At 36.0% G+C, this 288,358-nt stretch overlaps 2 protein-coding genes across 2 annotated transcripts; both read right to left on the bottom strand.

Annotated features, from left to right (window-relative positions):
• Positions 1 to 9,797: 9,797 nt before the first annotated feature.
• Positions 9,798 to 213,966, bottom strand: LOC150098518 (FGGY carbohydrate kinase domain-containing protein). The gene is made up of 15 exons (XM_090405821.1): positions 213,885 to 213,966; positions 185,826 to 186,016; positions 178,052 to 178,163; positions 168,411 to 168,562; positions 148,984 to 149,069; positions 128,080 to 128,204; positions 105,073 to 105,204; positions 84,996 to 85,087; positions 79,351 to 79,458; positions 75,237 to 75,301; positions 64,829 to 64,982; positions 62,698 to 62,772; positions 37,833 to 37,953; positions 34,354 to 34,510; positions 9,798 to 9,925 (listed from the first exon to the last, which is right to left on the bottom strand). The coding sequence occupies exons 1-15, from the start codon at positions 213,925 to 213,927 to the stop codon at positions 9,847 to 9,849; spliced, it is 1,692 nt and encodes a 563-aa protein (XP_090261947.1). The 5' UTR covers positions 213,928 to 213,966; the 3' UTR covers positions 9,798 to 9,846.
• Positions 213,967 to 221,849: 7,883 nt separating this feature from the next.
• Positions 221,850 to 222,998, bottom strand: LOC150098519 (cyclic GMP-AMP synthase-like receptor). The gene has a single exon (XM_090405259.1). It carries the CDS (start codon positions 222,996 to 222,998, stop codon positions 221,850 to 221,852), a length of 1,149 nt encoding a protein of 382 aa, XP_090261385.1.
• Between the last annotated feature and the right edge of the window lie 65,360 nt (positions 222,999 to 288,358).

Below are 288,358 nucleotides of genomic sequence, written 5' to 3' on the forward strand. Positions count from 1 at the left end.
TATTCACAAAACCATAATTATGTTATTTGCTATTGTTTCTGTTTTTAATTCCCCTACACTAGAATATTATGGGAGATAAAGTTGTGAAATAAATTTCGACTCGCAGTCAGTTAATTTTAAACTTTTATCATGTACAATTGAGTCAAAAAAAAAAAGAAAAGAAAATGTACCTTCTCTTTATTTTTGAAAACTGCAGTGAGTTTCTAATATTATATGGATAGTGGAGTGAATGTGTGCAGAAAGTGTAAGGAATATGAGGATTTAAAGTGTGTTTTTCAGGTCATGAGAGTGATATCATTGTTGAAAGTAAGAATGTAGAAAATAGTGATATGCAAGGTATGAATAGTGATATTTGTGAGGTAGTACCAGATAGCTATGAGAGTGGCATTGAAAGTGAGAATGAAGGTAAAAATACAGAACGAATGAATGAATTAACAGATAATAAAAACGATGAGACAGATGCAATGAGTGAGATTGCTGTCGCTCGGTTATGTGGAGCAACAGCGCAAATCGGCAGCTGGAGCATTGCCAAAAATGTTTACCGAGCATACCAACTAATAAATGGCAAAAGTATGATAAGAAAAATAAGAGTATGATAGTGATTGTAAACAAAATGAAAGAGCAGGTGTTGTACGGAGATTCTTTAGTAAGAGGTGTGATAGATGAGAGTTTGACAAAATCGTACCAACCTAGTGCGAATGTTAAGGATATAAGCGAGTCAATTAGAATGCAAAAGCAGAATGTGAAAGAACTGATAGTAGTAGCAGGAATGAATGATTTGAAAGGAGACAAAATGGCTATGAGAGAGGATTTGAAGGAATTACTTGAGGTAGCAAAGGAGAAGAGTGAGAGAGTGAGTCTGTTGCCACGGTATGACAGTGAAGAGTATAGGAGGCGGGACAAAATTAATTGCTAATGACTATGTGCGGATTATGCAGGAGTAGTGGCACGGAATTTGTGGATATGTGGAGCAAGTTCGATGGGCGAAAGGATTTACATAAGATGGATTGTTTACATTTGAATGGATTTGGTGTACGGAGATTTGAAAAGGTATTGAATGAAGTGGAAGTGGATGTACAGAATCAGAGAAACTAGTTATTAGGGGTCGGGGAGTAGATATGCAGACTTTAGGGAGACAGTTGAGTGTATGAATGTGTGTAATATGCCCGAGCGAGTACGAAGGGCAACAAATCAGAATGGGATAATTACTACAAGGCATCAAATTGGGAAGGGACAAATGGGCTTCTGCAATTCATGTATACTAATGCCAGAGTGTATTAGGAACAAGAAGGAAGAATTTTTGACCTTGGTTGGCACTTCCAGGACACAGGTTATTGGCATTAGTGAAACATGGCTGACAGATGATATAGCTAGTGGGATTGAATGTGAGGGTGTGTTCAGTAGTGACAGGGAGAATAAAATGGGGGGAGGGTTATTGATGATAGCTAATGAGCTGCAGCCAAGGAGAATAGAAGTGGAACTGCAGGATAGAGAGAAGAGCACATTTGAGGCTATTTGGTGTGAGATTAAGACTAGCAGAACAATATACAGTTGGGTGCTGCTATAGACCAGGTGATGGAATAGGTGAAGATAGTATGCATAAGCAAATAGAAGAAATGAGTGGAAGGAGGGTAATTATTATGGTAACATTGATTGGAAGGAGGAAAGGATATATAGGAGGAAGGAACTGGATTATAAGTGGTTATTAAGGGATAACTATCTGTGACAGCATGTAATGGAAAATACTAGGGGTCAGAGAGTGCTTGATCTAGTAATTGCATCTGAGAATTTGGCTGTAATGAATATGACCACTTTGCCACCAATTGGCAAGAGTCTAGACTTGGGAGGTGGCTAAAGCTGTGGAATTTACAATTAAGACAGGGTACATATGGAATTATCAGGCCGGTAAGTATGACGAGCTTAGGAGTTTGATTGGTTCAGTGCCATGGCATGTAAAACTGCAAGGGCTGGATGTTGATAGTGCATGGGAGGTGGTTAAGAAGTGTCTGCAGGAGGCAATGGCAGACACTGTATACCTAGTCCAAATAATAAATCAAGTAAGGGTTAAATGGATGAATAACACCATTAAGCTTGAGGAAAAAAAAGAAACAACTGTAGAGGAAATTTAAGGAGGAAGGTGACCGGCAGGCACATGAACGGTATAAAGTGCAGGCCCAAAAGGGTAAAGTGTGTGGTAAGAAAAGCAAAAGCGGATTATGAAAGAAATTAGCCATGCAGGCTAAAGAGAATCCCAAACAGTTCTTGCAATATGCTGCTAGTATTAAAAAAAAAAAACTGTACACAGCAGAATGACTTTAAGGAATGCCGATGGTAGGGAGGTCACTGAATCAGTCGATAGTGAGTGATTACTGAGTGAGCACTTTGCAAGAGTATATCATCCAGGAGGTGATGCTGAAGGAATGAAGGAACCATTAGTTTAGGTGAATGAAGTGGAGGCGAGTAGTCTATTACAAAACCTTAATGTGAATACATCTGTGGGATTGGATGGTATATCAGTACGGGTCTTATGTGAAGTGGCTAAAGAATTGTCAGTGCTCTTGACATTGTTTAATTTGAGTCTCAGGTCTGGGTTAGTCCTGAGGGGATAAAAAGAGGGGAAAATAGTTCCACTGCATAAACGAGGTTCCAAGACTGCTGTTGTAAATTACCGATTAGCATATGAGTAATCGTTGTCAAGGTCTTGGAGAAAATAGTCAAGAGGAAAATATAGGATTGGATAGATGAAAATGGGATACTGTATGAGGAACAGCATGGTTTTGTGAAGGGTAGATCATGCCTCAGTAACTTGCTCACGTTTTATAACACAGTGACGGCTGAACTGGATAAGAGTAATGGGTTTACAGTGATTCTACTGGACCTTGGCCTTTGACAGGATACCACATGGAATTCTAATCAGTAAACTGCAGCATATATGGGGATGGATAGGAGGGAGGTTGGAGAGATATCGGAGTGGTTTATTCAGGTGCAGAGTCGAAAAGACGGCCTGTGACTAGTGGTGTGCTGCAGGGTTCTGTTCTTGGACTACTGTTCAGTTTGCTCATTAACGATATAGGAAAGGATCTGAGAGAAAGTGTTCATTTGTTTTTTGATGATGCAAAGTTGGGTAGAGCAATAGTGAGTGCACAGGATGTCAAAAGTTTGCAGGATGATTTGGATAGTTTGGAGGACTGGGCTAAGGAGAATGGATGTCAATTTAATGTGGCAAAGTGTAAGGTTATGCATTTTGGAGTGAAAAGATTAGCAGCAGTATATCACATTGGTGGAGAGGAAGTTTAAATTTAAGGGCGCATCGCAAAGGTGGCTAAATCAGCTCATCAAATCACTTGGTTGCTGAAAAATACTTTGACGAGCAGAGACAAACAGGTTATTGTTCCTCTGTATCGAGCCTTGATAAGACCCCACTAGACTACTGTGCCCAGATATGGGTGCCAGGGTTTTTCTTGATGGGAAGGAGGTGGAGAAGATCCAGAGACGAGTGACCAAGATGTTAGCAGATCTATGGAATGAACCTTATGAGAAGAGGTTGAAGATTTGTGGGTTGCAGAAATTGGTTGATAAGCAGAAAAGGGGTGATATGATTGAGACATTCAAATTACTGAAGGGTTTCTATAGGATTAATTCAGAAGATAGTTTTGAGAATAGAACTGGTGGTGGGAGGACTAGGGGCTATACATGGAAGCTGGGCAAGTATTAGAGCTAGGTTTTTTACTTGGAGAGTGGTGAATGAGTGGAATAAGCTGCCAGAGTCTGTTGTGGGTGCCATGACTGTGAATGGGTTCAAGGTGAGGTATGATAGATACTGTGTGAATGTCAAATAGTTGTTCTTGACATGATGTTAGGGCCTCCCTCGATGAGTCTATCGACTCCTTGGAGTTGCCCATAATAATAACTTCCAGGAATGACTTCTGGTTCTTCCCCTCTCCCCTTTTTATAATCCCATCTGGATTAATCTGATAAAATCCTATCACTAACAGAAATGTCTCCATCATATCACCTCTCTTCCTCTTCTGCAGGCCCTCTCCAATGTCTCCACATTACATTGAAAACCAGGTGACCGATGTTGTGAGTGTCAACGGATTCAAGAATAACTATGATAGCTGGTGTGTGTAATATGTGGCCTCCCTCGATGATTCCCTGGAGGTCTCTCTTAATAATAATAACAACATAGACATTCTCTGATCCATTGCGAATTAGAACCAATGATGTTATTAGTTATCAAATATTTCTGAAGTAAATTTAATTGAAAACATATATTATTTCTTTAAAACATGTCAGTTTTAAATTGGGCACATGGCATGGGACAAGGTATGAGACCAAAACTAATAAACATTCTATCACGCAAAAACAACTGTAAAAAAGAATCACAATTATTCATAATTATGATTATATTTATTTACAGCATCTCTTCACTTTGTTAACATTTTTTTTTGAGAAAAGCAAAAGGTGTAAGAAAAATGCTGAAAAAGTATTAGTGAATAAAAACAAATATTAAAATCTATCCAATTTTGTTTTTAAAGGACATGCAATTTGTATACCATTTGCTAACTTTGTCTGAAGAGAGCTAAGTGAATGTGTGCAACCAAATGCATTACATTTCAAATCCTTCACACTCTGCTACAATACAACATATTTTAAACATATCTTAATATCTTCCAGCCTGGTTGGCCGAGTGGTTAGCATGTCCGCTTTCCAGCCAAAAGGCTGCAGGTTCGATCACGCCATGGGCATGAATGTTTGTGAAAATACTAGTGGTGATGGTGGGTGGTAGATAGCGTTGGTGTAGATGATGATGGTCGCTTCGGTTCATTGTATAGCTGCTGGAGACAAAGTTGTACAGTAAGTGCCCTCTCTCGATGAGTCTTTGGACTCCCTGGAGGTATCACATAATAATAATAATAATACAAACATGAAGTAGAAGTTTGCCAGCTAGAGAATTGATTGCAGCAAGATAAAAAGAAAATAGTAATAAAATTTAAATAATTAAATAAAAGAGTGAATACTATCAGAAACAAAAATTAATATTCTCTAAGACAGAAATAAAAAAAAAGAAGATAAAAGATACAAGTGTACTAAGTGCACTGAAAAGCAGCAGATTTGATGAACTCTGTAATTATCACCGTGTTTTAAATATATTGTTAAAAGATCACCATTCAGCTATAGCATTTTTTAATTATTTTTAAAAAATATTCCCATATATTCTCCTTCACCATTATCAAGATACAGTAATCTTCTATTTACCCAATCCTTCAATTATCAGAACTCATTATTTATTATTATTCTTATTATTAATATTATTACGTGACACCTCCAAGGAGTCCAAAGACTCATCGAAAGAGGGCACCTACTCCACAACTCTCTGTCTCCACCACTCAATCCGCGAACTACAACGAACCACAGCTACCATCATCATCATCATCCACATCAACACCACCACTGGTATTTTCACAGACAATCACAAACATCGATGTCAACAGGATTTTTTTGAACCTACAGCATTTTGGCTTGAGAGCAGATCCACTAACCACTCAGCCAACTAGGCAAACATTTTGACAATTAAATGGTCAGATAATCAAAGCATAATGGTACTCTAGTGGAAGTGGTTGACATTCAAGGGTCAATTAATTGAAGGTTGATAAAATGGTAGATTATTGTATTTAGAAACACTTGTTCTCTAAGTTAAAACTTATTCATTTTGAAAAATGAGGAAGAAACTGAAACTTTTAATCAGCAATGATCACACGTTTTATTCTCAATATTCATAAAAAAGGACACAAAATACTAGTGTCTAAGTGACGCCAAAGTGCAGATAAATAACTCTTTAGATGAAGTCAGTTGAATATTTCAGTGAAGTTTCCTAATCATTTTCAAGGCGAGCCTATTGGAGACCTCAAGTGGCTTGACAAAAGTTTTATGTGTGGTCTTGATTATCTAAATCCTTATCCCACCCACAGTATTGATTTACTGTAGGGTTATATAGCTTTTAATGGGTAGGATTCTCATGAAAAATAAAAGAGAAGCAGCAATAGTTAGACCATACACGATACCTGATATTATTCTAAGTCATTCAACACCAGTTGCGCACCCAGAGGGTACCCTGCCCCCCCCACCCAAAGAAAAAGGAAAAAAAAAACACTAGAAAATTTTCCAAAAATCTTTTCCTAATTATAAATACATGCATTTATTTATTCATATAAATAAATATTAGGATATAAATAAATAAAAAAATGCATTTATTTATTTATATATATGTTGTGTCGTGTCTTCTATTTCTATACTACTTATGAATTAGCGATCATTGCAGATGCTTAGTCATTGGTCGTATGCGATGCGTAGTGTGTATTCTCAAATCGAAAAAAAAAAATTATTCTCAAATCGAAAAAAAAAATTATTCTCAAATCGCCTACTCAAATCACCCCCCCCCCAAGAAAATAAATAAAACCTTAGGGCGCTACTGTTCAACGCGCACATTATCACCACTGTTATTCATTAACTATATGGATAAAATTATGAAAAAAAGCGGTATTAAATCCGATATCAAAATTGGCGATGTTAATCTTAGATCTTTACTTTATGCAGATGGTGCTATACTCCCAAATAAATCCAGTACAAGTATGATTGCCAGACTAAACTGCTCTAATAAATGTGTAAGAAATTAGTAATAAAAAGACAAAGACAATGAAAATAGAAAGAAACATTGAAAACATCAAATGTATCCTCAATGGTGAAACTATAGAACAAGTAAAATATTTCAGCTATTTACGCACAATTTTTAGTGAAGATGGCAAATTAAATATGGAAGTACACAACAGAATTATTAAGGCTGGTATGGTCAGATGTCAGCTGAATAAAAAATATACGGAATAAAAAAGAAATTAGTTAAAATAGTAAATTAATTGTATACGAGACAGTGTTCAAACCAATCTTATCTTATCGATCTGAGTACTGGGTTAGAAATAAAACACTTGATCAAAGATTGGAGACCTCAGATAGGAGAGTTTCGAGAAAGATTAGTGGAGTGAACAGATGGCATCAATGGCAGTATCACATTAAAAATGAGGATATTAGTAAAGAACTTGACATTGTTAGCATTCAATGTGTTAGAGTTAATCTCAGAGGTGGTACGTTAATCAGAATAGGAATGAAAAGATTAGCAAGTCACATATTCTTAGCCAGGTTGGCAGGAAAAAGACCCAGAGGAAGAACAAGATATAGGTGGATTGATACAGTAAAAAGTGCCTTAGAAGATAGAAATATAAGATCTGATAATGTTGGAGACAGATAACAGATTAATTTGAAAGAAAATTGTTGATTGGAAGTTAATAATGGTGTAACTTTTTCATGTTGTACTATCATAATTATCCTGCTCGCCCAGTGAAGGTAATTGTCAGGAGTTTGATGATGATGATAAAGCTGAAATTAATGGATGGTCAGAATAATTAATTTTTAAATATTATTGGCTGAAATGTGTAAAGGTCTGATGTCAGATAACTCACTCACTTCAGCTTAGTGAAGTTTGTTTTTGTTTTTTTTCCCTGAAATACTAATGTTAATAAACAACTTTCTTACATAACTGACTCCATCTCAAGGAGATTAAGCATGTTGCAGGATTATGGTCTGAAAAAAGAAAGAAAAGTGTCGGATGTAATTACACTGGATGTTTGAACGATTAAATGAGTTTCTATGGCACATTATTCAAAACCTATTTGTTATTACTGAATTAAAATAGAATTTGATTCACTGCAGCGTGTTAATATTCACAGCCTTCTTGCATGAAAACAGTAAGAACACTAATCAGGGAGAAAAATAAATATAAAAATAACATTTTAAGCTCCACATTTCCCTGAAATCCTACTATATTCATAAGAAGCTGGACAGGACCGTTGCCAGATTAAATCACGCCCTGAGGCAAACAATTAAAGATCGCCCCTGATGGATTTTAAGACAATATAAGAAAATCTCCAATTGCTATTTTGTTTTTATTACAAGAGAAACATTAATGCAAAATTACATAATAATGTTAATTAAAAATGTTTGCTCTACGGGGATATCGCACAATAAAACTGTTAATAAGCTCGTCTAAATTTAAATCATCATCTATGTCCGCCTCTATCGAAATAATTCTAGACCAACCAATCTTTCGTGGGTCATTGCTGTTCGCAATTAATTTTTAATCAGTTCAAGCCTGGAAAAACGTCTTTCGGCACTTGCTGCGGTAACAGGAATTGTTAGCGTAGCAATGCCGCCTATGACTGAACGAGCGCCCTTAGGCAGCCTACCTCACGGCATGAGGTAGGCTGCCTCTGTGCCATACTCTGTCAACGATACTGAAGCTGGCCAACTGAATTTCACTAGAAAATGGTTCCATGAATTGTCCAGAAAATTCAAATAATTTTTTTCTAATCAAAGGTCATCATTGCAAATAATCCGTGTTGAGGGTGCTTGAAAACAAAAGATGGAATTGTCTGAATGTACTGACTAAACTAGCAATGGTTTGAGAGCAGAAAGCCAATTACACAACTTTATTTCAATAAAAAATCGCTTTTCATAATAACAATAATATGGCACAATGTGAAGGTTAACAGATGATGTAAAGGCCTTGAAAATAAAATTTTAGAGGAATACTTAGAAAAGATTTTACAGTAAAAAAATTAAAGAAAAATAAGTTTCATTTCTGGTTTTCTTCTGATATGAACCACATACCAGATGTAATGGACTGAACAATTTCAATCATAGAAACTTGATCTAAATTTCAATGCCTTCTTTCTGACTAGATGATCTCTAGTTTGCAAAATCTTATTACATTCAAAGAATAATTGTTGAATGTTATTTAAAATGCAAATATTCTTCTCTTAACCATCAAATTAATAGCAGTAATTCACTATAAGAAACATGAATGGACCAAATTAAGCTTAGTTTAGAAAAAAGTCTCTTATATCCATCTTTAAACTCATATAACTGTGGGAGCTCTGGCTATGGGATTTTAGTAATGGCAGTTGCTATAATGAGAGTTATTTAATATCCAAATGAAAATTTTCACCAAGAAATTACTTTTGTCATATTTAAAAAAATCTTATTATAGAAAATAACAATTAGTTTATAACATAAATGACAATATATAAAATACAATCTATACTTATAAAAGTATAGTAGTATAAGAATATAATAACATAAAATAAAAATATATATATTTTGTTTTATTTTTATTTTTTGGTATTTCTTAAGAATCCCTTTCCAAAAGAGGATGGACTTCTCTACTGACTAAGAAGATATTACTGCATATTTAAAATTGTAACAAGCTTTTTGATACAGAAATATTCACTTTGATTCCTCAATATCCAAGGAGTTGACATTAAAGAAGTCATTTTCATAAGAATGCACATTTGTGAAACATTTAATTTAAAACATATATTTACTCAATAGGGATGAATATAAAAAAAAAAAAAAGGAAATGAAATAAGCAACCCATCATAGAACAACAACAATATGATTTTTTTATTCTTCTTTCAAGCTGCAAAAGCAGCATAACCATATTTACTGATCGTATAATTGAAGCAAATAACAATCTCCAAAAATAAGATTACTCATAGTGCTGAATCTGAATCTTTCAAAATACAGTAACTTCAGCAATAACTGGATCAATGTGAGTATAAACTTGGTAACAGTAATAAAAATAATAATATATTTTATACATCATATTTTACACATTCTATATCAAAACATATATCGCTTCAGACAAACAAGTATGCCTTAACTCATAAATGGTATATGGATATAAATACAAATGCACATGTAGTAAAAATATTAAATAACTTTACAATTATTTCTTCATTTCTTCATAATTCTTTTAATTCTCATTTGATAATTCAGCAACTCCTTGAACACCTGATATTTAGCATCATGATAACTGAAAAATTATGCAACTTAGATTAGTGAGTTTATTAAATTAGATTTATTAGAATTTATTAGATTTATTAGTTTATTAGATTAGTGAGTTTATTAAATGTTCGGAAGGAATTAAAAACTTAGTTAACTGGTCTCTTTATTAGTATAAAACTTTTTTAAGAAAAAATTATAACAAAAAAAGAGTAAAATTTGCTATTCAAATATTTACTTATGAAACAAATAGGTGAGAGTTGTTATCCCTAATGTATGGGCACCTCTTGAGAGTCACAGACTCATCCCAGAAGGCACAATAAATCAATGCACCACTCATCATTCCTTTCCTTAAATTTGCTCACATGTTGAATGTTTTTTTTTCACTTGCTTATACATCTCCAGATAGGCATATGACAATTTCATTAATTTCATGGATGTTTGAGGACTGTGTGGAACATCACCAAGGAATGTAGGTTAGTGACCATATGGCATCTGATGATGCCCAGTGAGCTGATGGATGGATACTATAAAATAAAGATGCCAAGAAATTCTATTCTTGTTTCATAAGAAGATACCAATAAATTATATACTTGGTGTAATTTATCAAAAGATAAATAATCCTTTATTTAATTGGGGCAACTCGTATACAGAAGCTGATGACTTCACATCACTTGCCTTAGTATCCCATAAGGCAAAACACATATCCTTATACATACATTATAAGGTATGTATAGGGCTATGCATTATGAGAATGTCATTACCCAGACCATTTTGACCTTTATTGAGGTCTCGCCAGTGTGCTTTGCATAATTGGGATACTAAGGTAAGAGATGTGAAGTCATCAGCTTCTATTATTATTATTATCTCAAGACCACATGGAGTCAAAGACTCATCTGGGAGGTCCTTTTATCACACACACATATCATACCATGTCTTAAACACACTCAAACTCCTTGCAGACACCACACTCTCAGGCAAGGCATTCCAATCATTCACAACTCTACACAAAAAAAACCTGCCTCTTACTCACACCCTCTTTCCAGGGATGACCTCTGGTTCTCCCCTGATCTCTGTACAACTTCTCCACCATTGATCCTATAACAACCCCTTACCAACTTGTAGGTCTCTATCATATCTCTCCTCTTCCTCCTGTCCACCAGAGACTCTGCAAATTACATCTTCTCAATCTTTCCTCTTCACCCTTCTGAAAACTTGGTGACCAAATCTGGGCACAATAGTCCATGTGTGGCCTAATCAAAGCATTATACAACGGAACAAGAATCTCCCTACTTCCACATGTCAGTGTCCTCTGCATCATTCCCAGAAGCCTCTGTGTTGTTTTCACAATTTTGGCGATGTGTCCCCTAAATTTTAGATCTTTATCCACTATCACCCCAGATCTCTTATTTCCTCTACCTCCAACAATATATTCTCACCAAGCATAAATGCTGCATCCCATCTTTGTTTTCCAAATTTTAAAACCTTACATTTTGCAACATTGAACTCACATCCCCATTTCTGTGCCCAATCACTCAATTTATTCAAATCTTCTTGTAAGGCCACAACATCTTCACTACTCTTTATGGTTTGTCCCAAGTTTGCATCATCTGCAAACAACTGAATATCTCCATCCAAATCTTTGCCAATATCATTAATATACAAGTTAAACAGTAATGGCCCTAAAACAGACCTCTGGGGCACTCCACTAGTGACTTTCCTTTTCCTGGATATCGCACCCCCATACAACTTGTTGATACCTATCAGATAGCCAGTCTCCAATCTAATGCACTAATCTAATATCCAACCCCATCTGCTCTAGTTTGACTCTCAACTTATCATGAGGTACTCTATCAAAACTTTGAGAAATCCAAGTATATTACTGTGTATCTTTCTCCTCTGTCCAAGGAAGCAGTCACTTTATTGTAATAAGTAAGTAGATTACTAAAACATGACCTCCCTTTAGCAAATCCATGCTGTCCATCAAAGATAATACCATTGTTGTCAACCTAACTCTGCATCCTAGTTCTCACAAGCTTCTCCAATAACTTAACCACAACATCTGACACACAGATAGGCCTATAGTTTGATGCTTGAGTTCGATCACCTCCTTTATGAAGTGGCACAATCTTGCTCTCCTTCCACTCCTTAGGAACTTGACCAAGTGCAAGACTCGTATTAAAAAAATATGTCAAGGCAGGTGTCAACTCCCTGGCACATTCCTTCAGAATATGCGGTGATATTATCAAGTCCCACAGCCTTATTTACATCTAGTTTATTCGACTCCCCAAACACCTCTTGCTCACTTACAGCCAGTCTCTCCTCCCCATCATCAACTGCTCTCAATCTCTCCATGAAGTCACATTCACAAGATTGAAAGATCTTTATGAACTGCTCATTAAGTATCTCCACCACACATTCTGCAACAGCTGTCTTTATACCATTTTCTCCAATCAATGTCATCCTTCCATAATCATTCTTTCTTTTGCTGGCTACATATCGAAAGAACTCCCTAGGATTCTTTTTGGTTTCATTAGCTAACTGCTGTTCATACCTCTCTTTAGCTACTCTCACCAACCAAGTCACCCTCCTTGCCTGGTCTTTGTAGACCTCATGAAAGTGGTTATTTCCACTTCTCTCATGCTGCCTCCACAATGCCCTTTTTTTCTGTATCGCATGCTTAATCTTTATTCATCCATTTCACACCTACATTATTTAACCTTCTCACCCTTGGAATACATTAAGACATTGCATCTACTAGATAGTTTTTGAAAATCACCCAAGCTGCAGTGATCTCTTTTCCAGCTAACTCCTCATTCCTCATGCATCCAACTTTTGCTATCATTCTTCTCACTTTCACTCACCTTTCTTTGTTTCTGTACTTTCAGTCCAACTTTCGCCATCATTCATTCTTTCGATTTCTGCTATTAAATCTCACCTCCTCTTGGAGCATCCACCTTTCTCACGCTGTGTACCCCTGTCCACCCTGAGCCTTCCCGTTTCCCTGCTCCTCTTGCACACCCATTCTCTCATTTTCTATACTCATACCACTCACTTCCCCATTCATATCCACTTCTTCAATCTCTCCTGTTCTTCCACATCACTCCCCTCTCGATCTGATTCATTCTCTCTATTCACTTCTCTACCTTCCAGCAGGAGTCTCTCCAAGCCACTCAAATGCAGTCCATCGCTCCCATATAGCTCACTTTGTCCCTCAAACTCATTCCACACATTAACAAACTGTACTCCCATCTCCTCACACATTTCAGCCAGCATATCATTCATAATTTAAGAGTTTTGATGTAAACGAATTTATTCAATGTGCTGTCTGTGAGATGTATGCTTTGCGAAGAGCGGTGGGAAGCTGGTTAGAGGGTGATAGTGGAATTAATATGTGCAGAAAGTGTAAGGAGAATGAGGATCTCAAGCGTGTTTCGGGTGGCGAGAGGGATATCGTTAACGATAGTCAGAATGTAGAAAATGGCGGTGTGATAGAGAATTGCGTGGTAGTGCCAGATAGGTGTGAGAGCGTCGTTGAAAGTGTAATTGACGGTAGAAATACAAAACGAATGGATGATTTGATTGATAATGAAAATGGTGAGATAAATGCGAGTAGTGAAATTGCACGTTTGAACGGAGCCATACACAGAGCGAAAAGGCAACTGGAGCATATGGAAAAATGTGTGCTGAACGTACCGACTAACAACCGGCGAAAGTCTGTGACAACAAATAATAGAATGTTCGTAAACGTCAATAAAATGAAGGAGCGAGTACTGTATGGGGATTCGCTATTAAGAGGTGTGATAGTTGAGAGTTTGATGAAGTCGTTCCAGCCGGGTGCGAACATAAAGGACGTCAGCGAATTCATTCGAGTGCAAAAACAGAGGGTGAAAGAGATTATAATTGTGGCAGGAACAAATGATTTGAAAGAAGACAAAATGGAAATGATAGAGGATGTGAGGGAATTACTTGAGGTAGCAAAAGAGAAGAGTGAGAGAGTTAGGATGGTGAGTATTTTGCCATGGTATGACAGTGAAGTGTTCAGAAGGAGGGCCATAATTGCCAATAACTTTATGCGTGGGTTATGCATGGAGAGTGGTGTGTAATGAGTTCGATGGGCGAAAGGACTTATATAAGATGGATGGGTTACATTTGAATGGAGTTGGTGTATGGAGGCTTGAAAAAAGTGTTGATGAAGGATGTGGATGTACAGACTCAGGGAAACTAGATTTATTAAGGAGGGGGGGGGAGTAGATATGCAGACTTTAGGGAGGCAGTTGAGTGTATAAATGAGCATAATATGCCTGAACGAGTATGAAGGACAACAAATCAGAATGGGATAGTTAGTATAAGGCATCAAAGTAGGGATGGGACAAACGGGCTTCTGCAATCCATGTACACTAATTCCAGGAGTATTAGGAACAAGAAGGAAGAGTTTTTGGCCTTAGTTGGCACTTCCAGGCCACAGGTTGTTGGTATTAGTGAAACATGGCTACAGAAGATGATAAAACTAGTGGGATTGAATGTGATGGGTATAGCGTGTTCAGGAGTGACAGGGAGGAGTGTTATTGATGATAGCTGATGAGTTGCAGCCAAGGAGTATAGAAGTTAAACTGCAGGATAGAGAAAAGAGCACATTTGAGGCTGTTTGGCGTGAGATAGAATCTAGTAGAACAAAATATACACTTGGGCGCTGCTATAGACCAGGTGATGGAATAGATGGTGAAGATAGTATGCATAAGCAAATAGAAGAAATGAGTGGAAGGAGGATAATTATTATGGATGATTTCAATTATGGTAACATTGACTGGAAAGAGGAGAGGGCACACGGGAGGAAGGAATTGGATTTTATGCGGTTATTAAGGGACAACTATCTGCGGCAGCATGTAGTGGAAAATACCAGGGGGCAGAGAGTGCTTGACCTAGTAATTGCAACTGAGAGTGTGACTGTAACGAACATGGCCATGTTGCCACCAATTGGGGAGAGTGACCATAAGGTCATGACTTGGGAGGTGGCTAAAGGAGTGGAATTTACAATTAAGACAGGGTACATGTGGAATTACCGGGCTGGTAAGTATGACAGGCTTAGGTGTGTGCTTGGCTCAGTGCCATGGCATGAAAACTGCAAGGGCTGGATGTTGATAGTGCATGAGAGGTGGTTAAGAAGTGCTTGCAGGAGGCAGTGGTTGACTGTATACCAAGAGTCCGAATAATAAATCAAGTAGGGGTTAAATAAATAACACTATTAAGCTTGAGCTGCAAAAAAAGAAACAGTTGTGGAGGGAATTTAAGGAGAAAGGTGACCAGCAGGCGCAGGAACAGTACAAAGCTCAGGCCAGGATGATGATAAGGGTGGTAAGAAAAGCAAAAGTGGGTTACGAAAGAAAATTGGCCATGCAGGCTAAAGAGAATCCCAAACAGTTTTTTCAATATGTTGCAAGTAAAAGGAAAAATGTTCATGGTAGAATAATCTTAAAAAATGCTGATGGTAGGGAGGTAACCTAATCAGTCGATATAGTGGAATTACTGAGCGAGCACTTTGCAAGAGTATATCATCCAGGTGGTGACATTGCAGGAATGGAAGAACCAACAGCTTATACTGGAATTGTGATGAATGAAGTAGAGGTAACTAGTCTATTACAGAACCTCAATGTCAATACATCTGTGGGATTGGATGGTATACCAGCTCGTGTCGTACATGAAGCGACTAAAGAATTGTCAGTGCCCTTGACCATTTTGTTTAATTTGAGCCTTGGGTCTGGGTCAGTCCCAAGGGAGTGGAAAGAGGGGAAAATAGTTCCGCTGCATAAAGGTGGTTCCAAGGCTGCTGTTGAAAATTACCAGAAATCATTATCAAGGTCTTGGAGAAAATAGTCAAGAGGAAAATACAAGATTGGATAGAAGAAAATGGGATACTGTATCAGGGACAGCATGGTTTTGTGAAGGGTAGGTCATGCCTCAGTAACTTGCTCACGTATTATAACACAGTGATGGCTGAACTGGATAAGGGTATTGCAGTGATTCTACAGGACCTTGCTAAGGCCTTTGACAGAATACCACATGGAATTCTAATCAGTAAATTGCAGCATATGGGGATGGATATAGGGTTGGTGAGATGGATAGGAGGGTGGTTGACGGAGAGATATCAGAGAGTGGTTTATTCAGGAGTAGAGTCCACAAGATGGCCTGTGACTAGTGGTGTGCCACAAGAATCTGTTCTTGGACCACTGCTGTTTAATTTGTTCATTAATGATATAGGAAAGGATCTGAGAGGAACAGTTCATTTGTTTGCAGATGATGCAAAGTTGGGTAGGGCAATAGTGAATGCAGATGACGTCAAAATTTTGCAAGATGATTTGGATATATTGGAAGTCTGGGCTAAGGAGAATGGATGTCAATTTAATGTGGCAAAATGTAAGGTTATACATTTTGGGGTGAAAAGATTAGCAGCAGTTTTCAACATTTGTGGAACTGTACTCCAGGAAATTGATGCACAAGATTTAGGAGTGCTGGTGGATAAGGAGTTGTAGTTTAGGGGGCACATCGCAAAAGTGGCCAAATCAGCTCATCAAATCACTTGGTTGCTGAAGAATACGTTGACAAGCAGAGACAAGCAGATTATTGTTCTTCTGTATCGAGCCTTGATAAGACCCCATCTCAACTACTGTGCCCAGATTTGGTCATCTAGGTTTCTTCTTGATGGGGAGGAGGTGGAGAGGATCCAGAGGCGAGTGACCAAGATGATAGCAGGTCTGTGGAATGAACCTTATGAGAACAGGTTGAGGATTTGTGGGTTGCAAAAATTAGTTGATAGGCAGAAGAGGGAAGATATGATTGAGACATTCAAATTACTGAAGGGCTTCTATAAAATTAATTCAGAAGATATTTTTGAGAACAGGGCTGGTTGTGGAAGGACTAGGGGACATCCATGGAAGCTGGGCAAAAGTGTGGTTAGTAAGGGTGTTAGAGCTGGGTTCTTTACTTTTAGAGTGGTGAATGAGTGGAATGCGCTCCCTGAGTCTGTGGTGGATGCTGTGACAGTGAATGAGTTTAAGGCGAGGTATGAAAGATATTGTATGAATGTGGAATAGTTGTGATGAATATGATTTGGGGCCTCCCTCGATGAGTCTAATGACTCCCTGGAGTTGCCCGTAATAATAATCCTTGCTCTCCACCTCATTTCACCTACCTAGGCAACACAATGACTACCCTTCCTGTCACACTATTCTCTTTTATCCTTCCAAGCAGCCTCCTGATATCCATTCTGACACGCAAATTATCTGTACCAATTAATACTATTAACTCTTTTGCTCGCTCCGGCCTCATATCCAATGCCTCAATCACTCTACTCATTTTTGCTGCCTGGAAAACATACCTTGTGCATTCTATCCTCTAGCACACCTTTAATAATGGAGTCGCCATACAACACCACTTGCTTATCTTTCGTTAATTCTTTCATGCCATCATGATTTATTTTAATAGTTTTGACCTGAAGTCTTTTAATTTCATTCCACATCATTTCATCCAATTCAATTCAACTTCCGAATCTCACAACACATTCTCTCTATCATTCAATCTTTCTAACTCTCGACCCCCTCTTCTCACTTTCACTCTCATTCATCCTTCTTTGTTTCCGTACTTTCGGTTCAACATACATCCAACTTTTGCTATCATTCTTCTCACTTTCACTCTCATTGATCTTTCTTTGTTTCCGTACTTTCGGTCTAACATGCATCCAACTTTTGCTATCATTCTTCTCACTTTCACTCACCTTTCTTTGTTTACTTTCAGTCCAACTTTCGCCATCATTAATTCTTTCGATTTCTGCATCACGCCATTTCTAGTTTCCTTCCGCCACTCTCACCTCACTTTCGTCTGTTTTAACATCCATTACAGTTTTCAAATCGCTCTTTTTCTTTTTTACTGATTTTTTAACATTTTTTCTCCTCTCTTTCTCACCATCCTTCTCTTTCAAATGTGCACTCGTTTTCCCCACGACAATCTCGCTACTAAATTTCATATTTGCATTCATCAGTTCCTCGTTCAGGTCACACTTCACACACACACCCTTCTTCCATCTGCGCTAAACATCCACAAATCATTTATGTAATCGAAAGAATATATATGAGTTGTCCCAGTCCTGAAAATATTTCAGGTGCAAACTTTGTTTGATTCCACTTGGATAAAGGATTAAACCAAGTATATAATTTCTTGGTATCTTAATTTATAGCATAACCAAGTTGGAAAAACTTCCAACATCTATCTCTAATCCAGAGTATTTTAATAATAAGGTGTGACACCTTTTGGCTACTCATATAAGAAATTATTACTTCAAGCTTACTATCACCGCTGGTTCTGCCTCCCACTGATGAGACCTAAATAAAGGTCGAAATAGTCTGGGTAGTGATCCTTCTCATAAAGCATAGCATTATACATACCTGTAAGGATATATGCTTTGCATTATGGAATACTAAGGCAAGTGATGTGAAGTCATTAGCTTCTGTATACGAGTTGCCATAGTCCTGAAAATAATTCAGGCACAAACTTGCTTACACTTGGATAAAGGATTAAACCAAGCATATAATTTCTTGGTATCTTTAATTTATAGAATAACCAAGTGGAAAAACTTCCAACAAATATTCTTGGTTTAATTCTTTATCCAAATGTTAACTTGGATAAAGGATTGACATCTATAATTTAATGTACTCATATTTTAAGTGGCAGTCCAGTCCATTCATAAGAGAAAAATGTAGTTCTTGCACACCTACAAATGTCCAAGGATGACGTGTTTTTTTTTTTTCTCTCTCTCTCTCATTAAAGATACCAAGCATATAATTTCTCATCATCATCAAATTCCTGCCATGTACCTTCAAGGGGTGTACAGAATATGATAGTACCACATGAAAAAAATTACATCATTACTAACTTCCTATCTACAATTTTCCTCCAAATCAGTCTGTTACTTGTCAAGACTCAAATTATTAGATCTTATATTTCTATCGTCTAAGGCACTTTGTACCGTATCAATCCACCTATATCTTGGTCTTCCTCTGAGTCGTTTTGCTGCCAACCTGGCAGAGAACACTCGTTTTACTAATCTTTCTTCGCCCGTTCTGAATATTTAAGTGACAATACCACCTGAGATTAGCTCTGCTAACCCATTCCTGGATGCTGACAATGTCAAGTTCTTTCCTAATATCCTCGATATTGCCATTGATGCCATCTGTTCACACCTATAATCTTTCTCAGGACTCTCATATCTGCAGTCTCTAGTCTTTGGTAAAGTGTTTTACTTCTGACCCAGCTCTCAGATCCATAAGTTAAAACTGGTTTGAACACTGTCTTGTATACAGCTAATTTAGTGTTCCGACTAATTTCTCTCTTATTCCATATTAATTTATTCAATTGACTTCCCACCATACCAGCTTTGCTGATTCTCTTGTCTATTTCTATATTTAATTTACCGTCTTCAGTAAAAATCGTGCCTAAGTAGCTGAAATGTTTTACTTGTCCCACAGGTTTTCCATTCACAACACAGTTGACATTTTCAATGATTCTGCCTATTTTCATTGTCTTTGTCTTTTTATTGCTGACCATCATACCATATCTATTACAACAGTTATTCAATTTAGTCAAGGAATCTTGCAGACTTGTAGCAGATTTATTTAGAAGTATAACATCATCCGCATAAAGCAAAGAACTGACATTAACATCTCCAATTTTGATATCATGTTTAATACCACTTTCCTTCATAATGTGATCCATATAGATAATGAATAACAGAGGGGATAATGTACATCCTTGTCTCACACCAGATTTAACATTAAACCATCTTCCTGTACTTCCTTCAATTCTAACTGCTGACTTACAACTCAAATAAAGACAAAGTATTGCTTGATATAATGCCCCATTGACACCATATAACTGTAGCATGTTGAATAGCTCCTCTCTTGGCACCTTGTCATATGCCTTGTCCAAATCAACAAAACTTAAATACAGATCTTTGTTATATTCCCATGCTTTCTCAACTATTTGTCGTAAAGTGAAGATCTGATCCTGACAGCCTCTATTTGGCCTGAATCCAGCTTGTTCTTCACCAAGCTTTTCTTCCACAATTCTTCTCAAGTATACTTGCATAGATCTTGCCAGGAACACTCAGTAGGGAAATACCTCTGTAATTATCACATTCGGTTTTATTTCCCTTTTTATATATGGGTACTATGAGAGCTCTACCCCAATCATCGGGAATTCGTCCCTCTGTCCAGGCTTTCTGAACTACGCAATGCAGCCCCTGTAAGACTCTTATACCAACATACTTTAGCATTTCTGGTCGCATATCATCTACTCCTTCTGCCTTTCAACATTTCAAGCCTTTGATGGCTTTTTCTACTTCAAGTATGGATATGTATCCCTGACTGCATGCCTGGTCAGTGTTTTTTTATCACTGTGCTGTCATCACTGCTTGTTTGATTTAGCAGTTTTTCAAAGTAATTACTCCATACTTCAAGGATATCTTTTTCTCCCATTTTCATGTCACCTTTATCATCTCCAACTCCTTTTACATCACTCTTTCCTCCATTCCTAAGCTTCTTCAACAACCTCCAGAATATTTTGCCACCTTCTTGATATTTATTTTCTATATTCTTGCCAAAGTCCTCCCATGACTTTTGTTTAACTAGTTTTACACAGTGTTTAGCATTCTTGCATTTGTCTCTGTATTCTCTAAGAGCACAAGCTGACTTATTTGACAGGAACTTTTGATATGCATTCTTCTTTTCCTTCACTGCCCCTTTAACTTCCTGTGTCCATCGTGGAGTTCTAATTTTTCTATGCTTGCAGACAACCTCACCACATGCCTCTCTGGCAGAATCAATGTTTTCTTCAGAGCATGCCTCTGAATATCCAAGGTTTGATTCCTGTTCTGAAACTCTTTCATTTTTTCTTGAATAATATTTGTATATTTTGGTCTACAGTTCATATCTGAGAGCTGCTCGACTTTTATTCGCTTTAAAACTTTCTTACATGTTATTCTTTTCAATATGAAATTCAATTTTATCCTGCTCAAGACTAAATAATGATGACTTCCAATTTCAAATCCTCTGTACGCTCTGGTGTTCTGCACCAGGGAGAAAACATCACTATCAACAATAACATAGTCAATGAGACTTTTCTTATTCCTTGCCTTTTCTCTCCATGTGAATTTGTGCACATTTCTTGGTATCTTTAATTTATAGTATAACCAAGTGGAAAAACTTCCAACAAATATTCTTGGTTTAATCCTTTATCCAAGTGTAAGCAAACAAAGTCTGCATTTGAAGTATTTTTACAACTAAGTTACTTGTATATAGAGTCTAATAACTCCACATCAATTGTCTTAGTATCCCTGAATGCAAAACACACGTCCTTCCAACCTTGGTTCTGGCTTCCACTGATGAGGCCTCAATAAAGGTCAGTCTGAGTAGTGGCCCTCCTATAATGCATCCCAAAGGGTACAATGGATAGTATTATGCACACTCAAAAGGACACGTGCTTTACATTATGGGAAAGGCAACTGATGTGAAGTCATGAGCCTCGATGTACAAGTAGCCCAGTCGTGAAGATACTTCCAGCACAAACTTTGTTTGCTTACACTTGAATAAAGAATTAAACAAAGAATATAATATCTTGACATCTATAATTTAATGTACTCATAATTTGAGTGGCAGTCCAGTCCATTCTTGATATGAGAAAAATGTAGTTCTTGCACACCTACAAACTTTCAAGGATGGCGTTTTGTTTTTTCTCTCTCTCTCTATTCTGTAATGTGCTGACAATTTTCACTCACCTCTATCCCATCCACAGAATTGATCTACTTGATAAAATAATCTTTCATTCAGAATTCTGGAAAATGCTCTAGCAAAGTCCATTAGCATCATTTTCCCATATCCAAATCAGTTGCTGCCTTATAAAATTCGGAAGAACTCTCACTTCTGTTTATCAAAGCCATCCTCTTCCCTACAGAATATTCATTCCCTATTTCCATTCCTGATTTCAGACTAACTGACTTTTTAAAGTCCTTAACCAGCTTTTTCCACTTGTTTATAATAATGCTTGAAATAGCCTAAAACAACATCAAAGGCATTACCAGATGTTTTATAGAAATATGTGTGGTAGACATAATACCTGAAACAATTGTTTAACACAAGCATTATTGAAGGGGTGAGCAAAAGAATTGGTTATTACAGCATTTCAAAATATTAACACAAGAATGAGTCACACAGCATGAATATACTTCCATGTCTCCATCACAGATGAATGAACAGGAGAAACCTCTATTAAAGTTATTATAGTTGTGTAATTTAAAATTTAAAAAAAAATTAATAAAAAAAGTAATAAAATAATATAAATAAAAATAATTTACAAAGAATTTCTGGCGATTACTTTCCAAAATTTGCAGATAGGCATGTAAGTCTGTTCAATTAAGATTGGGGCAATGATGTAGTGTTTCACATGTTTCTAGGAATAGACAATCAAATTTAAATCTACTACAGTATGACATCGTTGTCTGATCCCAACAAACTCCATGTCTAGTGTAGTAGATTTAAATTTAATTAGAGAAGCAAGGCTCCGCTGAACCCTTTGATTTTAGAAATCTTGTACAATCTTGGTGTTCTTCGATCTGATCATAGCAGAATGGCCAGTCTTCCCAAAATAGCAGAGTTGCAATGACAGAATACCTCATAAACATACAGATAAGGACAGTGGAGGTAATTTATAATTGGTAGATGGTAGGAAATAAGTTTTTTTTTTTTTTTTTTTTTTAATATGAGGGTGGTCTGAAAAGTTCTCGGCCTAACAATGAAAAAACGATTTTATAATTTCAAAATTATTTTCCTTTTTCAACATAATCTCCCTTAAGACTAATACATTTATTCCATTCCAGCAGTGCTCCAGTGCCATTATCATGTCCCTGTAGTGTTTCTCAGTAAGATCTGCAAAACACCCTTCTACAGTTGCAATCACCTCTTAATTCAAAGAAAAACACTGACCAGCAAGGAAGAGTTTTAGTTTTGGGAAGAGATAGAAGTCAAGAGGAGCCAAATCTGGGAAATAGGGTGGATGTTCCAACAATTCATAGTGCAGATCCCTTAATTTTCACATTGCCAAAACACTTTTGTGGGCAGGTGCATTGTTCTGATGAAAGATGATTTTTTCTGCTGCAAACTGGGTCTTTTCTCATGAATTTTTTCATCTAGTCTGGCTAAAAGATCAGAATAATATTCCCCAATTATTGTTTTACACTTTTCAAGATAATTAATAAACAAAATGCCTTTCGCATACCACAACACAGATGCCATGACTTTTCCAGCTGATGGAACCGACTTCGCCTTCTTTGGTGCTGAACAAGCGGATTCTGTCCACTGTTTTGACTGCTGTTTGGATTCTGGTGTGTAATGGTGATTCCAAGTCTCATCCATAGCAATAAATCGATACACAAAATCAGTTTTATTTAAAAATAAGGGGATATTAAATCCCACATTGTTTTAAAACCGAATAAGAAACTCAAAGATTGGTATCAGAGAGTTTCATGCCAAATATAGTATAATAAATTATAAAAGTATCGGTGATTAGTAGCGTGAGCTAATGCAAGTAGTCGTAGTACAAACGCAGGCAACTCGCAGCAAAGGTGGGTAAAGTTCTGATCACTATTCTTGGTATTTTCCATAATGTAAAAACACATTTTTTAGGAAATGTATGCTGTTATTACATTATGGTGGGAGGTCACTACCCAGACCGGTTTCAGCCTTTATTGAGGCTTCATCAGTGAGTAGCTAGACCAAATTAATACTAAAGGGTATAGCGAAAAGAACTTATATACTCTGCTATATAAGTTCTTGGCTCTTTATATTTAAGTAACTTAATGGATGTATCAGCTTTATTGTTGTTAAAATGCACGAGTGTGTTTTTGATCTGCTGTGAGCAAGCGTGGCACCCATCTTGTGCAAAGCTTTTTCGTATGCAATTCTTCATGCCAAATATATCCAACACGTTCTTTTGAAATGCCTATAGCCTCAGCAATTTGACGCACTTTGACTTGCCGGTTATCCAATACCATATCATGCACTTGATCAATGATTTCTGGTGTTGTTACACTTTTATGGACGTTTTTCACGTGGCCACATTTAAAGTCAGCAGCCCATTTCTTAATTGTTGAAAACGAAGGAGAAGAGTGCCCATAAACTTTTATGAACTTTGAATGAATTTCTTTTGGTGTTAAACCTTCTTTTACAAAGAATTGTAAAACTTTTGCTTCAAACAGCTGTATAAAACAAACTACTTGATAGAATGACTTGCAATTTCACATGGATGCTTAGAACAGATGTACCAACTTAGAAAAAAATCCTTTGCTAATAGTGTTGCCATTTATGGTAGAGGCTGAGAACCTTTCAGACCACCCTCATAGATTGATTCCATACACGAGAGGTGAAGAGACCTATACACACATCGGTGCTGTGTGCATAGGGTGCAGATGAGGGCTGAGATAGAAGTTTATTGATTTTTTTTTTTTTTTTTTTTTTGAAAAGCTGCAAGTTGTAATTGTTTAAGAATATATTCATGAGGAAGACCAGTCCAGAGAAAACAGACTGAAGGAGAATGTCAGAATAAAAGAGGAAGAGGAGAAGCAGGTTCGGTGAATTTGCAGTTGCACAGTAAAGGGAAGCTGAGAAGCTGCTGTTATTTTATTTATTTATTTTTTTTTTTGAAAAGCTGCAAGTTGTAATTGTTTAAGAATATATTCATGAGGAAGACCAGTCCAGAGAAAACAGACTGAAGGAGACTGTCAGAATAAAAGAGGAAGAGAAGAAGCAGGTTCGGTGAATTTGCAGTTGCACAGTAAAGGGAAGCTGAGAAGCTGCTGTTATTTTATTTATTTATTTTTTTTTTGAAAAGCTGCAAGTTGTAATTGTTTAAGAATATATTCATGAGGAAGACCAGTCCAGAGAAAACAGACTGAAGGAGACTGTCAGAATAAAAGAGGAAGAGGAGAAGCAGGTTCGGTGAATTTGCAGTTGCACAGTAAAGGGAAGCTGAGAAACTGCTGTTATTAGCAGGTGCAAATGAATGTGAAGGATGATAGTTGGCAATTCACTGGAGCAGTCATGGAAATACTGTAGAATAGACACAGTGCTAAAACACTGCACCTGTGATAGAGGTTGAAGTGGATCTCTAAGAAAGGGATCATCTATGAGTCTAAAGATAGCTTCTGGATGCTATCAAGATATAAAAGAAGTTTTAGGTGCACCACCCAAAATATGTGAGCAGTATTCTATGTGTGGGCGGATTTGGGATTTGCATATAGTAAGGAGCTAGTTGAGTGTAAAACATCCTTTTGAACAAAAGAGATTGCCGAGTTTCTTGGATGCTATTGATGTGATATGCTTATGCCAGGAGAGACTGGAGGTAAACGTTAGTTGAAGCAGCGAGAGACCCAATCTTGTCTGGTGATTTGTGTGTTACTGAGGGTAAGGGTATGAACTGAGATCTCTTTTGCAGGAGAAAAAAACAAGACAAGACTGTGTTTTGGTGGCATTGAACATGAGAAAGTTGTCCTCACCCCAGTGAAGGATAGTATGAAAAACAATGTTTAGGGGTTGTAGATGATTTTGTAGCCTGGGATGTCAGAGTACTGCATGGTCATTTATGAACAAGAGAAAGAGAGTAGGTGATAGGACTGAGCTTTGAAGCACTCTGGCATGGATGGTGAAGCTCGAAGAAAGGGAGCCATCTACTATGACTTTCAGAGAACAAGTTAGAAAGAAAACTGGCTAAACAATTAGAGGATGGCAGGGGGGGGGGGGGCAAAGGATGGCAATTTGTTGAGCAGGCCACAATGCCACACACACACACACACACACACACACACACACACACACACACACACACACACACACACACAATCAAAGGCTTTGGAAAGGTCAAGGGCGAGCACAAGTTTCTCAGAACCTTTCCATGGCACATGTCCAGTGGTGGTAGATGTAGCCTACAATGTCAGCTGTAGATCTTGAATGATGGGATCTGTACTGGTGGTCGCCAATTAATTTGTGGGCCTTTGAGTAGTGGAGGAGTTGGTTTCAATGATGACTTTCTCCATTATTTTGGAGAGGACTGAGGTGATGACAATTGGTCGGTAGATTGGCTTCTATCACCCTTTTTTTGGAATAGGATGGATATGAGATTGATTCCATGCATTGGGATAAGTATCAGATATGTATAGCAGATTGCAGAGACAATGCAGGACGAGTGTTAATTCTGGATCACAATAGGACAGATGCCATCAGGACTAGAAGACTTTTTAGTCTTCTAGTCCTGTTGTTTTCTAGAAAACAATATCTAAGTTTTTTAGTAATTTCCTTTTGTCGAAAAACTAAAGGAAGCATACAGTGCTGGGATTCCAGTATGGTAGGAGGTGAGTTCCCTTAGTCATGAATACAGGAGTTGGAGGAAAAGAATGATGGCAGGAGGTCAGCTTTACCTTTGGGTGAGGTAACAGTGGTGCCATCAAGATGTCAAGATGAGAGAGGGGTGGAAGTGCAGGAGAGCAGAACTTGTATCCAACAGCTTTAGCAAGGGACTAGAAGGTATAGCTTCCATTTGGAGAGGAGGCAAGTTCTTTGCTGTTGCACTTTATGAAATCAGATTTGGATCTGCAGATGACCGATTTCCATATATTATGCGCTTTGGTGTAGGCAGAGTATATGAAGCTGGAGTTCTCGAAGCGAGCCACTTGCAGTAAGCTGTATTTTTCTTTCTTTGACTGCTTTGGTACAATTTTGGTTGAACCAGGGCTTGGAAAGCAAACGAGAATTATGCAATGAATTGGGGATGAAGGTCTTCATGCCAGTGAGAATAATTTCTGTAACTCATTCATAGCAGGTGTTACGGTCAGACGAGTGGAAACAATAGTCAGACTAATGAAAGGAGGAGAAGAAATTCTGGAGGTCATCCCAGTTGGTTCCTTTGTAGTGCCAGAGGATGCAAGTAGGTGTAGCGTTCTATGAGACAAGACTTGTACAAGATTGTGATCTGGGTTGCCAAGAGGAGTGGTGTATCTAGAAGGAGAACAGGTTAGAAAGAGATCCAGAGTATTTGGAGAGGGAAGTGGATTATCAGAAATTCGAGTAGGTAGGTGTATGATTTGTATTAGATCGTTACTTATGGCAAAGACTTCTGTTTCTCATCCAGCTTGGTCAGTGATGTTGGAATAGGGGAGCCAGTTAGAATTGTGGCATTGAGGTTGCACAGGAAGATGACCTGAATAGTTGGATTGTTGATGGTTGAGTTTCACAGAAAGGAATATGAAGAAGTCAGGATGGTCATCTGCATTTGAAGACCGATATGTGCAACAAATGAATGTTACTAAATGTGGGTAAGGAAATCTTTAGCCAGAGAATGTCAAAAACGGGGGATTGTAAATTAGCCATTCTCTGGCAGGCTATGTCGGATTTCACAAACACACAGGTGCCACTCTAGTGGTGAAAAGAATCTTGAAGTGTAGAGTTTGGGCAGTGGATGTGGACAGCAGGAGATTTAGTTGTAATCTGGGTTTCTGTCAGGAGTAGGATGGTACTGAGAAACCAGTACCGTGACATGTATACAGATTGCATTTACAGAGAACCTTGCTGTCTGTTCAGAAGCTGCTTCAAGGTATGGAAGTCATCTTCTTTCCTACCATCTACTAAAGATAAATTGCCTCTATTACCACTTACCTGGTGCTTATCAATTATCCTGTTCATGTTGACTTTTTAATTTTGAGCAGACAAGCCATCCTAAGATCAGAATCGAAAAATACCAAGTCTAAATAAGGTTTCTAAAATCACCGACACTAGACAGAGTTCACTGGAATCAGCCAAAGATTACACTATAGTAGATTTAAATTTTATTGATATTCCTTGAAACATCACCCTAATCTTAGTCAAACAGACCGCATGCCTGTCTACAAGTTTTGGGTAGTAATCAGCATAGATTCTTCATGAATATTTTCTTAACTCATTCATGTGTTAATATTTTGAATGTTGTAACCAGTTCTTTTGTTCTCTCCCTAAATGATGCTAATCTTTCAGTGAGTGAGATATATGAGATTTTAATAAATTCTAATTTCTCTTACATATGTAAAACTGTTTTCTTTCAAGCATTATTCACCAATTCATCCTCCCCACACACACTACCTTAATGCATGTACTGAATTTCCATCCAAACAAAGTGATGGGATCAAGATGTCTAACCAGAATTAAAGATAAATAAATACTGATTATTTAGTATTCTTAGCTGATAATTGATCAATTCATTCTTTCCTATTTTTATACCACACAAAACCTAGTTTCACAGTATATGTAGCAAAACTGTGAAGCTGTTTTGCTACATAGATATTTTCATAAACTTGGAGTAAATTATGAAATTTCAATAGGGAGGAATTATTAATGATACCTATTAAAACACATGCAGTAGTCAAACTAACTTATCCTTCATTTCATTCATTCTTTCTAAAAATGAATATCTATGTTTGTGTTTGTAAATAAAGAGATTACACACACACACACACACACATTATATATATAGATATATGCAGTGGTGAGCTATGGAAATTTTAACAAAGGGCTAGCATCGTCGAGGAAAAAAAAAGCCTAACTTAGCCCTTATAATACTTATGTGACTTTGTAGAGCTTCTGACAGATATGATAATTCCTGTAGGATATCAATCATTAATGCTAGATCTTTTAAAAATTCCACATTGAGAAGTCTGTTTAAAAAGCCCTTATATTTATCGTTCGATGCAAATGCTTGCATAAAGCTGAGTAATTTCTCCACAAAGCAAGAGCTGGTCATAAACAGCAAGCTGCCCATCTGGTCCAAACACACGGCCGATCTTTGAAATTTTGATACCAAGGTCTTTTGCAATCGTATTTAATTCTCGTTGATTTTTGGTGATTGATGATAAAAAGCATATAATTTATCCATAAATATTTCAAAATGATTTATTTCTTTAATGTTTTTCATCGAATCATCTAATGCTAATTGTAAACGATGAACGCTGCCAAATCACAATGTTGGGAAATTGTTATAGAAGTTTGATTGCAACACCTGATTTGTTTCCTAACATTGCACTAGCTCTCAGAACAAAATGCCATGAGATGATTTTTTAAATAGTTATCAGAAAATCCATATCAATTTAAAGTAGCAATTATAGTAGTATATATACATTCTGCGGTGGTATTTTCTAGTTCTACAAGATTATTAAACAAAAACAAGGGACTTGCAAATTTGGGAAAAATTTAACAAAGGGCTCATGCGAGCCCCTTATAGCTCACCGCTGGATATATGTATATAATCTGTAACTATCCAGTAGGGAGAATGAGTAGGATAAATCAGGCATTGGGCATGAGGAAGAAAACAAGAAGAGAGTTAGTGGTGATTGTGGCAACAAATAATCCTAGTGGACATAAGGAGCATGTGGGGACAAATATTAGGAGGTCATTGAGAAGAGTGAAAGATAACAGTGTAGTAGAAAAGGTTGTCAGTGTGATGCCGAGGTATGACAATAATGAGTTGTGACATAGAGCCAAAATCATGAATGGTATGCTAGTTGAACTGTGTGAAGAGAAGGGATACTGTTTGTGGACATATGACATGTATTTGAGTGAAGAATAAAATTATACAGGCATGATGGGTTGCATTTGAATGGCTTCAGAGTGAGTGAGTGCACTGGAGAAAGTGTTGCTGTATGGAAGTACAGCGTGTGTCTGTGTGTGATGTGTACAAGAGATGAAGTTAAAAATCAGGAGAGTGGTATTGAAGAGACAGAAGTGCTAAGCAGTGGAAACAGCAGTAGTGTGAGAGATGAAGAAAGAATGCAAGAGGAACAGGGAAATGGTGGGAGCCTGGGTGGACAGGGAGACATGACATAGGGACAGTGGATGTTGAAAGTGGCAATGAATGTGTGTATGAAGATGGAGTACAATGCAATGTGGGTGGGGAAATAACAACTAACAAATGGCTTAGATAGGACTAGTTATAGATTTAAAAATGATTTACTGTGTTTGTTTACAAATTCCAGAAGGATCAGAAATAAGGGAGATGAAATGCTTCACTGATTGAGTTTATTTGTCCCAAAATCATGGTTGAATGAAGATGATATTCTAACAGGAATAGAAATGGAAGGATACAGTATTTTTTGTGGGGATAGAAAGGACAAGGAGGGAGGGGGAGTGCTGCTGATGATAGCAGGGGAATTATGTCCACACAAAATAGAAAATGAAAGAGGAAAATAGTGCAATGGTTATGAAGCAGTGTGGTGTAATGTGGAGGTTGGCAGGAAGACATAATTAGTTGGATGTTGCTATAGGTCTGGAAATGTGGAGGGTGGTGATGAAGAAATATATAAACAACTTGGATTAGTGAACAAAGGAAGAGTAAGTATTGTGGGTGATTTTAAATATGGAGGTATAGATTGGAATGAAGAGATAGCATGTGAGAATAAGGAAAATGAATTTCTCAAGTTCTTGGGGATCACTATCTCAGGCAGCATACATAAAGGAGGGCATGCGATAATCAAGAGTTTTAGATCTGATCTTTTCATCAGAGGATGTAATTGTGAGTGGGGTTTCGCATTTTCTTCCAGTTGGTGAGAATGATCATCTGGGTTGTGGCTAGCCATATGCAGATTTTTGTGAGGAAAGGATATGTGTGGAATTATAAGGCTGGTGATTATGACCAGCTTAGTAGACAGCTTGGAGCTAAAGCATGGAATGAGGAGTTGAGTGGTAAGAAAATAAATGCTGCTTGGGCACTGACAAATGGATAAATGAGGAACTTAAGCATGAAATCTAGAAAAAAGAAGGTACTTTGGAGGCAATGCAAGATGAATAATGGTAATAATCAGTTACATGAAGAGTATAAAAAACAAGCCCAGGAGAGTAACTCAGTTAGGAAAACAAATGTGCCGTATGAGCAGAAATTGGCAAATCAGACAAAGAAAAACTCTAGAGAGTTTTTAGATATGTAGCAAATAGAAGGAAGAATGATCATGGTAAGATGATGTTACTGGATGAAAATGGCAGAAAAGTAATTGCTGCAGAAGACATTGTTGAGGTATTCAGTGATCAATTTATAAGTGTTTCATATAGAGGTGAAGTGTCCTGAAAAAGGAAGGTCACTAGTGATGTACCACAGGGATCAGTTTTGGGACCATTGTTGTTCAATTTGTATATGGATTTAGCTAGTGATATGCAGCTGTTTGCAGATTATGCAAAATTGGGGAGAGCAATGCACAAAAGCAGATGTTATGTGCCTACTGTTTCCATCATGGAACCAGAATAAACATTGTAGAGTCCAGTTACTGGAACAAACTCAACCTCAGCTGAAATGATGATAACTATCAATAGAAAAGCAGAGAAACTAGAGAAGAATTAGAAAATACCATGTAGACATATTTGGTGTAACAGAGATGAAGAAAACTAAAACAGGTGATTGGGGCAACAGTAATCAAGAAAAGAAGTACTAACTACGTATTCACTACTAAGCACAAAGATAAACTTCATGAATGACAGGCAATTTCAAGTAGAGTAATGTGAGTAAAATTCAAAATAGGAAATTCAACAATGAGAGCTATTTATGTCTATGGTGCCACAGAAGGTTTGCATAAAGAAATGAAAGAATTTTTCATGTCATTATAGAGGGTAGCTGGCATAGAGAAAAAGTTAAAACTGCTTTTAGATGAGATAAAAAACAAAGGGGGTAAGAAATGAATACCATAAATCAGGTAAATTTAGAGAAAAAGTGCAAAAACTGATGATAAATTCAAGATTCCAGTGAAATTCTGTTCAAGACATGGACTAGTCATTACTAGTTCAGTACACAAGAGCAGGCAGATGATTTGAAATAGGAGGTGATTATTATTTAGTTTTGAGCAAGATAAAAATGAACATCACATTAAAAAGAAAAAGATGCACAAAGTTTTTAAAAAGAATCAGTCATATAGCTTTTAGAGATGATTGGTTGGCTCAAATATGCAAATATCACTGGAGAAAAAAAAAGAGTTTTGAAAACAAAAATAAATTTCAAAAATAAACATTCAAGTGATATTTGTATTTGCTACTTGAAGTAGAAAATACAAATATCACTGGAGGAAAAAGTGAGAGTTTCAAACTAAAACAAACCTTCAAGACTCAGAAGCAAAATAAAAGTCATAGGAAGACTGGTAACAGTACAGAAATTAAATATCATGAAGGTGGCAGAACTTTCGTAGATTATTGAAATAATGCTTAGAAATGGAGAAAAGAATACTGTAAAAGGAATTAGAGATTATAAAGGTGACATGGGTAAACCTCATTCTAGAGGAGTATGAAAGTTTAACGTTGCATAATTGAGAGAACATGGCTATCATTATCATCAACTTCCTGGTATATATCTTCAGGGAGTGTAACAGAATATTATGATAGTACTACATGAAAAGTTACATAATTTATTAACTTCCTATCAAAACTTTTTCTCCAAATTAATCCATTATCTGTCAGGACAAAATGTGTCCCAAAAATCCATGTGCAGTTTTCAATTTTAATAACTCAAGACATATAAATGTTACAAACTTACATTGAGCACCATTCAAAAGTTTAATTATTGAATTATTTTTTAAACAGTGCAGGTTTATTCTTAAAGTTCGACATAGCCGTCATCATGTGTGATATATTATTCAAGGCAATTTTCGAACTCTGTGAAAATATTCATTAGCTGCTGTTCAGTAAATGAACGAATTGCATCTGCAATCCTAACCCTAAGATCATCCAAAGAATGAGATTTTGATGCATAAGTTTTGATGTAACCCCACAGAAAAAAAAAAAAAAGTCAAATCCTGTCAGAGCAGCAGACCAAGTTGGTGAAGAAAGAAGCCCTCCACCACTTATCTGTCTCAGAAATAGCTGCACATGCCAAGCATAATGGCAGAGTGCCCTATCTTGTTGAAAGATGGTATTATTTATTGAAATTTTTTTCACTTGATTAAAGTATAAATTAAAGATGCGAAAAAATTACATATTTGGTTTAATTCTTTATCCAAATGTAAGCAATCCGAGTTTGTTTGTTTGTGAAGCATCTTTACGACTGGGCTTAGATTACCATCAATCCAAAAAGACTGTTTAACTCATTACTCAACAGTGATTCTACTCAGTGACAGGCTCACTGTGCCACCGAACAGAGCCTATCTCACTGAGCGACCCAAAGGGATCACCACCAAATTTGTCACTCCCAACCTGAATGACTCCAGAACAGGAAGTTCAAGCAGTGGCTCCACTCAAGGACAGGCAAAAACCTGCAAGCAAGCAGCATCTTTCTATTCCCAAGTCATATATTTCCCATATACAAGTAGTGAAAAGGTATATCACCTTATTATTAAAATACTCAGTTCAGCGATAGATGTTGAAAGTTTTTTCATTTGGTTAGACTATAAATGAAAGATGCCAAGAAATTAAGTTTAATCTGTTATCCAAGTGTAAGCAAACAAGGTTTGCACATGAAGTATCTTCACAACTGGGCTACTTGCATATAAAGCATAATGACCTTACATCAACTGTCTTAGTATCCCATGATATATGGCTTTTGCATTACTTCAAACTTGATATCTCTTCTGGGTCTGGTTCTGGCTCCCACTGATGAGATCACAATAAAGGTTGAAACCAGTCTGGGTAGTGGCCCTTCTCATAGTGCATAGCATTAAAAACATCCTAAAGGACGTATGCTCCGCATTATGGTATACTAACGAAAGCAACTGATGTGAAGTCATTAGCTGCTATATACAAGTAGCCCAGTAGTGAAGATACCTCATGCACAAACCATTTTTGTATACTTGAATAAAGGATTAAACCAATAATTACTGGAATCTTTAATTTATATGGTTTTATTTAAAAGATTTAACTTTTCTAATTCAGGGGACTGCTTAAGGGTCAAAGCTGTGTAGCCTTTAAAGGAATGCAGAAAACCAACCAAGAGCTTCTGACCTAATGTCCAATCCTCACCGTATCGTAGTGCACCCTGTTAGGTATCTACCTGGATAACGAACGAATGAGGATGGGCTGGCGGTTTGGGATTTAGCAGACCAAATTGTATTCTTATTGGCTTAAACCACAATGTAAAATGATGGTACAACATTACGTTAATGCTGGCTGAGGTGTTGACCAGTTAAATAAGGCCCCCACAGTTTTCGCCAGGGAACTAGGGTGAACAGCAAAAAATCAGCTACTGGAACAAATCGTGAAAATTTAAGTGCAGCACTCCTTGTGTTCTTATAAGAAGCACAAGGCAGCTATCTAAACAACCAAAGTCACAAGAAAAACTAACATTTTACACAAATCAGAAAATTTCGTGTTAAAAATCTGCAAGACTTCACTGACTTAATAAGTTTGACTAATCTAATTTAGCATTCAAATGTACCTGATGTCATAAAGGTTTGGTTGTATAACTTTTCCAATTCCACACATGGATTCCATTGCTGATATAACATTTGGGAAGTCACCTGCAGCTTTTGCTCCTAATATTGCAGCACCGAGAAGTACAGATTCTCTTTCCTGAGGCAATATAACTGGAAGTCCTGCAAAATTTTTAAAAACATATGCTTATAAATATTTATATCTATCAATAGCAATTAAAAACCTTCACCTTCTAATTTAATCTTTTTCAAATTTCTCCAGCTCAGTCAATATTACAATATGGTTTAGTTTGAGAAACCTGGATTTGAATATCTAGGACCAGTGAACTAAGATAAGGGCTTTGTCTTTATCAACTTAATTATCTAAATAACCAAGGTCATTACAAAACCTGTATCTTGATTATTTATGCCAGGGAATGGGAGTTAGCCAGTTTCATGAGAAAGAGGGAGGGTTTCCCATCCTGGAACAGGCAAATTGGACAGAAAAGACAAATTGACTGACTGACTTAGCAGACTATAGGATAGAATTTAATCACCTGATTATGGCATAAAGTAAGTTTATACAAACCAAGTTCTTTTTGTGAACCAAGATTAATAAGATTTCATTAATATTAATGAAACTTCACTAGAACTTAAGGTAGCAACTACAGGTACCATGGCATCTGTAAGGCAATTATCTCATATCCACAGACTGAACATTTTCAGAAAGAACAATTAAAAAGTGGAAAGAGAACAAAACAGTTAAAATTTTCAATCCGAGAATGTAAGGTATAACAAGTATACCAAGCTCTCATCACTCCTTGTCTCAGTATCTCCCATAATGCAAAGCACATCTCCTTGGGGACATGTATAATGCTATGCATTAAGGGAAAGGGCCACTACCCAGACCACTTTCGACCTTTACTGAGGTCACGTCAGTGGGAGCCAGACAAGGAATGATGAGAGCTTGGTCCACCTTTACTACGAGTTGCCTCAGTCCTGAAGATACTTCAGGCCAAACTTTGCTTGCATGCATTTGGATAAAAGATTAAACTAAATTTATTATAGTCTAACCAAGTGAAAAATAAACTTCCAACATCTTTCTCTAAATCCAGAGTAATTTAGTAATAAGGTGATACACCTTTTGGTAACTCGTATAAGTAAATATGACCTCTCCATTGCTTCTGCCTTAGTATCACCAATTCTGGGTCTGGCTCCCACTGACGAGACTTCAATAAAAGTCGAAGCCAGTCTGAGTAGTGGCCCTTCCTTTAATGCATAGTATTATACATGTCTGCAAGGAGATGTGCTTTGCATTATGGGAGATATTGAGACAAGGAGTGATGAGAGCCTGATTCAACTTTACTATGAGTTGCCTCAGCCCTGAAGATACTTCAAGCGCAAAGTTTGTTTGCATACACTTGAATAAAGGATTAAACTAAATTTATTATAGTCTAACCAAATGAAAAATAAACTTCCAATATCTTTCTCTAAATCCAGAGTAATTTAATAATAAGGTGGTACACCTTTTGGCAACTCGTATAAGTAAATATGACCTCTCCATTGCTTCTGCTTTAGTATCACTAATTCTGGGTCTGGCTCCCACTGACAAGACTTCAATAAAGGTCGAAACCAGTCTGGGTAGTGGCCCTCCTCTTAATGCATAGCATTATACATGTCTGTAAGGAGATGTGCTTTGCATTATGGGAGATACTGAGACAAGGAAGTGATAAGAGCTTGGCCCATCTTTACTACGAGTTGCCTCAGTCCTGAAGATACTTCAGGTGCAACTTTGTTAGCATACACTGAGATAAGCTACCTGCATATATTAATTACTATCCCAAAACAATTTACTCAGAGAAAATTGATTCACTAAAAGGATCTCTAATGGTGTTATCATCTTTTTAATCCTTTTTAGATGACACACACACACATATATTGTGTGCATGCATGTGTGTATGTATTTTGGAGGTATAGAACATGTAGAAACATTTAACTCTTTTATGTTCAATAGTGTAATGGTTAACGCACACAAAAAAAAATATTATTTTACTAAATGTAATGCATACCAAAAACAACAGGAGAAGTATCAGAATGAGTGATTCTGAAATAAGAAGAAACTGTAGAACCAGTTCCGTCTCCAAAAAAAAATCAAAATCATATAGCTTGTTTCCTGGTTCATTAATTCCCATTTCATTTATGTAGTAGTATTGATTTCATGCATCAGTTTGTGTTAATACTTTATCTGATGATACTGGAAGTGAGCTGCTGGATTTATTTCTAAAACACTGTTTTCAAAAAAAGAAAAAAAACAATATTAATTTTGCATATAACAAGCCATCTCCTCCAACACAGAATTCTTTCAAAAAAGACTGAAGTCCTATATAAAACCTGTTTTCTTATTGCAAAATGCTGCTATATTACTCTGAGTTTACTATACCCCTTATGGGAAATAGTGCTTCACACACTCATCCTAATTCCATTTTTTTAATAAATAATAAGCAAATGCCTTTTATTCCCTTATAGGGAGTAGGTGAGGCCTTGAAACCTTATTTAGCTTTTAGAGACTGAGTGGGCAGGTCAATCTCCACCAGTAGCCATTCAGAGATAGCTGGCTCATGTCTACTTAATTATAGGCAGCCATCAATGAAGAGATTGACAAACAAGTGCTGCCATCTCTTGGTACCTAATCTAACAGGATATGTTACTGTCTGAAATAATATGAGTTCTATAGTTGATTTTCTTGAGTTTATGGGATGAAAAACCTGAGTTCCCAGGAGGAAAAAACCCACTTGCCCATGCCATAGATAGATCGACTAACTCGGGAACCGGTCAAAGAAAGGCTTAGAAAAAGTTCCTCCAGTCTGCGACTAGACTTGAACTATAAGTCTATCTTCGTGTGGCCTAGCGCAGAGGATGCAAGCGCTACTTCCACTGAACTACATATAAAACTTTTATAACTTTAGAGCAGTTTAACAGTACTAATATACTCCGCATGGGTAAGTGACACATTCTTATTTCAATTTTCAGCTAGGTTACTTGAACTTGTTTAATTTTTGAATTTACATATGCACTTGATAATTTACCAAAACTTTTATGCAAATAAAACTTCTAGCATAAGTGTTCTGTTATATTACTTTTTCTTTAAATATTAAAATGGTAAACATCCTAGCTCCCCTTACCTCCCAAAAACTAATTACATAGTTTCCACAGATTAGCAGTGTTAATAGGGCACTGCAGTACTTTCAGATGTGCATATTAAGTACAAAAAAATAATCCAGCCCAGTAGAAAAAAGTCATGTCACATGTGATCTTTCAATGTATATAATCCAATACATACATATTTTTGTAGCTATCTTATGATAATCCAATTCTCTTAAGAACAGTTTATATTACATACATTATTCCTTTCATAAAAGTTTTCCAGTTCATGTCATCACAATTTTTCACACTACTATACTAGTACTAGTTATATTTCAATTGACAACTAAAGTAAAATACAGACCTGTAATATCTGCATGCATCTGAACATATAAAGGATTATGACGCAGGCCTCCACACATAAGAAGTGTATTTATCCCATACCCCTCCTCTGACAAATGTTCAATTATATCTCTTGTTCCATACTAAAAAAATAAAACCCATTTAAAAATTAAAAACTGAACTTTGTAGAACAATTATTATCACTATAATCATTTATGTTATAAATGGTTATAACATATTAATATTTGCATAAAAATATCTGAAATTTCAAAGGCCAATAGAATGTTGCTATTTTTGTTTTATTTTATTATGCATATAATCACAATTACATTTGTGTGTGTGTGTGTGTGTGTGTGCATGCACAATGTAATTCACTAAGGATCAAGGCTAGTTAACTGGAGGAGACTTCCACAAAGTCTATAAGGAAAGCAGAGAACTGATAGGGGGATTGCTACCCAATGTCCAATCCTCACTTTTCCCCAGTGTGCCCTGCCATTAGATATATACAATGATAAAGCATAGGCTAGCAATTTGAGACATAGCTGACCAAAGTGTATTCAATACTGGATAAAACCATGCATACAATGTTATATAACCAAAATGCAATATACAGTCTCTCCCAGCAAGACAACCCCCACATTCCCAGTCTTGCATTTTTCCACAAATGTGGCTCTGGTGTTGTAGGGAAGTATTTGCTGCTTTATAAGCATATAAGGAAATGTTAATTAGACCACTAAGAGATAGATGTCCATTGCTGAGTGAAACATTATTGCCTTGCTTATTGGAAGCCTAAGATGGCCACTACCATGTTCACTTTTTCAGAATAGGATCTCTGGTTCTGTCCGAGTTTCTCTTCATGAATGTGAGTGACATCTTTACTGGGCATGCTCAACACATCATAATTATTATTATTATTATTATTATTATTCAGGCCTCCAAGGAGTCAAAAGACTCATTGAGGGAGGTCCTTCCTAAGACATAAAGTCTGTCAAGACTCACTGAGGGGAGGCCCCCCCCCCTGAGAAACACAAAGTCTATCATACCACTCTTTAAACTCACTGACCGTTCTCGCTCCCACCACTCCATCAGGCAATGCATTCCACGGCTCAACCACCCTCCACACAAAGAAACCACTCCTTACCCTCTTGCTCACAGTTTCCTTTCGTAACTTCCAGGGATGGCCTCTTGTCATCACTCCTTCCTGCTGATCAACCAAGCGAAAGAACTCCCCAGTGTCAACCCTGTAACCACCTCTCAACAGTTTAAAAGTCTCAATCATATCACCTCTCCTTCTTCTATCCACCAAACTCTGCAGTCCACATTCTCTCAGCCGATCCTCATAACTATCCTTGTACAGTCCTGAAACCATCTTTGTCATCCGTCTTTGTATCCTTTCCACAGTTAATTTATCCCCTTCAAATCCTGGGGACCAAATCTGAGAACAATAGTCCAAGTGTGGTCTGATCAGAGACTTATACAACGGAATGATAACCCTCTTATCTCTGCAGGTCAGTGTCCTTCTCATAATTGCAGCAATCCTCTGTGTTACCTTCACCACCTTTGCAATATGTCCCCTAAATTTCAGGTTTCTATCAATCATCAACCCCAGATCTCTTGTCTCCCCTACTTCCTCCAGTATAACTCCTCCCATAGAGTATGCAGCATCCCATCGATTTTTCCCAAACCTCAAGACCTTACATTTTGCTGCATTAAACTGACACCCCCATTCATTTGCCTATCTATCTAGCTTATTTAAATCCTCTTGCAGGGCTACCACATCTGCACTATTACTAATAATCCTTCCCAGCTTCGCATCATCTGCAAACAACTGAATATTCCCCTGCAATCCACTGGCTATGTCATTGATATAAAGGTTAAACAATATAGGTCCTAGTACTGAGCCCTGTGGGACCCCACTTGTAACCCTCTGCCTCCTGGAAACTGCTCCACCATACACAACTCTCTGATACCTATCAGACAGCCAATCCTGAATCCAGTTGACCAATCTGACATCCAGACCCATGTGCTGCAACTTAAATATCAGCTTATCATGTGGCACCCTGTCAAATGCCTTCGCCAAGTCTAAGAAAATTGCAGTATATGCCTTTCCCTCATCTAATGTTCTTGTAACTTTATTATAAAAGGCTAGCATATTGCTAAAACAAGAGCGTCCTTTCACAAATCCATGTTGATTCTCACAGATAACATTACCCTCATCTGCCCAATGCTGTACACGGTCCCTCACTACTTTCTCCAAGATCTTAACAACTACTGATGACACACAGACTGGCCTATAATTAGACACTTCCAGTCTGTTACCACCCTTATGCAATGGCACTATCTTACCTTCCTTCCATTCCCTGGGCACCTTTGCCAAAGCCAGACTTTCATTGAAAAGCCACGTTAAAGGTACTGTCAATTCCCTAGCACATTCTCTCAAAACTCGTGGCGAAATACCATCCAGTCCCACAGCTTTACTGACATCCAGAGTACTCAGTATCTGAAACACACTCTCCTCCTGTACCTCCAGACCTCGTACCAGTCCTATCCCTCTAGCATTAAAACTGACTCCTCTAGGATGAAATACTCCAATAAAGTGTTCATTGAACAATTCCACTATGTCCTCTGCATCAGTCACTCTATTCCCATTTTAATCCCACAATATCATTCTTCCACAGTCATTTCTCCTCCTACTGGCCACATAGCTAAAAAATTCCCTAGGATTTTCTTTGGATCTTAGGGCCAATCTCCTCTCATATTCCAGTTTCGCTTTCCTTACCACACTAGTCACTCTTCTGGCCTGTGTCTTATATTCCTCATGCATCTCTTCACCTATCTCCTTATATCTCTTCCATAGCCTCTTTTTCGCATGCAATTCCTGTTTAATATTGTTTGTCATCCACTTTACTCCAAATTGCATCCTCTTCTTCACTCGTGGTATACAACTTACCATTGCTGATAACAAATATTCTTTCACAATTTCCCACGCACTGGTGATATCCCGGCCTTCCAATTCCTCCCTCCATGAAACTTCCCGAAGTTGATGTCTAAGACTATTATAATCACCTGACTTATAATTCCACATAAGTTCCCGTCTCTTTGATACTCCTGCATGTCTATTCATTTTCCAAGTCAACACCATATGGTCACTCTCTCCAACTGGTGGGAGAGACGTCAACTCAGTTATTATCAACTCTTCTGATGCTATAACCAAATCCAAAATTTTTGAACCTCTTGTTCCCTCTGTTACATGTTGCCTAAGACATTTGTCCCTCAAGAATTCTAGAAATTCCATTCCCCTATTGCTACATGCATCTTCCTCTCTCCAATTAATACTACTGAAGTTAAAATCTCCCATAACAATCATTATTCTTGCACTTGCCAAACTTAGCTGTCTAAACATCTCCTGGTCCCCATCCTCTGTGCTCCTGGGTCTGTAGCAACACCCCACTAAATATCCTGTCTTGCCTACCTCTACCTCACACCATACGCTCTCAAAATCATTTGTCTCACTTCCTTCCAAATTCTCCACTCTTAGAGGACATAGGTCATCACTTATCATAAGCAGTACCCCACCACCACGCTTTCCCCTCCTATCCTGACGAAAAATGCTATACCCAGCGACTTCTATTCCTGTTGTTATATCCCCTTCTGTCAACCACGTCTCAGTGATCGCAATAATTTTTGGCCAGGCTGATGCTATCTGCGCCACCAATTCCTCTCTCTTATTCCGGATACTCCTGGCATTAGTATACAGCATATAAATGCCATTGTTTCTATACCCAGCATTATCTCTTCTGGACTCCACTGGGCTCAGTGTTACCTGACATTGTCTCCCTTCTCCCAAGTATCCATTCTTACAAGAGGCCACCCCTGCTATCATCCTCCCTGGGACACACTGACTCGTTCAGAACAGCAATCTCTCCAGATGCCTACGTCCTTCCTCATTCAAATGTAAACGGTCTCTCGCATACAACTCCTCTCTTTCCTCAAACACACTCCAGGCATCCACATATACCAGTCCTCTCTTGTCACACATTCTCGCTATTATGCCATTCAATATCACCGCTCTTCTGCTCAGCTCATCATTATCATACCTAGGCAACATGCACACTATTTTTCCTCTCTCTGTCTTCTTCCGTACAGTCTCAAGCAAAAATCTCATATCTCTCGCTGCCCGACTTACATTACCACTCAAGTCATTCGTTCCTACCATCACAATCATCTCATCCACCCTTTCACCTCTCTTAATTGCCGTAGCCACCCTTTCTATTGTTCCCCCTGGCAAACACTCCTCACGCATCCTATCTTGAACACCACGGATCATTGAGTCGCCATACATTATACCTCTTACCATTCCTTCGCTCCTATTGTTTCCATTCTCTCCTCTTCTTTCATTCCCATACCTCTCTCTTCTACTGTTTCCATTCTCTCCTCTTCTAGCACTCCCATACATCTCTCTCATTCCCTCTCTCCTACTGTTTCCATCCGCTCGTCTTCTAGCATTCCCATACCTCTCTCTCATTCCATCTCTCCTACCGTTTCCATTCTCTCCTCTTCTAGCACTTCCATATCTCTCTCTCATTCCGTCTCTCCTACTGTTTCCATCCTCTTGTCTGCTAGCATTCCCATACCTCTCTCTCATTCCCTCTCTTCTACTGTTTCCATTCTCTCCTCTTCTAGCACCCCCATACCTTCCACTCATACTCCCTAAATTCTCTCTCTCTCCTACTCTGATTCGCCTTGCATTTATCTCTTCCATTCTCCTAATCTTATCTTTCATACTTCTGCTCTCATTCACAAGACATTCTACCTCCTCTTTCAACTCATCTATCTCCTTCTGCAGGTCAGTCACTCTTAATCTAAATTCACTCTCCCAAACAAAACCATCTCCTAAACTTCCACAGTCACTCACACCTTCCACACTATCAACTATTATTTTCTCATTCTCTGCTATCATACTACTTGTCTTCCTACATTCATTCCCCGTTCCTGGAGCAACAAAGTCGGATATCGATATATCTAATGTACTTATTTCCTCCAACTGCCTGCATTTTGCGCACATACGCTTTCCACTCTCTTTAACAAGCCACATATGTAATTCACGAGACGCATACATGCCGCAAGTACTGTATGCCACAAAGTCCCTTATGATATTGCTAATAATTGAGTTCTTAAATGGCGGAGGACTTGGCGTTACGCCACTTGCGACTGCTGCTGAATCCACCATCATTCCTTACTGCCGAGTAGCGTAATCTTTAATAATTATTCAATTAATAAATAAGAGGAAAAAAAGTACAAACATCAGAACATTTAAGTACTAAATATAATTAAATAAAATGAAATATAACTAAATACAGTAACTTAGCTTCGTTTTGTCTTCCACCGTTACGCGTTCGATTCCGAAGGTACCAAAATATATTATATCGCGACAGCAACTAACTTCCAAAAAACAACCACTGAAGTACACTCGTATTCAGAGAAACAATTTAGCACTCAAAAACGGGGAAAAAAGCGGACTATTCACCGATTAAAATCACTTTCTTCTGCACAGCTCAAATTCACCGCCACGTGCTACGGCGACGCTAGCGCCATTATAAACTAGGAAGCCAATACATTCTCTATTTGAATGTACTGGCTTCCTGGTACAGCAGTAAAGCAGTAAAATTGATTGGCTACTGGACAGTACAGGTGATGAATTAGTGATAATGTGTCAGGAAGTTTCTCAACCAGCCAGTAAATAATCTTGCTACAATGTACTCTGCAAGATAATGCTGAGAGAGAGAGAGCAGTATGCTGGAAGTACTATCTATATCACATATGGACAGGAGATTGGCACTCATGTGTGTGTGGATGTTTGAGTTTTTGCTCTTCCCCTCCTCACTAGATATAACTGCTCTGTAATTTCTGACATCACATAAGAGAGAAAGAAAGAGATATCAAAAATAAGTGATACTGCAGATCAGAAAAAATCTCCTACAAAAAAAAAGTACATCATCATCAAATTCCCGACATTTACCCTAAAGGGGGTGTACAGGATATGATAGTACTACATGAAAAATTTACATCATTACTAACTTCCTACCTACAATTTTCCGCCAAATCAATCTGTTATTACCTGTCAAAGCTACAACATTTTCAGATCTCATATTTCTATCTTCTAAGGCATTTTGTACAGTATCAATCCACCTATATCTTGGTCTTCCTTTGGGTTGTTTTCTTGCCAACCTGGCAGAGAACACCTGTTTTGCTAATCTTTCTTCACCCATTCTGTTTAAGTGACCATACCACCTGAGATTAGCTTTGCTAACGCATTCCTGGATGCTGACAATATCAAGTTCTTTCCTAATATCCTAGTTTTTAATATGATATTGCCGATGCTATCTGTTCATGCCCCTAATCTTTCTCAGGACTCTCATATCTGCGGTCTCTAGTCTTTGGTCAAGTGTTTTACTTCTGACCCAGCTCTCAGATCCATAAGTTAAAATTGGTTTGAACACTGTCTTGTATACAGCTAATAGTGTTTCAACTAATTTCTCTCTTATTCCGTATAAATTTATTCAGTTGGCTTCTTACCATACCAGCTTTGTTGATTCTGTTGTCTATTTCCATAATAAATTTACCATCTTCACTAAAAATCGTGCCTAAGTAGCTGAAATGTTTTGCTTGTTCTATAGGTTCTCCATTCACAATGCAGCTGATATTTTTAATGCTTCTACCTATTTTCATTATTTTGTCTTGTTATTGCTGACCTTCATGCCATATCTATCACAACAGTTATTCAATTTAGTCAGGGAATCTTGCAGACTTGTAGCAGATTTATTTAGAAGTATAACATCATCTGCATAAAGCAAGGAGCTGATATTAACATCTCCAATTTTGATATTCAGGTTTAATACCACTTTCCTTCATAATGTAATCCATATAGATAATGAATAACAGAGGGGATAATGTACATCCTTGTCTCATACCAGATTTAACATTAAACAATCTCCCTGTACTTCAATTCTAACTGCTGACTTATAACTCAAATAAAGACTAAGTATTGTTTGACATAATGATCCACTGACACCATACAACTGTAGCGTTTTGAATAGCTTCTCTCTTGCCATATGCTTTTTCCAGATCTACAAAACTTAAATACAGATCTTTATTATATTCCCATGACTTTTCAACTATTTGTTGTAAAGTTTGCCTCTATTTGGTCTGAATACAGCTTGTTCCTCACCAAGCTTCTCTTCCACAATCTTTCTAAACCGTTTCTCAAGTATACTGGCATAAATCTTACCAGGAACACTCAGTAGAGAAATACCTCTGTAATTCTAACAATCAGTTTTATTTCCCTTTTTATATATGGGTACTATGAGAGCTCTACTTCAATCATCTGAGATTCGTCAGATGATTGGAGTAGAACTCTCATTCTGTCCAGGCCCTCTGAACTATGCAGTATAGCCACTGTAAAACTTTTATATCTCCATACTTGAGCATTTCTGGTCTAATATAATCTACTCCAGCTGCACATTTCAGACTTTTGATGGCTTTTTCTACTTCAAGTATGGATATCTATTCCTGATTCCATGCCTGGTTAGTGTTTCTTATCACAGTGCTGTCATCACTGCTAGTTTCATTTAGCAATTTTTCGAAGTAATTACTCCATACTTCAAGGATATCTTTTTCGCTAGTTTTCATATCACCTTTATCATCTCTAATTCCATTTACAGCATCTTTCCTTCATTTCTGAGCTTCTTCAACAACCTCTAGAATATCTTGCCACCTTCTTGATATTTATTTTCTATGTTTTTACCAAAGTCTTCCCATGACTTTTGTTTAGCTAGTTTTACACAGTGTTTAGCTTTCTTTTTGTCTCTGTATTCTCTAAGAGCACAAGCTGACTTATTTGCCAGGAACTTTTGATATGCTTTCTTCTTCTTCTTCACTGCCTCTTTAACTTCCTGTGTCCACCATGGAGTTCTGATTTTTCTATCCTTGTAAACAACTTCACCACATACCTCTCCAGCTGAATCAATCAATGTTTTCTTCAGAGCATGCCTCTGAATATCCAAGGTTTGATTCCTGTTCTGAAGTTCTTTCATTTTTTCTTGAATAATATTTGTATATTTTAGTCTACAATTCACATCTGAGAGCTGGTCAACTTTTATTCTCTTTAAAACTTTCTTGCATGTTCTTCTTTTCCATATGAAATTCAATTTTATCCTGCCTCAAGACTAAATGGTGATCACTTCCAATTTCAAATCCTCTGTACACTCTGGTGTTCTGTACCAGGGAGAAAACATCACTATCAACAATAACATAGTCAATGAGACTTTTCTTATTCCTTGCCTCTTCTCTCCATGTGAATTTGTGCACATTTTCATATTTTCATGTTGGAACATGGTGATAGCAATAATCAGTCCATGTCCTGAGCAGAAATGCAACAGGTATTTGCCATTATTATTAGCTTTGCTCTTTTCTCCAAATTTTCCCAAAATATTTTTGTATGTCTCACAATCATTCCCTACTCTGCTATTTAGATCCTCAACAAGGACCATCTTTTCCTTTTTCATTGTGTCAGCTGCTTTCTCTAAAGCCCCCCCAAAATTCCTCCACTTCTACCTTAGGAGAACCTTCTGTGGGACCATAGGCACAAATAAATCTCATTGTCCAGTTCCCCATTCTGATATTTGCCCACATCACTCTACTTGAAATTGCCTGCCATTCAAGAAGATTAGCCTTGTATTTAGTGTTGAATACTATGGCTACTCCTTCTTTTCCTTGATTGTCATTGCCTGAATATAACATTTTGGAAGCTCAGGAAGTGATCACCAGTTTTGGTCTTTTTTTTTTTGTTTCAATCACCCCTATTATGTCGATCCGGTACTTATCTAATTCCTCAGCTAGCTCCATTTCTTTGCCATTCAGGCTTCTTATGTTGATAGTACCGATCTTCAATTCTGGTGATACTGACTTTTCGCTGTTCACCCTAGTTCCCTGGTGAAAACAACGGGAGGGCCTTGATTAACCGAGCGACGCCCCAGCTGGCATGAAATTATGTCATGTTGTACCATCATTTAATATTGTGGTTTAAGCCAATAAGAATACAATTTGGTCGGCTAAATCCCAAATTGCCAGCCCATCCTCGTTCGTAGAGTATCCAGGTAGATACCTAACAGAATGCACCACGAGAAGGTGAGGATTGGACATTAGGTCAGAAGCCCTGGTCAGTTCTCCACATTCCTTTAAAGGCTATGTGGAAGTCTCCTGTAAGTTATACAGCTTTGACCCTCAAGCATCCCCCCCCCCAAAAAAAAATTACAAAAAACAAAAATACACCTTGAAACCCTTAAAAAAAAAAATCCAAATCCCCAAAAAAACTTCCATTTCCTCTTTACCAACATTGATGGGATTCACCATAAATGATTTGCACTACACTGACATATATCAAAACTTGATATTTTATTTCTTGCAGAACCTCAGAAATTACTGTTCACCTAAATCATCCAAACCACATTCTGCATAAAAAGGGCAGGATATATGCATTTCTCAGATCTAAATATTTCATGCCAGAGAGATACGCCTTGACTTAGCTCCGCTCTTTATGATCTTATCTGACTAAAAATTTCCTTGCCACGATTTGCTTCTTTCATTTGCTGTCTTAATTTCAATAACCAGTCTGATCTATTTGATTACTTATTTCCAAAGGTTACATTTCTGCACTCTATCTAAACAGTAAGATCATCTTTCTTAGAGACATCAAGGTTTATAATTAAAACTTGCTTCTCATCTTAACTTCACAGATCAAGCAGGAAAAGAATAGAGTATTTGTTGTTGGTAATGACCTAACACAAATTTTCCATCCAACAACCAGAATACAAATACCAAATAATCCTCATCATTCCCCTAGTACCCTGGCTCTCTCTTTCTTCAAATATACTGTAGATGTCAGCTCTCCTCATGGTAACTCATTTTTTCCTACTGATTGACCTTCACCCAGTCAATCTTAGCCTGATGTTGTTTGGTTCTTCAAGAGTATCAAATGGAATGATCTCCATGATTTCTACACCTGCTCTCATGGAATAAATGAAATAACCCTTGTTGGAACGAAAGCTTTCCCTTCACACAAAACTCCAAACACTATCTATCCATCCTTGGTTCTCCAATAATCCCAAAGAAATCCAAAATATAAATTCAACCTATTTCAAATGGTTCAAATCACAGCACTGTGCTTAGCCTGCAACATCTGCAAAACCCAATTCTGCAAGAATGTGAAAGGAGTAAATGTAGAAAACTTGTCTCCTGTTGAAATAATAATTGAGCCCTCTGGTCTCTTTACCACCTGCAATGCTGTTCTATGCTTCTAATGATAAGACTGACCTGTTGGCATCATTCTTCGTCACCTTATACAGATGACCGATGAAAATCACACCCAGTATACCATGAACCACAAGCATGCCTCTTGATCTTTTTTTGCTAGAAAAATCCCCGTTAGTCCGGAGAACAATAGGTCTGGTCTAGATAATATTCCCCCTGTTGTGCTCAATATTTCCACTTCAATATTAATAGCCAACTTATATCTTGTATAAAAAGCTATTTACTCACTTGGCATCTACCCTAAAAATATAAGGAAAAAAGTCAGCCATCAAACTATTGTCCCATTGAACTCTCATCTCACCTTCTAAAAAACAATGAAGAGTGTCCCTAACAACCAACTTGTTCAATACCTGAAGGCTTGCCAATTAATTAGTAATCACCATTATGGATTCCAACTCCATCCATCTTTGGACACAAGACATGGTAAGATTTGGGGAAACTAATGTGGTCACTCTAGATATTTCAAAGGTCTTTGATTAGCAACTGGATTACCAGTTTCTTGTCTAGTCATTCAGTGTATCAGTAATGCTTCTCTTGGATTTCTCTATCATTATCAGTGGGAGCCAGACCCAGAGTCAAATGCTTCATTAGCCTTTATATACGAATAGCATATTTGTGAAGCTACTTCACACACAAAAACTTTGTTTTCTCACATTTAGATTAAGGATTAAACAAGAATATAATTTCTTGGCAAATTTAATTTAATTTATAACCAAGTGAAAAAACTTTATACAACTATCTCTGATCTAGAGATAGTTCTACACCGTCCACTACTCATATATGGAAAATATACATCTTCTGCATTAATTCAACCTTAGTATATTTTCTGGGTCATGCTCCAACTAATGGCAACTTGCTTTCTGGGGAGTGAAGTAGCTCTACTTGGTGGCAGGATTTTGCCTGTCACTGATTGGACAAAGAAACACTGAATTTCTTTGTGAAAATGATTATTTACACACAGAAAATTGTATGATATACACTTTCTCTCTCATACTCACCCATTTAATTTCAAGAATAAAAAAAATCAATGACAAACAAAAGAAAGGAAACAAATTCTCTTACTAATCCTCTCTAGGATCAAACAATTATAGTTTTTTATAATAGTCAGTAAACAAACAAAGGAAACAAATTCCTTTAGTAATCCTCTCTAGGATTAATATAACTTTTTAATAGAGTCAGTTCCAATTAGGAATCTTCTTGCTCTGGGTCAAAGTTAACTCTCTTTACAAATAAAGAGTACTATCCTACCTTTGTAGCTTTGGTATAAATAATCTTCAGAAATAATTACCTTACTTGAGAAAGTTGAATTTGAAGACAAAGTACTTAGAGTATTTGCCTTATAGTTCTTTAAAGACAATCTTCATTGCATGAATTCAGTTCCTCTCCTTGTCTGAATATTATTATTATTATTACGGGTATCTCCATGGAGTCAGTAGACTCATCGCGGGAGACCCAAACTAGCAAAACAATATCTGTCATATCTCTTCTTGAATTCATTTACAGACGAAGAGCTCACAACTAAGTCAGGCAATGAATTCCACTCATTCACCACCCTCCAGGCAAAAAACCTTGTTCTGACACCTTTGTTAACCACACTCTTCTTTAATTTCCAGAGATGACCTCTTGTTCTTCCATCACTTTCACACAGCTGAAACATTTCCCCTGCATCAATCCTATAAAAACCTTTTAGTAATTTGAATGTTTCTATCATATCCCCTCTTCTTCGCCTATCAACCAATCTCTGCAATCCACAAGCTCTCAATCTATCAATGTAGGGAGCATTTTTTATATCACTCACCAACTTGGTCACTCTTCTCTGAACCCTCTCCACAGCCTCCTCATCTCCAAGGAATCCAGGTGACCAGACCTGAGCACAGTAATCCAAATGTGGAAGTATCAATGCTTTATAAAGGGGAATAATAACCTCTTTATCTCTGGATGTCAGTGTTCCTCAACAACCAAGTAATCCTATGTGCAATCTTGGACACCTTAGCAATGTGTCCTCTGAACTTCATCTCCCTATCTACCAATACCCCTAAGTCCCTAGCCTCATCAATCTCTTGGAGTACCTTTCCATCGATGTAGTACACAGCTGGTAATCTTTTAATCCCAAAATGCATGACTTTACACTTTTCCACATTGAACTGACATCCATTTTCTTTTGCCCATTTTACCAGCTTATTTAAATCCTCCTGCAAACTTTCAACATCAGCTTGATTTTTTATTGCACTACACAACTTTGCATCATCAGCAAACAACTGAATATCTCCCTTTAAGCCGTTTCCTATATCATTTATATACAAATTAAACAACATTGGCCCAAGCACAGAGCCCTGAGGCACACCACTGGTCACCTGCCTCATTCTGGACTCGGCTCCTCCATACACCACCTTATGGTATCTCTCCCTGAGCCATTCTCCTATCCATATCACTAATTTAATATCCATTCCCATCTGCTCCAATTTGCGTAACAGTGTTCTATGGGGTATCCTGTCAAAAGCCTTAGCAAAATCCAGAAGTACCACTGTGTAGCCAGTTCCTTTGTCCAACTCAGATGTTATTCTATTATGAATAGTTAATAGATTGCTAAGGCAGGATCTACCTTTAACAAAACCATGTTGGCCTCTATAGAGTATCATATCCTGATCCACCCATTCTTGAATTTTGTCTTTAACCAACTTTTCCAATACTTTTACCACTACTCCTGAGAGGGTGATTGGTCTGTAATTCAATACCACAGTTTTAGAGCCACCCTTATGCAAAGGAACCACTTTGCCTAACTTCCACTCCCTAGGGACCATACCAGAGTTCAAACTTAAGTTAAATATCCAGGTGAGAGGGGTTGACAATTCATTTGCACATTCACGCAACACCCGAGCTGATATTCCATCTAAGCCTACCGCAGTGTTTGCATTTAAGTTTTGCAATATATTTAATACCTCTGATTCTTTAGCTTCAATTCTCACATTAGGTATTGCTGTAGGTATAGAGATATCCTCACTTGGGTGATAGACATTTGAAAAGTGATCACTCAGTAACTCGACTATTACATCTGATTTTGTCACCTCAATACCATCAGCACCCACTAAGGTTATCCTTCCGAAGTCATTCTTCCTCTTACTTGCCACATAGCGGAAGAACTCTTTGGGATTACCCTTGATCTCTTTGGCTAAGGTCTTCTCATAATCTGATTTAGCTTTTCTTACTATGCTGGTAACTTTCCTAGCTTGAGCCTTGTACTGCTCATGGGTGTCCTGATCGCCTTTCTCCTTGTAAATTCTCCATAACATTTTCTTTTTTTGCAGTTCAAGCTTGATACTACTGCTCATCCATCTAATGCCTGCCTTGTTTGACCTCCTAACCATGGGGACACAATCTGATATTGCTTTCCTCAGATACCCGCTGATTTTATCCCAAGCACTGCTAACATCTTTCCCTTGCAATATGTTCTGCCATGGGATGGCTGCAAGCTCACTCCGAAGCTTGTTATAATTGCCTAACCTGTAATTCCGTACATACCCCTTCTTAATAGAAAAATCCACAGATTTTGCAACCTCCCAAGTCAATACCACATGATCGCTTTCACCAACTGGAGGTAACGAGGACACCTTACTTATGCATATAACCTCTGAACCAATAACCAGGTCCAACACTCTCACACCACGTGTCCCTTCAGTTACGTGCTGTTTCAAGTAATTATCTCGTAGAAGATGTATGAATTCCATTTCCTTTTTGCTACGTGATATTTCCTCCTTCCAATTGATATCACCGTAATTAAAATCCCCCATAATAATCACCAAGCCTTCACTCATTGCACTAAGTTGCTGATGCATGAATTCAATATCTCCCCCGTACTCCCTGGCCTATAGCAGCATCCAACTGTATATTTGGTTGCGTTGGTCGCTATTTCGCACCAGACTGCCTCAAATGAACTCTTATTCACATGTCTATCATCATGATATACTACTTTCTTTGGCTGCAACACATCAGCTATCATCAACAGTACTCCTCCCCCTGTTCTATCTGCTCTATCCTCCCTGAAAATAGTGTACCCATCACATTCAATTCCAGTGACCACATCTTCTGCTGACAGCCAAGTTTCACTAATGCCTACAACTTTTGGTGAGATTTCACTGACTAATGCCAAAAATTCTTCTCTCTTATTTCGAATGCTTCTAGCATTGGTATACAAAAATTGCAGATTCCCTCTAGATCTTGTACCGGCTTTAGAACTGATATATAAGTCATTAACTACCGTAGTCCTATGCCGATTTTTATCCCCTCTCTTCTGCATTTTATTCAGCCTATAAGGATCAATAAATACACAATCAGTGCTAAAGTTTCTCTCTCTTACACTCAACCTTTTCAATATTAGTTTCCCTGCCCAATAACTTCAACCTGTTCAGAAAACAATAACTTCTTCAATCGCTTATGTCCTTCCATGTTAAGATGCAGTCCATCTCTAGCATACAACTGCCTTTTTCCTTCAAACACACTCCAAACATCAACAAACTCCAGACCTCTTTTTCTGCACATTCTTGCAATCATATCATTCATTATCATTGCTCGTCTACTTAACTCGTAATTGTCAAAACGAGGCAGCACACACACTATTCTCCCATTGACACTTTTCCTCTTCACAATATCTAATAATGTTCTTAAATCTTTTCCTACCCGATTTATACTACCTCTCAGGTCATTCGTACCCACCATAACTATCATCTTGTCTGCTTCATGCCCTCTCTTTATTGCTAAAGCCACTCTTTCTATTGTCCCATCAGCCAAGCACTCCTCATGCATACCACTCTCCATACCCTTAATCATAGAATCACCATATATTTTACTACTCTTAACTTCATTCAAGTCCACACTCATGGACTCATTCTCTACACTATTCAGCATGACTCTCCCAGCTTCATTACTCAACTCTCTATTACTTACCCCCCCACTCTCACTACATCTCATTTCTTCTAGGCCACTTGTGGTTTTATTATATTGACTCCCAATCACTCCCATACTATTTATTACTGAATCATTCACCAAAGACTCACCCATATGTAATCCTGTTCTAGTTACTTCAGCTAAAGTAATCTCTATAGTCCTAATTTCTCTGTTTAACACATTAAACTCCGCTTTAACTTCCAGTATCTCCTTACCGATCACTTCCACTTCCTCATGAAGAAGATGAAGGTCATTTTTCATTTTCATAAACTCCCGCCGAAGTTCTTCCGCTACGGTCCCGATGTCAGCTTCCATTCCTAAACGCTCCAGCCTATCCCAACACTTCTCACATACGTCGACATTTTCGTTCTTTTCATTTTGCCAGACCGACCACAGATCCTTCACATTTTTCGGTGCATACATATAGCAGTTTCCGCAACGCATCCATTGCGAAAAATCCAACGCTGAGCCGGCTTTTCTTGTAGTAGTAGAAGTCCTGCGCGCCGCTGACGTACGTTTCTTGTTGGACGCCATCTTTACACGTTGATATAGTGAAACAAACGGCAGTGAAAACACAATATATACAACACAGTTCTAAACAATAATACCACTGAAGGACACTTGTTTCTAACCGATACACAATTGCAGCACAATTTTTGACAAAAAGCCACACTATATTTAACTTTAAAAACACGTTTTCTAGACTAGCTAAACTCGACCGCCACATTTACCAATAGTTTTTTTTTCCTTATCTCCAGTATTCAGTAATAATCAAACTATAAGAACGCTGTTTAAAGAAGACCACAACTTTCTGATTTAAATAAATGTTCAGTCTTCATTCTATTGTTAACAGCAACAAACATAGGGTTAAATAAACAAACAGCAGATAAATCTCATACCTAGAATTTTTCTTTCCAAACTTGAGCTACAGTATATTCATTTAAATTAAAAACAATGTTGAAAGTTTATTTTTCACTAGATTAGACTATAATAAATTTAATTTAATCCTTTATCCCAGTGAGAGCAAACAAAGTTTGTGCCTGAAAATATCTTCAGGAATATAGTGTTGTACTATCTCCTGGGTAAGTAGTACAACACCAGGCAACTCATAGCAAAGGTGGAGCAAGCTAACAACACTCCTATCCCAGTATCTCCCAAAATGCAAAACACATCTCCTTGTGGATATGTATACTGTACTGTTATGCATTAAGGGATTGGCCACTATCCAGACTATTTTCGACCTTTATTGAGGTCTCTTCAGTGGGAGCCAGGCCCAGAGTTGGAGATACCAGGCAGAAGCAGTAGCAAGGTCATCTTTACCTATAGAAGTTGCCAAAAAGTTTGCCACCTTTTTTTTATTAAATTACTCTGGATTTAGAGAAAGATGTTGTAAGTTTATTTTTCACTTGGTTAGACTATAATAAATTTAGTTTAATCCTTTATCCCAGTGAGAGCAAACAAAGTTTATGCCTGAAAATATCTTCAGGACTGAATATAGTGTTGTACTATCTTACCTGGGTAAGTAGTACAACACCAAGCAACTCATAGCAAAGGTGAAGCAAGCTACTGGGGTAGGAGTGTTGGTAGCTTGCTCCACCTTTGCTACTAGTTGCTTGGTGTTGTACTACTTACCCAGGTAAGATAGTACACTATATTCAGTCCTGAAGATATTTTCAGGCACAAACTTTGTTTGCTCTCACTGGGATAAAGGATTAAACTAAATTTATTATAGTCTAACCTAGTGAAAAATAAACTTTCAACATCTTTCTCTAAATCCAGAGTAATTTAATAAAAAAAGGTGGCAAACCTTTTGGCAACTCCTATAGGTAAAGATGACCTTGCTACTGCTTCTGCCTGGTATCTCCAACTCTGGGCCTGGCTCCCACTGAAGAGACCTCAATAAAGGTCGAAAATAGTCTGGGTAGTGGCCAATCCCTTAATGCATAACATTATACATATCTGCAAGCAGATGTGTTTTGCATTATGGGAGATACTGGGATAAGAGTGTTGTTAGCTTGGTCCACCTTTGCTATGAGTTGCCTGGTGTTGTACTGCCTTACCCCAGTAAGGTAGTACAACACCATATTCAGTCCTGAAGATATTTTCAGGCACAAACTTTGTTTGCTCTCACTGGGATAAAGGATTAAACTAAATTTATTATAATTTAAAAACAATGTTCAAGGCCACCTTCTGGATTATTTTCTGGTGGTCGGACACCCTTTGAAGGAAATAAATACTTTCAGATAAATCTATAGGTTGTCAAATACATTCCTATAACTTTTTTGCTCTTCAATTTATGGCTAGCCATAACCATGTTACCCAGCCATTTTCTTTATTGTTCACCTTCTTTTCCTCAATCTGTATATATATGTACTCTAGTTTCAAACTGCCATTATCGGCCAAATTGTAGTGCAGTACTTGAAGTACGTATGTTTTCAAGTCCATGTGTTGTCTCCTGTTGCCATTACACAATGTTACAGAAGTCAGCAATATTTTATAACAATAAACCAAAGTTACAATCCATTTTAATAACAATGATATTTTATGAAATGAATTACATAACATTAATTCTTCATTCTCTTTGTGGAGACAAGGACAAGTAAATTTAATTATAATGCATTAAATTTCACAACAGTATTAAAGAAACTATTAATTATTGTAAATGGAAGAGATGAAATATACATTTAAATTACAGTAGCTCCCCCCCCCCCTTATATGCAGGGAATACATTTCCAGACCCTCAATAGATACCTGAAACTGCAGATAGTACCAAACCATATATATGCTGTGTTTTTTCCTATACATACATACCTATGATAAACTTGAATTTATAAATTAGGCACTGTAATAGATTAACAACAATAACTAATAATTAAAATAGAACAATTATAACAATATACTGTAATAAAAGTTATATGAATGGAATCTTAGCAACCTCAGCATATGATTTTTTTCTTTCCTTATGAAGTCAAGAACTTTCAGCTTATTTACTTAAAAGAAGCCCTTTACGGTTTCTCTTTGGCAAGTAAACCCTTATTAAGTAAAATAAGGGTTTACTTGAACACAAGCACTGCAATACCACGACAGTATTTCTTTAATACTGTCCAATAATCAATGTTTCTGATAACTGAGACGGCTACCAATTGACTAAAGGGTGGGAAGCATACAGTACAGCTTGACAAAGGGATGATTCATGTCCCAGGCAGGTTGCCATGAGATTTCATCCTGTTACTCAGATTGGTTTGAAATTTAAAACGTATGAATTGTTTATTTCTGGAACTTTCCATTTAATATTTTTGGACCGAGGTTGACCATGGGTAACTGAAACTATGGAAAACTGCAGATAAGGGGGGGGTCTACCATATCCCAATTTCTTTCCAATTATTAAGACTGCTTAATACATAAGTTATCTAGTAAAAAAAAAGTAAAAATGTGGTTTCCTGAATGCTCCCACAAGCCTTTGATAGCTGTACATGTTTTTCCTATTTCTTTTTGAGTATGTGTGAAAATGTTTCTTGCCTTTTCCATCATTATTAACTGATTTCAAGGCATGTTATGTTGAATTTGATCATCCACCCAAATGCAAAGCTTTTTTTTATCAATTTTTTCAAGAATATAACTTCTTGAATGAGTTATTTTTGCTGAAAATTTCGAGGCCATAGTTGGAATGTATTTTATCTGCATTTTTGATAACTATTCTTATAGTAGACATTAGTCTAAAGAAGCATCTATATCAACTTGACATTCATCTGTTTCTAACTGTCTTAACACTTACAATTTTATATTAGAGAAAGGTGGGGGGGAAGAAGTGCCTTTTTTTTTTTTTTTTTTACTATTTTTTCTAAATACTGAAAAAAAGAAGAAATTACTTTTTATCTAATTCAAACATTATTATTATTATTTAATGTACTGTTTAATAACTGAACATATGCATTTCATACGAAGTGCATTGAATTACTATGTACATTCATTATTCCATGAAGCCCAAGAATTCAGGAAATGTACCATTGTTGAGTTATGTACCATTATCTAGAGCAGGGGTTCTCAACCTTTTCCAGTGGCATGCCACTATATTTAATTCAAGATATTAGATGTACCAGTAAGCAAATCTGTTTTCGTACCACCCGGCAATGGCTTGCATACCATAGGTTGAAAATTCCTGATATAGAGCATTGGTGTCAAATACACAGCCCATGGCATTCTCAACTATGGCCTGCACCAACATTTGGCAGTATTTATCAAATTATAAAAAAAAATAAAATACTTAATTTTAAAATTAAAATTCATAATTTTTCTTAACTATTTAAATGAATTTTTAATGGAACTTGTGCCAGTATAACATTTATTATGCACATGTATTCACAAGAATACACTAATTTTATTATTGCAAATATTTCAACTAGAAACTAACTGGTCATCATCAGCACCTCAGCATAATCACAAGGTGATGCAACAACAAAGAATATTAATCCTATTTACAGAACTAAGCCAAGTGCTGGATGCCACCTAGTGGGTGGTTAAGGGTGTGTAGATTACAGAAGTTGGTTGATAGGAGAAAAAGAGTAGGGGGTGAGGACTAGATTTTTTACTTGGGATACTAAGGCAATTGATGTGAAGTCATCAAACTCTATATACAAGTAGCCCAGTCGTGAAGTTATTTCACATGCAGACTGTTTGCTTACACTTGGATAAAGGATGAAATCATGAATATGATTTCTTGGAATCTTTAATTTATAGTATAACTAAGTGAAAAAACTTTCAGCAAGGGGGTGCATCCATTTCACTCTCAACCTATTTAATCTTTGAACTCTAGGGATACATTCAGATATTTAAGCACCTTTTTCAAAGATTCCCATGCATTGCTGATATTTTTATAATTGAGTTATTGATACCATGGGAAAAAAGATAACATTCTCCTAAGTGGGTCATAATTTCCAACTTTTTCATGATATTTCTAAAACTTTTACCTTTTCTTGTACATCTTTTTTCCTTTAGTCGTCATTTCTAATTTAATTTTGTAAACTATTTGATTTAACTATAAATCTAAAATAATGTAATTTACACAGTTTTAATTAAAGGATTTCATAAAAAAAGCCAATAGTGACTCAAATAAACTCTATTAATAATGGAAACTAAAATTTAGAAAGATCAACGATATAATAATACACTGTAGATCTTCAGCTGTGCATCTTCTCTGCATCTCAAGCTTGCAAATATTATTTTTATTATTTTAGATCTTCATACTGTATGTGCCCACAGATACGAGACCCTTCAACACTTCTGCGCATATCAGAAGAAGGGGAATGGATTCCCCTTCTTCTGACATGCCCACGAAATGCATTGTTTATCAATGCATTTCATGGGCGAGTGTTTTTTATTATTATATGTCGGAAAATTAGCTTTTCTTTTATGAAAATTCTAGTTCTTAAAGTGGCAAATATTTTGCTTGCATAACAGTTAGAAAATTTTACGTATAAATTGGCCATACAATAGTTATAAAATTCTTCATGGGAAGTCTACCATAAACAAATACAGTCTATCAATACCATTTCTTAAACACCTTCATTCTCACTACCCATTCAAGTGATGAGCTCCATGCTCCTACCATTCTTCCCGCTGAAAAAAAAAACAAAAAAAAACCTCACTTCTTTTCTCTTGCTCATTACTTTTTTTTTTGTTGCCACTTTCAGGTATGGCCTCTTGTTATTATTCCTTCTCCTCGTTTTATAATATGAAAAATTCTCCACAATGTAAATTCAGTAAATACCTATCAATAGCTTAAATGTCTCAATCATGTCACATCATCCACCAGTCTCTACAGTTCCAATATCATTTTTGTAATCTGCTTCTCTGTATCCTCTCCAAAGTTACTTCAACCCCTTCAAATCCATAACCAAATCTGAACACAGTAATTCAGATATTGTCTGGCCATCTTTATAACAATGGAACTACCATCCTCTTATCTCTTCTGGTCAGTGTCCTATTCAATTTGATAGCATTCCTCTGCAGCTGTCTTCACAATTTCTGGCTTCTGTCTACCATTACCCCAAGTTCTTCCAGTATAGTACCTGTTAAAAAAGAGAGTACCCAGCTCCCATCTTTGGATCCAGAAAGTTTAAATATTTATAAAACAGAAAGGCATTTATCTCACAGGATATTAACCTTGTGATAATACTATCACAGAAGCTTTATAAATCATCATCATCATCAAATTCCTGCCATGTACCCTCAAGGGGTGTACAGGATATGATAGTACTACATGAAAAAAATTACATCATTATTAATTTCCTATCTACAATTTTCCTCCAAATCAGTCTGTTACTTGTCAAGACTCCAACATTATCCGATCTTATATTTCTATCATCTAAGGCACTTTGTACCGTATCAATCCACCTATATCTTGGTCTTCCTCTTGTTCGTTTTGCTACCAACCTGGCAGAGAAAACTTGTTTTGCTAATCTTTCCTCGCCCATTCTGTTTAAGTGACCATACCACCTGAGATTAGCTCTGCTAACGCATTCCTGGATGCTGACAATGTCAAGTTCTTTCCTAATATCCTCATTTTTAATATGATACTGCCATTGATGCCACCTGTTCACGCCTATAATCTTTCTCAGGACTCTCATATCTGAAGTCTCTAGTCTTTGGTCAAGTGTTTTACTTCTGACCCAGCTCTCAGATCCATAAGTTAAAACTGGTTTGAACACTGTCTTGTATACAGCTAATTTAGTGTTGCGACTAATTTCTCTCTTATACCATATGAATTTATTCAATTGACTTCCCACCATACCAGCTTTGCTGATTCTGTTGTCTATTTCTATACTTAATTTACCATCTTCAGTAAAAATCGTGCCTAAATAGCTGAAATGTTTTACTTGTTCCACAGGTTCTCCATTCACAACACAGTTGACATTTTCAATGATTCTGCCTATTTTCATTGTCTTTGTCTTTTTATTGCTGACCTTCATACCATATCTATTACAAGAGCTATTCAATTTAGTCAGAGAATCTTGCAGACTTGTAGCGGATTTAATTAGAAGTATAACATCATCTGCATAGAGCAAAGAGCTGACATTAACATCTCCAATTTCGATATCATGTTTAATACCACTTTCCTTCATAATGTGATCCATATACATAATGAATAACAGAGGGGATAATGTACATCCTTGTCTCACACCAGATTTAACATTAAACCATCTTCCTGTACTTCCTTCAATTCTAACTGCTGTCTTTCAACTCAAATAAAGACTAAGTATTGCTTGATATAATGCCCCATTCACACCATATAACTGAAGCGTATTGAATAGCTTCTCTCTTGGCACCTTGTCATATGCCTTTTCCAGATCGACAAAACTTAAATACAGATCTTTGTTATATTCCCATGCTTTCTCGACTATTTGTCGTAAAGTGAAGATCTGATCCTGACAGCCTCTATTTGGCCTGAATCCAGCTGTTCTTCACCAAGCTTCTCTTCCACAATTCTTCTCAACCGTTTCTCAAGTATACTTTCATAGATCTTGCCAGGAACACTCAGTAGGGAAATACCTCTGTAATTCTCACATGCAGTTTTATTTCCCTTTTTATATATGGGTACTATGAGAGCTCTACTCCAATCATCGGGAATTCGTCCCTCTGTCCAGGCTTTCTGAAATATGCAGTGCAGCTACTGTAAGACTCTTATACCACCATACTTCAGCATTTCTGGTCGAATATCATCTACTCCTGCTGCCTTTCCACATTTCAAGCCTTTGATGGCTTTTTCTACTTCAAGTATGTATATGTATTCCTGACTGCATGCCTGGTCAGTGTTTTTTACCACTGTGCTGTCATCACTGCTTGTTTCATTTAACAGTTTTTCAAAGTAATTACTCCATACTTCAAGGATATCTTTTTCTCCCGTTTTCATGTCACCTTTATCATCTCTAATTCCTTTTATAGCACTCTTTCCTCCATTCTTAAGATTCTTGAACAACTTCCAGAATATTTTGCCACCTTCTTGATATTTATTTTCTATATTCTTGCCAAAGTCCTCCCATGACTTTTGTTTAGCTAGTTTTACACAGTGTTTAGCATTCTTACATTTGTCTCTATATTCTCTAAGAGCACAAGCTGACTTATTAGACAGGAACTTTTGGTATGCTTTCATCTTTTCCTTCACTGCCTCTTTAACCTCCTGTGTCCACCAGGGAGTTCTGATTTTTTTATCCTTACTAACAACCTCACCACATGCCTCTCTGGCAGAATCAATCAATGTTTTCTTCAGAGTTTGCCAATGAATCTCCAAGGTTTGATTCCTGTTCTCAAACGCTTTCATTTTTCCTTCAATAATCTTTGTGTATTTCAGTCTACAGCTCACATCTGAGAGCCGCTCAACTTTTATTCGCTTCAAAACCCTCCTACATGTTATTCTTTTCAATATGAAACTCAATTTTATCCTGCTCAAGACTAAATAGTGATCACTTCCAATTTCAAATCCTCTGTACACTCTGGTGTCCTGCACCAGGGAGAAAACATCACTATCAACAATAACATAGTCAATGAGACTTTTCTTATTCCTAGCCTCTTCTCTCCATGTGAATTTGTGCGCATTTTTATGTTGGAACATGCTGTTAGTAATAACCAGTCCATGTCCTGAGCAGAAATCCAACAGATATTTGCCATTATTATTAGCTTTGCTCTTTTCTCCAAATTTTCCCAAAATATTTTTGTATGTCTCACAATCATTTCCTACTCTGCTATTTAGATCCCCAACAAGGACCAACTTTTCATTTTTCATTGTGTCAGTTGCTTTTTCTAAAGCATCAAAAAATTCCTCCACTTCTGCCTTAGTAGAACCTTCTGTGGGACCATAGGCACAAATAAGTCTCATTGTCCAGTTCCCCATTCTCATATTTGCCCACATTACTCTACTTGAGACTGACTGCCATTCAAGAAGATTAGCCTCGTATTTTGTGTTGAATACTATGGCTACTCCTTCTTTTCCTTGATTGTTATTGCCTGAATATAACATTTTGTATTTATTGCTCAGAAAGATCTCACCAGTTTTGGTCTTTTTTGTTTCAGTCACCCCTATTATGTCGATCTGGTACTTATCTAATTCCTCAGCTAGCTCCATTTCTTTGCCATTCAGGCTTCTTACGTTGATAGTACCGATCTTTAACTCTGGTGATGTTGAGTTGGGGTTTATTTTCAGATTTGTTCCAGTAGCTGACTTTTTGCTGTTCGCCCTGGTTCTCTGGCGAAAACAACGGGGGCCTTGTTTAACCGGGCGACATGAAATTTTGTAATGTTGTACCATCATTCTATATTTTGGTTTAACCAATAAGAATACAATTTGGTCGGCTAAATCCCAAATTGCCAGCCCATCCTCGTCCGTTCAGTATCCAAGTAGATACCCAACAGGGTGCACCACGAGAAGGTGAGGATTGGACATTAGGTCAGAAGCCCTGGTTGGTTCTCGGCATTCCTTTAAAGGCTATGTGGAGGTCTCCTCTCAGTTATACAGCTTTGACCCTTAAGCACCCCGCTTTATAAATCAATATTTTATAAATATTGAAAAAGTTGATTATACTTACAGCAAGGGCCTGAAGTGTTGCTAGGTAGTACATTTCTAGATTTCTCATATCTGAAGAAAGAGTGAGACCACATACCTGAAAAAAAGTTAGTTGTAAGGCAAGCTAATAATGCATAACTGACAATATTTGTTAAAACTGGTTTTTGATGTTTTTTTACTATTTCTTCTGTTTTGAAATATAGAAAATATACTGAAGAAAATTGATAAAAAAAAAGCTTCAATTGATCATGGAAATTATTGAAAGAAAGAATCCAGTGTTATTAAGAAAATAAGGCAAAAGGCTATTTTACCAGCGAATTTCTTAATTGAAAGGGAGATGGTAAATCCCGTTTTATTTTATAGCCGGGTCCAAAACTTGGATCGAAATCCATAGAGTGTTTCATGCCAAAAAAACTATCGGCGAGCCCAAGTGTAAATGATCACTTGGGTAGTACAACACCAGTGCAACTCCATGCAAAGGTGGAGCAAGCTCCATCACTAACTTTAATATTTTCTCATAATGTAAAACCCAGCTCCTAAGAGATGTAAATATATTGTTTTACATTATGAGAAGAGGTCACTACCCAGACCAGTTTCAACTTTTTTTGAGATCTCATCAGTGAGTAAGTAGACCTGGAATATCAAGGATTTTAAGTGAACACGAACTTACATACCTGTTCTATCGAATTGCCAAAGTGGTGCACTCCTATATTGTTAATTACTCAGATAATAAGCCGAAAGGCTATTTTACCCGTCATGGGTATTGACCTCTTCTCATAATGTAAAACAATATATTTACATCTCTTAGGAGCTGGGTTTTACATTATGAGAGAATATTAAAGTTAGTGACGGAGCTTGCTCCACCTTTACATGGAGTTGCCCTGGTGTTGTACTACCCAAGTGATCATTTACACTTGGGCTTGCCGATAGTTTTTTCGGCATGAAACTCTATGGATTTCGATCCGAGTTTTGGACCCGGCTATAAAATAAAACGGGATTTACCATCTCCCTTTCAATTAACAAATTCGCCGGTAAAATACAGTAAGTCCTCGTTGAATCGTTTAAGAGGACGTCCTGGTTTTCTTTTTCCTAATGGCTTGTACTTTAAGGCTTGTTTTGGTAATCTTTCTGTTTTCATTCTTTGAATGTGTTCCATCCATTTATGCTTATATTTTTGAATTTTTTCTATTACTGTTTTTTTTTTTTAATCCTTTCATAATTTCTTCATTTCTTTTGTGATCAAATAGGGTATACTTTGCAGTTTTTCTCATAAACTTCATTTCTGCTGTTATTAATCTTTGTTTGTATTTTTGTTTTATTGTCCAGATTTCGCTTCTACATTAAGATAGGGTTAATGTATTGTATACTTTTAGTCTGGTTTGTTTTTGAACTAGGTTTGGTTTAAATATAGAGTTAATTACACCTATTATTTTTAAATATTTTGCAAGTTTTACATTTATATTTTTTTCATTTTCATATGTGATCATACATCCTAGTTAGTTAAATGAATTCACCTGTTCTAAGATCTTGTTATCTAATAATATTTTAGTTCTTGCTGGATCTTGTCCTTTAAAGGCCATAGTTTTTGATTTTTCCGTTGATATTATCATACCATAATCTTTGGATATCTCATTTAGATTTAAAATAGCTTTCTGTAAGTTATCTTCAGAATTTGTAATTATTATTTGGTCGTATGCAAAGAGGAGAGTGTTTAAGTTAACTGTAGGTGAAAGTTTAATTCCTTGATGTAAATTTTTACTCCATTTCATTATTATTTCATTTAAGTAGATATTAAAAAGAGTTGCTGAGAGGGGACATCCCTGTCGGACCCCTTGGTTTATCTCTCTTGTATATGATAGCTCATGATTTAATCTTATTTGTATTTGATTATTTTCATATATACTTGTGATAGCTTTTAGGATATTATTTGGTATTTGTCTTTCTTTTAATATGTTAAATAATATGTTTCTTTTAACTTTGTAAAATGCTTTTTCAAAGTCAATAAATGCAATATGTGTTTCTAAATTGTATTCTCTTCTTTTCTCTATTATTAATTTTAGGCAAAAGGCCAGGTCTATATTATTAAAACAGTCCACAACAGTGCACTAAACTTATGGTTCAAAATCTGCTCAAATTATGGTTCAAAAACATACCATTCCTTTCAATTCAGGATCAGCATATGGTGAACGATTCCCATGATAATCAGGCAATACATGGAATTCAGAAGTAAGACTGGAAACAGATGAGAGATCTGGCTTCTTTTCAGTAAGATTCTCAAGTGAGCCATTTAGTACAGCATAAATATCACTGTTAATAAAAATTAGAAATATATGAAATGGTTCATTTAAGATGATTTGCTAAACAAATTTTGTGCATTTTGCAACAATGCAGAAACATCTATCACCATCACTTTATCAAATAACTGGAGTAAACACATTTTTCCTCCCCTTACACACACACAAATGGATGTGGGGAACACTAGCTCCCCACCATACTAGCTATATATATTCTGTTATCCAGTCAAAATTTAGTTTGTCATTTTCACTAAAATAATTATACCTAAATAATTAAAATATTTTGCTTTATGTTCGCTTTCAGAACTTGTTTTCTATGTTTCTGCCTGTTTTCAGTATTTACCATTTAGCTGTTGATTTTCATACCAAACTTGTTATAGCAGTTCATAAAGTTACTGTAAACAGTCCTCAAGACTTGTACTGAAATGACACTTTCTTCCATAAAGTGATCCATTAGATGAATAACAGATGACATGAACTCTTATCTTACAGCTGATAAGTCCTTCAATGACAGCAGCTGGCTTACAACTTACATATATGCTATATACTGCTCTGCATAATGTCAGTTTATATTATATAATAGTAGAGTTTAGAACAGCTTTCATCACTTTATGATATACTTTTTCAAGATATACAAAACTTAAAGATCCTTGTTATCTTCCCTTGATTTCCTGGCTTATCTGTCCTAAAGTAACAATCTGCTCCTGACAATCTGCATTTGGCTGAATTTAGCTTACTCAGCACTCTTTCTTATAATTATATTTTCATCTGTATGTTAAAGCAGATCATGTTTAATAAGGAGAATTTTTTAAATTTTAAAGAAAATAGTTTTTAAAATACTGTGCAGCAAAGAAGTTGTATTTCCATATTTAAATTTCTGTTGTTGTTGCAATGATTCATGAACAAAAACTGTATTTAACTGGAATGAAAAAAAAAAAAAAATTATTAACAAAACAAAATTAATTTTCAAAATTTTGGCTTCCTTCATGAGCAGAGCAATTTCATCCTCAGGACCTGCATTACATCTGGAGCAGGCTAAACAAACTTGCTAAACTCCTTAAAAAGAACAAACCTTCCCACAGACATGCACTACATACACTATTATCCTACATTAAAAGTACAACACCAAAAGAGTATGCTCTTAAAACAACACAAAATTAAAACAGTCCACAAACCCCTGAACAAAGCTTACACTTCCCAAGAAAAATTAAGGACTGTCTCTCTCCAACCCAGGCGTCTACAGCATCCCTTGTCAATGTGGGATCCAGTATTTCCGAGAGATGGGGTAGACCACCTTGGTAAAGAAGAAAAGAACATAAAAAGTATATTCAGTATGGGCAACCTAAACATGGACTAGCAACAACATGCCTTGAATAATGGCCAGGTTTGAATAAAGTCAGGCTAATTATACAAATCCCAATTTAAATCACAGAGAACATTCCTGGAAGGAAGCAGCTCAAGTTCTACAAAATCTGGTTAACTACAACAGAACTATTGATGTCATCCTACACAAATTTTGGCACACCATCTTTTCCTTTTGTCAGCACAGAAGATCACTGCAAAAAATGCTACTTTCTCCCTTCATGCATGTCAATGCTACTTTCTCCCTTCATGCATGTCAATGCTCTTGTTTTCAATGTCATTTCATTTAAAGTCTTTTGCTGAGTACCTTAGATAATGGGCTTTGATAATGCTAGCTTCAGCAGGTGAAGTGTTAGCTTGTAAAGAATTAATTTAGTCAGTAAATTATTTATTTTCATTACAGTTCTATGCACATTTTGTTTCAAAACCTCAACAACATGGACCTGTACAGCAAAAACACTGAAGCCTGCTAAACCTGTTGTCAAAAATCCCATATATAATATAGTGCAAGTTATTTTTTAAAGGAAATCTCATCCACCAAAGGTTGTAAACACACACCACATTTAAGTATCATTGATGAGATAATAGATAATCAAGATGTTCCACTCTAATACCCAAACTTGATATTTTTCTCACCACACATTTACCTGCATTAAACAGGGAAATAGTCTAACCCTAGATGATCAAAATCATCTATCATCTAAAGATATTCATGAATACCCTTGCCCAGGGACATGCCGGCCATATGTGCAATGTGTGCGATGCACACAGACGCCAGGATAGTAAAGGTGCCAAAGAGGAGGAAATATTTTAAAAAAAAAAACGTTTTTTTTTTAAAGTGATTTTTTTATTGGAGGGGGGGGGAGGATAGGAGCAGCAACTAAAGTTTTGCACACAGGCGCCGGACACTACTGACGGGCCCCTGCCATAATAGTAGAATTAAAACCCATGGCTTTTATTTTCAAAAAGGGCCAAATGGCTTCATTTTGGCAATGTAAATTATATAGTAGTGGATATTAAAGATCCAACATTATTTCAAAGCCGAATTTATGTAGAAACTTCTACAGTTCTCAAATTTTCACCAGAGAGCTCATGAAAATACAATCCTTGGCATTGGAGTTGTCTTAGAATACACCACTTAAAAGACAGAAGTGCTGCATGAGTGTCCATATATTTGTCTTTTATTAGTGCATTTGATAATGGTTTTCGCTGGCTTGTCAGCTGTTTCAAACTAGTTCTCTTCAAAGACCATTTGTTTAAGTATAGGCCTTCTCCAAAAACTCGAGTGATCCCTCAGATCATGCAATCAATGAGTGATCCGAGGATCATTTAACTTATTACTCAGCAGTAATTGAGTAATAAGTTAAAGTAACTCAGTGACAGGCTCACCGAGTAGAACTGCTTATATCCTACGGAAAAGCATCCACCAAAGTGGCCCAGATAAAGGCCACTATATAAGTAAGGTAACTACTCCAAAAACTAGGTGATTCCTGAGTGATCCGAAGGATCATTGCACTTATTACTCAGCAGTGGCCCAGATCATTCTAATCTGAATGTGCAAAGGATCATTTAACTCATTACTCAAGGGTGGTCCTACTCAGTGATAGGTCCACCCTACCATGAGCAGAGATGCTCATATCCCAAGGAAAAGCGTCCACCAAAGTAGCCCTAATAAAGGCCACCACAGCAAACCCCAACCTGGAAGCTCAGAGCAAGGACTCTTATTCAACACCAAAGAAATCCAATGTCAGAGTTGTATTTTGCATAAATGAACTCTCAGACAGAGTGTAATAGTAATTATCAAAAGAAAGAGCCATGTTGCTTCATTTCAGTGATGTAAATTACATAGAAGTAATGGATATTGGAGATCCCATATTATTTTATTATTATTGTTATTGAGGCCTCCATAGAGTCAAAAGACTCATCATGGGAGGTCCTTTCTAAGAAACACAAGTCTATCAAGACTCATCGAGGGAGGTCCCTCCTAGGAAACACAAAGTCCCACTCCTTAAATGCATTGACCGTTCTCGCTCTCACCACTCCATCAGGCAATGCATTCCATGGTTCAACCACCCTCCATGCAAAGAAACCACTCCTCACCCTCTTTCTCAGAGTTTCCTTTCGTAACTTCCAGGGATAGCCCTTGTCATCACCCTTCCTGCTGTTCAACCAAGCAAAAGAACTCCCCAGTGTCAACCCTGTAACCACCTCTCAACAGTTTAAAAGTCTCAATCATATCACCCTTCCTTCTTCTATCCACCAAACTCTGCAGTCCACATTCCCTCAGCCGATCCTCATAACTAACATTGTACAGTCCCGACACCATCTTTGTTATCCACGTTTGTACCCTTTCCACAGTTAATTTATCCCCTTCAAATCCTGGGGACCAGATCTGAGAACAATAGTCTAAGTGTGGTCTGATCAGAGTCTTATACAACAGAATGATAACCCTCTTATCTCTGCAGGTCAGTGTCCTTCTCATTATTGCAGCAATCCTCTGCATTACCTTCACTACCTTTCCAATATGTCCCCTAAATTTCAGGTTTCTATCAATCATCAAACCCAGATCGCTTGTCTCTCCTACTTCCTCCCATAGAGTATGCAGCATCCCATCGACGTGTCATAAACCTCAAGACCTTACATTTTGCTGCATTAAACTAACACCCCCATTCATTTGCCCATCTATCTAGCTTATTCAAATCCTCTTGCAGGGCTACCAGATCTGCACTATTATTAATAACCCTACCCAGCTTCGCATCATCTGCAAACAACCAAATATCCACTTGCAATCCACGGACAATATCATTGATATCAAGGTTAAACAATATAGGTCCCAGTACTGTATGTAGAAACTTCAAAAGTGTTTATATGATGAGAGAGCTTATGGGAATACAATTCTTAGCATTGGAGTTGCCTTAGCTTGCACTACTTAAAAGATGTACTATGCTCAACCGTCCATATGTTTTATTAGTGCATTTATCACAGGTTTTAGGTTGGAGAGTAGAAATACTATTGACTTAGCCAATCAATCCAGAATTGAAGTAAAAGTGCAAAAAAAATCTCAGAAATTTTAAAAATATGTTGCTATTCTTATCATTACTATCAGAAATACATGCAATCAAACAGTCCTTGTAGAAGATCTTCACTTAAAGTTTAGGAGACTGGTAAGATGTACACTGTTTTTTTTTTTTTAAATTATTTCTGCAGTTACCACACAGTCAGGCAATGCATTCCATTTGTCAACCAATTTCCAAGCAAAAAACCTTCTCAATCCCTCCTAACACTTTCATTATATAATTTCCAGAGATGGCTCTTGTTCTACTCCTGCCTACCTCTACTCTATAAAACCATTCTACATTAATCTGGTACTAACATTTCAACTAATTTAATGTATCCCAATCATATTATCATTTCTTCCCTACCCATCTGGCTCTGAATATGCCATTCCTTCAAACTTTTCCTAATCTCTTCATGTCTCTTAAAACAACCAGTTCCCCAACTCTGTACACAATATTGTTCAAATGCCTTACCAGAGTTGGAAGACCAACAGCATGATGCACCCTTCAATTGGAAAAGGACCAAACATTGAAAAAAGTGGCATTAAACATAACATCAAAATTGAAGATGTTAATCTCGCTCCTTATTTTATGCAGATGTTTTACTCTTAAATAAATGCAGTACAAGTCTGCAGAATTCCTTAACTAAACTGAATAATCACTGTAACAAATTTAGTATGAAAATCAATCTTGGGATGAGTTTAACTAGTGATATAGCTGTTTACAGTTGATGCAAAATTGGGGAGAGCAATGCAGAGTCAAGTGGATGTTGCCTTACAGGATGACTTGAATAGATTGCATGAATGGGCAGGTAAGTGAAACTGTCAATTCAATGTTGCAAAGTGTAAGGTTTTGAGATTTGGTAAAGCAATGATGGGATGTGAAGTACACACTTGGTGGGGAAACTTTAAAGGAAGCGGAGGAGTTGAGAGACTTAGGAATGATGGTGGACAAGGACCTGAAATTCAAGACTTCATCAGGTAATAGAAATGATGCAGAGGACCCTGACAGGCAGAAATAGTTATGATGCCATTATATAAGGCCTTGATAAGGCCTCATATGGATTATTGTGCACAGATTTGGTCACCAGGTTTTAATGGTAATGAGGATATGTTGGAAAGGGCCCAGAGAAGATTCACAAAGGTGGTCAGTAGTCTTTACAATGTGGAGTATGAGGACAGATTGAGAGAATGTAAATTGCAAAGCCTCATGAATAGGAGAGGGGGAGGGATTATGATATGAGATAGGGGATGTGAGAGATATAAGCTAGTCAGGGGTTGTTATCAGATCAACATGGAAGAGAATTTTTAAAGAATGGGACGGGAGGGGATAGCACTGGAAACTGTATAAGGAGGGTGTGAACAGAAAAATGACGAGCAGGTTCTTCTTTGCATGGAGAGTGGTTGGTGAGAGAGAGCAGAAAGCAGAATGGGTTGCTTGAGTGTGTGTTGTGAATGTAGACACAATGAATCAGTTTAAGGCATAGCTGAATGAGCACTGTGTGCGATAGTATGTACCTCCCACGATGAGTCTCTGACTCAATGGAGGTCAGATGTTAATAATAATAATAATAATAAATATGAATATAGACAAGAGAATAAACAAAGCTGATGTGGCGAGCAGTCAACTGAATAAATTTATATTGAATAAGAGAGAGAAAAATTAACCAAACACTAAACTAGCTGTATGCAAAACATTGTTCAAATCAATTTGAAATTATGGGTTTGAGAGCTGGGTTAAAAATAAAACAGTTGATCAAATACTAAGAAAACTACAGATATGATAGTTCTGAGAAAATTATTCTTAAGGACATATAGAAAAATCTCATCATCTCTCTCAGTTCAACAGAACTACAATATGCTAAAAACTACACAACACGTGGTCATGTACCAGATTCTGACTGAAGCATTCGAACACATGCACGCCATCAAACATGAATGATCAAATGTAATGGCCTAACAGTTACTAAAGTGTATGTTTTACATGTAACTTAATGCATTTGTTTTCACACCAGTTCAGCCTTGAAAATGCTAGACAGTGGCTAGTGAAACTTGTTGGCTCTTTGTATATTTTATCATTTATCTTCTGGTCTTTTAACAATAAATAGTTCTTTATTTTAATACATCAGACCAAATATGTACAATTTAAATTAAGAAGAAAATGAAAGCAAATCGATTCCTTTGAATTATGGGTGTGGAGGAGACTATTAAGAATCATATGGACTGCAAGAATGACCACTAAGAAGGTTTTAGAGAATATAAAGACAGAATGCTTTAACCAAATACAGCAAGCAATAATATAACCAAAATACAGTAACAAAAGTTGCTGTATTTTGATTATATTATGCAAGCTGATGAATCATTGGAAAAGGCAGTTATGTTGGTGAAGATTGAGGGAATAAGAAGAGGAAGAACACAAAAGAGTTGGATGGATGACATAAAATAACTTACCAACTTGAACTTACAATTAGTGAAAAAAAAAAGACAAGAAGGCCAAGTGGGATGGAGAGCCTTTGTTCACAGGTTCACCAAGAGTTGAAAACGACTGAATGGCAGATGTTAATAACATGACTAGTGAGGGAGATGAAGAGATTTCAACTGTTTGGATAATGTATAACAGGGGGACCAGTAACATCCACTATGGGTCTAAGAAGATAATTAGTTTTCTGGATTTTTGACTGTGGATTATAAATTTTAGCTAATAGGTGGAAAAGAGAGTGGAAAATGGTTGAAACATATAAGTTACTAAAAAGGTTTTACAGAGAAAATGCTAAAGAAAATTTTCCAATATGTGACTGGATGGAAGAGAGAGAGAGAGAGAACAAGGAGTCACACAAGTTGTGAGAATGTGGTTGTGTTATACTTTTAAAAGGTCATTGATTGTGACATTGTAAAATTCTAATTATTTATTCTTGTACCTTAATATTAACTGCAATTACATGTTCTGCATTCCAGCACCTTGTACCTCACTTAACCTCTATGTATTTTATTCTAACAAAACTATAATCTGCCTAAAGTAGATCTCTCTATTAATCCCCTTTAATCTTATTTCCTATTCCTGCTACTAGTAAACACTTTAAGTTATCAGCCTATCTAAGAAATACAGGTTACCTATTCTCATGCTAATCAATCAGAAAAATTTATTTATTTTAATGACTAAGCCATTCTGATTGAACTAATGTAGTTTGAGCATTACCACGCTACCGGCCAGAATGTATATGTACGTCCAAGTTTTCATGGATGCGAAGTGCATATAAAAATTGTAATACCATTGATATTACATTGAAATATATGATGGATACGAAGCGTATGAGGACGCGTATTTGATCCATAATGGTTAAGGTAAGGAATACAGGCAAGAGCTTAGTTAATACCCATATTTTCTCATAGCAAGTTGTGGCAATTCTCAATGTAATTTCCATTGTGGCAATTTCCAGTGCACGTAGGTTCGCTATTTTTTTAGAGATAGTGCATTTTGCTAATGCACTATCTCTAAAAAAAATAGATCAGGCAAGGTAGTTAAACAAAACATTTTATTCTTACTAGAATGAAACTACAATTCACAAAGAAAATGGGAGAAAAGATCTCTCTCTCTCAGCCTTTTCATATACACAATAGGTATAATGACAGTGACAACTTATCTAAATTAAACATGTAGTTATTCCCTATATTACAACTTAGCTAAATTCTGTTCACTACGTATACAAGTTAACATTTGTTTTCTGTTTCATGACTATAACTTATTAATCAACTAATTACTAACAATTTCCTGTAAGCATCTTCATTACACATACAAATTCCAATTGCAAGCTTCTAAAACATTAACAAAATTATGCTCACTTACATACACAACCTTTACATACACAGTCCAATCAATTTGAACAAAACTTCAGCTAGGTTAGCTTGACCTTGCGTCTTCATCCTGGGTAACAACTGTTGCTTAGAAGATATGGCGGTTCTCTCTGTAGAATAGGGAGTTATGGCCTCTCTTCCAACCATTGGAACTCAGTCCTCCGAGAAAGGGACCTGTGCCAAAGGTCTCCAAAAAAAAAAACCACAAAAGAGTGAGTGAGTGAGAGAGCCCTCTCAGACCCTTAAATATCTTGTTTAATTCCCTGTTACTACATTATAGTTTCAGGATTATCCACCACCATGATGACGTCACTTCAGCTCCCTCCATTCAGGGCGCATATTTTCATGTTCACAAAACCTTGCAAACGTTTGTTTTGGCTTAGTCATCGTCTTAATCTGGGTTAATTCCCTCTTTTCCATCTTACATACAATTCAATGAACATTTAATTATTATGCATTTTTACAGTAAAATTATTACAGTTAATTTATTACAACATAAATTCTGTTCTATGTTTGGAAACCTCTGTAAAATTGAATTCGAAAAATTAACTCAATTTATCACGAGAGATTTTACAGCGGTTAGCAAGGATGTAAAGACTAGTGTTTGATTGGAGAGCAGTAAATGAGTAGAATAGGTTGCAGAGGCAGTTGTGAGTGCTTTCTCAGTAAACAACTTTAAGGTCTAAAGTATACCTTTAATGTTTAAATGACAGGCATTGTGTCGAAAGTGGTTAGTGTGGGCCTCCACAAAGTCTCTGGGGCTCTATGAATTGACTATGTAATAATAATAATAACAGTATTTACTAAAATAAAGAGTCAAACGGCTCTTTATTTTAGTAAAAGACTATTTATAACAGTTTGGCAATGCAAAATTATATAAGTAAAGTGGATATTAAATCCAGCATTATTTCAAAGCCAAATGTCGAAACTATGAAAGTTTCAAAAAGTAAGTTGACCAGAGAGCTTATGGGAATACATTCCCTGGCATTCACGAGTTGCCTTAGCACGGACTACTTAAATGACATAGGCACCACCCAAGCATCTATATATATTCACCTTTTATTAGTCCACTTTGATAAGGTTTCACTGGCCTGACAGCTGTTTCGAACTGGTTGGTTCTCCTCAGAGACCAAGCAGAAACCTTAAGAGAGCAAAATCTCTTGTTCAGTACTAAGGAACTTAAAATGTCCAAGACGTATTTTTCATAAGTGAACTCTCGGTCAGTGCGTAATAAAAGTATTTACTAAAAAAAAGTAATTTAAAGCATTTTAAAAAGTATAAAATATATTTTATTTATATAAAGTATTTAATAATAACAGTAACTTCTGAAAATTTAAGTTACATTTAGTGACATTTTTTTGGATCATAATCAACATCATTCTCAAAGAAAAATTATTTTACTATATCCTTGAGTGTTACATGATAATCATCATTCATTTCAGTAAATTATGGAGACTACAAAATGATAGGAAAAATTAAAGCAATTATTCCTATTTCTTCATTCAGTAAAATTGTTACTGTGTGTTTGTTCTGAGAGTATTCTCATTAACACCGAAATGGCCACATGGATGAAATATATCAAAAATGTGGCCATATATCAAAAATGTGTTAATGAGAATACTCTCAGAACACACAGTAACAATTTTACTGAATGAAGAAATAGGAATAATTATATATTATATATCCATAGAAATAATATGGATATACGCTTCATATCCATATTATTTCTATAATATCCAAAGATTATATTGACTGCAAACTTCACATCTATATAATTATGGACATATACACACATCTGATATACTGGTTAATACAATTCTCCTTTTATTATATTATTAATCAATTTCTCCAAATTTTTACTGAAACGATGCGTTAAAGTGGTTGTTTAATGTTAAGCAATGATTAGAAAAGACACGAAAAACAATTTTACTGCAATTTCATATTAACATAAGTAAATAATTAGATTTATGAATAATCTTGTCCATCCTTTATTATTACCTTTCTTTCCCCACACTAGCCTTTAAATTTCTTGAAGCAGGATGACTATTTATAACATAATCAACCTAAAAAAAAGAAAGAATCCACATTACACCAGAAATTTTCTTTTCATACTATGACAACTGAAACAAAAGATATTATACAAAGACCAGATCATAAGTCATAACAAACCAAACCCTACTGAATTCCAAGACTTTTCTTGGAATTAGGTCAAAATAAACTTAAATGTGGATTTTTAGGGACAGGAGATGTGTCCCATACCAAATGCTGTGAAAATTATTTTTATTGTTGTCTGTACTATGTACTTATATTATCATGTAGCATCCTGGGCATTTTCTAGAAAGTTCTAGTATGAATCTACTTCTGAACTTAGTTCATGTAATATGTACCTCATATTAGTAACTATCCTCATTTCTCAAGATTGCAAGATGAAAAACACAAGCATCTCTTGGTGAAAGTTTTTCCCACTTGGTTATACTATCAATTAAAGATGACAGGAAATTATAATCTTGGTTTCATTCTTTATCCAAGTGCAAGCAAATAAGCAAACAAAGTTTGCACATGAAGTAACTACATGACTAGGCTACTTGTATATAGAGGATAATGACTTTGCATTAATTGCCTTAGTATCCCATAATGTAATGCACATATCCTTACATACAATATAAAGCTATGCATTATGGGAAGATACACTACCCAGAGACCAACTTTTCAACCTTTATTGAGGTCTCATCAGTGAGAAGTCAGGCCCAGAAATGATACCAAGGTTGAAGTAATTCAGAAGTCATATTTCTATATACAAGTAGTCAAAGGGTGTCACGCCTTATTACTAAAATACTCTGGACAGGCATGTTATGTACTGGAGTGCAAAGGGTGCAATGAACCTGGGCGGCACAATTTAGGGGTGGCAATGTAACGTGTTATTTTACTTCAGGATCTTTTAATTTTATACTAAGGCAATTACACATTAATTGCCTTAGTATAACTAATTTTTCACTTAGTGCAATTAATTTCACTTAAGGCAATTAATGTGTAGTCATTAGCCTCTATATACACCAATCATGGAGTTACTTCACATGCAAACCTTGTTTGCTTATGCTTGGATAAAGGATGACACCAAGAATATAATTTCTTGGCATCTTTAATTGACAAGTATCTCTATTATGCTATTTTCATTGATAACTTCTCTAAATCCAGATCCATCACATTCTTTTGCAAACAATGCTAAATCAACACCTGCCATCTCATTAAATACAGATTTTATGTATACTTTCAGGCTAGTTAGTCAAGTAGTTTGTGTATCCACTCTCCAACCACAAGGCTGTAGGTTTGAATCCTGCCATGGGCATGAAAGTACTTGATTGTCTTTGGGTTGGAGATGAATTTCATCATCCAGTGACTCGTATGAATCACTTATACGAGGATGGAAGTAGTTTAAAAAGAGTTCCATGTTTGATCTCTAGAGCAGAATTTCCAGACTAGGTAAAAAATAAATAAAAAAATTTACAAAAATTAATTAAAAAAAATATAAAAAATCCTAAATCCATTCACAGTATTAATGCACTATAGGTTTTCTCAGGCATCTCTGTGGAGCCAAAGACTTGTTGTGGTCCATACTAACCATTATTCACATGCCCTTCATACTCAACCTTCAGCTCATCAACACTCCTGGCTACCCAACTCCTCGTCATTCGCCATCCTTTAAGCAAAAAATCTAGTCCTCACACCCTTAATAGCTACATTCCTACATCATTAGGAGCGACTCTTCTCCTTGTATTTTCACTTCATACTGCATATTAAAACAAAAAAAAAGTTGTCTGTATCATAACTTCTACTAGCCTGGCTGGCCAAGTGTAGTATATCTGCTCTTCATCAAACAGGATATGGGTTCAAATCTTGCCATGGATTTGTTTGTGATTACCTTTAGGTTGGAAATTAATTTCATAATCTGGTGTGATTTGGAAGACTGAATTAGATTGAAAACGTTCCCTTCTTGGTCTCTAGAGCAGGGTTTCCAGATTATGTAAAAAATAACTACAAATAAAAAAAAGTTTAAAAAATGAATAAAAAACAGAAAAAGTCCTTGACCCCTCCCATCTGCAATACACATGTAACATAGGTTTCCAACCTTTCATGAGTAGGAGCAACATAAAAATAAATAAATAAATAAAAATAACTTATGGATAAAACTAATTATCATATTGAAAAAAAAATTTGTAAGAAAATTTTAAAAAGTATCAAAGTTGAGCAACTTTCAGAGGTGACACAAATATTATTCAAGAAAAAAAAAGTTTCAAAACAAGAACCAAACCTTGGAGAGTCACTGGCAGACTCTGAAGAAGATATTGATTGATTGATTCAGCCAAAGCTATGGTAAGGTTGTCAGCAGGATGGAAAAATCAGAACTCCATGTAAAACATAGAAAGTTAAAGACGCAGTCGAGGAAAAGAAGAAAGCTTATCGAACGTTCCTTGGAAAGTAAGTAAGCAGATGTTGTGAGAGAATACAGAGAAAATTGTAAGAAAGTGAAGCAATGTGTAAACTAGCTAAACAAAAGTCATAGGAAGACTATGGGAAGTCATGATAAGAAAACTGAAAAGAAATATCAGGAAGGTCACAAAATATTCTGGAAGCTATTAGGGCAAAAAAAAAGCTTAAAAATGGAGAAAAGAGTCCTGTAAAAGATGTAATGGCATAATGACACAATACACCATTGAAAGATTCCTAAATGAAACATGCAGTGACACCATGGTGGTAGAAAACACACAACCAAAATAACACGATGGGTACATGAGGAATATGCATCAATGCTTGATGGTTTTTCCACTTCAAGTATTGATGCATCAATACTTGAAGTGGAAAAACCATCAACAACCTGAAATGTGGAAAGGCAGCTGGATTAGACGATACCGACCAGAAATGCTCAAATATTGAGATATAAAAGTTTCACAGTAGCTATCTGGAATTCAATCCAGAGGATTGTAGGCAAAGAGTTAAGGAGAAAGAAGGAATCGATACAAGATTTTAAAGAGTTGGGAATTGTATTTATTGAGAAAAATGGTATAGGGAAGGCTGTTCCAAGAAAAAGATAAATTCAGTATGACAATATTGAGTTCAGAATGAAAACAGATATGCTGATTGGCAAAATCACAGATCTGTAAGAGGCAAAATTTGCATGTGGAATGAATATGAATGAAAGTCTGAACAGTTTAGGAGAGAGAGGTTAAATTTTAATAGAGTTGGCTCTAAGTAGGCTTGATATTAATAAAAAATGTGAAATTAGATATATCACCATATTTGGAATATGTACAAAGGAGTTCAGTCCACTCTTCACTTGGCAGAGTAAAAGAATGGAGATGATTGTAAGGAACAGGAAACCAAAGTGGTCAGGGATATGTAGCACAGAGCAACAAGAGTGAAGAATTTGGTGAAGGTGGGATGACCTCAAACTGGAATTGTCATATCTGGGAAAGTATGGGAGTATAATAATGGAAAAGAAGGTCAGAGAGGTAATGGGCAGGTGAGGTAACATAAGGGAGTAATGACAGAATATGCCATATGTGACTCACATCAACCATTACAATGCAAAATCAGAAATAAAAGTCCTGAGCCCAAGGATTAGTGGGCATATGCAAAAGTTAGTTAAATGAGGATGATACACAGATGAGAACAGAAATGAAGGTATGTAAAAACTTCAAGCGGAATAGGAAGCAGAAAAGAAGAGGAGTACTGTTAGTGATAGCAGAAGAATTATGCTTGCACATGGTTAAAGTGAGAAATGACATGTATTGCTGTTTTTCACATTCTTTGCTTAGTGATACCTCCCACTATGACTCCTAATCTTAATTAAATATATAAATATCTGAGAAATGAAATGAATTAATTATAAAAGACACATAATAAAGACAGTAATCTATGAAAATTTGTAAAATTAACAACACTAGGCTGTTGGTTACAAATGCAGATCATGTACTTAACAGGCCTACTTGACTACATCCATATATAACAGTAGAGAAAATACTCTAACATTTTCATATTCTATTAAGCATTCAAACATTCCTCACCCCCCCCCCCACTCTCTTTTCTGCATGTGTATTACAAATATTCTACTAACCAGTGACCCAGCAGAACTTTGTCCAGCTTCATTTAGCCACATTTCAGGTACCATTGCTGAATAATAAGGTCCCCAAATACCAGAAACAAAGATAGGGTCTGGATTAACCTGACAAAAGAGAATAAAAAATGTGATAAATATGAGTTAAATTTACTGCCAGTGACAACAGTAGATTGTCACAAGCAACAAATTGGTTATTATAGTATATGCTATATGAATAATGCAAAATTTAATCAAAATTGTTAACTCCAAATGAATCTCTGAATAGGAATTATTGATTATTAGCAATAGTGTCACAAAAGGTCGTAAACCTGTAGAACTTTAGTACCGTGAATGGATTAAGGATATTTTTTCATTTTTTTTTATTCATTTTGTATTTTTATTTATTTTTTACATAATCTGGCAACTCTGTTCTAGAAGTCAAACACTGAACTTTTCCAAGCCATTTTAGGCCTCCAGTAAGAGGGGAGTGGTGGTCTCACATCAGCCTGTTGGTTGGGAACTAGATAAGCTAGCCACTCTACCTGGGAGACTATGCTCTTAGGCAATATGCAATGGAGGGCATATTCTTAGATATGATCATATCTCATCAGAGGATGTGATTGTGAATGGAGTGTCTAATTTTTCACCAATTGGCAAGTGGCCATTAGAGGTGATCATGAGAACTTCTGTGAGGAAAGAACATGGATATATGTGAGACTACAAGGCTGGTGATTATGAAACACTTGCGACCTGTAGTATGAAAAAGGGGAAAGTTGAATGCAAAGAACAGATGCTATTTGGACACTGATTAAGAGATACTTAACAGAAGCAATGTACGAGTGTATTTCAAAGGTGAAAAGACTAAATAAGGAAGGAGTAAAATTGCTTAATCTCTTTATTCATCTATCTGGAAAAAGAAGGCTGTTTTGAAGCAACACAATAAACTTGCTAAAAAATTATATTCTTGTTTTATCCTTTATCCAGGTGTAAGCACACAAAGTTTTTGCTTGCAGTATCGTCATGACCAGGCTACTTGTATATAGATGCTAATGACTTCACATTAATTGTCTCAATATCCCATAATGCATAGCATTATACACATCCTTTTGAATGTGTATAATGTTATGCATCATGGGAAGAGTCATTACCCAGACCAGTTTCAACCTTTAGTGAAGTCTCATCAGTGGGAACCAGACCCAGAAGAGTAATAGTAATAAAAATGAAGCATAATAATAATCATTATATGATGGGTATGGAGAGCAGGCAAGGGAAGTGACTTGGTTAGTCAAGGACTGTAAAAGTGCAGTATGAGCAGAAATGAGCAAATCAAGCCAAGAAAAATCCTAGTTTTACAGAAATGTGCAAATAGAAGAAAAATGATTATGACAGGATGATGTTAGCGGATGAAAATGTAGATTAGAAAACTGCCTATTAGAGATGAGCAGTTCAGAGTATTTCATTATCAAGAATGCAATATCATGAAGAGGGCTTAGTGAGAAGAATGACTGACAGTGAATGAACAAGAGGTACATGAAAAATTAAATAAATTTCATGTCAGTAAGGCAGTAGGACTTGACAACATATCACCAAGTGTGTTAAATGAATGCTGTGGGGGGGGGGGGGGGGTTAATGGCATTACTGTCTTGCATATCTGTTTAATATGAGGCTTGCAACAGGGCAAAACCCAAAGCATTGGAAAGAGAGTAAAATGGTTCCATGCATGAAGAGACTGAGGCTATGAACTACAGAAGAGTGAGTGTGTGTGTGTGTGTGGGTGGTTTAGGTATTTTAGCTGGTAACTAAATTGAAATGGATGGGATAATAACCAAGTAGTGAGCTGCATAGGTGACTGGCTGCAGATAGATATAAAAAAAAAAAGAAAGAAATGTCACTAGCAGTGTGTGTGTGTGTGCACGCCAGAGGATTCTGTTTTGGGACCATTATTACTTAGCTTGTATGATGATGCTGTAACAGGCTTAACTGGAGATATGCAGTTCTTTGCATAAACAGTTATGAAGAGTAGAGCACATGTGGCCATAAAGGAAGATTTGAATATCTGAATAGACTGTGTAGGCAGACAAGTGAGGAAAACCAGTTTAATGTTGCAAAGTGTAAGGTCTTGAAATTTCATAAGTGAGAATAAAATGTAGAGTATACAATTAACACAGAACTTTTGAACAAGGTGAGAGATAAGGGATCTGGACAGAGACTTGAAGTTTAGGGATTGCATTGCTAAATTATGAGAACATCAAAATGGATTTATGGCAATGATGAGGAGAACTTTGACATGCAGAAGCAAAAGAGGTTAATGGTTCTTTTGTATTAAATCTTGATCAGGCTACATATGAACTACTGTGCACAAATTTGGTTGCCTGTTTTCAAGGGAATCATGAAATCTTATAGAAGGCCCATAGAAGATTCACTAAGTTTGTGTCAGGTCTCTGGAATGTAGAATATGAAGACTGATGGAGAGAATGCAATTTGAAGAGCCTTGCGAATAGAAGAAAAGAGAAGGGGGGGGGGTTATGAGTGAGATACAAGTTGATGAGGGGTGGTTACCAGATTAATGCAGAGAAGATTTTTCATAAATTACAAGGAGATAAGTATAGAACATCCTTTGAAGCTATGTAATAAGAGTGTGAGCAAAGGAGTGAAGATGAGGTTCTTTGCATGGAGAGTAGTTGGTGAGGAGACTGAATTGCCAGAGAGTGTGGTGAGTGTGGAAACTGCAAATGGGTTAAAGCAGCTGAATATGCTCACTGACTAAGGTCTTGAAATTTGTGCTAAGTTAATGGAATCAGCTCCACCCTCTTACTCAGTGTTTCTGCAAAGAAGTTGGTTGAATGTAACAATATCGGTTATCATTCATATTACTCTTTAATGGTATTAATTCACAATACCATATTAAATAAAATAAACTATGAATTTATTCTCTGCTGATATTTGGCTAGTTTCAAACTACACATACCGGCCACTGAATCAGAAATTTATTTAATACTGTGGTGGATCTCCTTTAGCCTGTAGCTCGAATTACAGTACATGCAGTTTGGAATTTGCTAGACAGTCCTTCAACCGGGCTCACATTTGACGGCAGAGGACTTTGCTCCCAGATCTGTTTTTACAATACGTCCCAGACATACTTAATGGGATTCACAAACAGGCTTTGTGGTGGTCACGGAATGCAGAAATCAATGTCATGTTTGCTGAACCACTGTTGATAAATTCTTTTACAATGGACAATCTTCCAGCAATATCAGGGGACCTATCCCTTACCAACAGAACATGACACCACTTCCAGAACCTTGAGTTGTGTTTATAAGTCAAGATGGGGTCACTGCTTCATGGGGCTCCTACCAAACTCTCTACCCACCATCAGTACAGACCAAGGTGTACCATAATTCGTCGGATCAAGTGACTTTTTTTTCCCCAGTGTTTCAGTATCCAGTCATGGTGTTCCAGATACCATTGTAAACAAACCTTACAGGCAGAAATCAGTGGTTTCCATATAGGCATGCAACTTCCAATACCAATCTTCTTCAATTCCCTGCAGATAGTTTGGTAAGATATGTGTCAGGAACAGTCTTCATTAAATGCTTTGGTCAATTGCTGCATGCAAGAAGTTCTATTTGTCTGTACAAACCTTCTCAAATGATGGCAATCCCTGACAGACTGTCTTAGGACCACAGTCACACCTCATAAACTAACAATTCAGGTTATTTTTCTAGTGATTAAACACCTGGAATATCTCACCTTTAAAAAAACCAAGCAGATCTGCTATTTCAAAATTGTGGCTCCAGCCAGTGGACACCCACAATAAGCCATTTATCCAAAAGATCCTTTTTTTTTTTTTTCCCACTGTGAATGATTACTGACCAGCAGCATTCTTAAATAGTTACCTAGAACATGTGGTGATGCATGTGACAAGTATTTTGTGCATATGCTGCATAAGTGACATGTATATCTGCATAAAGGTTTCTAATTAAGGGTTGGTATATGTTGCATCCTTAGAGCACAAACACATCTGTCAGAAACATGAAGACTGCCTATGGCAATTAGTTATGAAAGTGATATCAGAATTATAACAATATGGCAACATTAATTTACCCAAATGTTTTGTAAATTAATGCTGCCATAGTTGTTGAAATTAGAGTAGTGTTTCATTCTGTACATCTAACTCCAGAAATAACTTCTAACCCTCAAATTTGTAATAGCTTCTGTGTAGTATTAATGTTTTCTTCTATCTGCCTCTGTGTGAAAGAGTGTCCAAATCATAGTCTACTTGACTATAACGATGGTGGCATATGTAATACTTATCTGGTTGAGCAACTTCATGTGAAATCAATTGCGCTCAAGATACAAGTAGCCTAGTTGTGAAATTTCATGCTTGCTTTTGTTTGTTCCCATTTGGATAAAATAAGATCTACAAATAGGAACATAATATCTTACTGAAGATAATTTAATTTACTTCCCTTCCCAGCAAAAATACATCAGAACACAATATGCGGGCAAAATAAATTATTCATTTATCTTGTGTGGGGGGGACTATGACTAATGAAGAAAGGAAAAAATATAGTGTACAATGAAGAAATATTCTAACAATAACATAAAGTTAAATGCTATTACAACAAGTCTCCTGAATCATCTGTAGACTGAGGCAAGTGACAGCAGGAGTTGGCAGAGCCTGTGATTATTTTTGAGAAATTATCATCATCATCAGATTCTTTGTATTCTTTGCTCTTATTTAAGAGTCCGAACTGTAGACTCACTGTATCCCAGGTCTCACACAATTATTGTATTACTAGCACCACTTTCATGACTTCCAGCTTTTCTTCTAACATAATTACTTTTCATCATCATCGTCATCATCATCAAATTTCTGCCATGTACCCTCAAGGGGTGTACAGGATATGACAGTACTACACGAAAATGATTTTTCTATCCTTGCAGACAATCTCACCACATGCCTCTCTGGCTGAATCAATCAGGGTTTTCTTCAAGGCTTGCCACTGAATCTCCAAGGTTTGGTTCCCGTTCTCAAACGCTTTCATTTTTTCTTCAATAATCTTAGTGTATTTTAGCCTACAGTTCACATCTGAAAGCTGCTCAATTTTTATTCTCTTTAAAACTTTCTTGCATGTTCTTCTTTTCAATATGAAATTCAATTTTATCCTGCTCAAGACTAAATGGTGATCACTTCCGATTTCAAATCCTCTGTACATCCTGCACCAGGGAGAAAACATCACTATCAACAATAACATAGTCAATGAGACTTTTCTTATTCCTTGCCTCTTCTCTCCATGTGAATTTGGGCACATTTTCATATTTTCATGTTGGAACATGGTGATAGTAATAACCAGTACATGTCCTGAGCAGAAATGCAACAGGTATTTGCCATTATTATTAGCTTTGCTCTTTTCTTCAAATTTTCCCAAAATATTTTTGTATGTGTGACAATCATTTTCTACTCTATTTAGATCCCCAACAAGGACCAACTTTTCCTTTTTCATTGTGTCTATTGTTTCATTGTAACACATATAATTTCATTGAGAAATTATATATGTTATTATCTTATCTGTTACCATTTAAATGATTCAAACAAGTTAAAGACTATAAGATAAAAAGGCTATGGCTACAAAAAATGTATATATAAAACAGAAATTTACCATCATATGGCAAGTAGAAGTTCCACATATCATTGCCATTCTTGTATTTATAGGATCTTGAACCCCTTCTCCAGAAGAACACCCAAGTAATCCTAAAAAAAGGTTATTTCAAAAATAAACAATAATCAATATAATAGCATAAAAGACTGTCCTCTAGTTTAATGTGACAAAGGCATTAGTTTATATATAAATCATAAGGAAAACTATTGTGAAAGTATCTTCCACAATATATACAACATGTTATGTCATGATAGTTAACCATATAGTCTCAAACTATTGCAAAATACAGGTAACCCTCGTATAACATGGATGTCAGGTTCCATAGAAATGACGCATTATGTGACACTGATTACATAGAAAAAGTAGGGTTAGGTTCTGAAATCGCTTTTTTTTATTAAATATATATATATATATAAACAACATACCTAACAAAAATATATTTTTATTTAATCAGGTAATTCATGTAAGTTAAGAAAATATTTGTTTCATATAAACTATGAAATAAATACATCATATAAGCTTATAAAATTAAAAATTGTATTGCACTTAACGCACAAATGTTTTAGGCAAAATAAAATAAAGTGCATACTTTAATCGTCATCAATTCATTTCAAAACTAACATTTCGTAGATGTTCTTTATTTATGAGCGACCAGACATCATGATCACTTGAAATCTTTTGGACATTATTATTATTATGGTCGGCGATAGATGGTGTTGGTGTAGATCAGGGGTCAGAAACCGGCGGCTCAGGAACCGCATGCGGCTCTTGGCTGAACAAAGTGCAGCTCTCTTTATATTGAATTAAAAGATACATAATTAATACAAACAACTAAATATTGTTTTTTGACATGCCTGTTCATGGCGCTAGATGCACGTGATGTGTGTTACGCATGCCTAAGGTAACTAGCACCATAGCGAAAATTTGAACTAATTGATCAGCTGTCCTGTCAAACACCACGATTTTTAGATACATACAGATTTTAACTGTCAAAATAAATATTCTGTTAGTTAACTTATTTATTGTGGTACTAAACTGGTGTTTAATTTAGTGTCAGGTAATGTTATGCACAAATTAATTTTTATTATGTTATTATGTTGAATTTGTGTTTTTACTTGCAGGTAAATTTGTGATAATAACCATCCTAATATGAGTTCAAGAAAAGAAAAATAATCAAAGAAAACAGAGGATTCAATAAAATGTGGACAGTTTGCATTTATAGATATAAATAGAAATCTGCAATGTTTAATTTGCCATCTACAACTTCAAAATAACAAATCAAGTAATGTCAAACGACATTTTCAAGGAAAACATTTAGACCTCAGTAAAAAATATCCTTAGTGTGATAATAGAAAAAAAACTATTGAAGAATTACAAAAGAAAACATCGCTTCAGCAAAGAAATTTGTAAACTTGGATGAAATCTTCATCGAATACTACTGAAGCAAGTTTTTTGTTATCCATTGAAATAACAAAAGCGGGAAAACCTTTTACCGATGAATTTCTAACAAATTGCATGTATAATGTCTCTGAATATAGAAAATAAGGACGAGATACGTAAAAAAAAATTAAAGATTAACTCTTTCAGTTAGAACTATCAATGAATGGATTGTAACAATTTCTGCAAAAGTTTCAAATGTGCAAATTATGGATATTAATTCTACCGATTTTAAATCTATTGCGGTTGATGAATCAAATGATATTTCCGATATGGCACAATACTGAGTGATGATTAAATATATCACATCTTCTGGTATTCGAGAAGTTTTTGATCTACTAACACTTAAAGGACAAGTCTACAGGTCAGGATATTTCAGAAAACCTTCTAACAAGTTTACAGAATAAATATATAACTATTAATAATATATTATGCATTGTGACCGATGGCATGCCTTCTATGATTACAAAAAATAAGGTGTTTGTTAAATCATTCTCCACTCATATTCCACATGGAGTTATTTCATTTCATTGCATTTTGCATCAAGAAGTTTCAGTAGCAAATTCTTTGGGATTATTATCACACCTGAAAAGAGTGATGGATGTTGCTGTGAAATAATCAAATTCATCCGATTTCAGGAATAGAATCACAGACTTTTTGACACATTTTTAGAGGAACTAGATAGACAGCATAAAGATTTAGTGACATTTACATCTGTACGATGGTTATCAAGAGGAAAAGTAGTAAAACATTTTTTCGGTGCTTAAAAAAAAAAAGTAACACTTTTCTTAACCACTAATTGATAAAGTAAATTGTGAAAATGTGGAAATTCTCAGTAATCCCAAATGGATACGATTTTTTTTTTTTTTTTTTTTTTTTTTTGCTTGATATGAGAGAACATTTTAATAAGCTATAATAAATTTAGTTTAATCTTTTATCCAAGTGTGAGCAAACAAAGTTTGCACCTGAAAGTATCTTCTAGACTGGGGTAAGGTGGTACAATACCAAGCAACTCGTTGCAAAGGTGGAGCAAGCTAACATCTTCAGTGGGATCCCAACCTGGCTCCCACTGAAGAGACCTCAATAAAGGTCGAAACTAGACTGGGTAGTGGCCCTTCCCTTAATGCATAACATTATACATATTCGCAAGGAGATGTGTTTTGCATTATAGGAGATACTAGGATAGGAGCGATGTTAGCTTGCTCCACCTTTGCAATGAGTTGCCCAGTATTGTACCACCTTACCCCAGTCCTGATGATACTTTCAGGTGCAAACTTTGTTTGCTCACACTTGGATAAAAGATTAAACTAAATTTATTATAGTCTAACCAAGTGAAAAGTAAACTTTCAAAAATTTTAATAAGCTAAATTTGAAGTTGCAAGGGAAGGGAAACACAGTCTTCCAATTACTAGAGGAAGTCCTTATCTTTGAACAGGAACTAAGAGTGTTTTTTGAAGATGCTACTGAAGAAAAATTTATATACTTTGAAAGGCTAAAAAAAATTATATATTGAATTTAAATCAAGAAAAAGTTGATTGCAAAATATTCGCTGAAATGATTACTTTATTTTAGATTATTTTAGATTCATTTACAAGCAGATTTCAGGATTTAAAAAAAGAAACATCAGGAGATGATGAAATTTATATTACATCCATTAAATTGCAATTTAAAATTAATAGATATTGAAGCTTTTCGCAGAATATATCAATTGCAGAACTACAAATGGAGCTTCTGAAATTCAGAATAAAAGCATCTTGATACAAAAACTTCAGGAAATGGTAGCACAAATTGAAGAAAATGAGGAAACTATGGAACAAACACCACAGGAAATTATTTAAATGCTGGGAGACTTGCTTTTGGGGCTTTGACTCTTTTCAGTTCGACGTACAATTACGAACAATTTTTCTCTTCAATGAATTACATTAAAAATAAGTATAGGAACAGATTGACTGATGAAAGTTTGAAAGCCAAATTACTATTAAAGTGCACAACATACAATCCAGATTTAAGTAAATTGGCTGAGAAGATGAAAAATCAAAAGTCTTGTTAATGAATTTTAACACAATCAAAATCTATTAAAATACATAATATTGTATTTTTGTTCAGACTAATTCTCTTTGCAATACAAATTCTGACTTTTTTTGCAATATTATACTTACTTAAACATGTTTTGTGATTAAAAACTTAACCAAACGTAATGTTGTCGTATTTATTGAACATATAAAAAATTTATATGCAAACATAAAAGTGGTATTTGATATCTGGAAGTACTGAATTATAAACAAATTTACCCAAGTCTGAACTAACTGCAATATTGAGTCACCAGGAAAAATCGAATTGAAGTTACATCTCCCAAAATTTTGTTTTAATTAATTTTTTAGTGGAATTTCAAAAAGGTTCCCGACCCCTGGTGTAGATGATGAAGATAGTTGCAGTTGGTGGAGTGGTGGAGACGGAGAGTTGTAGAGTAGGTGCCCTCCCTCGATGAGTCTTTGGACTCCCTGGAAGTGTTACATAATAATAATAAGACCCCACTGAGTCAAAGACTCATAATTTATATAATTCTCATTGCATACTTCAGCTAGTTTAATTATCAAGAAGTCAGTAATAAAACCTTATTTACCACTATGCTGCAAATTTTTTATTAAGTTCATGATATGGAGCTAAACAAATATCCAATTATCTTGTGAATTTTCTGGAGCGCTCCATTGAGGGATCATTATCCGTAAAATAACTTCTGCCAATTTCTTTAAACTGAATTCTTTAATAGATTCATCACAATCAGAATCTTTGACAGAACTTTCCTCATTTCGACATCATCTATTAATTGTACCAGTTCCTTCTCATTTAAATCTATTTTCCCATCAATTAATTTACTAATTTTGTTTTCAACCATATCGCAAAAGCCCTCTAAGTGGCCATTACTATAAAAGTAAATTTTTTACGTAAAAAAGCATTATATATCGTATGTAACTCATCAGAAAATAAAGTGCTCAGCTTGAGATAAACACACTTATGATTTTTAATGCACTTTCTTGCAAGTAAATGAAGACAATTTCAATTGTCTTCGTTTACTGTAAACAATTGACATATGTGCGTGCTGAAGGGTATTTCCCCTAATATAAATTCGCTACTTATAACTACATGAGCGATACGGGTAGCCCAAATTTAACGAAGATAAAATTTGATTTTTAAGTCGCACAGTGAAAAATATATGAAAAGATAAAGGATTACTACAATTTGCAGACTGCGTTATATCGAAACAGTGTTGAACAAGGGTTACTACAATTTGGCTGTGTTATATCGAAACCACATTATACAAGGGTTACCTGTACATAAGATAACTTGATATATTGGCATTTGTACTGAAATCTAAGTAACTTAATTGAAACTGCTTCCTTGAAGAACAAATCAAATTTAGTAACTATGAAAAAACAGAAGTACGGTGGCATAATAGATTACTCATGAATACAACGTGTAATCATAAAACAATGATGGTGTGATTGACTGAGTAAATAACATTTCCACTCTCCAACCAACTGAATACTTGTGGAATGGGTTTTTGTGAAAGTCTAAGGCCTTTCACAAACATTCATGGAAATAGATAATTATCATCACCAGTGTGAGACCACCATCCTATTTAGTGGAGGTCTTAAGTAACTTAAGTTATATGTTTGATATCTACAGAGGTGTTCCAAATTATATTAATAAAAGGTTATGTAACTATAAGTCCACTCATGGTACTAAAGGTATAACAAGTTTCAGAATGTTTGCGGATAAGAACAGGACCGTATTTACACTTTTTGAGCCCAAGGTGCTACAGTGCTCCTCCCACCTTACAAAATGAATAAAGACAAATAAAACACAATCAATGTATATAAAAAACTTTTATTACATTTACCAAAAAAAACTTATGCTAAGTAAACACAATACATACCAAACACAAATATTAAACCAGTGCTAAGTAAAGTATAGAGGGCGCTCCACCTAGATAGGACTTTAGTTTCACCCATGTGGTTGGGCTTAGTATTGTATGATATTTGTGTTCATGTTACATTAGTTGTTTTTGTAATCCCCGTAGATGTCCTAGTGACTAGGACAAAATATAGGAAGTATCAAATTCTGTTTTAATCCTTTCTGAGTGTTGTAAAAAATCCATTAAGCCTCCAACATGATGTCCTCACAGCACTTTAGTCTACACACGAAGTAAAGACATTATTGATGTTTTTTTCCCAGACTTCTCTTTTACAAATATATCAAAAATATCATAATTCAGATTATTCACAATATAATTTTCAATAAATGATAGTGATAAATTTGACATTTTATCCTGATGCAAAGCGTTTCCTAAATAATTTTTCACCTTTTTTTAAGAACAGAAAATGAATGTTCTCCTCTGGCATTACTAATGGGCATTGTTAGAAAAATGTTCAGTATTGTTTTTCACATTAGGAAATGTTGATCTGAGTCAAATATCAGATTGTACCTGTCTACTACATTATAAATATTTTTTTCTTATATATTCCAGAAAATCAATGACTTCGTATTTAAATTTAGATAAATTTTTTAAAAATTTCAATATCCAGTCATCTTCAAAAATTGGGGATTATTTTTTGGCCCAAATCCCAGATCTTTAGTTTTAAGATTTACAGTACATGAGGGTAATATAAATTCTAAAAATTATATATAACATCAATTAAAACCATAAACAGGGCAACATAATAGTAATTCCTTAAAGATTTAAAAAAAGAGTGCAGCTGCTGATGATAGCAGAGGAATTATGTCCACATAAACTAGACAAGAAAGGGGGAAAATAGTGGCAATGGTTATGAGACAGCGTGGTGTAATATGGAGGTTGACATGAAGACATATTTAGCTGGATGTTGTTATAGGCCTGAGAATGTGGAGGGTGATGTTGTAGAAATGTATAAACAACTTGGATTAGTTGGAAGTTTATTTTGCACTTGTTAGACTATAATAAATTAGTTTAATCCTTTATCCAAGTGTTGGCAAACGAAGTTTGCACCTAAAAATATCTTCAGGACTGAGGCAAAACGTGGTACATCTGTTGGCAACTTGTAGCAAAGGTGGACCAAGCTTTCATCACTCCTTGTCTTAGTATCTCCCATAATGCAAAGCACATCTCCTTGTGGACATGTATAATGCTATGCATTAAGGGAACAGCCATTACCCAGACCGGTTTCAACCTTTATTGAGGTCTCATCAGTGGGAGGCAGACCCAGAAGTGGTGATACTAAGGCAGAAGCAATGGAGAGGTCATATTTACCTATACGAGTTGCCAAAGGGTGTACCACCTTATTATTAGATTACTCTGGATTTAGAGAAACATCTTTCTCTAAATCCAGAGTAATTTGGTAATGACATTGTAGTCTTGACATATAACAGATTAATATGGAAGAAAATTTTGCTCTCTTGCCAGGAAAATTAGTATATACTAAATATTCCACTGATTTGGCAGGTTTTTCAGACATTCAGCTTTGACTGAATAAGTAGATAGATTCGATATTCAGCTGGTCGAAACAGAAAAAGTCCCATTACAATATTATAACAAATGCAAGGAATCGAGAAAAGCCTCTCCTCTCAACTTGATACAAAGCTCTGTTGCATTTGCTAAAGGCACTTTCTTTGATATTTTAATTTTAGTCTATATTACGAAGTCTTAAAAGTTCTTTATATTATGAAATTGAAAAAAAAAAAAAAAAATATATATATATATATACAGGAAAACCTCACTTAACACGATTAATCAATCCATTGATTAATGCACGCTACGCGAAATCACGTTAAGTGAATACAATAAACAACAGGAATAATTATAATTCATCCATCAGTTAGTGTAATTTGAAAACAAAATATACATATATAAGCTATATTATTATTATTATGTGACACCTCCAGGGAGTCCAAAGACTTGTCGAAAGAGAGTGTGCCAACACCATCAAAGGATTGATCCCTTCCAACTATTAATCGCACTCAAACTTGCTTAACATTTCGTGTGAGCCATTAGTAGTGGCTCTGCCAATCGGCCAACCTTTGCTGGCTATTAGAGGATAAAATCATCAAAGTTAATAAAAATCAATTGCTTAAATTTTTATTTAATGTCTAAACATTTGATTGAGCTACTTTTTTACAAAAAAATTAAGATGTTTGAATATTGCTCAACGTTTTCATCTTCTTCAGTTAAGTATGATTTTTAAAATGGTCCAACCATCCTAAACTTGGAGTAAAGCTTTCGCATTTCTCTTGAAATTTGGTCTCTTTCCATAATATAAAAATACTGAGCGCTTTTGCCTGAATATTCCTTGTACTAAGAGGTATTCTATTTTGGTTACAATCCTCAATCCAGAGATAGAAGACGTTCCATTTCAATCACTAAATGGATTCTATTTTGGGAGATCTCCATTCTTGAAGCAGCAATAGCAACTTTCTTTATTCTTTGTATTCTTTGCTCTTATTTAATAGAGTCCAAACTGTAGACTCACTGTATCCCAGGTCTCGCAAAATCATTGTATTACTAGCACCACTTTCATGACTTCCAGCTTTTCTTCTAACATAATTACTTTTCTTCATCGTTATCAAATTCCTGCCATGTACCTTCAAGGGGTGTACAGAATATGTTAGTACAACATAAAAAATTTACATCATTACTAACATCCTATCTAGAATATTCCTCTAAATCAGTCTGTTACTTTTCAAGACTCCAACATTATCAGATCTTATATATCTATCATCTAAGGAACTTTGTACCATATCAATCCACCTATATCGGTCTTCCTCTGGGTCGTTTTCCTGCCAACCTGGCAGAGAACATTTGGTTTGCTAATCTTTCCTCTCCCATTCTGTTTAAGTGACCATACCACCTGAGAATAGCTTTGCTAACACATTCCTGGATGCTGACAATGTCAAGTTCTTTGATAATATCCTCGTTTTTAATATGATATTGCCATCTGATTGATGTCACCTGTTCATGCCCCTAATCTTTCTCAGTACTCTGAAATCTGTGGTCTCTAGTCTTTGGTCAAATGTTTTACTTCAACCCAGCTCTCAGATCCATAAGTTAAAATTGGTTTGAACACTGTCTTGTATATAGCTAATTTAGTGTTTTGACTAATTTCTCTCTTATTCCATATAAATTTATTCAGTTGATTTCCTACCATACCAGCTTTGTTGATTCTGTTGTTTATTTCCATATTTCATTTACCATCTTCACTAAAACTTGCGCCTAAGTAGCTGAAATGTTTCACTTGTTCTATAGGTTCTCCATCCACAATACAGTTGATATTTTCATTACTTCTGCCTATTTTCGTTGTCTTGTTATTGTTAACATATCTATTACAACAGTTGTAATAGATATGTATTATACATATCCATTTTTCAAAGTAATTATTCCATACTTCAAGGATTCTATTTCTCCAGTTTTAATGTCACCTTTATCATCTCTAATTCCCTTTACAGTACTCTTTCCTCCATTTCTGAGCTTCTTCAACAATCTCCAGAATATCTTACGCAATTTACAGACAAAAATTACTAGTTGTGGTAGTGTTGGAGGTGGGCGGTAGATGGCGTTGATTCGTAGTAGAGGTAAGATGTAGAGACAGTTGAAGATGTCCTCCCGCGATGAGTCTTCGGACTCCTTGGAGGTATCAGGAATAATAATAATAATAATTATTTTCTATGTTTTTGTCAAAGTCTTGCCATGACTTTTGTTTATTTAGTTTTACACAGTGTTTAGCTATCTTGCATTTGTCTCTGTATTCTCTAAGAGGCACATGCTGACTTATTTGCTAGGAACTTCTGATATGTTTTCTTCTTTTCCTTCACTGCCTCTTTAACTTTCTGTGTCCACCATGAAGTTCTGATTTTTCTATCCGTGCATACAACCTCACCACATGCCTCTCTGGCTGAATCAATCAGTGTTTTCTTCAGGGCTTGCCAATGAATCTCCAAACCTTGGAGATTCAGAGGTAAGATATTTGTGGTAATTACTTTTCTTCTCTTTTTATTACTGTCGCTTTCTTTGTCAGTCTTTCTCTTTTACGTAACATGGGTTAAATATAATAAAGCCTTATAGATATACAAATTAAAGCAAAATAAAGGAAAAGTGACTGAGCAAGAGAACAGAGTTTACATGTGCACTTATGATGATAGCTTTGAGTCAACTGCTGAGTGTCATCAGCCACTGCCCACTACATTGACAAGTGCTGTGATCACTGCAGACTGGCAACAAAAAATTTTGTGTAATGTAAAACTTCGCATAACATAAAAAAATCACGTTAACTGATTAATCACTTACTTAAAACAGGAAACAGTATCATTTGTGCACTAACTGATAATGCATTAACTGATGATTGCACATACCGAATTTGCATTAAGCAAGGTTTTCCTGTGTGTGTGTATGTATATTGAGTTAGCATTGCATTAGGAACATCCACCTATTAACGCATTGGTCCACCTCTCTGTGCAACACGGTTCACAGACGCTTAAGAACAGATTCACAAAGTGTTGAACATCCTTCATACATAACTCTACCCATGTCCACTGCAGCAACTCCATCAGTTCACTCTCACTCCATGGAGAAGGATCAGCAGATCTCATATCGCATTCAGCATACCTCACACATGTTTAATTGGGTTGCAGTCAGGTTAGTTTTTTTGGGGGTGGGTGGGTGGGAGAGGCAATGTGGCAAATTCGTTGTCATGTTCCTCTAACCACTCAGTAGTTGTATGAACCCGATGACAAGGTGCGTTGTCCTGTTGAAAGATGGCATTGTGGTCAGGGTAGACCTCCTGCAGATATGGATGGAGATGGTCAGCTAACAGGTCCTGTAGAGTTTGTGAAATGATAACCAATAGATCTAGGGCATGCCATGAAAAAGCTCCCCAGTCTATAACACCACCTCCACCAGCCTGTTGAACCCCAGCTGTAGAATCAGAGGATAGAGCTTCATGCTGTTTACACCAAATGCAAACCTGGCAATCAGCATCGTGTAGTAGGAAACAGGACTTATCACTCCAGATGACCTTCTTCCATCTGTCAAGGGTCCATTCCCAAAGTGCCTTGGCCAATGCAAGGCATTGTTTGTGATGCCTGGCTGCCATTATGGGTATTCTTCTTGGTCTCTGACTGTGGAACACCAGGCAAAGCAAGGTATGGCGCATGGTGAATGTGGAAATGAGTCAAACAGCCCACTGTTGTACTGGTGGATGAGCTGTATGACTGTTGCACATTGTTGCTAAGATACCAGTTGTGACACCCAACACTCACCTCTAGGATCAATCACGCATGGCTAACCAATGTGAGCCCTTCTGCTGCATGTCTGTTCATGGTGAATCCAGTCCTGGTATACCCTTGATACAGTAGTATGGGAGCAACCAGCAAGAGCGACTGTTTCTGAAATACTGGCATCTGCCCTCTGGACACCAACTATCTACCTGCAGTTAAATTGGCTTACATCACCACATTTCTCCATTACTAGCAAACGTTTAGTGATTACGTACAGATGATAGGTATGTCCATTGATAGTAGCTGCATGTGATATTGATATATGGTTCTTTGTTATCGTGCCAAATATGTAAATCATGGGGGGTGGGATGTTCGTAATGGAAAGCTAACTCAGTGTGTGTGTGTATACACAGGTAACCCTCGAATAACGCGGTACTTATACAACACGGTCTACACATTGTAGTAACCCCTGTTCAACGTGGTACTTATACAATGCGGTTTCGATATAACACACTCTACAAATTGTAGTACCCCTTTATATTTTCATATATTTTTCACCGCGTGACTTAAAAAATCAAATTTTAACTTCGTTAAATTTTTGTCTGCCTGTATTGCATATGTAGTTATAAGTAATGAATTTATATTAGGGGGAATACCCTTCAGCAGGTTACAGCTAGCATGTTTGAAAATTGGTTTTTCAAGTGTTTGGTACCGATGTAGAAAGTTACACAAGGAAAAAGAATATCGACTTCAAAATTCTACTAATTTTAGATAACGCACCAGGCCACCTACCAAATTTAAGCCATCTGAATATTAAAATAACTTTTTTGCTGCCTAATACTACTTCACATATTCAACTACTTTACCAAGGAATAATATCAACATTTAAGTCATATTCGTCGAACATTCCAATTAATTTTGGACAAAAATGGAATCTAATCCAAACATGGCACTGCTTCAAGTGTAGAAAGAGTTTTCAATATTGAATTGTGTGAAAATTATTTCTCTGTCCAGTAAGGAATTACAACCGTCAACACTGAATTCTTGCTGGGAAAAAATATGGCCTGAAGTCGTTCTGGAACAAAATTTCATACTTTCAGTGGATGAAGAGCTAAGTTGTATAATAAATGTCACACACATTTTTGGTGGAGAGGGCTTTTGCGATATTTTATTTCGCAAAAGCCCTGACTTTTATTTCATTACCATACATCAGCTCTCTCTCCCCAAAACTAGCAAAAATTCTTAAGAAATTCAACATTAGAACTTGCTTCACTACGTTTCCAAAACTTCGCTCCATACTAAGTAAACCTAAAGTGAAACATCTCCCTACTCAGTATCCAGGAGTCTACAATATTTTGTGTGAATGTGGAAAACCATATTATGGCCAGACAGCTAAATCCTTCCTTTTGCGTATGGAAGAACACCAGAGACATTTCCTACAATAGGACCAGAGCCAGCGCTCTCTCTCGCCACAATCTCTTCTCTATTAACTCAGATGAAGGCCGCCAACACCTCGTAGACTGGCCAAAAACTTCTAATATCCATGTGTGTTATGATGAACTCGAAAGAAAGATCATTGAATCCAGTGAAATTTCACTAGATTCATCCCATATTGACAACAGCCTTAGTTTCAATCTCTCTGATGCACACATTGCCACTGTTCAGTATTGGTACACTTGTGGCAGCTCACACACGTAGTCAACTTTAATTGGAACTCAAGCTCGCATTCCTGTTTTTAAAATGTACTATTGTCTTTTATACTAGATCTGATGTAATTTTATCATGTCTCTGTCATTTTTTATATAATTCTTTGCCTGTGATACCTGAAGAAGTTGAATCATTCAACAAAACTAGTTGTATCTTAATATTAAACCTTGTTGTTTTTTCATTCTCGGTATATAGTCATTCAAACTAATTTTATATATATATACATACATATATATATATATATATATATATATATATATATATATATACAGGGTGTTCGGGATAAATTTGACAGTTTCGTAAGGAAAAAGAAAATCTTCTTTGTATCTATTAAATTTAATGAATTGACAAAAAAACATTACAGGCAGAGTTAATTACAATACTATCAACAAGATTTACTCAAAATAACCACCATTAGCATCGATCACAGCTTCAATTCTGCTTCGGAACCTCGAACAAGCTGATGCTACAGTCTCCCTGGGAAGGGCCGCAAAAACTGTTTTAATTTTATCCATTAACTGGGCTTTTGTATTACTGGAAGTGCGATTGGTGTCTTTTTCAACTGCGCCCCATACAAAATAATCCATGGGGTTAAGGTCTGGGGAGTTTGGAGGCCAAACATTTGGACTGGTGAAGTCGTAGAAATTTTCAGACAACCATTTTTGACTTTTCCCAGAGGTGTGGCAAGGGGCCGAATCCTGCTGCCATACATACGGCCTACCATTGGCTACCCTTGTTATCCAGGGCTTGACTACAGTTAGCAACTCCACGAACAAAGCCCGAATTCCAATGCCAGGGTTCTTCAACACCTGTTCCTGCAGATTTGCGAGGAATTCTGCTGTACGAACGCAATCAGATCGTCTGCTAGGGATCTTTCTTCTTGCTACATCCTCGTAGTCACCATTGCAAGTCTCTAGTTCATGCCTGATTGTTTTTACTGTATTCAGGGAGCATTGGGCAGCAGTCGTAATATCCTTATTTTGATGGCGGGCACGAATCATCATGATACAAGTTATTCTCTTCCATGATTCAGGTGGGTTCCAGCTATCCATCCTTTCTGACATCTTGTATATGAATGAAGAAGGGTCCAAACTTTTAAATGAAGAGAAGTGTGTGTTAATACATGTAACTTACGGAAAAATATAATTAATTATAAATATGTCAAATTTATCCCGAACACCCTGTATATATATATATATATATATTGTTGAAATTAGGATTTACTCGGGATATATACATTTATAAAAATAAATTTAACTGACTAGAACCCGAGAAAGTATAACAAAAACCTTTAATACATCACAACTAGTTTCATCGGTGCTCCGACTTCTTCAGGTGAGAAATAAAAACATAAGATATAAAATAACATGGTAAAAAATGAACTTTACAGCTTAATAAAAAGCAGAATAATAACAGTCATATTTGAATAGGTGACCGCGTGCTGCCGTTGGCATGAGTAGAATGTGTGCAACAGCTAATTTTTGAGCACCAGTACTGGATTACTGTGCTATGGGAATCAGGCAAATTGTAGCTAAGATTATTGTTTAAATGTGAAGGGTCCAGAACTATTTCTTTTGATTCGATGATTCTTCTTTCGCATTCATCCTTGCAAATATATAAATTAGTAGTGCGTTCCCAATCAACTTGATGTGGCTGTTCTTCAAGGTTAGAGTTTGCCGAGAAAAGGACATGACTGGAAAGGGCGCTCGCTCGTGCTCTACTGTAGGAGATGTCACGTCTATGTTCCTCAAGACGAAGTGAAACAGATTTGTCTGTCTGGCCAAAATAAGGTCGACCACAGTTGCACAAAACTTTATAAACACCAGGAAAATGCAGATGGTTGTGTTTTGGTTTTGGTCGACTCAGAAAAGAACGAAGTTTTGGCAGCGTAGTATAGTCGGTCTTTATGTTGAATTTTTTCAGAATCTTAGCTAGTTTTGGGGTAAGAGTGCTGATAAAAGGTAACTGTATATGAGTGATAGGGTTGGAGTCATCTTCTTGTCGAGGATGTTGGCGTGGTCTCAAACGTTTAGTGATGTTACGAGACAAATATCCATTATTTAAGAAGGTGTTTTTCAGGAAGTTAAGCTCTGTTTGAAAGTCTTCTTCTGTGGAAAAACCACCCACACTGATAGATATTTACATGGTTCTTCTCATCACTTCCCACCTCAGAAACTGGACATCATCTCCACCCTCGCCCATTGAGCAAGATGTCTCATTTCCACAGAAGAAGACCTTCAAACAGAGCTTAACTTCCTGAAAAACACCTTCTTAAATAATGGATATTCGTCTCGTAACATCACTAAACGTTTGAGACCACGCCAACATCCTTGACAAGAAGATGACTCCAACCCTATCACTCATATATAGTTACCTTTTATCAGCACTCTTACCCCAAAACTAGCTAAGATTCTGAAAAAATTCAACATAAAGACCGACTATACTACGCTGCCAAAACTTCATTCTTTTCTGAGTCGACCAAAACCAAAACACAACCATCTGCATTTTCTTGGTGTTTATAAAGTTTTGTGAAACTGTGGTCGACCTTATTTTGGCCAGACAGACAAATCTGTTTCACTTCGTCTTGAGGAACATAGACGTGACATCTCCTACAGTACAGCACGAGCGAGCGCCCTTTCCAGTCATGTCCTTTTCTCGGCAAACTCTAACCTTGAAGAACAGCCACATGAAGTTGATTGGGAACGCACTACTAATTTATATATTTGCAAGGATGAATGCAAAAGAAGAATCATCGAATCAAAAGAAATAGTTCTGGACCCTTCACATTTAAACAATAATCTTAGCTACAATTTACCCGATTCCCATAGCGCAGTAATCCAGTACTGGCGCTCAAAAATTAGCTGTCGCACACATTCTACTCATGCCAACGGTAGCACGCGGTCACCTATTCAAATATGACTGTTATTATTCTGCTTTTTATTAAGCTGTAAAGTTCATTTTTTACCGTGTTATTTTATATCTTATGTTTTTATTTCTCACCTGAAGAAGTCGGAGCACCGATGAAACTAGTTGTGATGTATTAAAGGTTTTTGTTATACTTTCTCGGGTTCTAGTCAGTTAAATTTATTTTTATAAATATATATATATATATATATATGGGGTGCTTAAGGGTAAAAGCTGTATAAATGAGAGGAGACCTCCACATAGCCTTTAAAGGAATGTGGAGAACCGACCAGAGCTTCTGACCTAATGTCCAATCCCCAACCTTCTCGTGGTGCACCGTGTTGGGTATCTACTTGGATTCTGAACGAACAAGGATGGGCTGGCAATTTGGGATTTAGCTGACCAAATTGTATTCTTACTGGTTAAACCAAAATAAAAAAAAATGACGGTACAACATGACAAAATTTCATGCCGGCTAGGGCGTCGCCCAGTTAAACAAGACCCCCGGTTGATGATGTTATACTTCTAAAGAAATCCGCTACAAGTCTGCAAGATTCTCTGACTAAATTGAATAGCTGTTGTAATAGATATGGTATGAAGGTCAGCAATAAAAAGACAAAGACAATGAAAATAGGCAGAATCATTGAAAATGTCAACTGTGTTGTGAATGGAGAACCTGTGGAACAAGTAAAACATTTCAGCTACTTAGGCAGCATTTTTACTGAATATGGTAAATTAAATATAGAAATAGACAACAGAATCAGCAAAGCTGGTATGGTAGGAAGTCAAATGAATAAATACATATGGAATAAAAGAGAAATTAGTTGGAACACTAAATTAGCTGTATACAAGACGGTGTTCAAACCAGTTTTAACTTATGGATCTGAGAGCTGGGTCAGAAGTAAAACACTTGACCAAAGACTAGAGACCGCAGATATAAGAGTCCTGAGAAAGATTATAGGGATGAACAGATGGCATCGATGGCAATATCATATTAAACACAACGATATTAGGAAAGAACTTGACATTGTCAGCATCCAGGAATGCGTTAGCAGAGCTAATCTCAGGTGGTATGGTCACTTAAACAGAATGGGTGAGGAAAGATTAGCAAAACAACTGTTCTCTGCCAGGTTGGTAGTAAAACGAACAAGAGGAAGACCAAGATATAGGTGGATTGATACGGTACAAAGTGCCTTAGACGATAGAAATATAAGATCGGATAATGTTGGAGTCTTGACAAGTAACAGACTGATTTGGAGGAAAATTGTAGATAGGAAGTTAGTAATGATGTAATTTTTATCATCTAGTACTATCATATCCTGCACACCCCTTGAGGGTACATGGCAGGAATTTGATGATGATGATATATATATATGGATGATACAGGAAAAAAGGAAGTACAGATCCATGATTAATTATGTAAAAATGCAAGCATGGCAATGAATTTGTAAACCAAAATGAAATTGAAATATCAACTAGAATGCAAGAAATAAAATATAATGCAGATGACAAACAGACAAATCTTTGGGGTTATGCTATGGCTAAAATGATTGCACTGGATAAATGACCATACTCAATTGTTATAAAAAAGATTTCCAATGATAATAAATAAACTTATTCCCAACAATTTCTCAGAAATTTCTTTTTTGCAATTATCTACTAGTCTATTCATCAAGAGCATTTTTTGAGAAGAGGAAATATTTATGAAGAAATGAGATGTAGACTTCTCCCAAAAATGTCAAATATATATATATATATATATATATATATATATATACACACACACATTTTTATGGTTATTTTGCCTATTTTTTTCTTTAGGAGTACCCCTTTTATGATGTATTTGGCTTTTTACTCAATTTTTTAGAGCATTATTGATATTTTAAAAAGATATATGCATGAAGAATATAAGGAAGGAATAATTTTGGACATACCTTTGAGGATGTTCTTGGTTGTCTACTTTTGAAGCATCATCAGGCATATAGCGATAAATGTTTATATACCACTGCTGAAGTGACAGAAAGATATTAAAAGTTTATTTTTCACTTGGTTAGACTATAATAAATTTAGTTTAATCCTTTATCCAAGTATGAGCAAACAAAGTTTGCACCTGAAAGTATCTTCAGGACACCTGGAGTAAGGTGGCACAACACCAGGCAACTTGTTGCAAAGGTGGAGCAAGCTAACATCACTCCTATCTCACATCTGCTTGCAGATATGTATAATGTTATGCATTAAGGGAAGGGCCACGGTCTCTTCACCTGGCTCCCACTGAAGAGACCTCAATAAAGGTCGAAACTAGTCTGGGTAGTGGCCCTTCCCTTAATGCATATCATTATACATATCTGCAAGGATATGTGTTTTGCATTATGGGAGATACTGAGATGATGTTAGATTGCTCCACCTTTGCAACGAGTTACCTGGTGTTGTACCACCTCCCCAGTCCTGAAGATACTTTCAGGCGCAAACTTTGTTTGCTCACACTTGGATAAAGGATTAAACTAAATTTATTATAGTCTAACCAAGTGAAAAATAAACTTTCAACATCTTTCTCAAAATCCAGAGTAATTCAAAAAAAAAGGTAGCACACCATTTGGCAACTCCTATAGGTGGAGATGACCTTGCTAATGCTTCTGCCTGTATCTCCACTCGGGCCTGGCTCCCACTGAAAAGACCTCAATAAAGGTCAAAACTAGTCTGGGTAGTGGCACTTCCCTTAATGCATAATATTATACATATCTGCAAGGAGATGTGTTTTGCATTATGGGAGATACTGAGATAGGAGTGATGTTAGCTTTCTCCACCTTTGCAATGAGTTGCCCGGCGTTGTCCCACCTTACCCCAGTCCTGAAGATACTTTCAGGCACAAACTTTGTTTGCTCACACTTGGATAAAGGATTAAACTAAATTTATTATAGTCTAACCAAGTGAAAAATAAATATTCAACATCTTTCTCTAAATCCAGAGTAATTCAAAAAAAAAGGTAGCACACCATTTGGCAACTCCTATAGGTGGAGATGACCTTGCTAATGCTTCTGCCTGGCTCCCACTGAAGAGACCTCAATAAAGGTCGAAAGCCTTTCCCTTAATGCATAACATTATACATATCCGCAAGGAGATGTGTTTTGCATTATGGGAGATACTGAGATAGGAAAGATGTTAGCTTGCTCCACCTTTGCAACGAGTTGTCCCCTGTTGTACCACCTTACCCCAGTTCTGAAGATACTTTCAGGCGCAAACTTTGTTTGCTCACACATGGATAAAGGATTAAACTAAATTCATTATGACAGAAAGAAGGGGGGGGGGGAGAGCAGAAATTTGGAGATAGAAAGATGTGGGAGAACTGCAGATAAAACAAAGGGATGTGAATTTAAGATCCAAGTTTCAAGGGTGAGCTGTGAATTCTTTGGGAAGGTGAAAGACAGAATATTTTTGGGGAAAGGAAAAGGACAGAATATGATGAATCAAGATCGGGGTGGGAATAATGGGGTGTGAGCCATTTCGACTAAGTGTTGTCTTGAAAGCTCGCAGGAAAGGTGGAGGCTATTTATGTCATAAAAAAAAAGCTCTTCCTACATCATAATGTTTCACTAATTCGTTTTTTCCATAAGTATACTCTATATTTCACAAAGTAAAATAAAACTTCCCTCAATGTTTTTGTTTTGTTATTTAAGGAAATAAGTACAATATCTGTTATGATTTTTACGTTGTAGTTTTTTTAATAAGTGTTCTCTTTAAAATTTAATAACAGCTTATTGTATCATAATTGAGAGTATTATGAATATAACCCTATTTTATAGCCATATGTACAAAGAACTAAAGTTTTGAAATTTAACAGAGAGATTTGAGATCATATACCCTTGACAATGAAGTTGCCATGGTTTGCACTATTTAAAACAGTGTTTTCCAAGCTGGAACTTAAAGGAAGAAAAAATAAGAGCAAATGCTTGAAATTAAGTACTTAATGATTCCAACAGGCAAAAATATTTGCTGTTCTAATTCAGTAAAAGAGCATAAACAAATATTTTACATCTGTTGAAAGTTTATTTTTCACTTGGTTAGACTATAATAAATTTAGTTTAATCCTTTATCCAAGTGTGAGCAAACAAAGTTTGTGCCTGAAAATATCTTCAGGTACAACACTATAATCAGTCCTGAAGATATTTTCAGGCGCAAACTTTGTTTGCTCTCGCTGGGATAAAGGATTAAACTAAATTTATTATAGTCTAACCTAGTGAAAAATAAACTTTCAACATCTTTCTCTAAATCCAGAGTAATTTAATAAAAAAAGGTGGCAAACCTTTTGGCAACTCCTATAGGTAAAGATGACCTTGCTACTGCTTTTGCCTGGTATCTCCAACTCTGGGCCTGGCTCCTACTGAAGAGACCTAAATAAAGGTCGAAACTAGTCTGGTAAGTGGTCAATCCCTTAATGCATAACAGTATACATATCTTCAAGGAGATGTGTTTTGCACTATGGGAGATACTGGAATAGGAGTGTTGTTAGCTTGGTCCACCTTTGCTATGAGTTACCTGGTGTTGTACTGCCTTACCCCAGTAAGATAGTACAACACCATATTCAGTCCTGAAGATATTTTCAGGCACAAACTTTGTTTGCTCACACTTGGATAAAGGATTAAACTAAATTTATTATTTACATCTGTTATTAGGTGCTTAATTTCAATACTTTCTACTATTAAAATTGAAAACAATGAATGTTCTGTTTGTATATGTATATCAGCCTTAGCTGAAAATCTGATGGATACATTATCTGATATACACTTACCTATGCCACCAGCATGTGCATCAATGATAGAAGTTGCAACTGGAATTCCTCGGATTAGCTTCATTTCCTGAGCAGCAGTTTCACTAAGTCCCTCTTCACATACTGGATCTCCTGGTGGTTTTACTACAGAACCTAAAATTAAAAACAGACCATATGAGAAACTGCAATTTATTATTTTTTTTGAAAAGAACTTTTATCTTAGAGGTTTGCATTTTAGAATTACTTTGTAATATCTTTATTGGCATTACGTACAATAAAGTTTAATAGTTACAGTGCATTAATCATTCTCTCATAATTAATGAGTCAAGAGATTATTAAATGCTACAATTTGGAAATAGACTAGGTAGTTTTTCAAAGTAAAATTAACCAATAAATTACTCTCTATAGAAAGAATTTACTGGCAATTAATTTTATTATTATTTTGTTTTTATATCCATCCATAAATGAGAGACTGCAAAACTTAAGCACATCAGTGCCATGATATGTTCCATATGTTTCTTGGACAGCTGAAAGTCTTAGTCCTTAAGATAAACAACATAAGAACTGTTCCAAAGAAAAAAGGTGGTAGATAGATTGAAAGAGAAGGATGACAAGTGGTTCAGCAGACTTGAAGCTGAATCATGAGTGGATGTTAACAGACAGTTGTTTGTGTCCTTTTAACTGTAAAAGGAAAATAAAAAATCTTTTCTTTTAGTGTCACACAGTGATCAGCATTAAATTCAGACAAATTATGGAGACTACAACCGTGTTAGAATTACTTTAATTTCCCGACATTTTGCCCTTCATATTAAGGTCATCATCTGGAGAGTATACACAGGGCCACGCCAACCCGAGGGTGCAAGGGGTGCACCACACCTGGGCGGCAACATTGATAGGATGACATTTTATGTAGCTAATATCTAATTTTGATTATACAATGCAGTATTAGAGGCAGCCGATAAAAGTTTGCACCCAGGCGGCAAATACCCTTGGCGTGCCCCTGAGTATGCACATATATGAAGGTAAGCTACAGAGGCAAGCTATATTACATTTTAAACAGTATGTCAAAGAGACAATGATTTGATCAACCGTTATTCTACTGGCCTGACTTCTAGTGGGAAAAAAAAAACAACATCAAAGCTATATTCCAGGGGTTCCCAACATTTTTGTTTCCTAGAGCATATTCTAAAATACCGATAGGGCGACAGGCACCATCTATTTTTTCAAGCAAATTTTTTGAATTCTTTTGTTAAATGAATACATACAAAGTTTACATTATAATCAAATGTTTTATTACTTAAAAGTTTACATTATATAAACATTTAAATATATATATGTAAGTTAGTGTGATCTTTGGCATTGCATTTCATTGGGTAGTGCTTCATAATTAGGAGAATATGATGATATTCCAGTTCTTAAACTGGAATGAACAACTTCGAAAGCACGTCTACTTTACTCATCATGTGTCATTCACGCATGCATCATATAGCATGCCATGAATTGTTGCGTGATTATTTCAAACTATATGGCACACGGTTGAACAGCGGCGGGCACACACAAATTGGTCGACAGGCGCCATGATGACAGCTGGCATATGGTTGGGAACCCCTGCTATATTCTATTTATGACATCATCAGAGAACAAATTCATATAGATAGTTTTATTACAGCAAAAGTGGAGTCCTAATTTAACATGAGAGTTTTTATATTAGAATTAAGATCCTAGATTACTTACAGTCCTATTTATAATTAACTCTTATTCTATCCACATAACCTTTTCATCAAAGAGTTAATTATAAATAGGACTTCATGTTGGAGGCTTAATGGATTTTTTACAACACTCAAAAAGAATTAAAATAGAATTTAATACTTCCTATATTTCGTCCTAGTCACTAGGACATCTAAGGGGATTACAAAAACAATTAATGTAACATATACACAAATAACAAACAATACTAAGCCCAACCACGTGGGTGACACTAAAGTCCTATCTAGGTAAAGCGCCCTCTAAGGGCAGTAGTAGGTGGCCTGGAATGTAAGGTGGGATCTCTGGTGATGAGTGTTTCCCAAATCTTCGGAAGCTTAATGCAACCGTATTTATTGAGATTTGGTTGGTTTTTGAGAGCTGCTGCTGCTTCTAAGAAAAGTCTCTTTCTTGAATTTGCTGTGGTGGAGCATGGTGGGTTTCTTCCATGATACCCTGTGGGTGGTGTCCAAAACATGATCAGCCAAGCCTGAATGGCCATAGTTGTGTTTGAAGATGTAAGACTTGTGTTCCTCTAGACGGATGGATGCTGATCTGCCTGTCTGTCCAAAGTACGCCAGCTTACAGGAACAGGGTACTTTCTAAACTCCAGGCAGAGAGAGAGAGCAGGGAGCTGATCTTTCGTAGAACGGATAAGGGTAGCAAGTTTGCGGTGGGGCTTATATGCTGTGTGTAGGTTGTACTTTTTTAGTATCTTAGCTATGTTTTCGGATGTGCCACGGATGTAGGGTATGGTGATAGCATTTTTAAAAACTTGTTGACGAGAAGGACGGGGAATGGGGGAGGAGTTGATTATTTTTTTGATACTGTGATCACTGTAGCCATTGGAGAGGAAAGTGCTGTGTATGTGGTTAAGCTCAGTAGTGGAACAAAGATTGTGGGCTCTCTTGGTCAGAGTTTTAATAATGTCATATTGTTGAGACAGGTGGTGGTGGGAGAGTTTGTGAAGGTATCTGCCTGTGTGTGTGAGTTTTCTGTATACGGTGAAGGTAAGTGTATTATTAGGCAGGCGTGTGACTAAGGTGTCTAGGAAGGGTAAACAATTGTTCTTTTCCTTTTCCATAGTGAACTGGATTCTTGGATGTAGACTATTGAGATGACTGAGGAAGGAGTCTAATGTGTCTGGGCCATGAGGCCAAATAGAGAACACATCATCTACATCTCTTAGCCAGATAGACGGTTTGAGTGGGGCAGAGTCTATGGCTAGTTTTTCGAAATCTTCCATATAGAAATTGGCAAGGGGGGTGAGAGGGGGGAACCCATGGCAGTTCCCTCTATCTGCTTGTAGAGTTTGTTGTTCCCAAGAGAAATACCCAGAGTTAATGGCAAAGGAAAAGAGATCTAAGATGTCAGGGGGAAAAACATTTTCTAAGAGAGATAAGGTGACAATTAAGGGAATATTGGTAAACAAAGAGGAGATATCAAAGCTTACCAACATGTCTGTCTTATTCAAGGTTAAATTTTCTGTGAGGGCTTTAAAGTGGGTCGAATTTTTTATATAGGAAGGGGACCTTCCGGTGAGGGGGATCAGAGAGTTGGCCAGCTGTTTAGATAGTCTATAGCAAGGTGCATTGGTGGCATCTACTATAGGCCTGAGTGGGGAATTGGGTTTGTGGATTTTTGGTAAACCGCATATTCGGGGGCGACGGGAGCGGAAAGGTTTAAGTTTTTTCATGACGTCAGGGGGCCAGGAAGATACTTTTTTGAGTAAGATTTTTAGTTTCTTAACTTGTGTTTTTGCAGGGTCGTGTTCTAGCGGGATGTAGGTAGTGCGATCGCGGAGTATAATGTTCATTTTACGATTGTATTCACTGGTGTTAAGAACGACTGTGGCATTACCCTTATCCGCTCTAGTGATGACGATACTTTTTTCTTTACGAAGTTTCAGGAGAGCCATGTGTTGGGCATATGATAAATTACTTTTTGGCAGTGAAGAATGCGCGAGGATGTTGGCTACGTCAAGTCTGATGTTGTTACCTATCTCCGACGGTAAGCGACCGATTCCACATTCGATGTTCACCATTACGTCAAGCACCAGCACTTCCTTCAGAGCGACGGCAAAATTACGGCCGAGGCAAAGGGTGCTGACGGCATCGTCGTTGAGCCTTTTGGAAGAGAGGTTTATTACTGTCTGGAGCGGTTGAAACAGTACAACCTACACACAGCATATAAGCCCCACCGCAAACTTGCTACCCTTATCCGTTCTACGAAAGATCAGCTCCCTCCTCTCTCTCTGCCTGGAGTTTACAAAGTACCCTGTTCCTGTAAGCTGGCGTACTTTGGACAGACAGGCAGATCAGCATCCATCCATCTAGAGGAACACAAGTCTTACATCTTCAAATACAACTATGGCCATTCAGGCTTGGCTGACCATGTTTTGGACACCACCCACAGGGTATCATGGAAGAAAACTACCATGCTCCACCACAGCAAATTCAAGAAAGAGAGACTTTTCTTAGAAACAGCAGCAGCTCTCAAAAACCAACCAAATCTCAATAAATACGGTTGCATTAAGCTTCCGAAGATTTGGGAAACACTCATCACCAGAGTTCATACCTTACATTCCAGGCCACCTACTACTGCCCTTAGAGGGCGCTTTACCTAGATAGGACTTTAGTGTCACCCACGTGGTTGGGCTTAGTATTGTTTGTTATTTGTGTATATGTTACATTAATTGTTTTTGTAATCCCCGTATGTCCTAGTGACTAGGATGAAATATAGGAAGTATTAAATTCTATTTTAATTCTTTTTGATTGTTTTAAAAAATCCATTAAGCCTCCAACATGATGTCCTCAGAGCACTTAAGCCTCTACACACATATTCTGATCATCCATGGAGAAGAAGTAGCATGTAAATCCAAGCAATACGGTAAGTCAAAACTATGACTATCTAGGCAACTAAATAGGCTGGCCTTTTTAAAACGATGTCGGATCACAAGAGTGATACCAAACTGCGTTAAAATGAAGATCAATTTTCATTCCAAAAAAACACTTCGTATATATAACCGTGCCAGCCGGGCATTACTCCGTGAGCAAATCGCCTCTACACGTGCTACCCTCGCAGTGACAAAAGCCGCCATTGGCTCCTTACATTCAGAGCTCTCCAGCGTTCTTAACCCTAAACTTTGGTCGATTTTCTCTGGCATTTCGGAAACTTTCACACAGAGAGAATTCCAAAAAATAAAAAATAAACACATCAAGAAATATAGCAACCTTGTGAAAAACAAACCACAACCACAATTTCAACCGCTCCAGACAGTAATAAACCTCTCTTCGAAGAGGCTCAATGATGACACGTCAGCGCCCTTTGCCTCGACCGTAATTTTGTCGTCGCTCCAAAGGAAGTGCTGGTGCTTGACATAATGGTGAACATCGAACGTGGAATCGGTCTCTTACCGTCGGAGATAGCTAACAACATCAGACTTGACGTAGCCAACATCCTTGCGCATTCTTCGCCGCCAAAAAGTAATTTATCTTATGCCTAACGCACGGCTCTCCTGAAACTACGTAAAGAAAAAAGTATCGTCATCACCAGAGCAGATAAGGGTAATGCCACAGTCGTTCTTAATACCAGTGAATACAATCGTAAAACGAACATTATACTCCGCGATTGCGCTACCTACATCCCGCTAGAACACGACTCCACAAAAACACAAGTTAAGAAACTAAAAATCTTACTCAAAAAAGTATCTTCCTGGCCCCCTGACGTCACGAAAAAACTTAAACCTTTCTGCTCCCGTCCCCCCCCGAATATACGGTTTACCAAAAATCCACAAACCCAATTCCCCACTCAGGCCTATAGTAGATGCCACCAATGCACCTTGCTATAGACTATCTAAACAGCTGGCCAACTCTCTGATCCCCCTCACCGGAAGGTCCCCTTCCTATATAAAAAACTCGACCCACTTTAAAGCCCTCACAGAAAATTTAACCTTGAATAAGACAGACATATTGGTAAGCTTTGATATCTCCTCTTTGTTTACCAATATTCCCTTAATTGACACCTTATCTCTCTTAGAAAACGTTTTTCCCTCTGACATCTTAGATCTCTTTTCCTTTGCCATTAACTCTGGGTATTTCTCTTGGAAGAACAAAATCTACAAGCAGATAGAGGGAACTGCCATGGGTTCCCCCCTCTCACCCCCCCCTTGCCAATTTCTATATGGAAGATTTCAAAAAACAAGCCATAGACTCAGCCCCACTCAAACCTTCTATCTGGCTAAGAGATGTAGATGATGTGTTCTCTATTTGGCCTCATGGCCCAGACACGTTAGACTCCTTCCTCAGTCATCTCAATAGTCTACATCCAAGAATCCAGTTCACTATGGAAAAGGAAAAGAACAATTGTTTACCCTTCCTAGACACCTTAGTCACATGCCTGCCTAATGATACACTTACCTTCACTGTATACAGAAAACCCACACACACAGGCAGATACATTCACAAACTCTCCCACCACCACCCCACTCAACAATATGGCATTATTAAAACTCTGACCAAGAGAGCCCACAATCTTTGTTCCAGTGGAACCGCCCTCGCTACTGAGCTTAACCACATACACAGCACTTTCCTCTCCAATGGCTACAGCGATCACAGTATCAAAAAAATAATCAACTCCTCCCCCATTCCCCGTCCTTCTCGTCAACAAGATTTTAAAAATGCCATCACCATACCCTACATCCGTGGCACATCCGAAAAAATAGCCAAGATACTAAAACAGTACAACCTACACACAGCATATAAGCTCCACCGCAAACTTGCTACCCTTATCTGTTCTACGAAAGATCGGCTCCCTCCTCTCTCTCTGCCTGGAGTTTACAAAGTACCCTGTTCCTGTAAGCTGGTGTACTTTGCACAGACAGGCAGATCAGCATCCATCCGTCTCGAGGAACACAAGTCTTACATCTTCAAACAGAACTATGGCCATTCAGGCTTGGCTGACCATTTTTTTTTGACACCACCCACAGGGTATCATGGAAGAAACCACCATGCTCCACCACAGCAAATTCAAGAAAGAGAGACTTTTCTTAGAAGCAGCAGCAGCTCTCAAAAACCAACCAAATCTCAATAAATACGGTTGCATTAAGCTTCCAAAGATTTGGGAAACACTCATCACCAGAGTTCCCACCTTACATTCCAGGCCACCTACTACTTCCCTTAGAGGGCGCTGCTCTACCTAGATAGGACTTTAGTGTCACCCACGTGGTTGGGCTTAGTATTGTTTGTTATTTGTGTATATGTTACATTAATTGTTTTTGTAATCCCCGTAGATATCCTAGTGACTAGGACGAAAGATAGGAAGTATTAAATTCTATTTTAATTCTTTTTGAGTGTTGTAAAAAATCCATTAAGCCTCCAACATGATGTCCTCACAGCATTTAAGCCTCTATACATGTATAAATAGGACTGTAAGTAATCCAGGCCAGTAGAATAACAGTTGATAAAATCATTGTCTCTTTGGCATACTGTTTGAAATGTAATATAGCTTGTGTCTGAGTACATATGTGTATACTCCAGATGATGACCTTAACAAGAAGATCAAAATGTCAGGAATTTAAATTAATTCTAACACTGTTGTAGTCTCATTAATTTGTCTGAAATGAAAGTGAAAATTTGATGGCAGCCCATTTGCAAGCATGCCATCCATGAAAATACCTAAAAGCAAAAGGCAGAAATAGAATATCCATGCAAAAGCAACTCAAACAGTCTGTGTACATGTGTGTGTGAGAAACAAAGAGAAACTAAGCAATGATTATAATGGTAGGAAAATACATATGCCCTCTTGTCCTTTCTACACTTTACATTTCTGAAGCCTATTAACAAAAAGAATAACTTTCACATTTTTTTTACCTTTCTCTACACAAAACTTCAATTCCCTTTATATGTATTTTTCTCAATCCCAATTTCATTTTAAATGACTGATGTTAAGTCCATGATTTGATCAGCTGATAAATAAATATTTATCAGCTGAGTCAAAGAGTGCATCATGCGACTGAAAGCATGCCTATACACATATTATATACACATCCTATTTCAATCAGGTTTGCAATCTTTTGATCCTTTGGATTTTTTCCTCCCATTTTCCTTCTGGTTATCTTTCATCTTCTGTTTTAAGTGACCATACCTTATCTTAGTTCTGATTATATATTCTTGAATATTAATAGTGTCAGGTTCTTAACTGGTATTTTCATTTCTAATATAGTTCTACCATTGATACTAATTGTTCACTCCCCTGATTTTCCGTGGAAAACTCCGATTTCAGTGTATTGAATCTTTGATCAAAGACTGTGATCAAAGACAAATATTTTAGTTGATCAAAGACTCAAATAAAATATTGAGTTGAGTCTTCCTGATCAACTGGTTATTTCTAACTCAATTCATCAAATGAAGTCCACAGCAATGGACTCCATTTGATGAATTGGCTCACTCAACTCTGGATATTTTGAGTAGATGATTGGATGTTTGATTTCAGTGACTTCAGTATCGGATTGGACATCATGTGAGGCACCACCAAGTTTTTTAAGACTCCATGCCTTCTGATTAGTATATGAAGTTCAAATTTGTGACTGTCTCCTACTAGCTCTATCTAATTCACGAAGCAGTTTATCAGCCACAGCAAAAATATGGCCAATAATTGTTTATTGGCCACATATTTGCTAGTCGATAATTGGCAAGCAAATATGGTATTCGCCTAATATTTTTATTTAGCTCAAAAGAAAATTATTCCAAATTAGTCTTCGTAAAATTCCAACAAGGCAGTAATGAGGAATGAAATGCTTGTATTTGGATACCCATTTCCTGTACTGTGGGCAGTGCATTTCCAAAGGTGTCTGTTCTAGTAAAACATAAATTGGGATTAGTTGCTGTACCCCATATTCCTGATTTAAAAGTAGATATATCTTTGGAGTTCAAAAAACGGAAAAATATTATAGATGTCAGCCCATTCTACAAGCCTTTCACTGTCAGCGTCATTATCCCAGTATTTCCATTGTGTAAGGTGGCTATTAAAATCCCCCATATACACTGCAGAATGTTCCACTGAAGGAAGCACCAAGTCAGGTCATAAGACAGGAGGTGGCTTATAAACATTAATAACCTTGATACTGCTGACTCCAATAATTATTGTAAATATGTGATTTTCATCATTCACAGATGCAAAGACAAGTGTTGATTAATGAGATAGTGATATGCAAGGCTTCAGAAATCCACTTGCCACAGGCGAGTTATCACAGACAAGTGACAAGTGAATTTCAACCTCATTCTAAACGCATTCAAAATATATTATTTTTTTCAGATAAATTCACTCATTCACTGCCAAGTTATTTGATCACGGATTTATGAAAGAAGTTTTAGTTTCAGCTCTCTGGAAATAAAACTTCTGGATATAAAATCCTTAATTTGAACGCTACAGCATTCTCTTTTAAAGAATCGCAAAAACACTTGCAAGTTTAGTTGCCAGTATTAGATGTAAACCAGTCACTTTCTTCCATCCTTTTATTTCCTTTAAGGTTCAGAATTTTATTTTGCTTTTTGTATTCAAGACCATGAAACTCAACCTGCTTTATCTTCTTTCCCCCAACAGTTGGTTTGTCATCATTATCGTAACATAATTGATAGCTTTTAAAAGTTTTTCTTTTTATATGAAAGACTTCATAAACATCTGCCGTTACATTCAAAAATCCTCCTCATTTCTCCCAAAATATTATTATACAGTGTTCTCACTGTATAATACTATTTTTGTTTAATAATACTCACAGTTTTTGTTTGTCATGAAGCGAGATAAATGAGCCATCATTACGTGTTACAGCACTTTATTTGAAAACAGCAAATCTCACACATCTGAAGCATGCAAGAAAACATGTAAGCTTTTCATCAAAAAATAAGTAAGCTTTTCATATCATGAATACATTTAATACATTATTACAGTTATCATTTCCAACAAATAAATTTTATAATCAAATCAGCACATTTGTTTAGTTCAATATTAACCTTATAAGTATATACAGTAAGCACGACATATACAACAGACAATCTATCATTTAAAAAAAAAAATTATGCTTTTCTCACATCATCATCAATTTCCTGATATGTACCCCAAGGCATGTTCAGATTACAATGACAGCACTACATGTGATTAAGTTTACATTATTATTAATCTCCTATTCTAACAATTTTCCTCCAAATCAATCTATTACTTATGAGCACTCCAATATTGTCATATCTAACATTCCATGCTTCTAAGGCATTCCTGACTGAATCAATCCACCTAGACCTTGGTCTTCCTCTGGGTCTCTTTCCTGTCATCTTGGCATCAAACACCTATTTGCTAACATTTCTTCGCTCATTCTATTTAAGTGGCTATACCACCTCAGATTAGCTCTGCCTGACATATTATTGAACAATGTCACTATAGTACATCTGTATTCTTCAAACACCTTAACACCTTAGCTGTAATATGATATTGTCCTAAGCTTATTTTCAAAGCTCACAGCATCAATTAGCTTAGTGCAGTTAAATACTTGAACATTTTACATAATGAAAAGGCTTTCTAATACTGTTATTTAAAAAATACAATTACCTGCAAAGACAAGCCAAAAACTGGATCATGCAACTGAATGCACTGTGAAAAATGAGTCTAGTTCCATATCGAGTGCTTCCTACCTTCCTTATTTTTGTGAATTTTATTAGATTTAAGTTATATTTCTCTCGAGTATAGTTGAGCTTTCTGAGAACTCCTTATTAAATGTGTATATGCAATCAAATATCAGAAAATTCTATTCACGACTGTCTGATTGCCTAATTGTTCAAGCTCTTTAGCATTACCCAAGATGCACCACATGGAGGTGAGCCAGATGTGCCCCCCCAGGGACCATGGACATGCTGAGCCATTATTTTAGGAAATGGAGACTTACACCAAGCATTACAAAGACAGAGTTGCTTTCATCTAAATAATAAGATGACTAACCTCATTTAAATATTTTTTAAGTGGGACATTTTTACCTTATAATTCTAATCCCAAGTATACTGGTATTATTTTGGATAGACCTTTATCATATAGTAAAGATCTTACTAACATGCTAAACTGAGAACAAGGAATAACATTTTCAGCGAGCTGGCAGGTATATCCTGGGGAGATTATGTGACTACTCTGCTCTTCTGCCCTGGAATTAGTATACTCAACAGCCAAGTACTATTCAGATGCTTGGCTGAACAGTCAATACACAAGTAAAACCAACACAGTTTTAAATCAGACAGTGTGATTTATAAGCAGTACTATTAGAAAATGCCTTTATTTTGGCTCCCAGTCCTAAGTCATATAGAACCATCCCATATAAGGAGAAACAGGAACTTACTATGAGAGTTCAATAAAAGAATGGAAGATGCAGTTCTTCCTATTCACCGTGGTTGAATCGAGTATTTATATCAAAGATGTCCACCAGATGAACATGCTAAGTAACTTGCTTCTGATAACTATGAGTTAGCTGCATGGGGCACTCAGAGTGGACAGGGTTCCTTTGGCATGGCAGCTTATCCTCAGTGGTAAACATCCTGCAGGATTTGAGTTTCTAAAACATCAGACTTACCCTCAATGGAGTACAGAGAGCGGACATGGTCAATACAGTTATTTGCTCTGTCAATGGGGAATGCAGATTTCTCCAGCATGTGATTGTGGGTCAGAAAATCCAGACTTTCACCATTCACATTACCGACAAGTGCCAACTAAGAGTTCATAGGCAATCAAGACGACTTTCTTACTGCCTCTCCTGAGGCAGTTCAGTGGCTGCAACATTTAGACCTGAACATTTGACTATTGTTCTTATTTTGTAATTTAATTTCTTTTTAAAATCTTGTTAGTTTTGTATGTGCATATATGTTTGAAATCATATAAGTTTGTATGTGATACCATAAGCTAAATAAATAAAAAATTTGTTACTCTTCTTTGCACCCTTTCTGCATTTTTAATCCTTCCAAACCCAGAACAAACCTGTGTCATACAGATCCAGGTCATATCGAGTCAAGTCAAATCAAGGCTAGTAAAGAGGCAAAATTACTTCCTTATCCTTATATGTCAATAATAATTTCAACATTGCAATTATCTTCTGTATTGGCAATTTTTGCAATTGACTTCAGTTTCCTACTCACCATAACTCCAAAATCCCTAGCCTCATCAATTTCTTATAACATAATGTCGACTCTTCTGCCCCATGCAAAATCAATCCTTTTCCTTCATACATCAGAATACTCTACTATTAACTGGCGTATCATCCTCTTGGTTTTCTGTTGAGTGTTTCAGCTTTGCCACACACACACCATTCAGTTGCTTAACAGCATTATGGGCTGGGTTGACATGATCATCTACATCTTTCTCACATGCTCCTGAATTATAAATAATAGATCCTGTATCTGAAAGTATCAGAAATGATCTACTGTCATGACACTGCTGACTAGTTCTAATTCTCTGCCTTCTCCACCAACCACCAAATATTTTATCTTTATAAATCTCCATGCTATAACTCAACCATTTTCTCAAATAATATCATCTCGATCTTGAGCAATTATCATGATCATCAGCAAACACTAGTGAATGAATAACACAGTCACCTATCTCAATTCCCATAGTTCCATATTAAGCATTCCATTCCTCATTGATACTGATCCCCAGAGTATGCTAAATTGAAATGAATCACATTTCAATTTAGGGGAAGTGGGTGGTCTTTAGTGGAGCAGATAAGGGATGCCAATTTTCTATATGGTCTGTAACAAGAGGTCAAGTCATGTTTTTTTAGGATTTTGTTGATTTTTTCCGAGGTGCCTCGGATGTAGGGAATGGTGATGGATGGATTTAGAGTAATCTTTTCTGTGAAGGGGGGGGGGACAGTTTTTAGTTTTTTTTTTTGGAGGGGGGTAGCCATTGGCTGAGAAAGTGTTAAGGATGTGATTTAGTTCAGTGGTTAAGGCTTCGTCATTTGAACAGATTAGTTTAGCTCTGTTGAATAGTGCCTTAATAACTCCATATTGTTGGGGGGGGGGGGGTTGTTGGTGAATGTATCTGCTTGTATGGGTGGGTTTTCTATAAACTGAGAAAACCAAGGTTCCATCAGGTTGGTGGGTGTCTAGGAAGGGGAGGCTATTGTTTTCCTCTTTTTCCAGGGTGAACTTGATTCAGGGGGTGTTGGTTTTATGTTTGCATTAAGAAGGAGAAGAGTGTATCTGAGCCATGTGGCCAAATAGCGAAGGCATCATCAACATAGCGAAGCCATATGGTAGGTTTTTGTGGGGCAGAGTTTAAGACTTTCTCTTCAAACGTCTCCATAAAGAAGTTGGCCAAGGGTGGGGAAAGTGGTGAACCCATGGCTGTTCCCTCTATCTGTTTATAGAATTTTTCCTGCCAAACGAAATAGCTTGAGTTCATTGTGAACTGGAATAGGGCTGAGATATCGGGAGGAAATTTAGCTTGGATCAGCTCTAAGGTTTCTTTGAGGGGAACATTTGTGAATAAGGAGGAGATGTCAAAACTGACCATTATGTCATTATGTTGGAGTGTAAGGTTTTCTACACTGGCTTTGAATTGGACTGAGTTTTTTATGTGTGATAGTGTGTTGCCAGTATAGTGTGAGAGCGCTTTGGCTAAATATTTAGCTAGTTTGTACGTGGGGGAATCAATGCCATCCACTATGGGACATAATGGCACATTTTCTTTATTGTATTTTTGGGAGCCCATATATACTGGGGGAGGTTGTCTGGAGTTATATGGTTTTAGTTGTTAGTAATCTCCACAGCCAAAAAGTGACCTTCTTAAGGAGCCTATAGAGTTTTCTAATTTGTGAGTTGGTGGGATTGTATTCAATGGGGAGGTAAGTAGCTCGATCTAATAGTAAAAGTTTTACTTTTACTATTAGAGCATCAAGCTTACCTGTGTAGTCAGTATGATTGAGTACCACAGTGGCGTTCCCCTTATCCGCTTTGGTGATAACTATTTCTTTGTTTTTCTTCATTTCCTGTAGAGACTTGTATTCACTATTAGATATGTTGGTTTTTGGTGGTCTTGCTTTTGTGAGAACACAGGCTACATCCAATCTAATATCATTGGCAATGTGATTTGGAAGGTGGCGAATCCCAGGTTCAATCTGGATCATTAATTCCTCGGCTGGTATTTTCCTAGGAGCAATTGTGAAGTTGTGACCACGTGACAGAGCGCTGAGTGCTTCAGGCTTCAAAGTAATTGAAGAAAGGTTAACTACAGTGTTGGTTTGTAGTTTTGGTTTGGACATGTTGACTCCGTATTTTTTTTTCGAATTCTTTATTTGCCACAGTGCACAAGACGTCATGTAGAATTGACCATTCAATTTGTTAGAAACATTCTGATATAATTTTTATTGTGGCAGTAAGTCATATGATTCTTCTGTAATTTTCTGGGTGTTACACTGCTTATGTTAGGTAGTGTAAGTTAACATAAGGTTTTCAAATGAAAGCATTTTATTCCTGATGAAGCATGCCGCGTTACAGCATATGAAACTAGTAGAATTAAACAATTTTTGATCAGCGTTTTTTTTTTCCCCATTGTGGTTCATACTGGAAGTAATACCATTATAGATCTTATTTCTTCATAAATTTAATATGAGTCTTACAAAAAAAAAAAGTCTCAGTAGATGTTGGAACTACAGAATTCATAAACATCAGGAGAGTTGTTAGACAGAAATACCCATTATTGCTTTATTGAATTACATCCAAAGTAGCTAATGCATATGTCTGATAACTGCTGTATTCTAGTTATTTTGCCTATTTGGTGGGATGAAAAATCTTGCCACCACCATATGCAATTGGCTAACTTATCTTCAGCTGAAAATCCTTCATTAAGATACTTTATATCCTACCCATGATTCTAACTCACGTTTTTTGAATACAGATGCTCCTAGGGATGCATGTCAACCCCAGGAGTCTTCAACATCTTTGTTGAAGATAAATAAAGAAGGGAACAGGGGTGAATATAAAAGGAATTCAGATATGATACAATAAAATGATATAAAGACAAATGCTGCAAAGGACATAGTTGAGATATTTAATGAGCAGTTTGTAAAGGTCTTTCATCCTTGTGAATGAGGACATCATGGAGAGTTTGAGAGTAGTGGATGATGAGAAGCAGAGACTGATTGCAAGTAAGCAAATTTGATGTTTATAAGGCTGTGGGATGTGATGATATATTATTATTATAAAGAGAGACCTCCAGAAAGTCAGGAACTCATTGAGGGAGGACATATTATTTGCACCAGCTGTCATACCTATTCTTGAATTGATTCATGCCACTTGCCCACACAACATCCAATGGCAATCCATTCCAATCACCCACCACTCTATGAGAGAAAAATCTAGCCCTCACCTTCTTCTTGACCGCATTCATTTTCAACTTCCATTGATGCCCTTGCATTCTTTCCCCACCCTCCATAAACTGAAAACTTCTATCTACTGAAATTCTGTACAACGCTTCAGAAGTTTGTGCCAATCATATCACCCCCCTCTTTCTTCAGCCTACAAATTCTCAGTGTGTCTTCATAATTAGTATTCTACAATCCTGATACCATTTTTGACACACTGCACACACTCTCTCTCTCTCTCTCTCTCTCTCTCTTCACTGTATCAGAATGACAATAGAAACCAGGAGACAGACCTGCATGCAATAGTCCAAGTGAGGGCTTATCAAGGACTTGTAAAGAGGCAAAATGACTTCCTTATCGTTACATGTCGATGTTCATTTCAGCATTATGATTATTCTCCAAGTTGTATTTATCGTTTTTGCTATATGACCCTTGAACTTCAACTTCCCATCTACTAAAAATTCAAGATCCCTAGCCTGATCAGTTTATTCTAACATGATCCCACCAATATAATACAACACTGGATATCTAATTATACCAAAGTGCATGACCTTATATTTATTAACATTGAATTGATAGCTAATTTCACATTCCCACTATTCCAGTCTATTTAAGTCATTCTACACGTACTGAATATCAACAGCACTCCTGATTACCCTTCCTATCTTTGCATCATCAGGAAATAGCTATATCTCACCTATCAAATCCATCTCAATGTTAATGTACAGATTGAATAACAGTGGACCAAGGACTGATCCTTGAGACACACTACTGGTTACCTCGAATCTTGCAGATTCACATCCCCATATAAAACTTATTGATATATCAGTCAGCCATCTTCTTATCCATGCCAATAGTTTACAATCCAAATCCATATTCTCCAATTTATTCAAGTCTTCCATGCCGCATCTGGACAATTCATCACAGAGAAAATTCATTGTGTAGAAAATTAACTGCATAAAAATTCATCACGAGAGAATTCTTCAGAAGAAAATTTGAAATCCTATTTCATGTCATTCCGATGTATGTATGTATGTATGTATATATATATATATATATATATATATATATATATATATATATATAAAGAAATATTTTATATATTATTTATTATTTCGATTATATTTAGTGTTCTGAAATTTTTTATTCCATATAAAGTTATTAATATTCTTTCTTACTTAGATACAGGCTTACAAAACTGGGACAAGGTGGTTAGGGAGAAAGGACACCATATTTAATCCAGTTTCTGGATTTATATTAGGGATAATATAAATACAAGAATATTTAGGGATAACAGTAATTTCCAACTAATATTTATAGTTAACTATTTACATATTCCTATTAACTATTCAATTAATAGTCAGAATATCTATAATCGCTCTTAGCGGACATTAACGAAGCTATTCATGCCGCCGAAGATGAGCTTTCGTGCACTTTGAACCACGAACTTTGGTCGATTTTACATGACGTCTCACGTACCGCTGCCGAAAAAGAATTTAAAAAAATACGAGATCGACAGATGAAAAAGTTCGAGAAATTAAAAAGAACTCTACCGTCCTTCCAAAACCTGCTACCAACACGGTAATCAACCTTTCTTCAGTCACCCTGAAGCAATCAACGCACTGTCACGTGGCCACAACTTCGCGATTGCTCCCAAAAAAATACCCAGTGAGGATATTATGATCCAGATCGAACGCAGAATCCGCCACCTTCCACATCAAGTCACCAACAGTGTGAGACTGGATGTAGCTTGTGTTCTTTCCAAAGCAGTCCCACCAAAATCCAACAAGGAATATAATGCTCTACAGGAAATGAAGAATAATAAAGAAATAGTTATCACCAAAGCGGATAAGGGAAATGCAACTGTAGTCCTTAACCAAAAGGACTACATAGGTAAGCTGAATGCTCTTCTCTTAGATCGGGCTACTTACCTCCCCATCAATTACAATCCCACCAACTCTCAAATTAGAAAACTTCACAGGCTCCTTAAGAGAGTCACTTCTTGGCCTGTAGAAGTTACCAACAGATTAAAGCCATTTAACTCCATGCCCCCCCCCCCCCCCCGTATTTACGGACTCCCAAAAATACATAAAGAAAATGTGCCATTACGTTCCATAGTGAATGGCATCGATTCCCCCACATACAAATTAGCTAAACATTTGGCCAAAGAGCTCACACACTATACTGGCAACACACCATCACACATAAAAAACTCAGCCCATTTCAAAGCCAGCATAGAAAACCTTACACTCCAACATACTGACATAATGGTCAGCTTTGACGTCTCCTCTTTATTCACAAATGTCCCACTCAAGGAAACTCTAGAGCTAATCCAAGCTAAATTTTCTCCCGATATCTCAGCCCTATTTCAGTTCACAATGAACTCAGGCTATTTCGTTTGGCAAGGAAAATTCTACAAACAAATAGAGGCGACAGCCATGGGTTCACCACTCTCCCCACCCTTGGCCAATTTCTTTATGGAGACCTTTGAAGAAAAAGCCTTAGCCTCTGCCCCACAAAAACCAACCATATGGCTTCGCTACGTTGATGATGTGCTCGCTATTTGGCCACATGGCTCTGAAACACTTCTCTCCTTCTTAACACACTTAAACAACCAACACCCCAGAATCAAATTCACCCTGAAAAAAGAGGAAAACACAGCCTCCCTTTCCTAGACAGTCACCCGCCAGCCTAATGGAACCTTGGTTTTCTCAGTTTACAGAAAACCTACCCATACAGGCAGATACATTCACCAACAATCCCCCCCCCCACAACAATATGGAGTAGTGAAAACACTATACAACAGGGCTAAACTAATCTGTTCAAACGACTTGGCCCTAAACACTGAACTAAATCACATCCTCAACACTTTCTCAGCCAATGGCTACCCCCCCCAAAAAAAGTCCAAAAAATATTAGAACCTACAAACCACAGACCCCCCTCCCCCCCCCCTCCACAGCAAGGATTACTCTAAATCCATCACCATTCCTTACATCCGAGGCACCTCGGAAAAGATTACCAAAATCTTAAAAAAGCATGACCTGACCTCCTGTTACAAACCTTACAAAAAATTGGCATCCCTTATCCGCTCCACTAAAGACCAACACTTCCCCTAGACCTACCTGGTGTATACCAGGTCCCTTGCAGTTGTAATCTGTCTTACTTTGGCCAAACAGGCAGGACAGCGAATATCAGAATTTCTGAACACAAGGACTACATCCGGTTTCACAAGTACAGCCATTCTGGTCTTGCGGACCATGCTCTGGATACACGCCACAGAATACGGTGGAAGAAAGCTACAGTAATACACCGTAGCAAATACAAATACGAAAGACTATTTATGGAATCAGCCTCAGCCCTAAGAAATTCTCCAAACCTCAACAAATTTGGTTGTATGCGACTGCCCCAAATCTGGGAGGCTTACATCAGCAGACCTTCAGCCCAACGACCAAGAACACCTACTTAGCCCGCTAGAGGGCACCATCAGGACTTTTAGGAGAACAATAGCTTCATCTCTTCATTCCTAGTTACTGTGTTTGTAGTGCCTACGTGCACGTGCTTTTTTTGTAAGTTCCTTTAGAAGATGGCAATGTGACACTGCCGAAATATCAGAAAATATTTATTAAAGTTTAATTTAATTTATATCCTTAATTACATTGTTCAATTTCCTTAATTGTTTTAATAATGCATAACCAACGTATAAGCCTGTCTACGAGAATCAATAGTTAGAATAGTTATTAGGGAGAATAAAATATTTAAGAATATTTAGGTAGAAATATTTAAGAATATTTATTCTTCTAACTGTTCACTATTTTTTGGTTCTGCACATTTAGACATCCATCCATGTGCAATATGTTTTTCATCTGAACAAATTCAAAAGATGAGGTGTTTCAGTTATTGAATAGATGTGTATTTTGAAAGTCACTGCACTTTTCCTGCATAGTAAAGACATCTTGTATGATGCTATCATTTGCAGAGATAATTTAAGATCATAGGCAATTTTGAATAATTATATTAAAGAAAATGATAATGAAATTACATAAATGGTACCATAATGATGTAAATCAGCATTAGTTAAATTGCCATCTGCAGTTTCAATACTGTTCAATCACAGATCCGAGACACTCTGCTGGCAATGTGCCAAGAAGAGTCAATTCATGTTGGGGGTGGGGGTGGGGGGTAATAAGGCAATGTACAAATTCGTTACCAGCACGTGAAATCATGTACTTCATAGATAAATTTTCCAACTGTTGTACAAGCAAAATAGTTACCACTTTAAAACCTAGAATGTTCATAAAAAAAAAAAAAGCTAATTTTCCGACGTATAATAATAAACACTCATCCCATGAAACTCATGCGCAGAAGTGTCAAGAGGTCTTGCATCTGTGGTCACACACTACTAGTCTTTATGTATGTATATGTATATATATATATATATGCATGGAGGTTCATTTACTCAGTTGTTAAACATATTTTTTAAAAGAATTGAATGACATAAACCGAGTATGTCATTCAATTCTTTTAAAAAATATATATATATATATATATATATATATATATATATATATATATATATATATATATATATATATATATATATATATATATATATATAATATAACTGATTTATTTGTCTGAGAGACATATTTTTAAAAAACAGATTAAAATGACTAAACCAAGAGATAAAAATAAAAACACTATTTTAATTAAGTAAACTGCACAACTAGTTTTGTCTTCATAGACGACTTCTTTGGGTGCATGACAAGAGAGAACTACACAAATATTGCAAAAGACAAAAAATCTACATTAAGACGCCTTAATGTTTGAAGCTGTTCTTTGTATCTCTTCATTGTTGGGTGTGTGCATGCATTCAAGATCTCGTGCATGCCAAAGTTGTATTGCAGTCCAATTAAAGGATGATTTCTTTAGATTCTACAATTCTTCTTTCCAGTTCATCATAGCATCAAAAGATATATTTTTTTTTATTTGTCCCATAAAACTGGCTCAACTATAAAGTTTTCCTCATTAGCATCAGCAGAATTCAGAAAATGGTTGGACAGAGCACTTGTTCTGATTCTGCCATATGTCACGTCTCTTTTATGTTCCTCTAGACGTAATCTGATGAATTTTTCTGTCTGGCCAAAATATGGCATGTTGCAGTTGCACCAAATACAGTAAATGCTGGGATATTTCAGGTTATGTTTTTGTTTGGTAGTACTGAACAAGGAACGGAGTTTAAGTAGAGGAGTGAAAGAAGTCTGGATGTTATATTTTTTAAGAACTTTGGCTAATTTTGGTGAAACAGAACTGATATATGATAGAAATATTGAAAAGGCTACATATCCCTATCTTCAATATGGCAAGGAGGGGTGAATTAAATAGTAGCTTAATTAGCTCTTTGTTTTGAATAACAATTTTGCTGAAAGGTAGTAAGAAGAAATTAAAGTCCTCTGTTGATATCTTCTTATTCACAGAGAAGGGAGCCAGCACGTTTGTGTAGCATAGAAATAATGCAAGTTTTTGATGTTGATAGTGACGGGACTGTGCCCATATGGAGATATGGGCACAGTCAACTCATTGGTGTGAGTTGGATTCCTGTAAATAGATTTTTAATTTTTCAGATACACAACTGAGTTTGACATCCAGGAACAGAAGAGCATACAATTCTATACTTCTGCAGTAAACTAGATTTTCAGGTGTTGACTGTTGAGGTGGTCTAGGAAATTCTTTTTCAGCTCCATGACTGCAGATAAGGAAGATGTCATCAACATATCTTTTCCACAATCTTGGTTTCAAAGAAGAGATAGCTTTTTCTTCAAAAGATTCCAAATATATATTTGCCAGTATGGGCAATAAAGGATTACCCATAGATAAACCGAAGTTTTGTTTGTACATAGCGTCTTTAAACTGAAAATAACCAGAATTAACACAATGGGTTAATATTCTTCTTTTTGAATATGTATGTTTTTTACACTCAAAAGAAAATCAACAGAATTTTTGATAAAAGAAGAGTCAAGCAGAATAACCATTTTAGGGATCTGGCTAAATACTTTCAGAGTTTATAAGTAGGTGAATCAATGCCTTCCACAATTGGTCTCAGTGGAGTATTTTCTTTAAGAATTTTTGGATAATACATATAATTGAGAGATTAAAAGATGAAGTGAACAGAGAGACAATCAAGTATTTCTAGGAAACTCTGTAGTTGTTCTTAGAAGATTGTTTGTATAATTATGGAATTCACGAGTTGGATGTCTGTCAAGAATCATGTATCTGTTTGTAATAATTGAACCTTTTGTTATTATATTCTTCAATATTCGGGATGACAGTGGAGTTACTTTTATCTGCAGGAAGAATTATTATATCTTTGTTTTTTGTAGTTTTTATTATTATTATTAGTCACCTCCAGGGAGTCCAAAGACTCATCGAGGGAGGGCATCTACTCTACAACTCTGTCTCCGCCACTCACAATCCACCAACTGACTGCAACTACACCAACGCCATCTGTTGCCAACCACCAACGGTATTTCCACAGACAATCACAAACACCCCATGCCCATGGCAGGATTCGAACCCGCAGCCTTTTGGCTGGGGAGTGGTTAGTGTATCCACTCCTTTTTTACTGCTTGATTGATGACATCTTCCTAATCTGTAGTCATGGACCTGAGTCTTTAAAGAATTTCCTAGACAACCTCAAAGTCAACACCAGAACATCCAATTTACTGCAAAATAAAAGATGGATGGCTCTTCTGTTTCTGGATGTCAAACTCACTTGTGTATCTGAAAAACTAAAAATCTCTATTTACAGCAAACCAACTCACACCAACAGATAACTCCATTCACAGTCCCATCACTATCCACCTCAAAAACTTGGCATTATTTCTATGCTAGGCATGGTGTTTAAATAATAGCTAATAAGCTACTATTTAATCCGCCTCCTTGCCATACTGAAAATAGAAATAGTGAAAAAGGCTATGTATCCCTACCACATATCAGTTCTGTTTTGCCAAAATTAGCCAAAGTTCTTAAAAATATAACATTGAACTTCTTTCACTCCTCTACTTAAACTCTGTTCCTTGCTCAGTACACCCAAACAAAAACATAACAATCTGAAATATCCCAGCGTTTATCATATTTGGTGCAACTGCAACATGCCATATTTTGGTCAGACAGAAAAATCCATCGAATTACATCTAGAGGAACACAAAAGAGACATGACATATGGCAGAACCAGAGCAAGTATCTTCAGTCTTATGGTACAAATCAGAGAATATCTTTCGATGCTATGATGAACTGGAAAGAAGAATTGTAGAATCTAAAGAAATCATTCCCAATCCAATTCATCTCAACACTAACCTCAGCTATAATCTCTCAGACTGTCATTGCGCTGCTATCCAACTTGGCATTCATGAGACCTTGAATGCATGTGCATGCCTAACAATAAAGAGATACACAGAACAGCATCAAATGTTAATACGTTAATGCCTTAATGTATAGATTTTTGTCTTTCGCAATGTTTGTTGGTAGTTCCGTCTTGTCAGTCGGAACTAAAAACAGTTGTGCAGTCTACTTAATTAAAATAGTGTTTCTATTTTTATCTCTCAGCTTATAGTCATTTTAATTTTTTTTTAAACACACACATACACTGCATATATATCTGTTTATACAATCAAACTCCCACTAAAGCAAACTTGTAGAGACTACAGCAATGGTCTATTATAGCTGATAATTTCTATAGTGAATTTCTTTTAGTATAGTATCTACAAAGCTTCAGTTGTCAAATTTTGGTAGTTTGTTATAACAGTGTTTGCTATAGTGAGGGTCAACTGTATACATATCATAACAATAACTTTATAGTAAATATATTTCTAATATTTAATTTTAACTGCACACACCAACTTTTTCGTAGTTATTGGCAAGGATATCCGCAATACCAATCTGTTTATAGAAATCATGATTCCAACCTTTAGAATTTGAATCAGCCTGATATAACCATTTGCACACTAGTGAACATAAAGATCTATAAAACAAAAATTTTAAGATCTGAGAAAAGATTTGTCTGAATGGAATCCAGAATAATATTGTATCTGAATATTACATAAACAATACGTTTTAAAAAATAACTCTTTTTCTGTGTGGTTTTCATTTAAAACAAATTTTAAAGCAAACACAAATGCTTTTAAATTAAAACCGGAATACTGTTTCTATTAACATCACTGAAGAACTCAAAATAAGTTAAGCTATACAAAGATCACAATTTTACAATTTTTTTTAAAATTTATTATCTTATTGTTTTAACATATTGTTATGGGAGAAATGATGTTAATGGACAAAAATGATAGATTCATAATGCTAAAGAGGATATGTTTGAGGTATTCAATGAACAGTTTATCAGGATTAAAATAGAATTTAATACTTCCTATATTTCTTCCTAGTCACTATGACATCTACGGGGATTACAAAAACAGTTAATGTAACATACACACAAATAATAAACAATACTGAGCCCAACCACGTGGGTGACACTAAAGTCCTATCTAGTTGGAGCACCCTCTAAGGGCAGTAGTAGGTGGCCTGGAATGTAAGGTGGGATCTCTGGTGATGAGTGTTTCCCAAATCTTCGGAAGCTTAATACAACCGTATTTATTCAGATTTGGTTGGTTTTTGAGAGCTGCTGCTGCTTCCAAGAACAGTCTCTCTTTCTTGAATTTGCTGTGGTGGAGCATGGTGGTTTTCTTCCAAGATACCCTGTGGGTGGTATCCAAAACATGGTCAGCCAAGCCTGAATGGCCATAGTTGTGTTTGCAGATGTAAGACTTGTGTTCCTCTAAGCGGTTGGATGCTGATCTGCCTGTCTGTCCAAAGTACACCAGCTTACAGGAACAGGGTACTTTGTAAACTCCAGGCAGAGAGAGAGAGGAGGGAGCTGATCTTTCGTAGAACGGATAAGGGTAGCAAGTTTGCGGTGGGGCTTATATGCTGTGTGTAAGTTGTACTTTTTTAGTATCTTGGTTATTTTTTCGGATGTGCCACGGATGTAGGGTATGGTGATGGCATTTTTAAATTCTTGTTGATGAGAAGGATGGGGAATGGGAGAAGAGTTGATTACTTTTTTGATACTGTGATCACTGTAGCCATTGGAGAGGAAAGTGTTGTGTATGTGGTTAAGCTCAGTAGTGGAACAAAGATTGTGGGCTCTCTTGGTAAGAGTTTTAATAATGCCAAATTGTTGAGTGGGGTGGTGGTGGGAGAGTTTGTGAATGTATCTGCCTGTGTGTGTGTGGGTTTTCTGTATACAGTAAAGGCAACTGTATCATTAGGCAGGCGTGTGACTAAGGTGTCTAGGAAGGGTAAGCAATTGTTCTTTTCCTTTTCCATAGTAAACTGGATTCTTGGATGTAGGCTATTGAGATGACTGAGGAAGAAGTCTAACGTGTCTGGGCCATGAGGCCAAATAGAGAATACATCATCTACATATCTTAGCCAGATAGAAGGTTTGAGTGGGGCTGAGTCTATGGCTCGTTTTTCGAAATCTTCCATATAGAAATTGGCAAGAGGGGTGAAAGGGGGGAACCCATGGCGGTTCCCTCTATCTGCTTGTAGATTTTGTTCTTCCAAGAGAAATACCCAGAGTTAATGGCAAAGGAAAAGAGATCTAAGATGTCGGGGGGGGGGGGGGGACGTTTTCTAAGAGAGATAAAGTGTCAGTTAAGGGAATATTGGTAAACAAAGAGGAGATATCAAAGCTTACCAATATGTCTGTCAAGGTTAAATTTTCTGTGAGGGCTTTAAAGTGGGTAGAGTTTTTTATAAAGGAAGTGGACCTTCTGGTGAGGGGGGGGGGGTCAGAGAGTTGGCCAGCTGTTTAGACAGTCTATAGCAAGGTGCATTGGTGGCATCTACTATAGGCCTGAGTGGGGAATTGGGTTTGTGGATTTTTGGTAAACTGTATATTCAGGAGGGAACAGGAGCGGAAAGGTTTAAGTTTTTTCGTGATGTCAGGGGGCCAGGAAGATACTTTTTTAAGTAAGATTTTTAATTTCTTAACTTGTGTTTTTGTCGGGTCGTGTTCTAGCGGGATGTAAGCAGCGTGATCACGGAGTATAATGTTCATTTTACGATTGTATTCACTGTGTTAAGAACGACTGTGGCATTACCCTTATCCGCTCTAGTGATGACGATACTTTTTTCTTTCCGTAGTTTCAGGAGAGCAGTGCATTGGGCATAAGATAAATTACTTTTTGCTCTCCTGAAACTACGGAAAGAAAAAAGTATCATCATCACTAGAGCGGATAAGGGTAATGCCACAGTCGTTCTTAACACCAGTGAATACAATTGTAAAATAAACATTATACTCCACGATCGCGCTACTTACATCCCGCTAGAACACGACCCCACAAAAACACAAGGTAAGAAATTAAAAATCTTACTTAAAAAAGTATCTTCCTGGTCCCCTGACATCACGAAAAAACTTAAACCTTTCCGCTCCCCCCCCCCCACCCCCCGAATTTAAAGTTTACCAAAAATCCACAAACCCAATTCCCCACTCAGGCCTATAGTAGATGCCACCAATGCACCATGCTATAGACTGTCTAAACAGCTGTCCAACTCTCTGACCCCCCACCCTCTCACCGGAAGGTCCACTTCCTTTATAAAATCTCTACCCACTTTTAAAGCCCTCACAGAAAATTTAACCTTGAATAAGACAGACATATTGGTAAGCTTTGATATCTCCTCTTTGTTTACCAATATTCCCTTAACTGACACCTTATCTCTCTTAGAAAACGTTTTTCCACCCGACATGTTAGATCTCTTTCCTTTGCCATTAACTCTGGGTATTTTTCTTGGAAGAACAAAATCTACAAGCAGATAGAGGAAACAGCCATGGGTTTCCTCCCCCTCTCACCCCCCCCCCTTGCCAATTTCTATATGGAAGGTTTCGAAAAACAAGCCATAGACTCAGCCCCACTCAAACCTTCTATCTGCTAAGATATGTAGATGATGTGTTCTCTAATTGGCCTCATGGCCCAGACACGTTAGACTCCTTCCTCAGTCATCTCAATAGCCTACATCCAAGAATCCAGTTTACTATGGAAAAGGAAAAGAACAATTGCGTACCCTTCCTAGACACCTTAGTCACACGCCTGCCTAATGATACACTTGCCTTCACTGTATACAGAAAACCCACACACACAGGCAGATACATTCACAAACTCTCCCACCACCACCCCACTCAACAATTTGGCATTATTAAAACTCTTACCAAGAAAGCCCACAATCTTTGTTCCAGTGGAATTGCCCTCACTACTGAGCTTAACCACATACACAGCACTTTCCTGTCCAATGGCTACAGTGATTCAGTATCAAAAAAAAATAATCAACTCCTCCCCCATTCCCCGTCCTTCTCGTCAACAAGAATTTAAAAATGCCATCACCATACCCTACATCCGTGGCACATCCAAAAAAATAGCCAAGATACTAAAAAAGTACAACCTACATACAGCATATAAGCCCCACCGCAAACTTGCTACCCTTATCCGTTCTACGAAAGATCAGCTCCCTCCTCTCTCTCTGCCTGGAGTTTACAAAGTACCCTGTTCCTGTAAGCTGGCGTACTTTGGACAGACAGGCAGATCAGCATCCATCCGCTTAGAGGAACACAAGTCTTACATCTGCAAACACAACTATGGCCATTCAGGCTTGGTTGACCATGTTTTGGATACCACCCACAGGGTATCTTGGAAGAAAACCACCATGCTCCACCACAGCAAATTCAAGAAAGAGAGACTGTTCTTGGAAGCAGCAGCAGCTCTCAAAAACCAACCAAATCTGAATAAATACGGTTGTATTAAGCTTCCGAAGATTTGGGAAACACTCATCACCAGAGATCCCACCTTACATTCCAGGCCACCTACTACTGCCCTTAGAGGGTGCTCCAACTAGATAGGACTTTAGTGTCACCCACGTGGTTGGGCTCAGTATTGTTTATTATTTGTGTGTATGTTACATTAACTGTTTTTGTAATCCCCGTAGATGTCATAGTGACTAGGAAGAAATATAGGAAGTATTAAATTCTATTTTAATTCTTTTTGAGTGTCATAAAAAATCCATTAAGCGTCCAACATGATGTCCTCACAGCACTTAAGCCTCTACACATGAAGTTTATCAGGATATTTCATCCACATGAATGCAACACTGTGAGGAGCTTGAGTGTAGAAGGTATGGTGGAGGAGGAAGGACTAATAGTGAATGAATAGGAGGGATATGAGGAATTAAATAATATAGAAACAGGACAAGTTTTCTGTAGTGAGAGTTGACTATATTTACAATCCAGAAGGACGATATCATAGAGGAAATTGATATATGTAAAATTTACAAAAAATACTATGCTAGTAGGCAGAGGTTGTTAACCTTTTCGCAGTCACAGAACACTTTTGATTATAAGAAAAATTTGGGGAGCACCGAATGCATTAGAGTAATAAAACTAACAATAAAAATGCATGGACTTGACTTTTATAAAAATGAAACTTATTTTAATGCAATACTTCAGCTTGTCGGCTTTTGTAGATTTCAGCAATCAGGTCCGTGTGGCTAGCCTAGTGGCTTTGTGCTTCACAACCATATGCCTGGGGAAGGAGTGTCCTAGGTTCGATGCCCATTGACGACGCGAGGAGCTTAATGATCTTCCTTAGCCATAGCCAAATTAGCCAGTCTTGGGCGTGGACAGCAAAGTTTTTTCAGCCAGTTTATCTGGGATTTTTCATCCTGCAAGCAGGCAAACCGGTCTCGTGAAACACACATAGAATACAGCCAGGAATATTGACACAGCCATAGACCTGATTCGTCAGCCTGTGGTGGTTCCGGAGCCTGGATAAAATTTGCGGGGGGGGGGACTACTAGATGGTGCCATATTCCCCTTAACCATGCACAAAGTTCCATATAATAAGATGGGAAGAGGAATTTCATCGGCTAATATCATATAACACCTCTTCACACTTCTATCGTATCACTGTTAACTAGTGTCTGCAGTCCACATACTCTCAATCTATCATTATAATGTACATTTCATAATGATCTTTGTAAGTCTTCTTTGCAGTCTTTACAGCTTCTTTATTCTCTTTGAACCCAGGAGACTAAATCTACACAACATAGTCAAGGTATATTCATATCAATATCGTGCAAAGCAGCAAAATGATTTTCATATCCTCTCATGTCAATGTTCATTTCAATAGTGCAATTATCCTATGACTTATGTTTGCAATTTTTGCTATGTGACCTTTAAACTCCAAGATCGTTAGCACTGTCATTTTCTCCAAGCATAATTCCACCAATATAAAGTGCTGTTAGATATCTCATTATGAAAAAGTGCATAACTTTACACCAACATTGAAGTGATACTATTATCATTTGCCCAAATTTCTAGCTTGGGCAAAGGTTTGGACTATTGTTGTTTAAAATCATCCCATAAATGATGTACTTGGCTATTTTTGCATCATCAGCAAACAAGTGAACATCTATCAGGCATCTCCCAATTTCATTAATATGCAGATTTAAACAACAATGGTCCAAGGACTTAACCTTGGGGGTACACCACTAGTCACCTTAACTTTGGCAGATTCAGACCCACATATGCCATTTTTTGACACCTATCTGTCAGCCATCTAGTTATCGAAGTCAAGAATTAATATTATATTCCAAACCCACATTCTCTAGTTTATGCAACAGCCTTTTTTGTAGTATCCTATCAAATGTCTTAGTAAAATCCAACAGAATCATAGTGTATCCTTTCCCTTTATCCAACTCAACTAAAATTAATATAAAATAAGAACAAATTGTTCACTCGTGATCTCTCTTTAGTAAACCCACGCTGTTCCTTGCAAAGTATCGCTAGTTTGTAAATCCATTTTTTTATGTGAGTTCTTACCAACTTCTCTGAAATCACAGTGACTCGAGAGATACTGTTGTTCAATAGTTTGACAACAGTTTTTGCACTACCCTTGTGCAATGTGATTATCATACATCCTCTCCTTTCCTGAGTTGCAAGTCAAATTATATAAACATGTCAAGGATTCATCCAGTTTTCAACTGAACATTCCTTTAGCACATGTGCTGATATTCCATTTATCCATATTGCTGGAAAGCTCTAGAACCTCCTTCTCGTGCACCTCTAATCTCTTCATCCAATGTAGTTATAGTACTGTGCACTGTTACATACACCAGGTTGAAACTTCCATAGCTCAGTTGGTTTAGACGAGCCTTTGGTTGGAAAGACCTGGGTTTGAATCTCATATATGACGTGACAAACCTTTATTACATGTTTCCAATCAAATAGCGAGTTGGCTGGTCTCGTATGGAGATAGAAGATTTTTTCCCCTTCCCCAAAACGTTTTTCATCCCATAAATTGGCAAGGAGAACACACACACACACAAACAGACAACATTATGGTTATAGCCATCATCAAATTTCTGCCATGTACCCTCAAGGGATGTACAGGATATGATAATATTACATGAAAAAAATTACATCATTACTACCTTCCTATCTATAATTTTCCTCCAAATCAGTCTGTTACTTGTCAAGACTCCAACACTTTCAGATCTTATATTTCTATCGTCTAAGGCACTTTGTACCATATCAATCCACCTATATCTTGGTCTTCCTCTGGGTCGTTTTGCTGCCAACCTGGCAGAGAACGCTTGTTTTGCTAATCTTTCCTCACCCATTCCGTTCAAGTGACCATACCACCTGAGATTAGCTCTGTTAATGCATTACTGTACGCTGACAATGTCAAGTTCTTTCCTAATATCCTCGTTTTTAATGATATTGCCATTGATGTCATCTGTTCACACCTATAATCTTTCTCAGGACTCTCATATCTGCGGTCTCTAGTCTTTGGTCAAGTGTTTTACTTCTGACCCAGCTCTCAGATCTATAAGTTAAAACTGGTTTGAACACTGTCTTGTATACAGCTAATTTAGTGTCTGGACTAATTTCTCTCTAATTCCATATGAATTTATTCAATTGACATCCCACCATAACAGCTTTGCTGATTCTGTTGTCTCTTTCTATATTTAATTTACCGAATTATATTTAATTCAGTAAAAATACTGCCTAAGTAGCTGAAATGTTTTACTTGTTCAACAGGTTCTCCATTCACAACACAGTTGATATTTTCAATGATTCTGCCTATTTTCATTGTCTTTGTCTTTTTATTGCTGACCTTCATACCATATCTATTACAACAGCTATTCAATTTAGTCAGAGAATCTTGCGGACTTGCAGCAGATTTATTTAGAAGTATAACATCATCTGCATAAAGCAAAGAGCTGACATTAGCATCTCCAATTTCGATATCATGTTTAATACCCCTTTCCTTCATAATGTGATCCATATAGATAATGAATAACAGAGGGGATAATGTACATCCTTGTCTCACACCAGATTCAACATTAAACCATCTTCCTGTACTTCCTTTAATTCTAACTGCTGACTTAAAAACTCAAATAAAGACAAAGTATTGCTTGATATAATGCCCCATTGACACCATAAGCTTTAGCATATTGAATAGCTCCTCTCTTGGCACCTTGTCATATGCCTTTTCCAGATCGACAAAACTTAAATACAGATCTTTGTATATTCCCATGCTTTCTCCACTATTTGTCATAAAGTGAAGATCTGATCCTGACAGCCTCTATTTGACATGAGTCCAGCTTGTTCTTCACCAAGCTTTTCTTCCCCAATTCTTCTCAACCGTTTCTCAAATATACTTGAATAGATCTTGCCAGGAACACTCAGTAGGGAAATATCTATGTAATTCTCACATTCACTTTTATTTCCCTTTTTATATATGGGTACTATGAGAGCTCTACTCCAATCATCGGGAATTTGTCCCTATGTTCAGGCTTTCTGAACTATGCAGTGCAGCCTCCATAAGACTCTTATACCACCATACTTCAGCATTTCTGGTCGAATATCATCTACTCCTGCTGCCTTCCCACATTTCAAGCCTTTGATGGCTTTTTCTACTTCAAGTATGGATATGTATTCCTGCGCATGCCTGGTCAGTGTTTTTTACCACTGTGCTATCATCACTGCTTGTTTCATTTAGCAGTTTTTCATAGTAATTACTCCATACTTCAAGGATATCTTTTTCTCTCGTTTTCATGTCACCTTTATCATCTCTAACTCCTTTTACAGCACTCTTTCCTCCATTCCTAAGCTTCTTCAATGACTTCCAGAATATTTTGCCACCTTCTTGATATTTATTTTCTATATTCTTGCCAAAGTCCTCCCATGACTTTTGTTTAGCTAGTTTTACACAGTGTTTAGCATTCTTGCATTTGTCTCTGTATTCTCTTAGAGCACAAGCTGACTTATTTGCCAGGAACTTTTGATATGCTTTCTTCTTTTCCTTCACTGTCTCTTTAACTTCCTGGGTCCACCATGGAGTTATAATTTTTCTATCCTTGCAGACAACTTTACCACATGCCTCTCTAGCTGAATCAATCAGGGATTTCTTCAAGGCTTGCCACTGAATCTCCACGGTTTGATTCCTGTTCTCACACTCTTTCATTTTTTCTTCAATAATCTTTGTGTATTTTAGTCTACAGTTCACATCTGAGAGCTGCTCAACTTTTATTCGCTTTAAAACTTTCTTACATGTTATTCTTTTCAATGTGAAATTCAATTTTATCCTGCTGAAGACTAAATAGTGATCACTTCCAATTTCTATAATAATAAATTTAGTTTAATCCTTTATCCAAGTGTGAGCAAACAAAGTTTGCACCTGAAAGTATCTTTAGGAGTTGGATAAGGTGGTACAACACCAGGGCACTCCTTGCAAAGGTGGAGCAAGCTACCAACACGCCTATCTCAGTATCTCCCATAATGCAAAACACATCTCCTTGCAGATATGTCTAATGTTATGCATTAAGAGAAGGGCCACAACCCAGACTAGTTTCAACCTTTATTGAGGTCTCTTCAGTGTGAGCCAGGCAAAAGTGGAGATACCAGGCAGAAGCATTAGCAGGTCATCTCTACCTATAGGAGTTGCCAAATGGTGTGCCACCCTTTTTTAATAAATTACTCTGGATTTAGAAAATGATGTTGAAAGTTTATTTTTCACTTGGTTAGAGTATAATAATAAATTTAGTTTAATCCTTTATCCAAGTGTGAGCAAACAAAGTTTGCGCCTGAAAGTATCTTCAGGAGTGGGGTAAGGTGATATAACACCAGGGCACTCCTTGCAAAGGGCCACAACCCAGACTAGTTTTGACCTTTATTGAGGTCTCTTCAGTGGGAGCCAGGCCCAAGTGGAGATACCAGGCAGAAGCATTAGCAGGTCATCTCTACCTATAGGAGTTGCCAAATGGTGTGCCACCCTTTTTTAATAAATTACTCTGGATTTAGAGAATGATGTTGAAAGTTTATTTTTCACTTGGTTAGAGTATAATAATAAATTTAGTTTAATCCTTTATTCAAGTGTGAGCAAACAAAGTTTGCACCTGAAAGTATCTTCAGGAGTGGGGTACGGTGGTTCGACACCAGGGCACTCCTTGCAAAGGTGGAGCACGCTACCAATACTCCTATCTCAGTATCTCCAATAATGCAAAACACATCTCCTTGCAGATATGTATAATGTTATGCATTAAGGGAAGGGCCACTACCCAGACTAGTTTCAATTTATTGAGGTCTCTTGTCCAGGTCCTTGTCCAAGTGAGGTCTCTTTATCGAAGTGTGAGCAAGCTTTGTTTGCTCACACTTCGATAAAGGATTAAACTAAATTTATTATTATACTCTAACCAAGTGAAAAATACACTTTCAACATCTTTCTCTAAATCCAGAGTAATTTATTAAAAAAGGGTATCACACCATTTGGCAACTCCTGTAAGTAGAGATGACCTTGCTAACTAATGCTTCTGCGTGGTATCTCCACTTGGGCCTGGCTCCCACTGAAGAGACCTCAATAAAGGTCGAAATTAGTCTGGGTTGTGGCCCTTCCCTTAATGCATAACATTAGACATATCCGCAAGGAGATGTGTTTTGCATTATGGGAGATACTGAGATAGGAGTGTTGGTAGCTTGCTCCACCTTTGCAAGGAGTGCCCTGGTGTTGTACCACCTTACCCCACTCCTGAAGATACTTTCAGCCGCAAACTTTGTTTGCTCACACTTGGATAAAGGATTAATCTAAATTTATTATTATACTCTAACCAAGTGAAAAATAAACTTTCAACTTCCAATTTCAAATCCTCTGTACACTCTGGTGTCCTGCACCAGGGAGAAAACATCACTATCAACAATAACATAGTCAATGAGACTTTTCTTATTCCTTGTCTCTTCTGTCCATGTGAATTTGTGCACATTTTCATATTTTCATGTTGGAACATGGTATTAGTAATAACCAGTCCATGTCCTGAGCAGAAATCCAACAGATATTTGCCATTATTATTAGCTTTGCTCTTTTCTCCAAATTTTCCGAAAATATTTATGTATGTCTCACAATCATTTTCTACTCTGCTATTTAGATCCCCAACAAGGACCAACTTTTCCTTTTTCATTGTGTCAGTTGCTTTTTCTAAAGCCTCAAAAAATTCCTCCACTTCTACTTTAGTAGATCCTTCTGTGGGACCATAGGCACAAATAAGTCTTTGTCCAATTCCCATTCTCATATTTGCCCAAATCACTCTACTTGAGACTGCCTGCCCTTCAAGAAGATTATCCTCGTATTTTGTGTTGAATACTATGGCTACTCCTTCTTTTCCTTGATTGTCATTGCCTGAATATAACATTTTGTATTTATTGCTCAAAAAGATCTCCCCAGTTTTTGTCTTTTTTGTTTCAGTCACCCCTATTATGTCGATCTGGTACTTATCTAATTCCTCAGTTAGCTCCATTTCTTTGCTATTCAGGCTTCTTATGTTGATAGTACCGATCTTTAACTCTGGTGATGTTGAGTTGGGGTGGGTTTTCAGATTTTCAGATGGTTATAGCCAACAATTTAATATTGGTTTCATGAAATGGTGCTGTACTTCTTTGTAAAGGCCTCATGGCCATTGTAGCATCATACACTAACTAACCAACTATACACCAGGTTGATTGATCTTAATGAAGTGATCATTCATTATTTGAAGTTAATAATAAGTTTAGTTTAATCCTTTATCCAAGTGTGAGCAAACAAAGTTTGCACCTGAAAGTATCTTCAGGACTGGGCACCCTCAGACCCTCTCATTGCTTCTGCCTTTGTATTTCCGCTACTGGGCCCGGCTCCTACTGGCGAGACCTCAATAAAGGTCGAAACCGGTATGGGTAGTGGCCCTTGCCCTAATGCATAGCATTACACATATCCGCAAGGAGATGTGCTTTGCATTATGGGAGATACTGAGATAGGAGTGATGAGAGCTTTCTTCACCTTTGCAACGAGTTGCCTAGTGTTGCACTACCTTACCCCAGTCCTGAAGATACTTTCAGGTGCAAACTTTTGTTTGCTCACACTTGGATAAAGGATTAAACTAACCTTATTATAGCCTAACCAAGTGAAAAATAAACTCTCAACATCTTTCTCTGAATCCGGAGTAATTTAATAATAAGGTTGCACACCCTTTGGCAACTCCTATAGGTTAGGATGACCTCTCATTACTTCTGCCTTTGTATCTCCACTAATGGGCCTGGCTCCCACTGACGAGACCTCAATAAAGGTCGAAACCGGTATGGCTAGTGGCCCTTGCCTTAATGCAGAGCATTACACATATCCGCAAGGAGATGTGCTTTGCATTATGTGAGATACTGAGATAGGAGTGATGAGAACTTTCTCCACCTTTGCAACAAGTTGCCTAGTGTGCACTACCTTACCCCAGTCCTGAAGATACTTTCAGGCAGAAACTTTGTTCGCTCACACTTGGATAAAGGATTAAACTAAACTTATTATAGTCTAACCAAGTGAAAAATAAACTCTCAACATTATTTGAAATACTGCATCTGCTTCTAACACAACAGTACTCTCTGCATTCAGTAATGTTATTATTCTGCAATCATTTTTTCTTTTACTTGCAGCATAACAATAAAATTCTTTTGGGTTGGATTTAGCCTGTTAATTTTATTTTTTTTTTTGAATATTCCATACTTAGCTTTCTGTACATTACTTGTAATTGAATTCAATGTAACTTTTCTGGTCTGCACTTTATATATTTAATACCTCCTCTCGCTCTTATTCTCATGCTATTCCTTCTGTATCATCTTCTTATGGATAAGGATGTGCATCCATTCCACTTCCCCACTCCCATTTGTTCTTCGAACTCTAGGGACACATCCAGATACTGCCTCATTTAAGCACCTTTTCAAAGTTTCTCATGCACTGTTCATTTTCTCACTCACTAGTTAACACCTTGGGACCAAAGAGAGCATTCTCCTGAGTTTGTCATAATTTCCAGCTTTGTAGTTCTGCATGTAACCTGTCCTAATTGAAACATCCATATAGTTGGCTATTTCCTAGGTCAGTATGATCACTGTTACCAACTACTGGTAAAATAGTCACATCCTTAAATGAGACCCCCCCCTTTCTGAAGCTATGATAAAATCCACCACCTCAAATAGCACATTCCTGAATGCTAACAATGGCAAGGTCGTTCCTAATATACTCATTTTTAATGTGATACTACCAAGCTGCTTCTTTCTAGTGCTGCTTGAAAGAATGACCACAAAGCATAGTTCATCCTTTCATCATATTCATGACCATGTTCATTGAAATTTGTAGCACTATTACATCTGCAGACCCAAGATGAACTTACACACATTCTCAGCATTTCTTCCAAGACAATCCAGTTCCTGACTCACTGCATTAGGTCTCACTCCAATAAATAATTCATCCAGGTACCTGATGCCAAATCTAATCAAGTGCAGGCTATCCCTCTTATATAAGTCTTTTCTACCATCAAACTAGCTCCACACTTCCAAAATCTCACACCCACTTCTACTACACAGCTGCATATTGAATCATTTGCTATCATAACCCTCCTTAACTAATTACTGTTGTATCTTGATAACAAACTAACAGTTCTCATTTTCCTTTGTCACTTCTTCCTTTAATCCTTTCATATCCTCTCTCATATTATAATTATCACTACTTAATGTGCAATTTTAATTATGGTATTTTAATATCACTGTAATGAAGAGATAGCAACAAATTCACCAACAAATAATGAAATGAGAATAACAAAAATGAATTTTTGGAGTTCTTGAGAGATGCAGTATGTAAAAGAGTGCATGTGAGTATCAAGAATTTTAGATCTAACCATTTCATCAGAGAATGTAATTGTGAGTGGGGTTTCGCACTTCCCTCCAGTTGGTGAGAGTAATCATGAAGTGATCATCTGGGTTGTGGCTAGCCATATGAATTCCAAAAGAAAAGGATATATGTAGAAGTACCAGACTGGTGATTATGACAAGTTTAGGAGACAGGTTAGAACTATCGCATGGAATGAGGAATGGAACAGTAGAGAAATAAATGCTGCTTGGGAAATGACAAAGAAATACATAACAGCATGAGTATGTGAACGTATTCCAAAGGTCAAAAGGCTGAAAATAGGGTAGGTGTCAAATGGATGAAGGCATTTTGGAGGCAGAACAAGATGAACAATGGTAATAATCAATTGCACAAAGAGTATAAAGAGCAAGCCAGGAGAGTCAGATGAGAAGGACAACAAAAGAGCAGTATGAGCAGAAATTAACAAATCAGGCCCAGAAAATCCTTGGAAGAGTTTTGATATGTGGCAAGTAGATAGAAGAATGATTATGGTAAGATGATGTTAATGGATGAAAGTAGGAGACTGATAACTGCTGTAGAGGACATACTCGAGGTATTCAATGAGCAGCATTTCATCAGGGTGTTTTATCCTCAGTGTGAAATCAGAAGCTCAAATATAGAGAATGAAATGAGAGAAGATTTAATGTTGAGTGAGCAAGAGGTACATGAGGAGTAAAGTAAGCTAGATGTCAATAAGGAAATAGGATTTAATGATATATCACATCTTAATGGAATGTACCAAGGAGTTAGGGTCAGCCTTGGCCTACCTGTTTAACAAGAGCACACCCCAAAGCAGTGAACGAAGGTAAAATTGTTCCACTTCACCAAGGTGGTGATAAGGGTAATGCAACAAATTATAGGATGACCTGTATATCTGGAGTTGTAGTTAAGATATTGGAGAAGTTGATAAAAGATAGGATGCACAAGTGGGTAGATAACAGTAGTATTCTTTGTACTTGTCAGCATCAGTTTGTTAAAGGCAGGTCATATTTTACAAACTTGCTTATGTAAGGGTGACAAATGTATTGGATAAGAGAGATGCATATACAGTGGTACTAAGATTTTACAAAGGCTTTTGATAGATTAGTGACCACTTGTGGTGTGGCAAACTGAAGCAGATGGGATTGGATAACAGACTAGTGAGTTGCATAGATGATTGGCTACCAGATCGGTATCAGCAAGTTGTGTATGGGGCAACTATCTTGAAAGAGAAAAGTCACTAGTGGTGTGCCACAAGAGGTCTGTTTTAGGTGCATTGTTGTTTATTTTGTATATTAATAACATTGAGATAGATTTAACTGGTGATATACAACTGTTTGCAGATGATGCAAAACTAGGGAGAGTGATGAGGAATAATGTTGATGTTATGGCCTTACAGGAGGACTTGAATAGATTGTATGAGTGGGCAACAGTATGGAATTATCAGTTCAATGTTGCCAAGTATAAAGCTCTGAAATTTTGGAAGAAGTTGAGGACAAGAGACCTTGGAATGGTGGGCGGACAAGGATTTGAAGTTCAGAAGTTACATTGCACAAGTTGTGAAGACATCACATAAGATTATGGCAATGATGTTGAGGACCTTTTGCAAAAATAAAGAGGTTCTGGTTCCATTGTATAAGGCCTTGATCAGACCTCATATTGATTATTGTGCACAGATCGGGTCCTCTGGTTTTTATGGTGATAAAGATATAGGAAAGGGTCCAGAAAAGACTGACTAAGGTAGTAACTGGTCTTTAGGGGTGTGGGATATAAGAACAGTTTGAGGGAATGCAGTTTGCAAAGCCTTGTGAATAGGAGAAAGAGAGGGGGATACAATTTAGACATTTAAGTTGGTAAAAGATTGTTACCATGTTAATGTGGAAGAAGTTTTTCACAGAACGGGAGGTGGGGGAGGGGTCACTTCCTCTTAATGTATAAGAGGTCGTGAGAAAGAATTATCAGTTACTTCGGTCACATTTCAAGATGTGAAAATGACAACCTGGAAAAACATCATCCAGGGCAAAATGGAAGGACAAAGAAATTGAGGATGCCCAAGACCAAGCTAGTTGGACCAGAGTAAAAAAAATTACCGGACTTACTCTGGAGTTGGCCACTGCTGCAACAAAAGACAAAAAGAAATGGAAAGATGTTGTGACTAGGGTCATGAGTCCTCGAACATGAGCAGAATGAGCAATAGAATAGAACAATACATACTGTGGGTAAGCTAAGGATTTATTTAATTTTTTATCAGCTGCTGCTTTATGCTTAATCAGCACTATCTAATGAAACTCTCGCACTCTCAGTACTGCTTGCTTAACATGTAGGAAGTATTGGGATCATTATCTAATATACTTCCAGCTGATTGGCAACTTGGATAATATTTCTGCTTTCTACCCAACATAGCAGTGAGTTTAAATCGCAGAATTAGCATGGATAAGAGGATGACTGACTGACAGGTATCAAAAGTGGTATACGGGGGATCCGAGTCTGCAAACTTTAAGGTAACAAGCGGTGCACCACAAGAATCGGTGCTTGGTCCACTGTTATTCAATCTGTACATTAATGATATTGGGAAGTATTTGACAAGCGACATACAGTTCTTTATGATGCAAAGATAGGTAGGGTAATCAGGGATGCTACTGATATGCAGTCTTTGCAGAATGATTTGAATAGGCTGGAAATGTGGGCATGGGAAAATGGGTGTCAGTTCAATGTCAGTAAATGTAAAGTCATTCACTTTGGCATGATTAGATATCCAATGTCGTATTATACTGATGGGATTATGCTAGGGATCTTGGAGTGTTGATAGCTCAGTCTTCAACAGGAAGTTGAAGTTTAGGGGCCATGTGGCAAAGATTGCAAATACAACTCAAAAGATAATTGCAATGCTGAAACGAATGTTCTTCACATGTAAAGATAAGGTGTTATTTTGACTGTTTACAAGGCCTTGATAAGGCCTCACTTGGACTATTGTGTGCAGGTCTGGTCTCCTGGTTTCTGTTGTGATTTTGATATATTGGAGAGAGTACAAAGGAGAATGTTAAAAATGATATCAGGATTGTGGAATACTGATTATGAAGACAGACTGAGAATTTGTAGACTGCAGACACTAGCAAACAGGAGAAAGAGGGGGTGGTGACATGATTGAGACTTACAAACTTCTGAAAGGGTCATACAGGATTTCAACTGATTGAATTTTTCAATTTGACTTACAAACTTCTGAAAGAGTCATACAGGATTTCAATTGATTGAATTTTTCAATTTATGGAGGGTCGAAAGGGCATCCTTGGAAGCCGAGAATGAAGGCCGCCAAGAAGGTATGAGGGCTAGATTTTTCTCTCAGAGGGATGAATTGGAATGGATTGCCATTGGATGTTGTGAGTGCAACCAGTATGAATGAATTCAAGAATAAGTATGATAGCTAGCGTGTATAGCATGTGGCCTCCCTCGATGAGTCCCTGACTCCCTGAAGGTCTCTCTTAATAATAATATTTGTGAATGTTTCTGAGCAATAGTCAATTTTCACTGCATAGTGTGAGACCACCATTTTGCTTATTAGAAGCTTGAATGACTTACAGACATGAGAGCAACATGTTGGGAAATTGATTTCCCATCATGGGAAAAAACAACAGACCTTATATGAATTCATATAGAGTGGTCCCAGTTATAATATGGTTAAGGGGACCGGCAGACAATCACATTACATTAGAATGGATTCACATTTCAATGACAAATATATAAAATCTATTATATATTTATTAAGTTTTTATTATTATTACGGGTGACTCGAGGGAGTCCTTAGACTCATCGAGGGAGGCCCTAAACATCATGTCCATACAACTATTTGACATTCTCACAGTATCTATCATATCTTGCCTTGAACTCATTCACTGTCATAGCACCCACAACAGACTCTGGCAGTTTATTCCACTCATTTACTACTCTAAAAGTAAAGAACTCAGCTCTAACACCCTTGCTAACCACACTTCAATAGATGTCCCCTAGTTCTCCCACCACCAGTCCTGATCTCAAAAATATCCTCTGAATCCTATAGAAAGCATTTAGCAATTTGAATGTCTCAATCATATCTTCCCTTTTCCGCTTATCAACTAATTTCTGCAACCCACAAATCTTCAACCTGTTCTCATAAGGTTCATTCCATAGACCTGCTATCATCTTGGTCACTTGCATCTGGATCCTCTCCACCTCCTTCCCATCAAGAAGAAACCTCGGTGACCAAATCTGGGCACAGTAGTGGAGATGAGGTCTTATCAAAGCTCGGTACAGAGGTACAATAACTTGCATGTCTCTGCTCGTCAAAGTATTTTTCAACAACCAAGTGAGTTGATGAGCTGATTTAGCCACTTTTGCAATGTGTGCCCTAAACTTCATCTCCCTATCCACCAACACTACAAAGTCCCTGGCCTCATCAATCTCATGGAGTACAGTTCCACCAATGCGGAACTGTACTCCATGAGATTGATGAGCAGTATACCAGCAGTACAGTTCCACCAATGTGGAACTGTACTGCTGGTATACTGCTCATCAATCTTTTCACCCCAAAATGCATAACCTTACATTTTGTCACATTAAATCCATTCTCCTTAGTCCAGAACTCCAATCTATCCAAGTATTCCTGCAAGATCTTGACATCTTCTGCATTCACTATTGCCCTATATAACTTTGCATCATCAGCGAACAAATGAACCGTTCCTCTTAGATTCTTCCCTATGTCGTTAATGAACAGCAGTGGTCCAAGAACAGAACCCTGTGGCACACCACTAGTCACAGGCTGTCTTTTGGACTCTACTCCTGAATAAACTACTCTCTGATATCTCTCCATCAACCACCCACCTATCCATCTCACCAACCATATATCCATTCCCATATGTTGTAGTTTATGGATTAGAATTCCATGTGGTATTTTGTCAAATGCCTTAGCCAGGTCCAGCAGTATCACTGTAAACCAATTACCCTTATCCAGGTCAGCCGTCACTGTATTATAAAACTTGAGCAAGTTACTGAGGCATGATCTATCCTTCACAAAACTATGCTGTACCACTACAGCATAGATTTGTGAAGGATAGATGATAGACCATACAGTATCTCATTTTCACCAATCCATTCCTGTATTTTTCCCTTGACTACTTTCTCCAAGACCTTGACAACGACTCCTGATATGATCGGTCGATAATTTGCAACCGTAGTCTTGGATCCTCCTTTATGCAGTGGAACTATTTTCCCCTCTTTCCACACCTTCAGGACTAAACCAGACCCAAGACTCAGATTAAACAACATGGTCAAGGGCACTGATAATTCTTTAGCCGCTTCACGTAAGACCCATGCCAGTATACCATCCAATCCCACAGATGTATTCACATTAAGGTTCTGTAATAGACTATTCACTTCCACATATTCATCACAATTCCCATATAAACTAATGGTTCCTTCATTTTTTCAATGTCACCACCTGGATGATATACTCTTGCAAAGTGCTTGCTCAGTAATTCCACTATATCGACTGGTTCAGTGACCTCCTTACCATCATCATTCCTGAAAATCATTCTGCCGTGTACAGTTTTTTTTTTTTTTTGCTTGCAGCATATTGAAAGAACTGTTTGGAATTCTCTTTAGCTTGCAAAGCTAGTTTCCTTTCATAATCTGCTTTTGCTTTTTTTACCACACTTGTTACCCTTCTGGCTTGCGCTTATACTGTTCGTGTGCCTGCAAGTCACCTTTCTCTTTAAATTCCCTCCACAGTTGTTTCTTTTTTTGCGGCTCAAGCTTAATGGTGTTATTCATCAATTTAAACCCTACTTGTTTTACTATTCGGACCCTAGGCATTCAATCAGCCATAACCTCTTGTAAGTTCTCCTTGACTACTTCCCATGCTCTATCGACATCCAGCCCTTGCAGTTTTACATGCCATGGCACTGATCCAAGCAATCTCCTAAGCTTGTCATACTTGCCAGCACGGTAATTCCACCTATACCCTGTCTTAATCAAAAATTCCATGCCTTTAGCCACTTCCCAGGTCAAGACCTTATGATCACTAAAGAAACAAGCTCTATTTTTTTTTAGATCTACATCACTAACGGAGTACAAAACATTAGTGACATAATGAAATAAACGTTATATAAAATATTTAAACACTAAAAATATTAAGTTTTTCATTTTAATGATAAATAATATATATATATATATATATATATATATATACAGTATAGTCATATCATATCATATAAGAATGCTATATGAATTCATATAGAGTGGATCCCATTTAGAGCCTGTGTAGCTCAGTGGATGTGGTGTTAGCACACACCACGGTGCTTGACTGCACAAAGGAAGACTTTGTTTCGAATCTAGTCATCGACTAGAGGAAATTTTTCTAAGCCTTTTTTCGACCGGTTCCCGAGTTAGCCTTCTCTGGCATGGGCAAGTGGGTTTTTCACCCCGCAAACTCAAGAAAATCGATCGTAGAACCGACATTATTTCAGACATTAAATATATTGTGTTTGGGTTAGGGGCCACGAGATGGCAGCACTTGTCGAGCAGTCTCTCTTCACAGCATGCTGCTTAATTAGTGATAGCCTTGGGCCAGCTATCTCTGATTGGCTGACAGTGGAGATTGAACTGCCCACTCAGTCTCCAAAAGTTAGATAGGGCTAAACAGCCTCGCCTACTCCCAATATACGGGAATAAAAAATTCATTAGCTGATTGATTTTAATGATAAATATAAATTACTGTGTCTTGCAAGCTGTTCTGTTTTAAAAGTTCGTCATTATTTCTTAAAAAAATCTATAACTTTTTTATATGAATTCCAATCATAAAAAGTAGTAATATATAACTTTAGTATTGTTAGTAGGTAAAGGGTTAGATAATCTGGAAACTTACTATGTAGAAGCCGAACAGAACATTTTCAAGCCACTTGTTTCTGTAGAGTGGTGGGCACACAAGCGATGAAATTCATTTAGCACCTAAAAACATTCAAAAAACATCCATGTCTATAGAGTCAACCCCACAGCCTGCTGGGTGGAGAGCAAAGATGCTATTTACTCAGCCAATCAGACCAGTATGTTGTTTCTTAGCAGAGAATGTTATGTGCAAAATCATAGGTTTTAAAAAGATGTTACCTACAAAATTTTTAATTTCTGCATTCTGTTGTGCCTCCAATGTCATGGAGATCTGCATAGAGGGGAGGAAGCCACTCCAGTGGCTGCGCTATATTCAAATTTCAACATGGAGTTGGAAAAATCTTACTATACTACGAGATTTTGCAGTACAGTTATACCACCATGTGAATAATTACCAATTTTTGCTTCGCTGTCATGACAGCCTTACTTCATTTTCCTTGTGAAAGATGTATTAAAAATCACAACTATTAAATATCAAAAGACATACGATAACCATTTCAGGGAGAGTAATGGCAACAGAATAACTAAAAGATCTGAGCGAATGGATATAGCAATTACACAAATTTGTACTGTAAATATATATTATAATAATTCCAACAAAACCTGCTTAGACTTCCTGTAGCTCTCCACGTCAAAAAGTCTGGCAAATCAAAGAAGTAACCAGCCTCTTTCCATACATCTGGCATATTCTAGAATATAAATACAATAAGAGGATCACCTTTAATGCCAATATTTTCAATATTATTTAAATACTACAGGAAGAAATTATTTTACGGATGAAGTGTGAAGTGAAAAGCTTACATTTCTTTTATCCATGTGATCTGGCTCCTTGCAACTAAAGAACAAATGGCCAATTTAGCAATCAACCAACTTTCAGTATACAGACTTTGGAAGTTCTTTAAAACATGGATAAAGAAACAGCTTGATTTACATTTTACCTATTACATTATGCTCAATTTTACTGTATTACTAGAGGGTAAAGATAAAGTAAAATATCAGCATACTGCAAGCAAAATGTGCAAAATATATTCCAAAAATTATTTGATAACATCAGCACAGAAATAATTTACATTTAAAATGCAGTATATAGATAATAAGTACAATTTCATTATGCCCAGTTGATACTTTCAAGCATTTCACATTATGGGATTTTATTTATATTATAATAAATTAGTTTTTGTGTAATTATTATTACCTAGGTACTTTAAAATAATGAACTCTGCCGATGGCTTATTCCATTGCAGAATTCATGATTACCTTCACAGTTTTCCATGCTAATACTATAGTAAACGTTATAACTTATTTACTGATATCACATACTCATGATACATGATTAAATTAAAAGCAATGTCAAAACCATTATTAAAAGAGCTGGCCTGAGTGGCCAAGTGGTTAATGTTACAACAGGATATTGATTCTAACATTCCAGACAACAGGATATTGATTCTAACATTCCAGTGAGTGCATGGAAGTTTGTCAATTTTTAGGCAGTAGATGAATTTCATCATCTGGTTCATGTTGCTCATTGAAAATCTACAGCGCTTTGAAAAGGTTCTATGCTTTGTCTGTAGAGCAAGGTTCCTGATTATCTCTTAACCCACTCATAATAATAATGTATACTACAGTATAGAAGTGTCTTATAACAGTCTCTCTCTCACACAAACACACACACGTATACAAGGAAAAAAGAAGTATCTGGCTAAGGGCTGACATGTTATACACATGGATTTTAAGTGGTGTTTGTGCACTTGAAGCATGGTTTTTGTGGGTTTTTTTTGAGAATAAGATTATTAAATTTATAAATTTTTTTCCTCTTATTTTGTTGTGGAACAGGAAAAGTGAGGTTTTAGATGGAGGGGGGAGGTTGGTTTTTTGCTTAGACACTGTTTTCTTTGATGAACTACCCTTGACAACTACTTGGAATTAGTTCTCAAGGGTAGCCTCTTAGAAATTAGTTGAGATTTAGATTTCTATTTGGAAGTATCAAGGTTTGACAAACTGATAATTACTATATCACTGATTGGACAACATTGACTTTTTTTTTTTTTGGATTTTTTTGTGTCACTGAGCTCCACCACAACTGTGGTACTTTTCTTCTCTCCACAATTCCAGAAATAAAAGAAATACTGAACTTGCAGTGCAAGCAAGATAGATACAGATCCAATAATGTATAGTGCAATAGAGATATTCTCTAACACAGTAGAATCCCTAGCAATTATTATTATTAACATCCAACTTCCATGGAGTCAAAGGATTCCTGGAAGTCCATACACTCTCATGCAAAAAAGATCATTGAACTGTACTTAAATCCATTCCCAGTTTCCACACTCTCAAGCAATGCATTCCACTAATTATGTTCCAGGCAAAGACTCTGCTTCTCCCTCCCATATACAGTTCACACTATCCTTGTATAACTTCCAGGGATGGCCTCTTCTTCTACCCTTGCTTTCCTCTACTCTATGAAAAATCTCCACGTCAATCTGGTAACAACCCCTTACCAACTTATGTGTCTCAATCATATCTCCTCTCCTTCTAAGCTCTGTAAATTGTATTCCCTCAATCTCTCCTCATATCTAGAAATTTCTCTCTCCTCTCATAATTATAAAAGAATCCTTAGTCATCAACACAGAGTGAGATCTCATATACTTTGCTGAATGGAATCAAAATGCCATTAGGCAGTCCATTCTCCTCCTTCAGTCAAGCCACAGATGAAGATGGGCATCAAAAATGTTTACCAGAAAAATATTTTCTTTTCTGTCATGAAAACATGAAGACCACACAGTAATAGTTCCAATACTGAACATACTATGAATAATAATCCTCCCAATTCACATCATCTGCAAAAGACTGAATATTTCTCTGTTATACAGTGACAATATCACAGACATGAAGACCGAACAGTAATGGCTCCCATAATGCACCCCGTGGAACTCCACTTGTAGCATTCTAACTCCCTTGCACTACTTCCTGTCCCGTTACAAATCTGATATCTGTCAGAAAGCAAGTTATCAATCCCATATCTCATTCACCAATTTGATATCCAATTCCATATGTGAAACTTAATTACCAATTTGTCATGTGGAACGCTAACAAATGCCTTTGCAAAACTCAAAGAGACAGTGGATGCTTCCTTCATCCACTGCTCTATAATAAAAAAACAACAATATTATTAAAACAAAATTGTCCCTTAACAAATCCATGCTAGATAGCATAAATATTGTCCTCATCTACCCAATTCTTATACAAGTTCTTACCAATTTTCCCAAAATCTTAATGATCATAGAAGGAATATAAACCAGTTTATGCCCATTCTACAACCAAAACCCTTATGGAATGGCTATCATACCTTTCTTCCATTCCTCAGGAATGAACTTTGCCCTGTTACAAGACTTTCATCAATGGTTCCTTTCCTTCATGGTTGCATGGTGATCAGCATTCATTATTAATATGACTTTCATTATTCTTAATAATGGAAGCCAGGTCAATAGCATGGTCAGTTCTCTTAAAACATGTGTTACATTCTCTTCATTTCTAATCCTTCACTCCTTATACCTCTAGGAATAAAGCTGGGTTTATCAGAATGGAAAGCCCTAATAAAGCAATCATTAAATAGCTCAACTATGTCATCTGCCCATATGACAAGGTACCATGAGAAAAGCTGTTCAAAACTACATTAATATGGTGTAAATGGAACATTATCAAGCAATACATAGCCTATGTTTAAGTTTAAAGTCAGCATTTAAAATCTGAAAAATGTACAGGAAGATAGTTCAATGTTAAATGAAGTGTGAGACAAGGGTGCACATATTCTTCAATGTTATTCATCATCTATATAGATCATATTCTGAAGGAAAGTGGAATTAAACCAGACATCAAAATTGGAGATGTTAATCTCAGTTACTTTATGCAGGTGATGATATACTTCTAAATAAATCTAGTATAAGTCTCCAGGATTGCCAGACTGAAATGAAGAACTGATATGAAACATTTTGTATGAAAATCAGCAATAAAAAGACAAAGATTATGAAAATAGGCAGAAACACTGAAGACATCAACTGCATTCTAAATGAAGAATCTACTGAACAAGTAAAACATTCGAGTTAAGATGTCATTAACTATGGGAATAGACAACAATTAGCAAAGCTGATAGTATGGTAGGAAGTTAACTGAATAAATTTATATGGAAGAAGAGAGAAACTACTCAAAATAGCTATATACAAAACAATGTCCAAACCAATTTAAACTTATGGAAAAAGTTGAGTTAGAAATAAAATACCTGATCAGAGACTATAGAAATGAGAGTTACGAGAAAGACCAGAGAAGTAAATAGATGGCATCAATGGCAGAATCTGAAAGAAAGAAACTTGACATTGTTAGCATTCAGGAATGTGTGAGCAGCTGATCTCTGATGGTATGATCATTTAAACAGAATGGAAGAAGGAAGGTTAGCAAAAGAGGTATTTGTTTCTAGGATGACAGAAAATAGACCCAGAGTAAGACAAAGATATAAAGAGATTGATATAGTAAGAAGTGCCTCAAAAGACTAAAATATAACTAAAAAATAACATGATTACTTAAATAAAGAGCCAATAGGCTTCATTTTGGTGATGTAACATTATTTAAATTAAGGGGATATTAAATCCCACATTGTTTCAAAACCAAATAAGAAACTCAAAGATCGGAATCAAAGAGTTTCATGCCGAATATAGTAAACTATAAAAGTATCGGTGAATACTAGCGTAAGCCAAAGTATGTAGTACAAACTAGGGCAACTCATAGCAAAGGTGGGTAAGATCTCTGATCACTATTCTTAGTATTACCCATGAGTAAAATACATATCCTAGGAGATGTACGATGTTATATATTATGGTGGAAGGTCTCTACCCAGACCGGTTTCGACCTTTATTGAGGTCTCATCAGTGAGTAGGTAGACCAAATTAATACCAAGGGTATAGCGAAAAGAACTTATATACTCTGCCATACGAGTTGTCAAACAGGTGCACACATTAAATTACTTAAATAAAGAGCCAATAGGCTTCGTTTTGGCGATGTAACATTATTTAAATTATATTTTAATAAATATTATATTATATAAAAATTAAACAAAATATTATATCTTTGAATTTCTTATTCGGTTTTGAAATGATGTGGGATTTAATATCCCTTAATTTAAATAATGTTACATCGTCGAAATGAAGCCTATTGGTTCTTTATTTAAGTAATTTAATGGGTGCCTGTTTTTCAACTCGTATAGCAGAGTATATAAGTTATTTTCACTATACCCTTGGTATTAATTTGGTCTACCTACTCACTGATGAGACCTCAATAAAGGTCGAAACCTTCCACCATAATGTATAACATCATACATCTCATAGGAGATGTGTTTTACATTAAGGGTAATACTAAGAATAGTGATCAGAACTTTACCCACCTTTGCTATGAGTTGCCCTAGCTTGTACTATGTGCTTTGGCTTACACTAGTATTCGCCGATACTTTTATAGTTTACTACATTCGGCATGAAACTCTTTGATTTCGATCTTTGAGTTTCTTATTCGGTTTTGAAACAATGTGGGATTTAATATCCCTTTAATTTAAATAACATGATTAATTTGGAGAAAAACTGTCAATAGGAAGTAACGATGTAAACTTTTCATGTAGTATTATCATAATATCTTGTACCCTCCTCTCAAGAGCACAAATGAGGAATTTGATGATGATGTCATCTGCTTTGATCACCTGTAAGGTAATCCATCAACAGTCATTTATCCTCCTATTGGCCATATAGTAAAAGAACTTAGGATTCTCCTTGCATTGTAGCACTTGTCTCCTCTTTTATTTTAATTTTTCTCTTCTTATTATACTAGTCAACATCCTAGCGTGAAGCTAGAATGTTGACTGGTATATATGCTGACTAGGTTGTTGAATGTCATATTTCTCTTGCAAAAGTTCTCGATCTCCTTCTCTCTTCATATATGCCTTCCATAACTTTTTTTTCATCTGCAATGCAATTCCTGTTGGATTTCTCTAGTTATCCATTTTACTCCAAATTGTTTTATCTTCTTCACTAGTGTTAACAAATTTTTTTAATCATCTTCTACACACTGCTAATCCTTCTTTAAATTCTTTCATCCATTGTACTACTTGAAAATGGTTTCTAAGTCTATTATAGTGACTTGTCTTATAATTCCACATATATTCCTTCTGCCTTACTACTTCTTCATGCCTATTCATCCTCCAAGTCAAGACTACATGGTGAGAGCCATTTAATCAGACTTAGAGTTGTTCCTCAAGAAGTCCACAAATTTAGTTTCCTTATTATTGTATGTCGCTTCCTTATATCATTGAGAAGGTGGGATGTAGCATTGAGGAAATTCCTCAATATTACATCCCACCATCACCTTAAACAAAACAAAAAAAAATTATCAGAACCTAATGACAGGGAATACAACACTTCAAGTGAGGAAGAGAAGCAGAACCAAGAACTAGAGTTCTTTAAAATAATCCGAACACAAAAATGGTTATAAATGCAAAACAATGAAAAATCCTACAACAACTTGCCCAAATAAAGCATAACACGGGCAGGACAACTGAAACAACCCTGCCACATATCTATCATATGATGAATAGAATAACAATGTTATCAAAAAAGCATCAGGTAACCTTCATCCCTCTACACTAGGTCTCTGTATAAAGTGCTCTTGCAATTGGAAGGAACACCCACCCCCCCTAAGAAAAATGCTTGATACTGTCCAGAAAAGGCAATACAGTTAATAGATATCCCCCCCCTACTTTCCTCACAAACTTACAAACATTTTGTTTCTGCTGTTCACCTTTTCATGGGTACTCTTCTGCTGAACCAGCCACTATCTATTGATTCATACACTACTCAGTTTTAAATTTATCAGACCTACTTCCAATTGTACCTTTTCCATTCAATCTATATCTGTTCTTTGGAACATTATTCCTCACACTGTTTTTCTCAAAGGTCAACAATCCATCAGCTGGTCAGGAAATACAAACATGTTTCTGCTTTCTCCACAACCACTTACCTGCATGACACTATTGTGCTATAAATTTTGAAACTTCTAATGTGTCAGGATGATATATTTTAGAAAAAAATCACTTATCACTAATATAATTTACACTATCCCACTATATTATCAATACTAGTAAAAACTTTAAGTCTGCCCATAGTACTAAAATGTTAAATAGGCTTACAACCTTTTGTGAATGAGCTCCTAGTACACCTAGTAATACTTAATTTAAAATTCATGATCAGTCCTACTCAACACCACCCCCCCACTCTATTGACAACATATAAATACTAAGCAGCAAATCACTCTCTCTCTCTCTCTCTCTCTCCTTCAATCAAACTCTAGCTAAAGAAGAATAATATAAAATCTTGATCCCATTTCTTGGAAACATTTTCACACCAGCCATAAGCCAGCATTCATCATCAACTTCTCTCTTTTACCTCATTATTTTATATTCCCCATAATATTATTTTATAACAAATATGTAGTTTCTACAATTCTAATGTTCACTCGAATCCCATTCTATCAAACGGCACCAGTGAATGGACAGAAATTTAACCCTTCTTTTCAGAACTATGATTAGCCTAAATTTATGCCTTCAAATTCTTCTACAATATAAATTAGTGGTTAGCACAAGTCACTCTGAAATCTTTAGCTTTGCTATGCTAACAAATTAAAAAATGTGAATATTTACTTCATAATTTATTTTGAAAAACAATTATGTTATATTAAAACGAGTGATTAAATCCATGGTGTTTAAAAATATTCAGCAGACTGTTTATACAGTAAATTCTTAAACTACTAAAACACCCTTGACCAAAGCATTATAGCATTCATGCTATGCTGAATTCACTATAATTAACTTTCCATTATTCATTCACCATGGTAACAGCTGACTGTACCCAGAACTAACTGCAAGAAGGGCAGGTTGACTGCTGCCCTTCTTCCAGTTAGCGATTCTTTTATGGAAAGCAGAACACATTCTTGCTGACTCACTGTTCAATCCTTGGAAAAGCACAAATAACATGAGAACTAAATAACATAATACATCTTAATTAAAAGAAACACACGTATTAACTTGTTACCTTCTCCTAAGGACAAACTCTCACCTTTGATGTTGCCTGGTGTTTATGAGATTCCATGCTCATGCAAATTGTCTTACTTTGGACAGACAGGTAGGTCTGTTCAGAAATGCATCTCGGAACATCAAGACCACATTCGTCTTTTTAAAATGCAGAAATCTGGCCTCTCTCAACACGGAATTGAAAATCCAAGCCATAGGATCCATTGGGAAAAGTCTAAACTTTTACATAGATCTTTATATAAAGATGAACATTTATATAAAGAAAGTTCTGAAGCCCTACTACACATACCAAATTAAAACCGCAACAACATTCTTACTATTCCTAAAGTACGGAAATTGTCATACAAAATTGTGTAAAATAATTATTATTAGTTTTTTTTTTTTTTTTTTTTTTTTTACTTCTGTAACACGTTACTCACATTTAATGAGATTCTATTGTAATCATGCGCCCTAACTGTATGTTATTCCTATTATTGTTTAAACTACTGTACTGATGATGTCCTAAGATACTTAAGATGAAATATTTACAATTAAATAATTTTCACTGTGGTTAATACGTATGTTTCTTTTAATTATGATCTCACCACGGGTTTCTTTATTTTAAAAAAAAAATAAATAAAATAAAAATAAAATAAAAAAATAATACAGCTGTAGCATACTTAAACCCTTAAACATCCCATAAGATTACAACAGTTTCAAAGATTCTCATATATCACTTACAATCTTAAGTATATATATTAAGAAAAAGGAATGTGTAGTATTGAAAAGAAGTTGCTAAGAAAACTTAATCAATGGAATTTATCAAACTTGAATAAAAAAAGTACTCTAAATCTGAAGTCAGCAGCATTTCTGAAGAACGCTCCCAGCAAGCTGTAAAGCTACACAATCACACAACTAGGTTAAAATGCTCTCAAGCATACTCTCTCATCCTCTACATAACTACAGTTCATACAGTGGTTTATTACTGGTTGGATCTCCGATTAATGAATTCTTATATTTTAATTTTCTAAAGCACTCCTATTTGCATTTATCGACAGAAAGATCTTTTCCTTCCATTTTTTAATTCGAAGGTTGCTTTTGCAAATTGTTAATCGCTCATTCTGTTTAAGTGCGTCTACTATATCAAGTTAGTTCTGCTTATAAATTCCTGAATATTAACAATGCAAAGTCTTTTTTTGATATCTTTGGTTTTAATATAGTTGTGTTCTTGATGCCATCTGGATATTCCTCTTAACTTTCCTCAAAACTCACACATCTGTGGTCCTCAAACTGATCAACTGTTATTTCTAAACTAAATCACAGATAAGTTAAAAGTGGTTTAAAACTATCTTATATACTGCTAATTTCTCTCTAGTTCCATATAAACTCATTCAACTGGTTTTGAACCATACCAGCATTATCTCGTTCATAATTTAATTTGTTGTACAGGTTCCCTAATAATGCAGTTATATGCTTTCTGTTGTTGCCTATTTTCATCGTTTTGGTCTTTTTTGTTGTGGATTTTCAGGATAATTATTTAATTACTATGAAAATGGTAATCAAGATTTAATAAAGAAATAATTAATGAAAATAGAATAAATATACTACAATTTTGTACAAATAATGAATTAAAATTAAATAATACAATCTAGAGGACATATTGCAAAGGTAGCTAAAAACAACAGGAATAGGGAGGTTATTATTTCCCTTTATAGGCTTTAATATGGTCACATCTAGATTACTATGTACAGATCTGGTCACCTGATTTCCATGGGAATGAGGAAGTCATAGAATGGATCCAGAGCCAAATGATTAAGATTGTGGTGGGTCTAATGAATGCTATCTATGAGGACAGACTGAAGGTTTACGGCCTTCAATGATGAGATGATAGGTGGAAAATAAGGAACATAATAAAAACATAACTCGCTCTTGGAAAGTGATGTATAAGAGCGTTGGTAGCAAGGGTGTTACAAGTAGATTTTTGGCTTCAAGGATTGCCAGAGGTGGTCATGAGTACTTGCTTTACAGGTGAATGAGTTCAAGGAGAGGTATGATAAGTGTTATGTCAACAACAGTTATAGTGGACATCACCATTGTTACCCAGCCATCTCGATCGAGTCAAAGACTCGATCGAGATGGCTGAGTGTAATAATACCAAAGTTATTATAAAATAATAATAAATTACAATAACTAACAAAATTAGACAAGTTGACTCATTATGTCCAACCTTATTAACATGAAGGATAAAATAATAAAATAAGTAAATAAAGTAGAAAAGTGTGGCACACAAATGAAAAATGTAAAATTAAGAATAAGTGGATATGCTGATGATAAATTATACTAAACAGAAAATGAAGATTATTATTATTATTATTATTATTATTCAGGCCTCCATGGAGTCAAAAGACTCATTGTGGGAGGTCCTTCCTAAGAAATACAAAGTCTATCAAGACTCATTGAGGGGAAGTAACCCCCCAAGAAACACAAAGTCTATCATACCACTCTGTGAACTCATTGACCGTTCTTGCTCTCACCACTCCATCAGGAAATGCATTCCATGGTTTAACCACCCTCCATGCAAAGAAACCACTCCTCACCCTCTTACTCACAGTTTCCTTTCGTAACTTCCAGGGATGGCCTCTTGTCATCACTCCTTCCCGCTGTTCAACCAAGCGAAAGAACTCCCCAGTGTCAACCCTGTAACCACCTCTCAACAGTTTAAAAGTCTCAATCATATCACCTCTCCTACTTCTATCCACTAAACTCTGCAGTCCACATTCCCTCAGCCAATCCTCATAACTATCATTGTACAGTCCTGAAATCATCTTTGTTATCTGCCTTTGTACCCTTTCCACAGATAATTTATCCCTTCAAATCCTGGGGACCAAATCTGAGAACAATAGTCCAAGTGTGGTCTGATCAGGGTCTTATACAACGGAATGATAACTGTTTTATCTCTGCTGATCAGTGTCCTTCTCATTATTGCAGCAATCCTCTGTGTTACCTCCACCACCTTTGCAATATGTCCTCTAAATTTCAGGTTTCTATCAATCATCAATCCCAGATCTCTTGTCTCCCCTACTTCCTCCAGTATAACTCCTCCCATAGAGTATGCAGTGTCTCATCGATGTTTCCGAAACCTACAAGACCTTACATTTTGCTGCATTAAACTGACAACCCCATTCATTTGCCCATCTATCTAGCTTATTCAAATCCTCTTGCAGGGCTGCTGCAATTGCACTATTACTAATAATCCTTCCCAGCTTTGCATCATCTGCAAACAACTGAATATCCCCTTGCAATCCACTGACAATGTCATTGACATAAAGGTTAAACAATATAGGTCCCAGTACTGAGCCCTGTGGGACTCCACTTGTAACCTTCTGCTTCCTTGAAACTGCCCCACCATACACAACTCTCTGATACCTGTCGGAGAGCCAATCCTGAATCCAGTTGACCAATCTGACATCCAGACCCATGTGCTGCAACTTGAATATCAGCTTATCATGTGGCATCCTGTCAAATGCCTTCGCTAAGTCTAAGAAAATGGCAGTATATGGCTTTCCCTCATCTAATGCTCTTGTAACTTTATCATAAAAGGCTAGCATATTGCTAAAACAAGAGCACCCCTTCACAAATCTATGTTGACTCTCACAGATAACATTACCCTCATCTGCCCAATGCTGTATACGGTCCTTCACTACTTTCTCCAAGATCTTACTAACTACTGATGACACACAAACTGGTCTATAATTAGACACTTCCAGTCTGTTACCGCCCTTATGCAAGCTCCTAAGATAAGTTCAAAAATTATTAAATACATTCAATAATGCAGCAAAAAGAAAAATATGAAGATATCAAGAGAAAAAAACTAAAACTATGGCAGATACTATAAGATGTGAATTAGACATCAAAGGGAAACTATTTAAACAAATTAGCAAAATAAAACATTTGGTTATAGAACTAAACAACTGTGGCATCACATAAAATGAAGTACAAGAAAAAAAAGCAATAAAAGGTAGTAAAATATCTCGATGTCTCAACACCCTCATTTGGAATAATATGAACATAAGGACAAACAAAAATAAGAATCTATAAAGGAGTAATTCAGTATTAACATATGCAGCAGAAATACATGCAGGAACTACAAAAAAATAGACAAATGAATGAAACCATTCAGAAGAAATCATTAAGAAAAATTGAAGGTGTAATAATATTAAACAAAATTAGGAGCTTACAAATCAGAGATTACTGTAAAATCATTATCATCATCAAATTCCTGATATGTGCCCCAAGGAGGTGTAGAAGATATTATGACAGTACTACAGGAAAAGTTACATCACTACTAACTTCCTATCAACAATTTTCCTCCAAAGTAATCTGTTATCTGTCAAGACCTCCGATATTATCAAATCCTATATTTCTGTCTTCTAAGGCACTTTTCACTGTATCAATGAACCTAGATCTAGATTTTCCTCTGGGTCTTTTTCCTGCCCAGCTGGCAAAAGAACACCTGCTTTGCTAATCTTTCCTCTCCAATTCTAAGTGACAATAGAACCCGAGATAGCTTTGCTAACACATTTTGGAACGTTAACAATGTCAAGTTCTTTCCTAATATCTTCTTTTAAATATTATATTGCCATTGATGACATCAGTTCACTCCACTAATCTCTCAAAGAATTCTGATATCTCCAGTCTCCAGTCTTGGATCAAGTGTTTTATTTCTAACCTAGCTAAATTATACATTTTTGGCCGTTTTATAATAGAAATACAATTTTATTAATACAGACCAGTTTACATTAAATATTTATTCAAACCTACCAGTTTCGCCAGCAAACTGTCTGGCTTTTTCAAGGCATTACGGAGATATGAAAGTTAGTAAATACAAATTAAAAGGAACATAAAAAACGTTGTAAACTAAACTAGTAGCTATGGTTACACGTTTCGCATGACAGAGATGACTTATTGTTCTTATTCATTATCACGCATGCGTGTTTGCATGATTACTGGCAAGCTGAACCACAGCTAGCCAGCAATCACTTATAATGTGATTACTGGCTAGCTGTGGTTCAGATTGATTGAGAGAGAGGATCAAGTTTTTCCACGAACTGTTTAGAATTACATCCTGATTTCTGTTGAGGTTTCCGCCGGTTATTAGTATTATTGTGGCTTGAATCTGAGATTATCAAAAAAGGTTTTAATTTTGCGATTATGCCCAAACGCATTCCTAAAATGGATTTTATGTGTGGAATTGAAAAAGGCCTATATCCCATACCAAAAAACGTTGCCAACACTATTAGATTCAAAGGTACAATAATCCTAGCCAAAGCCAAACAACCTGTTCTCAACACGTCTCCTTATGATAGAAAGGCAATTCTCAACTTGAAGAAAAATAAAGATATCATTATTACAAAAGCTGATAAAGGAAATTCTACAGTTATCCTCAACTCTAAAGATTATTATGATAAGTTAAACGTATTACTATCAGACACCTCAACCTATAAAATCCTAGACAGAGACCCCATAATAAAAAATCATAATGAAACAAACCAACTAATCAGAAATTGTAACAATTGGCCAGAAGAAGTGAAGAGAACACTAAAATCCTCACATCCTATCACTCCAAGACTATATGGGATACCTAAAATACATAAACAGGATATACCTCTCTGTCCAATAGTTGATGGAAGATCATCACCAACCTACCTTTTGGCAAAGCATCTTGCAAACTTATTAAATAATAAAATAAGATCAACAGAATCCTATATCAAGAATAGTCAACATTTTGTAAATAAACTCCAAGCCATTAAGATTGCACCAACAGACATGCTAGCCAGTCTAGGTGTTGTATCCCTTTTCACCAATGTTCCAGTAGAAGAGGTAATAAACATCATCCAAGACCTCTTTCCTCTAGACATCACACAGATGTTTAGACACTGCCTTCAATCTAATTTCTTCAAGGTTAACAACACCATATACCAACAATTAGAAGGCCTAGCAATGGGAAGCCCACTATCACCATCTTGTGCAGACCTTTTCATGGAAAAACTTGAAAAAGAAATTCTCTCTGCAATCTCTCCAAGACCATCTACATGGTGGAGATATGTGGATGATATATTCATCATATGGCAAGACAGCTTAGACAACCTAAAATCGTTTGTGGATAAAATCAACTCAATACATAGCAAGATAAAATTCACTCTGGAAGTAGAAAACAACGACCAGCTGCATTTTTTAGATATCTTGATAAAAAAAACAACCTAACAGTGTCAAATTATCCATTTGCAGAAAGCCCACAGATACTGGAAGATATCTTCACTATACTTCAAACCATCACAAGACACACAAGCTGAGTATTATCCACATGTTGAAACATAGAGCCAAAACGTTAATATCAGAAGAGGAGGATACACAGAATGAACTCTCACTAATAGCCAACACATTATCACAAAATGGATACCCTCAAAATATCATCAAAAAATATCTATACAATGACAACCCCAGACAAGAAGAATCCCACCGTCAGCACATTTCTATTGTAGCGATACCTTTCATCAAGTCAATTTCTTATCAAATAGCAAGAATACTAAGAGCACACAACATCAGAGTGGTCTTCAAACCAACCACCAACATCAGACAAGTTTTAGGATCTCCAAAAGATAAAGTTCTGTTCTACAAATATCCAGGAGTATATTACAGTCCCTGCTCCTGTGGTCTTGCCTACATCAGACAAACTTCACGAAGTTTAGAAATTAGACAAAAAGAACATGTTAGTGATGTAAACCACAACAGAAGCATCTCTTCCGGCTTAGCACATCATTTCTGCACGTCTAACCACGATAGATTGGCAAAACAGCTCCATGCCATACCTCGATGATGACTACAGACATCGTGTATTTAAAGAAGACACAATAGTACTAATAACCGGCGGAAACCTCAACAGAAATCAGGGTGTAATTCTAAACAGTTTGTGGAAAAACTTGATCCTCTCTCTCAATCAATCTGAACTACAGCTAGCCAGTAATCACATTACAAGTCTACAACAAACACGCATGCGTGATAATGAATAAGAACAATAAGTCATCTCTGTCACGCGAAACGTGTAACTATAGCTACTAGTTTAGTTTACAACGTTTTGTATGTTCCTTTTAATTTGCATTTACTAACTTTCATATCTCCATAATGCCTTGAAAAAGCCAGACAGTTTGCTGGCGAAACTGGTAGGTTTGAATAAATGTTTTTATTGTAAACTGGTCTGTATTAATAAAATTGTATTTCTAACCTAGCTCTCAAATGAATACGTTAAAATTAGTTTAAACACTGTTTTGAATACTGTATTCAAAACGGTGTTTTGAATACAGTTAATTTAGTATCTTGACTACTTTCTCTATTATTCCATATACATATATTCAGCTGACTTCCTACATACCAGCTTTGCTAATTTTGTTGTCTATTTCCATATTTAATTTGCCATTTTCACTAAAAATAGTGCGTAGGAGGCTGAAATATTTTATTTGTTTTATAGGTTCTCCATTCAGGATGCAGTTGATATTTTAAATGTTCCTGCTTATTTTAATTTTCTTTGTCTTTTTATTGTTTATTTTAATACCAAATTTATTACAACAGTTATTCAATTTATTCAGAGAATCTTGTAGACTTGTACTGAATTTATTCAGAAGTATAACCTGAGACATATAATGTTTAATCTGAGATGTATAACCTGACACTAAACTAACTGAGAAGCATACCCTGTTTACTTAGTTGAACAGCAGGAAGGAGTGATGACAAGAGGCCATCCCTAGAAGTTATGAAAGGAAACTGTGAGCAAGAGGATGAGGAGTGGTTTCTTTGCATGGAGGGTGGTTAAACCATGGAATGCATTGCCTGATGGAGTGGTGAGCGCGTGAACGGTCAATGAGTTCAAGGAGTGGTATGATAGACTTTGTGTTTCTTGGGGGGGGGGGGAACCTCCCCTCGATGAGTCTTGATAGACTTTGTGTTTCTTAGGAAGGACCTCCCATGATGAGTCTTTTGACTCCATGGAAGCCTGAATAATAATAATAATAATAACACCATCTGCATAAGTAAAGAGCTGAGATTAACATCTCAAATTTTGACATCAGGTTTAATACAATTTCCTCCATAATGTGATTCATATAGATGATGAATAACAGAGGAGATAATGTACATCCTTGTCTCACTTGTTTTAACATCAAGCCATCTTCTTGTACCCCCCTTCAATTCTAACTGCTAACTTGCAATTCAAATCAAGACTACGTATTGCTTGATATAATGTCCCATTTAGACCATATAACCGTAACATTTTGAATAACTTTCCTCTTGGTGCCTGGTCAAATGCCTTTTCCAGATCTATAAATTTAACAGATCCTTGTTATATTCCCACAATTTCTCAATTACTTGTCTTAAAGTGAAAATCTGATCCTGACAACCTCTATTTGGCTTGAATCCAGCTTGTTCTTCACCAAGCTTCCCTCCCACAATCCTTCTTAGCCGTTTCTCAAGTGCAAATCTTACCAGGAAAACAGTCAGTTGGGAAATACCTCTAATTCTTCATTCAATTTTATTTCCCTTTTTACAGGTGGGTACTATTAGAGCTCTGCTCCAATCAGCCGGAATTCAACCCTGTGACGAGGCCTTCTGAATTATGCAATGCAGCTACTCTAAAACTTTTATATCTCCATATTTGAGCATTTCTGGTTGAATTTCCACATTTTAGGTTTCTCATAACTTTTTTTTTTATTTCAAGTATGGATATGTATTCCTGATTGCATTCCTTGGGAATTTTCTACCATCGTGCTGACACTGCTTGTTTTTCATTTATCAATCTTTCAAAATAACTACTCTGGACATTTAGAATATTTTTATTTTCTGTTTTAATGTCACCATCTCTGATTCCTTTTACAGTACTCTTTCCTCCATTTCTAAGCATTTCAATAGCCTCCAGAATATTTTACCACATTCCTGATATTTAATTTCAATGTTCATACCAAATTCTTTGTATGACTTTTGTTTAGCTAGTTTTACACACTGATTCACTTTCTTATATTTGTATCTGTATTCTCTAAGAGCACTAGCCAACTTATTTGCTATGAACCATGGATATACTTCTTTTCCTTCACTGCCTTTTTAATTTCCAGAGTCCACAATGGGAAGTTCTGAATTTTCTATCCTTGCAGACAGCCATGCCTCTCTCTGGCTGAATCAAGCAATGTTTTCTTCATGCTTTACCATTGAATAATCTCCAAGGTTTGGTTCCTATTTTCAAAGTCTTTCATTTTTTCTTAAATGATGTTTGTGTAGTTCAGCATACAGTTCACATCTGAAAGCTGATCAACTTTGATTTGTTTTAAAAGTTTCTTACATACTCTTCTTCTTTTCAATATAAAATTCAATATGAAATTAGATCCAAATACAAAAATAATGAAAAATATCATATAAAATAATGCAAAAATCTACAATAAAAGATGTACAAAGAACTGGATACAAGAGGAAAAGTAGAGGAAGAGGTAAAGATTAATGGTCTTTAAGGTCTTGAAAACAGTAACATTACAAGCAGTTGGGCTTAATAATGAAAGAAGAATTAATACGACTAAAGCCTCTGGAAGATTTCTTGCAGATTTACAAGGACAATGTCATCTCTGTAGAATATGTAGAATAAAGAACTTTATTTAAACTTAGTTCTTTTAAGCCTATTTAGTGTAGATGGCATGTTATTAAATCTTCAATACATTCAAAGTCTTTAGCCCAATTAAATAATTACTATGGCAAATTTGGGATGAAATTTAGCAATAAGAAATATTAAAACTCTGAAAAAAAAAAACATTGTATGTATTCTCAGTAGCAAACTACAAAAGAGGTTACACATTTCAGCTCAGTTCTGGTTTGATAACTTTCCTTAATGACGTGCTTTCAAACTCTTTCATTTTTTATTAAATGATGTTTGTGTAGTTTAGTCTACAGTTCACATCTGAAAGCTACTCAACTTTGATTTGTTTTAAGTTTGTTACATACTCTTCTTCTTTTCAATATGAAATTCAATTTTATCCTGTTCAAGATAGGATACGTTTATAAGTAACAGTAGAGATAGTGTGTGACCCTATCTTAGATCCTAACTAAGTTAACACCAAATCATGTTTTTGAATATTCTTCAATTCCAACTACCAATTGGCAACCAACACAAACTATGTATTATCACACTATACGAGGGTTGTTTGAAAAGTTTGGTAAAATAAGTTAAATTAATTTTTTTGGAAAAAATCACCTTTATTTCTCAACATAGTCTCCATCGAGGACTGCACATTTGGTCCAGAGTTTTTTCAATTTTTTCATCCCATTTAAAAAGTAGGATTTGTCAAATTGTGCAAAATAGTCATTGACAGCCTAGATGACATCCTCATTCAAAGAACATTTTTTCCCACTGAATAAATATTTAAGTTTGGGAACAAGAAGAAGTCACACGGGGCCAAGTCCAGAGAATACAGTGAATGTGGAACCAATTCGAACTTCAATTCGTGCAATTTTGCCATTGCAACAGCCGATGTGTGAGACAGTGCATTGTCTTGATGAAAGAGCACTTTTTTTGTGCACCAATCTTGGCTGTTTTTTCTTCAGTTCTTCTTTTAAACAGTCCAACAATGATGCACTGTTATTGTCTTACCCTTTACTGAATAATCTATCATGATAATTCCTTGGGAATCCTAAAAAACATTAGCCATTACCTTCCCAGCTGACAAAACGGTCTTTGCTCTTTCACTGGACATTGTCCACTGTTTTGACAGCTGCTTGGACTCAGGTGTGTAGTGGTGGATCATGCGAATACAATTAAACATCGGTAAGCATTGAACTGAAATGTCTTTTTGCATGTATTTTTGATCGACAGTCAACAATCGTGGCACCCATCGTGAGCATAGCTTTTTCATGTGCAATTTTTCGTGCAGAATATTATACATCTGTTCAGTCTAGATGCCTACAATCTCAGCAATCTCACACACTTACACTCGGCAGTCTTCCATAATGATATCATGGATTTATTATTATTATTATTGCATAACACCTCCAGGGAATCTAAAGACTCATCGAGGGAGAGTACCTACTCTACAACTCTCTGTCTCCACCAACCGCAACTACTTCATCATCTACACCAACGCCATCTACTACTGACCACCACCAATATTTTCACAGATAATCACAAACATCCATGCCCATGGAGGGATTCAAACCTGCAGCCTTTTGGCTGGAGAGCAAATATGCTAATCATTGGCCTACCAGGCCGGCTAATTTTGTCAATCATTTCCTTCACAGTGACCTGAGTTGGGCGTCTGGAGCGTGCTTCATCTTTGATGGACTTACGATCATGTTTAAACTCATTTATCCAAAAATAAATAATCTTTAATGCTGGTGCAGAATCCCAATGAACTGCATCTAATTCGGCTATGATCTTCGCAGCCATCCACTTCTTCAAATAAAAGTGTTTTATCACTGCATGAAACTCGTTTTTCTCCATTTTTATGAAAAATGGGAACATGGTTATTTTAAATGTTTGCCAAACAAGAACTACGCATTACACGTGGTTAAAATTTTGCCAGGGGTCATGAAAAAGAGATGATACGTGGCGACACTGGTATGAATGAACAAACTGTGTTGCCATCTATTGGAAATTTACCAAATTTTTCAAACAACCCTCATATAAGGTTTATACAGTGATAGTACTGAACAAAATAAAAATACTTTCTGCTTAGTGGATGCTCTGAATTTAAACATACTGCTAGATTGTTTATCGAATAGCACAAATATTAAAGAGAACATTAACTCTGAAATATATATTGGAAACAGAACAATACATAAAATAAACTAAGCAATGAAAGAAGCTTTTCACATTTCTTAAATAATTTCTTTTGAAATTGATACCTACTGTTTTCAACCACAGCAATTTAGGAGGCTGCATTTCAGGAGAAATTTTTCCTCCAACATATTTTAAGGCTGGATGTGCCAGATTGGTGATATATTCAGCTTGCACCATTGCTCTGTGGTCCATCCATAAGATTACATTTTGATCTGGAATTCCTAAATATAGACAAATTGATAAAGTGAAAAACAAAACAGAGTTGAAATACAATTCTGACTTTTTTTTTCCCTACAGAAAGGTATGATATCCATAGAATGAAAAATAATCACAATCTGAGCATTTATATTTATCAGAATAGAAATGTTAGTAAGCAAATATTGCTTAGTAGTTTTAGTCAACAAAGATAGAAATCCATCTTTTATGGCAAAGCAAAAGGCCAACAAGCATCAACTATTAAATATTATTATCCACCAGGACACTAAATCCATCTGGAGAAGCAGTAGCATACATCTTTATGGTGCATGTAACACTACTACTATCATCAAATGCGTTCAAAGTCAGTTATATGTTTATGAGGGAAAAAACAGAACATCTAAAGAAAGGCAGTGTTGGGAAGACATCTAATAGCACGTTAACCATATATATCAAGTAATCATCATTGTAACTAAATTGATGTGAATAATACAAGACTCGCTATCCCGTGCGAGATGGCAGCCTTATGTTATTAATAGGTTGGCTTGTATATATGTTTGCCTTCATATCTTTTCCTCTTTAACTACTCGCCCATTTTTCGTTTTATGTATATTTTTTATGTTTTTTTTTTAATTTTTAAACATAACCGTACACAAAAACATGATAATAAATCAGTCTTCCTGTTCTTCTTCCCACAACAATATTGCTTCAAATGCTTGTTTTGATAAGCTTCTGTTTCCCATTCTAATTGATCATGCCATCACAGACTGAGTCTTCTTACACATCCTTAAATATTAAACAATGTCATGGTCTTTTCTGATATCCTCATCATCATTTGTTTACTTTCCTAATTTTCCTCAGAACTCTCATATCTGATTAACTGTTATTTCTAACAGTCAATCAAAACTAGAATGGAACCAACTCTGAGGTCCATAAATTAAAACTGGTAGGAAGCTGACTTGTATATGCTGTAAGTTTAATGTTCTAGTTGATTTTTTTTCTTATTTCATATAAATGCATTCAAGACTAGCCTTATTTATTCTATAATACTATTTAGTTAAAATAAGTAACCTGTTTTATGGATTTACTGTTGAAAATGTAATCAATACTTTGTTTCTTATCTATTTTCATATTTCTCAGTTTTATTGGTGTTTTATATGAATTTTATCCCAGCAGTTATATAATTTGACTAAAGACTCTTGATAACTTACAGCAGATTATTTAAGAGGATAATATCATCTGTGTAGGGTGAAGAACTAAATTTAATATATATTATTTGAATGGTAGGTTTAATGCCATTTTTCTTAATAATGTAGTCCATACAGATTTTAAATAACAGTGAAGAAAGTGCACAACATCTGCTTTACCCCTAATTTAACATCAAACCATCTTTCTATGTGTGTGTCTTTCAATTCTGCCAATTTTCAACTTGATGTTGCTAGCATTGTCCTATGAAGCAGCAGTGCACATATTATTCAGAAAAGACTTATTTTTAGTTTATATTTACAATATCACTAATGAATATTGGTGGCATTTTCTTCATTTTAGACTGCACAGTTGAGACTGTTTCTTTAATTGTGAGTCTTTAATATTGTTTAAAAAGCATTCTACATGGCATTGATGCATATATGAGAAAAATGGCAGCTAAGAATTTCCTATTCAATAATTTTAGTATGATGGATTTTGTGCAATGTAGATTGTGTGTATGTTTAAATATATCTGAGAGTGAATGGTTTGTGGTAAAAATGCAAGAGTGGAGAAAGGATATGTAGGAAATGTTTCTTGGGTGAGTGCAAGAAATGTGAAGCATGACAAAAGCAGGCGAATGAAATAATAGTATTAGGCAGGATAATGAAATTGCTGTGGAGAGTAGTGGAAGGAGTAAACAATAGTGGATGAAAGATCTGGCTGAAAGTAATGTGGATGATGAGATGGATGAGCTGCCCTGAAACCATTTTTTTCTCTATCAACTGCCTTGAACTGTTGCTTTTGTTTATATCCATTAACTCTTAGTGTTCAGCATCTGCTTTAATCAGTAGTCAATTATTAGTCAACAATCTTCCTTGTTTGAATTAGCTTGATGTACTGATTGCACTGAAGATGGAATGCATGATTTAGTCTGAAACATCGTTTTTTTTTTTTAATATCATTAAGTATTTGTGTACTATTATGTTTACAAATGAACTTCTTTCTTCTTTGGGGTTTTTTGAGGCTCATGACCTGCCAAATATCCTTGGTTTCTTCTTTTTTCAAGATTTAGGCTAAAAGCCAATTTTGGCATCTAAAGGACTAAATTTTCATTCTCTTTCTACATCTTCCAATCTCTCTCTTTTCCCTTTAGGTTTATATTTTATTACCTCCTCTGATAACTTTCCTTTTCTATTCGTTATGCATGTTTTCTCCAATTCTTTTGGTGTTCTTTTATTTTATCATTTATTGCCTGTATTTGTATTTTCTTCTTTATTTCAATTTCATATTCCATCCATTCTTGTACATCAAACTGCTGTAAGAAATTTCATTTCAGCTGCTTGAATTCTATTTTCATCTCTTGTCTCTCTCCGACTTTCTGAACCTTATGATATTGTTGCCTTTATAAAATTTTAATTGTGTTTTGTTTCTTGTTTTGTCTTTGCTGTTCATTTTATAGTATCCCAGATTGCTTGAAAACAGTATAATCTATTATCTACATCAAATGTGTTATTGTTCTCTAGCTTAGCTGTTAATTACTATTTTAGTTCATATGAGATATTTGTCTCAGAATGCCATAGTTTTAACTTTCTTTAATGAAATTTGTAAACTGTATTCACTAGTTTGTTATTGTAAATAGTAACCAGGTCTCTGAAGGTCCTCTTCTGATTTTTGTATGATTACTTGATCATCTGCAGCAAGTATTGTGTTTACTGTTGTATGATGTTTATTCCTGAATTTACTACAGATTTCTTGGTGGATTGAAACAATAAAAAGTGCCTTAGAAAACAGAAATATAAGATATGATAATATTAGTCTTGACAGATAACAGATTAATTTTGAGAAAAACTGTAGATAGGAAGTTAGTAATAATGTAACTTATTACTATCATAATATCTATACACTCCCTTGAGAGTAGATGTCAGGATTTTGATGATGATGATGAAAAAGCTCGGAAATCCGAAATGCGGCAAGCCAGCTGGAGATGATATTCAATCAGAATGCTAAAATATGGAGATATAAAAGTTTTAGAATGATTACACTATATAGTTCAGAAGAACTGGTCAGAAGATTGAATTATAGATGACTGGAGTAGAGTTCTAATAGTAACAATCTATATATAATAAGATAAATAAAACTTAATAAGGTATATAGAGGAATTTTCCTACTGAATGTTACAGGTTCTCAAGCATACGCTTGAAAGGAGACTAAGAAAAATTTTGGAAGAGAATCTTAGGTAAGAACAAACTGGGCTAAGACCAAATTAGGGTTGTCGGAATCAGATTTTTATTTTAAGACAAATAGTTGAGATGTCATGGGTATATAAAAATGGTCTGATTCGAATTGTGTACATCTAGAAAAGGTACTGTATAATATGATAAAGTACCAAGAGAAAAGATGTTCAGTTATATGGTGTAAATGGAACATTATATAGAGCAATATATAACCTGTACTTCTATACCCTCCTTCAGTTTTAACAGTAATTCAAATTGAAGGAGGCAGAGGAAGATTGGTTTGATATAAAATCAGATTAAGACAATTGTGCGTGTAACCTTCAGCATTCTATACAAATCATACTGTAAGATATTAACTCACCTCTTTACATTATACATGTGATGTTATATTCTACTGGACCTTGTAAGGCCTTTGACAGGATACCACATGAAATTCTAATCAGTAAACTGCAGCATATGGGGATGGATACAGGGTTGGTGAGATGGATAGGAGGATGGTTGATGGAGAGATATCAGAGAATGGTTTATTCAGGAGTAGAGTCCAAAAGACGGCTTGTGACTAGTGGTGTGCCGCAGGATTCTGTTCTTGGACCACTACTTTTCAATTTGTTCATTAACGATATAGGAAAGGATCTGAGAGGAAGTGTTCACTTGTTTGCTGATGATGCACAGTTGGGTAGAGCAATAGTGAGTGCACAGGATGTCAAAATTTTGCAAGATGATTTGGGTAGTTTGGAGGACTAGGCCAAGGAAAATGGATGTCGATTTAATGTGGCAAAGTGTAAGGTTATGCATTTTGGGGTGAAAAAATTAGCAGCAGTATATCACATTGGTGGAACCATACTCCAGGAGATTGATGAGGCCAGGGATTTGGGAGTGTTGGTGGATAGGGAGTTGAAGTTTAGGGGGGGCACATCGCAAAAGTGGCTAAATCAGCTCCTCAAATCACTTGGTTGCTGAAAAATATTTTAACAAGCAGAGACAAAAAGTTATTGTTCCTCTGTATCGAGCCTTGATAAGACCCCATCTGGATCACTGTGACCAGATATGGGCACTAGGGTTTCTTCTTGATGGGAAGGAGGTGGAGAGGATCCAAAGATGAGTGACCAAGATGATAGCAGGTCTATGGAATGAACCTTATGAGAACAGGTTGAAGATTTGTGGGTTGCAAAAATTGGTTGATAGGTGGAGGAGGGGTGATATGATTGAGACATTCAAATTACTGAAGGGTTTCTATAAGATTAATTCAGAAGATATTTTTGAGAATAGGACTGGTGGTGGGAGGACTAGAGGCCATACATGGAAGCTGGGCAAGAATGTGGTTAGCAAGGGTGTTAGAGCTAAGTTTTTTACTTGGAGAGTGGTGAATGAGTGGAATAAGCTGCCAGAGTCTGTTGTAGGTGCTATGACTATGAATGAGTTCAAGGTGAGGTATGATAGATACTGTGTGAATATCGAATAGTTGTTCTTAACATGATGATAGGGTCTCCCTTGATGCGTCTGTCGACTCCTTGGAGTTGTCCGAAATAATAATAATAATAATAATAATAATAGAGTACAAGTCTTCTGGAAGCTATAGAGTGGAAAAAGGAGTTGAGTGGGAAGGTGACAAGCATTGCGTGAGCAGTGATTAAGAAGTATTTCACAGCAGCAATGTCTGAGTGTATTCCAAAGATGGAAAGGCTAAACAAGGTAGGAGCAAAATGAATGAATGAATGAATGAATGAATGAAGAAACTAAGTGTGAAATCTGGAACTGTGGAGGCAACATAAGGTGAATGCTGGTAATGATCAGTTGCTTGAGGAATACAAAGAGCAAGCCAGGAAGGTGACTCAGTTGGTAAAGACAGCAAAAGTGCAGTATGAGAAAAAATTAGCCAATCAAGCTAAAAAAAATCCTTGTAAACTCTTTCAATATGTAGCAAGTAGAAGGAAAAGTGACTATGAGAGGATGATGATGCTAATTGATGACACTGGCAGATTGGTAACCAATGTGGAGGTACAGCTGAATTATTTAAAAGAAAGAATTATTTAATGATCAGTTTATCAGTGTATTTCATCCTGATGAAGTCAACATCATGAGAAGCTGGAGTGTAGTGGATACGCTGGAGGAGGGAATGATGGTGAATGAGCAAAAAAGTATGAAGAATTAAGTAAACTTGATGTTAATAAGAAAATAGGACTTGGCAGTATGTCTTGAAGGAATGCTCTATGGAATTAATGGCACCTTTGGCACATCTGTGTAACATGAGTCTTGCAAAGGAAATGGGAAAAATTGTTCTCCCACTTCACAAAGGGGGAGGGGGAGGATAAGACTGAGGCTACAAATTATAGGCCAATCTCTGTATCTGGGATTGTTTTAAGGTGTTAGAAAAGTTGGTGTCGAGTAGGATTCAGAAGTATATTGATAATAGCAGTATTCTTTATGATGGTTAGCATGAATTTGTTAGAGGGAGGTCATGTTTTGGCAATCTGCTTACATATTATAACAAGGTGACAAATTCACTCAATACAGGACATGCATATGCAGTGGCGTACTTGGATTTTTTCAAAGGCTTTTGATGGAGTGCTATGTGACAAGCTAGTATCTAAATTGAAACAGATGGAATTAGATAATGACTAGTGACTTAGAAAGGATTGGCTGTTGGACAGATATCAACAGATTATGTATGGAGGAGTGGTATCCTGAAAGAGGAAGGTCACTAGTGGAGTGTCACAGGAATCTGTTTTGGGACCATTACTGTTTAACTTGTAAATTAATGACAATGGGACTGGCTTAACTGTTTGTCAATGATTCAAAGTTGGAAAGAGTTATGAAAAGTAGAGCAGAGGTTGTGGCCTTGCAGGAAGATTTTAATAGAGTATGTGAGTGGGCAAATGAGTGGAGCTTTCAGTTTAATGTTGCAAAGTGCAAGGCCTTGAAATTTGGCAGGCAAGGTTGGGATGCAGAATATACAATTAATGGAGGAATTATGAAGAGGTAGAGGAGATAAGAGATCTGGGAGTGATGGCTGACAGAAACTTGAAGTTTAGGGATCACATTGCTAAAACTGAAGAATATCCCAATGGATTATGGCAATAATCAAGAGGACATTCACAAGTAGAAGGAAAGAGTCTATGTTCCTTTGTTTTTAGGGTGATGAGGATGTATTGGAGTGGCTCCAGAGAAGGTTTACTAAGTCACTCTCTGGTCTATGGAATGTCAGATGTGATGAGAGATTGAGGGAATGCAACTTGCACAGCCTTGTGAAGAGAAGAAGGGATATGATTGAGACATATATTGAGTTGATGAGGGAGTTGATATCAGATTGATGTGGAGGAGATATTTCGTAGAGTAAAAGGAAGCAAGGGTAGAACTAGTGACCATTCCTGGATGCATAAAAAGAGTGTGAACAGGGGAGTGAGAAACAGGTTTTATGCATGGAGGAGAGTGATTGGCAAGTGGAATGCATTGCCTGAAATGGGTTTAAGGCATGGTTTAATAATCTTTTTGCACAAGAAAGTATAGTCCTCTTGCAATGATTCCTTTGACTTGATGGAATCAGATATAATAATATCAATAATAATGAAAAGACAAAGAACTATGAGAACAGGCAAGAACGTGGAAAACAACTGTATTGTCAACAGAGGAATTTAAAACAAATAAAATATTTCAGCTCTTAAAGCACAATTTTTAGTAAAGATGATAAATTAAATTTGAAAAGAGATAAAAGAATAAGCAAAACATGTAAGTTGCATCCAGGTGAATAAATTTATATGGAATAAAAAAAAAATGTAAAAACATCCAATTAAAACTTATGGATCTGAGAAATAAATTAGAAATAAACCAGTTCATCAAAAACTAGAAATCACAGATATGGGAGTTATGAAAATAATCAGGGAAGGAAATGCATGACATTAATGGCAATTTTTTTTTAATGCTAATCCCACATGAGAGGTTCTAATCTATAGTTATTAGCAGCACTTTTTTTTTTGTTAAACAGGTGCCAGTACACATCCTTTGCTAGTTGGAAAAGTTGAATATTAAAATGATACCACATCCATATGTCACTGTTAATAAAGATGCCAGCATGTTATGCATACTGGCACAGCATGCCATGCACTTGCATACTGCCCCCCCCCCTCCAAAAAAAGAGCACTGATTATGAGCATTGTGGACGGGAAGAAATACTGATAAGGAAAAATAAACTTGCTAACATTTGATTTGAAGACCTGCAGATTTGCACTTTTAGGTTTTTACTCGCATTTGAACAACTGTTAACCTAAAAAGTATTTTAGAAAACCATACCTTAAAAAGTTCAGACTTAATGGTGAGTTTTGATATCACCTCACTATTCACAAATGTACCATTAACTGAAACCTTTAATTTACTAAATTCACAATTTTCCCCTGATATATTTCAGCTATTTAAATTCACAGTACAGGCAGGTTATTTTATATGGAAAGGGAAAATATACAAACAATTAGATGGGATAGCTATGGGATCCCTCCCTTTTCTCCCCCTTAGCCAACTTCTACATAGAACATCTGAAAAAGCTAGCTATCAATGCAGCCACTCTCAAACCTAGTCTTTGGCTACGCCATGTCGATGATGTGTTTGTTATTTGGCCACATGGCCCAGACATATTGAATACATTTTTAGTGCATTTAAATAGCCAGCACCCAAAAATCCACTTTACAATGGAACTAGAAGTCAATGACTGTCTGCCCTTCCAGGACACACTAATCACACATCTTCCAGAAGGTTCCTTATCATTCTCGGTTTATAAGAAAACCCACATACAGGAAGATATTTACACAAACAATCACACCATCACCCATCTCAATATGGTATTCTAAAAACACTAACCAATAGAGCTAGAGCAATTTGTTCTGATGACATTGCTCTCACTGCTGAACTTTCTCACTTACTTCAAACCTTCCTGACAATGGCTATAATCCCCCATATGATAGATAAAATACTAAATGCTCCCCAGAAATCCTCCCCACTGTCTACCACAGAAGACTACAACAAAACTGTCACCATCCCATACATTAAAGGCACATCTGAAAAGATATCTAGAGTGCTTAGCAAACACCAACTATGCACCGTATTTAAACCTTATGTGAAATTGGCAACTCTCATCCATTCACCTAAGGACAGATTCTCTCCTTTATCACATCCAGGAGGCTATGAAGTGCCCTGTTCATGTCATCGAGCCTACTATGGAAAGACAGGAAGAACTGTGGACATCTGTCTCAGTGAACACAAAAAATATATCCGGCACTTTCACTATGGCAAGCTGGGTCTAGCAGACCATGCTTTGGATACCCCCCTCACATAGGATCAATTGAAAAAAAAAAAAAAATGCCGTACAGAAGCTTTTACAAGTCAGATAGGTTTCCTGGAATCAACAGAAGCCTTGAAACATACTCCAAACCTCAACAAGTATGGCTGCATATAACAACTAAAGATTTGGGAGACAATCATCCTAAGACCAAATTAATACCTGCTTTCTCTCTCGTTTTTATTTTATTTTATTTTTTTTCCAACTTAGATGGTGCTTAATTAGGACTTTAGGCTTTGTGTTGCACGCTACAATTGCTCATACTAGTCCCACTGTTACACCGGATTGTGGTTGTCGCACTACTGTAACAAATTTTGTTTGTGTACTTTGAAGATGCTGGATAGAATACCAGCGAAATATTAGCAATTAAGTCAATAAATAGTTATTTTCTTATCAATCTGTGTTCACATCTACACCATTAAAATCCAATCAACATGTTAACATTAAAGGATGTGGTAGCAAAGCAAATCTAAGGTAATATGGTCACCTAAACAGAACAGGATAGGACAAGTTAACTAAACCTGTAGAAATGCCTTAGAAGATTGAACTATGATTTGACAATATGAGAATTGAAAAATCCAAAAAATAACAAATAATTTAGAAGAAAGCTGTTGATAAGAAGCTAGTAATAATGTAAGTTTTATCATGTAGTACATATCAGGGGTATGGCATTTGATCTCAATTATCTTGAAATTAAGATAAAATTTAATTTTATATACATGTTTACCTGAATTACAAAGCAATATTCAAAGTTCTGTTTTACTTACTATCTCTATTAATAGTTAATGGCAAGAAATCATGCTTCAACACCACTAAAGAGCATGTTGCATCAAATCCAATGCCTTGTATCAAGTGAGGGTTAATACCTTTAGTCACATTCTGAAAATAGGTATTTTCAGAATATTATTAAACTATAATGTCATGCATAAGTTATTATAAACTTTAAGTTAGTTTTATTAAAAAAAAGGAAAGAATGGAACACTTTTAAGATGCTCTTCAAAGGAATGAAACAACTTATTTTAAGTGAAACATCATCTTAATGCATTAATCTGATGGAAAAATTCTTAGACTATATCATCATGTGATAGCTCAGGCAGGAAAACATCTTAACCTCTTTCCATATATCAATTTCTTAAAAGAAAATTTAAATCTCATGAAAAAGATATAAATTACAGCATGTTATTTTTTTTTTAAACCCAACAAAAGATACAGTAGCACTTCATTATGAAATGTTACAATATAAAGATAGGTCTAAAATGAAGGCAATTCATCTGGAGTTTGTTAGAGTAAAGAATTTCCAAGGAAATATTTAGTAAAACCCATGAAGATATTCACTTGTGGTCTTGTGAATTAAAGTGATCAATCAACCTGATCAACAAAAACTAAGCAAGAATAGTGATTTCGACTTATTGATATATGTTGCATACAGTGTTTTGTATGATTTTCTATTTCTTTAACTTAAAATAATTTATGCAGTTTAATTTTATTGATTACTGGAATCACAATAAAAATCTCTGTGCCGTGACTTTTCAGTTGATACCAAACTGTATCTTCACTGTTTTAGCATGCCACCTGCCCATTACTGGCCCACTAACAGGCAGGCGATGTACAACATACAGCCTCTCCCCTGTTAAGTCAAACTCATCTTCTTCCCATGGCATGATCTATTTCCATAAAAAAGGGAACTCAGCAAACATTCCTACTACAAAAGGATATATTCCTAGTAGGAGGAAATAACAATCAAACCAACCAGGTAGTAAATTACCATTGTTTATTAAACACCATCACCACCACTGCCTGGCTTATTTGAGGCCTGAAGTGGCAAATGCCATGTTTGGCCTCTACGGCAGGGGTTATGGTTTCTCTTCTCTCTACTTCTCCACATAGTTATTGAAGGGGAGGACATGCCAAACATACTTAGAGTCCCAAAATCTCATCCATTTCAAGAACATATCAGTAAAAACAGTGATGCTGCAGGCCAGCTCTGCCAGATGGTACATGGGCCCAAACATGTCAGTGATGAGTAGTCAAGAAGCTTTCTGGTCAGCTGTCAATCCTGCTGCCACATATTCTTTCAAGTCATGCCTGGAAAGGGAATCTTGAGTAATAGTATGTGGAAAGCAGTGTCAAGGCCACATTATGGCACAAGGAGAATGGATGCTCTCTCTGCATCGATATCATTTCTGAAAGCATCTTTTCTCACTGCATGTGAGAAAAGATACTCTCTAACGATGCATGTCCCACTCTAGTCCTCTCATCTAATCCTGAACTAGAAACATACAATCACTCACAGTGACTGGAATAAATCTCTCTCAAAAACTAATCCCCCCAAAAAAGCCAAGCCAAGTATGACACACAAAATATACCAAGAATTGCTACAAAAAACTCACTTTCACATCCAGTTTATCAGCATTTGTGGCATCAACACCGATGTACCAGAACAGACCTACTCTTGAAAGAAACTCAAATTGCAGCTACATCAACTCAGTCTGAAAACTTTCAATGTCCAAATTACACACTTTGTGATTCCTTTCACTGACAAAGGGAGAACCTGTACTTTTGTGAGATACAACACTGCTTGACAGAGAATCCCTAATTTAGAATTCCCATTCAGTAAAATTCATCTGCCATGTTTATTGGTCTCCAAACTCTGACCTCTTCACCTTTCTATCCATGAAGCTCTACCTTCAGCAGTCTGACTGTCCAAATAGTGAAATTATCTTCCTTGGTGACCTTAACATTCACAACTCCAAATTATCCACTTTTTCAACATCACTGACTAAGAGAGATAGGTGCAGAAATTTTTTTTGCTATAAGCAATGATCTAATACAAATCATACCTCTACCTACCCTCCTCAATTTTTGATAACTACATGTCCAACACCTTGATCTATTTTTACCAGTTCTCCATTCAAATACACCACACAGAGGTCACCACCCTTCTTGGAAACTCACATCACAATCTTAGGCAAGTCTCCCCTCACAGAGAATGCTCTCCATTCAATCACTCCAAACCATATGTCTTTTGGCACTACAAAGTTATCAAGTGGAATAACTCTGGAACTTCTACTCTTGATCTCTTCATTTTTTTCCATTGTCTGACTATTGCATCTTCTTCTGACCCAAATGCCTGCACTGAGGGAGTCACAGAAATTATCCATATCAGCATGAAGGTCTTTGTTCTTCATTCTACCCAAATTATTCATCCCTTGGTTCAACAGAAAGAATAACAAAGCTTACTACAGATGGTTTGCAACAAGAACATAGCTTCACATTCAGTCTGTGCTGAATTAAAAGCAGATCTTCCTGTTTGTTCAAAATAAGATAACCCACAAGAGCAAAGAATCTGGTAGATGCCTGGACAGTGGCGCACCCAGGATTTAATCTTGGGGGGGGGGGGGGGGCAAGTTGAACGGATAAAAATATTTTAATGCAATGAATTTACATTAAAAATATTTTTATCCGTTCAACTAAAATTCGTTAAATTTTATTCATTCAATAAAATTCATTAGGTGATTATAAAAATTTATTTAAAGAATAAAATTCAGTTTTCTTTTCTTTTTACAAAGCTCTTGAATTATTTCAGTGGTGGTTACATTAATTTCTGTCTGTGTGTGTGTGTGTGTGTAGCAAAGCCAGTCCATTCAATCTTGATTGTGTCATGGTAGATCTTAAATAGATTTTTAAAAGGCGTAAATGCAAATTGTTTTTCAAATTTCTTATACCACAACTTGAATTCGGCATTCAAAATTGCTTGATTTGTATAAAGCAAATCACCGGCATAAAATTCACACAACTGACAAAAATCTTCCATTGCACTTGCTATTGGAGCATCTTTTCCATTTGGTGGAAGAGAAAAAATATATTTCAAAATGTTGTGGTGCCGAGTGAAATGTTCATAAAGTTGAGTCAATAAATGGAATGAAATAGTTCTCCTGAAATACTCTTCTACAGAATCGGCTGGAACATTGGACCTTCATGTTCGTTTTGATGTAGTCCTTGGCTTTTTAATGTCAATATTAAAATTATTGGCTTTTATACATGCTTCATCGTAAATATCTTTAAATGAAGAATCTGGTGTTTCAAGAACGGTATTTAATTGAGCCACAACATCATCAACAAAATTTAGGGCAATTAAGAGGTCACTGTCAGAATTTTGCATTATTTTAGATAATGGTAAGGTGTATGCAAATATTTTTTGCAAGCTAAATAAAGATATTATAAATCTTAAAAGATAATATTATAAACAACAAGGCTGTCCTGTCTCTTAGGGGTATTGAAGAAATTGTGTACCTTTTCAATTATACCAATGCAATTTATTATTTGTCACAGATACAGCATTTCCAAGTGCCAAATTCAAACTATGTGATGCACAATGAACATCTAAAGCTTGTGGATGTTATTATTATTACAAAACACCTCCAGGTAGTCCAAAGACACATCGAGGAAGGGCACCTACTCTACAACTCTCCGTCTCCACCAACCACAACTACAATCATCATCAACCACACCAATGCTATTTACCGCTGACCACTACCACTAGTATTTTCACAGACAATCACAAACATCTATGCCCACAACGGGATTTGAACCCGCAGCCTTTTGGCTGGAGAGTGGATACGCTAACCACTTCTTTTAACTATATATCTGGCCAACCAGGCCAGATATATAGATAAAAAATTAAATTTTTCGGATAAAAATTAAAACAAAGTTTTAATTTTTATTAAACAAATAAATAATATGATATAATTATGTTACTATTTACTTTTAATGAGATGGATGAGCTTCTCGGCCTTGCAGAGTTGCTGGATATCTGGCTCAATATTGGTCAACTTCAGTCGAAGATTGGCACACACACACGCTAAGACAAATTCTGTATTTTGTTTTTATTTGAAGGAGCGATGAAAATCCTTTCTCGCAAAGATAGGTTGTAGAAAACTTCATGACGATTTTCGATGTTTCTGCAGATAATTCGAGAAATTCACTTCTCACTGAAGGCGAGATCCAGAATCGAGCCAAACCACGATCATGGAATTGCATTTTAAGCCCACTGTCACTTGAAAGCTCAATTAGCTGCTCTTTTTTCGATAACAAAAGGTCATTCTCGTGACTGCAAGCCTGAAATAGATCATGAATCCACAGAAATTTCTTATAAAAGTTATTCGGAAAATATGTTTCCGAATTCTGTTTAAGAGTATTGTGGTGGATACAAACCCTTTTCCAGTGGTTAAATTCTAAACTAATAAGTTTCAGGGCCCAATACAAAATAACCAATTGTATTTACCTTTTGAATACTATCCAGAGAAGCTCTAAACCTCCCCGTCCCTTTTATCAAGCATTTGTAATCAGGCTACTGTTGATATCGACTTTATATACACATTCAAAACTGTAAAAAACTGTTGAATAATAACACAATAATGTAGGCATAATTACCATAAAGGGAGAAAAGTCACAAAACAGAAAAATGTTCTTACAAAATAACCAATTGTATTTACCTTTTGAATGCGATCCACTGGTCAAGTGTCCAGCAAATCTTTCCTTTCGTTCAGCGTATTAATATTTTTGCATTGCAACTGATGGGAATTCTGTGTTTCTTTGGATTCATTACAGACTTTTTCTCTTCAGAAACTACACACAAACTGTCATTACAAACTTGTTTTGTATTATCACTGTCATCCGAGCTATTTTTCCGTTAAAGAAGGAAATTTTATACTTATCCATAACTGAAATACCGTACTTACTCGAATATAACTAGCATCCCTGATTTTACTTTTCGAAAAAAGAAATTAAAAAGTTTCACATATACCTCACAAATGAAAAAAAGCTGAAACATGTTCAGAGTGGGGCGATAGTAACTTGCTCCCGTGGTAAACAACACGCGCTCCCCAAGAAAAACAAGTACTTTTATTATATCAGTGAACAAGGTATATGCACTCTGTGTAATATATTTCTCAACAAATAGTGCAATTAGAGACAACTGGGATCAAAACGAAACTAATTAATGAATCACATGTCCCCTCATACAGAAACTATGCTGTATAGACTCAAGCAAAACCATGTATTGCACCGGCAAATACAGTATCTAACTAAAAACTATTGTTATTAATTAGATTGTGTGAGTTCCCTTGACAGCAATAAAATTCAACCGAAAGTGTTAAAATTCGTAAGGTGTTAAAATTAAGATATATATATATATTATAGTGAATGCTGTTATGGCAGTTTCACATATTATTGGAATTTGGTTGAAGAGAGTTAGCATTTCAACTCAATTGTCAGCTTGCTTTTATCTTTCTGGCGTGATTTCCAAAATATATATAAATACTGGGGTTAACTCACAACAGATTTTGTCCAAGTATTACTTAGCACTTCTGAAGATATGTTGAGCCTTGGTTGAGGAGGAAAACCTTCAACAATAAAAATCAATAAACGACAAGCAATTGGTTGAAATGTGGTCATGTGGATAACAAATGTTTACTTCAAATCTGACAAAACAGCAAAGGAAGGTGGAAGCAATAAAACCATATTGTTGTTCACTTCACCCCTGTTTTATTATTCATCATTCTGCTGCTACAAATTAAAATAGTGGCAGGATGTTCATGGAATGAACATTCTGCTGCTATTTTTTTTTTTAAGTATTCATTTTATTTCAATAATTTTTACTTACTTATTCAATTTTAATTTGTTTTGTTTGGATAATTAAAATATATAGATTTATTTGGTTAATTTAAGCCTGTGGACCACCTGTCCCATTGTCGTGGACCACAGGTGATCTGCAGACCATAGGTTGAGAAACACTGGTATAGGGTTCTCTCACCTTATGTGACCCTTAATTCATAAGTAGTATAGAAATAGAATACATGACACAACATAAATAAAAAATGAATTTTAATTAGGAACAGTATTTTGGAAAATTTTCTAATGTTTTTTTAACAGGGAGGGGGCAAAGGAGAGGGCCCCTTTTCCCCCTCCCTGGGCATGCCACTGTGCCTGGATAATTGAGATGTGGAAGCTTGTCCTTAGAAGAAGCAAAAAAAGGTGGGGATTTTTCTGATGGGCGAAAGGCAACAAAAATATTCAACAATTTTAAAACTTTCGCTATGCATTCAGTAATGCCTTGCACACAAGGAATAAGATCTGCTTTTATTCAGCTAGAAGAAAACATCTTATTTTCAATACCTTGAGCCTGATCAGTCTCAACTTGCAGAGCATGCTATCAAAATTACAAATAGAGTTCATTGGAACAAGACAAGAGTTCTTCATGGATTGGCTTTATAAAGAAACATGTGAAACTTGACTTCACTCTCATAACTTAAACAGATCTTATGGTATACATCTTTCTTCTTTGTGGGAGATAGGAAAGATTAGCTGATTTAAAAAGTACTAACTTTATTTTGAATAAATATATATAGTTTTTTGTTTAATAAGTTAGGAAATTTAATGACCTTTTTAGTTATCTTACATTAGCCACTTAGGTGGCACTTTTTAGAATTGTCTGTTAATGTTCAACTGCCATTATGTGTTCTTGTTCTGAAGACGCCTATGATACTTAGTTGAATTTATAATTATTTTAAATATGCCTACTCACAGTATTTCATGACTGAAACAAATACCATAATACTTATTGGAAGCCTGAAGTAGCTCAGAAGAGTTCCATGTTTGGTCTCCAGAGCAGAGCTTCCAATAGCACTCCCATAGTACTAATGACCTATAGGTTTACTTTCAAAGGTGGAACTGACATGCAGAAAAAAAAATCTTATTTGCAATATTTATAAATCAAACAAAAATAACTCGTTGACTGATCCACTTATGGTTATTTTATCCAGAATGCGATGGAATGTTTCAGAATGATAATGCTGCAAACCATAGGATATGCATAGTGCCTGAGTATCTCTTCTGATCAATTCAATCCACAGATTTAAATCTCACAATTTAATTGTCTATATTGATCTATATATCTAGATGGATTGTCTAAACAATTGTTTCTCACTTGATAGTAACAGATGAACAGCACTGTTCATCATGTGAATTCGTTGTCTTAATATACAATGGCTATGGCCAAGTTTACTGATCCACTTATGGCTATTTTATACAGAGAGCGATGGAAGGTTTCAGAATGACAATGCTACAAATCATAAGGATATGCATAGTGCCCGAGTATCTCTTCTGACCAATTCAATCCACAGATTTAAATCTCACAATTTAATTGTCTATATTGGCATCTATGTGATTACCTAAACAATTGTTTCTCACTTGATGGTGACAGATGAAGGCCACTGTTCATCATGTAGATTTGTTGCCTTAATACGTGATGGCTATGGCCAAATGAACATTGAGCCAGCCTGTTATCACTTCATTTTCTTTATTTTGTTTTCCTTATTTCATTGGTGAGTTAGTAAGGAATTGCCAAAATTCAAAGATAAATTACAGTGTTTCATAGTTAGAAAACTAAAACTAAAATAAATAATAACATATGAATGATTAATTTTATTACCTAACTTCAAATGATTATGTAGCAAATCACTTAAGAATTTTCACATTTACCTGTACTGCAATACAGCAAGCATTCCAAATATTGTTTGATGACTGCTCATAGTAATTTGGAGCAGGGTTCCATGTTTGGATGATATGTGAAGAAGTTGTTACAATTTTTCCATTACTTGTCACTAGGCCAGCTCTTACGCTCTGAGTTCCAACATCGACTCCAATGTAATATTTCGGCTGACTTTCTGCCCCTGTATAGATTATGATTTATAATTATAAATGTATGATTTATGATTATAGATTTATAGAAATAATACATTAATGAACTTAGTAATTATATCTGGATATCCAAATATGATTTAATACATAAACAGCAAAATCTTATTAAAATAGTATGGTAAAGTAAATACGGCATTATAATTAATTATCTGCAGAGCTATAGATCAGTACACAACCAAACAAACCAATCAAATTTGTAGTCTAAATACTACTTCTTAATAAACTCCACTGTTTTAAAGATAACTTAAAAAAACTATCTACATGAGCATGCAAACAGTTTTTGTCTCCTTGAATGGATCTTAAGGGAACATCTTCATTTGAAGTTAAGAGAACAAGCAGCGAATGCTAACAGACTCTTTATTTCTTGTTCCAAATATAAACAACATCCAAAAATGTTGTCGACAGTAATTCTAGTGACCAATAATCAAGAAGCTCCTTGCAAGTTTAAATTCCTAATTACAAACAATGCATAAGTTTCAAGGAGCAGCCAATGTTCAAATGAAAGTGCGCATAGTGGTGAAGAGATGGGAAAAATTGGTTTGGTTCAGTTTGAAATTAAAGCCAATCAATTTAAGTGCTTACCAGTTTAACTTTAGAGGATGGAAAAACTTCAGTTTACAGAAGTAAAAAAAAAAAAAGAATCCTGCCAACTCTATATTAAGAACATCTTCAGAAGGAAGAAGAAATGAAAGTACAATGTGCTATTATTTCTCTCTCTCCACCAACTTAGGTAACAACAGAATATACTGAAAGGAAGTAAGAATGACTGTACCTCCTGAACCTATATAATGGAATTATGGGAATCCCATAATGCTGAATTATAAAGACTAGAATGCAAACTAGGATTTATTTCAAAATAAAAACAAAAATGCATACAATAATAAGTAAAAAATGACTAAATAAGTAAATATTACATGAAACTTCTTTTTTTTCCATTTTATTTACAACAGAACTGTCAAAAAAATTCCTTTAAAGGAAAAAAAGCATTTAAGCTGTACAAAGACTAAATGTATAGGTATTAACATATAAATATGTTAGCCGAGAAGATGGTAGCTACTTCATAATTTCAGAATGCAACATAATGAGCAATTATGCATAAATTAAGCAAATATCATAACACTAAATATCTATCAGCAATCTGAGTGAGATAGGCCACACATGTTATGGACATGATTATAATTCCAATTACAGGTAGTCCATTAACATACCACTAAGGCCTTAAAACTGAAAAAATGGTCACTGAAAAGAATGTACCTGAGATAACACAGCAGACACCGCATGGATGGGGTGCTCCCTATTTTTGAAGTTTAGTTTTTTTTGTGGAACCTTTTTATTTTGTTCTAAATAATAAGTAAAAAATTTTAAAAAAAAGTACATGATGGGCCATTCAGGGGTACATGAAAAATAATCAGTAATGGCAGAAAAACAAGTAAAGTAAACAAAATGCAAAACGTTAGTTATGGAACAATAAATGTCAGTATTTAAAAACAGCTATTTTAAAATCAAGGGGTACAATTTATAGAAATGGGTTTAAAAGGGTACACAAGTGGAAAAAGATTAGGAACCACTGCTCTACAAGTATTTGCACAATCATAACAGAGCATTGTTAAAAAGTCTTCATTTATGTTATAAAAATGGCAAGCAGCATTGCTATGAAGACAATGAAAATAATGAAAATATGGCTCATTGGACAGATGTCAGACAGGATACTCCACTCAAAACTTCCTTCCGCGAAAAAAGTCATGGCATTTTTTTTTTCATTACTAAAAACCAATTACACAAACAGCAAGGGAGGCAGCCCGTTCCACAGCTTAGGATGTTTTTGGCAAGTTGAGAAAAGGCAAGAATGCCTACAAAGTTGAAAAATCATGTCATGGACAAAGTCGATAATGATTTAGAGAATGGAAAGAATCTCAGAAAGAGTAAGAATAAGGTGAAGAAGGAGCAGGAAAGAATCTTGAATATCTGCGTAATCTGTTAGGCTGTATGTTAAAGCCTGGTTCCAAGCTCCATCTGCTGTGTTTGTTGCTAGGAATGACCTGCATTTCTTCATGATGAAGATTTACCTGTACAAGGAAGTAAATGAAGCAACTAGGGTATCTCTGATGAGGATCACATTTGCTATTTTTGATGACAAAGCTACTTTTGAGATGAAGCACAAAAAAACTGACAAAGTTTTGAAAAAGTCTAGAGAATATAGTCTAACTGAAATGGACTATACTTGATATAGTAGACCCAGCTGTAATCATTTCTATGCAACTGGAAGACTTTGTGACATCAAACACTCTGTGGTTCTCCTCTATCACTGGACAAGGAAATCAGCCGGAAGTCCTTTTTACTGATTGGAATGAACACAAGTCATTCCAGTCAGTAAAAATGACTATTTCATGCATGAGAGTTGTTAACGACATTGTACAAAGAGGTGTAGCCTGATGGACGAATACAAACTGCATACCAATGATGAAGACCAGACACAATTTCTTTTGTTGGTTATAAATAACTACATGAAGAGGTGTCCTGACTGCAAGAAAGCATTGCTGCTAAAATTAGGAACCTGTAAAATTTGTATTAATCTGTCTGAATACTAAAGTTTAATTTTGTAATTTCCTCTATAACTAAAGTTGATGTTCATTTCAAAAAAATAAATATTACAATTACAAATTAAATAAAATATTTAAACAATTCACTTTGGGCACTAAGTAGACTTTTAAAATAAAAAAATACATAATTTTAATGGGAGCAATATTAAAAACTAACCACTGCAATCCCTAATACACTCTGAATTGTTTCAAATTTTCACAGATTTTTTTATTATTATTATTATTATTGCAAAAACAAGTGGGTGCCTCATATGAAATTCAAAGCATTTAAAATTCACCATTTTTAAGAAGCAGCAGCACCCATCGTTTCTCAAATCTATCTATTATAATGTCTCTGAGAGATTTATATGTGTGAAGCATAACAATGAATTATGTCACGCTTCCTAAATATGGATAAATGATAATGCCTATCTAGAAATAGGTGTAATTTATAGATAGCAGTGAAGACTATTTCATACATTATTTCTCATATTACATGCATATTATGGGGGGATATGAATATAATAAAACCTGACTTAGTAATTTACTCAGCTAATTGTTTTTTATAATAAAGTGATAATTAAATTGGATAAAAAAATAGCTATATTTACTGCTGGAGTTTGCAGAAATATTTAACATGATAATCCACAGAAATCTATTATATGTGGAACAAATGAGAATGGATATGAAGCTGATATATGTTGAAAGTTTATTTTTCACTTGGTTAGACTATAATAAATTTAGTTTAATCCTTTATCCAAGTGTTAGCAAACACAGTTTGTGCCTCAAAATACCTTCAGGACTGGGGTAAGGTAGTACAACACCAGGCAACTCGTTGCAAAGATGGAGCAGGCTAACATCACTTTTATCTCAGTATCTCCCATAATGCAAAAACACATCTCCTTGCAGATATGTATAATGTTATGCATTAAGGGAAGGGCCACTACCCAGACTAGTTTCGACCTTTATTGAGGTCTCTTCAGTGGGAGCCAGGCCCAAGTGGAGATACCAGGCAGAAGCATTAGTTAGCAAGGTCATCTCTACCTACAGGAGTTGCCAAATGGTGTGCCACCTTTTTATTAAATTACTCTGGATTTAGAGAAAGATGTTGAAAGTTTATTTTTCACTTGGTTAGACTATAATAAATTTAGTTTAATCCTTTATCCAAGTGTGAGCAAATAAAGTTTGCACCTGAAAGTATCTTCAGGACTGGGGTTAGACACAAGTAATATGTAAAATACAGGGTTGCCCTTAAGTTACAAAGTGGAGTTTAAACATTTAATAACTTTTTTTTATTTATTATTTTTATTTTTTTTGTTGTGGTTAACTTTCTATGGCATATTCCATGAGAGCTGTTAACGTTTCTAGCTGCAGTGTCCTAATTTCTGTACAAATGTTGTTGGATTGTCTGGGGCTTGTTCACATACACCTGTTCCCTTCAGGTAATCCCATAGGCAGAAATTCAGTCATCAGATCTGGAGAATGAGATCGCCAGTTAATTGCATAATTAACTGGCCATCTCATTTTTGTAGCAAAAAAAATGTGGTAAAATGTGCTTTAGGAGTTCCATTGTGGCTCTGGCAGTATGGAAAGTGGCTTCATCTTGCTGAAACCACATCTTAAGTCTGTCCTCTACAGTAGGACATACAAAATTTTCAATTATAGCCCAATATCACTCCCCAGTGACTGTTGCTGCATTACCATCATCATCCTGAAAGAAGTAAGGCCAGAAAAAGAGGAAAATATTTAATGTTTTCCTCTATTCTTGCTGAACAGGATCTCCCAGATTGTGGCAAGTCATTTACAGAACCTTCTTGCTAGAAACATTCGAGCGACGAATCATTGTTTCTGAGGGAGCATTTCTGATATTAAAATTGCAGCGATATGTTCTTTGCATTAGAATAATCAAATGCTGATTTTCAACATAAAATTGCATGATTTGGGGTTTGTTGTTGGAGGTTGTGAACTTTTCCATGATTAATTTCCCTAATGTTCTTTAGAACAGCGGAAAAAATAAAATGAAAAATTAATACTCAAAAAAGTTATTCATATTTTAAACCCCTTCATGACTTAAGGGTCACCCTGTGAAAAATTAAGTTTGTAAATCCAAGTGAAACCACAATATGGTTATCAACAACAAAGGTAAACTGTGTGACTCAAGTCACACAGTATGGGGGGGAACCAAATAAATGTAATTTGTGCAAAATCCTTTTGTTTTCAAATGTCATTTATTCTCATTTACAAATTAGATTTTGACATTTTCAAACACTACCCTGGAAACCAAATAAATGCAAGGATTTTTTACATGTATTTCTTCAGTTTCTAGGCCACAGAAGTGGAGGGACTAAGATGTATTAGAGGGACTGCTCTTCTACATTGTGAAACAAAATCCAAAAGAATGCTGGTAACCAGTGGAGTGCAAGCTCTGTACTAGAGATGCTGCAATTTACTTTGTACATTAATGATATTTGGAATGATTTCAGGAGGAATATCCAGTATTTGTCAACGATGCAATCTAGAGGTGGGGCCAAAGTGTGGACAAAGGATGATGTTGCCTGTTTAATGTGGCAAAGTGTAGGTTATGCACTTTGGACTAAAGACACTGCAAGCTTGCATTACATGCTATAAATAAACTGAAGGTTAGGAATAAATCTCATCAATTCAGAAGACATATTGCAAAGTGAGCAATTGTCAAAAATCACTTGGACATTAACCACGCTACCGGCCAAGATGTATATATATGTCCAAGTTGCGAAGTGCATATTAAAATTGTAATACCATGGATATCACATTGAAATATATGATGGATACGAAGCGTATTTGATCCATAATGGCCGGTAAGGTGGTTAACACACATATGTGCACACACTGATAGGATAAGTAAGGTGTTGTCCCTCTATAAGGTTTTGATATGATTGTATCTTGTTGTGCACAGCTCTGGTTACCTGGATTTCTTGAAGATGAGGAGACAATGACAAGGCTCAAGAGGTAAGTGATCAATATGGTGACAGTTGTGGAATAATTTCAATAAGGATAAATTCAAAGTGTGTATTGGTTGCAAAGTTTGAAGAAAATAGGGGGACATGAAAGAAATACATAAATTATTAAAGGATTTTTATAAGACTGATGTAGAAGAAGTTTTTCATTACATGACAAGTACAGATGAGAGTGAAGGTTGTAAAGGTTTAAGGATGGATTAGATTCCTTGCTTGGAGCAGTGAGTGATTGGAATGGCAAAGATGGTTGTGATATCAGTCAATGCTTCTGTCGGTGAATGATTTTAAGAACAGGTATCATATGAATAAAGGATAGTGTGGACCTCTCATGATGAGTCTTGGAACTCCATGGAGAAGATTGCATGCATAATAATAAAAGCCTAAGGCAGGCAGTATTAATTACAGAAGGAACATACAGAACAGGATGGGAGACGGCTCAGTAAGGAAAACATAAGTGCACTATGAGAGCAGCACCTAGTTAGGTAAAGAAAAATTATCATCGTCATACCCTCCACAGAGTCAGAAGAGTTATTATGCAATATGTGGACAGCAGACAAAAGAATGACTAAGGAGAATAATGGAAATGGTAAACAACTAAGGCCTTCATCCAGACATGTATCCTCAGCTTCAAACTGTAATTTTGAAGTCGTTGATCTTATACCTAAATAAGATTTGGACATTTTTGTGGGCAAATTTTTACTGGCTAATTTGCTTGGTTTCAGGATGAAAAGCCAGTTCCCAAGAGAAAAAAATCCTGCTACCTCCATACAAGAGCAGAAAACTCATACTCGCCTTTAATTGAAAAGCCCTGATAAAGGTTCTTTGCACTCTAGAGCAGGGCTGGCCAACCTTAGGCAATCTGAGGGCTGCATTAAAAAAAAAAAAAAAAGATTTATCCGAGGGCCGCATCCAATGCATATCTAGTAATTTAGTGCACAGCAGTGGCACAACCTATAGCTGAACAAACGAACAACATTAACTGCACACTAATCACATACTCTCGTTCCCCATGAGCACCCAGAGGATTAGGGTAAGAACAAAACACTGTAAGACCTCTACTTTGACACATCTAATATTTGAAAAACATGTGGGTATATAGCGATGTAAAAACCAAATAAAATTACCAACATTGAGATTATCGATTAGTGATAGAATTAAAATATGTAATATGCATTCGGATCAAATTGTTATTTTATTTTTTTTGGCTTGTGAAAATCAAAACCCACAGGAGGGCCCTGCACAAAATCGCACCACGGGTTGTGTTTTGGACAGCCCTGCTTTAGAGGATTTGAATCCAAGTCTTTCCAACCAAAGTGGCTTCACTGAAACCAAATGAGCCACACACACACACACACACACACACACACACAAGCACCACTTTGAGAAAGATATAGTTGACGTATTAAATGAGTAATTTATCAAGGGCTTTCGTTCTCAAAAGTATGATATCATGCAAATTTGAATGAGGAGGGATGATACAAAATAATTAAGTAAAAATTTAACTAAGGTGGGGTCAGGTTTCTCTGGAATGTTTGTTATGGAGACAAGACCATAGATTCAAATGCTACCTCTATTTGCAGAGACTGGTGGATAGAAAGAGTAAGCAAGATGATTTGATTTGACATGTAAGCTGGTGAAGGATTTCTCCATTACTTAGTATAAATCCTTCTTCCCCAGCTTACAAGTCTAAATTAAATCATCTTGTTTCCTCTATCCACCAAAGCAGAGAAAGAGAGAGGGGTAAAACAAGAGACCATCTTTGGAAGTATATGAGTGGGAGAGTGAGGAGCAGTTTTTTTTGCATACAGAAAGGTTGACGAGTTGGTAAATTAACATTGCAATGCATGAGCATTGCAATACCGTGTAGCTTTCAAAGATAAGACTAACTCGGTGGATATCTGATGATAATAATAATAATAATAAAAAATTCCTCAATAAATTGATATTCAAATATTATGAGATGATTAGCTCAATCCAACAACAGATACCATGGCACAGAACCCAGCATACTCCTTAATTGGTCATGATTTATAGATATATCATCCCTCAGAACATTCATCCCTGAAATTTACATAAACATGGCAAGAAAAGCTGTGGGAAGTAGATTTTTAACTTGGGGAAGTGTGTGTGTGTGTAAGAGAGAGAGAATGCACTGGTGAAAGGTGTGAATGAGTTTAAGGTACAACATGATATATTATTATTATTATTATTACACCCTCCATGTACTCAGCAGACTCATTGTGGGAGGTTCATTCAACTGACAACAAATCTATCATACCCAATCTAAAAATTAACACTCCTTGCATTAAACAACATATTCCAAAAATGTATTCTATTCACTGACAATTCTCCACAAAAAAAATGTACTCATCACAACTTCCCGGTATAGCCCCCCCTGGTTCTTCCCCTCTCGCCTTCTACTCTTTTTTATAATCCCATCTGGATTAACCCAATAAAATCCCCTCACTAACTTAAACGTCTCTATCATATCTCCTCTTTTCCTCCAATCCACATTTCTTCAACCTCTCTCCATAGCCAGCATTCCAGAGTCCTTATATTGTCTTAGACTCTTTTCTGGACCCTCTTCAATGTTTCCACATCACACTGAAAACCAGGTTATACAGGGTGCCTGAATTCATGGTCCAAACATGAGGGGATGGTAGTACATACCAAAACCACCAATATTCATCATAGAATATGCGGCCGCAAATGCAGTGAGAAGTTAGAAATGAAGGACAGACAGACACAGGTTTCCAGAGTGACATTTATTGGACATCATTACAACAAATGCTCAAACGTCTCTGCCCACCAATGCTGATACACGCGGCACAACGGCGGAGTAGTGATTGGCGTACCTGCTTGTAAACACTGGGCTGGTCACGCACATCACTGGCTGCGACGGACAGTCGGGCCACCAGATCCTCTGTGGACCACACGGGCATCTCGTACACGACACTCTTCAAATGTCCCCATAGAAAGAAATCGAGACAAGAAAGATCAGGTGTTGTGTCATATCCTATCCTTATGTGTCCTTTCTCATCTCTATTACAACTATATATATATCATAACTCTTACTTCTATCCCACACTTATTATTTCCAGGTTAATCCTTTCTTTTTGGATTTGGGGGGACCCTCAATACTCAACTCTGCTTCTCTGTGTTGAGAGATCACAGTTACGATGGTACGGGCACCTGGTCAGAATGCCACAATAGAGGCTCCCCCAGCAGGCCCTCTTTGCCAAGCAAGAGGGTGGGAGGCCAAGGACTCGCTGGATAAATTATATCAAAAACCTTAGGTGGACACGTCTGGGAGTCCCTCCAGAACACCTAATCTTGGTGGTGGAGGATCGAGACCATTGGAAGTTCCTCTTGCAGCTGCTTCCCCCACAACCCAATTAGGAAAGGTGGGCCTTGAAGATGGATGGATTAACAGACATTATGAGAGATCTCACTCAACCAGCAATATATCTATTCCAAATGTACCTTAAAAGTCATTCATACACTTCAAATTCATAACACACTCCCACAGCATATTTTCCTGATCCACTGCTCTCCAAATAAAAAACATACTCCTCTCTCCCTTGTTTCATTATACTCTTATAAAAAACTTCCAGACTGGCATTGTAAAAATAAACAAATACTGAACTAGACTAATCACATTTGCTACAATTTTCTTAAATTAATTTAAACACAACATGTTATTGTACCTTGATTTTGATACACTTTCACTATAAATATCGGTAAACTTTGAGAGAGAGAGAGAGAGAGAGAGCGACATATAAATTAATGCTCTATTTGTTAAAAAACATATTATAGCAAAGGTTGGTCGATTGGTTGAGCCTCTGCTACTAATGGCTCACACAAAAAAGTTAAGCAAGTTTGAGCGTCATCAGTAGTTGGAAGAGGATCAATCGTTCGATGCTGTTGGCACACTCTCCCTCGAAGAATCTTTGGACTTCCTGGAGGTGTCAGATAATAATAATAATAAGTATTATTTCTACTCTTATCGTTACTTATTATGGCTTATCCATAAGTTATATGATGCTCTTGAGAAGGTGGGGAAGATGGGTCTAAAAATGTTATATGAATGTAAAGCTTCTCTCTTGTTTATTCAAATTCAAAAATATTGCTCCCATTTGTTTATCTAATATAATCTATGAACATACAAATCCAAATCAGAACAATAAGTAAACAAGAAATAAAACTGCACAGAATGTAAAAATTAAAGCTCATATATTGCAGAAAGATGTTAAAAAACATCACATCATCAAATTCTGGATATATACCCTCAAGGAATATACAGGCTACTATACAGTATTAACTGATTAAGTTTACGATATTATTAATCTTCTATCAATAATTTTCCTCCAAGTTTGTCTTGTTAGCACTCCAATATTGTTATAATCTAACATTTCAGTCAAAGATACTTCTAACTGAATCAATCCACATAGATCTTGGTCTTCCTCTGAGACTTTTTCCTGCCACCTTGGCATCAAACACCTGTATTGCTACTTTTTAATCTCCCATTCTGTTTAAGCGTAATAACAATATTATTACACGTAATAATAATAATAAATGACCATCCACTTCAGATTAGCCCTGCTCCATATTCCTTAGTGCTAACAGTCTCAAGATCCTTTCTAATATGATTCTGCCATTGATGATCTGTTCACTCCCCTGGTCTTTCTCAGATCTCTCATATCTGTGGTCTCTAATCTTTGATCAAGTGCTTTATTTGTAACCCAATTCTCAGATCCTTAACTAAAAACAGGTTTGAAAGCCATCTTATATACAGCTAGTGTTTTGATTAATTTCTCTTTTATTCCATATAAATTTATTCAGTTGACTTCCTACCACAGCTGCTTAATTATATTCTCTATTTTCAAATATAATGTGCCATCTTCATTAAAAACTGAGCCTACTAGCTGAAATATTTTGCTTGTTCTATAGGATCTCCATTCAGAATGCAGCTGAAGTAAGTTCCTGCCTATTTTCTAGTTTTGGTCTTTTTATTGCTGATCTTGCCAAATTTGTTACAGCTGTTATTCAATAAGTTAGAGAATCCAGGAGACTCGCAGACTTGTACTGGATGTGTTTAGGAAGATGACATCATCTGCATAAAGCAAAGAGCTAACTTTGATATATCTGATTCTAATATCAGGTTTAATGCCACTTTCTTTCATAATGTGATCCATACATATGATTAATATGAGTAGAGATAATGTGCACCCCTTGTCTTATGCCTGAATTTACATCACACCATCTTCCTGTATTTCCTTCACTTCTAACTGCTGATTTAAATACAGAGTGATTTAAATACACACACACTGTTCTGTATAATGTTCTCTTTACACTATTTAATGCAGCATTTTGAAGAGCTTTTCTCTGGTAGATCTACAAACTTAGGTATCTCCTTGTTATATTCACCTGATTTCTCAACTATCAGTTGTAAAGTGGAAATCATTTAACAATCTTTCAATAATTACTGAAGACATCTAGAATATCCTTATCTTCGGTTGTCTTGTCACCATCTTTGATTACTTTTACAGTACTCTTTCCTCCATTTCTAAGCATTTTCAATAGCCACCGGAACATTTTGCCACCTTTCTGATATATCTTCTATTTTTATCTTCTGTAAGTCAAAGTTTTCCTATGAGTTTTGTTTAGCTACTTTTACATATAACTTATATACATTTCATGAAAAAAAAAAAAAAAGAAAAGAAAAGAAAAAAGTGGGGAGAGAGAGGCATGTTTAATAGACTAATATAAAATCATACTATTTATTTAGCATCTGAATTCATGATTTATTAATTTATTTATCTAACTTATATATTAGATAAGTAAATTTAGTAAATTATGAATATCATAAGTAACATAGTTGACAACTGTAAATATAAATATTATAGCATGAGAATAATTTTAAACATTCTGCACACTGCACATGCATAGCCAGTGGAATAACATAATAGTTTCCACCTTCATATCAGCTATAAGCCAGGCTCTGAATAAAAATGCTGTGTACTAGTTTTCTGTTTCTTGCTTTTGTTCTTTGAAATAAGACTTTAAAATAGAGGAAGAACCTGACTCAGGCTGTATATTATTGGTATCTGATCACAGAAAAGTATACATGGCAGGTGCTTCCCCTCCTGTCACACAATCTTGACATGGAATCCTCCAATTCCATAAGAAATGCTTCACTACATTGATGACATTTCTACTGAAGTGAACTTGTCAAACATCAACAACAACAAAAAAAAGTACCTTGACAGGAATATGAGACTTACTCAAACGACGAGAAGCAGCAGTATATCAGAAGATTAGCAAAGAAGCAAATGTTTGATGCCAAGTTGGCAGGAAAAAGATCCAGAGGAGGACCAAGTTGTAGGTGAATTGATTTGGTCAGAAGACCAAAATATTACTGGAGTGCTGACAAATAAGAGATCAATTTAGAAGAAAAAGTTGTTGATACGAGATCAATAATAATATAAACTTAATCATGTAGTACTGACATAGTATCCTGTACCCCCCCCCCCCCAAGGGTACATGTCAAGATGTGATGATAAATGGTTTAATAACAGGAAAATGTGTACAAAATTTTTGAAATAACTCTTGTATAATATCATCTAATATACTATATGATTTATTTCTATTTAGCTTACTATAGCAAATATATAATATATATATATAAAATCTAGTCTCCAGTCATCATGGTGTCAGGCATCTTGACTATTACAAAATATTCTTTATATCCATTTCATCTTAACTGATATCATAATGCAGAATCAGTTTTGTAGAATCCACAAAACTGAAATTTTTCATTTTCCCAGAGAAGAGTATGTAATTTTATATTAAAAAATAGCAACTATTCATCATATCATATTTTTTCTCTTTTCTTTCCTTCTTTATAGTTGAATTTTTTGTTCTGTTGATTATGATACCCTATTTCCTCCTCACCCTCTTCCCATATTAATTATTTTCAAACAAAAGATTGTCTTTGACATTCTATTTTCTATACATAAAAAACAAAACAGATGTCTAGAACTATTAAATTTCTATAATAGAATATTTTTTTATTCTCAGCTGCTGGGTTGCTTGAACTGTTGTAAACTTTGAAGACTGAAGACAATATATCTGGAGAACTTGAACAGCTCATTTTGTCTATGATAAGATGAATCTGCAAATAAAAAATTGATATACAACATTAAGTATAGTATTTTCAGGCATAAGTGCTAAAACTCATACAAACTGAATTATGTCAACTATAATATAAGCTACTGTATTTTTTATAACAGAAAGTATACATTTAGAAAATCATTTCACACAAATCATTTGATAAATTTTCTACGTGGAAATTTTAAATTGGTGAAATACCACTGTCTTGCTTATTGGAGGCCTGAAATAGCTACTGCAATATTAGTTCTTAAGCAAAGGATCTAGTTTCTGTTCCTCTCTCCTTACATGCAAAGTAAGTGACACTGTATGTATCCATTTAAGGATATAACCGTATCCTTGAATGCAGAGGTTCTAAATTTAAGATAAGACAGTTCTGTATCTCACTGCTAGCTAGTGGCACATATAACTGAACCTTAAGGTAATGTATCGGGAGGTTTCCCAACCAATTAGTGTATAACCTTGATGCTACTTACTCTTCTAGACTATACCTAGAGGAAGTATAAATATAAAAGTATGCCTAGGGATACTATTAAGACCAGAGGGGAAGAAACTTGAGAAACCAGAGGGGGTCACTCTGCAGGAGACATTTGCAAATGTTTCAGCTCAACACTACATGTCCCTTCTCTATTTTCCAATGCCAACCATGAAAGATGCCATAAATACAGTAACAATAAAATAAATAAAATCATAAAAACAACAAAAATCCATACATATAAAAAACACTGGTATCCACTTCACCAACGTGCAAACAGAAACAAAAGACAAATGCACCACCATTTACAGGAAACAGACCTATTATTTCTTACTGAACCTTATCCACCACAATAATCCCAATCACACTCTGAATGATTCCTTCTATCTCATCAGAGAATACTAAACTTAGAATGATCTGCTCTAAATCTAAATTTTCTTGCTGCACTTTGTTGCATTCATTTGCAAAGCTTATTGCTCTCAGATTTCCGACATGAATGTGATCTCTCTCTCTCTGATTATTTATCTCTGAAGCTTCATTTGATGCAATCCAAATGCCTAAACAGTAAGGTCATCTTCCTTGAAGACCTCAAGATTCATAACTCAAACTAGCTTACGTTCCTTAATTCCAGTGGTCACAATGGAAAAAATGCTGTGGTATTTGTTGCTAGTAATGATCTAATGCAAATACGTTGACAAGGAGCGCTAGAAAATTATAACAAAAGAATAACAAATAGTAATCAATATCCTTTCAACACTTTTTGAACCTTTTCTTAACTAGCTGTCCTAAATACACTGTAGAAGTCAGCCTGAAAGGGGACCTGCATGCTCGTCTACATCCTTCCATATCTATAGTTTTCCAGATTTTGCACTTCCAAACTCAGTGAACACTACATTTTCCAAGCACCTAACTCCAAATCCATTCAAAGTGCAGACCATTATCTGCATATAAGTCCTTTCCATCAACTTCGCTCCATACATCTAAAAACAGCAGTCAATCTAAAAAACTGAACACCATTCTTCTTACAATACCTATGCATTGATTAATTTGCTATCATGATCCTTCTAAATTCGGTCCTATCATATAATGACAACAAATTTATCTTCTTCAGTCATCTGAATCTCTACGGGTCTTTGCTGCATGTACCAACTTCTTCCATTCCATTCCTTTCTGTCTTGAACTCTTGCATTCCAGCCTTGGATTCCCATCTCAGTTAAGTCTTTTTGGATACTGTTCTGCCAATGCATCCACTGTCTACCTCTTGGTCGCTTTCCATCAGGTTTCTTCTTAAATGCTTGTTTAGCCATTCTCTCCTCAACCATCTTTCCACATATTCAACCCTTCTTAATCTGCATGCTCTAATGTCATCAACAAGAAGTGGGAATCTATAGAGTTCATATAGTTCTTGATTATGTCTTCTTCTTCTCCATTCATCAGTTGTGTCATTTCTTAGAGGTCCATTGATTTTTCCAAGGTTATTAGTTTCAAAGATCTGCAATGTTTTTGAATCTTGGTCTGTTATGCTCCAGGTTTATGCTCCATATAAAACAGCAGGTCTGATGATTGTCTTGTATATTTCTGTTTTAACTCTGTTTGATAGAATTTTAGCAACAAATGACAATGGGAGGCTGCATATTCTGTTGGAGAAACTATACTTGAGGAAGTAGAAGAGACAAGGGATCTTAGGATGATGATTGAAAGAAATTTGAAGTTTATGGAACATATGGTAGAACAAGGGGCAACCCTGGTATTATGAAATTATTACTACCTATTATGGAGGCACTTTCCATAATGTATTCTACCTCCAGGCTGTATGTTTAATCGTCATCCATTTTAATGCAATCATCCATTTTCTACTAACTATATTTAAGCATTTTAATGTTAGTATACAATCAAATTTGGCCTGCCTGGTTGACCAAGTGGTCAGCATATCAGCTCTCCAACTTGCATGCTGCAGGTTCAAATTCGACTATGGGCATGAATGTTTGTAATTGTCTTTAGGTGGGAGATGAAATCCTAACCCACCACTTCCCCACTTATTGGAGGCCTAAGTGGCTTGAAAGTTTCATGTTTGGTCTCTAGAGTGGGATTTCCAGATTATATAAAAATAATGAAATAAAAATACAAAAATATAAAAAAAAATCCCCAGCCAACCCATGGTACCAATATACTACAAGTTTACAATCTTTTGTAGGCAGGAGTTACATAAAAATAAATAAATAAAAAACTGCTACTGTTATTTATAACTTAGCCAGTCCGAACAAAACTTTTTCCACCCAATTGCTCATTTTAAACTGTTTCCTGAGTTTTCTGTAATTGCTCATCTTGTAATGCCACATATATATTTTACTCACATGCCTTCCTTCATATGGCTGTCTCAACCTAAATGGCTATCTCATGGTTATTTTCAAATAGAAAAACTAATGCAGTTGCTTAGAAACTCAAGAAATTCATTTTTCCTAGTCCTTAATACTATTTCTTCATTTCAACCCATATCCCCATAACTGAAATCACCCATAACCACTCCCTCTGCTTATTCATTAAAACTATTTGTCCAAGCATTTCTATGTCATCAACCCACACATTAAGTCCATCCCTATATTCCAGGCATATAACAACATCGTACTAAATATAACTCTTCTACTATCCCAGAAGCTTTTTTTTTGTCTCCTGCAAACAGATAAATCAGCCAAAGAACTTACAATATTAACAGATAAAAATACTATGTTAGTTGATGGTAGATGGTGTAAAAAGATGGTGGATCATACAGAGTAAACTGGCTGGTGGGACATTATGTAGCATACAGCAACCTCCTACAATGAGTTCTCAGACTCCATGGAGGTGTCATGCAATAATAATAATAATAACAACAGCAATTATAATGATAATATCCTCTCTACTTCTGCATCACATCATATCTTCTCCATCTATCCATCTCTAGATTCATCCCACACATTCACAAACTATACGTCTGTCTCCTCACACATTTTCCTCTACTAACCACATTCATCATATCTAGCTACTGTCCCTAAACATCCACTATTATTTTTCATTCTCTTTATCTTGACATTCTCCTTCTGGCCATTCAAGTCATTTGTTACTGCTAACTCTACTATTCACTTCTACTTTGAGAATGCCTTTGTGTGTGGCTCATTGGTCTAGGGGTATGATTCTTGCTTAGGGTGCGAGAGGTCCTGGGTTCAAATGCTGGACAAGCCCATGTTTTAAAAGAGATTAATTTTTGCCGGCCTGGTTGGTTGAGTGGTTAGCATATCCGCTATCCAGCCAAAAGGCTGCAGGTTCGAATCTCGCCATGGGCATGGATGTTTGTGATTGTCTGTGGAAATGCTAGTGGTGGGCAGTAGATGACATTAGTGTAGTTGGTGGAGACAGAGTTGGTGTCCTTCCTCAATTAGTCTTTGGACTTCCTGGAGGTGTCACATAATAATAATAATGCCCAATTCCACTGCTCTGATGAATGGAAACAATTTTCCCACTCCGCAGTTTCTTTCCAGCATTTCTACCTTGAGCAGGCACAATTTCTCTGCTCTGATTGATGAAACTATAATCTATCTCTATTTTCATCAGCTGCAACAATTTTTCCTCTTTATTTTTGTTACTTCTGTCATTTATAATCAGACACAGTAACTCATTTTTAGATTTGTAACCAGTCCAACCACCTACACCTCCCACTCCTTCCTCTTTATCATAATCTATTATGCTCTCCTCAGACTCAATTGATCGTTATGCATAAGGACAGTCAAGGAGGATAAAATCTTCATGCTGATCCCCCTCATACAGTCAACTAATGCTTTCAGTTTAAACACTTCCTATACTGTATTCTTCCTATCCATTTTGCAAACCCATTCTCTAATTTTGTCCATTATTGCTTCTATTGTCCCTATCCATTCATATCCAAAGACTTTTTCAGCCTCAGCTTTCTTACTCATTTGTTCTTTTATATTTCTTCTTACTTATTTAAATACCTCATTTACTTTCCACTCTGCCATTTCTCTCTCTCTCTCTCTCTCTTAACAGCAACATCTCCAGATGACTAAAATGAAACCTATTCAAGTGTAATCAATCACTTTATATTCCAGCCATCCATCCCTCAATTCATCCCACACACATACACACAAACTGTATTTCCTTTTCCTTACAACTTCTTCTCTGCCAGCATAACATTCATCATTTCTACTTACTGTGAAATATGATCTTATCTGGAGATATGAGTATTATGAAAAAAGGAAAGGAAAATTTTTGTTGTAAGAAATAAGAAAGGACTATGTTTTGGTAGCACTGAAGTTGAAAAGCCAGTCTTTGTCACAGTAGAGAATGGCAAGGAGATCATGACCTTATTAATGAAGATCCTGAAGCTCAAAATATCCGAATACTATAAAGTTCTTGAAATGAAAAGAAGATTGCAGTGTAAAGTCAGAGAAAAATTATTTGTGTATAAACGAAAGAGCATTGGCAAAATTATGGAGAGTGCAGGGATATTTCAACACTGCAGGGAAATCTAAAGAGATCGTTGTAACAATATTCTACATAGCCTTCCCAATTTCTGCAGTGTTCCTCCTGAGTTTCAGATCACGGAGTGCAATATTACGTATTATGCTGATGGAACATTATCATTAGTCATTATTGGTCCATTTTCTGGATGAAGGCTTTTAACAAGACTGTCTTGTTAATGGCTTTTCTTTCCCATGTTCCTCCCGCAAATCTGATTATTCCATCAATGCATCATGATTTTGATCTGCGCTGTGGTTAGTTTTCTTCCCATGAAATCCAATCCAGTATTTTTGTCCATCACTGGTCGTGGCTTCAAGCAATATGTCCAGTTCATTGCCAATTCAAACGCTTCTCTCTTTTTATGATGTCATCGACTTTGGTTTGATTCCTTACTAAGTATTTCTTTTGTGATACAGTCTTCTGATACCAAGCAAACATTTTTCCATACTAAATTGTGCAACTTTTAGTTTTTGAGTTTTCTTTACAATTAGTGTCCATGTTTCGTAGCCATATATCAATATAAGGAGAATGTACTGATCAAAAACTTTCCTTTGTAGGCAAAATGGTAAATGGCTATTAAATATCAACATATCAACTGTAATTTTTAACACTTTCCAGCCAAGAATTGTTCATTCTTTTAACTTCTTCCATGATATTTATCCAGATATTCCAGACTGATATCTGTTGACCAAGGAATATGTAACTATTACCTTGTTCAATTTCATCATCATTGATTTTTATTATCTCTAGTTACACATATTATTGAAGATAACTTGGTTCTTCTTTAGGTTTATCTTTAAGTCAGATGTTAAACAGTTTGCTTTCGCAGATACAAGTCTGCAGCTTATGTGGACTTGGAGAAGATAATTATGTCATCTGTGAAATGGCTAAATTTTTATTTATCTTCAGACCTTTTTTCCCTCCCAATCAAGAAGTCTATTGATCTAAACATACTGTGAATATTTTTGGAGATATTGTGTCACTTTGTCTTATGTATTTCCACACTGGAGACGTTTCCATTAAAATGAACTTGTTGGTGAATAGTATATGCTGATTTGATGGACCTTAGATATGGCTTCCTCCCCTTATTGATTTCATAGTGCCTTAAGTATTGCACAAATTTTTACCGAGTCGAAAGCCTTCTCATAATCAATAAAACCAGGGGCGAATGCTGTTCTTGAAATTCACGCTTGCTCTTGTTATCATTCAGGGAGTGAGAGGTGTAATTGAAGTCTAATTAGCGGAATAATGAATTACTGACCATTTAAAACTATATATTTAGAAGTTTATGTACATTTCATCATGCAAATACAACATTTATTTTACAAATGATATTCTATCTTTTTCAATTTAGCCTTGAATACAAATTCTACCCTATGGTTCCCTTCTTTATGAACTGGTCAATAACATCTTCATAAAAAGTTGGTTGTAACTTAATTTTCCCAAGCAACATGCACACTTGTAAAGGCTGGCTGAAGCTCACTGACTAGAGCTACTTTGACTGCATATGGCCTGTGTTTAAGACGATGTGAAGGGAGCGGAAATGGCTATGTGCATGCATGAAATCATAGTGCTGCAGCGAGGACCTGGAAGCTCCTATAACCAAGCAAGCCAAGGCAGCTTTGACTAGATGAGCAAGCATCAGCCTTAGAAACACAACGCAAAGCTCAATTATTGCCAGGCAAGCTTAAGACGTCTTCTGTTTACAAAAATAAAAGCCTAAATGGCATGCTTATAAATGTATGCATTTATTAACAAATAAATATTATTTCTTTCTCAATTAATGAGCTTGTGCAGCATGCATAGAAAGCATGGAGAATTCACCCCTGAATAAAACCAAGACATAATGGAAGTTGATATTCATTACACCATTCAATAATCTGCTGTACAACTTGAATATGGTCAATGTGCTAAGGCCACTTATAAAGCCTGCCTGTTATGTTGGCTGTGGAAGGCCTAGAGTTGCATAAAGCCTAAGAGACAACACTTTGTAAAATACTGATAGCAGACTGATGGGTTAATAGTTCCAGTTTTCTACTTTACCTTTTCTTGTGTATCAGAATGATGGTAGCCTTTTTTCCATGCTCTTAGAACATCAATTTCCTTCAGAAATGAGATAAAAAGTTTGGAAAAGATTTTGTAGATTACTTTCTCCAGCTATTCTTAGAAGCTTAGCTATAACTTCATCCTTTCCTGCAGCTTTTCCATTTTGTATACTTTGAATGCTCCACAGCTTCTTCCGATAGATTTTGTGACACTTAAGTGTCACAAATTTATCGCTGTTTGGCTCTTGGGGGACTGAGGTTGTCATCAATCATTTGTTATATGAGTTTACAATAGAATTTTGCATTCCTTCCTAGATATGTTTTCTGACTGATTGCCATAGTTCAGTTCAAGTGAATATGACACAGTATATTCAATTTTATTCAGTAGACCTAGTTTTTTTCATTTCCCTTCAATTTCATTTCCCTTCTTTTCTTCATTACACATTTGCACTTCAAATAAAAATTTCTTCAGCAATATTAAAATCGCAACCAACACATCCGTAAAAATTAACATTCAAATCTGCCTCAAAATAATGAATGATACTGAATTTTGCACTATCAGCAAAGCAACTGATATCACATCAAACCACAAGAAATACCATTAACTAGTAAGACAAAGAATAGTGGCCCAAGAACTGAACCCTGTGAGATACTGCTGGTTACTTTCCTGCTGTGGGACACTGCTCTCCTCTATATACAGTTGGTTCAGACAATCAATTTCCTATCCATCTCACTAATCTATTATCTATTTCTATTCCTTCAACATGCACACTAGTTTTACAAAACCTGGCATGCAGTTAACTGCCAAATGCTCTCAAAAAATCCAAAAACATCCCTATATATGTCTCTTTTATCCAAAATATTCATTACTTTAATATACAAGGCATATGCAAGGCTGCTATGCAGAAATATTTAACAAAAAACTTTACCAAACAAATATTACAAACTTTATGAACCTATAACTCAACTACTTGGAAAATAAAAAATATGATATGTTCAGTATGTTATTATTATTATTAACATCTGATCTCCATGAAGCCAGAGACTCATCGTGGTAGGCACACATGCAAAATTCATCTAACCATGCCTTAAACTGATTCAATGTATCTACATTCACAACACACTCAGGCAATGCATTCCACTCACCAACTACTCCATGCAAAGAACATGCCCTTCACAATTTCTTGAAGGTGTACTTCACTGTTTGTAATGACTCTGGAATAAATGTCCTGGCACTCAGTCAGTTGCTGAAGATGGATCCAATTAAATCACAATGTGACATGGTTATCCACACAGTCACTTATCTTCTACTGTGGTTAATATTTTTAAATGGTAAAAATGTTGTCCAAAAACAGTACATCATACTTGCCACTGTCTCATCCAAACGAAAATAAACTTAATCAAAAAACTAATGAAGTAACATGGTATTTCTATGCTTTATGAGGTGGCAGAATGAAGGGTTCATTAGTATATTCAAAAATGTTTCTGCAACACTATAAGTTTCTAAAGAAACATTTTTAAATTAAAGTTAACCATTTGTTCAACTGTATGCCAAGATATTCTAAGCCCACTAATACTTTTATTGTTAGCTAATCTAGATTATGCTCAATATTTGTCCTGAAATATGAAAAAAAGTGTTGTCCATACAGTGTTTGAATAGTTTTACTGTGTTTGGTAATACTGGGGACAAAAAAACAGGACTTACCATGTATTCTCCCCTATCTCCAACCTTGGTGAACCTCTTATGAAAACCATTACAAGAAACCAAAAACTTGGTAATGTTACATTAATGATATATTTGTTATTTAGTCAGGAACAATAGATAACTTAAAATTCATTTCAAAGATTATCTGAACAGCTTGCATCCCCATATAAAATTCACTCTTGAACTGGAAGATCACAAAAAATTATCATTCCTTGTTATCCTTGTCAAAATAAATGAAGGAAAAAGATTATCCTTTTCTCAGTAGGATTTCAGTACACAGAAATCCTACTGAGAGTAAGACGAGTGATAGCCATGACTTGAAAGACAAAATGCATGATAATGCAGTTGGCGTAGTTAGTGTCGCAAGTAGTATTCAGTAACTGTATAAATGACATGGTGGAAAATGAAGGGTATGATCATATGATAAGTGAAATGATAGCACACTTACATAGTAGTCTTCACAGAACAAAACATGAGATTGAGTGGATTGAGAAATGGCGGTGGTGTGATACAGACGCAAAAGAAAGGGGAGAGAAATCAGAGCATGAAAGAGCACATGCGTGAAAATAAAGATCAGATTTTGTATGGCAATTCAGTGATACAAGGAGTCCTTGAGCAGAGTGTGACAAAATTGTGTTTTCCTGGAGATAAGATGAGGATGTCAGTGATGCTGTAAGGATGCAGAGAGTTAAGGTGAAAGAGATGTTTATTGTGGCTGGTACAAATGATTTAGCAGGTGACAAGTATGATATGCAAGAAGACATGAAAAAAAAGAAGAGTGAGAAAGTAAAAGTTGTGAGTCTATTGCCATGGTATGATAGATGATGGAGAGATGATCATGAATGAGTCAGTATGCATATTGTGCAGGAGGAATGGGGTGGAGTTTGTGGAGCAAGTTTGATGAAAGGAAGGAGTTATATAAGGTGGATGATCGCTTGATCTAAATGGATTTGGTGTCAGGAATCTTGAGAAGTGTTGTTCAGTGAGAGTTCAAAACTACAAAGTCAGAGAAACTAGAAAATGTTCAGGAGGGATGCAGGTGATTGTGGGTCCAGGCAACTTAGAGTTAATATGTGGGAGAGTGATCGCACAATGCAAAATGTAGCACCCCAGGTTGACTTTAGTCAGCTAAGTAACACAAGTGTAAGGGAGGTAATGGGGTCAAGGGGTATTGCAGTTTATGTATACTAATGCCAAAAGTATCTGGAATAAGGTTGAGGAATTTTTGGCATTGGCTAGCACAACTTGGCCAACTGTTATGGGAATTAGTTAGACATGGTTGACCAAGGATGATATGGTCACAGGAATAGAATGCAAGGGATGCAGTCTTCAGAGGACAGAAGGAACAGGATGGGAGGGGGGGGGGAATGCTTGCTAATGATAGCAGAGGAATTAAAGCCAAAAAGACATCAGCAGAACAGGCATTCAGAAGGCAGTTCATTTGAGGCTATCTGCTGTGAGACAGAGACCAACAGAACTAAATATGTAATTGGCTGCTGCTATAATCCAAGAGGTATATGGGGGAATGTAGATGACATGCACTCACAAATTAGCATGATGAGTACAAGCTGAGCAATTATTATAGAATATTTCAACTATGGGGCCATAGACTGGAAGGAAATGGAATTTATACAGCTGCTGAGAGATAACTACCTGAGGCAAGATGTAATGGATGAGATAAAAAGGTTCAATTCAAGAGTGCTGGATCTCATCACTGCATCAGAAAACTTAACACTAACCAATCGAGCTATGCTGCCTCCACTTGGAGAAAGTGATCATGTAGTCTTGACCTGGGAGACTGCTAGAATTTTCTATTAAGAAGGGATATATGCCAAACTATAAAGCAGGTGATTATGATAAGCTGAGGAGACAGCTTTCAGCAGAGCAATGACATAAGAATCTGGAGGAGAGAGAGAGAGAGAGAAGTTGTTGGTGGATGGGAGGTGGCCATGGAGTGTTTGAAGAAAACAATATCTGAATGTAATCAGATATTGAATGTAACCTACAGTCAGAAGGATAAATCAGGTAGGAGTTAGATGAATAGCTTCATTAAGTAGGAGTTACACACAAAGAAAAGGCTGTGGAAGTATTATAAAGAAACAGGTGATCAGAATGCCCACGAGCAGTATAAGGCACAGGCAAGAAAGGTAACCAGTATGGTACGGAAGACCAAAGCCAATTATAAAAGAAGGCTAGCTAATGACGCCCAAAGAAACCCTAAGAAGTTCTTTTGCTATATCGCAAGTAAAAGGAGGAATGGCTATGGAAGGATGACTTTAAAAATTGCTAATGGAAGGCAGGTAACAAAACCAAACCAAACAGTTTAATTACTGTTTTCACTGCAGTGATCATTTTGCAGGAGCGAACCATCTAGGTGGCAACATTGTGACATTGACTGATAGGTGAATGGAAATTGAAGAAATGGGGAGTGCTTAAAATATTGCAGAAGAGCAATACAAACACAGCCATGGGATTAAATGCATATTGGCCCATGTATTATAAGAATGTGCAAAGGAATTATCAGCTCATCTGATAAAGCTCTTCAATTTAAGCCTCAGTACTGGAAAGGTGCCAATAAGTGGAAAGAGGGTAAAATAGTCCCATTGCATAAAGGAGGCTCCAAGACAGAAGTAGCAAATTATTGGCCAATCAGCATCTCAAAATTGGTGGTTAATTAGAAAAATTGGTGAAATACAGAGTTCAGAACAGGGTTGATATGATAGGAATGTGATACTCTCTAAAGGACAACATGGTTTTATGAAGGGTAGATCTTGCCTCAGTAATTTTCTTACTTTTTGTAATCAAGTGACAATGGAGTTGGATAAGGAAAATGACTACTCAGTGACGCTGCTAGACTGCAAAAACATTTGACACGGTTCCACATAATTATTTTTTAAATTTTATTCATATGATGATACAACGGCAGTGAGGTCCCTTTTACGGGGAAGTATGGCACCATCTCACCCCCCCCCCAAATTTTATCCGAGCTCAGGACTAACATAGCTGACGAATCAGGCCTATGGTTGGGTCTTAAGTATTCTTGACTATAATCCATGTGTTCACGGGATCGGTTTGCCTGACTGTGGGATGAAAAACCCCTACTGTCCACTCCCAAGACCGGCTAACTTGGCTATGTCTGAGAAAGATCCTTAAGCTCCTCACGTCAGTGACGAGAACCGAACCCAAGACACTCCTTTCCCAGGCATATGGTTGCGAAGCACATAGCAACTAGGCTAACTGCATGGACAGGTTCCACAAAGAACTCTATCGAATAAATTGGAGCAAATGGGGATGGACACGAAACTGGTGATTTGGATTAGAGGGTGGCAGACGGACAGATATTAAAGAGTGGTTTATGGAAGAATTGAGTCCAGGAGAAGGCATGTGATCATTGGTGTACCACAGGGATCAGTACTTAGTCGTCTGTTGTTAATTTGTATACCAATGATATAGGAAAATGATTTGACATGAAATATTCAGTGTTTGCTGATGATGTTAAACTGGGAAGAGCAATGGTAAATGAAGGTGGTGCAGAGATCCTGCAGGAAGACTTAAACAGACTAGCAGTATGGGCAAAAGGTACATGGCTGTCAGTTTAATGTGGCCAAACGTAATGTGACATTTTAGGAAGAAATCAGAAGCTGTGTATGTTACTGATGGAACTGAACGGCATGAAACTGATGAGGCCAGGGACTCAGGTGTGATTGTGAGCAGGGAGTTGAAGGTTAGAGGGCATATTGTGAAGGTAACCAAAACAGCACATCAGATTATGTGGTTGTTGAACAACAAACTAACAAGCAGGAATAGAGAGGTTATTGTTCCCCTATATATGGCTTCAATAAGGCACATCTGGACTCCAGAATTCTGTGGCGGTGAAGTTGTGGAGAGGATCCAGAGGCGAGTGAAAAAGAGGAGCCACAACAGAAGTATTTAAATTATTAAAGAGGTTTTATAGGATTGATACTGAAGACTTTTCAGTATATGGCAAGAAGGGAGAGAAAACAGGGGATCACCAGTGGAAGTGTATAAGAGGTGTAGTTAGCAAGGGTGTTTGGACTGTCTTTTTTCTTGGAAGGTGGTGAATGGGTAGGTTGAGAATAGAAATTAATAATAGTATTAATTTCAATTATCCTTGATTAAACAATAGTTTTCAATATTTAAAAAAAAATCCAAATTTTACTGACCTTTTACTTCTGTGACTTGCTGTCAATTCGTCTGATGTTCTTGTATTAGTCAACATTTCTGCAATACCACTAAGTTCATTGTGCACATTTTCAAGAATTTCAAATGATCACAATAAAGATAAATAATGATAATTATTTTATGGCCAGCTTATGCCTGCTGGAATGCTTTATAAGTGATTATTTCTTTATTTGATATAAAAACTTTCTTCTAGTTTCTTTAGAATGGTGAATAATTGAGCATCTACTTAGTAGCTTTATATGGTGATGATGCAACTGACTTATAAACTATTATCATCTCTGATGGGTGCCAAAATAAAGATCACATTGCATTCATTTACATGCATACTGATCTTGATTTATCTATTCCAAATACAATGCTCATTGCATTATGATTGCTTTACCACACATATATATGATACATTTCTTCTACAAATTGCACTTGACGAATTACATACTGTATTATCTCCTGTATTCAAAGCCGTTCCATGGGTTTGAACTGCCTGGGTACAAAATTTTTGTGTCCCCTCCCTTCCATTAAAAATTAAAAGATCCCGAAGTACAATAAATTATTCATTTTTTGTTTAGTGTTAATTACTTTACATTTTTGTATATTTATATTATCATTCTTATTATTTATTGTATGCAGCTATTCCCTATTTTTTATGAACGTGTTCGATTATACCGCCCGGGTTCATTGCACCCCAGTACGAAACAGACCTGCTTGTATTATATAATACTACTGATATAAACTGTGAATTAAGCATATATTGCTGATTGCCTTCCCTACTTATGACTGACCAACTGAAGTATTTTAAATATCCAATGGTGCAAACAACTAAACTTTCTTAAAGAAAATATCTTTTTTCTATTGTGTTGCTTAAACTGAAAGGTATATCAAACATCCACCAGTAGAGCGACACATTTGACAAAATTTTATATGCTGAGAACTGCATACACACATACTAGCCACTGAATTAGAAACCTTTATGATGTACGTAAGCATCACTTACATAGCATATAAGCAAAATGCTTGGTCATGCATCATCACGTGACCTAGGCCACTATTTAAGAATGCTGCTGGCAGTAATCTTCTAGTGTTCATCACAATGGGAAAAACAAATAATCGTTTGGGGTTCGAGAAATGGTTTATTGTGGGTCCCCATTTGGCTGGAGCCACCAGTAGAGGTGGCTAGTTTCTCAAAAGGTGAGATATGCCGGCTGTTTAATCAGTGAAAAAATAACCTACATTGCTAGTCTAAGAGACATAACCGTAGTCATAAGAAAGTTTATCAGAAAGGAGATCACCGTCATCTGAGAAGGCTCGTACAAGCAGAACTTGTTGTATGCAGCAACTGAACGAAGCATTTAAAGAAGGCTGTTTCCGACTCATATCTCACTAATTATGCGCATGGAACTGAAAAGGATCGGTATTGGCAATCGCATGCCTATACGGAAATATGGTATTAAATAAAAGTTTCTGATTCCATGGCTGGTTATGTTTTTTTTTTTTTTTTTTTTTTTTTTTCCCTATGCAGATAATGAATGAAATATTTATCCTAACTGTAAAGAACAGAAATAGGAATAAATATTTTATCCATAACACATAAATACGTTTTTGTAAATACTCTTTTTCTCACACGAACACATTCCATAATACTGTATATGAATTTCCATTATATTTTACCAGTAATTATAATTATTATTACGTGCACCTGCAAGGCCCAATCACGTAGGGGCACTCTAATCCGCTCCGCTGCAAATATCTCGCTGTCTCCCCTATCATCTAATTCTTTAATCAAAAACAGTATTTTTGTCTATAAATTGAGTGTACTTAAACAAGTTTTTTTCCACAAAAATAACTCAAAAACATTTTGCTTTATATACATTGAATTATATCTTTTAAAAAATGGCAAATGAAATTCCTATGATAAGCAAGCTTTAGAAAGGCATCCACTTTTGGTGTGATTCTACAAGGCAGTACATTATTGCCGTAATTACGTCCTACATCAAAGCGATTCCTAGATGATAAAAAACTTCTTAATTTCAACATATAGCTATATGCGAAAATCATGCAAAATCTTGTTAATGCTCGGAGTGTCCAAAATATGGAGTAAAGGCGTATCAATTTTCTATAACATATATTACCAAAAATTAGAAAAACATTAAATTCCTACAATAAAAATGCATAGTTTCTGCCTTTTGTTTATCACGATTCATTATTATTGCGCATTCACAGGATGCTCAAGAAAAATAAGCGATATATCGTATCATCGGTTCATGTTTTTGCGGCTAGAGATATACTTCATTTAATAAGATAACAACTGACCAGATGTATTTAATTTATTCCTACAAACATTATAGATCTAACGATCGCAGAATGCAATTCAATTCTAAATGCAAATATAATATTTTTAAAAAAAGAACTCAACTTGCATGACGAAATGAAATTCACGTGTTTGAAGCGGGTGAAAGGGTAATCACACACTCACATGTGTTTACATTTTTGAAGGACACTCCATCGTTAATGGCACCGTCTACAAGTTGCGAAAACATTCCTAATAATAAGAATTGAGATAATTTAAAAAAATGAAATTAATGAATAGAAGTAAAATCTTCACTGATTTCTCCATTCAGATAAAGTAAACAAATTTCTAGACAACAAACAAAAGCTGCACTACATATATGGCAGTAGTAGTGTCTTAGGAGGAGAATTAATTACTTTTGAAGAGGGTGAGATGTATTTATTATTATTATTATTTCGTGACACATCCAGGGAGTCCAAAGACTCATCGAGGGAAAATTTTTATATTGCAGAGGCAGGAACTGCACCCAAGTCGCCCGCGTGGCAGGCCAGCATTCTACAACTGAACCACCGATGCTACAATTTATTTTTGATCTATTTGGTGAGGTAGAGTAGAATGTCCTTTCACGATGAGTCCCTGGACACCCTGGAGGTGAATGTAATAATAATAATAATAATAACAATCAGTGATTTTTTTCTCGCGGCACGCGACGATACGCAGTACCGGCACCTTTTATCTTAAGTTTTTAAAACTTTGCGATTTATTGACACCAAAATGTATTATAAATATTCCGGTAGATGGTACTGTGTTCACGAATTGAATTTTCAGTTTTGATTACTCATAAGTTGGTGCCCTGCTTTCCTGTTTCATAGGTTGGTACAAAACCGGAAACAGGAAGTTGTATTCACTTCCGATTGCTTCCAATATTCAGTTTATCAGTTCTATATTCACTTTGCAACAGGCAGGCGTTAACGTGAGTTTTGAATTAATATAAGTTAAATCAGTGCAATCATTGTGCTAAATGAGTAAAATAAGTAGTTAATTTATGCCAATGAGTAAAAAAAAAGAAGGCTAAAGAAGCAGAAATTGTTGAATCTACTTGTGATTCTGTGAAATAGAAAACTAGCACCGAGATGATGATGATGATGATGAAGGAGACTGAAGGAGATGATGCTGAATTGCCTAAATGTGCTAAGATTTTAGATTCCAGGTATTGGTCAGAAAATCCTGGGAAGCATCTGACATTTGGTTAAGCTGAAATTAAAAAGTCAGCACGCAAATTTCGCTTAAATGAAAGAGAAGCAGTCCGTGGTTTCCGTGAATATCTTCAAGAAAATAAAATCCGTGACATACTACTTCCTCTCAAGCACACTTTGGGCACAACGGCAATATCTTCCAGTGAATGTGTAAGGGGTTTCTCTCAGATGACTCTTATGGTAACTTCATCTAGGTCTTCTCTGCTGCACTGATGTTCATCAGGATAGTAGGACCTACTCTCACTCAGTTTAACCTTAGCAAATTAGGTTCTTAGGTTCTGCAGCTGATACCAAAAGCAAGAAGCGATCTAGAGACGAGGGGGGTATATGGGAGGATATGGGGATGGATATAGGGTTAGTGAGATGGATAGGAGGGTGGTTGAAGGAGAGATATCAGAGAGTAGTTTATTCAGGAGTAGAGTTCAAAAGACGACCTCTGACTACTGGTGTGCCGCAGGGTTCTGTTCTTGGACCACTACTATTTAATTTGTTTATTAACGATATAGCAAAGGATCTGAGAGGAACTGATCATTTGTTTGTCGATGATGAAAAGTTGGGTAGAGCAATAGTGGGTGCACAGGATGTCAAAATTTTGCAGGATGATTTGAATAGATTGGAGGACTGGGCTAAGGAAAATGGATGCCAATTTAATGTGGCAAAATGTAAGGTTATGCATTTTGGGGTGAAAAGATTAGCAGCAGTATATCACATTGGTGGAACCATACTCCAGGAGATTGATGAGGCCAGGGATTTGGGGGTGTTGGTGGATAGGCAGTTGAAGTTTAGGGGACACATTGCAAAAGTGGCTAAATCAGCTGATCAAATCACTTGGTTACTGAATAATACTTTGACGAACAGAGACAAGCAAGTTATTGTTCCTCTGCATCGAGATTTGATAAGACCCCATCTTGACTACTGTGCCCAGATTTGGGAACCAGGGTTTCTTCTTGATAGAGAACGGATCCAGAAGTGGGTGACCAAGATGATAGCAGGTATATGGAATGAACCTTATGAGAACCGGTTGAAGATTTGTGGGTTGCAAAAATTGGTTGATAGGCGGAAAAGTGGTGATATGATCGAGACATTCAAATTACTGAAGGGTTTCTATAAGATTAATTCAGAGAATATTTTTGAGAACAGGACTGGTGGTGGGAGGACTAGGGCCATCCATGGAAACTGGGCAAGATTCTGGTTACCAAGGGTGTTAGAGATAGGTTATTTACTTGGAGAGCGGTGAATGAGTGGAATATGCCGCCACAGTTTGTTGTGGGTGCTATGACTGTGAATGACTTCAAGGAAAAGTATGATATATACTGTGTGAATGTTGAATAGTTGTTCTTGGCATCATGTTTAGTGCCTCCCTTGAAGAGTCTAAGGACTCCTCGGAGTTGCCCCTAATAATATTAATAATAATAATAATAATAATAATATGTTAAAACTGTGGAAGTTGCTGTAATAACATAATAATAATAATAATTAGCCTGTGTAGCTCAGTGAATGTGGCGTTTGCACACCATGGCTCTTGGCCGCACGAAGGAAGACTTGATTTCGAGTCTAGTCAGCGACTAGAAAAAATTTTTCTAAACCTTTTTGACCGGTTCCCGAGTTAGTCGATCTCTGGCACGGGCAAGCGGGTTTTTCTACCAGAAACTCGGGTTTTTCGTCCCGTAAACTCAAGAAAATCGACCGTAGAACCCACACTATTTCAGACATTAAATATATTGTGTTAGGGTTAGGGACCATGAGATGGCGGCACTTGTTGAGCTATCTCTCTTAACTGTGTGCTGCTTAATTAGTGATAGCCTTGGGCCAGCCATCTCTGATTGGTACCAGTGGAGATTGAACTGTCCACTCAGTCTCCAAAAGTTAGATAGGGCTAAAAACTCCCTCATCTACTCCCTATATATACGGGAATAAAAAGGCGTTAGATGATGATGATTTTGATATTGCAAATTTTCTAAATTTTAGTCCACCTACTGAGCTAATATGCTGTAGGATTATGACCTTTTAGGCATGAAGATTTCTCGAAAAAAAATAAAATTAATATATATATATATATAGCCCATGTAACTCAGTGAAAGTTGTGTTTGCACTCCTCAGCGCTAAATTGCATGAAGGAAGACTTTGAGTTCAAGTCTAGTCGCTTACTACAGGAACTCTTACTAAGCTTTTTTCGACCGGATCTCAAGTTAGTCGATCTCTGACACGGGCAAGAGGATTTTTCCCTCTCTCGAAAACTCTGTTTTTTTTTTCCCGTAAACTCAAAAAATTCGACTGTAAAACCCACATCATTTCAGACATGAAAATATTGTGTTAGGGTTAGGGAGAACGAGGTGGCGGCACTTGGTAGTCACCTTTTTCACTGCGTACCGATTAATTAGCGATAGTTATGAGCCAACTATTTCTGATTGACTACCAGTGGAGATTGAACTGCCCACTCAATCTCCAAAGTTAGGTAGGGCTTAAACAGCCTCTCCTACTCCCTATAAGGGAATAAAAAGGTGTGAGCTTATTTTTTTTTCCTGAAAAATATATGTGACAGTCTTAATTTTGAGGAAACTTTCTTCTCCTCATCTGTATAAAGTTTTTTTGTGAAAGTTATGGTTCCAAAAGCTGTTTTAAAGCAATCGAGAAAAGTATAGAACCATCCTTACCGATATTTCTTCTAGAGCCCACTTCATCTGTTCTGTTGATCCAATGTATGGTTCAAGAACTCTTCCATAAATTTCACAATTGAACCTTCACACTAAAATATAGCCTGTGTGAGCTTTTGTCCCAACCTCCATAGTCCGAATGCGAGTTCCTTTTATTCACAAACAGGACTAATAGATATATTGGACGAACCAAACACCATACTTTGAAGAAAAAAAACAAAAAAAAAAACAACAACTACCAGACAGTACATTTGTTAAGCATGTACGCTCTCAACAATATGATTAATATGCATAGCGTTCGAGAATGTGACTAATAGCATGATAATAGCTCCACAGAAATATATTCCTAGCAACTACACATAGAAATATATACCTATTGTAATAATATCTACTATCCTTTAATTTATTTATTTATTATTATTTAATTATTAAACATCGGAGAGCGCCTTTGTAATGCTTTTTCTTAACAATCGTAATACCGAGTTTAACGTTGTTGCTTGAGCTAGTTCTTCATGAGAAAACTTGTAAATAATCTTAATCCTCTAATCTAAAGTTTTACTCCCAACTCTTTTTCTCTCAAGACCGTAAGTAAGCTGTTTCACGTGCTCGAAGTGTAGACCTAGGATTTGTTCTGGAACCAATTCCTTAGTCTACCTTGCTGTATTTCTCTTGTATTGAGCCTTACTTCTTTTTTTTTTTTCGACTGTGCCATTAAGGACCGAGTAAAAGAATTGTTTTTCTTTGCTTTACATGCAAGAGAAACATACAGCTAAGAACGAAAAATATCTTTTAAATGAACTCTAATTCAAGCAACTCCTAATTCTTAATATCAGTCAGTCGTGGCTATTTCTATTCTCAGGACAAACAGATTCTATATTTTTATGAGACAGTGCATTGGAAAGACAAGATTAGGCAAGCTATTAACAAACCAAACATGTTTTTTCATTCAAAGGCAAAGTAAATACAAAAGTTAAACTGCACATATCAGGTATCTGGTTCTGACTAACTAGATAACAGTGGAGCCTGTGGAGCTCAGTGGATGTGGCGTTTGCATACCACGACGCTTGGCCGCACGAAGGAAGACTTGGTTTCAAGTCTAGTCAGCGACTAGAGGAAATTTTTCTAAGCCCTTTTTTCGACCGGTTCCCGAGTTAGTCGATCTCTGGCACGGGCAAGCGGATTTTTTCTACCGGAAACTCCGGTTTTTCGTCCCGTAAACTCAAGAAAATCGACCGTAGACCCCACACTATTTCAGACATTAAATATATTGTGTTAGGGTTAGGGACCATGAGATGGCGGCACCTGTTGAGCTATCTTTCTTCACTGTGTGCTGCTTAATTAGTGATAGCCTTGAGCCAGCTATCTCTGATTGGTACCAGTGGAGATTGAACTGTCCACTCAGTCTCCAAAAAGTTAGATGGAGCTAAAAACAGCCTCGCCTACTCCCTGTATATATGGGAATAAAAAGGCGTTAGCTGATTTTTTTTTAACAATGGAGACAATACAAATCACGTGTCTAATTCTCCACATGATCATATAAGCATTTTCGCTTAAGCTTTAAGACAAAGACAATATATATTCACATAACTTTTCAGACACTTGGATAGACTTAAACACACTTTAACTCAACTCAAGCTATAAACAGAAAGAGGCATAACTTAATCCACATTCAATTTTTTTCATTACACTACATTAGCAATTTCCTTAGAACGCTATATATAGTACTCATTAACATTCAAACAGAAGTACGGCTTTCTGACTTCTATAATACTTTCTATGTTAATGGACAATAGAACCAACATTCGTCGTTTAAATTTGTCTAGGATATTTACATAAATCTTTATTATTATTATTATTATTATTATTCCTGACACCTCCAAGGAGTCTGAAGACTCATCGCGGGAGGACACCTACAACTGTCTCAACTGATACGACTGTCTCAACCACTACACCGAACCTCTACTACGAATCATCTCCATCAACGCCATCTACCGCCCACCTCCACCACAACTAGTATTCTATGTCTGTAAATTGTGTGTGTTCTGAAGGGCCAATTTGTCTGTATGCGGGATGAAAAACCCGAGTTTCCGGAAGAAAAAACCCCACTACCTTCTTACTTACTATCTTGCCAGCTTATTATATATAGTCCTAGATTCGAAGGTATACGGGCACATTCCGCTTCTTCCGAAAAATTTCCGATCGGGCTCCAGGTTACGGCAACAATACTGCAGCACGCACGTAAATCATCGAAGAATCCTACGGTTCGACATCTTGAAAGGACCGTTTCAGATGCTATCTAACTTCTCACCTTCGTCAGAACTCTTGATCGCTGAATACGACTCTCCCCGTCCTCTTTCATCTCACTCTCCCGACCTTGGTGCTTCATCAAATTAAGTTTCCTAGCTTCACTGGAGAGTTTTTCTCCGCCACCCCCGCTATCGCTGGGTTTTGGCGAGAAAACTCGTAATCTGGTGACCTTGTCGTTAGCCTTAGGTCTACTTGTCTAATCCTAAATTCTGTCTGAGGTTATTTATTTATTTATTTATTTGCAGCTATAGATGCAGTGGATACAATGACACTAAAAAGGTTCGATTACAGATGGCTTGAGTTGAACTTTTGAGAGTAAAATTGCTATCAACCCAACCAATGTTCCGTATCTGTCAGTCTCTACATGGAAGTTCATTTTGAACTATTCTCAACCCACTCCCTTCCCCCTGAAGGGGAAAAAAAAACACCTCCGACACGGCGTAATTATTTAGTTGAAACTTTTAAGTAATGAATCCACACAACTCTTTCAAATAAACGCTTTTAATAAAAGAGAAATTTTAACATAAACAAAGATTTATCAAACGTTTTAATTTATATTAATAATATTTCAGGAAAAAATAAAAACGATTTTTGTGTACTGTTCATGTCATTAAACTTATAAAAAATTACTAGCAAAAATCAGCAGAAAAATAATTTTGTGCTTTTATTTACATGAATCGTTATGATTACTAAGGAAATAATATGCTAAATAAATACACTTGTAGATGAAAAATAATGTTTAAAAAAAATTAAAATGTCCTACATTACTGTGAGTATCGCCTTTTGCAAACACAAACCTAGAATTTCAGACGAGTAATTTACAAATTATGAGAGTGTTACTTGTATTTTTTATTTACTTGCGTATGCATGAAATAATACATAAACAGCGATCCGAGCGCCACAGCATCGAACATCTAATTTTTCCTTCCAGTTTTCGAATAAGTAATATCATATTAATTCAACTTTCAAAATAAACGCTTAAAAGGTGCTTGATATGTTAAACACTTAAAGGAATATCACCAGTGACTGTTAACTTCTGTCCTATATAGTAAATCGGAACTAATTTATTGACTTCTGTTTACTTTTTTTGCTTTGAAACAAATATGTCATATTTTAGTAAGACATAATTAATAAATAATATTATTAATGTTATTAATATTATTTATAATATTATATTATTTATTAATATTATTAATAATGAAATTATTATTTAATTATTAAATGATATATAACAATTAAATAATAATAAATAAATAAATAATATGCATTATAATAACTTCATGACACAACATAAAATAAATAACTTATTTATTTTTCAATCATAAATGATTGTATCACAATTATTCCCATTTATAACAATTCCCTACTTTTTATAAACATACGATATATATATATTTTTTTTTTGTCAAAGTTATAAAAGTTTAGATTTGCTCACTTCATCGCTATATTTCGTCGGCAACGTTTAGGCTTATTCTTTCTCAGATTGTTTTACAACACTATCGAGAAATGAAAAATTCGTTGAAAAGTTGCACACAAAGTTCGTCCACCCATCGAAACAACTAATCCACAAACACTCTATTCTGTTTTAAATCCCTCTTATTGCGAACAGTGTGAGACAACTATTTCTTACACAAGAACAGTTTCACATTTGCTGGCGACAACTGAATTATCTCCAGTATTTTTTTTAAACGGATGTGGACCATTTCGGCTTCTTCTGGTCTCATTTTGTACATCATGTTAAAGTGTGGATAGAAAAAGTTATTCAACCGACGTGCTCGTGCACATTCCATAAGTTTTTGTACCATAAGCAAAAAACACTCCGCCATATTTTTTTCGCTAAAGAACTCGGGATCAGGATGATCCTTAATAAGCCAAAAAGCAACAGTCTTCACAAAATATGAAGGAATACATTTCCAGTGTTCGTTTTCCTTTAATAATTTAACCAGTTTAACAACTGGCTTCAATGCCATCCTTCTTGTGACCAGATATTTTTCTGCGTATGGACAGTGGAGTCGCCATAACCGAGAAATGTCTTCAGCAGGTGGACAGTAAACACTTCCATCATTTGGAAACGTTTTAGGCACCAAAATCCAATACTCTGTGATCTCCTTTCCTAAAACATGATCCCATCGTTGAACTCTTTTCAAGTATTGTTTCCCAGAGAATTCGAAAACCGGCACTAAGTCCACGCTGATTTCGACCTCATTCTTTGTTTTGACCAGTAATGTCCTCGCTGGACCACTGCTAGTCTTTACAATCTTCTCAATCTCTGGAAAATCGCTAAAGATGATTTTATCTAGCAGTCCTTGCATCCAACTCAACACTTTGGTACACAAGAAATAATTTTCGGCATCGAAGAACTTTTGAAGTCCCCAGTAATCGCGAAGAAGGATGTTTCCATTGAGTAGTTCTTTGATTGGCCTGTTTAGCTTTAAGAAAGCATACGGAATTGGAGAATCTATTTCTGTTATATTAACGACATCTGATTTGCTAAATGGAAGTCGGAAAACGAAGTTAAAATCAAATTCGGTAGCTTCAGCAACTCGAAGCCTTTCAAAGTAGCTTCCAGTTCCGTCAATTCTGCAAAAGAGGGTGTTAAACAATCGGTCTTTTTTCATTTCATTTTTAACACGTTGCAACAAGTTCATAATAAGAGCACAGTTCATTTTCGCTTCGTTTTTCTCTAATTTCACTTGATGAGCTAGAATATCTTTCAGATAATGTTGCAGTCTTCTTTTAGAAGGTTGTTTGGTGACTTTGTTTGGCATTTCTCCTCAGACAAAGTTAATAATTAATACAAAAACTGAAGTACACAACACCAACCGTCAACTTGATAACACAAGCACTTTTTGTCACATCGAATGCCAGTCGCATCTATTTATCATTGATTGAAATTAAAACCCATCCTCAATATTAACACTGAAACTCATTAAACGAAAGGATTGAAAAAAAAAAAAATGAAACTGAAATTCAAACTGCAGTTTCGATTATCGCTATCCTATTTTTTTTTCTTTTCTAAAACTGCAGAATCAAAATCAGTATTAATTATTATTAAACTGCTTCGATGTAATCTAGTATCTATACTCAATAAAAATTTCGTGTATAAATTAAATACATAAAAATAAAAGTTGTTTAAATATATTATAACGCATCATCAGTTTCCACCTTTCCTCTGGACGAAGCCCATTATTATCTAATTAACCTTTTAACCAAAGTTGATTAACCATTGGATATTTAGCTGTAACCATGGACGAGATTTATTCTTTAGCTTTATATTTCTATCAATATCGATAAGTTTGAAAAGTAATAAGTTTCAAAGGTATTCAAATATGTGAGCCTGTGTAGCTGTCAGATTATTGTACATATTTATCTTATTAAGCACACAGGCTTGATAAGATACTTTTCAAACTTAATACTAACGAAAATATAAAAATAAATACTAATAAAAATCAAACAGTGTTTGGCGAAGTACCGACTAGTTCGCTCACGGAAATAAATTACATCTCTCCCACTCTTTAAGTTCCTTAGTACCTTCGAGAGTTTTTGCTCTCTTAGATTTCTTCTAGAATTTTACTCCCGCTGAGGGAGGGGGGTTGGATTTCGGGGGTTTGCCTGAGAGAGATTTTTGAGTCTCTTTGAGACAAAATGGTGTCATGGAGTGTGAGAAGTTAATGATAAGGTGTGGAAAGACAGAAATTTGCTGCGTAAGATCACTTCATCGGAGAAGTATTCATGGTGCGATCGTGGTGATGACAGTGCTCCCGCTACGTCTACCTAAAGTTTTGTATGGGTTGAGACACTGAAGAATAAAGGTAATCTCAATATGTTTAGGTGATAAAAAAAAATAATCGTCTTAGTTTTTCATGAATACAGAATATTACATAAGTCCCCTTCCGTTTTTCTATCCCAATGTCCCGTTTTTATCTCAAGGAAATATGTCAGCCTATTGGTTAAGTATCATTGGTCACAGCAATGACCTAAGCCAATTATTATTAGTAAATCGATTACTTCCTTGTTACAATAATCATTAGGACAAAATTCGTAACTTTTCCGGTTTTAAGTTTAATTTTATCGATCAGCGTACAGCGAATGTAGTGATTTTGTTTGTCTAACGTATACCAAGTAGTCCTGTGCATAGGACTGCTTCATCTAAGTTTCTTTCCTTTTCTTTTTTTCGTTAGAATTTCGTTTTCATTGGCAAAATTATTTTAAATGGTTAATCATTCCTGCCTTAATGCAACTTAATGCAGCTTGTTATTTATGACAAATATAAATACCAAAATTAGGCAAAATTGAGTATGGTATATATGCCAGAATGCCCTCTAGTGTCAATTTTGATAATGCATATTAACTATAAATTAAAATAGGATTACCAAACGCTTTATGGAGAATTTGTATTTCATCTGCGATCAATTTCTTACTTTTTATTTGGAAAATTACCATTTACTGTTTAATATGTAAACTCGATGCTACCTAGCTTCAAGTAATTAGTAATTATTATTATTATTATTATTATTATTAGACACCTCTAGGGAGTCCAAAGACGCATCGAGGGAGGGCACTACTCTACAGTTCTGTCTCCGCCGCTCAATCCACCAATTAACCGCAACTATACCAACGCCATCTACCGACGACCACCACTATATAAAATAATAATAATAATAACTTTGAAATGTAGAAAAAAAAAAAGCTTACTCGTTTTATTTGTATTAAGTTCGAGTTAAGTGACACATTCATGTCAAAACGTATGTTGTTCTTTGATTATAGTTTCGAAAGGAAACCGATATCCTTAGGAACTTCTCATGAAAAACTGAAGATTAGTTTTATTTGGAGTTTCGCTTTATAATTCTGAACGTTAGCTGAAGCTTAAGTGCACAGGAAATTATTTGGATTATTTTATAGCAGCACAGCAACAAAAAATTGTGCCCTTGATAACTAATTTTCCGAATTCTCTCGTAAAGTTTCGATCCACTGATCGCTTTAAAAGGTTAGTTAGGGATAAAGGAGCTCCGCCTACTCCTTTGTACAAATAAAAAAAGACTTAAAAGATTTATTTATATTTTAATGTTATTATTATTATTATTTATGAAATGCCGGTTCCCGTTGAGAAAGAACCTTTCCATCCATTACACGTAGTTTGGTATGTCACATTATCTTTAATTATTGGCACTAAGAAGGAGCCAACACAGTGATAATATTTGTGTAATACGATTTGTATATTTAAAGGCCCAAATAAAGGATTCTGTTGACCTTTCCTCCATTAGCACTATATATCAAGTATTTCGTGTTTGTCAAATCAATGTGCACTGGAAGACTGATGTAGTTTGGTAAAAATTAAAAACCATCTTATGTTTGTCGACTGATTCCATCTGGGTTGAATTTCTACTAACCGTTTACATGCGGAAATATTTACCCAAGTGAATCTGTTTTTTTTTTTTTTTTTTCAGATATGTTTATGAATCGTGAAAATGCATTTTTCAGCAAATATAAATCAGGTGAACACAGTGAAATTATTATTATTATTTTTTCATGTTGATTAATTCTTAACAGTAGCGCACTCAGGATTTAATCTTCGGGGGCGGGGGGGGGGGAAGAGTTAAGTAGACTATTTGAGAATACACACTACGCATCGTCGCTTATGACCTATGACTGAGCATCTGCAATTATCTCTAATTCATAAGTAGTAAAGAAGTAGAAGACACGACACAACATAAATTAAAAAAGAAAATAATTAATTAGGAAAAGATTTTTGTAAAATTTTCTAGTGTTTTTTCCCTTTTCCTTTGGGAATAGGGCCATTGGTCCTCCCCAACTAATTCTTAATATGATTTCAATGGTTGTATAATTTTTATAGCAATTTTCGTCGTATTTTATTTTTAATGCAACAAATCATGGCTATTGATTCATGAAAGTGTTTTTTTTTTTTTTTTTTTTAGTGCGAAGATAATTAACATTTTACACGAAACTGAAAACTAAACGAAATAGCTTGCAGCAATAGATAATGTGTGGGATTTTGATATCAAATAAATAAATAAATAAATAAAAACATGTGGTGATTACTAATGCCGAAACTACAGCTTTCTCTTTCGTTTTGGTGTTGTTAGTGTCAGTTTCATGAATTTAAGGAGAGAATTAAGAATTGTGGGTGATATTTAGAAATAAGCAATCATGACGTTATGTGCTTGGAAATTTCTGGGGACCATGTCTCTCTCTGTAATATCACAGTGTTTTGGTTTGCCTATGGAATTGTGGGTGATGTTTTTGAGATAAGATATCATGGAATTTTCCCAGGGTGACACACATCCGACATTGTCATCATGTTTTGTCTATAGATGGCTGTACTAATTTTCCAATATATTTTGGGGTATTTTTTTCCTGTGAAAGGGTGTGAATTCTTAGAGTAGAGTTGTGATGGCGGCAGTGATTAGGCTTTTCTGAATAATTTAATTATATGCTGGTGTCCCTCAAACACACTTTTTTTTCATACCTGTTACATATTTTATTCTTTATTCATATTCGAATTCATACTTTATCATAATTCATCCGAATATTTTGATTTGTCTAAATTTAAGATCTTAAAGTTCAATAAATAAATAAATAAAGTGTGTGTGAATTCACTGTGATTTCAAAAGTGATCTTACTTAAATATGCATAACACATCAACGAAACCGTTTCTTCATTTAAGTTTACACATTTTATTTCACAGATATTATTTACAATGTAATATGCAGAAATAGGAATTTACAGATATCACCAATGCATGTGGTGTTTTTCTTGTCATAACATTTCTTTGATGAGACATGTGCTATTGGGTGATTTTGATACTGCTTCCCCTACGACAATAGACAGTTCAAAATACATAAGTATAAATAGTACTGCTATCATAACAAACATCTGCCACCTTTGCGATGGTTCTTCATTTTCACCTGCAAAGAAAAAAGTTTATTGTTAATGATGGAAAAGTTAGAAGATTGCTATAATCCTAATACAGTAGTTAGTTCTGGAAGTATTACAGCTTTACAGAAACATAAAAATTTGCCACATGAAACCGTGAAAAGTTGGTCAGCAACACAGCCTACTTATGTGACACATAAATCCATTAGAAGAAAGTTTAAACGCAATCAAATTAAAGTCCCGACACTTTTACACACTTTTCAATGTGATTTGGCAGATAAGTCATCCCATGCAAAAGAGAATGGGAGCGTGTGTGTCCTTCTTGTATGCATTGATTGTTATTCCCGATTTGTTTGGGTTCGAACACTGCAGAAGAAATCAGCAGACGCTGTTGTTAATGCTTTCGAGTGTATTTTTAAAGAGGGAGTGCCATATTACATAAACACTGATCAAAGAAAAGAGTTTTGCAACAAGAAAGTTCGTACAATGTTTAAAAATCATAATATTCATTTTTACACGACCAGGAGTGAAATGAAAGCACCCATTGCAGAAAGATTTATCAGAACATTGAAAACAAAGATCTACAAATGGATGACGTATACTAAAAGTAAAAGTTAGACGAAAGTTTTGCCGACCCTTGTACATACTTATAACCACACAGCACTATCGGTATGGCTCAGTGGTGTGTTGGTAAATTTTTAACAACCGGCTGGCCTTATGAAAAATTTGATTCCTCACGAAGTCCTATTGTATCTTCAGATGTCTTTGTTTCTGCTTCTTCAAATTTTGTCCTTTTAATGTTTAAGAAGTTTCGTTCTATTTCATTTTTTCAACTAAAGGCTATTCGCTTTTTCGACCGCAAAACTCTAACTCTGATTAAAATTATTTTAATAAAAAAAAAAAATCAGCTAACGCCTGTTTGTTCCCATAGCTGGCCCAAGGCTATCACTGATTCATCGGTACGCAGTGAAGAAAGCGGCAAGCTGGCGCCGCCATCTCGTGGTCCCTAACCCTAACACAATATTTTTAATGTCTGAAAATAGTGTGGGTTCGACGGTCGATTTTCTTGAGTTTACGGGAAGACAAACCTGAATTTCAGGGAGAAAAAACCCGGTAGCCCGTGCCAGAGATCGACTCTCTCGGGAACCGGTCGAAAAAAGCCTTAGAAAAATTTCCTCTAGTCGGCGACTAGATTTGAACCACCAAATCCTTTCTTCGTGGGGTCAAGCGCCGTAGAGTGCAAACGCCACTTCTAATCGAAATAAAAACATATATTAAACATTTTCCTGTATTACTTATTATCAAATGAAATCCTGAACAAAAAACACGTAACACTAATATTACCACTCGTAGTCGATCAAATGAACAGAGACTGTAGCCATCGCGACAAATTTTTGTATTTATCGATAGTGCAACAATGTTGCATTTTCAAGAACTTAATGTTGCAAGTTCTTAGAAATTCGCCGAAAAATAAGGCATTATTGTTTATTCAAATATCCAGTTCGGGAGTTTCGATAACGTGTTTGTGTTTTAATGAATACAAACATTGTTTAATAAATAAAATCGTTTCCAAATTCCCGTTCGTAAATTGAGTTTGTATTTTGTGAACTCTCCTTTATGCATTTATTTTTGATAATAATAATAATATATGTCGGTGTTTTTTTATACAATTTCGAAATATTTACGAGAAAAAGTATATACCAGCTTTCATCATCTCCCCTTTCATAAAGAATTTTAATAACCGGTTCGCCCGACTTAAAAACATTAACAATCGGCTCGCTAAATTTGAAAAATTATAACAACTGGCTCACAGGAGCTGGTCCCAACGCACCAGTGGTATGTCACCTTCGGAATTTAACCTTCACAACGAGGATCGTGTTTGGAAATATTTCTACGGAACCCAAGAGGTGACTATCAAACCAAAATTTCAAGTAGGTGATAGTGTGGTTTTAAGTGATGATACCCACAAATTTAGAAAAGGGTATTGGGGTAAATGGACACGAGAATTGTTCACTATTGCTCAGGTTATTAATAGAAACCCTGTAGTATACAGAGTTCGCATTCGGGACGGAGAGATAGTGGAGAGAACTTTCTTTGAACCTCAACAGCAAAAGGGTGATATACCCAATGAACTTCTGGAAGACGTGTATCTAATCGAACAAGTACTTAAATACCGCAAACAGAATGGAAAGCTTCAGTATTTTGTTAAGTGACTCGGTTATCCCTCATCGTATAATTCTTGGGTTCGTAGCGAAGATGTTTTACTTAACCCTTCTCAGTAACGCCAGTATGAAAATGTTTCATACCCAGAGCCGGCGCTAGAGTCTTTGCCACCCCCATGCAATGTCTGTCTAAACGCCCCTGTAACGATCCAGGCGTGTGTGGTTCTTTTACGACAATAAAAATTTAAATTATTTGAAATTTCTTAAATAAATTTTGACAGAACAGCCACACGTTGGTTCGCTAAATGTAACGAACCTGGGGTGTTGAGTAGGCAGGATAATCGTTAAAAACCCGAATATTCAAAAAATTCTCAAGAGTTAAAGCAAATTTTGATAAAGCCACTTCACTTTAATCGTTGAATATGATGATACAGGAATTATAGCCTTCTCACCGACCCGAATCGCTAACAAAATTAAAATGAATTTTAATTAAAGTTAAAATTTATTTGAACTAAAGTTTAAAAAATTCTTGCAATTTACTAAATTCTTAGTAAGTTGTAAAATTTTTTTAATAATTTTTATAAGTGGAACTATCTTTTAGGAAAATAAAAGAAACTCAACATAGATGAGAAAATAAGAAAAGAATTCAGAAATAATAATTAGAACATTTTATTAATATTAATATAAGTATTCAAAAAATAAAATCTTTACAGAATAACAGAAAATTAATATTCACAAAATTAGAAATAATGGTCTTAAAGTCTAATTCCGCACATACATAATTTTCAATAACGCCAAACTAACAAGCCCTTTTTGTGACATACTTGTTCTTAAGTAGGTTTTAATCAATTTCAACTTGGAAAAGGAACGTTCACCGCTCGCTACACTAACAGATTAGGTAAATAGTATTCTTAAAGCAATTCAAAAGTTAGGGAAAGATAAATTATTGGACACAATAAAATTAAGAATATCGAAAGGGATTTAAATATTTAAATTATCCTTCCGAAAAATATCCCGGAAAGCACATAACTCGTCATATAGTTCTATTGCATTTATGTCTTTATTGTCGCCGTCCTTCAAGAGAATCTCTAAATCGTCACATTTTTTTCGTAAATCTTCGTTATTAATTTGTATTAATCTATACAATAATTGAAATTATCATATGTTTTTAGTTGTTCAAAATGTTCTATTAAGGAACACATTGCAACGTCTAGAGTATATAAAACACATTCACTCTAAATTTATCTTCTGGCGATTGTGGCGTTTCGTCATGAAGCTCGTAGTCAAATTGTCGTGTCTTCTTTTGTCGTCGAACTTCCGTACCAGTTTTAAATTCTTGTCCTCCATCCACTCCTTCACTCAATTCTTTTGCCGTTTTTAGAACTTCTTTAAAATTTGTATCTGATCGATACTCTTGTAACAATATTTTTAAGTTTCAGATAGATTCTAAAGCAAGTGTAATGTTCATATTTTTGTCTTGAAGCATTTTATTTACAGGCTTTATTCTGTTAAGTAAATCATGCCAAATTATAAGAGAACAAATAAATTTGTAGTCCTTCATTTTAGCACATAATATTTGTGCTGCATGCAGAGTTTCTTTATTAAAATTTTCATTATTAAAATTTCAAAAAGTGCATTATAAATTTCTCCTAACTGATATCGTAGAGGGCGGATTGCATTAATTTTACTTTCCCATCGCGTTTCTGATGGCTGTTTCAATGTTAAATTTTTTACGAACTTTAAAAGGATTGCCCAGCGTTTGTAAGAGAATGAAAAGAAATTATATATTTCTTGAATAATTGCAAAGATACTAATTGTATATCTGCACTGACTCTGGCTGCATCGTTAATGATTAAATTTAGAGTATGAGTAGCACATGGCACGTATAAAGCTCGTGGAGTTTTGTTCAAAAGCAAATTTTGAAGCCCATATTTTTTCCCTTTCATATTTGCCCCATTGTAACGGTCATACCCTTGACCTCGTGTGTCTTCAATGGGAATATTCCATTTTTCCAGTTGTTCCATTATTGTTGCACATAAACCACGTCCTGTGGAATCTGATATATATCTGCAAAACGTAAAACGTTTTCCCTGATCTTGACAATTCCATTGTCACAGGAAACAAAGCGAATAATAATGGTCATTTGTTCTGTTTTACTTGCATCAGGTGTGCAGTCTAAAATTATGGTATAATATTAGGATTTTCGAATCGATAATAAAATTGTATCCCTGATTGCGTTACTTAAAGTTTCCAATATTTCATTTTGACTGTCTTTACTCAAATGGTGTACTCTATTGTTTTCTTGTAGGGCCCTTTCAACATGATTTTACTAATTGTAAAAAATTGCCGTTATTCCTTTTATATAATTTATCAGATGAATCGCAAAAAGCTAAATTTTGGTTACAGGAATTTTGTAATTTCAATCAAGTGTTCTAAAACGCTCGTCCAATGTTTATTTTCAATTTCACACATGCTTTGAGTCTGGCAATCAATAGTAGTTTTGATTATTAAATTTTTATCAAGTTCTTTCCATTTTAAGAAATTTTTCATGTGAGTTAAACTAGTCTCATGTCTATGCAAAGTTGTACTTACATTTCTCCAATCGTTAGAACCTTCTAAAGGACTATTTGATTCAGTAGGCGCGAAACGTTGCAATAAAAGCAAAGAACAGAATTTAAAGTTTCGGTATAAATGAGCCAAGTTCTTGGCACGAGCTCCCTGTTTTCCATTTTTCTATTATAATATGTTTCGCCAAATTTACGACCCTATGTATCTCTGGGATATATTATATTTTTCTTTTGAACAGGCCCCATTTCAAGTAAAAACAATTCGTAATTTTTCATCGATATTTCCCCATTTACCTGGATCTTCTAATTTTACAGAGACTAACAATGTGTTAGTTGCGTGGTCAACTACAACTAAATCTTCTCCTAACTGTTTTTCACTTAAATCCTGCGTCTTGTTATCTTGTTCAACAGTTGTAATAGTACTTTCATTCAAACTGGATGATGTGCACGGTTCGTCAACTCTGATTTCTGATGTATCGAATTGGTTACAATCTGCATCAGAATATTTTAATATTTTAACAAATTTATTAACAGTCCCAGTCTATTTCTTAATATCTGCTTCTTTCGCAGCATGACGCTTACGATTTTTTGTGCACCAGATAACTTTTTTTTAATTTTTGATTCCATTTCTATTTTATACCCACAAGAAATTATTACACAACACGACACAGTGACGAAACAATAGTACGCACTGCGCTACTGTCAGTAGTCTATTGAGATGCGTACTGTTATAAATCTACTGTTGCTATCCTGTCGTTACTGCGATTGTAAAATTTTATTATTATTTTAACTTGTATACTTGTAATTTCTATTAATTACTTGTGATGTCTTTTTTCTATACTTCATACTTTATTCTCCGTTATTCTAAAGTAGCTGTGTGCACTATCTCTCTCAGAATCTCTCTTGTTTATATTATTACGTGCTATGTTTACAAGCAAGTCAAATAACATTTATTTACATTACTATGAAAACTACACGAATGTAAACACTAGGGAGATTGCTTTCTCTATCCTTCTATAAAAACTCTTTAGCAAAATTTAGAACGTTTTTTCTTCATCTTTAAAATACTTTCTTTAGTACAAAACGTTATCTACTCTCAGTTTACAAATTTTACTTTTTAAACTCCAAGCTTACTCGCAAAGAGGTTACCTAAATCTCTCTGTTAAGTTATCTTTACAAATTTGATATCATCTTATAACCTGCCAATTGATTCTCTTAAGGACACTTCTTAACCTTATTAAACATTAAACATATATCTTAAAAGTGTTTCTAATACAACTATAAGAGGAATTATATAAAAGTTTTGAACTTACAAAGGCTCTGTATCTCACAATTAGTCAAACGTCTTTCACTAAAAGTTCTATGGCAATTCTTTCATCTCAGATCTTCTTCTGGAATTTTGGCTTCGGTTATATCAATTGGGAATGTAGTGGGGTCGTGCAGTTCCGGAAAAATGTTATTCTCCCACGGTGAAAAGAAAAACTAACAAGCAAAGGCAGTTCGGGAAATTTGCCTCGCTTTTCTCCTCTACTTGGGCTCGTCGAAAATGCCTGGACGACTGCTGTCTCAAGTAGCTTGAATTGCCGCCTCTAAGAAACTGAAAATGCCGCATCCAAGAAAAATGAAACTGTTGTCAACTGTCAATCAGGATCCCTCTGGACTTGAATCTTTTCTCTTCTACGGTGTTTGGGACTTCTCCTTTCGGCAATTTGAAAGCCCTGTTTGTGGTCTAGAAGTCGTTTCTCTCTAGCGACGTCTCGAACCGAAAAGCTCCTTTCTGGAAGCGGAAAACTCCTCTCTCAACCAATCTGATGCTACGCACACTCACACTCCATCACACAATTTTGTCTTACAACTAACACAGCCTCATTGCCTCAACACTTAATCTAGATTTCTCCTTTGACCACATACTGTTCATAACAGAAAATATTCTCTCAACAGTTGCTGTATTTCCTGGAAGACAAAGGATATACTCTACAATATTACAAGACTCTTGAAACTGTAGGCTCCTTAGTAGCACTGACTTGAACTACTCAGTGTTTCCTAAAGTGCACTTCCACTTGTTCACATGTTCTAAGCTGATTTCATAGAAATTCTTAACTAGCTTAAAAAGCTTAGCCTCATTAATTTCACCTGAATCTACTAAGATTTTCAGTTGTTTTTTGACATCAGTAGTTATAAATACTTCACATTTTCTGGACTGTAAATTGTTTACGAGATTTTCAATGTCAACATTGGTGGCTACTTCTGTAGCTGAAATATTATCTTTTTTCAATTAAGCTAATGTATATTTGGAATGTAGACACTTGATGATACTTGCAGATGAAAACCACAATTTTAAATAAGGAACTTCAAACAATTTTCGCAACATAATAGGACATTTTTCTTGAGAAAGAAAATAAGAACAAAACATGTTTAAAAATCTGTCAATTGATGGACCCAAAGACGAAAATCTTGTATTTCCATGCTCTAACAATTTAACGTAATTGTTTCCTGCAAAGTCACAAAATTTTCCAGTTCTTCAACTCTGATTGTGGATATATTGAAGTATTTGTACTTTCACTGCAAAATTCAATCTCAATTTATAAACAGTCGACAGCAGCAGAACAGACGCCTCGTCTGAGTCGCGCAAGTGTTTCCAACATGTAATTTTTTATTTTTATTTTCTCTGAATAAATCACTGCAGATTCCATATTTAGTATCGAACAATACGACTCCATGGTTATACAAATTACACTGGTATCCATGATATTAATATATGATTAGAGGTTATGAATAATAATTTATAATCGACCAACATTAAAGTATATTTATAGATTTTATTAAAAACGAGTCAAAATTAACATTTTTATAAAAACGACGGGACGGCTGTAAATATGAAAAAAAAAAAAAAAAAAAAAAAAACGGTACTGTCCCGTTCAAAACGGTACGTATGGTCAGCCTATAATATACGTGATATACATGCAACTGCAACGCAAGTAAATCTAAAAAAAAAAAAAAAAAATCGTAAATTTTATTTCACTCAAGTACAAGAGGCGCCTTCTGTTATCGGTAATTAGCATGTCAGATCCGTCTTATATTTTATTCTTGTCATTGTTGTTATGTGGATTTTTTTTTTTTTTTAATATTAGGTAATTTTTCTGTAGAAAATATAACGCATTTCTATTTTTGTATTAATAATATGTTATTTTTTTCAAATACAAGTGTGGGATCTTTTCCTTTATTTTGCGTATTTGTTTTATAGGTAAATTTATTCTGAATGTAAATTCGTTTGCAATCGCATTTCTCCTTGAACCTCACAGTAATGTTTATCGAAAATGCACACAGAAGACGAATGTGTTATCTCCCGATTTCATTGTCATTTATTCGCAATGCAATGTGACGAGTGCTCGCCGAACATCAAACCAAAAGTCATCACGTGAGCTTGGATGAGTCAAACGATGAAATGGACTTGTTTTTATTATCCTATTTTAAATTCCAAATACTGAAGTGAAAAGAATTTTTCACCGGATATATTAATGTTTATTTATTCATCAGGTAATGATTATGGAAATGTTATCTTGAAAAAAATGCGAATTCAAGTTTTGGGACGACGCGCTAAAAGTAAGTTGCAAACAATATTTGAAAGAAATTGTAGCTAACTAGGTAAAATTAGAGAAAAATCAGACCAAAGTGAATTGTACGATCATGAAAGATTATGAAAGAAAAATGAGCTGCCTGTGTTATCTCAGAGTTACTAAATAAATATTCTTGCAATAAAAATTGCAGTACACTTTCCTGAATTTCATTATTATTATTATTATTATTATTATTATTATTATTATTTTTTTTTTTTTTTTTTTTTTTTTAATAATTATTATTATTATTCGACTGTTTAATCGATTTTGTTGGAGAACTATTTAAAAAACATACCGCACAAATTACAGAAAAATTTAACCAATAGAGGGCGCTTTAGCAGCAAGCAGTCGCAAGCACGCTATTTCGATGCTTCCATATTTTAAGTTGCAAAGTAGATCTTTTCTTGTGAACTAAAATTTAAAGTACATCAGTGAACTCCGTTCTTCAAGACGAACATATAGATGTAAAAACTGTAAGTATCTGTTAAGTAACAAGTAAAATATAAGTATTCAAAGTTCGAAGTATACGTTGGTCAACTACGCGAGAAGAGAACAAAGGAGGACGCCATATTAGAAAATACAGCAAGATCGTCAAACAAGAAGTATGAAGTGCTACAAATGCCAAGAAGACCTAACGGGGGAAGAAAACCACGTAACATGTAGGAACTGCCAAAGAAACATGCACTTTTTATGTTCAGGATTGTCCGAGACTACCTGGCAGCGAAAATCAAACAAGAATCGTGACGAGTGGAAGTGTCCCCATTGCAGAGATAACAAAGGAACGTCGCCTTCGACCGCAGGCGGAAAACAGCCAACGCAGAAAACAACCGCAGGCAGTAAACAGCTATCAACAACAGAGGGAATTAAAAACAAAGAAAACAACAACGGAAACCCAGGTGAGCCATCTTTAAATGCATTACTTGAAAATAGATTACAAAATCTAAAAGACTGTTTAATCGATTTTGTTGGAGAACTATTTAAAAAACATACCGCACAAATTACAGAAAAATTTAACCAATACGAGGCATTTATTAAATTTAATAATAACTCGATAGAAGGTGTATTACAGACCGTTAGAGAAATTAAAAACTGCGTCAAAGAGCTAACTGAAAGACAGCATAATTTAATTAAAGAGACAACGGACCTACGGCAAGAACTAAACTCTCTAAAGCAACAGTACGAGCTCTCAAACCAACAGCAGCACAAAAATGACCTCCTCATAAATGTTCTCCCAGAAATAGCTACGGAACCTCTAAGAGACACTGTAATACAACTAAGCCAAAAAATCGGCTCCCCCATTGAACCAAGAGACATCCAGTCAGTGCATCGGTTACCACAAAAAAGGAAAAGAGAAAATAATACCCGTCCTTCTCCCGTCGTAGTGCGACTCACCAATAGCCTAACAAAAACTACACTCATAAAAGCTAGCAGGATTAAAAATCCAGTAGTAAAGGATCTGAAAGGAGACCACGACAACACCCCAATATACTTGTCTGAATACCTTACTCCACACTATCAGAAAATATTCTACCAAGCAAGGGAAGTAAAAACAGAAAACAATTACCAGTTTATATGGATAAGAGACAGCAAAATATTCCTTAGAAAGACACAAGACTTAAAACCAATCGAAATAAAATCCGTAGATGACCTCAACAGGCTGTCACATTGAAAGGAATATTGACAACCCGTAAAGAAGGAACAGCACACCAACCAACATAAATGCACACCATCCAGCAGACGTAATCACCCCGGAACAAGATAATTGCCACATTCTGAAATCAATATCAGAATGGAAACAACTGACAATCCCCAAAAAAGGACTATCTATTCTCCACATCACATCAGAAGCATTCAAAAATACTGGTTGACCCTGCAAGCTTATCTGAAGGAAGATATAGACGAAATAGACATTTTAATACTGACTGAAGTATCTACCACAAGCGAAGAGGCATCCTCCTACCAAATGCCACACTTCCAACAACACAAACACTGCAGACAAACAAAACGAGGCGGTGGTATAATAATATTTACCAAACATAAACTAGAAGTAACAGAAATAAACTATAAATTAGAACACGCAGAAAACATATGCATCGAAATTAAAAACATCAAACAAGAAAACTCCCTGTTATTAAACGCAATATACAGACCACCCAACTTAAGCACCACAAAATTCCTAGAAGAACTAAACAGATGGCTTTCAGCCACGAAAGTAGGCACCTCAAAATACTTGATAATAATAGGAGACATTAATATAAACATTAGGAACATAAATAACAACACAGAACAATACCTAGACCTATTATCGGCATATAACATAACCCCATCCATACAGTCGTAAACACGAGAAGAGATAGTCGGAAACACTACAAACTCAACCTGCATTGATCATATAAATATAAGGGCCCCTCCAAACAGCCACACAGCAGCCGTCATAACATGCAAACTAGCAGACCATTATTTCACAGCATTGCAGTTACACACTGAACCAGAACCCATAAAAATCACTGAGACTACAAAACAGTATCATAGCATTGTAAACGAAGCAATAGTGAACGATGAAATCAGAAAAACAGACTGGATGCAGATAGCATCTTTAGACTCTGCTGAAGCTGTATATAATAATCTTAAACTTGCATTTAACAAAATATACAACAAAGCATTAACAAAAATAAAAATACGCCCCCAAACGAAACAAAATCCATGGATAACAGACAACATACTAACAGACATACAAAGAAAAGATGCCCTATGGAAACAACTTAAGAACTCACCGAACAATATCGCTTTAAAAGCTGAATACAAAAGAAAACGGAATCTCCTAACAACCCAGATTCGAACGGCAAAAAGAAACTATTACAGCAACAAATTAACAACAGCACAGAATGACATAAAGGAAACCTGGCACCTGATTAATGAAATGCTGGACAATATACACAGAACCACTGCCACAGAAACAATAAAACACAGCTTTGCCTGCGACCCCAAATCCCTCAAACAGTTGGCAAACAAATTTAATCAGCACTTCGTGAACTCTGTCCAAAAGCTACAAGAAACAACCTTTCCTCACACATACGAACATTGTCCACTAGGTCCACGAGCAAGCCAGTCGATGTGGTTCCCCACAATAACAAATGAAGAACTATCACTGGCAATTCAACAAATTAATCCTAACAAAGGACCGGGGATAGACGGAATCAGACCAAAAGACATCAAGAAACACTCAACCGACCTACTTCCAGTTATACAAAAACTGTTAAATAAAATCTTCAAAACGGGACACATACCTGAAACACTGAAGACTGTATTAATCACACCCATACACAAACAGGGAAAAAGAAACATAATAAGTAATTACAGACCTATCGCCACGCTGCCTGTAATCAACCAAATCATGGAGCGCATTGTACATCAGAAACTCTCCACATACGTTGAAAAATTTCAAATCATACCCAAAACACAATATGGCTTTCAAAAAAATAAAGGAACAGCAACACTCCTGGAAGATTTCACAGATCTAATAAACGCTGCATTGGACAAAAACAGAATAACATTAGTGGTATTCATTGACCTAACAAAAGCATTTGACACACTAACACATAAAACCTTGTTAACGAAACTTACCCATATCGGAATTGGAGGTCGCCTACTCCAGTGGTTTAAAGCATACACGAAAAACAGAAAGCACATCACACGTATAGGATCAGCACACAGCAAAGAGGTACATGTAACCTGTGGAGTACCACAAGGAGCTGTCCTATCTCCCATTCTATTTAACATATACACACACGACATAAGCCAACTCCCCCTAAAAAGTAAAATCTTCCAGTATGCAGACGACACTGCCATAGTATCCATTCACAACACTGCAAAAATCGCTTAAGAAAATATGCAACACGACATCAATCAAATCACTAACTGGTTAACCGAAAACGGCATATATATAAACCCTGGAAAAACAAAGCTAATGATATTCAAAAACCCCCAAACCGTGCCCATAGAAACTAAATATCTCACTATCAAACATTCATCCTCCTATACACAAAGTGCAGAACCTAAAACCACAACCATCACACAGGTGAAAACAACACGCTACCTTGGACTTCACTTCGATGCAAAGTTGGAATAGCCATACAAACTACCTACATACCAAGCTTAGGATAATAGCAAGCAAACTATACAGATTAAAAGACATTTCCCCAACCCACATAAAAATACTAATCTATAAAGCATTATGTGAAAACATTTTAAGATATGCAATCACATCATACGCATTCTGCGCAGACTACAGACTTAACAGGCTACAATGGTTGCAAGATAAAATGATAAAACTGATATTCTGGGAACAACCCACTCTTATGCAGGAAGCACGGACAAAACACAAAATATTTAAGGTGAAACACTTACGCCACTACACAGTCATGTTAAAACACTACTACAGCCCAACATATAGAGTAACCAGAACAACATATCAAATAACAAGACCACAGTCAACAAACTACATAACATATAAGTACAACAATCACACGGCAAAGCCACCCGAAACTTCTACGTACCTGACATGATAAACAAACTGCCGTTCGACAACAGAAACCTAGGAACATACAGAGAGCTGAAACAGGCACTATATAAATATTATAGCGAGAATGAAAATTAGAGCAATTCCTGTTTCTCTCTCCCCCACCACACATACACACACACACAAACCTACGACAACCCCTCCTCTCAAAAAACTACCACTACAAGAACACAAAGAAACAAACACACCATGTCTAAATCCAACCCTATTTGCACAAAAAAAAAAAAAAAAGTTAAACTATAATAGCAGTCGAAGTCTTTCAAGCACTTACCAACAAACAGTAAAATCAACACCTGGCTTGTGACCACTATAGGAACACAACCATGAAACCACCACCCTCTGTCATCTATTATCTTCCTCAGATAAGCTCTGCTAAGCTCCGAGGAAGAAAATTACTAACTTGCAAGTATCTCTTATACACACTTGTACTGCGTTATAAATATTATATACATATAATTACTACAGCAACTATGTATGCAATTCATCTGAGACATAAAAAAAAAAAAAAAAAAAAAAAAATTCTGTACAATCCTTATTGTAATTCTGTAAATATTATTATTGTATGTAACTTAATGTAATTATTATTATTATTAATGTAATTATTATTGTATGTAACTTATGTAACTACTGAGACATAATAAAAAAAAATAAAATAAAATTATTATTATTATTATTATTATTATTATTATTATTATTATTATTATTATTATTATTATCATTATTATTATTATTATCATTATTATTATTATTATCATTATTATTATACAGGGAAAAAAAAGAAAAGAAAAAAATCTGTACGAATTAGATTGTTACAAAAAAAAAAGAAAAAAAAAGAATTAAACCTGTTGTAAATATGTAATCGCAATATTATTCATAATGTTAATTAAAAAATAAGGACTGCATTTTTTTAAAAGAAAAACATGTAATCAAGTAAGTAGTCCTTATTTTTTTAATTAACATTAAAAATAACATTTAATTCGAGTTTCGGTGGTCACTCACAAACTTCGATTCCAAAAATATCGTCAAATGCCATCGTTTCTAACCCGTAAATAAAAGAAAGGACGGAAAGAACTTTCCATGCCCCGTAAAACTGTCTTGTGACATGCCGACAAACGTATCTAAATTAATAACAGCGATCGACAACAACAAAGATATTTGTCCACAATCGCGCACACGTGCTCGACCAGATCTAACACGTGCCCAGAGAAAGCAAAGTCCTCATCTTCGAATAGAAGAAAGCCAAATTGGAGAAAACAATTCGACCATAGATTACAAACAAGTTAAATTAGTGCAAAAATCAAGTGACGCAACTAGTAGCCACCATGGAGACCAGCATGCAGGCACTGCATAGTGTCCACTACCATCTTCAGTTTACCAAACCACACCCACTCTTTCTGGAAGAAACTCAAATCTTACCTCCCCTCTATTCATCTCAACTTTCCAAACTGAACACGCTTTAACTCCTTTCGACTCAAGGATGGCGTCTGCGCATTCACCCACTCTGACATACCTTGCCAGAGAGCACCCAACACAAAATTGCCCGTCTTTGACCTTCTTCCCCACTCAGCCAAATTCATTTGCTTTCTCTATTGATTCCCGTAATGCCACCAATCACTCCGAGGTCTTTAATTTTCAATCCTTGAAATGGATTTTCTCCAGTTTCGCTTTCAACGGTGAACTCATCCTCCTAGGATATTTTAATGTCAACAACACCAACTGGTTTTTTCCACAAGTGTTCAGAGATCTTGCAGGTAGAGATACTGAAACATTTACCACCACCAACGACCTTACAGAACTTGTTCACTTGCCAACCAGAATCCCAGATGTAGTGGGATTCCTAGGAACTTCTGTCCACAAATCAGTGCTCGTCTACACCCCCCCCCCCTCCAGAAACAACTCTTACATAGCCACTCTCATAAAAGAGTAGCTTGGCATTAAATAGCGCCATGTGGGACAGCCTTCGCGACTTCTCTGCGTCATACCCATGGTTGGACTATTGCTTCTGCGCCGAACGTATCACCAAAGTAATCCTCACCGGCATGAAAGCGTGTATGCTTTCATGCCAGTGAGCTCAAGACCGAAATAGATAAAAAAAACTATTAATGTTTCCAAAACAGACTTCGAAAGACCATAAAATCAGGAAACTGGCAGCCTGTCCAAATCGCAGCCGAGACTTTAGGTCTCTCGGCTGCTTCCCATTTCTTTGCAAAGTTGAGAGAAAAGTCTGGCTATTAGAGGACGGCCTTAATATAATTTATGATTTTTACAGCTTCATCAAGAACTTTTCTTAGGTCTGTAGACACCATATGTGTAGCCAAATCCTCCCAGTGTATGCAGCAGTGTGTCGACTTTGCACCTGGATTCATCCAGATACAATATCAATGTTTGCTTGTTGCTGACAGCTACTTGTATCTGCTATGTTCCTCTCTTTTGTGCATTTTAAAAATCCAGTCTTTAACCAATGATCCATACTGAAGAATTTGAAAGCTAAAAACAATTACAAGAACGAACAATCCTTCAACAAATGGATAGTGAAAGCAGAGCTCGAAACAGACAGCAATGGTAGGCTAGTAGAGATAAAGCAGCTATGAAGACGTTCTTATGATTGGTGCGGTATTAACAAATAGATCGCGCTACTAAATGACAAAGGCAAGCCGACAGTTGAGTTGAAATGCTAATTCTCTTCAACCGAATTCCTTATATAATATCTGGAACACATATACTTCTTAGTTTTAACACGTTCACGCAAACAAAAACATATGTTGCAGGAGCAACATATGGCTTTGCTTGAGTCTACTACACAGCATTTTATGTGGGACGGGACATGCGATTCATTAGTTAGTGCCGTTTTTATCCGAGTTGTCTCTAATTGCACTGTTTGTTGAGAAACATATCACACAGCCTGCAGATGTCTCTGTAACTTATTCAGTGATACAATCGGAACGCTTTACGATCTCGAACCTCATGGATACATTACATTTTATTCCATGCGTTAATGATGCATAGCCGAAAATGGCCACGGACCCCCTGAAGACCTTTCACGTACCTCCGGAGGTACGCGTACCACGCTTTGAGAAACACTGCTCTATTACATAAAGTAGAGTATTATAAACTAGAGAGTTTATATGAATTCCTGTTAAGAATATCCTGGATGCGATTTCTAATGAATTTTATTTTACTTTGTCTTTAGCAGAGCAATAGTGAAATTATTAAGATGTAATGGACAAAGTAATAGAAAAATTAACTACAAATAGAAATAGGCACACTTGACAAGAACTGACCAGTGTGGTGTTTCAGGGATAATTCTGCTTTTTTTCGGAAGAAGATCCGAAAAAAATAGACCAAAATAATGGCTTGTTTCAATGATCCCAATTCGTTGAAAGTGCTCAACATAAGTGCATACTGACTAAAATGCCCTCATGGCTACTGATGATCATCTGATGTATTGGTGTCGGATGTGGACCATCCAGACAGAGAGAGAGAGAGAGAGAGAAAGAGAGAGAGAGAGAGAGAGAGAGAGAGAGAAGGAAGGAAACCTTTGGACTTTCCTCCATATAAATAAAGTTTGAAATTTGTTTTTTTTTAGAGCTTAGTATTACCAAATGTAAATTTGAATTCCTAACTTCTTTGCTGTAGAATTAGCTTCTGCATCCACAATGACATCGTCAACTAAGCGAATGATGAAATATTATTTTCCAACTAAAATAGAAATTGGGTTACGTATAAGACAGGAAATAAATATGTTTCTTGTTAAACTGAGTACTTTGATTACTTGTAAACTTGTAAATATGCGTAACTACTCACAAGTTATGTTTCTTGAAACCTATCGGAGTAACTTTTTTTGTTTTCGTAGTGATATGTCTGAGGAGACAAAATAGCATTAGGTGGTGTCGGGTGACAGGTTAGTCGATGAGGGGGTGACAGCAGTCTTCCCTACAAACACCGCCCTCCTCCCTTCTCTACTCCCTCACTCTCCTCCTCCAGAAGATCTGCTCAATCAAAGGAGATGTGTGGCCTCTCCTTTCGGTGGTTGAGGGTGACAGGTTAATAGAGCGTGGTGTGCCGACACCCACACTCTATTAACCTGTCACCCTCAACCACCTAATACTATTCTCCACCCCATCCCAATGTTATATTTCCTATGATACTTTCTTTTTTTTTTCACATCCCAACAATTTTTGTCATATGAGTGACAGAACTAGACACGTCAAAACATCAAAAGACTGAAAGAGCAAGTAATATTAGAAACTCTCGATGCAGTTTTCAAAAATGAAGAGAAGGTACATTTTCTTTCCTTCTCACTCAATTCTACATGATAAAAGTTTAAAATCCAGTCACTGCGATTCGAAACTTATTTCACAACTTTATCACCCATACAGTTCTAGTGTGGGGGGATTAAAAACAGAAACAAAAGCAAATAACGCAATTGTGGTTTTGTGAATAAAGTACAAATGAACTGAAAAGCGATAATTTTGTTACTATATCTGAAGATACCTCCACCAGACTAAAATATGACAGTCGTACTTCAAGTATCACTGTTAGAATTTGGTTATTTTAGAGAGCGAGAGAGAGAGAGAGAGAGAGAGAGAGAGAGAGAGAAGAGAGAGAGAGAGAGAGAGTAGATATTTTAACCCACTTCGTTACTAAAACTCTTAAAACCTTTGGTGTAGAAAATGAAAAGGTATCGTGCTGTGCAGATAACACAAATACAAATTTTGGAGAGGTGAGAAGACAGGATAAATTAATGTTTATAATGTAACAAGAAGAGATAGACACAGAAAACTTTTATACTGCTTTCAAAAATAAAGAGAATGCACATTTTTCTTTTCTTTCCATACATTTGTACATTATGAAAGTTGAAAAACATGTGACTGTCTGTCGAAACTTTTTTTCTCAAAACTTGACAACCCATACTATTCCATTGGGAGAAAAAAAAAGACAGAAGTGATAGCTAATAACGTACTTGTGTCTTTTGAAATGAATAAAGTACAAAATGAATTAAATATTGACAATTTTATTGCAATATCTCCAACAGACTAGGATATTTGTTCATCAGTTTGGAATTAAAGTACGACTGTAAGAATTTGGTGGATTTTACAGAGACAGCGTGTAATTTAACTTAAAAACGTGACTTAAATAAAAAGTTTGGTATAGAAAAAACAAAAGAAAAAAAGGATCGTACACTGCAGATAACACTAATACAAATTTTGGAGCAATGAGAAGACACGTTAATCTAATGTTCGTACAAAGTAAAACCTAGAAATGGGCAGACAAATCTTTAGGAAATGGGTCTGACATTTTCACATTTGGACTGTAAGAGTAGAAAAACCAAAAGAAATTTGCAGTACATGAAACGTATAGTCACACAGTACTCTAGGATGTTTAAATCTGGTACCTGGTCTGCAAAGTATTCTTTTGGTTTTGGAAGTATTGAAATCCTACTTCCTTTCACAGAGTGAAATTTCTTTCCCCAAACTTCTCATGTTTAATTAATAGCCAGAATTTTTAGTGGAGAAGATTTAAAATGAAATGTATAGTATCAGACCTAATATTCAATTGAAACAATAATAACAATAATAAATAATTAATTTATTTGTGTTGGAAAAAAATACTCAACATAATAAGCATAAATAACACAGAAAACCATTCGAGCCAGAGATAATCTTTGCCCTATGATGTCCCAAAGTAAGATAAAACCACATCAGCATCATATCCACCAGTATGCACAAAACATGTCCATGAGTCATCTGCGAGAGATGTAGTTCTTGACCCATGTATGCAGTGTTCCTCTTATACCTATTGACTATAGTTTGGTGAGTAGCATGTCATGTTCAAGTGTGTCAAATGCTTTGGTTAGGTCCAGTAGTATAAGGACGGCGTACTTGTTTTTGTCGAGAGCTTTGTTTATTGTATCGGCGATGCCTTCTAATAAAGTAATGGTGCTTTTTGTTTTCTGAAAGCCGTATTGGTTTTGTGAGATGATGTTGTACTTCTGTAAATAGTTCTGTAGTCTGGTGTGTGTTATTTTTTCTAGGATTTTTGAGATGACTGGTAGTGTAGCTATTGGACTGTAGTTCTGAGTATCGTTTCTTTTGCCGTGTTTGTATATTGGCGTAATTACCGCAGTTTTTAGTTGTTGTGGAATAATGCCTGTGTCGAATATTATGTTCACGAGTTTCAAAAGTATTGGATGTATTTGTTCAAAGTGTGTTATAAGGTCTGTGAGTCTTATTTTGTCTATTCCTGGAGTGGTCTTTGGTTTTAGTTTTAGGAGTGCTTCTTTCAGTTCCTGTTTTGTTATGGGTGGAAAATACATCGTTTGTTGTTGACTTTGTGTCAGTAGTTTTTTGTCGATCGTTGGTAGCTGGTTTGTCATTTTTTTTGTTGTGTGATGTTGTTTGTGAAAGCATGGTTGAATGAGTCTGCTAGTTCCTCTTGGTTTTTGTCCTGACCGAAGCTTTTTGTAATAAAATCTTGTGCTGAAGTTTTCTTTTTTCGGGTTACTAATTCGTTGAGTGTAGCCCATGTTTGCTTAATGTTGTCGTTATATTCCATGAATTTTTGGAAGTAGTAGCGTCTTTTTGCCTTACGAATTTTTGTTGTTAGTTTATTTCTTGTGTTTTCGTATAAGGTTTGTAAATGTGTATTACTGGGTGACTTTTTAAGTTTTTTCCATAGATTTTCTTTTTCAGTAGTAGTATTTAGTATGTCCTCATTTATCCATGGATTGTTGTCTGTTTGTCGCCTCGTATGTGTAGGTTTTGTTGCATTTTTGTATATTTATGTGAAATTTAGTTGAAAATTCTCGTATAATGTTACAGGATCGTTTATTTTAAGTAGGGAATTCTAGTCTGTATTTTTTACTTGGTTATCGACAATGCTCTTTAGTATGATCGAGTTTTGTCGACTTTTGTGGTGGTGGGAGGGGGGGGGGTTGGAAACGTAATAAAACGAAGTTGAGACAAAGTAGTGATCGACAATTTTTACGTTAATTACTGATGATGTGTATCAGTAATTAACGTAAAAATTGTGTTAGTGAGTTATTAAGTATTTCTTCTCTTGTTGGGGAGTTAATGGTAGGGTTTATGTTGTACTGACTTAGAATATCAAGATATGTGTTAGTGGTTGAAGAAGCGTGGTCAAGAGTATTTATGTTAATGTTTCCTATTAGGATGAGCCTGTGTGTTGTACGCGGTTCGATGCCGCTTAGCCAAGTTTCTAACTCGTGAAGAAAACTGAGTGGATTATTATCTGGGGGTCTGTATATTGTGTTTATTGTGTATTTTATACTATTGTGGCTATTTGTGAGTTCCAAAATTAGTGTTTCCGCATGTTCGAAGTGAGTTTGTTTTTCTGTCACATTGTATTTTTCTTTGATAAATGCCACCTCCTCTTTTGTTTGGTCTGCATAAGTTGTAGGTTTGATAATTATTTATGTTGTATGCGTAAATTTCTGTGTCGTTTATTGCAACTTCGGTCAGTATTAGCGCATCTATGTTTATCATGGTATAATTGAGCTGTGTTAACAATGTAAGCCAGTGTTTTTTAATACTTCTTATGTTTGTGTGTATGATTGTGAAGTTGGTGTTGGTGAAAATGTTGTTTGACCATTTCTTCAAAGAGTCAAAGACCTTGAAGTTTATGTTGTCTGACTGGATATGTTCGCCTATGTTTGAGATCTCCATTATAGAGTTTTTAAATGAGTTTTAATCTTATTCTAAAGGATGTATAGAGTTAGTGTTTTATATTGGTAGGCTGTGTACGTAGGATTCACTTGTAATTATGTATACTCGAGTGTTTTCATTCTTTCTCAAAAATATCTGGGAATTCTTTGTCCACAGGAACTTGTAGTTTTTCTCTGTTTTAGCCTTCCTTGCTTGGTATAGAAGATTTTTGAAGTATGGAGGAGTCCAGTGTTCCGTTATATAGATTGGTGTTGGGAGTTTCTTATCAGTTAGGATCGTTGTTGTCGGCCTTGTTTTCTTGCTTGCTGTAAGAATGGAGTCTCTCAGATTTCTTCTGGTAAAATGAGCGATGATTGGTGGCGGTCTCTCTTTATTTTTTTGTGGGCCTCGGTTGATATAGGTGATATCTGTGGTTGCGATTTGAATTCCAATTTTGCTGCCGATCAGTTGCATTATGTTGCTTAATAATAATAATAATAATAACTCTGAAATGTGCAAAAAAGGCTTACTCGTTTTATTTGTATTAAGTTCGTGTTAAGTGACACATTCATGTAAACACGTATGTTGTTCTTTGATTACAGTTTCAAAAATAAATCGATATCCTTAGGAACTTCCCATGAAAAAATTGTTTTATTAAAAGTTTTATTAAAAGATGAGGTTTATTTGGAGTTTCGCTTTATAATTCTGAACGTCAGCCAAAGCTTAAGTGCACAGGAAATTATTTGGATTATTTTATAGTAGCACAATAACAAAAAACTAGGCCCTTGATAACTAATTTTCCGAATTCTCTCACCTGAAATGCCTCGATCCACTGATCGCTTCAAAAGGTTAATTAGGGCTAAAGGAGGTCCGTCTACTCCTTTGTATGGCGTTAAAAGATTTATTTATATTTTATGTTATTATTATTATTTATGAAATGGCAGTTCCCAAAGAACCCTTTCTTCCATTCCACATAGTTTGGTATGACATATTATCTTTAATTATTGGCACTAAGAAGGAGCCAACAGAGTGATAATATTTGTGTAATACGATTTGTATATTTAAAAGCCTCAAATAAAGGATTCTGTTGACCTTTCCTCCGTTAGCAATTAGCGCCATATATCAAGTACTTCGTGTTTGTCAAATCTGTGTGCACCGGAAGACTGATCTAGTCTGATAAAAATTAAAAACCATCTTATCTCTGTCGACTGATTCCATCTGGGTTGAATTTCTACTAAACGTTTACATGCGGAAATATTTTCCAAAGTGAAACTATTTTTTTTTTCTCCAAATATGTTTATGAATCGTGAAAATGTATTTTCAGCAAATATAAATCAGGTGAACACAGTGAAATGTTTTTTTTTTCATGTCGATTAATTCTTAAAAGTATCGCACTCAGGATTTAATCTTGGAGGGGGAGGGGCGAGTTGCGCAGACGATTTTAGAATACACACACTTCGCATCACATACGACCTATGACTGAGCATCTGCAACGATCGCTAATTCATAAGTAGTATAGAAACAGAAGACACGACACAACATAAATAAAAAAAAATGAATTTTATTAATTGGGAAAAGATTTTGGGAAAATTTTCTAGTCTTTTTTTTTCCCCTTTTCCTTTGGGGTAGGGCCCCTTCGTCCCCCCTCTGGGTGCGCCACTGAAATAAAATATCGCCATATTTTATTTTTAATGCAACAAATTATGGCTATTGACCTACGATTTTTTTTTACTGTAAAGATAATTAAATTTTACACGAAACTGAAAACTAAACGAAATAGCTTGCAGTAATAGATAATGTGTGGGATTTTGATATTACAAATAAATAATAAATTAAAAAAAAAAACGTGATATTTGCTAATACCGAAACTACAGCTTTCGTTTAGTCTTAAATGTTTTTCTTTTGTTTTGGTGTTGTTCAATGTCAGTTTCATGAATTTAAGGAGAAAAGTAACTTTCCAAGATGAAAGTCACCGCTTTTGTTTTTTTATACAGTTGACGTCAGTAATTTTATTCGGAATTTAGTTAATTTTGCCTATAAAACGTTAGGCTTTAATAGGCAATATTAATAATTGATTATTTTTGCCGATTATTAAAATAGGCAAAATTAATTAATAATCAATTTTGCCTATATAAAAATAATAGGTAAAATTATTATTATTATTATTATTAGACTTCCAGGGATGTATGGACTCACAGGCAAACTGTACCACTCACCCACTGAAGGTTCTATGAGACCAAAATCTAGTTGTTATTCCTTTCTTAACTGCTAACTAAATTATCTCTAACGGACGTCCCTTTCAGCTCACTCTCTCTCTCTCTCAATTCTCTTCCATATAATGAAAAATTTATCAACCGATATCCTATATCGCCCTGTGAGAGGTTTATGGACTTCCATCATGATGTCTTTCTCTTTCTGTTGTCTACCAGTGTATAAAATCCACCCACTTTCCATCTATCCTCGTGATCTGCACCCCGTAATCCCAGTATCATCTTTGCAGCTTTTCCATAGCTTATTTGTTCTCTTCAAACCTAGGAAACCAAATCAGGACATTGTGGTCCTCGTGCGGTCGTATCATGTTTTTGTAACGATTTAAAATGACTTCCATATCCTTACAAGTCAATATTTGTTTCCAAATCGCATTTACCGTCTGAGTTATAATTGCCATTTTTGATACGTAAATCTTAAACCTCACTTATTAACATTGAATTGATAGCCATTATCGTTTAAATGGTGTATCAAGTCTGAAACATATCAACTGTCTATCTTTACTTCATCAGTAAAGTACTGAAGATCTCCTATCAGTCCCTTCCCAATATCATTAATATATATGTTATGGGCCAAGTGACTAATAGCTCATTATTCATAATGCCCGTATTAATCATTTATTCCATAACATATATATTAAACAAAAGTGGTCTAAGAACTGATCCCTAGGGCACTCCACCGATCACATAAATCAGGTAGAAGACCCCCCCCATACAACACTTTTTGATTCTCCGTCTCATACCTTTATCTAAGCCAACCATTTTTATCCTCCAGCATATTCAGTAGACCTCCATGTGCGATCCTATCAAATGCCTTCGCAAAGGAATTATATATCCATTCCCATTATCCAACTCATCCAAAATATTATAAAATTTGAGCCAATTGCTCAGACCTGATCTTCCTTTAGTAAACTTTGCTGTTCCTTGCAAAGTTGAGTTGTTCGTTAACTCATTTCTGAGAGTTCTAATTGATTTCTACAAAATGTTCACGATCATTTCCAGAGGTGTTGATAGGTTGGTAGTTAGACATCTGTCTTTGCAACACCTTTGTACAATGGGAATATCGTACATTCTTTCTATTTATCTGGTATATTTCCTGAGGTGACTCAAATTATACAAACATGTCAGAAGCCTAGCCATTATGTTTTCCCTTTAGCATACGCGTTGATAACCCATTTGTCCCTATTGCCGGATATAAACCCGATCTCATCGCACATTTTTTCTTTGGCAATTTTTTTAAAATATCTTCTTTCTTCTTCTTCCATTCTCTTACCATCTTCTTGGTTATGTCAAATGTTCTTGCAGCAACACAGTTATTAGTTTGCTTTGCCATTTCAATTACCCTCATTTTAAATCGAGCTTCATGCTTTCTTCGTTTTGTAGCTGGTTCCATGATTTTAAATGATAACAATTTTATAAACCTAAAATTTTAAAAAAAATGCAAAATTAATAAATATTAAAATTGGGACTAATCACTTTTAATTAGAATAATTCGCGTAAATACTAAACCTATGCTATGCAAAAAAATAACGGATATGCATACGTATAAAAATAACGGATATAACATCAATACCTAACGTTGCATTAATACAAGAAAGATTGGGGGTTCGTCTTATACAACCGACACAAGCTTAAAACCTAAAAATAGCCGGTCGTCCTATACGCCGACATATACGGTATCTATTTATAACTAAAGATACCGTCTCAAGACGCTAATCTATTCATTTATTTCAAGCTTAATTTAACTTGATGCTTCATTTATATATTTAAGTAAGTTTAGTAAATCGAGATCGTTTGAAATTTTATCTTTCTCCAAATGTTTAAGGAATTACGAGACTGCTTTGTTTTTGGTTTTAATTGATGTTATATATAATTTTCAGAATTCATATTATCTTTATGTACTGTAAATCTGTTTATATTTTAGCTCCGAGAAGTTAGACTCTAGCGCCCTCAGGCTCCATAAAATATAAGTACGGCCCTACTGATATCATTTGCTACTCCTCTTCCTAATTTAAAACCAGTGGACAGTTTACACTCAGTTCAAGTTAATACATTCGATTCCCACTCACGACAGGCAGTAAACCTACAATTCGTTAGTACCAGACGCAGGCTCAATCGTATTTTTTTTAAATATAATTTTATTATTATTATTTTTAATGTTTAGAAGTTAGTGGGAAGATGCCGTATTGCTGCTGTCTGCCAAAAATGTTTTTCAAACTTCCCTATGTATAGCCTGGAGAGAGCAGGATTTTCGGACTACGAAAAAATAATTAAAACATAAAATTAATTTTAAAAAGAAATAAAAAAGAACCTTATCCCACCTATAGAAGGAGTGAATGAATGTAGTATAGAATTACAAAAAATTTTCTGGATGGGAGGCACATTAAAAAAAAAAAAAAATGTATAAACTCTGATTTTCACGTTTACTTAAGCCTCATATGACGGCTGTCAGACCACGTAAAAATAAATTCGTGATATATATTGTGAATTATTGGTAAAATAAGAAATATCTAAAGTATTTCTTTAATTAATATGATTTTCAATATATCTTATTTTTCCATACGGTTTAGAATTATCTCGGAAAATCTACAAATGTTTCTTTGGCTAAGTTGCAGCGGAAAGTCAATCAAAAGAAGAAATCGATTTCATTTAAATTTTCCATCTCAAAATTCACAAACGGATCGCTCTTCGTAAGATGAAAATGAATTGCATTTCACGCTACATGCATTTGGCATCATTTATCTGTAAGTTACGTGTGTCCTTCCGAAATAAAATATAGTGATCTTCCTTTATTTCATGTACTTATTACCAACACATTGTGTTGGTAATAAATACGTGAAATAAAGCAATGTGTAGCCCCCTCTCACCATCTTGTGCCGATCTTTTCATGGAAGATCTTGAAAGTAGAATTTTATCTCAAGTAAATCCCAAATCCACAATATGGTGGAGATATGTGCATGATGACATCTTCATTGTGTGGAACCACAAAAAAGATGACTTATTTCAATTCCTAAATAAGATCAACTCCTTTCACCATTCAATCAAATTCACTCTGGATCTTGAAAAAGAAAAATAACTACCTTTTCTGGATATCCTGATTAAGAAGCAAGCTAATGGTCGTTTAAATCTCTCGGTTTATAGAAAACCCACGAATACAGAACGTTATTTACACTTCAGCTACTCCCAACACATTTCTCAAAAACTCAGCATTGTACATATGCTAAAGAAGAGAGCTGACCGGATTACAACAGACCAAAAAGACCTCCAAGATGAATTGACACTGATATCCAACAACTCATCTTGAATGGCTACCCCCGGAGACTTGTTAACAAGATTCTGTTCTCTGATACACGACAAAGACAACAAGAAGACACTCAATTTATTACCACAATCATCATCCCATACGTGGGGTCAGCCTCTAACCAGGTTGCTAAACTCCTCAAACCACATAGAATAAGAGTGACCATTAAACCTAAAGATACAATTCGAAAACTCTTAAGATCTCCAAAAGACTTCCATCCTTTCTTTAAATATGCTGGAGTGTACAATATCCCATGCTCGTGCGGTTTAAGTTACATCGGCCAAACTTCAAGAAGCCTTGAGATAAGACAGAGAGAACACATTGGATATGTCAAAAACAACAGACAAGATATATCAGGCTTATCTTCCCATTTCTTCCTAACCAACCATGTCATTGATTGGGATAAAAGTTGTATTCCTTACATAGAAGAGGATTACCGCTCTCGTATTTTTAAAGAAGCCACAACAGTCGCTCGTTCTGTAGAAAATCTTAATAGGAACCAAAGTGTAATCTTATCCGAGATCTGGAAGACCCTAATTAGATCTCTAAACACACAAGAAATTAACTTTAGTACCAACTATAAAACTTTCCTAAACAACAACAGGTTAAATCATGTATTCGCCACACATGTATTGTACACGTTTAGTGTTATTTTGTAATTTATAATTAGAATTCTGTTAATGTCCAGTCTGTAACATGTTTTGTTAGCTTTAATTTCTCTCATGACGCCTGTTCCCTGAAGATGCCAACAGCTCAAGTTGGTGAAACTAGTTGATATTAAAATAGTTTTTTCTTAGATACTTGATCAACATTTCCCAAATAGTCAATTTACGTAAGAGATGTCTGTTAATCTCATAACATTTAAATGTTTAAACTTATTTAAACATGTCAGTGATTTTTAGGATATTTGTACTCTTGTCAAATTATGTTCAAATATCAAATTTGAAATGCTTTTCGAGTGTTTTTCACAACAGGGTTTCCTTGGGAAAGTTGAAATTCCGGAATAAAAATGTTTGTTACTACAACCAAAATGCACAAGATGCAAAGAAAAATTGTTCTGTGCGGATAGAAAAACGTATTCATCACGTATGTGGCGAATTCTCGGTGCGAGCCACATCTGACGAGCTCAAATTCGTCTGATTTCTCAAATGAAATATTAATAATATGTACAATACATAATCCTATTTGAAATAGCTATCGGGATTCACCTGTCCTAGAGTTAAACATAATATTTTAATCTTCTTTTCATCCCATCTTTCTTATGCTGTTAGGAAAAGGCAAGCAGATGACTCCAAGAGATGACTCCATCAGAATCTACAGCCTCCATCACGGGCTCTCTTGACATATTTCATATTCTTTTCGCCACACCTTTGTTATATTGCTATAGAGTTTACTGTGAATCTATCAGAATAAATAGCGTCTATCAGAGGCACGTGGAGAACATATTACAGATTTCGAAATGTGTGAAATCATAAGATGCAATAACAGTGATCGGAAGGTTCGTGTTATTAGTAAAAACTGATCTCCTTAAAATGAACTGTAGAAAACGTTATCTTTCGATGGGGGGATGCGAGTGCCAGCCAAGAAGTGCACAAAAAGAATATGGAATATGATCAAACGGGGATGTAGATTGAGGAAAGGTCAAGTTTCACAGACGGAGTTTCTATAGAAGGACAGCTTGCATATATATCCCAGTAATGTTGTATTATATTATACTTTCAGCATACGTGTAAAAAAATAAAGCTTTCATTCTGGAATTTATTTGAAATTTCGACTTTGTGTAATGAAGTATGCTGATTATCAACGATAGCAAAGATATTTGGGAAATGCCGTAGATCCATGATGTTGTAGAATGATATAAAATAACGCGCATGAATCCAACTGGTATACCAAATAAATCCAGTGGAAAAACACTGAAGAAGCAGTGGGATAGATTGATACATTGTGGTCAGTCGAATAGTTAGTTAATTCGCTCTCGGAAAACAGACTGCTGGATAGAATCTCGATGACGCTATGACCGGTTGGTGAGCAATGGAAATTTTAACAAAGGGCTTCGCATCGTCGAGCAAAAAAAAAAAAAAAAAAAAAAAAAAAAAAGAATAAAAGGCCTAACAGTCCTTATAATACTTATATTGCGAATTTGCAGATCTTATCATATCTGACAGATATGATAAGATCTGCAAAGGAATTATCATCGAATTGATATCCTACAGGAATTATCATATCTGACAGATATGATAATTCCTGTAGGATATCAATCATTAATGCCAGATCTTTTAAAAATTCCAAATTGAGAAGCCGGTTTAAGTCCTTATATTTATCGTTCGATGCAAAATGCTTGCATAAAGCTGGATAATTTCTCCACAAAGCAAGAGCCTTTCATAAATTGCACGCTGCCCATCGTTGTCCAAACACACGGCCGATCATTAAAATTTCTATACGAAGGTCTTTTGCAATTGTATTTAATTCTCGTTGATTTTTTGGTGATTGATGATAAAAAGCATATAATTTATCCTTAAATATTTCAAAATGATTTATTTCTTTATTGTTTTTTATCGAATCGTCTAATGCTAAGCGTAAACGATGAGCGCAATGCCAAATCACAACGTTGGGAAATTTTTGTAGAAGTTTGATTGCAACACCTGATTTCTTCCCTGACCACTAGGTGCATCCGAACAAAATGTAATGAAATGATTTTTTATATAGTTATCAGAAAATCCATATGAATTTAAAGTAGCAATTACAGTAGCATGTATACATTCAACGGTGGTATTTTCTAGTTCTAGAAGATTATTAAACAAGAATAAGAGGCTCGCAAATTTAAAAAAATATTTAACAAAGGCTCGCGCCAGCCCCCGCGAGCCCCTTATAGCTCACCACCGTTCTATTTCAGGTTGCAGATACATTTAATTTTTCAGGTTTTAAGACCAACGCACAGCTATTAACCACACTAACAGCCACTGACGTCTATGATGTCAAGGTTATCATGGATGCGAAATGCATGTTAAAATTGTAACCCATTGATATTACATTGAAATATATGATGGATAAGAAATGTATGAGGATACGTATTTTATAAATAATTGATGGTAAAGTGGTTAAAGGAATGAATTGGTTTGGGATAACATAAGAAAAATATATAAAAATAGAAAAAAAAATATTTAGACTTAATTTTCCAGAATTTCATACTCATTTATTTCTTCATTTGCTAGATCTCCAACAGAGTGAAATATTTCTTCTTCGTTCAAGAAAACCGTTACAATATTCAGATAATACTGAAATATTTCCTAATTTCCAACTAAAGAATATACTGCCATACTTCATAAAAGTCTCTAGAGCAGGGGTCGGCAAACTTTTTAGCCCATTGACCCCTTCATGGAATCCTTGATCCCTCATCAACCCCATCATGATAAATAAATAAATAAATGTTACCAATAATAAATTTCTCAATATAAAAATAACTTCCCTTACCCTTTTACTTCAATACTGCTTCTCGATAAGAAATATTATAAAGAAATTTATAAAGAACATTAAAAATTTGTTTTTTTGCATGTTTACTAGGTGGTACTCAAAATCATTTTAGGTGTTTATTGACCCCCTTTTGACCCTAGACAAGTATCGACCCCCAGGGGTCGATGTCGCTATCCAAGTGCACAATACGGTTTTTCGCAAGTGACAGTTCTACTTTTGTTACTGATACTGGCAAACAAAATACTTAAATGGCGGAGGAGAATTGCTTTCTTACATATTTTATTAAATGTAGGTTTAAAGTTAGTATATAAGCATAAGTGGATAGGAGGTCTAGCTATTGTGCTGTGTAAAAAGCCATTTGTTTAATTCATTAAGAAATGTAAAATGCTCAAATTGGGGGATCTGTAGATTGATTTTAATATCAAGGAATTCTCTTGTTTAATATTTTTTTTTCGACATATATTTTACCATATTCTAATTTACAGTTTATATTTCTTACATCTAATTAATACTTGCTAAATATCATTATACCACAGTCTCGTTTAGTTCGCCTACAATGTTTGTGTTGCGAAGGTTTGCATTTGTTAAACTAGTTGCCTCTTCGTTCGTTGTGGACACTTCTATTAACACTAAAATATCTATGGTGCCTATCTATATCTTCCTTCAGATGAGATTGCTGAGTCAGCCAGAAGTTCCAAATGCTCCTGATATTGATATGGAGAAGAGATAGTACTCTACATCGAGTTTAGCATGTGGTAGCTGTCATAACCAGAGGTAATTGTATCTTTTGGTGAAATTTTTTGCTGTCTCTTACCCAATATAAACTGGTAGTTTTTTCTGTTTTTAATTTCCTTGTATGGTAGAATACTTTCTAATACTATGGTGTTATGTACTCGGACAGGTCAGATTGGGGTATGGTCGTGAGTTCGATTCAGATCATTGACAAGTGTTTTTTTTGCTGCTATCTTTTATCTGGTTATGTTTTGTCGAGCTGTTAATCAGTCGCACTACGACGGGGAGAGGTCGGGGAAAACGTTCTTTTATGTTCGCAAGTTGTACAAAATGCGTTACGAGGTGTTTCTGTCCCAATTTCCATAAAGGAGGAAAATACATGGATTTCTGTTGACGTTGAACTATAGTTTTGTATTAAATCTATGCAGAAAACTATTTTTTTGAGATATGATATTGTTGGTGGAGTAGTTAAAGTATTCTTAGAGTTCATCATGATTCTTCTTCTCTTGACCGAAGATTTTGGTGATAAAATCTTGTTGGGAGGTTTTTTTGGGGTTAATAGTTCCCTAAGAACAGACCGTATTTGTTTCATACGGGCATTGAATTTATGAAATTCAGAGGTAGAATTTCTGAAACTAGTAGTGTTATTGTGTTCCTAATTTTATTTGTTAGTTGGTTTGTGTTTATATACAGGAAACCCTCGCTTAACGCGAATAATTAATTTACCAATAAATGCTCGCTAAGCGAAATCACGTTAAGCGAATAAATAAACAATAGGAATAATTATAATTCATACATCAGTTAACGTAAATTTGGGAAAAAATACAGTATAAGCTATATTGGAAGATAAAATCTTCAACGTTAAATAAAAAATCAATTGTTAATTTTTACTTAGTGTCTAAACATTTGAATGAGATACATTTTCACAAAACAAAAAAAAAATAAATGAAAAATGAGCAAAGAAGTTTGAACAGTGCGTTCTCATCTTGTCGTGCAATTTCCGATAGTTGGCGATCGCTTTATCAAGATTTCGGCGGTCATCGAAACTTTGTTCGAAATCAGGATAAACATCAAACAAAACTTCCTTAGCATGCTCAATCTCAATGAAAACTAGTTCAAGTTCTTTTACAGTTAGCTTCTTAGTTGCAGCATTCACTTCTTTTTCGCACTTCTTATCTCCTTCTTCTTCATATGCACACTGTTCTTCTAGTTGAAGGAGATTATTCACCCATCACTGTTCTGAATGGGAATCGGGCAAATTTCTCCCATCTACACTATCCAGTTCATTAATTGCAAGTTCTTTTCCAATTGTGCTGATTTCCTCAATAATGTTAGACCCGGGGTTTAGCGCACGATAAACTAACATAGGCGTAAATTTAAAGTCGCCTTCTGCATTGCCTCCTAATAAAAGGGTAAGACGATCTTTAGATACTTCGTATCCTGGTCGAGAAACTTCACTTTTATTTGGAGAGTTTTTGTTCGCATACGCTTCCGAAAGAAACCAATTTAGTCGACGTTGAATATTTGAAGATCGTCATAATCATCCTCCTCTAAATTAAAGCAAAATGAAGGAAAGTGATTGTGTAAGAGAACAGAGTTTTCACGTGCACTTGCGACGAGAACTTTAAGTCAGCTTCCGAGAGTGGTCGGTCGTCGCCTGCAGTATTACCAGTGCCCAGTGGTAGCCCATTGACAAGTGTTGCCGCTCGGTGCAGATTGGCGACAAAAAATTGCGTAACGTAACATTTTAAATCACGTTAACTGATTAATCACTCGATTAAGGCAGGAAAAACCCATTCTACTTTTAAATTCCAAGATCACTTCATGTCCCACCTGATACACTTAACTCAAAGTATCAGTGGCGTACGCACAGGAGGACAAGGGGCCCTGGCCCAAAAGAATAAAGAAAAACACTACAAAATTTTCCTAAAATCGTTTCCTAATAAAAATTCATTTTATTTTATTTATGTTTTGTCGTGTCTTCTATTTCAACACTACTTATGAATTAGCGATCATTTCAGATGTTCCGTGATAGGGCGTATGATATGCGTAGTGTGTGTGTTCTCAAATCGTCTACTCAAATCGCCCCCTACACAATATTAAATCTGATTGCGCTACTGCGAAGTATATATCTATTTGCCTTATACAGCGATATAGGGATAGATGAAATCACAACAACATACTTATCAGAATATACCACTGTGAAGGCTGAATATGCTGATAAAAGGAAAAAATTCGCTGTGATGATTTGAACACCTGCAAAAATCGATTGCAATATGTTAATATATAAATAAATATTACACATTAAAATCAGTGAAAACTTACACTTATTACGGGGATTCCATGGAGACAGGCCACATTGAGGTGAACCACACTATCCGATATAAACAAATCTCCTGTCGTATTTTGCCTTCAACTAATTCACTGTCAAGACATTTGCAAATGCCTATCGCAATCCTTTCAATCATCTCTCTCTCTCTAGAAGCAAAAATGTTACACAGCTTCAGACGTAGAACCCAGTTCTTTCTTAAAATTCTTTATTTATAAGAATCTTATTCATATCGCCTGTGGTCCTACTGTTAACCATACGATGCAACTCGGCTTGAACCTATTCTCATACGGAAAGACCTGTAATCAGCTTCGTCATTTGTCCTCAGCATCCTCTTTACCACTTTGTAATATGAAGAATCCCGTTTGAACAAATATGAGATTAATAGTAAAGATGTCTCTAAATCGTAACCGAATTATCATTATACCAGTAATTCTCCATGATATTGCAGGAGACATTTCTATATTATAATTTTCTCTAAGAATACAGAGAAACTTGTAAAAAACAGACGAAGTGAAACAAAGCTTGCAAAGCAATAAAATTTATAAAATCAACTTCGATATCATTGATATCGCGAAATGTAAACATTATCTCCGTGATTTCCTTATTTACAACACCGTTAAGTATATCACATAAATATAATTCATGTCATTACAAATGTCTAGGTTATCAAAATCATTGAGATGTGGAAATTCAGCATTACAAACTTCTGTAAGTGTATACACCTGAGTACACAGGTGGATAATTAATCAATTAGCTTAATGCAATCAGATATTTTAATTCGTCTAAAATATCATTGAGACATTTTTAAAATATAAACGCAGACGTGCATTGAAACTGATACTTGACTAAACTGATTAAATCAAAGAATATTAATGATATTCATACGAAAAATATAGCCACAAGTCTCAAAACATACAAACTTTATTTTTAATGGAAACAAAAATCTTTCATAGAGTATTACAAACTATTTCACAGAATAGCAAACAATGTATATTTCTAATATTTTGCTGATATATATTAAACAGAAAGTTCTTTCTTCCTTAACAGCTATGAAGTTCAGGTTCGGCAATGATCTGAAAGGTTTTTCTTACCCTTTACCACTAAAATTATGATTTTCCTTATGAATCCTGAAATATCAAGGAAGTATTTATATGAAAAGTTTCTTTCCAGTTGCATTCTGTTCGCAATTCTCCTGATTGTGAAACATGAACACATTTTGAAAGCTACTCTGTTCTGGAAATTACTTTGCACGCCCAGAGTGTAAAGATATGAATCATCAACCATTTCCTTTATCTTTCTGAGAATACGTTCAATTCTTTCTTAAACATTTCAAGAGAAGTCTTCCTGGGAATAGGTTTGCAGGAATATATCAGTTTAGAACGCCAAAACGTATTTTTGGAGAATTAAAAAGATATCACAATCGAAGGAATTTTCAAATATCTGAAACTGTAGTGCTCCTTAAGACTGCTGGTTTCGATTTTTTTCACAAACTACAACTTGTACCGATTAACACCAGTATCAATCTTCAATCGCTTTTTGAGATTGAATTTTTCTGAAATTGTCTCTTCACATACTTCAAAACTGAAGGGTTTCTAACGAGTATGAACCTTCTACTGCTTTTCTGAGATAGGAACATTGGGAAAATGTCTTTTCACATACATCACAAGTGAAGCGTTTCTCATGGGTATGAACGTTCAAGTGCCGCTTCAGATTGCTGCTTGGTGAAAATTTCTTTTTTCAGAGAACTGAATGGTTTCTTACGAATGTGAACTCTTAAGTGCAATTTGAGATTATATCTTAAAGAATATTTCTTTTCACGTACTTCACAAGTGAAGGGGTGCTCACGTGAATGAACTTTTAAGTACTTTATCAGAATAATTCTTTGTAAAATATTTTTTCACAGACTTGAAAAATGAAGGATTGTTCACGAGTATGACTTGAAAAATGTTCAGGGAATGAAACTTTAAGTGCTCTTTGAGATTATCACTTCGCAAAAATTTTTTCAACATACTTCGCAAGTGAAGGGCTGTTCACGAGTATGAACCTTTAAGTGCTTTATCAGATTAATCCTTTGCGAAATTTTTTTTCACGGACTTCACAAATGACAGATTGCTCACGAGTATGAACCTTTGAGTGTTCTTTGAGACTACTTCTGTGTGAAAATTTCTTTTCACAGATTTCACAAATAAAAGTTATTCACGAGTATGAACCTTTGAGTGTTCTTTCAGACTACTTCTGTGTGAAAATTTCTTTTCACAGACTTCAAAAATGTAAGGTTGCTCACGAGTATGAACCTTTAAGTGCTGTTTCAGACTACTTTTTTGCGAAAATGTCTTTTCACAGAATTCACAAATATAAGGTTGCTCACGACTATGAACCTTTAAGTGCCGTTTCAGATTACTTCTTTGCGAAAAATATTTTTCACAGACTTCACAAATGAAAGGTTGCTCACGAGTATGAACCTTTAAGTGTTCTTTGAGACTACTTCTGTGTGAAAATTTCTTTTCACAGACTTCACAAATGAAAGGTTGTTCACGAGTATGAACCTTTAAGTGCCGTTTCAGATTACTTCTTTGCGAAAATTTCTTTTCACAGATTTCACAAGGGTGGGGTTTCTCTTGGGTGTGCACCCTCAAGTGAGTTTTTAAATGGCCGCTTCGTAAAAATTTCTTTCCACATATTTCACAACAGTAAGATTTCTCTTTAGTATGAATTCTCATATGAATTGTATGGTAACGTTTAAATTCAAATATTTTCTCACAGATTTCACACACGAGGGACATTTCTTGAATGTGAACCTTTAAATAACGGATAGCGGTATTTTTTATAAAAGTGTCTTCATATAGATTGACATTTGAATGTCTCTCCAGTGCCTCAAACTCAATATCGCCTCTGAAACAGCTCTTTTTGAAATGAAATTGCTTTCAACAGTCTTCGCACGAATTTTTCTGAAAAATAATTGCCTTCATTCTAAGACGGTATTCTAAAGAAATTTCTTCAGATACACGCGAAAATGTTCGACCTATCTAGTAATACGTGAAAGTTTTTAGCCTAGTATAATATAAACTTCCACCATATACTCTGTGTAATGAATGAAGTACTTTATTTTTAATGTTCTCGCCGATTGAGCAACAACTGTCTTATTTAAATTCTAATTTTAGGAATCTCCTCTTCATCTGTAAGGTATTTCTCTATAATTTCACCACGCTTTGTGATTTAGTGACTAAATTATACCCAAGAAACTGGTCCTTTTCCTCGACAGTTATTCTTAATCTCCAATGTCGTTTTTCGGACAGTCTTCCACGTATGTGTCGTGAAGATGTTAATTTTACTATAAAATGGTTTCTAAATTTTCGCAATTTGCTCGAAGTTGTCTGCAATAAACAAGAAAAAAGAACAAAAAATATAATCAAGGTAATTCATTTCATTAGTAAAAATTTTAAATAAAAAATATTTTATAATTTAGTTCATAATGTAAACGAGATTTCTGAATTATTTGGAATCGGACCCTTTCCAGAATGCCAGTAAATTGGTGATTAATATTTATGTTCTCAAATCATACTTTTCATCTAATAGTTTACCAGCGAGGAAAAACTACATAATATTAGTAATACAAAACATAATACAACAGACTAGCTTTTTGTCCTGGGGCAATAATTCGGACATAAAACTTAATACGACTCACGGAAAGCTTATAAAATAAGAAGTTTAAAATATATCCATGTGTATTTTAAATTAAGGGGATATAAAATCCACATTGTTTCAAAACCGAATAAGAAACTCAAAGATTGGAATAAGAGAGTTTCATGCCGAATATAGTAAACTTATTAGTTCTTTATATTTAAATATCCATGTGTATTTATTACTGTTACCGCAACGTGTTCTTCTGCTAGCTTTTACTCTTTGCGAAATGAAAAACTCGAGGTTTTCAAGAAAAACAAACAAAAAACTTTGCCATCTATTTGGATTGCCTAAGTCGCTTTTTTAGTTCAGTTCAAAAAGGCCGTTAAAAAACGTTGATTCACATTCTAGAGGAGATTCCAACCAAAGAGTAACGCTGATTCTGACTAAACGAATTTCGTAAGAAACGATAACCTTCTTACGATTAGTCTATTAAATTAAGACAGGAAACTGATTAATATTTTTTTCTCATTTATATATGTAAATAATATTAGTTATATCCATAATATTTACATGCACAGTACAAATAATTATATAGGGTGTCCCAAACGTCACGAAAGATTTAAATTTAGCGCCATTTGTGAGGTAAAGTGTCGCCAACGAGAAAAAAAAGACTGCGTGACAGCTGCCAGTTCAGGGTTATTAAAAATGACCACACACAGCGAAGAGAGTTCGTTGAATGGATTATGGAACAAGTGGATGCTTATTTTTCGAACAAAATCATCTTCAGCGATGAGGCTCATTTTCATCTTGATGGCTTCGTTAATCGACAAAATTGTTGCCTTTGGAGTTCAGAAAATCCACGAGTGATTGTTGAGAAACAAATGCATCCAGAACGTGGTACTGTTTGGTGCGGATTTTTGGCTAGAGGCATCATCGGTCCGTTCTTCTTCGAAAATGCGGCTGGTAAGGCAATATCAGTTAATGGCGCTCGCTTTCGCGACACGATAATCCCGTTTTTTGTGCCTAAATTGCAAGATATGGATGTGGACGACATGTTGTTTTGAATAAGACGGTGCCACATGCCATACAGCCCGAGAAACAATTCAATTACTGCATCAGTCATTTCCTGGTCGTGTAATTTCCCGTTTTGGTGATGACAATTGGCCGCTCAGATCATGTGACTTAACTCCGTTGGACTTTTTTCTTTGGGGATTTTTAAAGTCTAAGGTTTATGCCAACAAGCCCACAACCACCCACGCCTTGAAGGAGTAACTTGAGCGTTGTATCAACGAAATCATCCAGATTAATGCAAAACGGTCATGGAAAATTTCGACAAAATAGTGCGTATGTGCCAGGGACGAAAAGCCGATCAAGCGGAGAAAGAAGCGGCTATCCAGAACGTTAGTAATAAATTACCAAAATGTACCCAGAATGAGAGATACAGACACTGGCAGAAGAAATAACCAAATCTTGTGGGAAGAATTGAAAACGTCCAAAAACGGTTCAATTACAAAAGAATTCTTGCCAAGTATCAGAAGAGGACTTTGGCTGAAAATACAGGCCATCTCTGCGAGTTTAACCATGCTACTAACGGAACGTGGAGAATTAGAGATTATCTAAATACATTTCATATTCTGCAATTGCCATTTGGCATCTGTTGTCCACAAATTCCAGAGATTGTTGATCACTAACTCTATGACTGTGATCAATTGCATTCTATTCAGACGTCCCTAACTCAACACCTAATCATTTCTGGAGGCGACTGGCCAGCAGTAATCCAATTTATTTAATTTTGGCAAAAGCATCAACTGCCAATCGCTGCAAATTAATGTGCAACTGATACTGTTTGGATTAATGTAAATTATTTACATATTAAATTAGATAAATGTAAATAAGGAATATGTAAATATGAATGCTAACACGTGAATATATATACAGATCTTTAAAAATGTATATCAATATGAATATTAATACAAAAATATCAATGTAAATGTTAGTCTGTTACTTAGAAGCTACATGTAATATGCCCATTGCAATGCGCGCCCGCACACACACACACACACACACACACACACACACACACACACACACACACACACACACACACACACACACATGAAATGTAAGATACATCAACAAAAGATCTGACCTCGATGCCTAATAGCCATATGAGTAATATAAGTTTATAGGCACCCCGATAAAATTTTAAGTTGAGCATCCCTTACTTTTTATTTTAAATGTACTTAAAATTTCCAGGTTAAAAAATCAAAACATATACTGTATTTTTATGTAAAATTGTGTACTTTGAAAAATACATATATTAAGCACCTAACAAATGTGAATCATAATTATTGAAGTGGGCACTCTACAATTAATAATAATAATAATAATAATAATAATAATAATAATAATAATAATAATAATAATAATAATAATAATAATCTGTTTCGTTTTTCAACTGTGAGTTCATTTGAAATACTACTGAATACAATTTAGCGATATTTCAAAATTAACCTTGAACTAAGAATGTAATGCGATTTATCAAAAGAGTTGTTCTCGAACAGCAGTAGAATATCTAAATCTGTAAGCTTAACAAACGTGACATAAATATTTCCGTATATCGAAATAGTGGAAGGCAAAAAAAAGTAATGTTCAAACCTTATTTATTGCAATAAATTTTGCTTGACAGCATTTTTTCCCAAAATACTTTCAAAGAATTGTTTAACACAAGCACGTAAATTAGTACGAAAATAATTTCCCCAACATTTTCTGTAATACATGTTCTAAAATGAATATATATAACTACGCGGGTGTATGTGGGAAATCATCAAAATGTTGATATATAATGTCAACAGACAGCTGAACATATGATTGTATATTACAAAGAAATAGTCCGCAATTAGAAGTATCTGGTTCGGTGGATACAAGGATACAGCAATATTATTGTATTACTGTACGCCCACAGATACGAATTCCTTCATCACTTCTGCGCATGTCAGGAGAAGGAGAAGCCATTAAGATAATAGGGTAATCAGTCCATATTGTGGAATTAGTTATTTATTACTACACGTCGGAAAATTAACTTCCCTTTTATGAATATTGTACTTTTAAAGTAATAACTATTTCGCTTGTATAACAGTTGGAACATTTTAAGTATAAAGAACGTGATTACGCGTGTTGGTGACCAATTCGTACATTGCCTTACTTCTTTCTCCCCTTCATGAATTCATTTAGAATCAGAGGTCTGGAGAAATTACTTTTTGGTATGAGACTTAATGGAAAGAGTCAGGAAACTAGATCATCAAGGGAGGAATGGCAAAAATATATGTGAAAGTTCAGTCATGTATTCGAACGTGATAAAGATATGAATGTCTTCGAATATTGTTATGCATGAGGCGAAGGGGTGGAAAAATTGCATTGGGTTCGGACCTTTGATTATGGCTGAGGAGGGGGGGAAAGTGAAAGTTCCAGAACAAGACCAAATAAATTGCTTATGCAATTATAAGAATAAGCTAGGCGGGAAATTATTATGTCTATACACGAATGCCAGGAGCGAAAAAAAAAAAAAAAGGTGTTGAGTTTGTTGCATTATTGAATACGATGTGACCTAAGATTGTTGGTATTAATAAAACCTTGTAATCAGAATCAGATATGATAACTGGGATCGAGTTTGATGGGGATACTATTTTTACGAATGACAGAAGAGGTACGAGAGGAGGAGAAGAAGTACTAATTATATCAGATGCCTTAAGTCCAGTTAGGGTAGAAATACACGTAAACGATGATGGTTAAAATGTTCCTTGCAGTGGTGAGTTTGAGTCCATCTGGAGTGAACTGGGATTAACAAAATGAAATATGTGGTGGGATGTTGCTACAGAACTGGGGGGCTGCTTCAGTGGGAGAAGAAATGCATCTCCAATTTAGAGTTATTGGTACCAAATGAATGGTCGTTATTGGTGACTGTACATTTCCAAACATTGATTGGGTAGAAGAGAAATCTCGTGATAAGAAAGAACAGAAATTTATTGAATTGTTGCGAGACAACTTTCTCAAGCAACATGTGAAACAAGGAACTCGAGGTCAAAGAGTGCTGGATTTGCTCATAGCGTAAGAGGAGATCTATGTCAAGAATATCGCTGTTTAACGACCAATTCGTGACAGTGATCATGCTGTACATTCTTCGGAAGTATCTCATTGTACTGATGCTCCGATTAAAACAGGTTACATACTGAAGCACAAAGCTGGAAATTATGATCTACTTAAGAGAACACCAAATTTCGCCCCATGGTATTACTTAATGAATGGGAAAATATCAGCAATGCATGGGAATCTGTGAAAAATGCTTAAATGAGGTAACTGAATGTATCCCCAGTCATCGAAGAATAATTAGATTGGGAGTGAAATGGTCTGCAACGTTATTAAGAAAGAGATCTTGAAGAAGAATATGATGTGGAAAGAATATCGTGAGAATAAGTGTGAGAGGAGTTATGAAATATATAAGGCTTAGGCCAAAACGTAACGAATATTGTGAGGAAAGCTAAATCGGATTATGAAAAGAAATTGGCCATGCATTCTAAACGCAGACCAAAACAATTTTATCGTTATTCCGAAAACAACAGAAAGAATAAATGGAAGAATAATTTTGAATGGAGATGATAATGGAGTGTCGGAAGCTAATGAGTGCTCTATTTGCTAAGATATATCAACCGGGTGTATGTACTTGGTGCACAGTGTTACTGCTACGTTGGTTGAAGAGTTAGAGGTTTATGAAAATGATGTTGAAGAACTGTTACATAAAATGGATAAGAATTTGTCTATAGGGACAGATGGAATATCAGCCCATTTGCTAAAAGAATGATCAGTCGAATTGGCTACGCCTTTCACATGATTGTATAACTTGCGTCTCAGGTCAGGATTGTAAGGAATAATGATAGTTCCATTGTACAAGGTGGTGAAAAAAACTGATGTGTCTAACTTCCGACCTATCATTATCTCAGGCGTGGTAGTGAAGATTTTGGTGCATACAGAAATGGGTAGACAAACATGCTATACACTGCTAGGAACAGCATGGGTTTACTAAATAAAGGTCATGATTTAGCTATTTTCTCATATTTCATGACATTATTACGGCCGAGTTGGATAAAGGGAATGGATACACTATGATAATGTTGCATTTTTCTAAAGCATTTCATAGGATACCACACGAAAGACTGTTGCATAAACTGGATAATATGGGATTGGAATATACGCCCGTGACTTGGATCAGAGGGTGATTGACAGACAGATATCAAAAAGCGGTATAGTGGGTGTGAATCTATCAAATTTAAGGTGCCCAGAGGTGTACCTCAGGATTCGGTCCTTAATGACATCAGGCAGAGTCTAACATCAGATGAGAAATTGCTTGCGATGATTCGAAGATAGGCAGAGCAATCAGGGAACCTACTGACATTCAGCAATAACAAAATGTTTTGAACAGACTGGAAATCTGGGCAAACGAAACTAGCTATCAGTTTTGTGTCAGTAAGTGTAACGTTACGCACTTTCGTATGATGACATTGCCAGCGTCATATTATATTATATTGTGCTACAAGAAACTAAAGAGGAAATGGATCTTGGCGTACTGGTGGATAGGAATTTAAAGTTCAAAGGTCACATAGCAAAAGGTACAAATGCAACTCAGAGGGTAACTGCGATATTGAAGCGACCCTTGATATTTTGCCTCTTTATAATGCTTTGATAAAACCACACTTGGAATATTGTGCGCAGATTTGAACTATTATTATTACTAATAATAGTAATAATAATTAAATACTATGCTGGCAATAAATTTATGTCGATATTTCGTTGAAGTCATGAAAATATTTTCACATACAGGTACAAATGTAGTTCGTCCTTTGCTTTTGTACACCAATGTAGATCATTATACAATAATGCTTTTTAGAGTACACTGAGTCAGCCAAGCAGAGCAACTAGCTTTAGTTAATTCAATTACTTACCAGGAATAACAGGTCAAGAAAAGTCATCAAGAGACCGTAACAATAATCCGTGAGGTCGGAATCAGTGAGGATGATATTAAAAACCTAAACACCCACTTAACTTTAGTAGAGAAGAAATCTTCCTCTAGTGGGATTGGAAATTAATTTCTGCTGAGAGATGGTGCATAATTGAAGAAGCAGATCATCAGAAAGTGTGAACCAATTGACTGAAGAAACAGCTATAAAGTAACAAGTTAACAAAAGTACTAAAAATCGGCCATGAATAACACTTCAAGAAGTAATAAGCCTAATCTTGTGGGAAAGAAAAATGGAAAACATCTAAAAAATGATCAAAAATAAAAGAATTTTTACCGACTATCAGAAAAACAGTGGTACTATAAGAAAACATTTGTCTAGCTGTATGTCTAACTTTCCCGAGAAGTGTAATTACAGGATATTAACCATGGAATCAGTGTTATGTAAACACGTTCTTAACGTGTTCCACGAGATGTTGATCACCTACACTATCACTGGCAGCTAACGGACTACGAGAGATAAAATATATTTGTAAAAATATAACATCTGCATAAATAATTCTACAGATAACCATATCACAAATCAAAATTTATGAATATTTATTTTTTAATAATTTATAATAAATATAAATTATTAAATAAAAAATATTCATATATATAATAATTCATGTTATATGTATACAGTATATGAATATTTAATAATTTATGTTAAAATTTGAATTTTAACAACTTTGCAGGACTTTATTAGTAATCATACCGATTAAAACTATTAAAATTAATAAGAAAGCATCACGAATTCTAAATGATTCAGCCAATCTTGCACTACAGCAATACAAAGCATGCTACCACGATATGTAAGAACAACAACAGAATGTTAAATTAGCATTCATTATTTTTGATATATATATCTCCAAAATATGACATTTAAAACAACCCAGAATGAAAACAACTAAATATGTATTACTAAGTTCTCTCAGGAAATGTAATCGCTTTATATTAAAATATAAATATCTGTTCAGAATGCTGAGAATATGGTGTAAATTCTACAGAGCTACTTTCAACTCCATGTTAAAATTTGTATGTCAAAAAATACCTAAAGAGTTAAATGAGAAGCATTTAATAATTTATCTACCAAAATATTCTTTAGTCTGTGTAAACATCGTTCGCATTCAATATAAGGTGGCATGAGCTGAGAATTCCCGTATGTACAAATTTAGTGCTGTTATGAAACGAAACACATACGTCTAACATTCCCGCGAAGTGTAATTACACAAATATAACAAAATTTGGATGAACTTAATAATGATAAACATGGATTCTCCATTTAGAACTCGCACTTGGCACACAGTAACCCGAAACTCAAATTGTTTGAAAAATGCCAACTTTATTGAAATGTATAATTTTATTTTTTGTCATTAAGGTTTAAATATATTACTTTCATGAGAATAATTTTAATCATGGCACAGTATTTACATTATTAATTATGCGTGTGCTTTCAAATCTGATTACGCAATTATCGTAACCATTGGTACAGCGAGAAAAATTTCATTATGAAATTAATGATGCAAAAATGTGATACAGACCTTCCCTCGGTAACAGACTGTATTTCTTCTTTGAAATGAAAAATTGCTTTCTTCGTCTTAAACTATATTCAACAACCGTTAAATAAATTTCACATTATACGAATATTTCAAAACCCAACACTGGAGAAATCTCAAATAATATATTGTAAAGAGGGCGCTTCCAAAAAAATAAATGCAATATATACAGAACAATTGTTTTATAGCAGTGCCATCTATCATCAAACAAGAACAACGGATTCAACGCCTGTAAGTGTGTGATAATATATATATATAAATATATATAAATAAATATATAAATAAATAAATAAATAAATAAATAAATAAATAAATAAATAAAAATATATATATATATATATATATATATTTATATATAAGACTACCTACAAGAATACTGTTGATATGCTGAAAGTAAAAGAATGAATGAATATGAAAGATGAAAGAATAATTCTTTTAAGTGCAGATGGCATGAGGGTGTCAGATGCAGAAGAGGTTGTTCAACTAATGAGTGCCCATTTTGTCAAAGCTATTGGCCTGATGTACGCAGCATTGAGCTCACTGCTACCTCATCAGGTAGCAATGAGAGGTATTAGAGCTAGAAATACAATTTTAAATAATACAGACCAGTATTTTACAAATAAACATTTATTAAAACCTACCAGTTTCGCCAGCAAACTGTCTGGCTTTTTCAAGGTATTACGGAGATATGAAAGTAAATGCAAATTAAAAGGAACATAAAACACGTTGTAAACCAAACTAGTATCTATGGTTACACGTTTCGCGTGACAGAGATGGCTTATTGTTCTTATTCATTATCACGCATGCGCGTTTGTTGTAGACTTGCAATGTGATTACTGGCCAGCTGCAGTTCAGATTGACTGAGAGAGAGGATCAAGTTTTTCCACGAACTGTTGAGAATTATACCCTGATTTCTGTTGAGGTTTCCGCCGGTTATTAGTACTATTGTGGCTTCCTTAAAAACACGATGCCTGTAGTCGTCATCGAGATATGGCATGGAGCTGTTTTGCCAATCTATCGTGTGGTTAGACGTGCAGAAATGATGTGCTAAGCCGGAAGAAATGCTTCTGTTGTGGTTTACGTCACCAACATGTTCTTTTTGTCTAATTTCTAAACTTCGTGAAGTTTGTCCAATGTCGGCAAGACCACAGGAGCAGGGAATGTAATATACTCCTGGATATTTGTAGAAAGGAACTTTATCTTTTGGAGATCCTAAAACTTGTCTGATGTTGGTGGTTGGTTTGAAGACCACTCTGATGTTGTTGGCTCTTAGTATTCTTGCTATTTGATAAGAAATTGACTTGATGAAAGGTATCACTACAGTAGAAACGTGCTGACGGTGGGATTCTTCTTGTCTGGGGTTGTCATTGTATAGATATTTTTTGATGATGTTTTGAGGGTATCCATTTTGTGATAATGTGTTGGCTATTAGTGAGAGTTCATTCTGTGTATCCTCCTCTTCTGATATAAACTTTTTGGCTCTATGTTTCAACATGTGGATAATACTCAGTTTGTGTGACTTGTGATGGTTTGAAGTATAGTGAAGATATCTTCCAGTATCAGTGGGCTTTCTGTAAATGGATAATTTGACACCGTTAGGTTGTTTTTTTATCAAAATATCTAAAAAATGTAGTTGGTTGTTGTTTTCTACTTCCAGAGTGAATTTTATCTTGCTATGTATTGAGTTGATTTTATCCACAAACGATTTAAGGTTGTCTAAGCTGTCTTGCCATATGATGAATATATCATCCACATATCTCCACCATGTAGATGGTTTCGGAGAGATTGCAGAGAGAATTTCTTTTTCAAGTTTTTCCATGAAAAGGTCTGCACAAGATGGTGATAGTGGGCTTCCCATTGCTAGGCCTTCTAATTGTTGGTATATGGTGTTGTTAACTTTGAAGAAATTAGATTGAAGGCAGTGTCTAAACATCTGTGTGATGTCTAGAGGAAAGAGGTCTTGGATGATGTTTATTACCTCGTCTACTGGAACATTGGTAAAAAGGGATACAACATCTAGGCTGGCTAGCATGTCAGTTGGTGCAATCGTAATGGCTTGGAGTTTATTTACAAAATGTTGACTATTCTTGATATAGGATTCTGATGATCGTATTTTATTATTTAATAAGTGTGCAAGATGTTTTGCCAAAAAGTAGGTTGGTGATGATCTTCCATCAACTATTGGACTGAGAGGTATATCCTGTTTATGTATTTTAGGTGTTTCATATAGTCTTGGGGTGATAGGATGTGAGGATTTTAGTGTTCTCTTCACTTCTTCTGGCCAACTGTTACAATTTCTGATTAGTTGGTTTGTTTCATTATGATTTTTAATTGTGGGGTCTCTGTCTAGGATTTTATAAGTTGAGGTGTCTGATAGTAATACGTTTAACTTATCATAATAATCTTTAAAGTTGAGGATAACTGTAGAATTTCCTTTATCAGCTTTTGTAATAATGATATCTTTATTTTTCTTCAAGTTGAGAATTGCCTTTCTTTCATAAGGAGACATGTTGAGAACAGGTTGTTTTGCTTTGGCTAGGATTATTGTACTTTTGAATCTAATAGTGTCTGCAACGTTTTTTGGTAGTGGATATAGGCCTTTTTCAATTCCACACATTATATTCATCATATGGCAAGACAGCTTAGACAACCTTAAATCGTTTGTGGATAAAATCAACTCAATACATAGCAAGATAAAATTCACTCTGGAAGTAGAAAACAACAACCAACTACATTTTTTAGATATTTTGATAAAAAAAAAACCTAACAGTGTCAAATTATCCATTTACAGAAAGCCCACAGATACTGGAAGATATCTTCACTATACTTCAAACCATCACAAGTCACACAAACTGAGTATTATCCACATGTTGAAACATAGAGCCAAAAAGTTTATATCAGAAGAGGAGGATACACAGAATGAACTCTCACTAATAGCCAACACATTATCACAAAATGGATATCCTCAAAACATCATCAAAAAATATCTATACAGTGACAACCCCAGACAAGAAGAATCCCACCGTCAGCACGTTTCTACTGTAGTGATACCTTTCATCAAGTCAATTTCTTATCAAATAGCAAGAATACTAAGAGCCAACAACATCAGAGTGGTCTTCAAACCAACCACCAACATCAGACAAGTTTTAGGATCTCCAAAAGATAAAGTTCCTTTCTACAAATATCCAGGAGTATATTACATTCCCTGCTCCTGTGGTCTTGCCTACATTGGACAAACTTCACGAAGTTTAGAAATTAGACAAAAAGAACATGTTGGTGACGTAAACCACAACAGAGGCATTTCTTCCGGCTTAGCACATCATTTCTGCACGTCTAACCACACGATAGATTGGCAAAACAGCTCCATGCCATATCTCGATGACGACTACAGGCATCGTGTTTTTAAGGAAGCCACAATAGTACTAATAACCGGCGGAAACCTCAACAGAAATCAGGGTATAATTCTCAACAGTTCGTGGAAAAACTTGATCCTCTCTCTCAGTCAATCTGAACTGCAGCTGGCCAGTAATCACATTGCAAGTCTACAACAAACGCGCATGCGTGATAATGAATAAGAATAATAAGCCATCTCTGTCACCCGAAACGTGTAACCATAGATACTAGTTTGGTTTACAACGTTTTTTATGTTCCTTTTAATTTGCATTTACTTTCATATCTCCGTAATACCTTGAAAAAGCCTGACAGTTTGCTGGCGAAACTGGTAGGTTTTAATAAATGTTTATTTGTAAAATACTGGTCTGTATTAATAAAAGTGTATTTCTATCTATAAAAACGACCAAAAATGTATACCTTGAAGGTATTAGAGCTTTTGAGCAAACTGAATAAGAATTCAGCAATAGGAAATAATGGGATATCAGCAAGTGTGCTAAAAGAGTGTTCAACTGAACTGGCTATTCCTTTCACCAGGCTGTTTAATATATGTATCGAAACAGGGAAGGTTCCCCAGGAATGGAAAGAATGTATAGTAGAACATCGCTATAGAATAAGTTATCGTTGCACCTGATGCAACTTAAAAGAAGCTATCCAACTATTCACAGAAATTATATATCAACGAAGTGACCACATATCGCCTACAAAAAAATCAGGATTACTTGGAACAGTTCATATTTTACTACGCTAGTAGTAGGGTAGCCACTTCTGACAAGATCAAGATCAAGATAAGATATGGAATCGTGAAGTGATTGGTTGTTCATCTGTTAACGTCATTGTGTGTGTGACGTCATGAGTTTGGAATGTTTGGAATTTCTCTGGAGGCATCAGCGACGTCAATTCTTGTGTTTTAGTTCGCGTATGGAATTGTGGATAAGTTAGCCACTTCTGACAAGATCAAGATAAGGAATCGTGACGTGATTGGTTGTTAAGAAGATGACGTCATGGGTTTGAAATGTTTGATTTTTTTCTGGGGAACATCACGTTGTTCGTTTTGTTCGTATGGAATTATGGGTGATGGTTAGAGATGAGGATTCGTGTTGTGATTGGTGGGACACTATTAACAAAACAGGGGTTGGGTGTATGTGGAAGCGACATCAGTGTCATGGTTGTGTTATCAGATAAAGATAATCACTTATTTACTTACTTGTAAATAAGTGATGTTATTGTTTTGGATGGAAAAGGAACATATATTAGTGGATAAAGAATCGTGATGTGATTGGGGGGACATTCTGAACCAAATAGGGGTATGGTGAATGGGAGAAGCGCATCCGTGTCTTGGATGTGTGTTATGATAAGTAAATGGTTTGCATATGGCATTATGGGTGATGATGGTATGTGAAAAGATAGAGTTTGGAATTTTTGGAATTTCGCTGGGGGCCCCTTCTGTTAGGGACATCACGTAGTGTGTTGGGTTCACGTAGAGCATTGTGATGTTTAGAGATAAGAAATCGTTACGTTATGTTTGGAAATTTCTGGGGAACATATGTCTCTCTGTGATATCACATATTGTTTTGGTTTGCCTATGGAATTGTGGGCGATGTTTTCGAGATAAGATATCTTGGAATTTTCCCAGAGTGACACACGTCGGTCATTGTCGTCATGTTTACTCTTTGATTATGTATAGATGGTTGTACTAATTTTCCAATACATTTTGGGGTATTTCGTTTCTCTTAAAGGTTAGGAATTCTTAGAGTTTATTCGTGATGGCGGCAGCTTTCAGGTATTTTTGTGAATAATTTAATTATATGCTGGTGTCCCTCAAACACACACTTTTTTTTCCATAAATCATCCATATTTTATTCTATATTAATATTCTAATTCTAATTCATATTTTATTCAGAATTCATCCGAATATTTTGATTTGTCAAAAATTAAGACCTTAAAGGTCAATAAATAAATTAATAATTAAGTATGGGGATTTCATTTTAGTGTGAAGAGGTGGAGGGAGCGTTGAGGTTTTTCTGAATAATTTAATTACAAATATCACAGGTATCGCCCCAACACACACACACACACACACACACACACACACACACACACACACACACACACACACACACACACACACACACACACACACACACACACACACACACACACACACACACACACCACGCACGTTTTTCTTCTCAATAGATGAGTATGGGAATTCTTAGTTTAGAGTCAAGAATGTCGGCAGCCTTTAGAAATAAAATCAGTTCTTTGTTGAATGAAAACCAAACTGCATTTTTTTTTGAAGAAATAAAAAAATAAACATTACAAGAACTTTTGTATGTAGTCTAGAAAAATTCTAATGATAATTTTTATTAACTTACATTCTTTCCAGAAAGGGTCTTCTGAATGCCAATCGATATTCCATTAAAATTGAATTATAACCTTATATCCATAGCACAGCACACACAAAAAAGCACAAAGAACGAAAGTTCTGTTAATACTGTAACCCGAAATAGTTGAGTACTTCTTCGTTTAGATTTCAGCCCATGGGATCATGCTATGTTTTTTTTTTTTTTTTGCGGTAGTGGCCAACCCCCCCCCCCACCCCCCCCCCCCCCCACCCCCCCCCCCCCCCACCCCCCCCCCCCCCCACCCCCCCCCCCCCCCACCCCCCCCCCCCCCCACCCCCCCCCCCCCCCACCCCCCCCCCCCCCCACCCCCCCCCCCCCCCACCCCCCCCCCCCCCCACCCCCCCCCCCCCCCACCCCCCCCCCCCCCCACCCCCCCCCCCCCCCACCCCCCCCCCCCCCCACCCCCCCCCCCCCCCACCCCCCCCCCCCCCCACCCCCCCCCCCCCCCACCCCCCCCCCCCCCCACCCCCCCCCCCCCCCACCCCCCCCCCCCCCCACCCCCCCCCCCCCCCACCCCCCCCCCCCCCCACCCCCCCCCCCCCCCACCCCCCCCCCCCCCCACCCCCCCCCCCCCCCACCCCCCCCCCCCCCCACCCCCCCCCCCCCCCACCCCCCCCCCCCCCCACCCCCCCCCCCCCCCACCCCCCCCCCCCCCCACCCCCCCCCCCCCCCACCCCCCCCAACTTGTGAAGCCTGCGAAAAGAAATTTTCACTAATAAGCAATCTGAAACGGCACTTAAAAGTTCATACTCATGAGAAACCCTTCACTTGTGAAGTATATGAAAATAAATTTTCTCAAAGTTCCTATCTCAAAGAACACTTGAAGATCCATACTCGTGAGAAACCATTCAGCTGTGAAGTATGTGAAAAGCAATTTTCACAAAAAGGTAATCTCAAAAAGCACTTGAATATTCATGCTGGTGTTAATCGATACACATTGTAAAGTCTGTGAAGAAAATTAGAATCTTGCAGTCATGGTAAGCACCGAAGGATCCACATTTTTTTTTAGGTGCTTCGCTTTTGACATTGGACATCTATTTAATTCCCCAAAAAAAGAATTTCTCATCGACTTCCGAAATTTTCCTGGAAAATTATTCTCAGGATTGACTTCTCGTCAAAATATTTAAGAAAATAATTCAACATTTTCTCAGGAAGATATAAGAAAAGGTTGATGATTCACATCTTTACACTCTGTGCAAAGTAATTTTCAGAACACAATAGTTTTCAAAATGCCTTCATGTTTCACAATCTGGAGAACTGTCAACAGACTGGAACTCGTAATAAATTTTTCATGTAATTACTTCCTTGAGATTTACGGTTTAATAATAGAAATCATGATTTTAGTTGTAAAGGCTATGAAAACCTTCCAGATCATTGCAGATCCAGCACTTCAAAGCTCATGAGGAAGATTGTTCTATTAAGATATGTCAGCAAAATATTACAAATATACATCAGTATATTTTGATATTCTGTAAAATAGTTTGGAATACTCAATGAAACACTTTTGTTTATATTAAAAATAAAGTTATTGGATGATTCCAGTCCTTTGGCTGTATTTTTTTATGAATATCATTAATATTCTTAGATCTAATCAGTTTAGTCAAGTGTCAGTTTCAACGCACGTCTGCCGTTTATATTTGAACAATATCTTTAAGATATTTTATACGAATTGAAACATCTCATTGCATTAAGCTAATTGATTAATTATCCACCAGTGTGGTCAGGTATATACACTTGCAAAAGTTTTTAATGCTGAATTTGCCACATATCAATGATTTTGATAACTTTGAAATTAGTAATGCCATGAATTGTATTTATGTAATATACTTCACGATATTTAAATAATGAAATCAATGAGGTAATTTTTACATAAATGCATTTCTCGATATTAATGATATCGAAGTTTCATTTTATTTGCAAAATGTTTCAAGCAAAACATTTGATTTTACAAATTTTATTGCTTTGCAAGTTTAGTTTCCTTCGTCTATTTCCTGTTTTTCTCTCAATTCTTAGGGAACTTTATAATGTAAAAGTTCCTCCTGCAATATCTTTGGACTCCATGGAGAATTACTAGTACAATGATAATTCGTTACGATTCAGAGGCACCTTGACTATTGATCTCATATATGGTCAAATTAGGATCCTGAGAACAAGTAACGAAGCTGATGACAGATCTGTCGTCTGTGCCGTATGAGGACAGGTTCAAGTTGAGTTGCATCATATGGTTAACAGTAGGGAAAGAGACGATATGACAGTTTTTATAGGTAGAGGATTTTAATTACTAAATAACTAGGCTCTACCTTTGAAGCTGTGTAACATTTTTTGCTTCTACAGAGGAATTATTGAAAAGATTGCGATAGACAATTTTCAACTGTTTTGACAGTGAATTAGTTCAAGGCAAAATACGATAAAGGATGGATAATGTGGTTCACCTCAATGTGTCTTGTTTCCATGGAATCGCCCTAATAAGAGTAAGTTTTCACTCATTTAATACGTGTGATATTTATTTATTATCCTATTAGAGCCTCCATTTCTGCAGGAGTTCAAATCATCACATCGATTTATCCTTTTATCAGCATATTCATTGTTACAGTGATATATTCTGAGAAGCATATTGTTATCAAAGAAATAGAAGAGGAGAGAGATTAGCTGAATTTGTTGCAGCTGAACAAACTCTTTATCACGAACACTTTTTTCAACAAACGCCTAGGAAGAAGATGGACTTGGCAATCACTGAATGGAGACACAAAAATTAAATTGACTACATTTTAGCAGACTGTAAAAGACTGGTACAAAAGTTTGGTACAATAGACGAAACATACTTTAACATAGATTCTGGCCACAGACTCCTCAGAGCCATCATAAGAATAGACCACAAAAAAGAACAACATATCAGGATAACATCAAACCATAAAAGACAACCCAAACAAATAGACTACCACAGGTTCAGGAAGTACATAGAAGATACATAATGGACTATTAAAAATTGTTACATAAATGATGACTATATTGACATTATTAATAAATTCAACGAGTGCAAGAAAAATCAGAAATTCCTTTGAAACAAAAGAAAAGAGAACAACTCTCACCTCAAACTCTAGACTACTGAAAAAGAGAAAAGAACTGAAGAAATCTGAAGAAAATTTTCTAGAATTCAAAATTATCTGTACGTTACTAAGAAAAAGAATTCCAGAAGACTACAAAGCTTTCAGGATATAATTAAGAGAAGCAGTGCAGGCAAAAACCAGCCTGAAAAAAATAGAGAAAGACTTAAATTTTAAACAGTCAATCCCACTACTTTACAGGATCAAAATGGAGAAAAACACTCTAATAGAAAAAGGATAGAAGAAATTGTGCAGAATTTTTGGTAATGATCTCAGTGCAACTAAGTGCCAAGTTTCAGAACCTATCATTCCAAAACCAAGCAATATACCAGATGTATTTCCAGAAGAAATAGAACATGACCTTAAGAAAATGAGTAAAGCCTCAGGACTTGATCATGTTAAGGCTGAAGAAATCCAACAAGGTGGACCAATTATTTTCAAAGCCTTGGCTGCCAGAATCACGTGGTTCTTCAAAGAAAGAAAGATTCCAGAGGAATGGAATCTTTCTTTCTTTGAACCTCAAAATTCATACTTCTATTCAAAAAAGGGAACAAGGAAGACAAAAAACTATCGTCCAATCTGTCTACTCTCTCACATATATATAAGATCATGAACAGAGTAATACTGAACAGAATCCAAAATACTCTAGAAGAGAACTCCAGCAGAGAGCAGGTGGGATTCAGAAGAGGCTTCTCCACAATAGATCATATCTAGGTCATTTCACAACTAACAGAAAAATGCAGAGAATACCGAATCCCTCTATGTGTCCTCTTTATTGATTTTAAAAAAGCATTTGATACCATAGAACACAATGCAGTCATCGGTGCCTTACTGAAAATAAATGTGGACCCTACTTACATCCACATGATAAAATAAATTAACAAAAATCAGACCACATAAATAACCCTATTTGATCAACCTATAAATATAGATATAAAGAGAGGGGTCCGCCAAGGCGATGTGATCTCCCCAAATCTATTTACCAGCACTTTAGAATACATTCTGAAACAAATTAGGCCTAAACGGAGGAATAAGCATAGATAGTGAAAAGCTACAAATTCTTGTTTGCCGAATCTAATACTTATATCCAACAACCCAAAAGACCTAGAAGAAATGGGTGAAAAAGTATACACAAACAGCAGTAAGATAGGCTTAGAAATGAATCTGGAAAAAACAAAATGGATCAAAAACATCTACACAAGTGGCAGTCACCTATGTATTGATAACATCCCTAGAGAACAAGTTGACTCATACAAGTACTTAAGACAAACAATAAAAATGAATAACGATTTATCTGAAGAACTAGCAAAAAGAAAGAAAGCTGCATGACTATCTTCCACAGACTAAAAGAAACACTTACTGATCCAAATCTTGACATCTCTGCGAAGGCAAAACAATTTAATAGTCATATTCTATCATCACTCATATATGGATCAGAAACATGGAACGACAAGAAAAGAAGAGACTCTCAGAATAACTCAGCGTGCGATAGAACACAGGATTGTAACATCAGCAGAAAGGAACATGTTAGAAACACGGAACTAAGAAAGAGATCAGGCATAAAAGATGTGGTAACTGTAGTATGTGAAAGCAAGATGAGATGGGCAGGTCACATAGCCAGACTCAACGATAACAGATGGACATATTATTATTATTATTATTATTATTATTATTATTCCTGATACCTCCAAGGAGTCCGAAGACTCATCGTGGGAGGACATCTACAACTGTCTCTACACCTAACCTCTACTACGAATCATCTCCATCAACGCCATCTACCCCCACTTCCAACACCACCAGAACTAGTAATTTTTGTCTGTAAATTGCGTGTGTTCTGAAGGGCCGATTTGTATGTATGCGGGATGAAAAACCCGAGTTTCCGGGAGAAAAAACCCTGCTACCTCCATATGAGATCGGCTAACTCACCTTCGATTGAAATCGACCAGATAAAGATTCCTCCCGTCGCGACGAGAATCGAACTTAGGCCTATATATATAGAATACTCAACTGGCAACAGAGAATAAAGAGAAAACCAGGAAGACCACCTACAAGATGGGAAGATCCACTAGTGAAATATATGGGTATAACATGGAGGAGAGAGGCTCAAGATCGAGATCGTTGGAGGTATCTTTGTGACCTGCACTCATGGAGATATCCTGAGTGAAACACGAGTAATCAAGGTAAATATTGTTATCATATCATCTTGCCCTATACTGCTATATAAGGCAAAAAGAAATATACTTTGAGTTAAGTGTATATATAATAGAACATGACGAGATCTTAAAAATTTTCAAATAGGATGGGTTTTTCGTAGGATAACATATCACATTCTACCCGATATTGAAAAATTATCAAATAGATCTAAATCGATGATATCATTCTTTGGGGAAAAAATAGTTGAGGTGCTACTTTATTACATGCAATTCTTAAGCCTGAGAAGATAGGACTTTCGAAACTCGCTCTCTTACAAACGTCGAATCATTTGAAAGAATATTAAGGTCCTTAACAAAAGCAAATATACAAGCTTTAAATAATCCATGGATAAACGAGGACATGCGTATCAGTTGTAATAAAAGACACGTTATGTGAGAAAGTAAAACATCACCCACCCAATACTCACCTGAACCATACAGAAACACAAGAAACCAATTAACAACTTGAATTAAAAACGCATTGAGACTACTAGTTTCAGAAATTCGCGGAATTCATTGCCTTTATGAAACAAACATCTACACTTAGTCACGTATCAATCAGAAAAAACGAAAACCTCCCAACAAGATTTTATCATCAAAATCTTCGGTCAAGAGAAAAACCAAAAGGAACTTCCAGGTTGATTTAACTACTCCACCAACAATTTCATACATCTCAAAAAAGATGGTTTTCTCCTTAGACTTAATACAAGACTATTAACTCAGCATCATCAGAAAACCTTGTATTTTCCTCTGTTATGAAAATCGGGACTGAAAAACATCGCAACACATTGCTCGACTTGTGAACATTATAATCGACATTGGCGCTATTCCCAAACAACTAAAACGTATAAACAATTACACCTATTTACAAAAATGGAAGAAGAAATGACGTTCAGAACTACAGACGTATAGCTAATTTCCTTTCGTTTCTAAACGTTTTGAGAAAGTAAGACACATAAAACTACGAAAGCAAACTTTATAGACCTCTACCATATCACCTCTTTTTCTTTATTAACTAGTCTGTATTCCACATACTCGCAATTCAGAATCTGAATACCATAATCTGGATATAACCTTTGTAACCCTTCTTTATCCCCTTGGAATCTAGGGGAACTAATCTGCGCACAATACTACAGGTGCGGTCTTATCAATACCTTAAAAAGAGGCAAAATGCTTCATTATCCTCACATGTCAAGGTTCGCCTCAATAACGCAATTATCCTCCGAGTTGTATTTACAACTTTTGTTATGTGACATTTGAACTTCAAATTTCTATCCACCAATATCCCAAGATCCCTTTCCTCCACAGTTTCTTGTAACATATCCCCACTAATATAATATGCTTCTGGAACTCTAATCACTCTAAAGTACATAACTTTACACTTACTAACATTAAACTGATAGCCAGTTTTGTTTGCTCAAATTTCTAGCCTATTCAAAATCATTTTTTAAGTGCTAAATATCAGTAGCATCCTTGATTGCCCAGCCTATCTTCGCATCATCTGTAAACAATTGCAAGTCTGATGTCTGACCATGTGCTTGATGTATTATATTAACATTTATTAAATTATTATAAAATTTCAATATATGCATTTTGTTCTTGAAATGTTGAAGACTATTGTTTAGAGGAAAGCATTGTGCAGAATATTGCTCCAGAGTATAGATAGATGGAATAAAAGAGAAAACCAGAAGTTGGTGTGATTGGCTTGCAGTTCAACTGAATGGAGTTAACTCACAACTTCTGGTGTTCCTACAGGTCATGGGTGCTGTTCTACTGAACTGACCGAAGTCAGTTCCCTGATTTGGTAATACACTGACATTCTCCTCAGCTCAGTTGAAGAACAGAGAAAACAATATTAAGACATAGGTTATATAAAGATCTCTAAAAAGAAAAGTTTCAACACTACAAGGTGTTGTTACATGAACAAGATGAATAAAGTCTACTGTAATCAGCAAACCTATGAATGGAGTGAAAAGTATGATCTCATTACGATCATTATTGTCTTAAACTCATTCTCATTGGACATATTACTTCACCGGACAAACTGTGACTGTGAGAGAAAAATCTATCTTTCACTCCTTTCTTAAGAGGACGCGAATTTAAAGTTCCTTGATGTGCTCTCTCCATCTTCTATATAACAAACTTTCATTAGTCAATAACCTGTAACAACTTTTAAAAATTTTATAAACAACTGTCATATCTGGGCACAGTAGTACAGGCGTATGCAGTGGCATCAAGGCCTTGTAAGGCGGCAAAATGACTTTTTACGTCAGTGTAATCCTCTGAATTGTATTTACAATTTTTACAAGTGACCTTTGAACTTCAATTTTCTATCCACCATAACTCCAAGCCCTTATCAGTTTCTTGAGCATAATTCCACCAATGTTATACGTTGGAAATCTCATCACGCCAAAGTGCATAACTTTACACTTACTGACATTTAACTGACAACCATTTTGGTTTGCCCACTTTTCAGCTTATTTAAATAAATTCAGAAAGTGATTCGAATCATTTATGAAAGCGTTGTATATATGTAACATCTCTGAATGTCCTGCCTAGCTTTGTAACATCAGCAAACAATTGAACATCTTACTTCAAGTCCTTCCTAATATCATTAATGTATAGATTGAACAGCCGGCTTGGTTGGTCGAGTGGTTGGCGTGTTCGCTCTCCAGCCAAGAGTCTCCGGGTTCGAATCCCGCCGTTTTTGATTGGATGTTTGTGATTGTCCTACAAACCTTGTGGAAAGGGAATCTGCTACTCTGCCACTTATTCTAGCAGAAGACATCATTGCGAAAACCATGTGAAGTACGGCAGTGACCAGACGGCGTCTACGGACATCAAACGTGAAAAAAAAAAAATAAATTGAACAAAAACAGTCCAAGGACTGATCCCTGCCGTACACCACTGGTTACCTCAAATCTGAGAGATCCATACTCACAATATACGCTGACCGATGCCTGTCTGTCAGCCACCTACTTATCCAGGTCTATAGTTTATATTCTAGTCCCATATTTTTTTTCAATTTATGGAACAGGCATGTGATATACTGTCAAATGCCTTAGAAAAATTCAACATTATCATAGTGTATCCATTCCTGTTATCCAACTCAGTATTAAAAAATATGAGCAAATTGCTAAACCTTAACCTCTCTTTAGTAAATCCAAGCTTTTCGTGGACAACATCCATTTCTATATGCGAATTATTACCCTCTCTATCTTTACCACCACCACACCAGAGTAGCTTCATGCATCGGTTTTTTCACCAAGTTTATACAATGGAAGAACCATATATTCTTTCCATTCCTGCGAAATCTTACCTTGGCTGAAACTCAAATTTAACAAACATGTCAAGACCCTAGCCAATTCGACTGAACATTCCTTTACATAAGTGTCAATATCCCACCTTGTCCTATTGCTGAATTGATATCCAGGTTGTGTAACAGCTCTTGAACCTCATTTTCATGCACCTCTATCTCCTCCTTCAACATATCAGTAGCGGCATACATCTAGTTGATAGACCTTAACGAAGTAAGCACTCGTTGTTTGAACAATATCATCTGCTTCTGACATAAAGTACTGTCTGCATTCACTGAAGTTTTTTTTTTTCACATTCAATTTTTTTTCTTTTACTTGCAGTATAGCAATAAAATTCTTCTGGGTTGCCTTTAGCTTCTGCAGCCAACTTAGCTTTCCTCTTAGCCACTTATCTATATACGAAAACTAGGCATGACTTTGACTTTCATATGTTTTTGAATTACCCCCCCCCCACACACACACACGCACACACCCTAGTTATCGCGATATTACTCTGTTTTTAATTTATGGAAACCAGTGTATTTAATGCTAAACACGAGGATAATATTCCTAAATAGCAGGCAAGATCAAATACAGTTGACATGGGCAAACATCAAAATAGGAAACTGAACAATGAGACTTATTTGTGCCTACGGTTCCATAGAAGGTTCTAAAACCTGGAAGAAATTTTCGAGCCATTACAGAAGGCAACTGATGCAGTGAAAAAGGAAAAGGTGGCCTATGTTGGAGATCTAAATGGCAGAAAAATAATTACCAGACATACAAATGTTTTGGAAACATTTGAAGAAAAGAGCAAAGCTAATAATAATGGTAAGTACTTGCTCGATTCCGTGTTCAGGATATGGACAAGTCCGACTTTTCCCAAACTACGTTCCGCGGAAAGTAAATAAGTGTTCCTTGAAAAATTATCAAAATTAATATGAGCCTTGAATGGTTTTAAATGCTGCAAAAAGTTCAAATATGTTTGAAAATCAGGCCCTCCTCACTTTTAATTGTGGTATTAAGCCTTGATTCAGCCGCCCGCGATTGTCGACACCTCCGAGCGCGATTGAAGTACGGAGGTATCTATTCTAGGGAACGTGCGGTCACAAGCAACGGCAATGCGATTCGCTGTAGCCTGGCACGTCGGTAATGTGCGCTGTCACATTTTTGCAATGCGATGCAGCCTGCTGCAGCGATGGTGTGCACTTAGCTTTACATTGAATACGAGACCGATGATACTCGATTCTAAGCAAGGTGTTCCGTTGAAATTTCAGGATTTGTGAAGTGTTCCGTCGTAGGAAAAGTTTGAGAAACCCTGAATTAGTCAATACCATTATCATGTTCGAGCATAAATATCTGCACAAATTCACATGTAAAGAAGATACAAGAAACACAAAGCCTTACTCTGAATGTTATTGTTGATAATCTTCCTGGTTCAGAGTACAAGAGTATAGAGAAATTAGAAATATTAAGTGCTTACCAATTAGTTTTAAGCAGAATAAAATTACCATAAAATTTCCCCCCCTTCAGTTTACCACTAGAAGCTCCTCGAGCTTCTAGGGGTAAACTGAAGGGGAACTAGAGACCACAGATATGAGAGTCCTGAGAAAGATTAGGGGCATGAACAGATAGCATCAATGGCAATACCATATTAAAAACGAGGACATTAGGAAAGAACTTGACATTGCCAGCATCCAAGAATGCCTTAGCAGAGCTAATCTCAGGTGGTATGGTCACTTGAACAGAATGGGAGAAGAAAGATTAGCAAAACAAGTGTTCTCTGCCAGGTTGGCAGGAAAAAGATCCACTTGAAGACCAAGATATCTGTGGATTGATACGGTACAAAGTGCCTTAGATGATAGAAATATAAGATCTGACAATGTTGAAGCTTTGACAGGTAACAGATTGATTTGGAGGAAAATTATACGCAGGACGTTGGTGCTGATGTAAATTTTTCATGTAGTACTATCATATCCTGTACACCTCGTGAGAGTAAATGTCAGAAATTTGATGATGATGAAGATGATGACGTTTAAATTTCTTGTCAGCAACGTCATGCACTTTGGTTTTAGGAATGTTTAATTGACAACTCACACTACGAACCAAAAGAGTTTGGCTACGCTATAAAGACGGTCGAATTCGTTTCACGTGTTCTGCCCTTCTTGCGGGCCTACCTGTTGAATGTCCTTTTGAAACACTTTCTGTTTCTAAGAGCTGTTGGTTTCACTTACGGATGCCTTTGTCACTCGGAGCATTCCTACCATACTAACACCTGAAATTCCTTTGGACAGTTGTCACTGACTTCGTTTCTGCGAACCGTAACACTCACTGTGCTTTCTCTTGTACGTAAGCGGATAGACAAAGGTTGGCCAGGTTCGCAGGAAAAAGACCCAGAGGAAGACCAAGATATAGATGGATTGGTACAGTAAAAAGTGGCTCAGAAGATAGAAATATAAGATCTCATAATGTTAGTCTTGACAGGTAATGATAATGTCTTGATGATGACTCTTAATAATGCTAGCCTTTGTCTATCCACTTACGTCTTGAACGTAAGTGGATAGACAAAGATAGCATTATCGGCCACCGCACAGGATGATTTAACTCCAATGGATTTCTTCTTTTGGGGCTACCTAAAAGGCATCGTGTATCTTGAAAAAATCCAATCCCTTGTCCACCTGCGCCGCCATAGAATAACAACAACAATTCTTATGGATATGTTTACGCGAGTGTGGTCTGAGGTGGAATTCCGTTTGGATGTCTGTAGGGCTGTAAATAGTGCACACATTGAGTTCTACTAACAGGTAATCAAACTTGCAACATTGAACTTTGATAATATACGCAACATAAATTTATGCTTTCTTTTTCAGAAACGCTATACATATAAATTCTTAATTGACTGGAGTAGAGATCTGATTGG

Source organism: Typopeltis vanoorti, chromosome 15, assembly GCF_054136105.1.
Source record: "Typopeltis vanoorti isolate ZY-2024b chromosome 15, IOZ_Tvanoo_1.0, whole genome shotgun sequence".
NCBI lineage: Eukaryota > Metazoa > Arthropoda > Arachnida > Uropygi > Thelyphonidae > Typopeltis > Typopeltis vanoorti.

Coding starts and splice junctions, on each gene's coding strand:
- LOC150098518 (XM_090405821.1), bottom strand. CDS start 213,927: ATGAATCGTGATAAACAAAAGGCAGAAACTATGCATTTTTATT. Junction 178,164..185,825: donor CTTGCTGTATTGCAGTACAG/GTAAATGTGAAA, acceptor ACCTATTTTCAG/AATGTGACTAAAGGTATTAA. Junction 128,205..148,983: donor GCTACAGGAAGTCTAAGCAG/GTTTTGTTGGAA, acceptor TTTGTTTTATAG/ATCTTTATGTTCACTAGTGT.
- LOC150098519 (XM_090405259.1), bottom strand. CDS start 222,998: ATGCCAAACAAAGTCACCAAACAACCTTCTAAAAGAAGACTGCAACAT.